Below are 288,358 nucleotides of genomic sequence, written 5' to 3' on the forward strand. Positions count from 1 at the left end.
TTCAGGAGGGCTTAAAGGCACGTGCACGTTCTCTGGATGATTTGCAATGGGAACTTCATGTACTTGGTGCTGAGAAGCATGTACTGCTCTTGCGTTTTCTGTAATAGCTGAAGGATTGAATTCATCAACATAGGTTGTTTCCTTTCTCCTGTTGCTGGCTCATCCAGTAAGAAATGCAAATTATTCCACTCATCCAAGCCTTTCTCTGCTAATAAGATAAAAAGACCAGTTGTGCAATAGTCTTGCAGTTTTAATGAAATGTGCAGTCAAGCGTGATCAGTGAACTACTTGTCCTTTGCTGCACAGAGGTTGCAGTTGGCTTCTCGGGATGGCGCCTTCCAGCAGTTGGAGTCTGACAGAGACTGGGGCAGCCTGGTGCTTCCTTACACTGACTTAAGGGCTGGCACGGGTTAGGTTCTTCACCGCGAGAGCCCTAAAATGGGGTGGTGGGCAATCTTGGAAGCCCCGTGTTACGTACCGAAGCAAGAAATTGGTATCTAGCAAACTGCTGCTTGCCTGGAATTGATGAATTTATACAGCCTTGTCTGGCAGCTGCCCTGATCCTTCGGAGGATTCCGGGGGATTGCGATAAATGTTGCACGGATTAAAAGGTAAGTCACGAAGGAAGTAAGTTCTCTGCCCCAAGCTAGAAAAAATCTGATATACACTGAATAGGGCCCAGCCTTATTCTTAAGGGGTGATCATTGGCAAAGGTGAAAGTGCAAAGATCCTTTTCCTGTTGAGGGCATGAGCAAAATTTAACTACCATAAATCAAGTTAAATTCACGTTGACTTGCGTGGGTTTAAAACGTGCTGTTCTGGAAATGACTCCTGCCTTGCTTGCGCTCCTGTCCAACTCCTTGTCTTGCTGCGTGAATACTGAGAAACCTCTCAGTATCCTGAGCCCAAGAGACCGAGCTGCCCATCTCCCAGCCCCCCGTGCATGGAAGTGCCGCGGACGAGGAGAGCGGTGGGGCAGGTGCAGCTCAGCACGTGGAGGATGGATTCCAGGCAGAAAGTGGATACGGGATCCTTCTGTTTCTATGCGTAGCAAAGTTTATCCCTGCCTGATGAACTCCACAACGGGGAAGGCTTGGAAAGCAGTCTGCTTTGGGTCTGTGGAGTCTTCTGCCTAACGCTTCTTCCCGTCAAGCATTGGTGAATGCACGCTGGAGAAGAAAAAAGCTGGGAAAGTGTTTTTACTGCTCCCTTGTGTCTGCAGTAGCTGTACTGTAGCATCTGGACCGGGTGGCCTTATGTCGTTCCTCAACCAAGGGCAGAGGAGCGTGGGCTGAAACTGGACTTTGCTGAGGAAGTTCTTGCAGCAGTGGAGGCAATGGTGAAGACTTCAGGCTTTCCATTTTCTAGTTTCTTTGAACGGAGAAGTTTCTATGTCCAAACTTGCACCCTGCAAGCAGTCAAGGACAACTTTTGCAGTTACCCTTGTTTCTGGTACGGGTGAGCGTAAAACATCCAGCTGGGTCTATCCCAGCTTGCAGCAGTTTCCTTTGAAGTGCAAGATGGGCAGCAGCCCGAAATGAGAAGGGTAGCCTACGTCACGGTGCAGATTTTTGTGTTTTCACCTTCTTTAAAAGAAACGTGCAGTCTTACAGCTTTGGTGCTGAAGAATTGGTGCTGTTGCTCCGTGCAGATGTGGCAGGCGGCTGTGCAGCGCGGTACGAGTGCGGTGCAGGCGGTGACAACGCACCCGGGCTTGCTGGGCTTACCTGCTAATTAGCTCTGCTGTGCTGTAGCCTCTTGAGAAGGAGAATCAACAGGTTCTAATTAGTCCTTATGTAATCAGTACTGCTCATTTTCAGAGCATTTCGCTAATACTGACTAATCTTCACCACCTCATCTAATAAGGTCAAAATTACTCCCCTTTGACAGCTGGGGAGGGGGAGTGAGAACCTTTGCACGGGTTCAACTCGTTACGGGCACGGCAGAAACGTGGCTAAACTAGGTCTGGGTGATGGGTGTCCTCAGCATCCAGCTTTTTCTTAGGTGTCTGCTTTCCCTACTGGAACCTTTCCTTTTTGAAATAAGAGGAAAACTGAAAGGATTTCACCCCAAACCCTGGGGCTTTCTGATGTTTTCCAAACTGAAATCCAAGTCCCATCGCAGTCAGATGCTTACGGAGATGTGCGATGAGCTACACTAATACTGACCCCTAGACAGAATATTACTGAAAACAAGCTTTTGCAGATTTTTTTCAATATCCATCTCTGTGATGCTGCTAATAAGTATTTGGCTAAACCCGACCAGCAGGTCCCAACTCCAGGGTGAGGAGCTATTTTTCCTAGCGGGAACCTGGCCAGATCTGAACCGTCATTCTGTGACAGGGTTTGCTCAGGCATGAGGAGGTTTTTTGGAGTCTCTACTCCACATGGGGCGATGTGAAGTGTTGCGTGGCACAGGATGGGTGGTGGGTCAGGACTTGGGATGGCCACCCTTGGTAGAGATATTGCAGAAGCTCTATGTCTTGGTGCGTCCATGATGAAGACGATGCATTGAACCCAAAGCCATCGCCTGGCAGCTGATTCCCATTTCCAGCAACAGGTGACGTATTCTGCCAGTGAGGGTGGGGGTTGGAAGATCCTTTCTTTGCTTGAATGGTTTGCAGAGATGTTCTGCAGTGTAACCAGCCTCCCCAGCAGCTCTGGGAGGCAGCACCCAGGCACTGGGAATGGGTTAATCACCAGCAGAAATCAGAGCTTTGGCAACTGGTGTGAAGTGGGCTAGGTCTTAATCAAGAAACATGGATTTAATATAGAAACTCTCCCTTGAGTCATAAGGATGGTTTCTCACTCTGAGGTCTGTTGCTGCTCTGAGGTGGCCCACAAGATGTGCTCATCCTTTTCAGCAGCGAGCCAAAAAATTTTCCATGGGAAGGAGCTATCCCATATCTAATGAGCTAAAAGTATCTCATACTGAAGTATGTGAAGAAATCTGTGAGCTTCTTAAAGCGAGATGGAGCTTTGAAAGCCCCGAGATACAGATGTTTCCTGTGCTGAGTCTTACGCTGCTTTGCAAATACTAAAAGCTCCTCCAGAAGCTGAAGCGTGGCCCTTTCAGAGGATGCGGTGCAACTCCTCGGCTGTTGCTCACTTAATTATTATTTGTGTGGGGTTGTGCTGGCCGTGGTAGGTACCTCTGAGCAGAATGCTAATCCTGCTCAGCCTCTGCTAAGAAATATTCCTGTTAGCGTTAGCGAGGTCACTCCCAAAGATTCACCCCCAGGAGTCACACCCTGCTCTCTTGAAACCTCTGTGTCAGAGAAGGAGCGAGTTTGGTGTCTTCCTACCTTAACGCGGGTCGTTCGGCAGCATCTTCCGCCAGCACCACCTAACGCTGCGGATTACTGCGAGGCCCGGACACGTCCAGTGGGCAGTGTCTGCTGAGCTGCACGGAAAAATCACCCCCATAAATCCTACGTAACACCACATGGAAGGAGGTGGTGGCATCTCACGGCTGCGTTTTGAAGACCACCCAGCCTGGGCTTATTTATGCTGACATAACCTTGCCCACAACCCCTTGGCATGTAATGGAAATGACTTTGGAAGAGGACAAGAGCTGTGCCCGGATCCTGCGTGTAGGTGGGATGCGGGGAGGAGAGCAGGGTGGTGGCCAGGAGCCACCACGTTTATCCAGGCAGGGTGGTTTTGTCCCGGATGGCTGAGTTCTGGTTTCTAGCATGGCTGGGTCTATCTCTGTGGCTGGTGTTGCCACCGACAGCGTCCCGTGGCATCGAGTCCTTCCCGCCCCGGTTTTGTTGGGAATGTAACTGCAGGGTTACAATGGACCTGAAATCAACCTTAGCCACCTTGCGTGGTTGAGGGGTTTGGTTTTCTCACCCCCCCTGGCTCCGGCCTGGACTCAGAGCAAATCGTCTCCAACCACCTCGCTCCTCGGCCTCGTGCCAGCAAAGGCAGGCAGGGATAGCACAGCCCGGAGCCGCCCCCGCGCCCCCCGTTTCTCACTCCCTTTAAACCAAGACGCGCAAAAAAATCTCAGACTTTTGGGTTTTCTCTGGTAAAGCCTAACGCTCAAACTCGTAAGTTTGTGTCTTGAGGCTTCATCCTTTAAAGAGCCGCAGCAGAGGAGGGCTGCCCACGACCCGTTAGTTTGGGGCACCGCGGTCGGATGCAATCCTGCACCCGGGCACGAGCGGGAGGCGAGGTCTGCCCCAGCATCGCGTGCTTGAAAGGTTGCTGGTGGCCACAGGCTGCTCTTCTATCTCCTCCGTGGGCAGCCATTCCATCCTTTGCACGGAATGAAGGGGTTTTCTTCCAGGAATTAGGGTTTGCAGTTCTTCAGTATTTTTTTTTTCCCCATCATTTTCCTTTTTTTCTAGAGATGGGCCCTTTGTTATTTCATATCTTTAACATGGTTTCTGAAAGAAATGAGAATAAAGTTGTCACACCCTCTTTCCATCTCTCCTAAAATAGCTTTCGAACCTGCTGGACAACTTCTAACAAATCTAAAAACCGGGTACAAGTCTCAGATACTTCAGGTTCCTGCAGATTTAATTAAAGCTCACACCTTAAGAGAAACGGGAAAATCCCATCATGAGACAGAGCCGGAGGAAACCAGGCTTTTGTGGTTCCATAAAAACCTCCTCCTGCGGTAATATTTGCTTTACTGCGGACTTTAGGGCCAGTTCGTCACAGATGTTGTGGGTCATCCTCTCCGGCTCCAAACAGCTCATGGCCAACGCAAAGAGCGTTGGGTCCCAGCACCAACAACGATGCCACCTCGTCACCCTGGTGCTCCCAGCCGTGACTCAGAAGAGGGACACGTCTCCTCCTTCCCTCCCGGGGCACCAGTGCGAGCCTGCGGGGAAGGGCTGGTTTTGGGGGTGCCGCTAATGCCCCGTTCTCTGGCTGTTGCTCTTCCAAGTGGGACTTCCCATGCGTTGTTACTTTTCTCACACCATCTGGTGACTAATTTAGCACCTAGAAAATACCACCAGCATTTCAATGAAGGTTCGGGTAGGGTTTTTTTTAATTAGATGAGGCTTTTCTTCGTTATTTCCTGCCTCCCATCAGGAGGTGTAAACGTAAACAGCATTTCTGCGATGCTGGGGCAGGTTTACCTGCATCAGCTGAAGGATGCGTTTCTTCTCCAAGTGCAATGTGCCACCTCCCTCCAGCGCATCCCAGTCAACACGACGTCTTCCAGCTCAGCCTACGTGTGCGCACGCACGCGCTTATTAACTTTTACATCTTAATTGAAAGGGTGGCGTACGTTTAAGCCTTAATAATGACATCCTTTCTTCCCAAACGGTCTTTAATCTTGAAACGAAGCGGTGAACAAAGGCAGCAGAGCGGGGTTGCCACGCGAGGCTGCTGGCACGCGGGCGGGTGGGAGCGACCTGCCGAGAAATGAGTTTTTAGGGTTCGGATTCAAAGCGTGTGCCTGACGGTCCGGGGAGCGGAGTGCCGGCGGCGGGGGGAGGCGACGGGGGCCCTGTGGGTGATGAAGAGGAGGATTTGATGAGTCGGAGGCTGGGTGTGATTTCTCTTCCAGAGCTATTAAATAGCACAAAAGAAAAATTTCCTTTTAACCTGGTGCTCTGGTGCGTCTCTGTGCGCTGGTCCATGCCCCCCCCCCCCGCCCCGCATTTGCCTTTACCTCTTAGCCTGACTCATTAATATAAACTGACGGGGTTTATGGGCTGGGGCTCTGCCTTGCTGTTTGTCCTGAGAATAAGACAGTCAAAGTCTCTGGATGCTCTTGCAACACAAAAGAGGGGAATATGAAGCGGCTTTTCCTCGTGCTGGCGTTTGAGATGCCAGACTCTGAAGCTGTAATTGCAGCTATATGGGCAATATCACTTTATGGTCGATGGTACGGCTTAAAAATCCCTCTAATCCTGACTTATATCTGTGTCTTGGTGCGTCAGTGCTGGAAGATCGGAACATTCATAAAAACGACGCTTGTGAATAATGTCGGTGGGTTTGCGAGCCCAACCTTTGCGCTTCGGAGGGGATTAGGTCCCTGGCTTTCAGAGATGCTATTTAAAGAGGTTCAAAGGTTGAACGAGAAACCATTGCTCCGAGGGATGGAGTGCAGTGCGTTATTGGTGAGGAGTCTTCCAAGGACGCTTGTTTTCGGCTGCCACACTGCAATAGGCGAGGAGAAGCTGGGAAAAACCAGTAAAAAGAAGCCAACCTAACATAGAGAAAGTATGCACCGTGGTTAGAGCTGCCGCTGGTTCCTTATTTACTTCTTGTATGTTCTAAAAAAATAAAAGGAGAAAAAAAGAAAAAAGACAAAAAGCGGGGGAAGGAAAAAAGGGAGGAAAAAGAGGGGGGGGGGAGGGAAAAAGTCCTTCAAAAAGGAGCAGTAAATGTGCACTGCTAATCGACCAAAGCCCTGCCAAGCAAATCTTTTGTCAGATCGTCTGCCTGAAATCAAAACCCCGGACTCAGCAGGCCCCGTTACCAGCGGTTCTGCCTACGAAGCAGGAAAGCGTAAAGCCCCTGGTTCCCACCGCTTTGTTAAAAAGCCCTCCTGACACCAGCCCCGTCTCCCCCCAGGCTCCGGCCGCTATATAGCGGGGTGTCCAACGTTTCTGTCCATCATCGTGGTTTTGGTTTGGCTCCCACTTTTGGTCTTGAATAGCAGCCAGCAGAAAATGTCTCAATACTCAGGAAAAGTAAGTAACGACCCAACGGCTTCCCTTTCAGCCTGGGGCCGGAGAGCCCGAGCATCCTCCGGGTTGAAGGAGTAGGTTAGGATAATATCCCGGAGGATGCAGCGTGAGCGATGATACCGGGAGCAAATTCGGTAGCAGGGCCAGGGAGGGGGCGGCAGAAGGAGCTGCGTTTCGGGAGCGGAGTTTCCTGTTTAAACATTCCTGCTGGAAATACGTGTGAGCGAGCACGAGGCGGCGGGAAGCGTCGTAAACGCGGGATGCGCTGCGTTCCCAGAAAAACAAATACGGTTCTTAGGAAAAAATGCCAATGATGCCGTGCTCCTCTTGCTGGGAAGCAGCTAAAAAAAAAAAAAAAAAAACAACAAACCATCCTAAAATGATGCATCTGCAAGCGGTTCCCATCTGTTTGAAGTGGGGGTCCGGCCGTGTCCCCGCTCCTCACCCTGGGCCCGTTCTCCTCCCTCCCCCCAGATCACTTTTTACGAAGGCAAAAGCTTCACGGGCAGAAAGCTGGAGGTCTGCGGCAGCTGCAGCAGCTTCCAGGACCGAGGTTTCCTCAACCGGGTCAACTCCATCTGCGTCCAGAGCGGGGCTTGGGTCTGCTTCGATCACCCCCACTTCCGAGGGCAGCAGTACGTCCTGGAGCACGGCGAGTACCCCGATTTCTATCGCTGGAACGGCCGCAGCGACCACCTGGGCTCCTGCCGGCCCGTCGGGATGGTGAGTGGATGGCGCTGGCGTTTCGCTCTCCCGGCCAGAGCATCGGTGGGACGGAGCTGCCGTGGGGTTTTATTTTCATGAGCCCCGTGAATAAGTGTAATAAAAATCTGCGCTTTTTAGAAATACTACATCCCGTTGAGAAGGAAATAGTCTCCCAGGGAAGGTTTGTCACCCCTTGGAGCGGTTTGCACAAGCCACAAAGGCGAGTCGTGGTTTCCCAAGCCTCCCGGTCGGGAGAAGACGTAGCGTGAAGCGCAGCGGCTTTAACGGGATGGGATTTTCTCACGTTTTTTCAGATGCGGTGGCAAGGTCCTGCCAGCATCACCTGCTTTTTTTTTTTTAACGTGAGTCAATACTCACGGGGGAATTCAGAAGAAGGGTCATTGCCCAAGGCAAGTTTGAACCACAGCAGCCGGCTCTCCCCGTGTGCCCGGAACGGGATCGGGCAGCTCCAGGACTTTCCAAACTGGACCCAAACTGGGCTGCTCCTAGCAAATTTTAGCTGAATTCTCTGCTGTTGCAAAAAAACCCCCAGTAATCCTGAACTAAAACCATTTTTTTTCCCCCATACTAGATAGCCTTCCCCTTATGAAGCTTTTAAAACCACTGCCCAGAGGAAGGTTTAATCAGGAAAATTAAAAAGTAGCAAAGAAAAATGAATCTGGGGTAGGTCTTTCCATTCAACTCTCCTATCACTCATGACCCCCGGGGCAATGATGAACCCACCTGGAGCTGGTGGGGTTTCTCGCTGGCCCTGAAGCTGCTTTTCAGGACAGCAACGGGTTTGTTTCAGGTCCGTAACATCCTTCCCAAAGCTCCTCCGTGATCCGTACATGGAAGGATGCTCTCCCTCGGAGAGCTCTCCCTGGAGCCCGGCCGGCACAAGGACGTGCTCCTCCCTCCCTGGCCCACGATTTTCCCTGTGAGATGCCAGCGAGGGCTTCAAGGCATTTCTGCAGCGCAGATTCCCGAAGGAATGTTTGCTTAGGCACGGTATCCGCTCGGCTGCTGCCGGCAGCCGCCTGCTGTGGGGTTTGGCATCGCAGCCCGGCCTTCTTCTGCATCGACGTTGTTTATTTGAAAAATGCATTTAGGTATTCTTTGAATTTAGCTTAAAAATATCCTTTCAGCTCGCTCTGTCCCACATACCTATGCTGCAGGCTGCAGAAATCTCCCTGGAGGAATTTATGTTCTGTCACCCTCAAGGGCTCACACAGCGACGACGACGCTGGGAAAGTTTCCTTTTCTTTTCCCTTTTTTTTATTTTCCTTAAAGAAAGGCACAACATCTCCCATCAAGAACAGCAGCTACGCGTGGAACTGGAGGCGATATAAATTAGCTTAGGGGAATAGTCCGACATCTTTGTACACTCTGGATACAGATCTTTTTTTTGCTGCGTGAGTGCATGGAGAGCCGGGGCGGGAGCTGACGCTGTATTTGGGACGGAGGGTTTGTGGGCCAGTGGGGGGGGATCTGCAGACGGGCGAGGGGCTCCGTGTGCCTGAGCACAAGCGCATCCCACCAGCGATGTGTTTGCAGCTGTAGGAAGGTGCAGCCGGGGGCAGAGACGAGGGTTTTCTGGCTGCTTTTCTGCTTGGCGTGGTGTGCTGGGAGGTGGCACGAGTTTGTGCGTGCTCTGTGCGTGCTGACACTGGTGGGGTTGGACGGCTTTTCACATTCCCCTTCCGAAGCACCCTTCCATCTTCCTCTTTGTCTTATAAAAGCCAGGGAAATAATTTGCTGCTTTTTTTTTTTTTTTTTGGTTGACTCAAATCCCTTTGTCCCCAGCACGGCGAGCATTACAGGATCGAAATATTTGAGGGGAGCCACTTTAACGGTCCCAGCCTGGAGCTGACAGAAGATTGCTCCTTCCTGCAGGGACAAGGCTGGGACAAGTCCTGCATCAACGCCCTCAAAGTGTACGGCGACGGCGCGTAAGTAACCGCGCGTGTCCCGGCACGCAGCCGCTGCGCTGCTCCCTGCCCCCCGCCCCTCGTACCCAGCACCGCAGGGGAGCGAGGCGGCTGCAGAGACTCCCCCCATCATGGAAAAACCTGTTGGTGCTGGGGGGACTTGGAGAAAGCCTAAAAACGTGAGTTAAAGCTATGGTTTAATGGTGAATTTTGGTGCCTGCCCATTGAGAGCTGCTTCAAAGGGGCACGTCTCAGGCTACAAGAGCTCCGAGACACCTTTTTAAGGTGTATGAAACAAAAAGCCTAAAACCAGCTTTTTTTTTTTTTCCTTCTTTCTTTTTTTATGCATTTCTGTGCATGTTTCCAAACACCTCTTTAAAATCCACGCAGAGGTTTTTGGGGGAGGCGGATGGTCAGCTCCGGGTGATGCAGGTCACGGCTTTTGCTTTGCAAGCGGCGTCACCGATGCTTGCTGCAACGCCAGAAACCTCCTCCTTGGACAGCAAAAATGAGGCAGCGGCGTCTCACCTGAAAATTAAATCCTGCTTCTGAAAGACAGGGGCAACTGTGGTAGCGATGCAGTTTTGGTGATGGGGGTTTTTGATCACCCTCGGTGCCTCGTGAACCCGCTTTGCAGACGCGTTACTGATGCTCAGCCCCATCCTCCTGCCCCTGCAGATGCTCCTGAACGCCTCGGCAGGACGGCAGCTTTGCCTTTTTCTTGCTGTTGGGTGGCAATTTGCATTTTCTCGACGTGTCGGTCCTTTTCATGTTTTTTTTTTTCTCTTGTTGTGAGACGGGTTGTTATCTGGCCACCTCCCCTTTCCTCTGCCCGACAATTGCATTGTCACTGCCAGCGTGCTGGGAGCGGGGGAATGCCATAAAATCCTCCCAGAGCCAGGCAGAGGGTGGCTGGAGCGAGGCACGGGGCAGAGGGGAGCCCCTGCAGAGGAGGGAGCACAGAAACGCTCTTCTCCGCCTGCCCTGGCCTGGATATTGCGCATCTCACCTGCACCCGGCGTGGGAGGTTGGACCCTTTCTGTCCAACAGCAATTTTTTTTTCCCAGAATAGAAAAAAGGTTGTTGCCATCCACGCTCGTGACATCCTGACAGCGAGTGTCCTGCAGGACCCTTTCTGATTCAACCGAGACTTCTCCTCTTCCAAAAAAACCAGGCTTATGATCAGGCAGTGGCGGTTCATTAAAACTAAGGAGCAGAGCTACCAGCTCCCGATGGGAAGAAGTGGCTGGAGCCCACCGAGGGCTCCGTTAGTGCTGAGCATTTGAAGCCAAAGGCATTTGAGTACCAACACTATAAAGCCAAGAGAGAGACCATGAGTACCCTGGCAAGAGCTTTAGGGCCAATTATTTACCACACGTGTCCCTATAGCAGAGCCTGGAGCTTGAGAAATTGGGAAGCTGCCCAGAAACTTTCAAGCACTGACATTTTTCAGATTGATTTTCCCCCTTCCCTATAAAATATCTAAGGGGCACAAAGCTTGCTTTCCCTCGCATGGAAGCCTAGACTGTTTATGTTAACATTACATGACTTCTCAAAGGCTTCGAGTAGCAATAAAAAAATAGAAAAAAATAAAATACTGAGAGGAGCGTGGTGAGGAAACTCGCTGAGTTTCGTAGCATCACATTCAGACCCCGGGAAGATGGTTATCGCAAGCGCGTGGAAGGGTCTGTAAAGGCCATTAAAAGGCAGGAGGGTGCAGAGGGACTTGCTGGCCCCGGGCTGCAGGAGGAGAGAGGGAAGGAGGAGATACCGTGGCAGAGAGGTGAGACCAGGGAGGAGAAAGGGACCCTACGGCACCGCTTTTCTCCTTTGGATGGACCATATAAGCCCAGGTGACCCCAGAGGTGCTGCAGGTGTAGCTGATGCTGGGCTCAGCCTGGCAAAGCCCTCCCAGAACCCGTTCCTCAACCATTTGGGGAGCGGAGGAGATGGGGTCAATGGAGACGAGGGGATTTTCAGCCACAGGCTGTTTCCAGCCCATCCCCAGCCCGAAAGCAGGTCTGTTTTACCCTGGGCATGCTGAAAGCGGGCGTAATGCAGGCTCCTGCTGAGCTCCCTGCCCGCTGAAGTCTCGCTCTGCGATTTTCCCCCTTAATTCCCATGCGACAATCCAATGCGACATCCGTTGGATACAGAAATATTTGCTTCCCCTTCAAAATTCGTGGATGGTGTCACGTGCCGTTAAAAAGCTGCTGCCTGCACATGTGGGGGTGGCCGTGCCTGCGGGAAGTGATGATGGATCAGCTGGAAACACGGGAATGGAGAGAAACGTCTGCCTTTGGCATGGTGCGTGGTGGGGCTGAGGGTCTCCAGCACCTTCCCCGCTGCCCTTTTGGGGCTGGTAACTGCTACCCCACACAGCCAGAAAGGCTGGTGATAAAGCTGTTAAAACCATGCTGGAGATGAGATTGCTATTTTGGAGCAGTTTTGAGATGTTAACGCCTCCTTGGAAGCTGTTGCGGTTTGCGTGGCAAGCGGCTTTGCCCGTCCCACGGGCAGAGCCAGCTCCGGTATCACATATGGGATCATCTGGTTTTAGAGGAAGACATGCGCTTCTCGTCCTCCTTTGTGCCTCAGCCGCTCCACAGAGGATTGCTTAGAAATAACAACTTTAAAAAGCTGAATTTGTTTTACAGTCTGGGAGAGAATACCCCAAAAATGGCTTTTCTAAGCTACAGTGACGTAACTTGAAGGAACCAGACCAACCATTTATTCTGCTGAAGTGTTTATGAGCGTTTGGTAGATGTTCTGCAGTCAGGCTGTGAAATATCAACCAGAACAGGTACCCAAACGTTGCTGCTCGATAAATGTTACCCATTTCTCGGCAGAGGCGATAGCTGCTTGTGGCACTGCTCGAGTCCTACGTGGAGAACGAGTGACCTCGAGCCCTACTGATAGCATCCCGCTTGGTTCAGGCTGAAGCTGCAGTGCTCCCCTGCTCATTTTTTCAGCGCGAGCAGCCAGTTTTGGCTTACAGGGCTTGCGCTGGTTCCATGCCAGTTTTATTCCCGTGTCCTCTGGGTTTATGTGCTAATGAAACACAGCTCCGAGATGTTTGAGGGCTGCGTGCTATGTGCCTGGATCAGCTCTCCCATGCTGGGCTTGAGGACAGGATCGTCTTTTTTTTTTTTTTTTTTTTGTTCTGGGCTCCTGACTGACTTGATTTCCTCTCTCGCTGACGGACTCGGAGAACGTAAATTTTAGGCAATAAAGGAACAGCTAAGTAAGTCATACAAGTCTTCACTCATCACCTTGCACTGCCAATACATTTCACTCCCATCTTTCTGCTATTCCTTTTATTCCTCTTTTTTGCAGCCTTCCCCTAAGCAGAGGGACAAGCCGGTGGGTTCTTACCACCCCACCAGGTCACGCAGTCTGCTTCCATCTACCCCAAGGTCTGTCCCGTTCCCTCCATGCGACTGTGCAGACTCATCAGCCGTGTGTCTGGCGAGAAACACGAGGAAAAAGTGACTATGAGAGGCTGCTCTACCCCCTGCACTATTCCCCAGGGTCCACCAGTTGTTGAAAGATATCCTAGAGCAGAGCAGAGCTGGAAGAACCACCGAGTCCCCGTGGGCCAGCAACGCCCTGTGAACATTCCTGTCCTACCATCAAGCAGTATTTTCAATGACGTTAGGTATTCTCAGCAGAAGGGAGTGATTGGAAGGTGCAGAAAATAATAGGATCTGGAGCTCTTTTCAGGAGTGCTTGAGGGAGGGATGGTGAACTGATGGAGAAAGAGGCCCAAAAATATGGAAAGGTGCATATAGGCTGAAGGGATAGGGCAGAAAAGGAAGAAAGCCATGCGTGCCTTATGAACAAGGCTGGGGTGTATCTAGAGGAGAATAATTTTATAAATGGTTCTTAATTAAACTGAAGAGCTGAGCATGCTCTCCGACAGTGCACATCAGGATATGTGATGGGGGGGACATGGCTTTGGGGCAACCTGCCATTACACTCACATGAGCAGCGGGCAGCCTTCTCCACGCCCTGCAAAGTGAGCTTCAAAGGAAAAGTCTGAGGACGACTTTATAATTCCCGTTTGGATATAAACTGGCTGCAAAAAGTGCCAAAGAATGAACTTGTTTGTTTGCAGGAAATGCTCGGGATCCAAATGTCTTGGCTGAGCACATTGCAGCGATGCTGCAGGAAAGGGTTGTGCAAGTGCAGGCGGGAGGGTGGAGAGGGGCACCAGGCAGGCGTGTGGTCGTATCGGTGCCCAGGCAGATGGGAGAAGGAACCCACCACAGTCCCACCTGGTGTCCTCTCAGAAACACAAAATAAATCCAAATATGTCAGGAATCTGTAAGGTGACTCGACTAAATACTCTAACCTTTTGTTTTTTTTTTTTTAAATAATGCCCGTGGCTGGCTGGTTTTATAAACAATTTTTTTCCTAGACTCCAGCTTTTTGCTCTGGGTCAGACTGATCTGAGTTCACCAGCTGTTGTCTGACCCTGGAGGCCCAGCAGTCTTTCACCCATCCAGTATTTAAAGGAGTTTCTCCCTGGAAATCCCACATACAGTAGGTCCCAACCCAGATGTCACAGCTGAATTCCTGGCAAGAGACAGACCACAGAAACCAAATGATTTGGAAGATTGCATTTGTGCTCTGTTGTCATTGCTGAGTCAATAGACGGGACAAGCAGCAAAGATCCTTATAAAATCCTTTAAAAAGTTGGGAAGAGAAGAATGAGGCAGATATGAGCAGTTCAGCAACGATGGGGTGGAAACCTGATTGATTGTAAAACTATCAGAGCAGTGGGAAAACTCGGTTAAAAAGCATGGGAGATTTAAATAGAGGAAAGAGGTGACACTTGTGGCCACATTAAGGTCATGGCACAGTGTGTACTGAAGGGATGAAGGGAGAGAAGAGCAGGAAAATTTCTCCCTCTTGACCATCAGAATTGTTCCTGACTTGAAGACCTTCAAATGGAGAAAGACACGCCAAGAGACATGCCAATGGAGAAAGACGTAGCCGGGCTAGGTGAAGAATGGGTAGGCATGCCAAAGGCACCAAGGTTGTTGAGTGTTGTATTTATTTGACTGTATTCCAAGGGAAAGTTGTAGTTAACTCTGGACATAGAGATAAAGTGAAGGTAACCGAGCCAAGTCCTGCTCTCTGTTGGAAAGCATCAAAGAGAGGCCATTGAGAATTACAAGGAAAGAGAGAAATTATTAAATATGGTTCCCATCATAGCTAATGAGTCAGTTCAAAGAGGTAAAACATACTTCAAGAATTGCACATTTCTCCTTACAGTCCAAAATGGGTTTATCCAGGGGCTGAGGGGACTCACGTCCTTCTTTAGCACTATCAAATGTTATTAAATTGTTTCTGTTGCACATGGTGAAGCTCAGAGAGATCCACTCCTACAGCAATGTGAAGCGGGGAGCCCCTGGTCCTAGCCTTCATCGCTAGGACCAAACAACTTCTTCTAAAGGCAAGGTCCAATCTTGTGGTGGATAATTGCCAGGCTATGCTGGAAATGGGGGGAAGCACCAGCAGTTAACTCCACCGGGGGCATTTCTGTGCGCAGGATGGGACCGGGACTGGAGAGGGACCATCGGGCCCCAGTAGTTTGCAGTACTGCAGTGTCTAAATGCAGCCACTGAATGTGGGCACAAGGCCACCTCGCATGACCACATTGTTGGGACCCAAGTAACCCTCCCTTTCTGCTCAGGTGGGTGCTGTACGAGGAGCCCAACTACCAAGGCCGTATGTACGTGGTGGAGCGGGGCGAGTTCAGCAGCTTCAATGAGTGGCAGGCGCGCAACGCAAGCGTCCAGTCCATCAGAAGAGTTGTCAACTACTTCTAGCTGAGCTTTCATCCTACCAGCGATGGCCTGCTGAGACCGGGCATCACCCTCCTTCCCACTCGCTGACTTGTGGAATAAATTGTTAAACACCAGCTTTTGGCTCTAAGTACTTTTTTTCCATCACTTGCATGAGTTCAAGACTTGCAACCTTTCCAAGCTTGATTTATGTGCTATGAAATTGCTTTTTTATTCTGCAGTGATTTATAAGGAGGACATGGGGGTGATGGGCCAGAACCGGTGGTGACAAGCGGATCTGGGAATATGGTCCCCGGTGCAGTTGTGGTCTGACACGTGTTCACTCTGCCCCATCCAGAGCCACCACGTGATGGACCCAGCTGACTCCTGATGCCTGGAGGGGGTCATGTTGCTGCACATGTGCATTGTGAGCGCAGGCACACAGCTCGTGCCATGTGAGGACACACGTGAGGATCTTGTCAGGATCTGACCGACTTGCAGGGTCTGTCTGAGCACGACATGCTGGTCCTGATGCAATGGTGATAGAAATCATTCATCCTGAGTTACTTTGACCTTAGAGTAGCACACATTAAAAAATATATTAAAAAATATTCCCTGAAAGCACAAAACCTGAGCAATCTTCTCTTTGCTCCCTGATTCATAAGCCCTTCCACTGACAATGACATTTTGAGGGGGCGGCAGCAAAGAAAACCAGCCACGGCACTGTCACTTTCTGCACAACCCTCTCCCATCCTTCTGCCCCTTTCAGTCCCAGTCCATCCCAGTTGTTTCGGTGCCCCCAAATCCCATTTGATGCTTGGCAGTCGGTATGGGAACAGCTCTGCCCGTCAGCTGTGGACCATCCACTACAGCCTGGGCACTTCCCATTGCATTCAGTGCCCAAAAGCCAGGTAGCCTCCTTTTGTAAAATCATGAGCTGTGTTCAGTATTAGCTAAGAGTGTTTCTGGCTATTTCAGAAAGGGGTAATTTTCTTCTTTTCACTCCGTTATTCTATTAGCTGTTCAGGCTTGGCTGTCTGATGGATCCTGACAGGCACGGGCACGGTGCCGGCAGAGCTGCAAAGCTCTGTGTTAATCCGGTGGGAAGGCTGCTGACCTAACCACTGTCCCCAGCCCTTTGAAGGGACGTGAGCAAGGCTGACAGGTCCCCAGCACGCTGGAGCGTGGGGCGTGTGTGCCTTCAGGGCTGCTCTGCGTTGCGGGTCTGCAGTGGGATCCTGCCCTTCACAGAGCGATCGGGAGGAGCAAGGGGTCCATGCTCCGTGCTGGGGCAGGGGGCTGGTTGGTCCCGTACCGCATCCCGGTCTGACACCGGATCCGGCTGCCGTTTGATCAATTCACACTCATCCGCCTTGTCGTTCATCTTTCCAGTTAGAGCTTCTTGGCTGCCTGTGGCTCTCTACCAGTGACAGGACTGGGGCAACTGGTAACAACGGGGCCTGGGCCTGTGTGAGAAGGACACATGCTGTTCCATCCACATGTGAGATGGAGTGGTACCGTTGGTAGAGTTGCGTCGATTGAGATTTGCCCCAGATGCACATATGCCATGCATGTGTTACAGGGGGTATGGAAATACAAAAAAATTCCACTTTGTGAATTTAACAATAGTTTGGGTGATGTTTGCCTTAGCAGTGATACAAGCAATTATGTCCTCTTGTGGACAACCTACGGTCTGGATGTCATCCTCTACTCAAATCATTGCCTAGAAGCACAGTAGTTACACCAGATCAGCTCTGGACTTCAGTGGCCATGTCCTGGGTGGCTTGTGGTGACATGCGGTCCATTGGAGCCGTAAAAATGTTTAAGCATCTTTAATGGATTGCAAGGTATTTCTGTGTCAGAGAAGAAGGCAGGGAAATGATTCATTCATTGAGTGGGATGCACAAATGTACAACTCCTGCATCAACTCTTGCGTATTTCATTTTCTTTTAATTAAATGCAGCTTACAAAAGATTTTAGGAGTCCTTCCAGGATTAGCGTTGCTCTTGCTTCATGAAGGCTCTAATCAGCTCCTGAGCTCAATGCACTCTATTAAAAGTTAATATTCACTCATATGCACTGCTCTCTCTTGTGACCTTCTGGCCATTAATCTGTTAAAAAACCCAGTTGTGGTCCCAAAGAAAGACAGGCATTGAATTGTGACCGGCTTTAAAGGAGGCTTTTCATTCATTTGAAGCACATTCAATGTCACGGTGCAGCCTGAAGGATAAAGAAACAAAGGCTTTAAAATATACACTAACTGGAATCTCAGATGCTCTAAGTAGTTGGAGGACAAAAGAAAAGAAAATCAAGAACAACCATCCTCCCACATTCCCCTGGGAACAACAGCGTAAGCCCAGAAATCCGCACACCTGGGTTTCTCCACACTTGGTGCACACAGCCAGGGGAGGTGACTGTCCCACTGACGTTGGGGTCCCACCTGCGATATCGCAGATATTCTGCCCTACGGCTTCCAGCGTTCAGTGGTTCAACCTCCCTCCGTGCAGACCAGCCCTTAGCGGGCACTGACACCCCTCCCTGTCCTTAATGGGATACGTGGGACTGTGCACGTACACACAGATGTACAGGCTGACTCCAACGTACAGCTACTGTGTGCAAGCCCACTTCATCTATACGCCTCAAACTCATCATTTGTTTATATGTTCTAGTAGATTAATATTTGTTATTTAAATTGTGGAAGTACTTAGGAGCTCCAGTCCTGGACTGAACCCTGCTGCGTGCTAGGAGTTAAAAGCACAAAACAGGCAGTCTGGTTAATCCGTGCTGTTGTGTGGGACCCTGTTTGTAACTAGCTAGCGTTTAGCCACCTATAGCACATTTTCCGCATGTCCCTAATATGCCTACAGACTAAATACTCATCATTTATTAACATCTGATATCCCATTTACGAACACATTCTCAATGCAAAGAGCTAGTCTCATGTGATCTCTATTTTAAAAAATCCTCTGTATGCAGAAGTCTAATATCGCTAAAAACTGGCAGCGGGGAATTGAATTCCATCTATTTTTTCTTGATTTGAAACCTAAGTAGGGTGGCCATGGGCCTAATCCAAACACTGATGCTGCAGGAACATGCATTGCGTTGGCAGCGGGGGGATGTGGCTCTCCTTCTCTTCCTTTTCCCTCCCCCTCCTTGCTAAATCTGCACTTGTTTAAAGGACAGAATGTACAGATCCCATATGTTTGCTAGTGGTTAGGGTTGTTTTTTTTTTTTAAAGATTATTGACATTGCTTTAGTATGAAATGGTATGATTTGTGAGTTTATAGCATATAAAATATAAATGACAAAAATGCCAGCTTGATGTGAAGTGGATGTGAGATTGTGCAGCAGAGATTTGAGCTGTACGTCATTAAAGTGTATGGCTGAATGAGTTCTGCTGCATGCACCGAGGAGGCAAGCAATGGATTAAGTAAATTGGAAACTATTCTACAAAATGCTAGAGATAAAACAGAGATTCAAAAATGAGCAAAAGGAACAAGTTATTAATTACAAGAGAGAGAACTAAATGAAATCAGCTCCATCTGGAAAACCAGGAAAGCCCTAATAATCAGCATTACTGGGCTTGGCCAGGCTGCTGCAGTGTAATATTCAGAATAACTTTGAATTACATCTGGCCCCAAAGCAAATAGCTCCTGCCAGAATGCCTGCATACACAAATGTCCTTTCTCTGTAGCTGGATAATGTGGGAATTTGCTGGAATATCTCTTTCAAATGAATCCTTGGAAGATATCTGAGCAACTGCAGTACTTTTGCATTGCTATACTTCCCAGTACATGTATATATAGTGAAGGTGAGGGGGAAATTGCCTACTGATCCACTGTTGGCATGTCTGAATCTCTACTAACTGCTGACTCAGGCGAATGGGCTGCAGAGCCACCTCCCTTCCCTGGGGATTTCAAGAGACTTTATCCTGCTATTAAGGCTGCCCTGTGCTTTCTTCTCTCCTCCTCCAGAGACACCTCTCTGGACCTGGTGAAAACGAATTCGCTCCTTGGTGTCTGCTAGAGCTGTTTTATTAGTTCTTTAAGTAGAAAATCTTGCTCAACAGTGACCTCTTTGACTGATTGCGGAAAGGAAACGAACAGCTTCAAAGGACATCCCTGACCCCCGGCACCAGGAGAAGAGCCATGGTCACTGTTAAAGCCTAAGCAATGACAGGGTGAAAACGTAGAGGGGACACGTCTTAGTACTCTGGAAGCGTTGACAGATATCCTGGCTCCCATGCTTCGCCTGGTTCGTTTTTTGCTTTCTTTTCCCTGTTGTACTGAAGTCAAGGGAAAATTAACTTGAGTGAAAACAGGTTTGGCTTTGAAATTTTTACTATTCATGGGCTCAAACTCTTGTCCAGGAGTAAATCTGATATAGCTAACAAGTCCTTGAATCAGATCGTATCTGCCTGATGTGGTCAGCGTCTTCAGCATTGTAAATGGTAGTTTGTTTTGGTGTTTAATTTTAAATCATCTGGTTTATTGGAGAGGTTAAAGTCAGTTAAATCAACCTCCAGTAGTTGAGACTCATGTAGGTTGGTGTCCTCTTGTTCCAAGAGTAACCATTCAATCAGCAGAGGAGGTGCAATAACATCTCACACAATTTGAGCTGTTCCAATATTTACTCTTGGCTATGAAGGAAACCAAACACGCATGGAAGAAAGTGGAAAAGGACAGAAGTAAAATGTGTATTAGTTTTCCACGGAGCAACAGAAACACTGAAGAAAAAGCAAGTGGGTGCACCACGTTTTCCATGGATAGGTGACCATCTTTATGTGGTTCAGTATAAGTCATTTTGTAATCAAGTCAAGCTGTCCCTGTTTAAGCATTTTAACATATGGAGGAATGTACCAGTGTATTCAGTCAAATTGTGCGTGAAGCAAACATGAAATCATATTGAAATTGTTAATGTAAATTCCTTCTTTAAATATGACGGTCTCTAGTGGATTGCGGTAAATCCGCACTTTGTGTAGGCATTCACACCTGCACTCACACAGTCCAAAATGCACTGAATGCTTCCTCTCAAGCAGAATGGTTTCACGTGCTCCTGCTAGGATACTCCGACATCTGGGACGGTGAAGGATCAGTCCCCACTATTCCATGGGAAAAAAGCATTTTTAAAAATTTTGTTTAGCTCATTGCAGCAGTTTTGGTATGCCGCCACTCGGTCTGTTTAGCCTGATATAAAGTAAGATAGCTATATTCTCATGTGAGTAGTTCTTGGTAGTCACCAGCGTTGCTCACCATCTGTGATGGGGTAAGAGAGCAGTGCAACTCCTTCCCCGCAAGACACCACACCAGGCAAGACAACTTGCTCACGGTCAGCACAGGTTTATTCATGTTTTGGGAGAGGTGCTTTTAAGCTTTGATGTTGCTGCCCCATGATCACAGTGGTGGGAAGGTGGGTGAATGATCCTGACTCATAGATGGGCAAGACGCTGTGGTTTCAGCTGACTTTCCCCTTGCATTTTCTGTGCTTTTGGAAACCAACAGCTTAGAGAAAGCAATAGCAAAAGAGTGTTCATGGAACGGACCTCTTCCTTGCATACTTTGCTGAAGGTGTCCACCACCAAAACAAGTCTCTTACCTGTACATGAACCAGTGTTATGATGTGCTATATAAGCCATAAGGTACTAGCACATGACTGAGCCCCTTCTGACACGGTAACATGCCTAATACTATAAGCTTAGTTTAGTTCTGCAGGGTAGGCTGTACATGAATCCTGCTCTTAAATCAAGCTAAAGTTTTCAAGAAGACAAAGCACAGTGTGGGCCAGTCCACACGCAGAGCTGACCTGCTGAACTATGCGAGTGCAACAGCTGCTCCAGTAATGTAAGTGGGAATCAAAACTGCTGAGATTTGCAGAGCTTTATGTGGTTATCTTTGGTTTTCTTGGCTGGTAATGCAAGAAGAAAATAATAACATTTGAGTCATCTGAACCTACAATAATAATAATAATAATAACAGGATTCCAAAGGTTTTATTTTGTGTGTATCCTGCTATTATTGACTTGCCCTTTGAAATTATTTTTCTGAAAATAATAGAGCTTCTTTTTTCACTGGGGATTGGGGCCAGATTCATTTGTCAACTACCTTTTAAAAAGAGAGAGAGGAAAAAAAGCAGGCAAACACCATTTTGACTTCTGGAATTTATCGTTTCACTTCAGGTCTAACTACCGACCTGACAATCTGCATTTCAAAGGTTTCAGACTTCTCTTCTTACAATTTATTAATAAATGATATTTAACAGTCAGTTCCCTTGACAATTAAGGATCACACATCCCATCAGAAATAGGGACTTTCATGATACTGGGAAAACTTCTGATTACACTGAATGATTCTTCTTTTCAGCTGCATTCAGACTACACAGGTTTGGAGATACAAAAAAAAAAATTCTGGTAGGAATCCAAAACCTCTGTAACAAGCCCCCAGGCCTGGGATTTGTCTAATAGTTTGCTGTTAAAGAGTTCTTTGGCTGGAAAGAAGTACCAGACAGCATTTCCCTTTTTCCAGTTTTCGGGTTTGTTTTTTTTTTTTTTCCTTTTTCTTTTAAATTGGCATTTAACTCTTTAGCACAAACTTGCTGTCAAGAGGATGGAAGCTCCAGGGGAGGGCATAGGTTACCAAGTCCTCAAAGCTTCCACTGATTTCTTGCAGAAGGTGTTCCTTTCCCAGCACCTCCCTAGCAGGACAGAATGATAATAGTAAGAATAATAGTAATAACAACTATAATAAAAACATTCAAATCAGTAATTTTTTCATTTGGGTCCAAATCGCCCCTTGAAAGAAGCAGCAGAGCACTTTACTTGTATGGAAAAGACCCAAAACTGTGTCAGGAGATGTCAGTCTCAGTCCTTTGCTGTTCTTGACTTCTGCTGCGTGCAGCAATGACAGGCAAGCTCTGATTTCCCAGTTGCAAAGTGTGATTACCCAGCATCGAAGGCAGTCAGTACCAATTAGCGTGAATTAGGGCAGGCCCAGAGCTGTGCGTTGGCTACTGCAGCCTGTCCCAGAGGGACACTGGCTGGCTTAGGAGCCTGGTGCAGAACTGGCTCATCAAGCAAGCCAGGTAGTTCAATTAAGTTTGTTTAGCCCGACTGCACCAATTTACTGCAGCCAAATAGCTGGCCCACAGCGTGTATATGTTCCTATATGGTTAAAAGTCATTCTTCACATTTCCGTTCCTGTTCAAAAGCTCGAAGACTGCATATTTCAGTAGCACCTCTGCAAAGAAGCTATTGTTTTTATCATTTCAGTGGTTTAGTTGTGAAATTCATGCTTGAGGAGGAGGGGAGAAAAGTCCCAAAGCAGACGACCGAGGTAAATAGCATCTCCTCTGTCCTGATTCTTTCCTCCTGCCACTTCTGTGCCATTGTAACTCCCCGGGAATCCATCTCCATCCCTTAAACATCAGACGTTCACTAACACGCTTGCAGAGCACTGATTAGATGAAAATGGTATATCAAGTTTAAGGCTGGAAGTGAATCGAGGCCATTGGTTTAATCAGCTTCTCCTTTCCTTCACCAAAACAGAAATCAGGAGAACAAGCACCTTTCTCATTAGCAAATGGTAATAGGGACCGCAGCCAAATTTAGAGAAGAGAGAGGAAAAGTGTATTTCCTAAGGTTAATACCCTTAGCTGATGTAACTGATTTGGCTTTATCAAAGTCAGTTGTAGGTAAAACCGGGCTCTGAATCTTTTGCTTCCTCATTGCACGGCTAGGCCTAACGGGGATCTGAAGGGTTAACAGCACAACTGCTAGTCCCCTTTGTATTTATCTGTATGACCATAAGTAATGCATATTTTGAGCAATTGCATCCAAAATGAACAGATCTGTGAGAGGAGATGGATCACTTACAGAGCAGAACAGGAAGAGCCTGCAGCTGTCTTCCAAAAGCATGGGGTGGTTATTTTCTAGGTCCTAGTGCCGTTCCCAGCACATCCTGAAGCTCGAACGCTTAATCTGCATGATTATCATCACACAAATGCTGCCAGAGAGTGTGATTTGCACATTTACTTTTTTACTAAATGAATAACCTTTCCAAAACCCCGTGATGTTCGAGCCTCTGTCATAATTCTTCTGAATTTTGGACGGCTTTCCTGCCTGCTTGGGGTTTGGCGCTTGTGTAAAGAGGTGTAGTAAGAAAAGTTATTCACAGGAGAGTGTAAGATAAAGCAGGCAGCTCAGCCTGATTTAGCTAAGGCCTCATCCTCCTGGGGCTGCAGCCTGGCCATGGTGTGAGCAGATGCAGCAGCTCCTATTGCTATTTCAGGGGGAACTGTATCTGCTTAGAAGAGGGGAGGGATTTTATTCCGGGCGAGCAGATGTTTTGTCAAAGCGGTGTAAGCTGCAGGGAACTGTGCTGGGTCTGTATATTTTCATTGTCCCTGGATCTCAGTGGGGGCATCGCTGCTGCCTTGCGACAGCTTTCCTTGTTGGCATGCTCAAGGCCAAATGCTTTGGGAGCCTGCCCTGCCTTGGCCCCAGAAGGTCCCTGCTGTCGTGACAACAGCCCAGGCTGAGATTTATGGGGGTATCTCAGAAGCACCCTCCCTTTCATCAGTCTCAAAGCACCTCTTTGGGTGCAGTGAACAACTAACAATCAGTGAGTGACTCGGCTAAGCCTCCTGGTCTTGGTTGCGTAGCACGGGCTCTCTTTGCCCCTCTTTGGAAGTGGGATGGGGAAGACCGGCTGCCCTCCACCTCCAGAAGCAGTGCTGAGTCCCAGGTCACGCCAGTGCTTTAGGCTTACGCCTTCCTAGAGCTCCACCTCTGCCGTGAGGGCTCCACAAGGCATGTATAAGTGCCTGGGCCTTTTTTCTTTGCCTCAGCTTTCAATTTATGCTTGAATGCCACCAGAATATAGCACCGAGCCTTCTAAGGAGCCCAGGGTCCTCTCCCTCCCTTTACAGCCTTGGTTCTTGGCTTCTCCTCTGAATCACAAACTGTCCCTTTCCCTGCAGCCAACTCACTGCTCTTTCTACTGTTTCTTCTCCATTTCTCTCCCTCTTTCTCTTAAATAGTTGGCAGGAGGCCCTTTCTTTCATAACTTCCAGGCATTTTTGCCAGGTGACCCTGTGAGTAATCTCCCCCAACAAATAAGCAAAGGCCTGGTTAAAAGACCACTTCTGGCAGAAAGAATATTCTTCTTTTAAACCCCCCCTCATTATTCTCTCCAGTGGGTCTCTCAGGCAAACACCACGAAAGCCGGATCACCCGTGTACCCAGACCAGACGCAGCTCTGTGGCACGCGCACGCGGTTCTTATTTCCCACCCCAGTGAACGGGAAGAAGTTAACCTCTTGAGGCCGGGAAAAAGGCAGCAGAAGACTTAATAGCTTCAGTGATTCACACACGATATTCCATAAAGTGGCACGGCAATTGCCTTTATTCCCCAGAGGTGCGCACACCAATTTTTTTTTTTTTTTGGTCAAGTTTCACCCAACAGGCATTTTAAATGTCACAGTTTATATCCTAGATGAATTTCACTTGCAAGTGTTGTTGCTAAGACAGACCATATTGTGGCATCAATTTTTAATCAGGCTGTTCCCTTAAACTCAACAGGGAGTTCTGCCTGAGATCTGCTGGCGGTATAAATCAAGAAGTTGTGCTGTTAGCATTTTTTACTACTCACTTTATGCCTCTCCATGAAAAAGAAGGAAGATAAAAGAAGAGAGAGAGTTTAACAGAAAAATTAACTAAATATTGCACCCTTTCTGATGCAATCTGTCTACTTTACATCCATGAAAGTGCAGCATCAGCCCCCCTTGGAATTCAGTTTGTTTTTCCTCCCGGCACTTAGATGCTCGACTTTGGTACTCCTGACATTTGCCCAGCGAGGAGCTGGATGCTTGACCCCGAAGTCTGGCGTGTGGACCATGTGTGGGCTGGGGAAACAGTAGACTGCTCCTCCGCCATTGTCTTTCTGACTGTGTCGTGCCGGTATCCGCTCCGTTTTCCAGGACAAAGAACACTCCCCGAATCTCCCGGCCCCACCTAACCCTTTGCTCTGGACGTGGTTCAAGTCCGCACAGAGTGTATCAATGCATTGTTTTCCTGGGCAGCTGGAAAACCTCAGGAATGAATGGAAACAGACGGTTACAGACCAGCTAAATTGCACTCTCTCCTCTTGACAGAAAAGGACTCCAGTCCTTCCTAAAACAAGAATGGGACGAACACTACGGCAAACTCTGTGGGGGAGGGAAAAAGGAGAACAGAGATGAGGAAAGATTTATTCACCAAACAAGCCGTGGGGTATGCTCGGGAAGTGAAAGCAGACTGACATCTCGTTACCTTATCTGTCATGCTGGTATCAGCGCACGGCATCAGGCTTCCTCGTGCCACTCTACAGCTGCAATTTTGTGCCTCCCCAACAGAACATCAGTCACCATCAAGACTTTTGCACTTTCATTGCGACACCAGTTTCACTAGGATTTTGCTTGGCAACGGCGCTGTGGCCCTGATGAGGCTGCTGCAGCACGTTCCAGCTCTATTCAGCCCAACAGCAACAAGTAAGAGACACAGACCGTGCCCACTGGTGAGCCCAAACTCATGCAAATCATGGATCACATTATTTCTGGTGGCTAGAGGTGGAGGTTGTTGCAGCATACAGTTTGCCTGAGCAAACCTACGTTAGATCAGGTAGAAGTAAAATCCAGTTCTAAGGGTGAGAGTATTTGAGAAGACAGAGCCACATTTCTTGTGAGGTCCAAGAAAAATGCACCTTACAAATAGCATAAAGAAGTGCCGAAAAAAGAAAAGAATAGGTGCATCATGTGAATATTTTCTCTATGAATCCAAGCTGGGATGCTGCACTGGAGCAGCTCAAACTTCAGAGGTGCTAGTAATCCCAGTAGTAGGCTGAAAGCTTACCCTGGTGTCCTCTTTACCAAGTATCACTGGGGTATTTGGTAGAGAGAAACGATGAACGGCAACGGCTTTAAACAAGCTCTGGCAGAGACACAAGAGAGCAGAAGCTTTGACATCCCCTGGGATGGTGCTATTTGCTCCCACCAACAGCAACACTTGTCTAAGCTCTTCCCTGTCCTTCTCAGACCTCCTGGAACAGCTTTGCAATTCCTGCAGTACCTGTGTCAGGAGCAGGGGCAGTCTGTCCCCAAAAGCCTGGTACAAAGCTCAGTCAAGGCTGTAGAAGATTCTTCTGTTCCGGTCAGTGGGTTTTTTATCAGTTGTTCATATAACTCTTAGCAGCAATGAGCTGTAAGAGATCATGAACGTTCCCCCCTTACCTAAGGTAGCATAGCGGTTTGGCTCTGCTAACAACGAGGCAGACAAACAACTAAGAAATCTTCCAGAGGCCAGATGTGAATGCAATTGTTAAAATACTGCCTAGGTCACTGGTTGCAACTTCAGCGTTTTTAGAAATTTGTTTTTCTACCAATGTCAAAGGCACTGGGGCTCTCTGCTTGCATCAGTACAAATCTGGATTAATGCAGTTAAAGCCAGCAGAGTTGTATCCGTGCAAAATCAGTTAAAATGGGCTCAGAAGCAGACTCAGAAAGTTACCCTTGTGTCACTTAGTAAGACATATTTCTTTTGGCTTCCATTTAGATTTGGTCCTTAAGGAGCCTGTCATAAGAGATATATGGTCTGGGCAAGAGGCCAACTTACCGTCTGGAAGAAACAGCAGGGCTCCCATCGAAGTAGGGAACAGGGTAAAATGAACTTTTGACTATTATTTTGCAATTTTGTAAATATTTGTAATTTTGAATTATGCAGTAAAGTTCCCACTATACAGTGACATGATGGAAGGACCTTGCCATCTATAGACCATGTGAGGGGGAAGCTGTTTACAGTAATCTTTGAAACAGCTGCTGTGAGATCTTACACTTCCTGGCACGTAGCATCTTAAAAATTTCTAGGAAATTGCATCTGCTTTCTTAGCCAGAGAGATAAGATGCCTTCACAGCAGTGTTTTTTAAGCGATCGGTTCATCACAGCGAAAAGTTAATGCAATCCCCGCCCTCCCCACCCCGAGTTCACGGCTAACCTCCCGATGTCACCAGGGAGTGGTATTTGGGTGAGGTACTAAGACCCTATTTGTATCAACCAGCGATATTACCATCACCTAACCATTCATTAGGTCATTGAATACCACTTGGTTTTTTCAGATCCCAGGCTTTCAGATTCCTGACATTGATCAGGAGTAGTCCATCCACCTAGGCAAAGCAGCAGTGGACGGGAGATGTACGTGGGTTTTGCAGACAGGTATGCTTGTTACAGCACCGTAGGAAACCTAGAAAACCAAATGTTTTCCAAAAGAACTGGTTTGGAAATACTGTTTCAGATCTGATTAAAAACTGAAAGAACTTTGTTGGTGTTTACAGGAAATCCTAGGGTATGTGACAGTTTCCAACCATCTTTTGTCCTGCAGGGGAAATTTGCTAAATGTTTATACCCAAGCTAGACTTCTGAGCACTCCATGACATTTTAAATTGCAAAGGATCCGTACTTATATGAGGAAAGGAAGAACAGTGTTACCTGTAAAAGAGGCCAGATGCAGAGGGGTCAGAAGGAACTGCAATGCTGACTTAAGTCGTGAAGCTTGGGTCTGAAGTCTGAAAGGATAACTTCAGATGGTGCGCAGAACTGCCCATACAGGCACTCCGCACAGAGCCTCTGAAGGCTTTTGGACGACCCTGGGAGAATGCACGAAATTCCAGAGTAGGCAGATACGGAGGGTCTATACACCTTCCAAAACAGTTTTTGGTGTTTCCTAATACAATTGTCAATACTACAGTTGTCTGTATACCTCTACATGTTCTTCTCCAGCACCACACTGGTGCTCTGTGGGTCAGGGTTTTGTGAAGCCTGGTTCTGCACTCCAGCTACAAATGACACTGTGTTAGGCATCACAGTGGCCGGTGCAGGCACACACCATCCCTCCTGCGCTGCCTACGTGGGAAGAGAGCCTCAGCTCGCAGGCTGGAAGGGACCCATGGTGTACTCCAATAGGTCCTCTAATCTGGGTGGCAAGAGGACTGTTCTAAAGAGCATGTGGTCCCATGTGTAGACACTAGTATGCCAAGAAGACTGCAGCTGGTCTGTGGATCAAACCAACCCTTGCTTTCAAAGAGGCCCCAAGCAATATTACACACAGCCTAGATGTAATGCATAGTCATAGCCTTCCCCTGCACTGTGACCGGGGTGCAAAGCCCCACATGGATCTAGAGCTATACGGTGGTCTACGATAAATTTTGAGGGCTGGCAAGGTCTCACTGGTATGAATTGTTAGGGAATTTCTTTGTTAAACGCTTGGCTGCAACAGCATCCTGTGGCAATGAGTTCCACAGGCTGATTACACGTTGCCTAAAAGGTATTTCCTTTCAAAATTGTGAATTATCTGGCTTCCATTGACTTGCCCTCATACTTGTGGCATCGGGCTGGGAAATCAAGACATTTTATCCTACAAAGCTATGCTGTGGCATTTTAACACAAAGCTCTGTGCCCGTCTTTTAGCTGAAGCATGGCTCTGCCAGGAAAAGTTGAAAGTTGCCGTACTGGACTTACCAAAGGATGGAGGGAAGAGAAGGAGAGGGCAGTTTCTCCCCTCCCTTCGAGCACTAGCACTTGCTGGGTCTGTGGAGCAGGGCCTGGTCACGTACCACTCAAGAAACTGTGCTGACTTCTGCTCCCCCACCCTCACTTCAGAGTAAGGCTACATCTGTTCGAGTTTTGATAATTAAATCCATGTAAAATCCATCTGCCTTCACCAATGTCTATTCTTAATGCAAGTGAAGCTACTTAGTTGTTGATAATGTTTTGAATTAAATCAAACCAGTAGAAGCTACATTTAAATCTATTTAAGGTTAAATTTTATTTACATTATATCGGTGTAACCGGATCGATTTTTAAATCAAATTTAACCCTACTAAGGCAATTTTCTTAGCATAGACTAGGTTTGCTCCGTGAGGAACCTTGCCTCTCGAGACACTGTGTAACATGCTTTTGAGGCTAACAGTTCTCATTGACTATAACGATGTGGTTGATTAAAAAAAACCCAAGGCTGGATGTCAGTGCAGGATATACCACTATCGATCTTCCGGGCCCCTGACAGTAGTTTTAAGAGAGTTAGTTGGCTTTTGCAATTTTCTGAGGTGAAGAAAGAGGAGGCAATACTTAACTATCAGCAATTCTGACAGTGATTGGGGTTGACAGCCTGAAGCAGAGCAATGGGATGAAAGTGAAAAGACGCTGGCAATCAGAAAGGTCCTTCTGTAGGAATGCGGAGGGGTTGGGATGATGGAAGGGGTTAATCCTCTAAGAAAGATAATTTGCATTGCTGCACACTCTATTCTTTTGTTTTTGGTCGGGTGAGTGGAGCTCTCTGTGCTGACTTCTTTGGGGCGTTATTGGCTCTGCTTCTTTGACAAAACAAAGAGCCTTTGTTGTCCATCAAAGACCATTGCAATCCATCCAGATACCCAAGGCCCCAGAAGGGGGAGGTGAACGTGGAGGAGCTGTCTGTGTTCCTTCCCCCACAAACAGCATCAATAAAATCATTGAAATAATTTGCATCATTATTGAAATCTTTTCAAGGGAAACGTCCTTCAGCATTTACATCAGTGCAGCTACTGATGTAAATGCTGGCTTAAATAAGACTTCCAACAGGGCTGGGAGCCTATACTGTATGTCTGAAGGTCTGTCAAGTGAATCCAAACACAAATAACTGGGGATGAAGTTGCTCATAGAGGCTTTTGTACCCGACCATTACTGTCTTGGGGGGGGATTTAAGGAGTCTCCCTGCACTGTCTTGTCTCTGGATCAGAGATGTGAGAACAGGTTGAACCTCTGGTGGAAGGTATGTTTTAAAGACAAAGGTCCCAATTCGTTCTACTTAATGGAAGAGAACTAGGAACCTGCTGACGTTGGACCCCTGGCATAGTCCATGGTGAGGGATAGAGGCACCCCTCTCCCCTTCCAAAAGACAATGTAGCTGATCTAAACTCCACATCCTTAGTTTACTCCTGGTGACTGCCAAGAATTTAAACTTGGCTCCAAACTTAGTAACAGCCACTGGATCCTGCAAATCATGCACTATGAATCTAGCCATAAACACCTAGATGCCTTCTCAAGGTTTTATATTTATCTGGATGTTATAGGAGCAGCTCATGCATCTGGTATGTACATATCTGTATTTATGTACATAGCTAACAGAAAATTCTTGGAGAATGACAAGTGAAACGTATACCAGCAACCCTGAGTTTTGTGCTTGCGCATCCTCGGGTGTTTGGATGAAGGAAGATTCATTGCAGGATTTGGGCCCTGAGGAGCAAAATCAAATAGCAGATAACTCTCTTTTGCTTTCCTCATGGCACTGCAATTAAAAAAAAAGGAGAATACAAATGTAATAAAGAAAAATTATCTAAAATTCAGGCAGGTAAAACCAATTGATAAAGAATATAAAAAACCCCTCAAGAAAGAGAATAAATATTAATGACAATAATTGAAAGCTCAGATGCTTTCATTAGTCATCATAGGAGGGAAATACTAATTTGAAATAATCATAAAAAATCTTGAAAAGGCTTTTAAAATGGGAGGGAAGGAACAGCACACCTTCTGCTTCCACAGGCTCCTACAGCCAATGCACAGTCGAGCTCTGGCCAAGGATTTCCCCTCTAGCTCAGCCTCCCCTGGAGATTTAAATTGCGTGCATTTAAAACACACATACCTGTCTCAAACCTAACAAAATACCCTTTCTGTCTGAATTTTCTGTTGCGTTCGCAGCACAGGAAAATAAAAAGGAGTGCTAATCTATCCTACAGTTTCCCAAACAAGGACTCCGGGCAGGGGTTTGTGAGTGGATTTGACAGATGTACGAGCAGATGGTGAGGGACACTCCCTGAGAGCAGCCGATTCCCAGGCCTCCATGTCCAAAAAAATATCTTTCCATGGATAATGTGATTTTCAGAGGGAAGAAATCCAGTGCTCACATCTCACACCAAAAGTTCTCAGTCATTTCTTGAACGTGCAGGGGTTGTGCGGAAACGCTTGTCTTCAGAAAGGAGCTGGCTGGCGACGATATGCCACGGGGCTCGACCTGACCCTCGCAAAACCCGAATTTGCAACCCGACAGCTCCGTCTTGCAAGCTTCTCCATGGTTGCATGGCTACAACTGGCAGCCAAATTGGGACCACCTCGTGTTTGCATTGGGTGTGACATATTAGGCCTGTTTCGCCTCTGCCAGAATGCGCTGTGCAAAATAACATATCCCGTGAAGTATCCATTTAACGCATGCATTTCTGTACAGCCCACGCACTGAAATACATCACGCCGGAGCAGGGCTGATGCCTTGTTAAACGTCTGCGAGCGCCTGGTGAACCCCTATACTGAACACGATGGTGTGAAATGGAGCCCATGGGCTTGTTTCGAGGCTGGTGATTTGACACAAAAAGGTGGGAGCCGGGAGAAGTGGGTTTCGTGATTTATCCTACCACTGCCGGCATGTTTTTAGCAGGAAATTAGCCGCAGCTCCCCATTTCTTAAGGGGGGGCTCCATGTCGGACCCTGCTGCTGCCTTGCTGGGGGCTCTCGGCCTCCCCATGTCACTGTTCTCTGCCCGGTGGATTTATCCTTTGTACGTTTAATCACGCCACGGTGGGACAGGACCCTTTCAGCCCACGTTTTGCACAGCTCCCGAGGCAGCAGAGCCTTGGAGCAGCTCCATCCCACCACCCCGCCATGTTGGAGCCCTTAGGCTGGTTAGGGGCAGAGGGGGTGGATGGGGCGAGGGGCCGCATTAACATGAAACAGCCCAAAAAGCTTCGGGTAGGTGCAGAGCGAGAGAGGGGGTTTGGGGCTCCTGTGGGGGGGGGCTCCTGAGGAGAAGTTTGGCGGGAGCTCGCCCAGGGAGGGGGGCGAGAGGAGGAACAAAAGGCGATGGCTTCCCTCAAAGCCAGCCCCCAGCTCGGCAGCACGGTCTGTGTCCCCCGAGGAGGCGCCGGCCTGAGAAGCCGGGGAGGAAATGCGGCTGCCTGCCGGGGAGCCCGCCGCGGGGCCGGTGCCCCCCGGGGGTGCCCTGAGGCGGCGGGGCTGGCGCAGCCGCGCCGCGGGGCCGGCAGGCAGCCTGAGGGGGCGAAACGTGCCGCAGGAAGCGTTGCCTCCCCCCGAGGACAAGCCTGGGGACTCCGCTGGGGGTGTGGGCTTGTTGTCGGGTTGTTTTGGTTGTAGTGCGGTTATTAAAGCGTCCCCAGCCGGGAAAGACCCTCCCGCCCCTCAACTCTTCCCCCCTCACCGCCGGGTGACTGAAAGGAGGTAAGGGGCGGCTTCAGCCCTGGGGAGGCGGGCGGCGAGAGGGGTGGGGGATGCCCCTTTCCCCCGAAAAGGGGGGTTGTTGTGGGGGGAGGCCGTCCCGGAGGAGCAGAGCTGCCGGGCACCTCCCGGGAGGACAAGGCGGGGAGCGGTAGCACCGAGGAAGCGGCGCGGGCGGGGGGAGGCCGCGGCTTCCCGCCCCGGGGAGGGGGGCTGCCGCGGTTGGAAGCGGCTCTAACATGGAGGGGGAAGTAATGAGGGAGGGCCGGCGCTGGGGGTAGGGAACCGCCCCGAGGTGGCCTGAGGAGGGCACGGCGGCGGCGGGGCGCCCGCCTCGGCCCGGCGGCGGAGGCGGAGGGGAGCCCTTCCCGCCTCCCCGCAGGGCGGAGGCGGTGGCGGCGGCGGGGGGGATCCCGCGCTCGGCCCGGCGCTGGCTCCGGCCCCCCCGGCGGGAGGAGGTTCCCCCTCCCCGGAGGGTGGGTGCGGGATCGTCCCGCCGGAGACGAACCCCGCGCCTCCACCCGGGGCCGTGTCCGAGGCGATGAGTAAGTGCCGAGGGCGGAGATGCCGGGGGGCCGTGTGGGAGGGACGGCGGCAGCCCGGGGCGGGGAGGGCTGGGGGCCGCTGAGGTGATCCCGCGGCGGCCGGGGGAGGGGGCAGGCGGCCCCTCGGGGCGTTGGGGGCCGCCTGAGGCTGGGCTTCCCTCGCTCGGAGGCGTCGCCTCTTCAGCGTGCCCCAAGTTAGCCGGGAAATTGCTTAGAAAGAAGCAGCGTGCCGGCAGCCTCAGAGCAGGGCACCAGGTAGCGGTACCGCTGCCGTCCAGGCTGGGTCCTCTCCAAGGGGCAGGACGTACCTCTGTGCCCATGGAGAAGGCGCACCAGTGAGCCTGTGTTGAAGGGCCGTCTTCCACGGTAGGGCTTCGGTTCCTGCGGAGAAAGGGGCACTCGATGGCTTCAGCACACCCCGACTGAGAAAGTGATGTATCCACGGGGGAGATGAAATGATTTAACGTGCCCTCCTCTTCCTCCTTTGCGTCCCTGTGCAGGAGTCTCGACTACCCTGATGATGTTTTGGAGTTGAGGTAATGGCTGAAGTTGGTCAGTGGGAGACGGCTGGAGGTCCAGAGCACGGTCTGGGGGTTGTGCAGCGCCTATGATCTGACCCGCAGCCTCTGCCTTCGCTGGGACCGGCAGGATGGGGAACAGTGGCTCAGCAGTGAAGGTCTGCACAGATCACCAAGGAGGCATCAACTGGCTCAGCCTGAGCCCGGATGGGCAGCGCCTGCTCACGGGTAGTGAGGATGGCACTGCGCGGCTCTGGAGCACTGCTGACAGTCAGTGCCATGGCCACTTCCAAGGTACAATAGCTTCTTTTTGTCTAGTTTTTGAGTCTAAAGCCTGGCACAGGCCACACAGCATGTTCTGGTCTCTTTCAGTCACTGCAGCCTGCTGGGCAGCCAAAATCATGCTTGTTTTGTTTTGTGTTTTTTTGACTATTGGTTACAGTAATGTTAAGCAGAAGCTGTTTCAACCCAAAACAGGTTACCAGTGCTACTGAATGCATGGATCCTTTTATCTCAGGGTATGGAACATAGCAGTTGTTTAACTTACATCTCTTTCTGGAAGCCCTCTGTTTTACACCCTGATGAAATCTGGACTTTTTGTTATTGTCTTCTTTTCTGTCCTTTTCTTTTCTGTCCTTTTCTTTTCTGTCCTTTTCTTTTCTGTCCTTTTAATCATCTCATTTTCCAGACAATCTTTATTTAGAACCTCTTGACCCAGAAGTCTGGAAAGAAACCTTAATAAATAGGCTATTTTTTTCCCCACATTTGACGCACAGAAATGTTAATTGCTGAGCTTTCTCATTTTAAATTGATTTTACATTTTAAACAAAATTTATTATCCTTAGACTAGCATCTCAATAATTAAAAAGAAAAGAAAAACTTTGTAGAAAGTTCATGCAGGAGTCAGATGTGAACTAAAGATGTGTGTATTCTCACTCACTCATGTTCTTTTCTCTTAATACAGGGAAAAAAAAGCTCTTAAATTTGGAATTTCTGATACTTTTTTCTTCCAAAGAAGAAATCACGTTGCTGTGATTTTTTTTGTTGTTGTTTGTTTGTTTTCTTGCTTGTTTTTAACTATGGAGTATTGTCTTTTTTTCCCCACATCCTGCCATGGTTCTAGCTCCTGGAAAACTCACTGCATTTGCTTTAGGTTTAGAAATTCCTTTAAACCACTAATTAACTTTTAACTGGAAAGAGAAATATATTGGATAATATTCAGAATCTGGCCTATGTACTGCTAATGTTTCGGGTAAACTCTAAAGAAGGTTGGCTAGATGGTTTGTGAATTGTCAGTCGAATCAGATGATTGTATGTATTTTATATTTATGCACGCACACAGTTGTTGTGTAAATTTGTATCATACAAGCTACAATTACTGATAAACCTGTATCTATAGCACAGTTTCAAGCTTCCACCACAGCATAACCAACAGACTTCTGTGATGGCTGCTTTTGACCAGACCAGCACCAGACCTTGTCTGCCACAGGGGGTTTTGGCATCCTTTGTGTGGCTCGAGTATTATTGATAGTTAAAGTCTGACTGACAGACTTTGGTGCAGTAACCAAGATGCTTTTTTGATCTTCTCAGAGCATGATTACATGATGCTGTGAGAAAAATCCTGGTGGTTGAAACCTGTCCCATTTAAGCTGCTTTGCAAAAAGTTTTCACAAAAAAGTGAGAACGGGTATAGTTTTGCTTATATCCCTGGTGATCTGTTTAATTTTTGGCATCTGGTGAATTTGCTTAAGAGGAAACAAGACGTGTGTTTGTAGCGTGGATTCTGTTTCGCTTTTGAACTACAACAAGGCTTTTGAACTACAGGAGTTGTAGTAAAATCTGTTTTTTTGCAGTCAGTGAAACAAAGCGTTCTACTGGGCAGTCTGCTTTCCCTCCCTTTTTTTACCATCTCTTTATTCTACAACATGATTTTGTTTTTCTAATATCTTTGTCTGCCCATCTGTCTCTCTTTAATCACATTTGTCCTTCTTATATTTTTACTTTTCTCCTCAAAGAATAGTGTTATTTAAATCACAGTACGGCTCCCCACGTTCAATCAAAGTCTGGGACTGTCTTGTGATAGTTACTTAAGAGGGAACAGTTCTGATCTTGAAAGCTTACAGTCTAAATAATTAAAACAGAAGAATGCAATATAATGCTATTCCAACAATTAGATAGGTGACAACAATTTCACACAAGAGATCTTGGACAAAGCTGGGACTTGAATCCTAAGGTGATTTCTAAATGTGGTGCATTTAATTATACAATAGAAAAATGACACATCTTGCTAAGCAACAACAAAAGCTTGAAGTTGTAATACTGATTCCTCTTTGCTAGCATTACCCTGTTTTTCAGCATGAAATTTTTAGAGTTGTGTCTATTTTTATTGTAACTGTAGAATCCCAACATACTCTGAATACTGTATAAATAATTGTGTTCTTATTCTTTCTTTCTGTGTCATTTCCTTAAAGGTATACTGATAGTTTGAAAATTATGGGTTTTATTCATGTTATTAGTCATCGTGGGGAAAGCATTGGCTGACTTTTTACCAGATATGTTTTTTTGTTTGTGTTTCATTCTGCTTGCACAATGAAACTGAACTTGCTGGTAAGTCTCATGTCGCTTCCTTTTTTCATGGTTTCATGCTTTAATTTAGGGCTGTTTGTGTCCTGACAATCAATGGGCTGGGTCGAAATGTAGCCTTTTTTTCCTGACTTCAGAAGAAGGAAGCAAAAGCATTTCTTTATTAAAAAAATAAGCCAATTTTTTACTGGTTTTAAACTTCAGTAGTCTGAGTTTTATTATACTGATATTAATTCAGCTCAGTACATTTTTATAATACTGTTTGTTCTACCTGATTGGTAGAACTGTACTGTTTTACTCTTTCATTTAATCCTTATATCAATGAAGCAAAGTTTTCTGCTGTTAATTAAAAATGTTGTGTTTTATACAAATCCTTAAATGTGAAGAACATGGTGGTGCATTTAAAACTAGAGTTTCAGTCTGTTTGTTTGTTCTATTTTTCTTTTAGTTAAGGTGAAGAGCTCATCTAGTCTGTCCTGCTTGCATGCACAGTGATTGAATTTATTTCCTTTGTTATTCCTAGGACATGAAAGTTACATCACCTTTTGTCACTTAGAAAATGAGGCTGCTTTCACATGTAGCGCAGATCATACCATTCGAAAGTGGGATGTGATGACAGGTCAGTGCCTGGCCATTTACCGAGGACACACATCAATTGTTAACAGGTTGGTTCCGTGGAATTCTTCCCTTGTGTTCCTGTAATCTATCATCACATATATTGTCATTTTACTGCAATTCCCCATTACTACACTAATAAAACGGGTTGTGTAAACCTTTGAGTTCATGCTACACGTGCTCTGTGCTGTAATGATTAGTTTTCCTAGCAACAGCGCTGACACATCCATAGGCAGCAGATAGGAGAGAAATGAAAGGCACACAGCAGGGGAATTGAATCCAGGGCTAGGAATGAAATTCCAGCAGAAATTATTCAATTGATAACAGATGCTTCTGATAAATAGATTTAAAAACATCACGTCAAGCCTTTGTGTCAGTAAGAGGGATAAAGTCAGGGCTTTTTCTGGAATTACTATTTCTGATTGTGCAAATGAAGTTTAATATTAAACTGATTGTGTGTGACTGATTGGCCCGTCAATTTAAAGTGCCTCTTAATAGTTGGACTGGATTTAATTAATGACAAATAGAGCAGTCAAAGATTGGTATTCTTTTCTTACTTTTTTTTTTTTTGGGTGGGTGGGTTTTTTTGTTCCTTGCTAAACTCAAAACACATACGATGTGTAGCTAGATTCTGTAAATAGTTAGGAAGGCTGGCTCTGTCCATATTTTGGCACTGGCCTGATTTTTGCTTGAATCAGCAAATGGGAAATGTGTTCCCTATTCATATGGCTTTGTTGCCAGAGGACCAAACTCAGCTGACAAAGAAGACAGGTTCTGATGTTCCCTCTTTCTGGTTTGGAAGTATGAACTGTAGAGATTTTTCTGTTGTTATATGTTTGTGCAGCTACTACTCATTATTTTAGAGGCCTAGTAAGTTTAATTCTTGAGCTGTAATCTCTGATTTGTTCTTCAGTTATGTAATAAGTGGGGTACTCTTGCTCTACCTTTTTTGGGATCCTGGGCTAAGTGAAATTAGGTGTATGTTTTTTTCCCGCACTCTCTCTATTTGATGGTGGATAGATTATTATCTTTGCACACTGTCAGTTACAGTCCACGTTCCTGGAATGTTTTGGGTTTTTTTTTTTTGTTATTTTAATTCCAACCTATTTTCATAGGTCAGTTTATAAATAATTATTTGTAAAGAAATACTAATAAATAATTATCAAGAATGAGTTTTTTTTTTTAAAAAAAAAAAAAACCAACAAACTCTTTGCTAGTATATGTACCTTATGAGAAGTACATAATAGTGCTGCTGGAAAAGATTTTAGGAAAACACAGATGCCCAAAGTTACAATGCTATAGTGTAAAAATGTCTACATCAATGTACCTGAATAAGTGGTCTCAATTTTAAAAGTAGAAACAGGAAAGTGTTGGCTTTTTTAAAAAAAAAAAAAAACAAACAAAACACCCAACAAAAAAGTTCATAAATAATGTGTATCAAACAGTGACACTGAACTGGGGTTATATATGTTGTGTTCATGCTACTGTTTTTAACTTCAGGGTGCTTGGCATTGAAATTGTGACAAAAAATGATTATGTAAGAAGAATGATACTGTTCATACACGCAAATTTTATTTTTTGCAGGATCCTCGTTGCCAAAGACTATCTCTTTAGTGGCTCCTATGACAGGACGGCCCGCTGCTGGAGTGTGGACAAGGAGAAACAAATCCAGGAATTCCGGGGCCATCGGAACTGTGTCTTGACTCTAGCTCACTATTCCTCCAGGGATGTTCTTGAAGAAGAGGAGGAAGAAGAGGAGGAGGAGGAGAAAGTGAGCAGAGACCTCCTGGTGACAGGTAGCACAGACTGCACTGTTAAGGTCTGGTGGGTGTCCAGTGGGCGCTGTTACCAGACTCTGCTGGGACACACTGGGGCTGTCTTATGCCTTATACTTGACGCACCAAACAGGGAGCTGTTTTCTGGCAGCACGGATTATACCATTCGAACGTGGAATATTGTCACTGGTGAGCAGTTGAAAGTGTTCAAAGAGCATCAAGGATCAGTAATTTGCCTAGAGGTAAGAAAAGAGGCTTCTTCAAGAGCCGTTCGAAGGGGGTATCCATATTCTAACCCATGTGGGTCTCAGTTGTCTTTTCATTCATAAAGAAGCTCTTCCGAGGCAGGTTATAAATGGTAAGCTTAAACATGACCAGGTGACCTGCCTAGTGGATGAGGGAAAGGCTGTGGATGCGGTCTACCTGGACTTCAGCAAAGCTTAGACAGGTGCACTCTTTGCTGGGTAAAAAGCTGGCAGGACGGCCGAGCCCAGAGAGTTGTGGTGAGCAGAGTTCAATCCAGTTGGCGGCCGGTCACGAGCGGTGTTCCCCAGGGCTCAGTTTTGGGGCCGGTCCTGTTCAATATCTTCATCAATGATCTGGATGAGGGGATCGAGTGCTCCCTCAGTAAGTTTGCAGACGACACCAAGCTGGGCAGGAGTGTTGATCTGCTGGAGGGTAGGAAGGCTCTGCAGAGGGACCTGGACAGGCTGGATCGATGGGCTGAGGCCAACTGTATGAGGTTCAACAAGGCCAAGTGCCGGGTCCTGCACTTCGGCCACAACAACCCCAGGCAACGCTACAGGCCTGGGGAAGAGTGGCTGGAAAGCTGCCCGGAGGAGAAGGACCTGGGGGTGCTGATTGACAGCCGGCTGACCATGAGCCGGCGGTGTGCCCAGGTAGCCAAGAAGGCCAACGGCATCCTGGCCTGTATCAGAAACAGTGTGGCCAGCAGGAGCAGGGAGGTGATCGTGCCCCTGTACTCGGCACTGGTGAGGCCGCACCTCGAATCCTGTGTTCAGTTTTGGGCCCCTCACTGCAAGAAGGACCTTGAGGTGCTGGAGCGTGTCCAGAGAAGGGCAACAAAGCTGATGAAGGGTCTGGAGCACAAGTCTGGTGAGGAGCGGCTGAGTGAACTGGGGGTGTTTAGCCTGGAGAAGAGGAGGCTGAGGGGAGACCTTATCGCTCTCTACAGCTACCTGAAAGGAGGTTGTAGTGAGGTGCGTGTTGGTCTCTTCTCCCAAGTAACAAGCGATAGGACGAGAAGAGATGGCCTCAAGTTGCGCCAAGGGAGGTTTAGATTGGACATTAGGAAAAATTTCTTTATTGAAAGAGTGGTCAGGCCTTGGAACAGGCTGCCCACGGAAGTGGTTGAGTCACCATCCCTGGAAGTATTTAAAAAGACGTGTAGATGAGGTGCTTAGGGACATGGTTTAGTGGGCATGGTCGTGCTGGGTTGACGGTTGGACTCGATGATCTTAGAGGTCTTTTCCAACCTTGATGATTCTATGATTCTATAATAACAAAATAATAGTGCTCTGTGGTCTTGAGACAAATCCTCTTTCCCTTAAACACTTTTTGATATCACCTTGGCTTCTAGTGGCTATCCTGGTCTAACTTCTAGCTCAGTATCTATTTAAATCTTCCTAGGTCTTGAAACTCATAAGTAGGTTTGCTGGGAGGACTGTTCATTTGAGTAGGATTGTGTACACAGGATCATCAGACTTTGATGAAAAATAACCTGAGCAGGTAAACAGACACTGGGTCAGCTAACTTAAAAAGGGCAGGGAAAAAAATTCAGAGTAAACCAGATAACTTAAAAAAAAAACAATCCTAACACACAACCCAAAATTGTGGGCAAAAGATAATAGGAAAGCATAAAGCTGAAAGAAATCCTGCTTTAAAAACCACACAGGCATAATTTGAGAAAAGAAAGGGAGAAAGTTATGGCCAAGACAAGAAAACGGGCAAGGAAAATGGAAAAGAGAAGTAGAGCATGGGGGAGAGAAATCAGGAAATGATGAAGGAGAGAGGGGAAAAAATTTAATATGACCTGAAAAACTATACCCTGTTTTTCTGTTTGCAGTATTTTTCTGGTGAATGCTGCCAGATTTGTTAATGTTGCAGAGGAGACAAGGAGGTTAGGCAGATGAAGGAAAGGGGGAACTATTGCACAAGTGCTTGTCCTGTACACTCCATTATCTACCAGAAAATGATAATGGTATATTTAAAGAAGGTATATGATGGTCTGTAACTTAGTTTTGGGTCAGCAAACCTTAAATATTTATAACTGTCTGTGTCTGACTGAAGTTAATGACAATAGTTTTTCTCACTACTCTCCTTGTTTGTGTTTGTTGTCCATCAGTGCTTTTCCTTTACAGAGGCTGCAGTATGTATTTTTAATAGCTGTTTAATAAATGTTGCCTTTGTTTCTACAGAAGGTAGTCACAGCTGACACTAGCAAACTAAAAACCTGATAGTACTGAAGGAATTCTATTTTCTTTCAGTTTTAGAAAGGAAAAAAATCCACACAAAATCATGTTGCCCTGGAGTAATGTTTGTCTTGCTTGGGTAAATTTTCAGTGTTAAAGCTTGTTTTTATGATACTGTGGTAATGTATTTTGAGGATGCTCAAGTAAATGTGTTGCTGTGCTTAGTGTCACGCTATGTTTTGCTGTTTAATTGTAACCCTTCTCCAAGGCACAGATTGGCAACAACAGAGCTTGCTTTAATTTAATTGGGTTCTTGCTAAAATGCTTACACAAAACTGGCTTGACCCTCTCCCAGAAGCCTGGGAAATTCAATTACACTCTTTGAATACTCAAGAATGAGCAATGCTTCTCCGCTTGTGAGCACGGAGTTAAACAATAGTTTTAAACAAACAGAACTTCTTGTAGGGGAGAAGAAAAGCAAAACCAATACATCTATTTGGAAAACCTGAACAATTCAAAGTACACAAGACTACTGCTGCCAAGACTGTGTTGGCCACAGTCCTGGCCAAATCTTCTTCTAGCTGTGAGTAACTGGTAGCCCCTCACTTCTCTCATCACCGGTTGATGTTTGAGGCTAGGAGCGTCCAGCTGAGGTACAACTGCCCCCACAGAGAGCATTTCGTTTCTAGGCTTCTAAAACTTATCCCAGCTTAAGCAGTCACTGTACTGCTGTTGAATAGCTTTAGGCTGTCGATCTTTCCTAATTCCTCCCTCTTCCTTACTGGGTTCAACACTAGCCCTTCTGTTCCACTTGGCTGCCTCTCAGCACAGCCCACATGGTATTTTCATTCTTTTAGAAAGGGGTCAATCACCAGAATCCATACAAAGATGTTACAACAGAAGGGAAACTTCTTGAATAGAGGTGTTTATATTTTTTTTAATTTTTGTTTTCTTCTCAAAAAGCTCTTGGAGCCTTTTTTGCCTAGGGCTTCTTAGTGACAGTGTTGCAATCTGTGGCAGTGAGTGGGGATAGTATTTTTCAAACTGTGGGTCAGGAAGGACTTGGGTCAGTTGTGAGTTGCTCACAGTAGCCAGCAGACAGTTTTAATTGTTGACAATAGTTCATTTTCTTCAGGGCAGAAGTGAGCTGCTAATTATACCAGATTTTCACTCCCCTGTCCTGGAGGAACTGACTTGGTACCAGCAATTAAAAGTAGTCACCTGTTCCCTGGGTGGTATAGTGCTTTTGTGGAGAGAATAAAGGGAAGAAAATAAAGACTTATTTTCATTTTATTTATTCAAATAAGGATCCCTAAGGGAGGGTGACCTTTCAAGAAGTTTGAGAAATGCTCAGTGTGATCTCTCATCCTGGACACAGATCAGGAAAAATTTGGATATTGAGACCATATTTTCCCCAACTTTAAAAAGTACTGTTATTAACGGGAATGCCCCAGGATGTTCTAAACTGCTGCAAATTAGGACTGGACTGTTCCAGTCGTCTCCCATTACTTTCCAGTAAATACCAACAGTGTCACTGTAGCAGTGAATGGAAATTCCTGGAGCTTCTCGAAGGAGCCTTTCTGGGTAGATATCCGTAAAGCACACCCGTGTTTTCCACCTTACTTCCTGCAGTGCTGGTATATGAAAAGCAGACGGGTGATGCCACAGGCATGTTCACATTTTGAATGTTCCTCCATTGCTCTAAGATCCTTTAGGTGGTGTTGCCAGCTAGCATAAGTTAGAGGAGCCTGAAACTCCTCTAACTGAATTAAACTTTGCTTTAATTTAATTGGGTTCTTGCTAAAACCCAATGTTAATCTAGCATGGCAGAACGGAAAGCGTTGGTGAGCTTTTAGCTTTCCCTTTTCCCCTGTCCTTGGTGGTCCTGAACGGTGGAGTGAAGAGAGTGAGCTGCTCAGATACTCCCCAGGGCTTGTCCTGCTGTCCCGGGTCGGTCTGTTGAAGGTGATTTACTAGTTGAACTGACTGCATGTGGTCTACTGTCAAAGTAGTTCTGCTGCAGGTACCAGCTTATTCTAACGCCACTATTCTCTTCCTTCCACTATCTAAATTAGACTGACAAAAGTTTTGCCAGGAGACTTTCTATCTGCAGTGGGAATCGTGTGCATGCTAGGTGCTTTGGCGGCCTTGACTACTTCACTCTCATAGTCAGGCAAGGTAACTAGCAGTGGAGCAGCCAGAATTCTTCACTGTTTCTCCTGCAGTGCATTGATAGCTTGGCAGGCAAGGGACAGCAGCTGTTTCGAGTGCTCTCTCTTCATATAAGAGCAATGATGAGATTTTATAGGAAGCCATGGGAGAAAGCAAGGGTGGGCTGAGTGTAATCATGCAGCTCATGCTAGTTCTTCCACTTAAAAATTTCAGGCCTGGCTAAAGACCAGTATTTGCAATTAATAATCAAACATGCATTTTCATTAACAGGACTGCCTGCAATAGGCTGAATAACCCTGACTTAAATATTTACTTGTGTATGTTTTTCTAAATGTCTCCAAAGTAGCTTTGCAAACTGTTCACAAGGATTGCTTTGTCCTTTGCTGATTGTTCTGCATCTGAGTATTTATCAAAATTGTGCTGCCAACAGCTGGCAGAGAGAAATGATCCAACTTGGAATTTAGCTTGGATCCTATAGCAAACATTCTTGCAAGAAAACTCCTTTCTTGCAAAAAGAGTTTTAAATGAAAATGAGTGGGCAAGGACTTTCTTCTGATTTTCCTGCAAAAGGTCTTTGTTTGGACCGTTCCCTTTAGTTGCCTTTTAAAGCTCACTAGAAGAAAAGAATGCTTTGAACAAAGCCATTGCCTGAACTCCGTTTATACGCTTAACTGTTGTGATCACGGGGACAGAATTTTTTTCCTGTCACACCAATTACATTAAGTGCACATATTTTTTGTAATTTGTGTTTGTATTTGTTGCATAATTCATCAGAGGATGAAGACGTGAATTAGAGGAATATGAATGTATACAACACCTGTAGAAAAGAAACATGTTTCTAGGACCGTTACTTTACACTGCAGTAAAAAAGTTGAAAAACGTTCTCTAACATCCAGACCAGAGAGCTCATTCTAGATGGATTCTCAGGAAAAAAACCAATTTCTTGCCCACAGGGAGTTCGTTAGCTCGTTAAAATGAATGTGGTTTGAATGGGATCCTGAAAGTCTAACTCGGCCGAAGGCTCACATAGTTGTAACTTGAGATTGGTCCAAGTTGGTGATTTTTAGCTTAGAAGTGGCTGTGAACAGAAGACCCAGCTGGCAGATGGTAGGAATGCTGACCCCCATGTGAAGAATAAGCTGGTAATGGGAGCATGTGGTTGCTGATGTGAACTCATCACGAAGTTCCTGGGAGCCAGTCTGAGTGCAGTGACCTTCAGAAAGAGGATGTGGAGAGCTGATTGCCTCCCCTTGGATGAGGGTTAAATTGTTTCTTATAGCAAAGGTTAATTGGGAGAGCAAAGTCCATTCCTATAAGGTTGAAATACCTGCTAAACAGCTCTTTTGCAGATATTTTTGGCATTCATACAGGTAGAAATTGTCTTAAGCTGCTGAATATATTCAGTTCAGCCAAGCTTGTGGAGCAATAGGGTTGTGATTGTCTTGAGAGACCAACCCTAAACGTGATTGTTTGTTTTTTTTAATTCAAACTGTGGTGTGTCTGGGTGCTACAACCAAGATCAGAGTTGCATAAACCTGGCATTTTTTAATAGTGAAACCTGTAACTACTCCAGCATTTACAACCTGTATTTTGCTACTGCTGTTACTTTGCTACTCACAAGCAAGTCTGACTGAACTTTTTCATGGAATAGTACATCTCCGGTACTTTGGCCTGAGGATTAAGACAAATTTGCTCCATTCATGTGTCTCAGTGTTTCATCTGGTTCAAAGCAAAGTCCCTCAGAGTAAAGAGAAAAATTAACAGTCCAGAATTACAGATATCAATGCAGTGATTTTTTGCTGTCTGGCTGAGGCTTTAGAACTGGGCATCTGACTGTCATCAGGTTTTTAATTCTTTTGAAGCTATTTGGGTTTGAAATGTCCACTCAGCTCGTTAGTATCTGAGCTACAAATTTGTTCTGTGTTGTCTGCTCTGCTACAGGTGTCCTTGCCTTGCCATGCTTTTCCTTGTCAGGAGCGTTGTTGGGCAGTTAGCCAAAGTGAACGAAGTGCTCAAAAGCCAGCCAAGGAAAATACAGCTTTGAAAATATCACCGCTTCTCCAGGCAGTTGCAGATTAGAATATGTAACTCTTTCTACTGATTATTTTTAAACCAAGAGTTGACAGACTTGGGTATAACTGGAAAAATCCGTTAAGTGAAATTTTACATTTTTTCCTTCTAAATCGTAAGAAAATTAAATTTTTTTCATAAGAATAGGACCGGAACCTAGGGAATTGGGTAAAAGTTTGGAGAGACTTTGGGCTAGAAATGCCCAGTAGTTATGGACCTAGCCCACAAGTATTTGCTGAAAATGACTGCACCTGGATGCCCATACACAAAAATGGGTGCCAGTCTTGGCAGCGGGGAGGCTTAGCTCCCACCAAAGCTGAAGCATGATCTCACATTTTGGTGAAGAAGTCAGTATACTTTGTCTAGCTCCCGAGAGGGGATGGATCTGCTGAGCCTAATGTGTCAGCGGGGATATTTAACCCAAAGAACAGCAACTGTGTTTAACCCAAGGAACAGCAACATATTGTTTTGCCCAGTAGTCTAACAGAACTGGCGGATCTGGATTAAGTGGCCTCTGCAGGCTGAGGAGATTTGAACCCATTTGGAGAGTCCCATAACCGCTGGACAGGTGAAGCCAAGCTGGTGTAAGGAGGTTAGGAAGAGTCCTAGAGGGAGAGCCAGCAGAAGGTGACCTAACTAGAAATCAGTGCTTTGGGGACCTGTCTGGAAGTGGGCAGGGGAACCGTGGTCCAGTCCGTCTTTCTTTGGCTTTTTAGGTAGTTTTCAGTACAGTCATGACTTAAGAAAAATGATTACAAGAGCCAAGGGCCTGTGCTGCTGCCTGACCCTGAGACCTCCACTGCTTCCACAGCAAAGGCAGCTTGTGCCCAGCCATCATGAGGGCATTTGCACAGCGTGTCCAACCTTGGCGAGTTAGAGCCAAGGCTGCCGTGTCTGTGTTGTTGGGGCATAGCCACACCCTTTGGATGCAAACTCTGAAAGAAGGCTCTGGAGTAAAAATACCGATTTGACATGGGTCGGATTAGATTGATGCCTCTGTCTTGCTGTTCTCGGACAGAATCCCACTGGGTTTCGTATACTCTCTTGACCAGTTTCAGGAATACTGTGCACTGTTGCTTGTCACAACTGCCCTGAAGCATGTAATGCTTCCTGTGCGTTGTGGAAAGGAATGGTTGCAGCCTGGATCAGCCTCCCAAATCAGGGCTGCACTCTGGGATTTGGGCAGTCAAAAGTTAGGATGCTCTAAATTTCAAGTTGTTTTTTGGATGGACTTCAGTTGCATTATATCATGGTTCCCCATCTATAGAGTAGGGAAGGTATTTATTTTATATTACACAGAGCATGGGGCCTGCTTGTAAGGTGTTTTGGCTAGGGGGAACAGTATGTGATGATTATTCTTATTTTCATTAGATATAGATATCTGCAGTGTTGTAGCTTAGGCTGGAGTTGTAAACTAGACCTATTTTTAGTCGAGTGAAGGAGGAGTCACCTCACCTAAATTGCTATAGGTGGCTACAACTGAGAAGGCTGTCCTTGTCAGAGGGGGAAAAAGAGCGAGTTTTAAGGCGTGATCTGTTTCAGGCATCTGCTTCAGGATGAGACGAATCGTGCCCTAGACTGCAGTGACTATAAGGAGACTTATCTTAGCTGTAGATATCTGCATCAATTTAGATGAGATGATGCCTACGTCATATCACTAAAGGTAGATCTGATTTGCAACTTCAACCCGAGCTGATAGCTCTTGGTGGCTTTTTCCACTAATAGCTATTTCGTGCTCTGTGTTTTAAAAATACCATGGAAATGAGAGACTGTGTGGCAGAGCCTGTACTGAGTTTTGCTGTTGGCTGTGCTGGAGGCTTAGTCTGTGGCATCCGGTAGATTGTTTAACCTGTTAGTATTTCTGTTTCCATGCAAGGCTGAGTATCCTTTGCTACTTTGCTCAGTTGCTTAAACTGGTGAGGGCGAGGAAGGTGCATTAAAGTGTATCATGCAGCAGCCTGGGCAGCACAGAGGCTTTGAATTTAATGAAGTGATTGGTGTGTCAGCCAGCTCTCCAGATCTCTGACTGGGCATCGGAAGCTTTTATGGCTCTTATGATCCTGGTGTAAGCCCATGTCATTTAATACATTTTTATATCTGGTAAATTAGCAAATCTAGGCAAACTGCAGCTTTTCGGTTTCACTTCAGCATTTATACACCCACCTAAATGTAGAAATGAAGGAGTGTAATGTAATGTACCATTAAGGCAGAGTGGCATTTACCTGCAGGATGTTATAACTTAGTGTTTTCCCTTGTTCAGTGGGTGGATTGGTGCTGCTAGCAAGATGTCTGAAAAAGAAATGCAATGACTTGGCCAAGAACAATGCAGCAGGATCTCAACTCAAAGCAACCTCTTCCATTTAGCAGGTGCAATGTGACAATGCTCTTCATGCCCATTCAGGTTGAGCCTGGAAATTAAAAGTCAGGTTACCTTCCTCAGGCTAACTGTATAGCTCTCAGTTTTTGTTAGTGCTGCTGGTCATTCCTTCTCTTTCCTCATTGAGATGTAGTTTTAATGCCATTGCTAAAACAGCTTAAAAGGACATGACATTTCAAAGTACCGCTGGCTTTTAACAGTGGTATGTGTTTTACAAGCTCCTGACTTTTAGCTATGAAAACTGTCTCATGGGCCAAGTTCTGCAGGTTGGAAGTATGGCATGCACTGCTCCAACTGGGCTGGTGGGAGCTGCGGCCAGCGATCATCTTGGTCTGCCTGCGTACGTTCCTCACATGGGTTAGCATAGTCCTGTCCCTGTAGTGCTTTGTATCTTAAAATACCTTTTGTTTCCTGTTCTTGTAACACAGTGCAAATGTTCTTTTGCGCAAAGCTCACTTATGATGCCTTTTGGGAATGGGGTGATTCCTTTTGGGAATGGGGGTGGAGATGGGAGAGCGTGAAAAACATTTCAACCTTACAGATACAGAGTGTGCAAAGAGTGGAGGCCGAGGGTTTATAATAATCTATGATGGCAGAAGAACCAGACCCTTAAAAGTGACCTAAGAGCAAGACCCATGTCAGGTTGATTTGTCATTTGTTCTGCAGTCGGTTTCCTGGAGAAGTATGAGGAGCGTGAGGGGTTAGTGCTCTGCTGGTCACTTGAGCCTTCTGATCTGTGTGTCTAGAGGGGAAACATGGTATTATTAGTCCTTATGCAAATTCTGTTTCTTTGTGGGGGGTCAGGGTTCTCCGTCCTGTCTCTCCGTCCTTTTGATACAGAGATTGCTGCAAGTCCATGAAACTTACCTCAAACAACAGCCTGTGGATTGCTGTGAGCCTGCCTTCATTACACTGCCTTCAGATGGCAGGTGTCGGGCCAGTTCTCTGCTTGGAGGAGTATGCCATCAGAGCTGTAGGTAATGATGGCCGTTAAAACCTTTAGTTGTTAGGTGGACATAGAATGCAAGATTTTTCTTGTGGAGGGTTTCCTCTGATCTGCCAGGCTTTGGATAGTTTGTTACTGTGTACTGGCTAGTTTTATAGTCCTGCCTGAGTCAGTTACTTTCTCTCTGTCTGAGTTCCCCATCTGCAGTTCTTCCCTCTGCCATTCTCTGTCGTGTCTGTGTGGAATAAAACCCAGCCTCCACCACTTCTGAGTTCACGCAGTGTGCAGGATGACCAGTATAATGAGGCACCGTTCTTCTTTGGGATTTATAGGCAGAGTTGCTCTAAACACACAGCAGAAGACAATCTGATTGAAGATGTTTAGAAACCTGTGTAAGGATTGTCAATTATTTAATCATTCGATAGCACAGTCGGAAAAGACTTGTGGAAACACAGATACAAAACAGTTTCAAGGAAGAGTTAATGTTTCCAAATATTGACCTTGTGCAGAGTAATCATGTTAAACCCTGGTTTATGTTGCATAGGATTTTATTTTTAATTTACTTTTTTTCGTTACTCAAAATTGTTCTGAAATTTTTGTTGTAATTAAAACTTACAATCTGATAAGAGTTCTTGTCAAATATGCTTTGCAGAAACTACACTGCAGGGGTTTTTTTTGAGGCTGTATTAATGTAACTAATTATGGAAGTCGAGTTAGCATTGTTAAGCTCACTGAAATCCTGCCTGCTTGCACCAGCAGATGGGCTAAGTTTTTATCTTCTGAAATGCGGGAGCTGTTTTTAAGGTCCAGAAGTCAATGGGAGATGTGATCGTGAAGAACACAAGGTTGGTTTTGCTCACCATCCCTCTGTTTCAAGGTGTAGTTGTTGAGTTGGAAACCGTGACTTCGGATGAGTCACTTCAGTGCAGTTCTCTCACGAACGTGCCTGAGAGACCATTGCTGATGTTTTTTTCTCTTCCCTTCAGCTAGTGAATCGGCACTTGTATTCAGGAAGCGCGGACAGGACAGTGAAGTGCTGGTTAGTAGACACTGGGGAGCGAATCCAAACGTACAAGGCTCACAAACACAGCGTTAGCACTTTGAAATACCACGCTGGGATCTGTAAGTTGCCTTTCCTTTGTTCAGCAATCCCTTGTCTCCTTTTCGATGTTTGTCTTTGATCAAAGATTGTTAATAGAGAGTACTATAATTTTGAAGGCTTGCAAAATTGTCACTTTTTTCAACTCTAGCACATTTATGCTCAGTATCAAACTTCACTGCACTACTCCATGTGGGAAGCTTAGATCTTCCCTCCATTTTCCACTTCCCTCTTCTGGCAAATGAAGAGGCAGTTGCTTTATTTCTGTTACCAAGGGAAGTGGCTTAAATCCTGAACTGTCTGTGGGATTGTTTGTATAGCCATAGTTTAACCTCGCTAGTCTGATGTTTGTCAGTCTGCTTCTGCTGCATACTCAGGGACAGCAAGTGCTGCTGCTGGATGTGCAGCTCCGTGCCTGCCTCTGCTACCTTGTAGGTGCTGTGTAATGGACTGTCCTAAACCAGAATCACATCTCAAACGCTCACTGCTTCTTTCTAACAGTTAGGCTTCCTGTTCAGACTCTGACCATCTCCTAGACTCTTTTTCCACAAGTTCTTTCCCTGTATCTGTCCTCTTTCATGTATTTGTTCCCCAAACCACCTTTCTGCAGTATCCAACTATTGCTTGCCTTACTAATGCTTAGGACTCAGTTCCCCTACTTCCAATACTGTTAACAGTGGTATCTTCATGTAACTGTTTGTTGTTAACATAACAGTATATTCTGACCATGAAACCCTCACTTTTTAAATCCCTGTCTTGGCTGGCTTTCCTTCTGCACGTCATCTATGCATTTCTGGGTTTGGGTTGCAAGACTGCGCCTCTGTTTTTATCAGCCTGAACCTCTCTATGTGTCATCCTGATCTTATTCTGCCACTGACGTTAGACCTGATGTGCCTTCATTTGCTTCCCAGACAAATACTTCTCTCCTTCAGGGTAACCGGGATGGCAATGCCTGTCTTAAGCTAATCTAGAAATTCGCAGCGCTTTTCTGATTTCGATTTCTGTGCTTCAGCTATGAAACCAATGTGTAACACCAAATGAATGGTTGCTATTTGGGCCTTGATATCTCTTTTGGCAGATCATCAGTATGATGTGATAAATGGCTGACAAAAGCAAGATGGTACACATCAGAAGAGAGTCGTACCTGCGCAGACAGATTACAGTTTAATGGCGGTTCTCTAGCACCATACTTGACATGGCTCACTGACCACATTTATAACCCAGTAACTGAATTGATTTTTTGATTATGTTTGGAAAATTAACATGTAACCAAGCCCATAGGTAGATTTTGATTTTAATCAGGAAGCCTTTATTTGGTCTTTCTTTCAGCATTAGACCCACAGCTCTACTTTTCTCCATTAAAATAGTTAATCGTAATTTACAGTTAATTTCAGCTCTCCTCACCTATATTGCAGAACTACCCCACTCTCCCCTACCTGCAGGTTATAATTTCTGCTGATTTCAGCTCTTGCAGTTGGCTGGAAGGCTGAAATGGAAGGGGAAAGGGTATGAGCTTACGCTGTACCCTGAAGTTGTTATTGCTCAAAGATGCAGGCAGGTAGGGCAGGGGAAGTGCATTAGAAATTTTAATCCAGGATGAACGCTGGCAAGCAAAATGCTGAGAGTGTGTGTGTGTGTGTGTTTTCCCCCTTCTAATTATAAAGATACAAACCAAAACATTGAATTCATCAAGACTACCCAAAGGCGAGATACCTGTGCTAAGCTGATGTTGGCCCGATCCAGTGAGGAATCTCCATGTCTGGGTGGGAGATGGAGAGATTGTCCCCTTCATTAATGAGACCTCCAGAGCTGCATTTTTTCATTGTTGATCCTGCTTTTCATGCAACCAGTATAGACTTGACCAGACTCTCTAAAACCATCATAAAGAAAGTTTAGGCTCAAACAAAAGTTTCATTATCTGATGCCACCCCCATCAGCTGTGCAGCTTTCTCTCTCTTCTCCCTCCTCCTACCACCCTGTCCCTGCCATACAGATATATTATTTTTTGATAACACTCTTTTTTTTCTTAAAATGCAGGCAATATTGCTGCATTTAGTCAGACCTGTGAAGAACATCCCGATAGTGTGATAGAAATGTTCACAGAGTTATTTAAGATCACATTTTAAATCAAATGCAAAAGTACTGAAAGTGTCAAACAGGGAGAATTGAATTGTTCCACTTGAAGGGTAGAAAAAATGTCATGGAAAAATATTAGGGACTTGTTTGAATTTAATTTAGACACATTTTAGTTCTTGAAAGAGGAAATTTTCCCTTAAAAATGAATTTATACACTGTGATTGCTTGCATTATTGTAATACATTGTAATTCTAATTGAAACAAAACTATTACATACTGTGTAAATGAGTGATCAAAGACATGTGCGCTGGATACCAAATGTTGGGGCTAGTGTAGCTTAAAATTCTCGCTGTTCACCTGGGACGGATCGGCACTGTGTGTTCACTCAGTCTTTCAAAAATGTGGAGAAAATACTTCAATATAAATGATGTTTGTTATGGTTTATGTCACATTTGCACCAGCCCAAGAACATGGAAAGAATCTCAGCTGAGAAGTGGTAACTTTCTGTTAGCAAGCGACAGAATTAAGATCTATCCGGTCAGAACCCAAAGGCTTGTTGCCCCAAAGAGTTTACAGTCTAAATAAGAAAATACAGTAAAAGAATGAGAGGAAAAATATATGTGTGTTTCCAAAATGGCTTTATATTATACGGGGAGTCCTGACAAATCTGAGAACTATGCTTTAAATCATCAGAATGTGTTTCTAGTGGCTTTCCTCAGTCTGCTTGTGTAATTAATAGCATGGGGAATATTAAAGCTGGTTCTCAATCTAATTTACTTAATGATATTATGTTGGTTATTTCTCTCCTACAGTATGTGCACAGTCATTTAAAATTTAATGCGGTTTATATTTTTTCATGTTGCAAAAACTCCAGGGGAACATCTAAAACCTGTTCTCCCACCCAAGAGTCTATGAAATTTAAGTAAAAAATAAAAATGAATTGTTGATTTTATTTTTTTGTTGTTTGTTTGTTTCACAGGTGGTATATATAAGCATATATTTAAATGGTAAATCTGGGTTAGATCAACAGCTCTCCTTTGAAACTCAGAGGTGCAAAGAGACTTCCTAAATCTAGAGTGACAGTTCAAAAGACACAAAGGATGTCTGTCAAAAGCAAAATCTTGATAGCGATAGCTAAAGTAAACTGACAGCTGCATAGGGAAAACAGCTCTTAAGTGGTTCCTACTCTCTGCATGTGTGTAATAGTATTAAGTGATTTCCATTCACTGGAAAAAAAATCTCTATTTTGTTCCCTGCTTTACATCGTTGTTACTCATTTGCAGAAAGGGACGCAATGCTTTTTCAGGATTGTGTTGGCAATTGAATTTATAGTGGCCCATATAAAATGACATTGATTTTCCACATCCAGATGTTTCTTTAAGGTGTACCCAGGAAGTACCCAGCCTCCTGCTGTTTAATTTGAAGTTGAAAAGCTGATGGCAGTAGGTAGCCTGTTCTCTCGTCTCTTGTTGTTACTGCCGTGGTAATTTCTTCACCTCTCTTTAGGAATCCGGTGCCTGACTTCTCCCAAAAGATAAGGAACCTGTTATCTTCAGGCAGTTCAGTTTTGTAAAAATCTTTCTATGCTAGTGGCTTTTGCAAAGACATGAAATGCAGGGAGCAGTGAATATATTTCTTTTTGCAGTTCTGAAATATTTATCTCTAGATAAACTTGGAGGAGTTTGGGTTAAGTGAAGGAACGCGAGTGTTTGTGAAGACAGTTTGTAACCCTTAAAGCACACAAATGTGCTCCTTTTTGGGCACATTGCTAAGTAGAAAATCTAAACATTCAGTACTGCCTTACAGTTTATGGATGCAGCAATTCTGGGGATCTGATGTGAAGATCCTGAAGTGTAGAGAAATTGTTCTTCGAACATGTTAAGATACCCTAAGGAAACCTGATGAACAGCCAAAATCCCTGGCCACGCTTAATTTACTTAAACCCCGCCTCTCCTTGTAGCACATGTACAATATAGCACATAGAATACAAGAGTTATAGCCAAAACCCTCAAATAATTCTGTGCTGTACTGAAATAGAGATTATAGTCTGGGCCTTGAATCACTTAAAGGCTCTACTGCTTGCAAAGATCCTAAGCCACAGGATTTAGCTGAAGAAATCTACCACACTGAAAGAATTTATAAAGCTTCTTTGTAAAGCTGCCTACACATGCCCCGCACCTCTGGGGACAGAAGATTTAACTGTGGTATTTCAACAGAGAGGGCCATACCTATTGATAGTAAGCTTATGGATGGAAATGGGGGGAAAAAAGGATATGTTTTAATGAAGCTAAGGCCAAATTCGTATTATTAGTATGAGAGGTGGTAACGCTGTTACTGTGGTTTGCAGCTCCACGGTACAGATGCTTCTGCTGCTTGATGCAGCAGCAGAAGTGATGAAGATGCTGTAGTACTGAATGGAAACCTGGACATAACTATGGTAAAACAAATGGAAGGCTTAATGGAAATCCTTAAAACCAGACATGAGATAAGTTCCCTGCTTAGAATTATTGAGGCATGTTTAGGCAGGGAAATATATGTGGAAGAGAAGAGCAGAAATACATATTTGAAGTGTGTGTGGAGTGAAACGCTGATGTATGTAGGAACTTCAGGCTTAAGGCAGTTTAGTGTTTTGAAAAATGTGAATGAAAAGAAGCATGCTGGGGTCACATGTGACATGAAAGTGACCTGAACTTGCTATAACTGAGAAAAAAATCAAGCCTAAAAATGAAGGTCACGCTCCTTTGTGAACTAGTTTTAGGTACATTTTTGGACTCACATGAACTGACCTTACGCGGCTGCTGACCTCCGGCCATGTGCTATGTTGTGTGGTTGCGTTGCAGTGTTCACAGGAAGTGGTGATGCCTGTGCAAGAGCTTTCAATTCCAAGAGTGGTGTCCTGCAGAAGATCTTTCGAGGGCACAAGTTCATCATCAACTGCATCCAGGTCAGGAAGGGGTTTCTTTGCTGGGATTTCTCACTTCTGATTGCTCCCTCATTTGTTTTGTGGGAATCGGTGTGGCTAGCTGTTCTGTGTGTCTTGGGTTGGATGTTCTAGGGCTAAGATGAAAAGTAACAGACTTGAATATTCCTTTTCTAATTTTAGGCAAACTCGATAATAATAAGGATATGTGAAACCACAGAACGAGTCCCCAGACACAGTCCTATGTCTGTGATTGGAGGTTTTTCAGGTCAGGTTAGACAAGCAACAGTAAGAAATGAGACAGATGTAACTGATCCTGTGTAGGGGCAGGGAATGGACTCCGACCTCATGAGACCCCTTCCATTACACGACACCGATGATAAGTGTTTGCAATGCTCTGGGTGGAAAAGAAGTTTCTGCCTTATCCAAGCAGAATAATATATAGCGTTATACCCCTAACCCCCCTGGACGTGGCATCCCTCAACACTCTAGCAACTGCTTACCGTCCTTTCTGATCTTAGTGGAGAGCTAGTGGTGATTTCCATATGCTACCCTGTATATAAACATTTATATAAAGTACTGCCATCAGGATCTATTTTTCTGAAGGTATAAAGATGACAAAGAAGCTCTGTATTGATGTCTGACCCACATCCTACCAGACAAATGGAAAAGTCTCTGCCACTGGCTTAAAAATTTTTTAAAAGTTAATTAAGATCCTGAAAAGTTGCTAGCGTATTGTCTACCCTCAAGTGATACTGGCATTTAAAAGTTAAAAGGGGAGGAATTAGTAAACCTTGATGGCAATGCAAAGACCAGTATCATGCAAGGAATCCTGGGGGGAAAGTTTGAATCCTTGGATGCTTTGTGCATTTAAGAATCCACATCTCTCTGCATCAGGATCTCAGTAAAAGCTGCGTGCAGGATGAGGATTTTGATTAAGAATGTGAGACACTGTAAGTATTTCTGGCAGGCTGACAGTCAAAAGTAAAAAGAGAGGAGATAAAATTCCTTTTGGAGTTGATCCCAAGCGCACAGAGTTGTAAATATGGTTGTCTTTTGTATATTTTTCTGAATTAGCAAGTGGCTAGTTGGTTTTAAACTGCAAACTCTTGGCTATTTACCAATTGGTTGTGTAGCAGACGGTCGCCTGGATGTATTTGGGTGATAACTGATATAATCAGTCTGTGCAGCTCTTAAGTATTGACAAGATCAAAGCTTGGCTTTGTATTTTTTTTGTAATTTCATTTCCAAGTATACAGGGGAAAAAAATCCTGGGAAGAGAGAGGACTGAGAAGTGGCGACCTTAATATGATCTTAAGCATATTAATGAGGGGTGGATGAGGGAGGAGGGGGCTGTGGCTGTGCAGTGCTTGTGTGGTGCTTCATGCTGATGTAAGCCAGACTGCCGGTGGGATGCTCGCTGTCACGGCCACCTCTGGAGACTGCGAGCGCCCGTGGCGGACAGACTGACGCAGGAAGGGGCAGATGATCAAGACCGACAGCATATTTCTAGGGCGGAGTGAGGACAATTGGAAACATTACTGACAGCAGCAAATGTTTCATTAAGGAAATGAAACTACAGGGGGGAATCAAAGTTAAATTACTGCAGGTTTGGAAGAACAACAAATTTTGAAGGAGGAATTTTACCTATAACTTACTGCAAAGGAAGAAGGGAAGTGAGAAGGCCCCCCCACTGCCCACTGATGCTGATTTTGGTGCCTCCTTAAGCTTCATCTTCAAAACCAGGAGTCTGAAACCAGCAGAGAAATTCCCAGCTACAGCCTACTCTGACATTGAGTTTAGTTTCCCATTGCTTTTCTAGTGGGTTTAGGTTATAAATAACTCTTGCTGTTTATATTTTATGGCTCTGTGAAGTGGCTGAGAAATGAGTCCTGACTCGGTAATGTCTCATCCCACTTCAGCAGCTTTTGTGATAATTTATACTGGCTCTTGCAATGAGCTATCAGGCCTTAAGTGTTAGGATCAAGCTGGGTTTGCTCTGATTTTTGACAGTTTGATTGTGCCGATTCCGAGCTGTACGGTTTGGTATTAAATGTGACCCTGTTGTTCCAGATCCACAATGAGTTGCTCTACACAGCTTCCCACGATGGCACACTAAGGATTTGGGACATCCGAGGAATATGCAAGAGAAATAAGCGGCGTTTGAAGAAGGAGAGGTCTGCCCAGGGCAGGAGCTCTCAGAAGGGCAGTCTGTCTCGTCTCTTCAACAATAAAGTCGGCTGTATGGTACAGCAAGAAAATGGGGAACACGAGGCCGTTGAACTCATGTGACTGTCCAGAACAGACTTTCCATCAGTGACCAAAGCTGAACCTTATGTTTTCTGCACCACTGTGTCCATGTAAACCAGAACTTGGAAAGAGATGGGAAACGGCTTTGCTTGAACCTCTTTTTCAGGAGCCAGGATTCTCTGTGACTGTCAGGTGGACTCCAGTCAGATACTGTCGCTGCAGACAACTTTCAGCTGAGCAGTACTGGGGTCAGGAGGGACTGCAGTGTGGTTCAGGTGATGTGCATCTGGGTGTGTGTGTGCAATTAAGATACTTACGACTGCTTGTTTTCAATTCCCTCTGGCACAGAGGTGTTGCACACTTCTGCCTGTCTAATATCTAATGAGAAATGTTTTCTCCTGTTCCTGTTGCCCGCTCACATGCCCTCTGTTCGGCCGAATGTAGAAATGAAGGGTGCCCTGCAGTATGACTATGAATTCAATTTTCACAGCTGAATTCAGGTCAGTTTTTTGCTGATTAGACCAACTAACGCAGGATGGTATGGCTCAGCAGGAGGAGTTTAAAGCAGACTGGACGTCTGGGAAGTTGGGAGTAGTAGGACAGAGACTAATTTTTTTTTAACAAAACATAAGCTAGAGAACAAGCCAAACCTCAGAGCTTTTGTACCAAGGTCAGCTGTTTGCCAAGGCACAGCAGTTCTCCTCCTCCCAACAACCTAGCGGGTTCTTTTTTTACCTTTTACAATCTCACACTTCGCAAAGGAAGCATCAATGGCCTCACTTGTGTCTTCTGCATGCTGCGAGGGGCGTATGCTCCCAGCCGCCCGCTTACCCCTGGGCACGGTTCCCCAGATGGGAAGCTCCTGGTGGGCTCCTTGGAACAGTCCCATCTCGGCAAGGCAGGAGTTGGAAGCTGTTCATTAGGCACCAGGTCTACGGTGGTGACTGCACCGCTTCCGGGCAGCCTGGCTCACTGCTTGATCGTCCTCATGGGGGAAAGGTTCTCCTTATATCCACTGAGAATGTCGAATTGTGTTTTTTTCAGGGGAGAGGAAAGCGAAATGGGAAGATTTATTGGGTGCTCTAGATTTGTTATCTTTCCTCCTTAACAAGGCTATGTCTGGCCTTCGTTTGCTAGGTTGTTAGTAGCCTCAGATAAGCAGTCAAACTCAAGAGAAGTTCTCCCAGTCTTTTTCCAGGTTCACCCCTCTCTGATAACCACTGAGCCATGAATAAACAAGGGTTCTTTTATTTTTCTATTTGCAGATATAACTCTTTGTAGAACCAGTACAAAAATATCTAACCACATGTTTTTATTTTTATGGCTTTATTTATTCTGTACTACAGCAAGATAAAAATGCTGTAATCCTTTTTTAGAATGGACTAATAAACATGTGGTATCTACAGACAACTAACTGTCTAGTTTTTATTTCCCTCTCATTTAGAGGGGATTTGGCTGGCTGCAGATGCACAGCAGTTAAGAATGGATGGAATATGGAAAAAAAAAACCACCCGTACACTTTTGGAAACACTTCCTGCCTTTCCCTCACTGCTGGGGCCGGAGTCAGGCATGCCGTGGAGCTGTCCTGCCTCCCGCCAGCCACCAGACTGCCAGAGCTCGGTTTCCCTACTCGGGGGAAGGAGTGACCAGCCAGAAACCAAAGCCTTCAGGGAAGGCACGGACGACAGAAGAGCCACACGTGCTGGCTCAGCGCTCGCTGTGGTGGCACCAAAGACCCCTGCTCTGAAACCGTAACACTGCATCACTGGGTTGGATCTGCCGTTGCTGCTGCGTACCCTGCTTGCTTCTCCTGATGAGCAGCTCTGTTAGCTCTTACCTGGCAGGTTTCTGTGTCTAGTAGGAAACAGCATTTTAATTATGTTAAATGCCTACCAAGAGAGACTAATTTGGGAGGTCATCTGCATAGCGTAGACTTAATTCCACTGTAAGCCTCTCGGTCCTGTCGTTGCAGCTCAGTACTGGCCCTGTGGGAAATGTTTATGAGATGGTGGCTCTTGGTTGCTGGGGTGATGGCTTGCTATGCAGCTAATTTTATTTCTATTTTGCTTATGAGGTCAATGCTAAGTCGGAGGCCGTTAGCAGAGAGGGACAGAGTTGCACAGATGGCCTGCGCTATACTTTTTGTTTAAAACTTTGCACACAGTAGGTTAGACATGAGAGCTTATCTGGCCATACAGCAGCTGCACATGGAATTAGCCAATGCATTTAATAGACATAGATCTCATAAAACGTGGAATTAGTGAGTCATTACCACTTCTGTCTGTGGCGAAACATATCACAGTGTCTTCAAATACATGGTCAAAATTAACTTAAAAGTTTTAGCCAGTGCCTCCTGCCCTGCTGATCACGTAAAACTGCACGCAGTTACTCGGGGGCAGTGCTGGCAGAATTACATCATTGAGGAGTGGCTTCTCTGACAAGCACTGCATGTTGTGATGCTAATTTTAAATTCCCCAAGGACAAATGTTCACTTCTGAAGTTGTCACTGCCAGTTTGCTAGGCAAGCCACTTCAAAGAGGAGAAATACTGCCTGTACAGCCCAACACTGCCTTCGGTGCATCCTGCGGGCTAGCGTAAGGTATGCTAGAATGGCAGTAGGTTTGGGAACCCCTCTGGCTGAAGGAATGAATTTGTGCTTTCCCACCTACTTCTTGTTCAAACTACGTCCATCACTGTGTTTGTCTTTCTCACTTTCAATTCTTTTGTATGTTCTAGTTTTGCGCTGCTTTTTATCCAGTGGTTCCTCAGTGCTTTCCTATAGAGAAACAGGATATAATGGTTGCTGGGGCTGTTTTTTCTCCTCAGAAGTTCGTATTACTGGCTTTAGAAATGCTTCAACCTTCTGGGAAGAGATACAAAACTACTCAATTTTTATAGCATTTCTCTTGATGCAGAAGTATGAAATACAAATAATTCCGTAACAGTGTAATCACTGCCTGCTTTTTGCTGTCCTTGGCTAAGGTAGCCAGGAAAAAAAACCCCACTACTGAAGCCTATGAAGTCCATCCACTGGAACTGAGCAGTCATTTTGCAGGCCAAAGCTCTGCTTCCTCCAGAATGCTGTTTGCCCTAACAAAAGTTCAAGCCCTCATTTCCCCACTGATAAACGCTGGGTAAGAATAAACTGTCACCTCACGGAAGGTTCATTTTCCAGCAGCTGCTGTTGGGCCTCGCTCTAAGCGGAGATCACTGCCAGTTCCCCGGTCCCCACCAACTCCAGCACCGCGCCTGGCGCAGACGGGGCGTGAGCTCCCTCTGCCGTGAGACTGAAGTATGGGAATCAAATAAACCCCTCTTAAGAAAAGCTGACAAGCAGGGGAACTTCTGTTCCCAGTGGGGACGAGTGCTTACATAGCAGAAAACGGGATGTTATAAAACACACTAAAAAACCCGCCCAAATATTTCTCCAGAAGCTGGGGACAACTACTGAGACAGTGCCTGAGCCAAGTCTTGTTCAACAGCTGATTAAAGAAAATCCTGTAGTCCCCATGAAATCCATCACCTGCAAGAGGTTAAGAGGAGCTGCTTAGGGAAACCGGTTATTTAGTTATAAAAGGAAATACTGCTACACAGGTCACTGGGGTCTGACAGACACAGCCCTGCCAGGTAGTTCCTACTGGTTTTTAAAACCAAGGCATAGAAGACTTACTAAAAGCAGCAGCACGGTTACCCTTTATTGCCTGTGTAACACCCGCATGAAGCGACAAGCAGAACACAGTATAAATCCATGCACAACAGACAGATAAATGACTCTTAGAAATCTTGCAGAAGAGGAGAAGTGTTTGTAAGTTGATACCTCTACAACCTCATGAGCTATGTTTCTGATTTACAAACTCATTTTTTTTTAAAGCTGGTATTTTAAAATGGTATAGAAATGCTTCTTTACTTGAATACTAAGTGAATTAACTTATTTCACAATAAAAATATAGTTTAGTTCTATTAAATTTTCTTCTGAAAATAAATGTTTCTATTTTTTTGCTATGACAATAAATTACAATGTATCACAAATGTAGGCTTTAAGCAGATTTATAAATAAGCAGGAATTAAGTGTTCCACCTATAGTTTAACTGAATTCAAGGCATTTAGTAAGAGATAAGCTGAAGGTGCATTTATAATCCAAACTCAATTCGTCAAGGTAAATACATATAACTGAAGTAGATGTAATGGGATTTAATGCTGTGGTACTTGTATATAGGATAAGTATTCATGAATGATCTGTTCCTCTTCCTCCAGTGTTAAATCCAGATAATCCTCTTCATGTTCAGGAATATCCTCTAGGATTTCATTGACTGCGTCAGTCTCCATGTCTTCATCTGTTGGTGAACTAGAAGAACCTTCCAACAAAGAAAGCAGCAGTGAATTCAAAGAAGTTGGTACTTTCCCTCTTTCACCAGCATGACTGCTCTGCAAGTCCGTTCCTGTAAAACCACCTCAGTTAAAATAGCTCTGCAAAGGATATTGCAGGAAGGCAATTCTTTCCTATTACTTAAAGCTGTAGGAAAGCCCTTAGCTGTACAACAGGAATCACTACAGCTCTGACAAATAACGGAAGAGAGCGCATGTCCAAGTTTCCTCTTTGCTAAATGGCAAGTATCAATTACAGTTCTACCACATAAGGGGCTTTAGGAAGGAGTATGTGGTCAAATCAGCTGACTGTATAGCACAGATTTGGAATAAACTTCCTAGCAGTCAGAACCCACATATTAGCAAGCCAAAAATTCATCATTATCAGTGGTAGGTCCAGGGAACATGCTCCAGCAACTTAGTCCTTGCTCTCTGAAAGAATACAGGCAGGGAGAGGTTGGTTTGTTTTTAAAGAAAACTGGTGTGCGTACAATTAGCTGGAAGAAGCTAGAATTGCTTGTGGGCTAGCGAGGGCCGTATGTTCCTCACTGACGAAGTGAGGACACAGACACCAGAGGCCTCCAGCCTTGTGTGCCAAAGCCATCGCCCACTAAGCAGCCACTTCCTCTTAGCCCTTCCCAGGACGCCCCTGAAGGCCACCCCTTTCTTCTGTCTTACGCACTGCCTACAGCTGATATGTATCCCTTATGGTTCCCTATATGGCGGTGACTGACTGCTGGGGCTATAGCTTATCTGGGGTGATGGACGCCTTGCCTGTAACCATGTTACTGATAAAAGCAGTCAAGGCCCTCTACCAGTATTTAGGCAGAAATCGCTTAATTGTTTTGTACAAGAGCCAGAAGAACAGCCACCCCGCTTCCCTCTCCTCTGCCTGCTGTACGCAGCATTTCTTACCTGCAGACTCTGTAGGCGAGTCTTTTGATGAAGTTGATTCTTCTGATGGACTGGACCCTTCTGGAGACAGCTGCAGTGAAGCAGGAAGAACTCCCCCATAATGAGCAAGGGTTTGGGAAGCTAAGTGGATGTTGCCTTTAAAGACCTTTAAAGCTTTCTCTGCCGACTCACGGCTGAAACCCATATACATCAGCTACAGGAAACAGAAAAAAATAAAAATAAAAAAATCTGGAGAAATCCAAGCTCATCCAGCACTAGGGTCTGGCAGGAATCTGACTCTGCATCTGACAGTCATTCCTCTTGCACTGAGGAAAGCGCTGCATGCCAGGAATTCCAGGACACTGACTCTGGTTTACTGGAACAGTTAACAACAGGGCAGTGACCTATTAAAGGAATGGGGATGTTGAGCAGAATCAAGAGCCTCTTGTTTAATATCAGACCAATTCTTCTTCTGCCTTTCAAAAGGAAGCTTCAGAGCACTCCAGCATATCAGGAGGGTGCATGTGCTATTTACTTTTGCTAGGCAATATAGTTTTCTTGCCTATCTGTCATTGATTACGTAGCCACTGAAGAGCTGAAGAGCTTTTCAGGCGGCCTATGATGAGAAAGATGCATTCCAACTCTTCCCCTTGTGCACTGCAGTGTTTAGAGACTTGAATGAATTTCTCATTTGCTGTCTTTCTGGGCATAGACCATTAGAGTGCACAGACTTTGCTCCGCATCCGCGCATGACAGGTTGGTGTGTTGGGCAGGAAGTACACAGAGATTACGTTTTAGCTTGAGTGTGACTTCACCGTGAAAAGCAGGTGCCAGACAGTGGAAGTGTGACAGCTTGAGTGACGTGGGTCAAAGAAAATTTGTACAGCTTTGCTTAAGAAAGATCTGGTGTGTTTGAAGGCATAATTCAGAAACAAGACAACCAACTCCTAAGTAAGCAAAAGGTCTAACTTACTTGATCAATACTTTCCTGGGAAACCTGATACTGGTCCATGGCCACAGGATCATCATCATCATCTTCCAACAATAACTCTGGATTGTCAAGAATAAACTACAATAAAACAGCGAGGGATCAGAATAGAGCAACAGAAATATAATAGTCCTCGATAGGGATATGCATTTAGCCCAATAGTTGATATAAGAAAACGTCAGCCAACTTAAATGATACCTGATTCATTGGGTCAGGACGTGGAAGTTCAGTCATTACAGTTCAGAAAAGGTAGCTATGAACTAACAAATACAGACTACAGAAAATAAGAATCTGCTACACAAAAAAAACCCCGAAGTTTTTTTGTACAAAAGTACTACTCCTGAAAATCACTTACCTTAAAGGCTTGGTCCAGGTTTCCTTGTGTATTATGAAGAGCTACTTGAGCAGCTCTCTCTGAATAGCCCATACTTTTCAAGGTGTTTATGTCTTCTCGTCGCTGCCTTCTTTTAGCTCTCTCCTCCCTCCTTATCTGTGCCTTTTCCTGCAAGAACACAGCCATTACAAAGCTCAGTGGATGGGAGTGCTTCAGCCTTCCCCTATGCAAATAGGGTTTCTTGGATTTACTTTGAATCTCTTGAGGAAAAGGGATTTTTTTTTAAAATACAGACTGTGCTGCCAGACACTCATTACTTAAGTAAAGTTGCACTTCCATGAGCTAGCACTGTTGCCATACTTCCGCTCTGCAGCCTCTGCGGATCGGATCTTGTGCTATCACAGCTATTATAGGCCCTGTGTGGAAAGTGATAAACCCGTTTGGCAGATGGGCCTGTAGACCAGACTTGCCAAGGACATACAGTCAGAACTGGGCACGTTGCCAAGTTCTGCTCAGCCCTTCTCTCAGCCGTTTGACTTTTCCATCCACATTTCAGTGTGTGAAGTCTAGAAGTGCCACCTCAGCTTACTAAACGTAACTTCAGGCACTTCAGATCTGGACAGCACTGTCTTCACTTCAGCTTCCTTCACTTTAGCACAAAAAAAAAAAAAAAAATCCCTCTTCCCTCCTGGATCTTCCAAGTCCAAAGCCATAATATGGTGTAGCTTGATGGTTACCCTCAGCACTTCATTGTGCAGCCTCTTGCCTTTCAGACCAGCCAAGCCCAGGAGTGACAGCTTGATCACGGTGATTTTGTTCCCATACGGAGCATGGCTGACTAGCAAACACTGGTGCAAAGTCTTCCTATGCACTTCTGTGGTACAACCACAGGTCTTTGGTGCTCTCATCCCATCTGTTTTGGGACAGAGCTTCCCTTGTTGTATCAAGTTTTGGCTTCAAACTTGTGGTAACAGATGTCAAACCGTTAGTTACACTAACAGTGCCAAAGCAGGATAATCAAAGTCCTTAATTTAGCACCAAGGTGCACTAGTCACACAAAACATGATCTTATGGGCACTCCAACAGATACGATCCTTGATTTAATACTTTCACTGCACCATACCTCTCTCCTGTTGGTGATAAGATTGGCAGCATGCTCCACATTCCCATGGCATGCTCGCAGGGCAAGGCGAGCTTCCTGTTCGGAGAATCCCAGGAGTGACAGGCGATAAACTTTATCAGGATCTATGGACAGCTCTTCATATAAACGAGATGCCTGTATATAGAAAGAACAAAATTATACTTCTTACACTGTTGCTAACATACAAACAAAAAAAAGTCTCCCCATTTTTCTGAGTAGGCAAAGAACAGGGAGAAGGTGCAAGAGCCCAAACACAGGAGCTAGTGTGAACGACTCAAAAGTTTTACCTAATGGTGTCTTACCTTCTGAATATACTCAGCGGCCTCCTTTTCTCTGCCACTGTGATAGTGTCCTATCCCTTGAAGGAGGTAAAGCCGTAGAAATAAAACCTTCTCACGACCATAGCTTCCCTAAAGAATTGTTTAAACAAGGGAGGGGGAGGGGCACAGGGGTAGAAGCATATGGTAGAACATAATTAATTATCAATAGAACACTTTACAAATTTAAAGAAGACATAGTCACTAACGTGACACTTAATATTCAGATAAAATATCACATCTAAACCACTGATAATGTCTGTGCACATAAATGCACATTTGCCAAGACCTTTGTGTCAGGTCCAATGCTTTCGTTACGCTGACAATTACACAACTAGATTACAGGCTGAGGAAGCACGAGAAAACTTTAAACTTCTAAAAGTCAGTCTTGTAATACTTGAACAGTAACTGAATACATGTAGGAAAAAAAAGCCACCCTAACTAAATCAAAACCAGCATACTTTGATATCAATAAGTCTTTCATGGTTCTCCCCATAGCACCTCTGGAAGCATCTATGTGCTGTGGACAGCTTTTTCTCTGCATCATCCAGGCAGTCCAGCTGCTCCAGGCGGAAGTAGCACCACACTATGTCCAGCTGCAGTACTGCATAGTTATCAACGGTATTCAGCAGTTCCGTGCTACACTCACTGGAAAATAAAACAATTACTTTGGTTTTTTGGTTGTTTATTTTTTCCACATACTTTTTAACACTAGTGAAACAACATGCTAGAAATACGCATACTCACATATTTGAGAAAGCTACCTCGTATTTGAGGTAGCAAACTGATGTCAGTGGAACTTTAATAAAGCACTGATCTCCCACCACATTCACTGATACACAGGGCACTAATGATAACACTACATCTCAAAGAATTACAGTAGTCACAACTCATTTTGTTACCACTTAAGACAGCATCTTTTTAAAAGCAGAATGGAATTAAACCCTGTGTAATCTTTGAGAGGACAGAGAAACCGTCTTCCTCAGTGCACGTGAACATGCTGAGTCCTGTGCCAGTCTCCTTGCATGTGCATACAGATGAGAAACAGACAGGGACAATATTACTTCTGGGGATCTCAGAAGAGCAATTTAGGGCTCTGACTGCTGACAGGAAAGTAGTTTACCTGCAGAAATCCTGGTATTGTTACTGACCTATCAGTCAGTATGCAGCTATCTGCTCCACCTTTTACAAGAAATTATTATTTCACAGGAGCAATTGCAAGAGTATCTGTAACTGTCTCTCAAGCTAATGCAATTTATAGCCTAGTACATTAATATTGACAGTTTCTGTTTATGTTGATATGAAAGATTAAATTGCCCAGTGGCAGTATGTGTTTCAGCTGTTCTACATGAAGCCACCTGTCACCGCAAGTCAGAGCCTTTGTCTGCTGCTTCCCATCTGCAGAGGGGGTGCGAAGTAATCCCGGGCAAAACAGGCCCTGATTTACATGCACACGTAGAGCTAATACTGTTCCTGTGTATGGCTGACAGTAAAGAGAGACACAAGGGCTCAAAAAGGTTCTTACCAGAAGTGTTTATCAGCATCCAACAAATATGGCAGTGCTATTTCATATTCTTTCTTCTTCATTAATGCTCTGCCCTTCTCATGATAACCCATTGCCAGCACAAGTGCCTAGAAAAACAGATTGAGACTTTTTTTCTTGCACCTCCCCAACATACTTACATAACTAAAAAGAAATACCTGGGTAATCCATTAGAGCCCTTGTTCTTCCTAGAAAAATACCACTGTATCAGTTCTGTAAGAGCATACTCACATTTCACATCGTGTCATACTTTTCTCCCATCTGCTAATGTCAGATATTGTCTAATTGAAAGCAATGAATGTTACTGACACACGAAACGTTGCACCAAGCTTATTCTAAGAATGCAACCCTAGATAGATTTTCAATGATGAGTGATAAAAAGTTAAGCATTTTTCTGGCTGCTACACTTCCTAATAGCGCCAAATTTGTTTTGCTTTGCTATTACAACTAACTTGTAAAACCTAATGATTCACCTCCTGCAAAACCTCAGAATTGAAAATTAAATTTGGATGTGGCAGGAAAACACTCTAGTTCCTGCAGTATGACAAATGGAAATGTAAATAATATTTCTGGATAGAAACAACCTGCAATATTTCTTCTCACCCATGTTCAATACTGATGAAATCTTGTGCACTTGAACATTTGGTGCTTTTAACTGTTCCGGTGAATTACTACTTTCAGCACTTCATCAGAACAGCGTGCATTGTGAGAATGGACAGTTGTTATTCCAACCATCCAGAACTCCAGATGATGCAGAAAACACAGTATGCCTCAGAAGAGGCTAGGCCAGCACTTAGCACATGTTGGGGCCTGCTCATTTCTCCCCAAGGTATTTTTTTTGTTACTGGGTGTAATTCCAAGTATTTGTAAAGATTTTTATTTATCTCCAGAAAATCCAGCAATCTTAAAAGGCAGCATCTATCACTATTCTTCTGCTTCAGCAGCCAACATCAGGTATGTCGCTCCTACTGTAATTCAATCCATGCACCCAACCAAAGATATTTTGAGTTGGGAATGTGGAACTTTCTTGAATCTTGAACAAATTTAAATTTGAGAGGGGTCACAGTGCAAAAGATCTCAAAACTAATTTAAAAGAGTATGATTTTGAAATACTTATCCGGTTTCCAACTGAAATTGAGGCCAATGAACAAGTTATTTTCATGTTGTTCTAGGGCACCCAAAATTTAAAATAGGTGCTAAGATATAACAAAGTTAAAGCTCATCTTAAAACACAAAAATAAGATATGGACCACACAGGGGTCGGTGCAAGATTAGACCTGCAATTCGATCAGCAATCAAAAGTCTGTCTCCAGATGACTGAAGTATTCCAATTGTAGAGTTCTACTTTAATTTTATTTCAAAATTATTTCTATTAAGCAAACATCTACTGGACCCAGGGTTACATCCCAAAAAAGTCTGACTGTATTTCAAGCCCATATTTGAAATTCTTCACTAATCAAGCTTTAAAAAGGCATCTTAGTAGCTTTGTAAGATACTTTTACCTACTTTTTTAGCTTGAGGAGGAATCTCAATTGACCTTCCAGTCTGATTAGCTATATCTAGGTATGGAACAGAATCTGGATCCAAGTACTCCTCTGAAAGGTAAGAAAAAGCAGTTTAAGTTTTAAGTACCACCTTCAATGGAGTAACTCTGCTGTTGTAAGATTATGTCAGCAAGTACATGGTTAAACAAAAAAGCAAACAAGCAAACCACAAAAAATCAGAATTACGTATAAAGGCTACATCTGTGTCTTGGACAGACCTACCAAAAATGGCCCTGATCAGACAAATGTGAGGAACTTTTAGAAAGGTCACTAAGGAAAAGGCCCTGTTCATCCAGAAATTTAGACACAACATTAGAAGTTACTTGAATTGTAAAGAATTTTTTGCAGAAGACAAAACACTTACATTTTACATGATATAACATTTGAAATGCTTTATCAAGTGAAGCATTTAATATAAAGAAAAACACAACTGAGCATAGTTGATAAAACTGAAAGAAAAAAAAATACAGCTCAGTATTTTCCTTTCCCCACATCTTTAATGCTTATAACCAAACTATCAATTTTGTTTTCACTTCCACCTGATTTAAAATGAAAAGATGCTTTTCTTGTAAACAGAAGACAGTTGAGCAGGAGTTTGCTGAGATTAAAAACTTCTGCCCTGCAATTTTTCTCAGATGAAACAAAAGGGTTGTTAAATCCTTTCTACACTTCACACAGCTTCACACAGAACCTTCAGCCTGTGAGTCCATTTGGACTCCACTCTGTAACTCTGGCGTTGTGCTGTAACTGACAGTTAGTGGCAAATACCTTAAAGAGGCCCTGTACAGGATTCAAGGGCTGGGGTCTAAATTACCCCCTAAATCCATAAAAGGAATCACTTCTTTCATTTGTTCAAAATCTGATATTTTAGTAAGAAACAGGCTGTCACTGTCTGTTAAAAGCAGCTTTGTTGAGGTATTTTTGCATTTGGCAGGAATTCATTACATACTCAGTTTCACAGTTTCTTGTTTGTGGATTTTTGAAACAATAAAATAGAGAAGTGATTTAAACTCATCATCTAGCAATGCAATTCACAAACACAACCTCATTTTGAAAAATTATTACTGTTAAATTGACTATATCCCTTTAACTTAATCCACAGTTGCCAGCAATCAACATCAAATGCAATGAGAACAGAACAGCCACGTTACAGATGAGAACGACAAGCGAGCTGTTCTGCACAACGAAACCATGGTTACGCACAGCCATATCTGAGGTAAACTACAAAAAAGTGTGTAGTGACTTATAATACATTATTCCACTGTGCTTATGTCTACAATAAATTTAAAGCCTGTTCTCAAGAGTAATCAGTCCCTTAACTGTCAAATGCCAATTAAATAATAATTGATTCATATTATATCCTTCTGAAAGTACCAAATGTTTTCTAGCATTCTAGTTGTGTGATAAGAGTTAGAGTAGAAGAGGAAGTTTTAGTCAACTTAAAATGCAGTTTTCAAGTAGGTAGAAACCTAGAAAAGTATAAACTGAAATCCAGCCATGGTACAGGCGCTCTTCTATGTTGAAAGTTCACTGAGAAGATAATTTTTGATGCGCAAGAATTAATGAACACCCATCTTCCCCCCACCCCACAAAAAAACCCCAACAACCCCCCTTACCTCTCTCTGCTAGAATTTCCAAACCCTTCTTAGTTCTTTGCATCTTGTCATTTATTTCTTTTTCTTTCTTGCATTGAAGTTCTTCTTCCTGAACTTTTCTTTTAGTTTCCTCATCACTCTGTTCCAGCTGAAGTACCATCACTTTTGCATTGTGTGTTACACCCTGGTCTTCAAGGGTTTTGCCTGCAAAACAGAGTGTGATGAATACAATCCAAATACTCTATTTGTGAAGTGAGACCATTTTACATTGTACTGCCATGGGGCGGGGGGGGAAATAACACCACCCACAAACCAAACCTGAACAGCCCCCTGCTTTACTTGTACTGTACTGAAGAACTACAGTAATTCCTAGATTCAAGAACTCAATCAAATACCCTGCCAATTACTGACATATTCATCAGAAACTCTGAAATTAGAATCAGACTTGCATCTTAAAAGTGCTTTTTAGATGATTGGTATGTTTCTTTGCTTGCCTTTTTCAAAACATTCAAAAGATATGACTGTTTCTATCTCAGTTAATCGATCTTCAGGCAAAAACTGGAATAACAACGTGTTCAGGATCATACACCGCAGTAGTAACAGGACAGAGGAACTGAGAATTGAATCTGAGTTCCTATTGTCAATTCCATGGCTCTAATTCTGACATGTTCTAAGGGAAATAAATATGTCAGATGCTTAGGCCATCAATAAAGAAAAAGCTGTTGTCATCACTTCCCACAACATGTCTGACAAGTTGAACATGTGTAAAGCATTACAAAAAGTTTTTGAATGTGCTGCTATTGAGGAAATTTAGGGTTTCTCTTAAATGTGCATTTTCAGTGTTTCAACACTTGCAAAATGGATTTTCAACATTTATTACAGGATTCCTATAATTGCTCTAATTCTATCTAAGAATTTTGATCACTATAATTTATCACATTTCCTGTAGAGCAGAACCAGACAAATATAACTGCTATTCCTTGGGAATTTCTGAAATTAACAAAGTTGCAAGAAATTTTCCTTCTGAGAATCCGTAAACTAGAAAATTATCATAGAAGTATACTCAACTAGAGATACATACCCAGGTCAAGCTGCTTCTTATTTATGATTATTTTGATAGCATTTTCTTTTAATGCATGTTCCTGTGCTATCCTGTGAAATAAATCATTTCATCCATGAATATAAATTTTTAAGGCTATACAGTATTTCTGTTAGAATAGCAATAAAACTTCAAAATTAGTATGCTTGTAACTGGCTTAAAACTTTTGCTATAAAAGGCTGCTAGGAGTAAAATAACATGATCAGAAAGCTTTGTATCCCATATAGGGAAAATTTGGGATACAGAAAAGGAAAAAGCAAAACAGACAGAAAAGAATCTGATTTTATGAGGCTTAAAAACACAAAAGGAAGAGAAGCTCATGTTCACTGTTCAGAAGACCTGCCTAGTTACAGATTCGGAATACTGATCACTAGTGCCTTCTCAGGTACTTGCTGGGGATTTACAGAGAGCTATCTGCTTCCACAGTTGCAACTTTCCTGTTTTCTACCTGTTAAACCACAGCTTCTAACATGGAGAACTGCTCTCCAGGGACGCTGGACATCCTATTCAGATGTACTGAGCAAACATACGTGCTAAGAAACAGCTTAAATCAAACAAATAGTGCTCTGTTTGTCTTTTTTTTTAGTACTGTATGACAGTATGCTATCTCATTAGACAAGAACCAAGGGTGATTATACTTACTGTGATCTGAGCTCCTTGCCTGTGATGAACAGGTTAGTTTCCAGTGGGATTTTTCTGCTCTGTAGTAATTATATTGGGTGGAGGGAAAGGAGGAGGGAAGGAAAAAAGCATGATATCAAGATACTTTGGACATTTTCTTAGTTAATTATTCTACAACTACTACAATTTCTTTTTCAAATAATAATCATGTTAACAGGGTTATGATTGGGGACACCTATTAGTAATTTCTGGGTAGGGAGTCTTGTACTTGCTATACAGTGCTAAAAATTAGTATTATAACAACAGAAGATTCAGAATTAGATAAATCTAAATTCAGAACCAAACAATTTAAACTGATTAATTTAATTATGCACTTCCAATCTTAACTCTGCCTTGTAATTATGCCACTCACCTATGACTGGCTAAGTTATGATTAATTCCTATTAGTGTCTCTGGTCCCAGATTAGATAAACTGGAATTTTAAATTAATTAATTTCTCTATGCCCAGTAGCATTGTAAAAAGGAATTATGAAATTATTTGTTTGATTTAATTGCATGGCAATCACTTAACACCCTCTACCCTTTAGCCCATTACATTCCCTGGTAATTATTTTTCACTACAGGAGAGAGAACAATTATGATTGTGTGTTGTGTTTTTGCAAGTATTCAGTAAAAAAAAAAAAAATTTAAAAAAATCCTTCTGAAGCATAGGTTACCATCTAAGATCTTCAGAAGAAAAAAAAACATTGCCTTTTTCCCAAGTGAACATTCACTTCTGTTGCTGATAAGAAGACTACAACCTTTAGTGCACCTAAATAAAGAACCCCTCTTTCAGTGTTATCAGAGTGGATGAAGACATACAGCATTGGGGAAGATGCTGCTGCTGCACATGATCAAAACTAGGAAGTGATTGGAGATAGTTGTTGTGCTTGCTAGAGACTGTTTTTAAGGAGGAAATTTTCCCAGTTAAGAGGCTTTGTATTTGTAAGAACCTAATCAAGGGTCTGCTCTCTGTCTTGTGACCAACCTGCACAGCACACTTCACATCCATACGGTTGAATCCTCACAACCTTCAAAGCAGAGCAGCTGTATCCAAAGTGCCACTTGAGACCGGTCCCTGGCCACGTCAGCCCTCACACTGTGCCTGGGCATTGCTCGGCAGGATACCAGGGGCCTGGGCTAAACTGCATCAGAGCCGATGCTAACAGCTTGACAGTATGGACGTCCATCAAAGAGTGGACAGCCTGTCCCCCACCTGTGTTTAGCTGACTAGGGTAGATGTAGCCACAGAATCTGGTATGGTGACCAGTCTGACACTGATTTAAATAGATTCACATCATTATTCTGGTATATTTTATGCGTGAAACTAGAGGTTGAAGCCTGGCTTTAAAAGGGCAAGACTTAATTCAGTTCTATCCTTGTGAAGCTTTTAGGAGCCTGACTTAGGAGGGAACAGATGAGTACCATAACAACAGAAAATCCTGCTTCTCATTTCCAAGTTCAAACACTGGACACACCTATTTTAAAGTAAGTTTAGTTAGCTGCCTGGGCTGGAAGAGTTACAAGAGGATAATGTCATCACTGTAAGAATATTGTCACATGCCACGATTAAAAGCTAAAGGAGTTCTTTTCAATGTCATAAGCAATACATGGCTTAAGATGACACCAAGTTCAAGCTGCTTATTGCACCTAAAGAGAATTTGTTTTAAATTAAAGCTGTCATTTAAACAAAAGCTGTGGTAATACAGTGACATTCATATGCTAACTCAACTTTAGGTATTTACAGCTGAAAAAAATACATCTGCTCTTTACTGCTAATATGAACAGTTATGTCAGAAGGAATCAAACTGAACTAGATACTTAAATCTAATTTACTTTTCTTAACTGAAAGATAATTTCTCATTAAATCCTAAAGGGAAGATAATTACTGATCTCCCAATATTATATTCCTTTGCCTGGTATTCCAACATACCTGGGAAACTGAAATATATCTACATAACTCCCCCTCCCCCGACATTTTATATACCTAACACAGATCTCTCACATGAAACACCTGAAAAAGTTGAAGAAGTGCAAAGATTTGCATTAGATACATATCTAGAACTCAAAAGACCATCAAAGAAAAGCTACTATCCTGACTTCTCTGCAATGTCACTTACTTTTCTACGAGGCAGATATATATCAAGTCTCGCAATCCCAGTCACTTTAAAATTTTCATTTCCTGTTCCACGCTCAATTGCTTTACACCGTATTTCTTCAAGCATATTCTCTGTATCATTCTCATTGATATTCAGCTTGGATGAATATTTTTGTACAAGCTCCTAAGAAAACAGCAAGAAAAACTGGGAAAATGCACCAGCAGTATGACATGGAAGACGTATGACATCAACTCAGAGAGAATATTTACCTTTATCTCTTTACCAGCTTCTTTTTTTTCATTTGTATATGGTGGTTTCCATAGCTGAATTTTGTCCTCTCTTAAGCAACTTGTCAGTTTTGCTATTAAATACTTCCTTTGTGCCATTCTTCTAAAACAAAAGCAGAATTGGAATGGAAAAGAAAGAAAAATAATCAATCTTTTAATATAGCTTTCCTGTACTAAGATATTGTACTTTTTCAAGAAGTCTAAGTGACATTTCACAATTCTGGGGGAAAAAAAAAAAAAAAAAAAAGAGTATAAAATGTATTCCATGCATTTTGGTGGGGAGGGGACCCCGAGTCCAAATTGGAAAGGGGGTGAAACCTGGATTGAAGAACGGATAATTCAGAAGCTCCCTGCATTGGACCTTGCCAATTCAAGCCAAATTAAACCTCTTCCTGACCCCTCACGTGAGCTGGAATTGCAGAAGATGCCGATTCATCAAAATCCATGATTCAATTCTTCTGCCCCGCCCTGGACAGGGCTGCTCAATCCACCTCCCCTCTAAAACATGTCCTTGCTGTACCTCTGCCTTCCTCCTTCTCCCACTTCCCTACTTTAACAGCCTTTCTACATCAGTGGATGGTTGAACACGAATTATTGCTCTTTGGGAGGATAGAAAAGAAATGTCAGTAGGGAACACCTCAGAACCACAAGCTCCACCATGAGAAGACCATGAGGTAAAGCTCACAGCCCTCCAGGAAAGTGAGATCAGCTAGAGCGCAGAGAGCTAAGAGTGGACAATGATCTACGCCTCCCCTCCCTGATCTCAATCATTTGTCAAGCAAACAAGTTTAATAGTAAAGTAAAGTAAAATTCTCGTTTCACAAAGTTGAAATAGCAGGGTGCCACTTTTCATAGTTCAAGAGACGCCCTTCCCACAGCAAAGCTAGAAGGGGCACACGGGGGCACAAGCAACATAAAGCGCAGAGGCTGAGATCAGAGATGACATGTACTGTAAATCTGTACCAGGCATTAAAGTACCCATCACTGGGGAGAACTGAGCAGTTCCCTGGCTCACAGGTAAGAGTTTAGGCAGAATTCATCACCACAGGTTATTCTTATTCAGCTCAGAGAAAGCAGTAATCTCTGTGAGTGAATATCCACGTCCCTGAAAAAAAAAACCCCAAGAAATTGGAAAGGCAGAGAGGGCAAGGAAAGGAGGGTGCAGTGACCTCAACAGAAAAAAAACCCCAAAGAAAATCTATGCGCATGTTAAAGCATGGCAGACTTTTGGCTCTTGGACACTGGGAGTCATATGGAAGATGTTCTTTAATTTATATGGAAAAGCATTAAAATGTTGGCATATACGCACTAAGGTTGGCATTGAAATTTGATTAATCAGTTTCACTTTTCTTTCAGAGTGGTTTCCCTTTCTCATTCTTGTTTATTAGCATATAGCTCTCAGGACAAGAGGACAGAAAAGAAGAATCAAAACATTTCTATCCATTTTTCCAGTTTCAAATACCATTCCTTACTCAGAAAAACACTATTCAAAGAATCTTTGAACGCTGCAAAGACAACAGTGGAATCAGAAGGATTAACTGAGCAAATGGATGGTTTAACAATCCTTCCTGTTTGATTGCTATAATTTGCATAGTGTCTGTCCAAACTAGGAGAGACAACCATTCTTTTTCTTGCTGGGATGACATTGTTCTTATTATTATTTTAGGGCCAAGGCAAAACATGGCATTTACAAAGCAGAAACAACAAACGCACTCAATTTTCAAAAGGTTGTGCTGAAGCTATTAGTGTGGCTTTCCCCCATTTCCAAAACATGCCAGGCAGTTCTCATGAACAACCTGTAACCATCATTTTCCCACTTTTAGGTTACGCTGAAGAACCATTTTGTAGCTGTAATTCTACTTAGCATTAACTTAAGAAACAAAAAAGGCATCCATGGTTTTGGGGCACCCAGATGAAGTCTAAAATTGCAACCTACGCTTAAGACTATGAATTGTAAATATGAGTTGCATTTATAAACTGGTTATTCATCTTTTTATCAATACTATTTTGTAGTTTTCTAAGTTTGTGATTTCTTACTAAGCTATTAAAACAAAACACACCACTGAAGTCTCCAATTAAACTTATTCTTTCCAACCCTTTTAAAAAAAAAAAGAAATTTTGCTTTCACAAACACAAAAACTATCATTTTATATGTAACACTTCTAACATTTATCATAAATTCCTATTTCACCCTAACTAAATTGCAAGAGAATCCTTAGCAAAAACATTTATGACTTACTTTTCCATCAGCCAACACAAGTGCTCCTGACACAATTTCAGTTTCGGTAAGAGTTTAAAGGGACTTTCTCAAAACGAATTTGAGTAAACAATCAGGGGTATTTCCCAAAGGCCATTTTGAACGCAAGATTGAGTTTTTGTAAATAGAATGTCATCCTCCAAAGCCAGTTAGTCTTATATATAACATAAAAGAAAATAATTACAGAAATAAGGTTCAAAAGCCAAATTTTTGAGGGAAGGAACAGAGGATTCTGAGAGTGGTTTACCAATAAAGCAGTCCACATTATTTTTTCCTAAAAACAAGCAGGAGAGCTACCTGGCACCAGTATGATACATCCCTCCACGGCTAAAGGAGGGGTAAGAGGCTGAAGCAGCATCATGTGCAAAAAACCCACGAGCCAGAAGCTCAACGAAAGGATGGAAACCCTTAGGCCTCCCCAAGGGCACATCCAGTCTCTTCCCTACCACAACAGCACCGAGACCACCAAGACCACAATCACCGGTGATACCAGGGGATTTTAAGCACGGCCACGACGTCGCCGGCCTTCTTAGGCACCTCCAAAACACCGCGGCCGGGGAGCACTCGGGCAACCACAGCAGGAGCCTCCCATGGCGGCAGCGGAGCTGATGCAACCAGCCCCCGCTTCTGAGCGGGCAAGCCCAAGGCGGGAGGCGGCCAGGCCGAGAAGGCACCGCGGGGAGGGGGCGGGCGGAGGGGCGCTCCCCGGCACACCGCCGGGACCGGGCTCCCGCCGCCTCGGCCCTCGGGCACCCACCTGCGCCCCGCGGCGGAGGCCGGGCTTCGGGGCCCAGGCAGTCTCTGAGGGGAGCTCGGGGCTCTCACGCAGCTGCTCCCCCCTGCCCCGAGCCCCTTCACGGGCGCGGCGCCGGGGCTAGCGGGGGCCGCCCTCCCTGAGGCGAAGGAGCCGGGCGCGGCCGGGCCGGCACCTCGGTCCCGAGCAACGGCCGGCGGCGACGGGGGGCGGGGCGAAAGGCAAGCCCCGCCCCCACGGCGATGTCGCGCGCTTACCTGCGCACCCGCCGGTCGCCGCTCGCCTTCCGGGGGGTGGGCGGGGCGCGAGGGGCGGGGCCTACGCGCACGTCACTCCAGCCGTTTATTGTCTGGGAGAAGCAGGTTGCTACGGAAGCCCGGAAGGCCCAGGGAAACGGGAGCGAGGCGGGTGCTCGTCACGTGGTTGAAGCCACGCACCAACCGCCATCTTAGCGTCCTGCCCTCACTTGGAGTCGAGGTGCTTCTTGTTTCTCTGTCGCGTAGTGGCACGTGCTGCTGTCCCCGTACTGTCTTATAGCCCAGCCCGGTTTGCTTGTCCCCTGGGACGTGGTGGTGGGAGTCCCCACGGCGTCTGGCTACCTGAGCGAGTCTCCCGTACAGGAGGGGTTGGGGCCTGGAGGAGGCTGAGTGCAATGCAGGCGCCCCTCGGCTGCTGCCTCTCCATTTGTGAGGCAAAAGAGGCTGAAATTCCTGTCAGTGCTGAGAGGGAGCATTTCCCAAAAGGTCGAGGTGCTGTGAAAGGTGCCAGGGGGGATCAATGTGTCATTTTTTTGCTGTGCTCTTTGAGGGCAGTGTTGAGGGTGAGCTTTCGTATGTGGGCTTGTATTTCCCCTTCAGGGGTGGTGGGCAGGTTCTTGCCTGGTTGTGAGGTGGTTAAAACTTAACCTGGGTTCAGAGACCGGGCTGGAAGAATACATGGCGTGTGTGGGGAAGATCTGGTACTAAACATCACCTCAAGCTGAGGTGGTGCTGGAGTGTCACTTCTAGTCCCCATAATGTCTTAGAGTGGGAGTAGGTATGCGGTGGCTAAACAGACATTTGGCTGTACAACTAGGCTGCTTAACGTCGTACTTGTATGCAAGGCCCTCAAGGGGTTGGAGCTTGTTCCGGAATCTTTTTGGTGTTTGTAAAAGACTTAAGTGTTCTTTTAATGGGTTACACCAGAAAGAATTAAACTTGTGGGTTAATTCTTTCATGTGACCAGCTGTCCCAGCAGCAAAGGGCTTTTATTCTAACTGCTCTGATGTGTGACTGAAATCATTGTACTGGAGTATTATTTATTCCAGAATGGATGGGCCTGCAGGACTGTCCTTGGGTAAAATATTTTCCTTCGTCAGTCATGGAGACTTAAGTGGGGGTGCTGCATACTACAGCTTTGGAAAATGGAACCTTACAGTATCATGAGCTTGTGAACAAGACACTGAACTAGAATTTCAGGATTCTAGGCTCCCCTATGTGCATAAATCAGTCAAGTTTGCCTACTGATAAGAGTAAACTTGCTTTTATGGCAGTCTTGAGTTCAATGCTTGAAACTTAGCTAAAGCTGTGGTAAGAGAGTGGTGAAAGTTACTGTCCCATGATCTCCAAACATGAAGAAGCTAACAGTAAAGGATTTTGAAAATCAGGTGCACTTGAGAACTGGGACTTTCTAATATTTGAAGTTTTCCATTTTTTCTCATGTTTTCCTGTTTCATTTTTACTACAGCTGCTTTATGAAAAAAAAAAATTCTTATTAGACAATGTGCCTGTGTACTATTTCAGTCTCTTGAAATGTAAGTATAGAACTTTTCTCATAGCTAAAACTACTTCACTAACAAATCAAAATTTACTGAAATTGTTCTTCCATAATGTCCTTGGGAATTAAATTGAAAGACTTCTCCAGAGGCAAAATGCCTTTTCTAAATAAGTTCCAGTCAGTACAAAGCACAGTAATATGCTAGAGAAGCCTCAGGAAAGGACAAAGTGTTTGTGTGAAAGTGCTTACAAAGGAGTTAGTTACTTAGTCTATGCATAAACCTGCACTGACTTTTAAATCAAGATATTCAAGGTCCATGTTTAATTAAGATAGCTAATTCAAAGCACTTTAAAATCAATTTAAAAGTGTTTGCAGAAAATAATATCGCTAATTTAGTTCAAATGGGTTTATAGAGTAGGTAAGTGGCTAGATAAGGTTATAAACTATCTGTGATACTGATTTAAAAGATTTAAAAGTTGAAGTTGCATTCGCTGAAATGTTCTCAAGTGTGTCATTGCAAGTATCTAGGCAAAATGATTGTGAATTAATTTTTTAATGGTTTTAATTGTAGCCTCCTGCTAACATGGGATTTTTCTTTCAGTTATTCCTTTAGCTTTATTTGGTTCTCTTGTGGACTTGGATCTATAACAAAAATAACACTCCAGTATAATGATAGGCAGCAGTACAAATCAGCAAGACAAGTAAATACCACATATCAAAGGACAATGAATGTTTTTAAATATTTCCCTCCAGGTAGTTTCTTTTTCATATGGGCTAGTTGTTATCTAGTATTTTATCCCTGTTATACCTATACCTATTATGCATATCTGTGTTTTATCTTTTTTTTTTTTATTTCTAATCTTTCTTTAAAAACCGTAACCACTGTGAAGAAAAAAAAAATATGTAGCTATGATTCTTTATTAATGTCTCATGCCTACCCAGAAACAGAAATCAGCATCTGAGCTGGAAACTAATCTGAGCAGGCCAGTTAATTGAAAACACCAGAAAAGCCGAAAAACATCTCTTCCCAGATCTATGTCAGCATTCTCCTGGAGAAATTGGCTACTCATGGCTTGGACGGGCGTATTCTTTGCTGGGTAAAAAACTGGCTGGACGGCCGAGCCCGGAGAGTTGTGGTGAGCGGAGTTAAATCCAGTTGGCGGCCGGTCACGAGCGGTGTTCCCCAGGGCTCAGTACTGGGGCCGGTCCTGTTCAATATCTTTATCAACGATCTGGATGAGGGGATTGAGTGCTCCCTCAGTAAGTTTGCAGATGACACCAAGCTGGGCAGGAGTGTTGATCTGCTGGAGGGTAGGAAGGCTCTGCAGAGGGACCTGGACAGGCTGGATCGATGGGCCGAGGCCAACTGTATGAGGTTCAACAAGGCCAAGTGCCGGGTCCTGCACTTCGGCCACAACAACCCCAGGCAACGCTACAGGCTTGGGGAAGAGTGGCTGGAAAGCTGCCCAGAGGAAAGGGACCTGGGGGTGCTGATTGACAGCTGGCTGACCATGAGCCGGCAGTGTGCCCAGGTGGCCAAGAAGGCCAACGGCATCCTGGCCTGTATCAGAACTAGTGTGGCCAGCAGGAGCAGGGAGGTGATCGTGCCCCTGTACTCAGCACTGGTGAGGCTGCACCTCGAATCCTGTGTTCAGTTTTGGGCCCCTCACTACAAGAAGGACATGGAGGTGCTGGAGCGTGTCCAGAGGAGGGCAACGAAGCTGGTGAAGGGCCTGGAGCACAAGTCTGATGAGGAGCAGCTGAGGGAACTGGGGGTGTTTAGCCTGGAGAAGAGGAGGCTGAGGGGAGACCCCATCGTGCTCTACAGCTACCTGAAAGGAGGTTGTAGCGAGGTGGGGGTTGGTCTCTTCTCCCAAGTAACTAGCGATAGGATGAGAGGAAATGGCCTCAAGTTGTGCCAAGGGAGGTTTAGATTGGACATTAGGAAAAATTTGTTTACTGAAAGGGTTGTCAAGCCTTGGAACAGGCTGCCCAGGGAAGTGGTGGAGTCACCATCCCTGGAAATATTTAAAAGACGTGCTTAGGGACATGGTTTAATGGTGGACTTGACAGTGCTAGGTTAACAGTTGGACTTGATGATCTTACAGTTTCTTTCCAACCTAAATGATTCTATGATTCTGCTGCTTTTACTGAGGGCGACTGGAAAATTCTTCAGGAGTTGCTGTGGTGTCCTCATCGCTATTGGTAATAGCTAGTGCTAGTGCTTTTCAGCACTATCTTAAGGACTCTTTACTTCCAGGAGATGAGGTGCCTGCCTACCTGCTGGTGGTGGCTGGATTGGTGTGGGACACTACGGAGTTTGGGTCTGAAACTGTTGAGTGGCATAGAGGAAATGACGTTTGGCCAGAGGGAGTAAAATAGCATTCTATTCCATGATATTTTTTCTGTTTTTGTGGATGTAACAAAGTACTGTGATACACTTACAGCTGTGAATCTCCAGCGATGGAAGCGTAGGCTCTGACAGATCTCTGCAAACATCTCCAGATGTAGTATCCTCCATCAAGCACAACAAATGTCAGTGGAATTGTATGAAGGATTAATGGTTTGAAGTTGTGTTGGATGCAAAGAAAATGGTAGTTTCTCTTAGAAATGGATAATACTGCTATCTCTTTGACAATAGGATTTTATTTGCACATTGGTATTAATTCTGTTTTCAAGATATATGAGGGAATGGTTTATCTTTCTTGCTGAAAAGAGTTTGTGTATAGAAAGACATAAACCACAGCTGAGCATCTTTGGCATCTTTTTTTTTCCTCACGTGTTTTTGTGTGTGGATGGTGTGATTTTGAGACAGTGGTGGTAACTGGGAATGTGTGCTTGCAGACTGTTTGCAGGGATCGTGAAAAGCTTTGTGGGCTGTCCACCTGATCCTCATTTTGCTGTCCTTTCAGGGCTCAGGTAGATATGGAACGGTTCAGAAGAGCCAGTGGCTGCCAGGTGTGTAGCTCAAAATTAATGTCATCATGAAATGGGGAGACATTTCAAGTCTTCAATTTTTCTGAAGCCTACATTTGAGAAAGAGACCTGTCTGAATACTTGCGGCCAGAAGTGGGTGATACATAGCTCATGTTTTTCTCATTGAAAACCATCCACAAAAGAGGGTCTCCTGCGTCTAAAGATCTTGCAGGAAGGGAGACCAGCAATAACTACTCACTTTTAAAAACTTGCACAGGTTCGTGGTGCAGTTGTGCCACATGAGAAAATGTTAAACTCTATCTATAAAAAATAGTTGTACTACTACAGTTATATTTGTGTATTTGAAATGGTTATATCCCCTTTGTGCGCGTACAATTGTAACAGCAGAAAGACGCATTATACTTCTGGTAAGGAAGGTATGTTGATATACGGTATCAGGGAGCTAAGTAATTATTTCAGACTTTTGTTTTCTAATGAAATACTGGGCAACCAACAATATGTTATTATAGAATTTATATATAAGAAAAAGGTGACATTTACTAAGTCCCGTTAAAACAACAATAGAAATGAGTAGAGATTTTATTCATTGATTTTAAAAATACACACATCAGAAAGTATCTTGGATATCTTTTTTCAAGGAAAGCGAATGATGAAATCATACATTAAGTATAGCAATCACCTTCAGTACTTTTTCATTTGTTACTTGTTTATTATCTAATTAAATAGTATCATACTGAAATTTGGCCTAGTTGCTTCATCAGTAGTTCTAGTAGTCTTTGCTATAGCTCTTTTGGATATTTCAAATATTGCTGCGATAAAATCTTAGTTTCTAAAATCAGTAACCTGAAAATAGGAGAAAAAAACCAAAAAAGATAAAATTACTCCTATATCTGAAATAACAGAAGTGAGTATCTGTCATTGCAGCCCAGCATCTTCATGAGAACATCTCATTTTACACTGTACTGTAAAACAACGGATTATATAGTAAGGATCTTCCTTGGCTAATAACAGTAGTAGGCACTCAGCAGGTCGATCAGTGTAACTAGAAGACTATTTTGCTATTTTAAGTTTTAGTCAAGTTTTTGACTAAGTTTCATGTATTACTGAATGTCTTCATTGTGAGACATACAATCCAAGCCTCCTTGCTGCTTCAGAAATTCTGGGCCCTTTTTTATTAGGGAAAGGATAAAAGTTCAGTTTATTGCAGGCTGGCATGTGTTTTGTAGAAGAAATATGTTGATGTGTCCAAACTGCTGAAGTGGCTGATTTCAGAGGAGGCTTTTGGCAGGTGCTTGAAATGTTACTGCCATTCTCTTTGCTGAAACCGTTCAACATGCTTGAACTTCCCAGTTGACTGGGCGCAGATAGTTCACTTGGTCCTTCTAATTCCTTGGGTTGCAGTGTGCCGTTTCCCTTTGAAATCAGTCTCTGATTGTCAAAACTGCGTGGTCGGTTCTTGCAGTGGGAAAGATCCCAGGTAACTCCTTGACAAGGGGCTTGCACCAGGCGGTGAATTCCCAGGTGGGTACGCCATGGTGAGTTGTCTTGTACGTTGCCACTGCTGGTCATCTCCAGTCTGACCTTTCTGACAGGAACACGTTCTGTAAATGACTTTGATCTTCTAACTTTTTTATTAATTAAAACAGCATTGACCATTGATTCTGGGAGAACAGATTCATGTTCACCTACAAGAGAAATGCATATATGCACATTACTATGGTGGCAAAAATTAAGGGTGTAATTTCTGTGGCATAAACTCAACTGAAGAGCTTTAACAGATGAGTTTATCTGTACTCTTTCCATCTGTGGTAGAGAGTAGTGCAAGTTCTTTTGATGCCAGGTTATGGAGTAGACATATTTCATGCTCAGTTTTGCAGTTCTGAGGACATAAGTGGTACCCTAGGGTTAGTCAAATGAAAATGGAGATTTATCAAGTCAATATTGATCTACCCGGTAGTCTAAGACTCATTAACAACCCAGATTGAGAATTGACTTTCAGTAATTATTTGCTTGTGAGCAAAAATTTTTGAGGTGAGCAGGGACTTGCTCCGTGTGTTGGTAGGTGTGTGATTTGAAAGAAAAAAATGTTCTGTTTGATACTGTTTGAAGTTTGTATTCACAACTTAAAAATACTGTGACCGCTTCTGGATGAAACAAGTTGTGAATGTCGTCTTTTTCTTAATGAGGGGTCATTAACATATAGGCGTCTATTTTAGTATTTTGCTGCAATTTTACTATTGCAGTCAGTATAAATGGTGTAAAGTAAATAGCTTATCATACTAGCATTGCCTGAATGATTGCTTAGAGGAAAAATCTGCTTGCTCCATGAATGGTACAGAGTAGCTGTAACAGTGGGAGTGAATCTGGTCCTCATGAAAGTTATTCTTAGAAATGTATAAGATATTAGGGATAGAAATGCTAATGCTACATGTAGCAGCCATCAAATTACTGAACATGACTGGCTTTCTGTGCCTTGAAAATGAATAGAAACCGAACCATTACACTAAAGATAAGCAGTGCTGTTGACATTGCACGTATTAGTGAAATATACTTCAGTTAGTATAAATATAGTTTAACGTAGGAGTTGTGCAGAATGCTGACCTTATTTACAGGGTTGAGTTAATAGTAACTGTCTGTTGCAGTATGAGTTATGAAGCATATTACAGTGAAAAAAGTAGACATAGAAGAGTGCTGATTATATTCTGAAACAGAGTATCTGAATAGCCATTTTAAAAGAATTGTAACCCTGCATTTGAAATGAAGGTAGTTCGAATAGGATGCTGCCTTTAAAAAAACCAACAGCACAACCCACCCTTTATAACTGTCTTTCATACCATCTTTACAGAGAAATACTTGGAAGATGTGAGACCCGGCTGATTTACTGGCAGTAAATGAACCTGTACAACATGGCTTCAGCTAAGGAGGGGCTTTCACTACTGTCTTTGGCTCCCACTGCTGAAGCAACAACACCAGCACAGATTTTTTTCTGCTCCCTGGGTTGGCCACGTAGGGCTGATCTGATCAGAGCTGCTTTGCAGCATGGCTCTGGGAGTGAGAACTGTGTCAGCTCACATCATAGGCTCTCCTGCAGTGTTACCAGGAGAAAGAAGACTAAAGCACATGCAGAGCTTAGAGATATAGATGTGTTTGTGCATATGTCTATACAATGAAGTATGCTAACAGAGTTTCCTAGGGTGAAACCATTCAGAGAGATAAGAACACACAGTTCTCTATCATGGAACAGTGAGAATCAAAGTTATGACTGGACTTTATCCAGGAAATAAAGCTGAGCTTGGGTGACTGCAAAAAGCCCACTTGCAAAATAGATCCCGCTGTGTTCTGCAGAACAGCACTGTATAGCACTAGGCTACAAAAATTAGGGCTTGTTCTGCATATGTGAGAGAAGAAGCAAGAGAGAAGGAACTGAGAGACTCTGAGGTGATGCAGCTTTACGTGTTCTTGTGGATGTAATTGCACTCTTGGCTGAACTGACATTGATAGGTGACATCAGGTTTTATCTTGAACCTTATGAACTGGTCATCAGAAGAATTACGATCTGGCTTGAATTGATCAGAGAGTTCAAAGTAATGCATCTAGTCCAATTTTAGTAGTCTGGACTGGTTTTGAATTCAGGTTTGATTTGATTTCTTGGCTACAGGTGTGGCACACAAAATTGAGCAATGACCTCTGATAGAAATGTAAGTGTCCTGAACCACTGTGTGTTGAATTAACACACATTCAGCACTCTCTACACTTTTAAACAAAGCTTTAATTAGACAGGTCTTTGGTCTGTTGTTTTTTTTTTTTTTTTTTAATTGTGCATAATAGCCTTGTTGCAGGGTTGTTTACCATTTGGCCTTTTTCATATGCTGTCATCATGGATAGATACTTTTAAGGTTCTGGAGGGACAAAAGTTAATCTTATTTCGAGTTAGGTTGGGAAGTTCTTGGAAGAGATTTGTGCAGTCAGAGCACCAGTGTTTATTCTGTTGTGACTGCACGCGCTGAATGCTTCCATTTAATTCTTAAAGTAAATACTGTTTTCTTAGCCAATAAATAATGAATACACTGCTGTATTATCCCCTAGCTGGTGACTTTCCAATCTTGTCATGCTCTTTGTTCTCAAATAATCAGAAACAGGCAGAAGCGTGAACGTGGCTGTGTGTATTGGGGAAGGAACAGAAAAAAGTTGTTTTAAGGTGACTTCTCAGTTACTAACCCACCAGTCAAACACCTAGAGAAGTTAGAGGATCTTAAGTTCTGTTTAAAGGTCCACAGTTTCATTATTCTGAAGTAGTGACATACAAAGCTAAAAGTCCTCAAGGAAAGTTGGAGTTACCATTCCAGCTGTGGTGCAATAAATGCTCAAAACCCCTGTGGTATCATGGAAGGCCAGCTGGTCTGTCCAGCAGAAACAATTTAGGGTTTTACTAGTTAGAATAAAGACCTTTGGCAGGGATTTTTAAGACCATGAGGGACTGAAGGTGCCCTTCTTCCTCATGAGGTTTTTGTGTCTGGCCTCTGAGGTTTGTGTGTATGTGTGGGGTTGTGGTGGTGCTGTCGTTGTCGTCCTCTTCCCGGCCCAGCCATAATCTTACCCTGTAGGTAGGGAAACCATTTGCTGCCAGTCAAAATACTGATACATATGTGGACTGCCTTTTGATACTAGCTGGAATTTCTGGATAGTTTAAGCTTGTAATGTAAGGAGTGTAGGGCAGTAGGCTATCCTGATGTGGCAGTGTTCATTTCTGCTTGACGTTGTCGTGGAAACTGATGCATATAACAGGTTCAAAATGCTGAGCTGTGTAACAGGTTTTCCCAGCTTCCAAACCATAGGAATGTATAAGATCAACTTTCAGGACATTGAGAACTCAGCATAACAAAAAACCCTCAAACTTTAACTGCTTCTAACAGTAACATTAATCCTTTCCACACAGGTTGTTTAAAGATAAAAGTTCAGTGCAGTAGGTTGTGTGGTTTTGTGAATGTTTTGGGTTGTGTGTATGTATATGAAAACACTTGTATGTGAACTTCCAGCCCTACTAAATTTTAAACTTCCCAGAAACTATGCAGTCCTACTTTCTTATGTCTTTTCTTTAATCTGCAAATGGTGTCCTTGCAAAAAATCTGCTCTGATTACATTCATTATATCTGAAGCTTCATTTGAATTAAATCTGAATACAGACTTCTGCTTCCTTTCTTTAACTGGCTTACGTTTTTGCTATAGCTGATTAGATAGGCTGTTTTGTCTTCAAGTTAGTTGCCTTTTCATACCTGATAAAATAAGCTTGTATATATATATATATGTATATATCTATCTCTTCCTCACAGAGATTTAATTTAACATAAGAATTTCTAGACATTTGGATGAAAGAATATTGAAGAAGTGAATCTGTTGTATAGTTCATAATTATGTGTTTTTTCAATTGTTTTGGTGATATAGTCTGACACAGCCAAAATCTAGAACTGCTGACAAATGTAGAGGAAAATATAACGAATGAAATAACTTAAGTTCTGCATTTGTTGAGCTAAATACTAATATGAGAGGTGAAGGAAGCATATTTTTCATATTGCAATGAAATTCAGAAGACAACTTCATTAATTGACTTAGTATTCTCAATATCACTTTAACTTGGAAAGTAAATGAAAATGTATCAGTGTAGTATTGTAAGCAGTAATCTGACTGAAAACTTTATAATATTTGGAAGTTTCTTATATAAAATCTGTCTGAAGTAGCAAGTAGATGAGTGATACATATTGTTACTTGTTTTTCTATTTATGTACTTCCCAAGCAATATGCAGTGAAAACACTTTCAAAACGGGACCTCTTGTTTGAAGCTTGTATCTTAGTTACCCACTATGACTCTTAGTATAAGTTATTTTTTAACAAAAACCCAAGTTTTACTAGTCACTTGATGCTTGCTATTGCTTCCTGTAGGACACAGTTCTTTACACAGATAAAGAAGAAGGGAAAAAGAGACAGAAAACCCAGAATTGCTTGTTCTGATGGAAGCATTCAAAGAACATAAATGTTACAGAAGACCTTGCACAAATACACTGATGATAGACGTGAAGTACGTGACTCCTGTAAGAGTTACCATTTATATTTAGAATTTTACTTCACTGACATAAAACCTGTAAAACCTTATCTCAGATACGTTCATCTGTTTCAAATTCACATCAGTGTTTCACTGCCACGAAGCTAATTGATATAAACATAAGACCACCTTTCAGTGAAACGAATAAAAAACCAAAATGACAGAAAAGGAATTAACTTTGTACCTCTCTTGAAGCTGAGCATAAAAAGAACAAAGCTAGGAGTTATTCAAGATTTAAAGCAATAGTCTTTACATCTACATTTGCATTGTTTCCTATAAATATAAGCATACCTGTTTTAAATATAATAATGTGTGATTGCAGTTTTTGCTTCTGTTTTATATGGTCATACTGCTCCTCAAGTAAGCTTACATCCATCTTGCTTGGCTGCTTATCATGATCTGAAGCCTGTTGCTCTGAGGTATGAGTCACTGAAAAAATACCAGTCATGTATTTGTAAGCCTTCAGCATCTGTTCCAACAAGGAAGAAAAAGTCATGCAGAAGCAGGACATTTCCTTCATTGTGTTGGCAGAAAAGTAAATTAAATATGAAGCATCTGAAATCTTCCTAAGTGAAGAAGTAACTTTCTTCTAAGTACAGTGACTTCTTTCAGAAGTTGTGTGGTCCACTCTGAAGTGGATTTCAGTCAGCTTGTTTTCATGCGGTCTGGAGCTACTGCATACAGAGTTCATTATTATAACTGGATAGTTGGATTTAATGTTGACTTAAGGTTGTGAGCATATGAAGCTTTGCCAAAAAAAACAGTGAAATACAAAACCTCATTGAACACAGTCAGGTGCACAAAGGGCTGGATAATACTGGTTTATGTAGTAATGTTAATTCTTAAAGGGATGCTGTCATGGTGACCTCCCCAAGACAGTAGTTCCACCAGGGAAATCTTTCTTCAGGTTTCTTTCCAAGTATTTTGTGTCTTTTCCCCTCCTCTCTCCCTTCCTTAACTTTCATCCAATTTCATTCTTGCTGCCACTTCTTGGGGCAGTGGAGTTGTGCTTATTGCTCCCTTTTTAGAATGTGTTAAAAGTATTCAGGCCTGGTGCAGAGTCAAAACCGATTGTGCCAATGGCACTTGGAATTGGGAGGCTGGAGATAGGAATGCCTTACTCTGACTCATTCAGTTTTTCTGCCTTTCTTTAAAATGAAATAAACTATAGAAGTAATCATTTCCTTACTGAGAGCTGAACAAATTCTTCAAATGCATGGTAAGCCACAGTTTAAAACTTACCATACATGTTCTAGTATTCTCTAATAATGAGGCAAAAATTTTAAAAATACATGGCTTTTGATCATATCAAATAAAGTATGAGACTGTGTCTGGACTATGAACTGCAAGTTTCTCTCCCTGAAATAGGTCTATCTGATACTGTTGCCAAGGCCCAAGAGAGTAGTATGTGAAAAAATAATGCAGTTAAACAGTATTTTTAATAGAATTGTGCATCTGCTAGGTTCCTTGCAGTGAAAAACATTGCATAAAAAAACATTGTGAAAGGGCAATGTGTGGAAAGAATGCTGGTGTGCTGTATTTTTCCAGTTACTGGCAGAAATTATGCTATGATTTGCATCATAAATGATTTACTGAATCAGGCTCAAATCCTGCAGATCTTGGGAATCCCTTGGAAGTTGTGCGTACGCAGGTGACAGGACTCTAGTTATGCAGTGCATAGAGTTCTGGTAAGGCTCAGCAGGCTCACATGTGTAAGTCTGCTGTAATTCACTTATTAATAATTGCTTTTGCCTTCCCAATATGCTTGTGTCTTGTAAATCATGTTGCCTACCTCAACTGTAGTCTTTTTCTGCCTTAGCCAGGGAAAGAACAGTAAACAAAATATTTTGTCAGATACTGTAGATACTCTTCAAGTTAGCTTCTCTCTTGACCCTGGAAAAAGCACGTGTCATGTTAGAGTTGTTCTGATGTATCGTGGCTTTGGTAGATCTACTTTGAAATTCAGCCTTCAGTAGTGACAAACACCTAGTGCTCTGTAGAAATTGCCTTGTTTGTTCAGTGTTCTGAGTTGTTGGCACAACAAGTCCTCTTTTGGACCTTCAGGCAGTTGGTTTATACATTGGAGCAGGAGATTTAACTAACCTCATTACAGTTTGAGCTGGCATTCAATACAAACATTATTAATGGGCATAAAAGTTACCCAACCTTTTTAAAATTCCAGTCACACTATTTGACTCATTGACCTCCTGTGAAAGTGACTTCTGCAACGTGACTACGTGTTGCAGAAAGAATTACCAGGATAGCATCCTTGAACATGAAATGTAAGCTCTGTCTTCAAAGATGTACACTTGACTTCTCATTAGGAGAGCATTTAAAGTATAATGTGTTTTTATCTGATCAGAGTTGTTTATTGTTATTAATTATTTGTACTATACCTTTCCTTCAGGATCATGGAAAAGCCATCACACATCCATTAGTTACACAAATGGATTATACAAGGCAGTCTCTTCCCAAACAGTTGCATGGGTACGCAGCAAAACCAGAAACCGGGAGAAGAAACCAGATGCCCAGTGAAGTGAAGTGAATGAGTCCAGGTGGTATGGCAGATCGCTGGAACCAGGAACAGGGTTAGCTTTTGTTTTGCTGAGCCAATCCCGTATACATTGCAGTTTGTTTCCTTTTCAGGGAAAACTTGTGAACAGGGCATCTTGATTCAGTGTCAAGAGGTGTGTATATATGTGTTTGTGTGTATACGCTTTGCTATTGAGGCGCACGCGCGTGTGTGTAATACATACACACACCACCCCCCCACCTGTGTGTGTGTGTTGTGGATAATTTGCAACCTGGATCTGATTCCTAAAATGAGTTGCAGGTCTAATCTACATGTTATCACAAAGTACATAGGGTTAATTGTGGTTTTGATGTGTAGTGAGCTGATGCGACTAATCCTTGTTATGTCACTGATGTAAACTTGGAAATGGATTACCTGTGGGTTCTGTTGTTACACCATAGTGGAACAACTTCCTTTGTACCCCTAGCCTGTTTAGGTATTACTAATTAAAAAAAAAAAATTAAATTTTTGTATTGTCATACATACACACAAAATTATGACTTCTGTTTAAATCAGTCAATCGTTCAGTCTTCTTTAAATTGAGTTACTTGGATCTGCAGACCACTGTATACTTTGAAAATACGCAGCAGGTGGCACTATTGGAGTGGTATGACTATCTTTGCCTTAGTCCTAAAATGTTGGAGGCCCCCATTTGGATTGTAGGTTGCTGAGGAATATAAGCAGTCAAGCCATTTCCTAGCTCTGGTACACATATTTCCTAGCAGTACTATAGGTTCTGAAAACTTATTGCCATGATTAGGTTTGTGTAAAAACTTGTCTTTCTTTAATTGAAGAAACTCCTGTCAAAAACGTCATCTATGAGTGATTTTCATTTGATTACCCACTGAAGTCTGAAGTGCCATATTTCGCTTAAGTCTGTTCTTCCATCACACAATGGAAGCAATTCTTCATTTTCTTGAGGCAAAAAAATTTGAGAATACTTCATAATCCAAAAGCAATGGCTTTTAGAACTTGAAGTAGATGTTTACTGCCCTTGACCTTGGTTGCAAAAAATCTCATTAAAAACGATGCAACTAATTTTATCTCATACTAATTAATTTGTGAGTAGTAAATTACTTTTTTATTAAAAAATTGTTTGGAGGACCTTTATAAGAATAATTGTTGATTTAAAGATAATTAAAAATGCTTGTAACTGTTAACTGTTTGAATGCACTTCCTGTAACACTGGATTTTACTGCACAGCTGGGACCAGAGGTATATATGATTATTCATGTTGTTCATGTGCAGAATTATAGACATGTCCAACACTGTTCATGCAGGTTACAAAGATAGAATACAAATATCTGTAGATTTTAACGGGCACTGAGAAGGAAAATCAAAGTTACTGTGATAATCCCCTTTCTCTAGCTTTCTATAGTGTTTTTTTTTTAAATTTAAATGCAGTCCTGAAGTGTTAGAAAGTGACTATTTTATTGTTAGAAAATGTAATAACAAAAAGAAGGTTAGAAACAGAGTGGCTGCTATTTTTTGCGATCCAGATAGTATTAGTAGAATAGTAATTGTTTACTATTTGATGAGATTTTTGATGAGAGCACGTATATTTCTATTATTTGAAAGCACAACCTTAAAGCATGCTACAGTTCGGGATTGGTGTAAGTGGTTAGAGTGTAAGACTTTCTGATGATGCAAGATTATTTTTTGGTGCTCTCTGCATGTCCATGCTAATGGATGAAGGAGCCTACAATGCAAGTTGTCATTATGATCTCGAGATGTTTTTTCTGATCTGACCTTTCACGTGCTTTCAGACATGAAGGGTCCAAAGTGTGTCAAAGGGAGGGTGGCCCAGCTGACCTTCAAGTCCCTCTGAAGGTTTGGTGAGCTTGGGTCGTATATAGTCCACATTTCCTTCATAGTATTCTATTTTCCCCTTTTATCCCTTGTGATCTTTATGTAAATGTAATTAGGTAGTGTGTTTGTATGTAGGTATATATCAATATATCTGTATATCAAAAATAAATCAGGAATGTTATTTTGTTAGCTGATCTGAGAAGGTTGCCTGGTTAGTACAGGCTGTAAAATGGCTTGCCAAATTTCTATTCTTTAGATCCCTGAGGTTCCCAAGTGACTGATCAGTACCACTGATCCAGCCTTAGTGATTGGGAGGGGTTTTGCAAAACACTGGTGTGCCCAGAATGAGGTAGAAGCTGTAGGAAGCTCCAAATTGCTCCAGTCCAGTAGTGAGCTCTGGCATCTCTGATCCTGTGCTCTGCCTGGGTGGCTGTAAAGGCTTAAATCAAGGACACCAAGTTAGCACTGAGGGTTTCATACCAATCATCCTGTGCTTCACCTTTAATACTCGCATATCTGGCTTTGCATGTGTTGAGAACTTGGTGCTATCCAGTTCCCTTTGCAGAACCACGTTCTGTTTTTTATTTTGAGGACAGTAAATGCAGTCACACTGAAACCACTGGATTCATCTAAGTCAAATTGAATTGTGCTGGTTGTGAGGAGTTAAATGCAGCAGATGTTCTGTATGTGTTTTTGTGCCTGGCATAAGCAGCATTTAAAAACCTCTATTCTGTCTTTGTTGGTGCAGAGGATTAAGTAACCTTCCTTTGGAGTGTTACTTGCTTACACTTGCTGTGTTACTTGGAAAATAAACTAAAATGCTGAAATTTGCTCTGTTAGAGGGCCACTCACTCTGTTGGTTGTCTGCATTATTACTCCATGTAAACAATTGGCATCCAAAACTTAGGGTCAGGAGTTGTGTACATTTTGTAGTTCTGCTGTCCTTGCCCACTGAGAACTTCTGAGATTCCCTTTTAGAAGTGACAGTGTGCAGAGGCAAGTCTAAGAAGAAACTGAAGTTATTTACCAGTTAGAGATTTTAAACAAATGAACCCTGACGTCTTTCCTTACCATTTCCCTTGCTTCCTTCTTAGTTCTTGGGTTTCTTAAATTAGTGTGACAAGCAAGATGATTAAGTTTATTCCATTTTGACCTCATAAAACTGTCCACGAGAAGAGCGTGGGAGGGAACTGAATGGCCTTCAATAGTCCTCTTCAGGGGATTTTGGAAATTCATTGAAGCTTCCTTGGTCCTATAGATGCCTTAAATTCCAGTTACTGGTAAGCAGAGTTCACATTTCTGGTACTGCTACCTAAGAATCTTTTCTATACCAGTTACTTCTCTGACTGTTTCCTCTCCGTAGAGTTATGATGGCTACAGCTCTGGGAGGTGACAGCAGCCTGTGTTTATTCATTCTCCCAATAGACATAATACGCATATAGGAACTCTGGGAGAATTTCAAGCATGGTCTAAAACAAATTGGATAAGCTATATAAATTTTCTGCCTTGATTTTTCCACCTGTAAACTACATGATTCATTCTTGATTGCAAAATGATTTTTGATCCTTGCAGGATGGTGCTGAAAAGTGCAACGCTTGGCCCTTATTAGTTTCCACTTCAGGCATTGTTCGAGTAGGAATGACTTTATCTTTGATTGTTTTTAATCAATAAAATGTACTTATCTGTAAGTGGAGTTTGATAAGAAGAAAGTACGACCTGAAAGAACTGGTTAATCTGTTGTTAATGAAAAGTTTTATCTGGGTGACAACATCTTGCTTCTGAGATATTTGCTTTTGAGCATTAGGACACAAACGACTTCAGTATTCATCTTCAAGGAAATCTGCTGGGTGTATAAGTTAACTTTAATAAGCCTTGCAAATGACTCTAGTTAAGATAGTCCTCCAAAGAGGATGGTTAAGTACTATTACTATTGTGAGAATGAATATAGACTTGAAATCTGTGCAGGGGAGGAAAGTATCCTAAAAATAATTTGCTATTCAGAAACATCCTTCACTTCACTTCCATGCAGAGATCTCATGAGGAATTTGTACTGCACTTCATAATCACTAGTAGCCTAACTGAGTCAATGAAATTACATCTGTAAAACTAGAGTATGTAAAACCAGATACAACTCCACAGTGCTGATTCAGTACCCACTGAAGTCAACACACGTTCTGTTGAATTCGATAGAAGTGAAATTGGAGAATATACATGATTAAATAAAAGCTGCGAATTGACCAATACTTATGAAAGTGACAGTATAATTGAGATTGTGTAGTTGAGCCATCATTTAAAATTTTTTCTTGTACCCATTGTTCATGTGCATGTATATGCTTTTATATGGAATGCTGCGCCAGTTCTTCATGAGGTCTCTGTAGAGGGCCTTAATTGGTTAATGCAGTACCACACCTGGGATTTTGAATATGCACTTGTCAAAAATTAAATCAACCAATAAGTATGTGGAATAATTACTATATCTAAATAAGCTATGTCTCCATGTAACAACTGTGGTCTGGGCTTCCTCTTGTGGAACTCATGCATAGGGCTTTTGCTGGATCTTTATATATACTTTCATCCGTTCACAGTACAGTCAGTAAAATTACAGTGGATAACAGCCACCTCGATCCATTGCTTTTAAACATCAAGTACTTATTCTTACAGGGTGTATAATGAGACTCTGCACAGCATTTGAAGGTATGGACAAACATGATGGTTACCACAAAATCATGTGCAGAAGTAACTTCAACAGATGAAAAGTGCATATTTAGGGAAAGGAAAATATTTTTGGTGTTATAATGCCATCTCAATAAAAAGAACAGCAGCTTCATCTTTTAATTTATAGTACTGTGGTATTTTATATTATCAGTACTTGGTTAAACATTGCTGGAGATTTTGTGATAACAGAGTACCTGTTAAGTACCTGTACTTAGCAATGCTAAGTAGAAAGGGAATGACCTTTAGAGCATTGTCATTGTTCAGATATCTTTCCAGTAGGTAGGTCTAGTGCTCAAGCTGAGATTTTTTTTTAAGGTGATGTGTTAATGTGTTATTGTTGTGTTACTTGGGGCTTAACATTGTAAACATCTCATACCTATTTAGCAGCATTGCATGTGACTGTCAGGTTACTTGGCAAATAGGTTGGCATTTATCTGACCCAGCTTAGTTTAATGTTTCTGAGGCTAATTAAAGGCCCACAAGATTTCGTATTGGGAAAAGGATAATTGTGCGACCAGGCCTAACAGTGCTAGGTCTAATACGGGCTGCTGCGGTTGTACTGCATGTGCCTAACTGATGTCTGTATGTGCAATGACTCTTACCTGTGACATTGTTTCTTCTATGCCAACCTATCCTCATGTATGAATGTGAAATACCTGTTTGGGGCTTAGAAATATTTGGCCGCCCTGCTACTTAAAATAACTAGTTAGATGCCCAAAATCTACTGCTGGAAGCAAAAGAATTGGTAGCTTTGTAGTTGCCCATGGACTTCTGTTACTTCCTGTGAAGGTGTGAGTATTTTCACATCCCATTAAATTATGTAGCCTGTATAAAATCAGGATAGCTGGACTGCTGTCGATATAGTAATCCTAATTTATATCAAAGGTCTGGTCTATCTGTTCGCTAGCTTGTTAGCACATCTAAGATGATGTGATGGTAATGAAGCATGGTAGTTAGGCTGTCACTGGTTTCGAAGGAGTTCACCTGTGTAAAGCTAAAGAATGCAGTTAAATCTAAGTTTATATCAGGGTGCAGCTGAGATCAGAGGCAGATTTTGATACTCAAAGTGAGAATAAAAAGTGAAAAATCTCAGTATGTAGGAATATGGAATACAGTTAAAATAATTTATGTTTTGCAATGAATTGAAATGAATGTGCAGTTGAAGTTAACTTGACAGTGGGGGAAGAAAAAAAAGCATTAATTGACATACTAGTTATAACTTATCAAAACAGCCCAGGGCCTAGGAGAGCATGGAAGTATTGCTTCTCCATCAGGTCAGAAACTAGTTAATAGGAAAAGGGGAATAAACTCACTTTTCCCGTTACCCTGCTCTATGTGTCTTGAGTGATTAATCTGTGCTCTGCCTCAAGCTGTTAATCTGCAGTGGTGACATTTCAATTATAAACGGCATTTTGTCCATCCCCTCTGGAAATTCTGGATTTGTCAGTGCTAAAGCATCACTAGTATGTGACTGCAACTTCACTGATAACTGCACAGCTAAACCTTGCTTGCTTTCAAGAAACAATTTTGGAGGTTATGGTAATATCTGCCAGCATAAACTTTAATGCAGAAAGAACAGCAGCAATGCACATTTTCCATACACAAACAACTAAATTTGAGAGAACACTGCCTTGATGGAAGCATGGGCAACAAAGTGACTGGGTACGGCAATGATTCTCCAAAATTCCCTGTTTTCTCTAGAAAAACACAGAGAGTGAAAGTAGCAACATTAACATTCCCATTCTGTCCTTGAGTGGATTCTCCTACCCTATTGTCTTAGAACCTTGTTCCTAATTTAAGGAGATCTGATCACACAAGGGTGGTTATTCCAGCCCCTAACTTTTCTGTGCTATTTAAAGCTATTCAGGACTATTCTTCTGATCTGATTGCTGAAGAATATAATTGATTCTTACATCCTTGTAAGATTGTTTTATTTATTTATAAACTGTTGTTTCCTTTTACTAACCAATACCTCCTTTAAAAAAAATTTAAAAATCCACTAATGTCTCTTTTTCTGAAGTCATTTATCATTCTTATGGCTTTCTTCAGAACTGACTTCAGTTTCTCTTCATTTTTGTGAGTGGTTACATTTTGAAAATTGCAGCATTTCAAGCCTCAGCCTCTGTATGTGTTACTTATTTATAGGGTATATGCAGCAAGTGAAAGGGCAGAGCAAGCCTTTCTGGCTCACCAGCCATATTCTGCATTAATGGAAAAGCAGCCTCTAGGTGTTATTTGATCTCTTGTTGTCTGGTAAGAGTTACACTAAGGAAACAGTTCTTGGTAACATTTTAAAAACTTTATTTCCTTTCACAGCCTCTTCTTGGTTGTGAGACCTTTGTTCAGGACAGGGCCATCCAGCATGAGCTCCTTAGGGGCAGGGAAATTCCACCACTATCTGGTGGCCATCTGATTTAAAGAAGACAAACCACAAACTGTGTGACAATTCTACATACCTTTATTTTTAAATGGACTGGTACTTCCACTTACTTCATTGGGATATTTCCTGATTACAAAATATTCAGATAAATTTGCAGGATTAGACTCTAAAAGGCAGGCCAACAACACTATGCATTTGAAGAGATTCCCACAGTGTAAATATTTTTCAGACAACTTTAAACTAAACTGCCGTATTTAAAGATTTTGTGATCACATTTCTAATACAGGTACTCTCAATATAGAATATTCAAAGGTGATATGATAGAGTAAGATTGGTTTAAAAGTCAGTCTATTGGAATGCTTATTTGCGTTGTAGGCTGAAAGTCTTCAGGATTAATGTTTTAAAGGTTTTTCTTTGCAATAATAACTAGAAATCTTAAACGTATAAACCTATGGGAGTTAGGGCTTTGAGAAATCACTGGGAATATTTAAAATGTATTTAAAATGTTCAGTATATGACAAAATTTGGTAATATTTTATAGTTTAAAGGGCATTTCAAATTAAGTATTTGTACTGTTAAAACAGTTTAAGATCCTGGGCATGCAAAACCCATTTGACTTCATTAAGGCTCTGCTGAGATACCGCCTTGATTGCAGAATGAAAGCATATTTTAGATGAGCCTTCTTTTGATTATGCGATTCCACTTTGCTTGTCACATGCTATGGCAGGTAATGCAAAACCCGAAAAACCTCCCCAAACCCTCCCAACTGAAAAAAAAAAAGCAAACCACAAAAAAAAACTTCAGCCAAAGTAACAATTCTGCATTTTTTTATGGAATACTGTGGAAGGGCGTTTGTGCAAACCAGAATGCGCTACCACAACAGGACTGACGCATATTAATGCAATATTAAAATTCTGTGAATTCCTTTGCGCTGTGGTTTGAAGTTGCCCCGTTTTTGTTTTCTTTCCGTTTATCGGGCGGTGACTGTACAGCTGCTTTAGTGCTTTCTCACCGACTCGGGCACCGGCCGGCCGGGGGGATCCCACGCGTTAGCACGTAACGACGGCCGTGCACAGCCCTGGCACTCGGCAGGCCGCCGTCAGACCTCCTCCCCAGAGCCCTTCCCTGCTCCACCGCTCTCGCACAAGCCCCTCCGCGTGAGGGAGGGATGAGGGGTTAGTCCCGCTCCGTGTGCGCTGAGCGCTCGTTAACTCCAGCGCTCCCGCTCCGCAGGGCCGGGCTGGCGGCTGCTTCCCGGGGAGGCCGGGCCTGCCAAGCCACCCCCTCCCCGGCCCCGGCCGCGGGGCAAGGGTGAGGGCCGGCCGGGCCCCGCCGCGCCATGGCCGCTCCCTGCTACTTGGGCTGGGATTTCAGCACGCAGCAGGTACCGGGGCCTCCTCCCCGCGCCCCTCCTCTCCCCTCCCTCGGCCGGCGGCGGCTGCGCGGCGGCGCCGGGACCCGGCGGGGCAGCCCGGCCGCCTGCCCGGCCCTGCGCCGCGCGGGGCTCCTCTGGCGCCGCCGCAGCAGCCAGCCCCGGGGTCTGAAGCGCGGGGGCGGGCGGCTACACCCGGCCGGGCCTCGGGGAGCCGCAAGGGGCAAGGCCCGCGCTGGCCCGCCCGCCATCGTGACGCGCTGACCTGGCGCTGTGCTGCCCCGCAGCACAGAAGGGGAACGGGCCTTCCTCCTCTCTAGCAGCTTTCATCGCCTCTTTCCCCCTCCTAGCGACGGTTTTGTTTTGCAGGGTTTCCTCGTTTGCAGCAGGGCCGGGCTGCAACTTGGCGCTGCAGGATGCTGTGCTGCGCTCAGTGCCGAGGGTTCACGCATGCCAGCAGCCTGACACAGCTAATGCAAAATAATTCCCAGCGCTTCATGTGTTTTAAGGCTTCTGTGGGCTACGGGCACTGTGTGTGCCTGACTTCCCTTCTCCTGCATAAGCGCATCCTTCGGCCCTTTCTGTTTGTCTCGTCTCGTCTGAAGCTGTAGGCTGTGTGTCCTAACATGTCATGCTTCCCCGTCCTGCTAGGGGTGCATTTAATCCTGGGAAGGAGTGCTTATGGCCCCTCTGTACATGCAGACTGCATGGAGACCCCTCTGCCAGCGGCATCAGGCAGGCTGAGAGCTGGGATTTGCACCTGAATCCAGCTTTTCCAGTGTCCTTGTGTGAATCACGATTAGTAGGATTGCGAATCTGGATGCTCAGGTTGCTTCTCGAAATCTTGATTTGTCGTCACAATCAGGTATTACTACACTGTGAATAGAAACGCTGCCCAAGTTGTGCGTAGGCCTGAATATGTTTAGCCAACAGGCATATGAGCATAAATAACTTCATTACGGCTGTGCTGAAGTTTGGGAGCTTGGAAAGACACATCCAGGTTACCCGTATGAGGTTGATCAAGTGTTTTTCTAAGGGGGCATGCTGCAAGCAGAAAGCCAATTAAGCTGCAGTGGGTCAGAGCCAATTTTAAGCTAGTGCAGGGCACCAGCTTGGAAATGAGTTGTGCAATGCATAAACGATGGCCCTATGTTAGTATGGCTAAAATTGAAGTAAGCCACTCCTAAATGGGGATGGCCTTGTTATTTGAATACAACTCTTTGAGATGCATTGGTTTTTGTAGGTTTTTTTGTCTGTTCCTTTAACAGCAGTTTGCACTCTCCTCCTTGTTGAAATATGTGCAGAATGTGAGCTACCTTCTCACTTTTCTTCTAGGCTGTTAATGTTTTTCTTCTGTACTAAGTGAACTTGAGCAAAGATAGAGGGGGAAAGTTTGTGGTACTCTTCTAGTTTGTGCTTACAAGAAAGCTCAGCTTTATGGAATTACCTGTTTGGGATGTTGCTTTCTGTATATTGCAGAAGCTCAGAATATACTTGTGCAATGCCCTCTGAGCTTTGCCAGACTGGTAGAGTTTGATTTACTCACCATTTGGGGAGCAGGGAAGGCCTTCAAGGTATCCTAAGGGTCTGTTAGGTTCCTCGGTAAGATGGGGCAAAAAAAAAGGAGAGGGGGGAAAAGAAAAAGGCATATGGCATCTTTAATCTAAGATACTGTATGCTTTGGAGAAATTGGAAAAATTGGTTATCATGATGCAAGCTACGAACCTGGTAATTTGTTTGTTGTTCTTTAGCATATGCCTGCATCTTGATCTTGTGCGATTAAGGAGAGAGAAAATGGGGGGGCGAAATGCAAGCAAACAAATATACATGTTGCTGAATGGGTGGAATGCTGGAAATCCACATAATAACTTGTTTCATGTAAAATTGTGCCCATACTTTCAGCGAGTTGTATGGATTGGGGTGATCTTTTTTCTCATTTCGTCTGTGAAAATTGAATTACTATAAATGAGTTATCTGTCCTATTTAATTATTGTTAGTTTTTGTTAACATTCTGTTTTATATCTTCTAGCTGAAAGTCATTGTTATTGATGAACAGCTGAGAGTCATTTATGAGGATAATGTTCATTTTGATAAAGACCTTCCGGAATTTAAGTAAGGCTTTTTATATTTTACTTGGATAATATAATTTAGAGCTTTGGGGATTGGGGCAGGGGGGCTGTTGCCTTATTTGGTCTCACTGATATGAGGAGGCATGGAAAAAGTTCATGCCATGTTCATGTTTCATACTTGGCGAGGGTAGTATATGCTCTTGCCTTCCTTGGTGTGTAAATGTGGCAAGAACTCCCAACAGGAAATAAGTGAAAAAAATCTAGCCCAAAGTATTATGTATAAATAAACTAAATCTTTTTTCTTTTGGGACTTCAGACTTGTGGACATGACTGTTTCTTTTTGGGTCACAGAAGTAAGCACCGCCTTTGTGTCAGGGTGGGATGCTATGATGACAGCAAGTAAATTGCATGAGGGGAACTTCTAAAGGGCGTTCAGAGACAAATTCAGTGGTTCCAAATCTCACAATAGGATGTAGGATGACAGTATTTGTTTACTTCAGTTAATAGACTAGAATTTACAAATGTCATCCTCCGTGGTCACAAATTCCAATGAAGTACATTTATTTACTTGATGGTTTAACAGCAAAAATTGAATTTCATCTTCTAGATTCAAGCCACTAATGGTGACGGTTAAGAAACTTAGAAATAATGGAGCCAATGAGCAGTATCAGCATTGGAGTCTATCACAGATCTTACTTCAGATCAGAGCCTTTCCTTGCAAATTATTTACTTTGCAATTGGGTCAAACATCTCTTATGTCACCTCCTAGGAGCTGGCTTTTACATTTTCAGGTTTCAAACACTGATCGTATCCTTGCTCTTAACATAAAAGCATTACAAACTCTCTTCGGTTATTAATAAATTTGAAGAACTTTGCTTGGTGGGGAAAAAATTGCTTAATTTACTAAGAGAAAATACTGTTTTTCTGTAGGACTCAAAGTGGAGTCTATATTCACAATGACAGACTGACAGTCACTTCTCCTGTGCTAATGTGGGTCAAGGTACGAACAAGCTTTGTATAGCTCGACTTCTTCCTTGCTGTTATTGAAATGGAAATGTATTCCAAGCAATAGTGAAACTCATCATTCAAATCAACACAGTCCTTTTGCTTGTATTCCGTTTCTTTTAAGTGTTATTCTGTGTCTTTGGTATGCAAATACTAATGTTATCAACAAAAGTAGTGGAAGTTGCTAACATTTTGAGTTTTTTTTTGTTTCTTTGTTCACTCTCTACTATTATAGCGTTGTATGTGTGATTAATCCTTTCCTGACTTTCCCTCATTTGAAAAAAGGCTATTCTTTTTTTCCTCATCTTGTTTCATATGCAAAAGGGTCGCTTTGCCGCACTTAAATCTGTGATTTTGTAGCATCCAGGTTACTTGCAGTATTTTTTTAGAATAAGCTTTGCTAACCAATTGATGTTCAAATGGTAAGTGGTTAAAGAACAATTTATTCAGGGATTCCCAGTCACTTTGACTGGTGTTTATTTTGAAACACAACATTCTTTCCTATTTTAAAAGAAGGCCTTCCTTGCTTCTTTGCAGCACTTGCTCTCACATGGTACTATGTAAATTTGTCTTACTAATGTGATTTGAATAGTTAAGATATTTGAAAGATCACAGAACCCCCAGCTGGTGATCCACAGTAGTTGACAGAGGTTTGGTAAATTTTCTTGCAGTTGGTCTTTTGAACCATAATGAACAGGAACAGTTGTAATTATTAAATTAATAATACGATGACATAGGTATATGATGTTTCTTGGGAAATTTTGGAGTCTTGCAGTGGTCCATTTGTCAAGATAGTCTGGGAAATGCTGATCTGTATGAGACTATGTAAAGATAGATTTTTGGTTTTAAACTTCAGGAAAATGTGGCAAGAACAAAATTAATCTAGGTGCTTAAAGTGCTAAAATTCACTTGAATTAGCCTTATATTAAAGAGATCCTGAGTTTTCAGCTGACACTGGGGGCAGTGGTATTGAGGATGCCTAACATCTTGTAGGATGGGGTGCAGGTGCATTAAGATTTAATAGATTTCCAAAAGTAAGAACAGAAAAAGATAATCCTGCTTTCTGTCTGGCACTCTTAAAAGTGGCTTTTTAATGAATTGGAATTCTTTAACTCTTGCCTCTTATTTAGGTTTCGAAGAATGGGTCTTTGTGATTCAGCTTGTTTAAAGATCTTTTTTTTCCCTGTGTGATTCAACTTTTCTTTTATGGACTCTTACTTAGTAAATTAATTTATGCAGCTTCTTGAGAAGTCCATAGTCATTAGCTGATTTTTCATTATCTGCCAATGAACTCTTATCAGTGATGACATGAATTTACTGTTTAATTCCAGAGATTGTGAGTATGCATAATTTGATAGCTCGTTACAGTCACTCTTGATTCTGTTTGTTCTTATAGGCTCTTGATATGATTTTGGAAAAGATGAAGTCTTCGGGCTTTAACTTCTCTCAAGTCAGAGCTTTGTCTGGTGCTGGCCAGGTTAGTTTATAAAGCAAAAAGTCAGTCTTACTATATTTCTTCAATAGAGTATAAGGTATAGTGATAAATTTCATTTAAATAATTGAATTGCAGAAGACCATAATGACATCGAGTAAGACCAAAGCTTCTATATAAGTGTCCATTAAAAGATACGTGCCTGAAGGGGAACTTAAAACCTGAAGCACACAAAGCAATCACTAGAAGGTAGTGGGAGTGGAGGATGAGGTTTACAGTGCAGTTGTTTAGATCAGTATAGTGCATAACTAGTTAGTTTCCTGTTATTTAAATTCTTTGTACATGCAGATTCTGAAATGACTGGGGTCATTTTGAATTTCAGCATATCCAGGTGCTTGTGGAAATGGGGTAGAAAAAATAGTGAGGAGCGCAGTTTGCTAAAGGCAAATAGTAGCATCCTGCTGAGCACAGTTTTTGTTGGCTGGGATAGAGATCTGCCTAGGAACAACAAAAACCAAATGATGTTAGTCTTTGATGCAGAAATGACAAAGATGCTGCCATGATTTAGCCTGTAGTGCATAATGCCTTTTTTCTGAGATTTATAAAACCCATCCTGACATTTAGTCAGTTAGCCAGTCTCCTAGTACTCTGGTGAAAAAAGGAAGTCTTTTATAACTTTCACAGATGATATTCAGGGTGAGGACAGCACCAAAGCGATAACTAATTCTGACACGAGGTTTAGGTTATTCATCTTGATATATCTGGGACTAATTAATCAAAACTCTTGCTTTGATCTCCATGTTTCATTGATTTCAGTTGAAAGTCTGAGCAAAGCGTCTGAAAATCATAGCCAGTATCAAGGCTCTGTTACGAATTCTTCAGTGGAACAGAAGTTAGGGGCTGCCAAGTAACCCTAGCTTACCCAAGCGAAAAAGAAAGTGCCTTTCCAGATTGCCCATATTCCCTTTATTTTACCTATCTTCCAACAAGTTGGGGGTATCAGCTTGGTGCTATATTCAGATTCTTCCAGGTAGTACAGATTTCATTTAGTTGCCCCCTTCCAGCCCACATTGTCTCTCTCCCATTTCTCTTTGAAGAACCTTGTCTTTATGCTACAGATCACTGCGGAGGTGCGCTGATGTGCCCCTGTTTGTCCCAAAGAAGCGACAAACTTGGCCTCGATTGTCTGCAGAAAAGGCAGAGAGATGTGAAATACAATCTGGCTGACACGGGGGTCACGTACCCTGTGCCCAGGGAGTTCTGCGTGCACTTAGCATCATCAGAACTATAGTGGGTCACTGGATGGTGCTTTGCAGTTTGCCTAGGGTGTCCTGCAGGTGCGTGACTAGAGATGCCTGGCTTGAGGAAGCCGCCTGAGAGATGGAGCTTAAATAACCTTCTCAGTGTTATGCAGTTTATTAGTGGTGACTGGGGAAGGCGTGTAACTGAAGAATCTGGGGGCTGTGCTGAAATAGCATAGAACTAATAGTCTTGACTATGGAGTCCTGGCTACAGCTCGAACAGCCCTCAAAGAGGTGTTTAATGCCATTAGCAGTATAATAATATTTCCCACTAGAAGTTGCTATAGTTCAGAATCATCGTCTCTTGACTCCTACATTTTCTGGTTTAGTATATGCTTTGCTCAGTCTTAAGGAGTCTTTTAATGAGGCACTTGATTTGAAAAGGTGCATTTTTTGGTCCCAGTTTGGAGAGAGTTCTCTGTCTTTTAGAGTTTGAAATTCAGATTAGGATATGAACTTCGTAGCTTCGGAGGACATCTCCAACTTCTGTTTCTGTACTTTCTACAGCAACATGGGAGTGTGTACTGGAAAAAAGGAAGCATCCAAGTTTTAAAGAATATATCATCCGAACTGCCTTTACATCAGTCACTACAGGTAATATGCATAAAAGAGCTCTGAAAGGAGAGCTGCACTGTCCTTTTTCTGATCCTTACACATTGCTTTTCTCCTTGCAGACCTTTCTTCTTGTTTGGCTGAGTTGCATGCCCCTGCAGCATAAAGTGAAATGTACTGGTTATTCCTTCAACTCCAGGGCTTTTGACATTTCCTTTTCTCCTGAGTGACAGTATATACTGCTTTAAAAGCTTACAGGTGCCAGTGGGCGTCTCAGAATCTTTCTGTGTCGGAGTAATAGCCTGTTTGTTCTTTTATGAAACGTAATATTTTTGTAAACAACCTGTAAATATTTTACATTTTTTTACATATTTGTGTTAACAAAAAGTTGTGGTGAAAAATACTATCATACCTGAGTTTCCTTGCAGTGCTTGCAATTTCATTAGAAAATATACAAAAAAAAGAGGCTAGTTTACACTTGCCTCTGGAAGGGTGAAAGTGTAATGCTGTGTGGACACAAACTCCTAACAAGTGCATTGTTGAACCTCAACATTGTGTGTGTGTGTGTGTGTGTGGTTGGTAAGTTTTGAAAAGAGACTTGACAAACTTATTTAAAAAGAAAAGTAGGGAGGAATCAGCTTTCCTCCTGAAGACCCTTACTTTCCTTACTTCAAGATCAGAAAGGACAGTTGTATGTTGAAAGAGAGACATTTGTGTAACTGATCTGTTAAATGATTAATTTTGGAAATAACTCATTTGTGCAAAGCTCATGGAAATGGAATGAAAATGCTCTCTGGTGAGGTATTAAGCCTCAGATGCATTTCCAAATGGTGTGCCAGTCATTAAAGAGAAATCTGTTAGTAGAGCTGTGGAAAGATAATCTGATTGTTTAGAGAGAAGTTCCAAAAAGTGGGGCTAAACTTGCATAAAGGGGCCCGGGCCTTTGGCTACCAAAGGAGTGTACTGAGACATCGCGCTGCAGGGTATGTGAAGTACACATTGTGCTGCAGTTTATGTCAAGTAGCAGCAGAAAAAGCGTGTTCCTTCCATCTGGTGTGAAGTTTGGGTAAAACTTTTCACCACTGACCAACGTACTGCTCAATATCCGCTTTCCTGTAATTATTGAGAGGAGACCAGAAGGCACGTCAGAGAACTGAACTGTGAGCTGATAACGTAGGTTTGCTGTATTGCTACTACTCTAGCAGGGACTTCTTAGAGATCAGACTTGCTAATAAAGGATATTGTTCGTTGCAGGCTTGTTTTTCTGTCAGTAACAGCCCCATCTGGATGGATTCTAGCACAGCTTCCCAGTGCAGTGCTCTGGAGAAAGCCGTGGGGGGAGCACAGCACCTAGCGAGTATCACTGGTTCTCGAGCCTATGAGGTAAGGAATGGATGGGAAGAAAGTCCTCAGCAGAGTCTTGTGATAGAAACAATTCTGCCGTTACAGTGGTACCCCAGCAGATAACGATCAGCCATTAACTATGAAAGAGAGAGTTTTTGAAGAAACTCCAACGATACTGTGCTTTGCAGTAGTCTCACAAAGGAAGATGTGGAAATTTTAAAGTGGAATTAGGCAAACACTGGAAATTTTGCTGGAGGAAGCAGCTGGGGTGAGGTGTTACATTTGGCCAGTGGTTCCGAAATACATGATTGGTGGCTACGCTTACAGTCTCAGGGCCTGGTTCTCCCCTGGGAGCTCCTGTCAGCCACATTTCCATTGGCGTGGCAATCCAGTTTGTGTTACAAGTTTACTTGGGGTTATGACTCCCCTGTTTGTGAATCACTGCTCTAGGTTACTTCTGCAATTAAGAGAGTGGCCTTTTAATGTTCCCTGAAGGCTAACAAGCAGCTGTTGACCTAAGAGAAGTGAGTTTTAAAAGTTTGGGACGCTGTCAGAGAGTAGTCTGTCGCTTGTCTTCTCTTCCCGGCACTTCCCACTCTCGTAACTGTGATGATGAGTTACGGAGTGGGAGCGGGGCTGCCCTCCAGGCATCTCAGCACCTTGGTTCAACAGAATAAGGCTCTGACCTCCCAAACTGCTGATTCTGTTTTTGAATCATCATGCAAGGTTTATGGCCAGCGTTGAAATCAGACTTTGCATACCACTAACAGTTTATTTTTAACTTGCTAAAGATTAAGGTTTCAGTGTTAGAAGTTTTTTCTTATTTGATATAATACATGGATGAAAAATAGTTATTCTTACAGTTATTATTAGTCTGTGCTGGAGTTCTTCTTTGAGTATGAAACTTCCTGCTTTGCTCCCAATTCACCTGTCTCAGAGAGTACATAGGTTGGGTAGCCTAAACCTTCTCAAGGATTTGAAGGCAGCATTTGAATTGTCCTGGTTCCTGTGCACAGAATAAGTGTGATTCATTCCATTGAACTGTCATTTCTGAAATGTAAATTATGGATAGTAATGCTTTTTCACATGCTTTTTTTTTCAAAAGGTGAGCAAAATTCTCATAATGAGACTATGTGTTATAGCCTGTTTAGTGCAGATTGCCTGCTGTGCACTGACTTTCATCATGCATCAGGCAAATTAAATATCCAAAGTGCAATGTACTGAACTCATTACACAGAGTTAATGATTATTGACTCCATTTAGGGTTTGTGTTTCTAAGCATTTGCATTTTTTTCTCAGCGTTTTACAGGAAACCAGATAGCAAAGATTTACAGCCAGAATCCTGAGGTCTACATGCAAACTGAGGTTGGCTCAACTTCAATACACTTATTGGAAAACATAGTTGAAAATCTTTTAAAATTAATTTTGTGGGGATGTCAGACTTTTTTGCTAAAGAGTATTTTGTTTCTTGTGTTTGGTTTTAAGATTAAAATTGTAAATGTGATTATTTTATTTTATTTTTGGTTTTGTTAAATTATTAGTCATTGGGCAGATAAAAATTGGGCATCAGTTCTGTCTTGAATGTTACATTTAACACAGCGGGCTCCATTGGATCTCACCTTTGTGGAAGAAGTTTTAAAAAACAGACTTTCATTTGGGTGATAATAAATTGTATGTACAGCACTTCGAACACAAGTGGGTAATTAAGCACACAGTTGAAACGTTCACACTTAGAACTGGCCATTTGCATGCAGAAATGTGATTGCTCTGCCATACAAAGCTGGCATCCACGCATGTGGATGTGTGTAGGAAAAAGCCTGCAATCGATTCTAGACTTTTTTCATAGTTTTTCCCTTGAGGAGCTACTTTGATTGTATTATTACAAATGAATTGCATTGTGTAGTTGGTTTCCTTCTGATTTTTAATTTTCAGAAATCTTGCTTGCAATTCCATTATTGTTTCAGTTTGTTGAGTCTGCATCTAGCTGTGACTGAAATGCCATGGTTTGAAGCAAAGTGAAAGCTCCATGCAAATATGATGTAAATGAGGGAAGGGCTCCTGTCCTGTGATTAGAATATGCCAAACATCCAGACCAGTGAAGTCAGGCTGCTTGTGTTTTTGTATTACTGCAGTTCTTGATAGTCTTGATCATAATTTTTTTGTGGCTTTTGAAGACGGACCCCCTGGGGACTTCATGGGGAAGTGAGTTGCAAAGTTGACTCTCTATTTTGTGGGACAATACTTTTTTCTTTTCCGTTTTTCTTTCTAAATACATGTTCTATAACCATTATGCTAGTAAGCAATGGGGTGAAACAGAACACTAATACAGTCTGATCATAAGCTTAAGAGTAAATATGGAGAAAAATGCATTAGTGGAGGGGAAGTGGGTCTGTGGAACTGAGAACTAGTCAGACCAAGCTCAGACTTTGAGGGCTGGTTGCATTGACGATACCTTGTAGCAATAAAGGATATGAAAGATATGTTCAAGCACAAAATATCTCTATGTCAGAGTTGCTCTTGGGAACCCCCAGGAAGTGCTTAGCAGCTCGGCGGTCTCAATGATGTGGAAGATGGATGTTTTTCCTTCTCTAGGTCAGCTTGCTAAACTGGCTGATTCACAGTTTTAACTTCATCCTTTTCCTTCCATTTCAGGCAGCTAGTGCCCGTTGGGGCACCACAGAAGGTACGCCTTTGTTATCTAAGCACAATGTGATCTATTCTTGGGGAGAGATGCATGAAGAGCAAGTGCATCATTAAATTTCCTGGCCATTATAGCCGCCTCTTAGAGCTCTGGCTATAGTCCGTCTTTGAATGCTGTGTGAAGCAGTGGTTTTGTGATCATTAGTAAAAAACCTGTCACTGCTGGCTCACTCCACCAGTAGAGATTTGATTCTGATTAGTTATTGGGTGACAATCATATTTCTTCTGAATTAGTCAGAGCACACAATAAAGAATTTGCCAGCTTCTTGGGAACAGATAATGCTTGATCCTGAAGAAAGCTTGGCGGTAGCTGGTTAACTTGGTAGTTTGTGTAGCAGATTTGAAGTGGAAGCAAGTTAGTGTTGGATCCGTGTGTTTTATCACATGGCCGGGGCATTTTTGGGCCAGTATTAGAAGCCCTACAGCTGGATTTAATGCATTGTTGGAACATACCCTGAGGCAGAGCTGCAGGTAGTGGTTCAGTTCAAAGCTGATTATTACCAGCTCCTGGGAGTAACTCCTGGGAGGTCTAGAGTCTCAGCTGGTAGGAAGGTAAGAGTTCATGTAAAGGTGCTAGCAGAGCTTTGCCAGAGCTGCTAAAAAGCTTACAGACCTGTGCTCTGGGTTGCCCAGTGCATGGTTTCTGGCCATTTCCCCTGTTGTCAACATACAGGTGGTTTTGTTTTTATTTTTCTTAGTAAGTTTTTTTCCTTGAAATGAGGTTCTGTGATACACCGAAGTTGTGAATTAATTAATGATAACATAGAGTATGCTAATATGCTAGGTGTATTCTGCATGTTTCAGAATGCAAAGCTATTAACAGCTTTTATCATGGGGTTACTTTTAGATTGATATCTGCAGTATTACTTAGGCAGTAAGATAGAACTGAATAATCCTTCTAGGTGTATTTTTGTGTGCTTTCGGTGCCTAACATTAAGCATCTATTAACATTTCCTGCTTCCAATTCCTTAATTATTTACTTTCTTTGAAGTGAATACTGACGGGACTCACTATCTCTCACTTTTTCTTTCAGAGAATCTCTTTGGTTAGTAGTTTTGCAGCTTCCCTTTTCCTAGGAGCTTATGCACCCATTGATTACAGTGATGGTAAGTGTGTGGGCTTTTCTCGTAGTAACAATTCAACAAGGAAATTTTCCTTTCCATCTCCACCTTATATAAAAGGGGGACAAGGTCTCTGCTATTTATTTTCAGTCTTTAAACTTTAATGACAAGTATATTAGATTTTAAGCTAAGTTACTCCTTTCAATTTGTTGCTACTCTTGATGGTGCTGTGCTTATATTCCCCGTCATACTATGATTCCCATTTCTACAAAATGGATCCACAGAAAATATTCTTAAATGAAATTGTACCTTTTTTCATTACTTTATGATGTATAAAGGAATGTTGAAGTATCTATTTAAAAGTGTGAAAAAGTTGTGGATTTTTAAGCTAGACTTCATAGTTCTGATATTTGTTCTTTGGTTTTGCTGGTTTAGCTCTGAGTTGCACAGGATGTGAACAAGATGTATATTGTGATTGTTTTTCCCCCCACCTACCTGGAGTATGAATCTGCAACAGAAATATCTTTTCAAAATGAACCAGAGAAAAAAGCATAAACCAAGCAAAAAAAATCCTAAACTCAGTTAAAAAAAATTCCAGCCTTCCATAGCTCTCTATTCATCATAACAAAGACAAAAAAGTGACAAGGCTAGTGTCTCTATTTCTGTTGTGTGTTATCTCAGTTATCCAGCTTTTGAATGGCAATTTTAAGCGGCAATTACAAAGAAAACCATTTTCCTGGGAGCTGTACTGTTATTTCTAAATAGCATTTTTGATTCCTGCTCTGAAACTAAGATATATTTCAGAGCTGAAAGGTTAGATAACAAGGCTCTCTAAGGAAATTTTGCATTATACAGCCATAGTTGACACCCATGTGTTAAAACCAACTCATTTTTTCTCCTTCGTTGTTCCATCCAAGCTCACAGGAAAAGGCACGACACCTCAATTTTAGCTAATGGACAACTTATTCAATATCAGATCTCTGAATTATACTTGAGACCTTAAAAATAAGTCCATGCTTATTTTGCAGCAGTTGTGAGATTATTACATCTATCTTCCGGTCCTGTTCTGTTAGCCATGTATTTTCAGAGCTAAATTTTATTTTTTTGTGTTTTATTGGCAACAATAACTCTTTGGAGATTTGCACTTTGCTCCTCAGTAGGCCCAAATACTGAGCACTTCAGCCATTCAGCAACCCACAGAACTAGCTCACGTCCTGCATTTCAAATGGAGATGGTGAGATTTTCAAGATACTTTTTCTGATAAAGGAGTATGTTGATTTTTTATTTTTTCAATGAAGGTGAAGTGTTAATTTTATTCAAATGTTTAAAAATATAAGCATTAAAAAAAAATACTGGTTTTGGGGTTGTTTTTTTTTTTTGGTAATGTTACCTCTGCCTTTTCTGCTTGGAAGCAAGCGGGGGAAATCCGTGCTGCTTCAGTTTCGGAACATGAAAATTTCTGTGTTTGGTTGAAACCAAAACATTTTAAACTAAAGAAAATGAAAATTTGCTTCATTGGAAAATTTTCTTAGAAAATGTATTGCATTTTTCAGACAGCTGTAGGAGAGCCTGTTCTGTTACACCGCTGTATATTTATGGAACTTGAATAAATGTTATCTACTGTTCAGAGCATGTAAGATTATTAAATCTTTGTGTGAAAAAGGATAAGAGAGCTAAGCAGGATGTTACAGTTCTTTTTACAAGACAAAAGACTTTTTGGCATTGTAAGCTATATTTTGTCTTGTTCGTTCTTTTCTTCTGTTAACATAATGAGAGAGAATTCTAATTCCAGTAATAAAATATAATTATGATATATGCAGTAGTTATTTGGATCCAGCTAAAAAACTTGTTTTCTTGTCATTTACGATTTCTTGCAATTCACTTGATCTTTTACATTGCACCTGTATATTGTAGTTTAAAATGCATCTCTCAAAATAATGTCCAGATAATAGACCTATTCTTCATTTCTGTAGGTTTAACTTCAGGTCATATCGTCTTTAAAAGACCCTGTCAAATTGTTTAGCTCTGCACAATAACTTATCTCTTTAAATTTGCAGGTTATTGTAGGAAATGTACTATTCAGTTTCAGGATTTTTTATTTTCTTTTTAAAGGTCCAATCTCGTAAGGTTCAAATCACTCCTTGTGAATGGCTGAGGACCCTGGGTGATTGATTTAAAAAAAATCAAATTACATTCTGGTGGAATGAAGAATGATTTTCATTTATATTGTGCAGATGTTAAAAGTAAGATACATTAGGGACCTAAACAACTTGAACACTTGAGGCGTTGTTTCTTTTAGAAGACATCTTAAAGAACAGCTATTCAGCTCTTGACCTAGAGAAGCTTTATCTTTTGAAATGCTTTTCTAAGAGCCTTAGGCAAATCATAGCTTAGCATACTTGTTTTTGTTGTTCTGTGAAACAAGGATGCTTTGAACTGAAGCCTTTTCAAAAGGAAGCCTGGTGGGCTGAATTTACTCCTAATGTAGTTTGCGTGGTGTCAGCAGAGTTACGCTGCTTATGGCTTTAGCTCACTGAAAAAGCAATCCAGACTGCTGTAATACAGATGCACTTAACTGTTTATAAATGTATGCAAATATTGATCTTTAGTTTGTTGATTAATAAAACCAGTTAATCTGCATCGTTTGGTCTTTGTAATGCAATTGTTTTTTGTTTTTTATTTTTTTTTCCCCAGCATTGAAGCACTTAGACTTTTGTATATGTAGTAAATATTAGCAAGTCCTGATTGTGCTCCTGGTCATTTTATGTTAAAAGTCAGTGATGCTTGCAGTGAAATACTGAATCCTATTCATCCACGTATTGACCCTTTCCTCAGTCCTTACTAGACCATGGCCTTGGCTATTGACCTTCATTGCTGATGGGGTATCCATTTGGAGTGACGAGTCAAAGGGCTGCCTTTGATTTTTGTGGTTTTTTTCCTCCTTAGTTCTCCAGATTGTTACTTATTTGATATGTTAAACTTAGCAGCGTAGATCATGACCAGAGGTGCTTGAGTTAGGAACTCACTGCATCACTCCCTGTATAATCAAAGGAGAAAGAGAAGTGGTTCCAGGGAGCGTTCAGCTCCGGTTTTTATTTTCCACTGACTAGAGATTCTCATGCAAGTGCCCACAGTTGGATAGGATGAATCCAGGCCAACAGATTAATAGTTCTTGTAAAATAGTTGTTTCACATCTTTTAAATGAGTTTCTGAGGATGGGGTAAATCAGCTCATCTTTCTTTTTTTAGGGCATATTAGCTCATCCTTCTTTTCTCAGGGCATATTAAAGTCTTTGTGCAACTATATCTACCAGTCAGTAAACTGAAGTGTTGTTTCTATATAATAAAAACTTAGACCTTTTCAGTTATAAAGGTTAGCGTTTTTCCTGTTCTAGGCAGAAAAGACTGGAGTCCTTATGTCTTGCAAAATTGTGTTGGAGGATACTGGTTAAATGTTTCTCTAGGCTTGCGGGGGAAAAATGTTTTTTTTCAAAAAAACCCACAGAAAACAACAACTAACCTTTCTCTAGTAAAACTATTTATTTAACATTTCTGCTGCTCACTGCTTATTTTAGCAAAGGGATTCTTGGCCTTTTAAATTAGGGACTTTTCCAGGAAAATTTATAGATTTATGTATTTCCTCATAGAAAGCCTCGTTATGCCCGAGAGCTTGGGACACGAGGCTGCTCACACTCTCTGCCTCCGGGAAGTGCGGACAGTGATGCTGGGCTCAGTGTACCCTGGAAGGACTCAGTTTACCTCTGGAAGGAGGGGATTTAACAGTGATCTCAACGTGATCTCACATAGAGAACTGAGACAAGCTGGAGTAAATCTTACCATCTTTCCTTTTCTGTGGGCGGTACCGATTTTGACAGCAGAAAAGGGAAATGCACCTTTTGCCCATGGGAGGCATGTTGCACTTTGTGCTCTGTCAAATTCCTGCTGTTAGATCATAGGCCAAATAAACCAGTGCATAATTTGTTGTGTGTTTAATTTGCCTGAAATGGGATTGATTAATATATTTAATACTACTTTAGATGTTATTAAGTTTAATCCAAATATCCTACTGTTTGGCTTGGGTTATTCCAGTGTCTCAGCTGGAGTGTGAACACTTTCTGTTTATACACTGTGTGAAGCACTAGGTCCAAGACCTTGCTGATGGTCCTTAGGATTGGACGGCACAAATAGATACTTTATTCATAAACATTATTAAATTCATTATTAAGCCTATGTGAAAAAGGCTGCTGGGAATTGATAGGGTGGGCTCATTTGTGTGTACGTAACCAGCAGTAGTGAATGTGTGTGGAGTGTGTGGCAGGCGTGTGCCCTTCTTCGGAATAAGAGCGCTGCTAAAGCCTTGTGGTGTGCTGGCTGAGATGTGTTTGCATCTCTTTTCTTCCTCTGTGTCCCAGCATCGCAAGCATAGTCTTATTCCACAGATACTGCAAATCGGGTCAACTTCACTGTCTTTGTGTTTTAAAAAGTTTAAAGATGTATTGAATTTAAGTAAATTTCAGATTTTCCACTGTGGTCAGCTGAGAATGTGTTTCTGAGATTTAAATAAGTCGTGGGCTAAACAGCCTTTGCAATGAAAATGTTAATCTAGAGTAAGACTGATATGCCCCTGAACAGTACTAACCCAAAACACATACAGATTTTCAAGTTTAATGAAATGTGCAATTAAAGGCATCTTAGAAACAGAAGCAAGGGATGTGGAGTGCTCGGTATGTTATGTAGGTTTCAGCTGGGCTGTTCAGCATTTCTAAAAATCATGACTTTGGTATTCAAAGCTGGACTCTCCAAACTAGCCTCAAAATTAAAGGCTACATTTGAAAATTTGATCTCTTGCTTTTTTTTTTTTTGATTTCTAAGCCTTTATTTTGTCATCTCTGAAGAAGGAAACATTGATATGGAGGAAGATTAGTCAGCATGGATTTAGATGCTTATATGATACTCTACTCAAAGGTAGGAGTAGTGTAAAGCCATACGACCCAGGGGAGAGTTTCTTCATTGTTAGGTCTCAGGTGAGCACAACACACCTTCAAGTGACATTGCTGCATCACCTTTAGGTAGTTGTAGTGAAGTCTTTTCTAAGGTGGAAGATTTGGGGAGGAGTTGATGGGGAGACATCCATGTTCTTCCTTTTGCTCTTAATTTGGGAATAACTGAATTGTCTAGTGCATTGTGCATCAGCGAAGCCTTTTCTGCTACCTGTACAGGTGAAAACTATCCAGAGGCTGAATCATCAGTATCCTTTATACTTAGAAGAGCTGTAACCATTCTCTTTGAATGTAAAATATGCATCCGTAAATTTTCTGTTGCCTATAATGAGGTGGAATTTTCTGATACAGTACTGTCTTGTGTTTAATGATATATGCCTCTTGTTTTGATCTGTCTTGTAGGTTCTGGTATGAACTTGCTGCAGATTTGGGAAAAGGTATGGTCAGTGTCCTGCCTTGATGCTTGTGCACCTGGATTAGAGGAGAAACTAGGATGCCCTGTACCATCCCATTCAGTCTTGGTATGTGCCTGTAAGAAGAGTTGTAAGCAACAAATGGAGCTTTGTGCTGAGAGTTCTGCTAATAGTACTTTCTTGGAGTGTATTTGTGTGCGTGCGCAAGCGTGCATGCACAGTTATCCTCAGAGCTACGCTGCTTGATTTAATATTTCCAGGTATGTTGTGAATATGTGTATGCCAGAGCAGAAACAGGTACCGTTGAGAACTGACTGGTAGCTGGTGTCTGTCATAGCTTTCATCATTGATCACCTTGGATTCTTGCATGCCCTGGGCTATGATGAGAAGAGTTGTGGTAGGTGCTCCAGTGATAAGAATCTTTGGGGTCCCCCCTCATGCCCACAAACACCTGGTCACTGCAGAACTGTGCACAATATTTATTACTGCAGAAACGGAGCCCAACATTTGCATTTCTTGACAGAGACAGTTTTAAACTGTTTGTAGAGTTAATGGGGTAATCTTTGTGAATAAGTTGGGATATTTAAAGCTCCTCAGTTCATGTAGCATAATGGTGAAATCAAATCAAGCCGCACATCTCTTAGAGTAAATGAACTCAGTTTTACTACCCAGCACAAAAAGAGCTATTGCTTTAGCTGGTGCACATGTAAGACAGTGTAGATACCCATCACCTGATCCATCTGAATTCAGTGCTGATCTTCTGTAATGGAGAGGAACATATAAAAAGTCCTTATAGATGTCCTTGTATTTTTTACGGATTGTTTTCTTCTCCTATTTTTTCTCTATGGCTATCAAGTGTGGCTTAAAAGAATACAGTTCTTGACCGCTAAAATAATAGGGGTCATATTCCAGCATTTGATGTTGTGATGTGTATTAATGTTGTGTTTCCTCTTATGTTTGCATTGAATTTCTAATTTCTGTGTATTAATATTCATGTATGTGTGCAAAATAGATGGATGTGTTTACATTACTTGATGTGAATAACTGGAGAGAGACCCAAAGCTAAAATGCTACTATTTACTTAACCTATTTCAAAATCTAATCTGAGGATATTTCTGTGAGGTTCTCAACAACAAAAAAACTGGGTTCAAAATCTTTAAAATATTCATTCATATCTTAAATACACAGAAATGATTATAACAGCTGCTTTGGGGTTTTTCAGTTCTATGTTACAACACATTGTGTCATACATTGCAAGATTACTTCCCGTTTTTTGAGCTTTTTTTCCTCTCTCTTTCTTTCTTTCCTTAGGGGCCCATTTCTCCATATTATAGTCAGCGTTATGGGTTTAGCCCAGACTGTAAAATAGTAGCATTTACAGGAGACAATCCAGGTGAGATGATTAAATGTATAAGATTCTGTGAATGTGATTATGTATGTACTAAAATTCTAAATCAGTCATCTCATTGATTCTCAGATGATCTCTATACAGTGAAAGAATATTGTGTTTGTCAGCATTAATACCTTTTTCCAACAGCCTTCCATCACTGGTTCTTCTGAGGTATAGACATCTTGGATAAGCTGGGTATGACAAATGAATTCTCTTTTGCCTAGTAATAGAGATGACTTCATTTGCTGCTTCTTCTGATAACTTCAGCTTTGGTTTGCCTGCCCCTAAGAAACTATTTTTACTATGAACTGCTAATATTTTAACTTAGAAAATATGAATTAAAAAATTGGAGTTACAGCTTTTCAAGCAAAAAGGTGGAGATGGACCTCATAGGCTTTCTCTAAGAATTAGAGCTGTCCTTTTGTCAGACTGATAGATCTCAGTGTAAGGGAAGGTGTTAATTTAGGGTCAGTTTTTGGAATCCTGGAGGCTGTTTCAATGTGGAGCAAAGTCATCTGTTTCTCAAGACTGTGAAAATAAAATACTTATCCGTATTACAGTAGCATATGCAAGTTTGAATCAAGATGGAGGCTTCATCATGGTATATTTTACATTCATATTCTGGGAGATGGTTAAACTCTGCATTTCCCAAAAGTCCATTTCTAGAGATTCAAATCCAGTTTAGTCCAATAAATATGTGAGTAGTCTGATGTAAGCGGGAGTGTTTCTCCTTTAAAGTGTGTTGTTAAGTAATGGTCCACTATATTTAAAACTTGAATACATAAAACATTAGAGAATCATGCAGTTCCTTAGTTTTTTGTCTTGAGCATTTTGATTCTGTTAAAAATCACTCCCTCACCCAAATGCTTTGCCCATATTTTACAGTGTATAGGCCAAGGCCATCATGAGCGTATTTGCTGTTCATATTGTACTTTGAGATGGTGAATGTGATGTATTATGATGTCTCATGCAATATGCTATAATTGAGTCAAACGAGTAACTTTTATCTGGTATTCTGACTCTTTGCTTTCAGCATCATTGGCAGGGATGAGACTTCAAGAAGGAGATATTGCAGTAAGTCAAAACATACTCCCAAAAACTGTCCATATCCCCAAATAAATGAAATACATGAAATGTAAAATAGCTGTAGGCTATCAGTTAAATTTATAGGCTAGTGTTGATTTTCTGTTTGTTGGATTCACGCTTGTTTTATTTCTATCAATCTGTAAGCTGCCTGAAAGATTTTAAGTAAATTCTTGTGACTATTTTTAACTAATGCTCCAGACATTAAAACCTAAGTCTCCATCTAGTATGTATTTCAATGGCGTGACAACCTAAGTCAGAGCTAGCTTCAACACGAATCCAATTGACTTAATGTGTAATTTAAAAACAATTAGTGGTAATAACAAATGGTTTTAATTTAATTTCTGTATTGCTTTCCATGCACATTGTGATAACGCTTCAATTATTTTTTTTCCCCTCTAGATTAGCCTTGGCACAAGCGACACATTGTTTCTGTGGATCCAAGAACCAACTCCTGCCTTAGAAGGTCATATCCTCTGCAATCCTGTTGATTCTCAAACATATATGGCACTTTTATGGTAATATCATTTATTTTTTGTACATCTGGGATCAATAACATATATTTCTTTCTCTGTGTTAGTGTTTTTTATTTCTTTTGCAAAATGATAATGAATAGAACATTCAGCATTCTCTACGGTATATGGCAATCTACTGCTGAAACATTTGCATCAATGTTATAGCATTCCTATTGTTTAATTTGAGTAACTGAAACTGCAGAGTTGTGGAGGATAAATTCTCATGGCAATAAAGAGCTGAAATTATTTTTATGTATACATAGAGCCAGTTCACTATGAATCTAAGGTAATACATTTAATGTACAGGAATAACAATCTTCTGAAATATAATAATGTGAAATGTCAGAAGCTTGACCAGGCTGTATAACTTCTGTGCTCTTCTAGTGGTCCAGAGGGGACATAACGGGGCAGATGAAGATTCCCTTTTCAGAGAGGAGTATAATCAGTGCTGTACAGGGACATATTAGGCTGTGCATGTGGAAAATACTGAGATCTCAAGAAAGCCAGCTGAGAGAATGATCCTCATGGTAGCTTTTGGCTGCTGTGATTTGGGAATTGTTTGGCCCCTCGCCAGCCAGGTAGGTGGAAAGGTGGCCTGAAGTGATGTTTTCCCTCACTGAGTCACTGTATTCAGGGTAAAAACTTCCAAAACACGTCTCAGTGTTTAGGCAAATATTTACAAGTAATATGCAGATAAATTTTGTGTATAAATCCCCTGGTTTGTAGGTGCTTGAAACTCAAAACTTCAGCAAAGCTCAAATCTGCCCTTTAACTGTAATGTTGAGTCTTACCTGTACAGTAATAGGATGCTGTAGATGACAGTGGGAACAGTGTTCATGAAGCTAAGTTCAAAAGCATGATGTCAATTGCAAGTTACTGAGTTTCATAGTATGGTTTCCCAGCAGTTGTTTTTTTTTTTTAGGTTTTGCACTCAAGTTTCTCTTTTACCCAATATTGTTTCCACTTTTGCTGTGTAAAAGAATTATATAAACAACCTGTTCGTAATAGGAAAGGAGATGCTAAAGCATTTTTCTGAATAACTGTTATAGTGCCATTCTTTTATTGCAGGTTAACATGTGCAGAAGGCCAAACTTGCCTTTCAGAACACAGGATATTTCTGTAGCCATGCAGACATAAAGAGTTCCTGTTCCTCCTGCCTAGCCATTTCTGCCCTGACACTACCCCTTTTGCACCAATGCCCCTTTATTTCTAGAATATTAGAGTTAGAATCATAGAATCATAAATAGTTTGGCTTGGAAGGGACCTGTAAAGGTCATCTAGTCCTGCCGTGGGCAGGGACATCTTCAACTAGATCAGGTTGTTCAGAGCCCCGTCCAACCTGACCTTGAATGTTTCCAGGGATGGGGCATCTACTACCTCTCTGGGCAACCTGTGCCAGTGTTTCACCACCTTCATTGTAAAAAATTTCTTCCTTAGATCTAGTCTAAATCTCCCCTCTTTTAGTTTAAAACCATTCCCTGTTGTCCTGTTGCAACAGGCCCTGCTAAAATGTTTGTTGCCATCTTTCTTACAAGCCCCCTTTAAGTACTGAAAGGCTGCAATAAGGTCTCCCCGAAGCCTTCTCTTCTCTAGGCTGAACAACCCCAACTCTCTCAGCCTTTCTTCATAGGAGAGGCGTTCCATCCCCGTGATCATTTTCATGACTCTCCTCTGAACCCGCTCCAACAGGTCCGTGTCTTTTTTGTGCTGAGGGCTCCAGAGCTGGACGCAGCACTGCAGGTGGGGTCTCACCAGAACAGAGTAGAGGGGCAGCTAATAGGGGGAGTTAATAGGGGACCCTCAGTGAGTAGAAAAAGAGTGCCTGAGCTACCAGGCAGAGTGTTTGTACAGAAAACTTGAGTAACTTCAGCTGCTGCTGCCGAGCAAGTTCAATAATTTCCTTGCCTTTTTCTGGATATTTGTTCCTTTCCTGCTGAGTTGCTCTGATAACTCTGTGCTGGAGAGTATTCAAACTGCTTTCCTCTGGGTCTGAGTCCAATGCTGCGGTATTTTGCAGGAGTGTTATATTCACAGAGGAGGCAAAGGAGGTGACTGCATAAAGGGTGCAAAGACTACAAACACTGAACAGATGCATGGTTTACTGGCTCTGGACCAGAACTGTGCAGATGCAGCTGTGGTGCTTTCCTTTGCCAGATCCTGGCATGGAGCTGGACCTCGTAAGTCTTGTTGGACCCAAGCTGGCTCCATGCTGGTACCATGCTCCTGAAACCATAAATGCAGTGTAGAGACACTCTTGCTCCTCCTTGCAGGGTCATCTCAGAGTGAGCTTTTTAGTGCTGTGTCGGAGTATTTCTGTAAGGAGATGTCTTAGCTGTTCAGAGCCTGGGTTTAGCGTGGCCTGCCAGATTGGATCTAAGCTGACTCATTGGAGAGATGTATACCAACATCTCTGCACTGTGTTCCTCAACCCGTCCTGTAATATTTGTTTTCTATCTTATCTAGTTTTCTCCCTCTCTATCTCTTTCCATAATGAAGAAGTGATTGTATCTTTTAGCTTGCCCAGCTTTATTCAGCTGATACAATAAACACCAATATCGAGTAAAACAAAAAATTGCTTTAAAAATCCAGAGCCAAATGTTTTGGAAAATGCATATGGTATGTTTGTGTGTTTCAGTTTTAAGAACGGCTCTCTGATGAGAGAGAGGATCAGAGATGACTGTGCTTCAGGCTCCTGGGATGAATTCTCCGAAGCCTTATCATCTACTGGTGCTGGAAACAATGGAAACTTGGGTATGAGCCTTAGCAGGGCTGGGAATTCCACGGTTTGTTTAGGTGTTGTACCTACTTTTTACTTGGTTCATGATAAAGGCCAAGAATTAAGTTAACTAGATCAAGGGAAATTCTTAATGTGTACTTAGAAATGCTCTGTTGGCAGGCTAAGTGTCATAATATTTTCCTTTAGTATTCACTAAATAAGAAAATTATATTTATGTAGCTCTTGTGGTCATTGAAAGGGTGTTAGTAGCATCTTAGCTGTAGAATGTTTAAAACTAGTAATTTCTGAAGGAGGCTTTCGTTAAAGTTTGTTTCTTTTTCTGAAGACTCAAACCTTAAGTGAATTAAGTAGCTCCATATTATTTCTTTCCCAATCATTACTCTAGAATCTTGTTCATGCATGTGAACAAAGCAGTAATGTCAAGTGATACCCAGATTTCCTGCATTTTCCCCAATGTATGTCACAGTAATTTCATCCCTGTTTTTTCCCCACATTATGGTAAGTGAATGAAATGAAACAAAATGATGATGATGGAAATATTTTTAAAATATAAACAAACCCAGGTATTTGAAGTTTTACATTATTTTCTTTCTTATAGTTTAACATTTTACAAGTGTAGTATATAGCTCTGAAATAAATTATTGAAAGGTAAGCATATATGTAATCAAGATGAAAATTGAAGCATTGCAGAGCTGGATTTGAAATCATCACCGTCATCCTAGATCTGAATTGATATGAGTAAAATTAATTTAAAAACTGTAGGTAGCAAAGTTTTTAAATGTAGATATTTAAGACTGTAGATGTAGATGACTAAATGTAGATATAGATGACTTCACTCCTTACGAAAGTGAATTTAAGATACAGTTTCTTGAGACTGTGAGGTTAGCACTGATTTTACATTTTTACAAGCTCTGTTATGTTGTCTGTCAAATCCTGTGGGGTATTAAAATGACCAGGAATCTCTTCTCACTAGAAGACAAATCAATTCAGGTGTTTCAGAAAATGTGAAGAAGTTACTCCAAAACCCAGAAGTCAGCTACTTTAGACAGTATTAAAAAAAATGGAAGTTGATGAAAATACTGTTACTGATTTCCAGGATACCAGGACACTGCCTTAAAGTTTTAAAATTTGTGTTATAGTATATTCACTTGGATATCTCAATCCGCTATCAAATGGGTGCTTTGTGAAAGCATAACCTGTATGCTTGGATAACCTCTGGGTATACATGTAAAAATACAGTAATCTCCATAATCTGAGTTCCTGAGGGAAGCGGAGCAAAGAAGTAACTGGTTAGGCACCCTCCCTTTTATCACTTGTTCCCTGCAGTCCCTGTTGTTGAGAAGATGCCCTGCAGAGGTTTGGAGATGGGCAGAGGCAGCAGCTAGGGTGAGGTCGGGATAATGAGAGTAACAGGGATAGCAAAACAGGGAAGGAGGAGGAGTGACTGGATGAGGGTCCTGTTGCGTCTGGGAAGTACCTGAGAAGGCCAATAAAACCAGCAAGTTTACCTGAAGACCTCATCTGCCAGATTCAAGGTGGCAGCAGGGTCAGAAAGGAAATTTTGGGATATACATCCCCTGGCAGGGCCTGCAGATCTGTAACCCACAGTGTTGCTTACTGGCAGGTATTCAGAATGTTTAACCAAAAAGGTTATGTATGCCAAAGCACAGTACTGTTTTTGGAGTTTTTCTGGCTAAAAGTCATAGGGCTCTGAGGGCAGCATACTCTTGTTCCAAGGTCTGAACCTTAGAAACTCTCCTTAGTTTCTTAGCTATTCTGTTCAGTTTTTCTGTCCTCATTTTCTTTTTTTGTCTCCTTTCTTGAATGTCTTTTCTGACCAACCCTTCTTGCCATCAACACAAAAGAAATCTTTTTCACACTTTTTGTCTAGCTGTCTACAAAGCATTACTGCATTTCTTCAGATCTCATCAAAACTATTCAGAGACCAGCTCTGCTTCCCGACGTAAAATATTTGATGTTCTCTAATAAGCTCATGAAATCTAATGCAGTGTATGAAGTGTTCCAGTATACCTGTACTCTTCTTACTAACTTACCATTTTTTCTGTTTTTTCTTTCACCCTTGCATATGACCTACTGAAACTATCTCTAAGATGTGTTAGGTATTATCTATATTACTTGCACGTGTATGTGTTCTGGTGGATGTGTGCTCTTTCGTAGGCTTGTTGTTTTTTATATTGTTTGGGTGCCTAGAGCCAGACATGCTTAAGATCCACGTTTTTGTAAACTGAAAGTAGTTAAATTCAATAAATGTATGGACTGAAATTAGTTAAGAAACAGGCTGTGTGGTAACTCAAATGTCTTTCCAAATATGTGATAAACATTTATTATCATTTTAGCTGTGTGCTGAAATAAGATTCCAACTTTGGGCTAGGAGCAAACATGACACTCTTTAATGTTCCTTGATGCAGGTTTCTACTTTGATGTGATGGAAATTACTCCTGAAGCAGTTGGGATTCACAGATTCAACAGAGACAACCAAAAGGTAGTAATAATCTAGTTAACGTCTCAAACCTTGAAGGAGCACTGTCAAGGCTTGAAATCTTTGCCATTATCATGGTGGTTTTTTTTTTTTTTTTTTTTTGTCTGAGATACTTGCTTTCAAATTTCATTTATTGATGCAAGTCCCTGGGATGATTTTCATACAGAAGTATTTGGTCTGTAGCTTGAGAGTATCTACAGTGCAAAGTCTGAACTAGAACTTATATGGTATTTTTTTGAGGAAATATTTCCTTTACTGGAAAATGTGGATTTACTGAAACCAACAAAACAGGATTAACTTTAAGCTTATTGAGAGCTTAGTATCTTACATGACTTAGTCCCCATCTTCTAAGTTTCAGACACACAGATAAGGATGTGTTGAAACTTCGGACTATAATGTTTTGTCTTTTATCTTGCTCTAAATGTGTATGTAAAGTAAAGACCTCATTTTGCTGTCCTGCATGTCTTGGAGTAACCTACAAGCTACATAGTAGCTACATGTAAGTAAACACAGGCTAAAGTCCAATTGGAATTAAAATAGAAATTATGTTACGGAAAGAAAAGTTCTTTGTATCTTTTTTCTTTTTTTCTTTTTCTTTTGAGGAATGGATGTTGTTTAAATGTCTGGCTTTCTGGGTGGTACTGAAACTCAGCAGATGTCTTTGATCAATCATGACTCCCAGTCGATTAGACCTCACCTAGGTGAACAGAGATTGATACTATCTTGTGTTTGCAGTGTAGCACCAGTCTCTTAAATGCTTGCTGTTTAAATGAATGCTTAATCACTTCTTGTTATACAAGTTGTAGGCGCTTATCGTAGTGCATGAAAAAACTCAACTTTTTCTGAAAGATTCTTTGTATTTGTTTGTAGTTCAATATTTTCCTACTTCTGTTGCCTTTCTCATATTCTGGTTGGTGAAAGGACAGAAAAATGTTATGTATAGCGACTAAATAAATTAATGAAAAGATTACATGGTTTCACTTTTGTGCATACAGAAATAGATTTAAACTTTTGTGACATTGCTTAATGCATCTGAATTTTATCTACTTGCTTTAATTTTATGTTTTTGAGATATTGATTCTTAATCAGCCTTTGGTGCTGAGAAATGCATAGAGAAGAGTTTACAACTTGCACTAGAACCTCTTCCCATCATGCATTGATTTCAAGTTTGATGGATTTGCCAACAGCACCGAGGTTATGGGTTGCGTTCTCTGTCATGAGTCTTTAGGTCCATCTTGTGTGTATGAGTGAAGAACTGGGCCTAGTTGAAAGCAGACCTCAGGGTGTAGACAAGGATAATCAACTATAAATGTGTCTTGTGTTTTTAACCAGTCTCTGACTTGGCATTGTATGCTGTGTAATGGTGCTTCTTAACTTAATGCATTCCCTCTTTGATACAGGTTTCAGACTTTCCAAAGGAGGTGGAAATACGAGCATTGATTGAAGGGCAGTTCATGGCCAAGAGGATTCATGCTGAAAAGCTGGGATATAAAGTCAGTAAGTACGACGAAAAGGCTGCGGAACTAATGGCACTAGAGATCAAACACAAAGATAGGAGTCCCAACAGTAATGTCAGTATTGTGATTCTTGTCCTGCATGATGGATGCAGAAACTGGTATGAATTCTAAATTAGCCTCCTGGAAAAATTTTTGGTGGTGTGTTGGGGGCAAGTTTTTGCATATATTAACTTTAGAAGGACCAATAGTTTAACTTTAAGATGACTTCTTTTTCAAGTATTCTTGCTGTTTCATTGTTATTGAGCTGCATTGTCAATTTTTAAATAAGAGTTTGGACTTTGATAGCTTGTTCAGTGAAAAGACGACCAGCCTTCTGCCTAAAGCACAGAAAATCTGAAATCTATGTTCAGTTCCTGGATCTGCCGTAAGCTGGTCACTTACCTCTTCACCTCAGTTTTCTGTTAATAAAGCTGAAGCTCTTTCCCTGCCTTGTGGTTTAGAAAGCAAGAGATCCCGCTCCCTAGAACTTATAATATGAATAGTTTTTAGCACATTGGAACAACAAAATCAGCCAGTATTTTACCTATAGAAGTGGGAGCAGATCATTACTAGCTGTGCAATTCTACAAAAAGAATATAGGCAAGTTGGTAAGATGTTTTATTGGCGTTTTCTGTCAGTGTATCAGCCAGTGGCATCTTAAAAAATACTGAATTAACTCATTTTGAGGGTTTTTAATCAATGTTTTATTTTTTAAAATCATATTATTTTTATCTACATCCTGACTACCTCCTTTACAAGCCATTGCTTCACTCCTACCTCCAGGCTTTTATCCATAATCATGAAGGATAGAAATTTTTTTTTTTTTTTAAGAGAGAATTCCAGGAGCTGAAAGTTGAGAAAATATAGAGATACTGGAACAAATCATAAGGCTTGGCAACACCACCTCATAAATTTACGCTGTAAAGGTTTTCCTGTTATATATTTTCTTATATACTTGAAACTGTATTTATTTGGGGAGGTTATTTATGAAGACAGGCAGAGGTCCACGTAGATCGTGTTTAAAATACCTGTTTATCCTTCATTCTTAGATTCTGCTGCACCAAAAGCTTGGCTTAAATAGCCTAGAAAGCTCATGACTGAAGAGGATACTTTTGCACTCTGTAAATGTCAGGGATGAGACAAACACGAGAGTGCGAGAATAACTATTTAAGATATCAGACAACTCTGACACAGAAACAAGCAGGTAGAAATTATCTGTAAATACATTTAGGCTAAGTAGGACAGCCAAAAACCTAACTAGTTTTAGGATGTGGCTTAATAAGCTTTACAAACTCTTTTTTTTTTTTTTTTTAATGCTGTAGATATCTACAGTAAAAAGGAGATGGGTGTGATTGCATTGTGTTCCTGTAGATTCCTTGGAACCTTGTATGCTTTTGTTTTGTTGCATCCCAAGGGTCTTCTTGCTATTTGGTAACTAACAGTTGAGTTGTTTTAAAAAAGAACTGCTGTATGTAGTGTAGGCTGTGTGCATCTCCCACTTTTCCTTAGTGGTATTATTTAAATGTCATATTCTGTTATTTGTGTAGTGATGGCAGGCTTACATCTGCATTTGTTGTGTGACAGCTCTGAAAACAGGGTGTGTTCTGAACGTTTCAGGATATGGATGAGCATTATGGGAATTACTCTGGTATTGCCAGACTTTCTTTTATTTAATAGCTACTGTTTTCAGGCTGCTTTTTTGTTTTTAATGTGACTTAAAAGCTTATTTATCTTTTGGATGGAATATACATTCGGGACTCTTGTGTTTATTCAATTCCTTTTAGGCCTTCTCTACATGGGGAACTTACTTTGATTTTTCCAGGAATCAAGCTGACTTACATTCAGAAATATAATCACAGCAGTGTAAATCTTGGCTTTTTTTGTTGTTGCTGCTTACACCAATGGGAGAATACAGTAATAACTGCTCACAAGATCCGGAAAGTTATATGATGACACCTATTAAATTGATCTGTAACAGAAATGGAAGTGACGTGGTCAGTCACAACAAATGGTTTGCTATGGTGTCCTGAGGTTTGTGTGGTGCCATCTCAGTGGTGCAAATGAGTCAGAAACCTGGCTAAGAATTTCCCTAGCTCTGGCACCAAGGTGCTGGAAAATCATTTTGGCAGAGTCATGAACCTGCCTCTCTGTTCCTGGGCCAAATGCAGTTTGGATGACTGTAATCTGAAAAGCAGCAGCATATGTGGAAGACAATTTTGTAAAAATAAGTAAATAAAAATCTGTCATGTAGAGTTCTTGGTTTTGCACTGTGAACATGACAAACATTAGATAATCCCTTAGAATTTACTTTCAGTTAATGAATATATTATCTTGCTAGGAGCAGTATTTTGAATCCTCAGTCTAGCTAGCACTGCAGGAAGAAGTGCAATGATGCTGAAAGTGTGTTTTATATGTGAGGTTTTGTTCCCAGTTTGATGTGTCTGGTACATTATAGATCTTATATAAATTACAAATGATAGTTTTAAAAAACCCTTAAAACAGCTCTTCAGGTGCTGTTTACAGGCGTGTGCACAGGTTTCAGTGCAGCTCGTGTGCCAGTAGAGGGCAGGGGATTCTGTCTCATGATTTTTTTCATTGAGGCTGGGATGCGTGTGTCAGCCTTCTTTTGAAAATGGCACAGAGTCACCAGATGATCCTTAGGAGAAAAGTTAAACCTTACATTAATCGTGATTTAAGGGTTTTAAAAGTGTGTGTCACTCTGTTCTAATTGCTCTAATCTTTCTCAATCAGATTTCAGGGGAAATCATTCAGTAACACCCTGTATCCTGTTTTGCTTATGTGCTTGAGAGGTGGATAGAGTGTTATGATCTAGAAGCAAACAAGTGAAGTTTGGTCTGTCCCTGTTGTTTACATCCTCCGATTCAGAGATTCATGTAGATAAGGTGAAGGTTTGCTATTCTGCCTTTATTTTCCTGGATTTTGATTGTATCATAAACACCTTCTGTTTTGTCACTTCCTTCTTCTGCTTGCAGCCATCCCCTTTTGAAAGCTAAACTCACAACTGGAGTTCAGAGGCTAGTCATACAGACATGCTTGCTGCCTGGTTTGAGGACGCTCTGAAGTCAAACCCATGGCAACTGTATAGAGAAATGACAGTGTCTGCAGCTCAGTGACACAGGTGATCACAGCAGCTATAAAGCTGTCAGTGGTTCAGACTGATCTGCCAGTATATACTTTAATAATCTTGATGATCACTTCAGAGTTGCTTCTATTCCTGATGAAGCAATCCTAAAATTCATATTGATGCTGACTGGAGAATGTTGCAGTGGTCCTTGCTTGGATCTAATGAAGCTGTCCTGGTGAAGATCCACAAAACTGATTATTCTTGGGAGCAAAATCTACCCCCCTGCCCACTGGTGGGTGAAGTAAATATTGCCATGATGTATGTTATTATGTATGCTGAAGGAAAACAGCACACAGGTAGGGGTTCTGGTGCTGATCACACATGTAGTCAATAGGTATTTAAATGATGTGCTGGTCTACAGTGTAGAAACCTTCACGTCAGTGGTAATCAGAGCACTAAGTCTATACATACTGGGTCAGGTGTGTGCTAGAGTTGTGTTAAATAAGCTTTTGTGGGGCTGCAGCAGCAATTAATAAATCCCGCCTTGTAGGTAGGCTGATTATCTGTGGTGGGGTCTGTGTTGAAGCTGTTAGCTTTGGGCAGGGTTTTCTGCCTTCACGTTGTTGTGCCTGTTAATGGGTTCATAGTACTCCAGTTGCCCGATGTGCTGTTCGTGTCACATTTATACCTTTAGGAATCTGATTCTGCCACCTAACTGTCATCAGCAGGGGGAGATGGATAGAAAGTGCCAAATTTTACAAGCGCAAGCTTTGCCCATGAAATCCTGCGTCTGTGTTTATTATGTAATTTACAGTTTCTTACATACATAAATCCATCACTTGCAAATAATGCTGGTGCCCTGAATTCTACTGACTGTACTTGGTGCTTAAGTACTGTCTGGGGTGACACAGACATGCCTGTGGCTTTGCACTGGTGTAAGAACGAGCCAGGTTTTTTCCTTAAGTGCTACGTGTTACTGGTGTTTCAAGTGTGTGTGAAAGTACATCTTTCTGATTGGATATACAACGGGATGCATCCTTAAACAAAACAGCATTCCTGCAGTGCTAGGGGAAAAAAGGGAAATGTCAGACCATGCTGGGCCTGACTTCTCAGTGGTTAGAGTGGGCACTTACATCTGCTGAAGAACTCAGTCTAAGATTACATGAGGGCAAACTCCAAGGTGCCAAATTTCTTTTTTCCTTCAGGTGGTGTTTTCTTCTGATGCTCTTTTCAGCGAGTTGAAGGCAGTAATAATGTGTGGCTCTTTGTCCACGGGGAAGGCAGTCTGATGGAGTGAGAGGAGCTCAGAAAATACCAATTAGTATAACAAGGAGCGATTGTGTTTCATCGTTCATGTTGTCATGTGGAGGCACAGAAACCCGAAGGCGAGGCGTGAGGCTGTCACTCCACAGCAAAGTGTTGGTCCATTGGAGGATGAAATGGCTCTCCGGTTTGGCGAAGCTAGATGTCACTGGTCCTCGGGACGCTCCAAGGATGGCTTTGTGTCAGGCTACGAGACAGGTTTTTCTGCTGGTGGTTGTCTTTGACCGACTGGCTTCTGTGATTGTAGTCTTCAAAACTCTTACAAATTATCAGGAACGTTGGAGTGCTTGTTCCATCAGTCACCTTTGCCTTCACTGCCAAGTGTGTTTCTACTCTAGTTGTAGCAGTGTTTTGGCTGAAATTAGGAACACTGTGAGTGAGGCCATTTTGTAGTTGCATATAGATTAAACTGATGTTTATGCCCTGCGGGATTTAAATTTCTTAGAGAAACCAATACTAAAATGTTGTGTTGGCTTCGTGCTTGTCTCTTGCTGCTAAGAGCGCTGATGGTGTTTCAGCAGCACAAGGGTGACGGCTTTGTTAGAGGCCTTGTGCTTCAGCAAGTGAGTGAAAACAGTTTAAAAATAATTAGAAGACAGTGCCCATGACAGGAGGTTGAAGTCCTCTGTTTAAAATAATAGTGAATAGTGGTAACGGTCAGATTGGAACATATATGAATAGGGATGGGGCAGAGCATACCACTCGGTATGCAGTACAAACAGACCATAATTACCACCCATGCCTTAGATCTTAAGCCTCTGGTTTTGAGGGAGGAGTGTTGGCTCAAGAAGTACTTTCAAATTCATCAAAGGCAGGGTCTTCTTCCCAGATAAGCCAGTGCTGCAGAGGATATTTGTATTTTCTGATGAAACTTCTAGCTGATAAGAGTGCCAGTGTGAGACGGGCAGTACCTTGCCAAGAACTTGGCTGTATCCCTTCTTATCTCCCACAGAGCATCAGACTTTTATCACGTAACAGAGCCTTCTAGGCACGATCAAGCAAGCCTTGGTTTTAAGCCAGTGGTCTGGAGCGAAAGGTTGGTTAGCTCATTACCAATTCCCTGACCAAGTATTTACAAAAAGGGCTTTTTATTATTACTTGGCTCAGGAGAGTACAATATTAGTTTAACTAATTTTTAAAAGGGTTAGATAAAACGTCTCTGAAGGAAATGACCTAATGTGCTATAAGGAAGCTGCTTACGTGCTCCAGAATTTTTCATGCAGTGGCTATTGTCTTGCTTTTATTTTGTTTTATTATTGTTATACATATACAGGAAACACAACGAAGACAGAAAATCTGAAGAGTTAATAAAAAGATTGGAAGGGGTACTATCTGTCTTTCTTTCTTGACACAATGATGAAATGTTGTCATTGTTTGAACAATCGCTTTTAGTGTTTGGTCAGCAAAAGACCAAGTATGTAAATGGTTCAGTTCCTGTGCCCTGATGTTAGAGATTGTTTATGACTGTTTCGGTGGATGTACTGTGCAAGCAGTACTCAGGAAAATAGTCAAGCTGTCAGCTGGCTGGTTTTGTTAGAGCTTCATGGATCTCTAGAAGCTGGGCACTTGGAGATCTGTTGGGTTATCTAATAAATCTCCTTTTATCACTTACTTTTTGAGACTGATCTATAGTTTAAATCCATTTAGATTAGCAAGGGAATTACATGATTGCAGTCTGTAAGTACCTTCTTGGGGAAAGGAAACTTGATAGTGTAGGACTTTTGAGCCTTACAGGCAGAAACATTATGGTTCAATAACTGGAAGTTGAAAGTGGGCAAACCTCAAATGTCAAGCAAGATGCAAATTATTAACAGAAACTGAAATCAAACAGTGCAGCAATTGACAGTGGTGTAGTGAATCTTTTAGCACTGGCAGTTTTGAGAACAAGACTTTTTTTTTTTCTAAAAACAGGTGATCTGGTCCAAAAAGTTGATTTATGTCATAGAAGGGTGAGTTCAAAGGATCAGCGTGGTCCATTCTGTCTCAGACACATGGGAGTCTGTAAGAGATGCCATTGCTTGGAAGCTCATCTGATTCACAGCTATTTATACATTGCTTTCTATTAATCATTTATAACAATAGCAGCTGCTGGTATCACTGTAAATGATGCCCTGTTTTGATGATCATTCTACTTGTAAAATACTACATTTACCTTAGTTGACACTTAGTGAAATGTTACATATTTATTATTTTAAATTGTTCTTCCTGTGTCTTTCTGTATTTTCATTTTTGTTGCTCAAATGTGACAGGCCTGTTAGTGAACTCTAATCAGCTCTCCCAAGATTCCCTAGCCCCTCCAGCTGTCTTTCCTGTTTTCTCGTTTAAGGTGATTCAGCTTCTCTTACACATCTCACGTTGTGCATCAGTTCTGAGCACTAAGTGTCTCAATGCTTTCAGCTGCATCAGCACACATTTGAGGTTTTTCAGTGTTAACAGGGGTTCTACTAGATAAGTCATTCTTTCCCTACCTACTCTATTTGCCTGCACGTACAGTGATTTTTAGCTGTGATTGTGTTTGTTGCATGAGATTAAGCAAGACAGTTTTGCCTTACTTTAGAAGAGATTATTGCCTAAGCTTTTAAAACAATTTTAAATATCTGAAGTTTTGGTTCCATCCAGACTTTGATTTCCAGAGGACAGCTACTCAGTGCTTACACAGATTATCTCAAGGAAAAAAAAAAACCAACCACCCCCCACATTTCTTGTTTAAGTAAAAACCAAGTAAAAGTTCACACGTCTGTGGACAAGGGGAATTTTGCAGTCTACTTGTATAACTTTAATTCTCTTCAGACATGAAAGAATTAATTTGGGCAGCTTTTTTTTTCTTATTTCTGGCCCATGGTTTTCAAGAATGCACATGAAGGGTATTCTTTTTTCTGCCTTTAAACTATAATGTTATTTAGCCTGTGTGTGGTGTGTCTAACTTATGCACTAGCAAAGGTGTGCATGGTGCATGTAAAATGACAGGTCTCAGCCCCAAGGCTTTCACAATGTCAGTTTAGTCCAAGTGTAAAGGGTGGCAAAGGGTGGGAAGTTCATGAAAAATAAGCTTCAAGTGCAGTATGTACTTCTAAAGTTCTCTCTTTGATGTGAATAAGAACAGAAATTTTTTTAGTTTCGCACTTGGAGGCTGGAATTTGGGATCAGTGGCAGGACTGACCCAAAGAAGAAAAATCAGATGTGTGGAAGGGTGAGATTAGAGCATCCACAAAATTAAGTCCCTTAATGATATGGTAGGTGACATGAAATTCCTGACCCCAGCTTCTGGACAGTGATACCATTTTTCTCTTTGGTGTTCAAAAGGCTGGACTTGACAGTCTCTTACAGCGGCCTTCAGCTCATCAGTGGTCTACTTTTCCTAGTTGGAAAATCTAAAGAATGGATGAAAGAACACAAAGAAAAAGTTTGCTTGAATCTGAAATTGTCTTTTTCCGACTGCACTTACAGTGATTGTACAGCATCAGACAGACTTAAAGTAAAACTAAACTCAGGAGTACCTGCTGAGCATTGCACATCAATTACTACTCAAGTAGAGAGTGAGTTTAAAAACGGCCACTTCTCTACCACTTCTGTTGGTTTTAAAGTGTCTTCCATTTGACAATATTTGAAGCTCAATAAGAAATTTCTGAAAGCTGGAAATTTGAAATTAAAAACAGAAGTATGTATATACATAGAAGCAAAGGGTGGGTTTGTGATGGTTTTATTTTTGATAGTGTCTCAAAGTGAAATAGTTTTTTTGAGAATACCTCTACTGCAGATAACTGCACTTGTCAATCTTTATCTGAAATGTTACTAAAGTGTGGCTTAACTTAATGTTTCACCTCTGGGTGTGCATATCTCGGTTGATTCTTCTGAAATGCGTAGTTATTAGACGTTTTCAGAAGTTCTAGTGGATGAAAGTTCAATTAGCCCCTGTTTGTAGAAATCAGCTAGCATCTTTCTAAAATATAAATCTGTGTGCTTTTGTATTTCCACTTTTGCAGTAACACTAAGTGAAAGGAACGGCTGCATAGGAATTCGAATGAGCTGAATGCTCTGTCTGAAAAACTCCACTAGAAAGTGTTTGGTGTGCGCAAACACGTAATATTGAATTCTTTCTTTTTACAAAGCAACAATATTACCAAAGGTAACAATACTAAACAATGTATATTCATTATAGAAGTAGTATCGAATGCCAGTATTGTTTTGGACAACAACTGAACTGACTTGGAAATACATTCGATTTCCTTAGCCTAGAGTTGGTAGCCAAAGTTTCAGTGTACTTAACTATCTAGAAAATGTACTCCATCATTGATAGCAGCTTTCTTCGGGGTGTTTTCATGTCTTGTTTTCAACAAGTTAAGATCACTTTTGTTACATTTCAAATAGACTTTGTTGTTAGAGGGCTTTGGATCCTAGAGGGATCCATGTGCTGAAGGAAGGCTTCTTGGGGCACTGTTCCAGCACTTCCTTGGCTGCCTCCTCTGTGTTTCCAGGAACGAGCCACTCAGTTCCTTCCCTCTCCATTGGTGGTATCTATTACCGAACAGGTAAATGTCAATATTTATCTGTACATAGCAATTGCCATGTATGCATCTCAAGAAATAATTATGGAAAGCTGGAGGGCACTCAGCATTGTTACAAATCAGCAAAGTATTTCAGTCCTCTCCGTGGCCATCTTAAAACATACAGAACAGCAGAAAATAATGTCATATATTAGCCTGTGTAGCAGCAGCCCTGTGAGTAGCATTGGAATGAAGGTGGTCACTGGTCACAGAGCTGGAGGGATTTTAAAGGATATTTTCGAAAGCATTCACCCTCTTCACACAAGGTGCTCTTGATCTTTTTCCTCTGTGTTTATTCTGGTCAAAAATGAACTTTTTGTTGTTTTGAAGTAGTTCTAATTATAATGGTAATACAAATGTACAAGTGGAGAGCTGCTTGAGTAATCTCTTCAAATTAAGTGCACTTCTAGTTAAATGACTTAAGTTTACCTGCAAGTGAACACTTGTGCTGCAGAGAAAGCAATACAAAGCTTCGTATTTCATACCTAATTTTGCCTGTGAACATAAAAGCCTGGTACCCAAAGAAATGCAGGTGAACGTCTGAAGCCATTGTTTTAAAGTATGACACATTAGAATAAAAAATCGCTGGAATATCTATTTGAAAAGGTGGAGTTGTGTTTTTAAGTAAATTACAAGTACTCAGGACCTAGGGGCTTCTTATGTATTTTTGTGTTTTAAGTTCCCTTTTTTTATTCATTACTTAAAGGTATTAATAAATTCTTTCAACTACAGTAGCTGCTATGAGCTGTGATACAGGTCAGCGCAAATTTTAAATGTTATCTAGGCTGTTACTTACAAGTGTAATCACTGCAAGGGCATTCCTGTTGATTTCAGTGTTGCCATTTGCATGAATAAGGGTTAATCATGAGAACCAGGAGAGTGCAGGACTATAAACCTAATTTCCAACCCTTGTTATATGCTTGAAAATGAGCTAGATAGCTCCTCAGAGGCCTGACCATTTAACTGTTTTTCACTTTAACCAAGGGACTAAACCGATAGAATGAGCAGTTCCAGTTTAGAGAGGACTCATTTTGACTTCTTGCATCTACCTCCTCCGTACATCCTTTCTGGCTGGCCTCATGGCATGTCCAACACCCCAAAATCAGCTGCAAATGCCAGGAGACTGCAAAACCAAAAATATTTTGAGGACTGAGGTAGGATGTGTTGTAATCTACTGGTTAAAACAAGAAAGTTTTATATATAAAAGTTTCTATTTATACACATGTACACTCACACTATATATATATAAAAAAATGCCTATAACATACGAAAAACTTTTCTGTATCATTTAGAGGATGGGAGGCAAGACTGGAGATTTACAGAAACCTTTTGGTTATTATAACTGACCTATTTCTGAAATGAATTATTTTCTCTGAGTAGTCACTCATGTGCAAGTGACTGCTACATGTGGAGATGCAGAAAATGTCTTGTAAAACTGTTGTGGCTTGGGTAACTCATGTGCGTCTGATGCTTAGGAACAATACCACAAATGCATGGGAAATGTGATCTAATGGATAGTGTATACCTAAGAGCTCCACATAAAAGGCTTAAAGAACAATTATCTAAGTTGAATGCAGTGTTTTAAAAACAGCTTCATCCATTTTCCTGCCATTTTTTGTGCTTTTCCTCTAAATAACTCTAATGTATATTAATTGCTTGAAATAATACCAATAAATCTAACAAGGTTTGTCTAAAGCTTGACTGCACAGAGGAAACTTCATGTTTGTTTCAGTGGTGAGAGAAAAAAATCATTTACTGAAAATATTAAGAAAGCTAATATTAATTTAGATGGAACTTAATGAAATCTTTAATGGCTTTTTAAAATTGTTTTATTTTCCTTAGATTTTAATTTGAATTAAATCATTACTATTGTTAAATTAGTTAAACACTAAATTAAGAAATGCAAATGAAGTGAGCCCAAAATCCAATGTGGTTATTGTTTTTATTGATATATGTAGGCTAGTGGTGTGGAACAAATTCCAATTATATCTGATCTGTTATTTGCAGTACAAGTTCCTGACTCTTCATTAAGTGTAATACATTAGATTAAATGCTTTGCTCAATAAGAGCTCGGAAAATACCAGTATTACAATAAACCTCTTGCTGCTCTTGCCTCTTTGTTCGGGCTGTTAGCACTGCGTATAATGCAGGCTCCAAGGTTTTCTAGTTTAAAGTTTTAAAATCCTGCCCAGATGTGATCATCAGAGAAAGATAAATGTAAACTTTAGGTAACGTAGTCAGAGGAGGCCCAGGAGCGAGGGAGAGTTGCTAAAGGCAGCTCCGTTACATACATGAATTCACCTGAATAAATGTTCAGTGGCTTCTGCTATGCTAACTTAAAATACTAGTAGCTAGCGAGGAAAATGCTAGTTTCACATGATATATCTTCCTATATGATTAACACATCCAAAATAAATGAAGTGTGTCTTCAAGTATCGGAACTAGATTATTCCAAGTTGTTCTTTATCCTTTGGTTTATATTTTTATAAAATGCTGTATCCTAAACCGACCGAAATCAGTAGAAATCTAGGTAGGAAAGAGGAAAACATATGTGCCATTTTTGTGCTTGTCTGCTTTGTGCACAGTCAAGGTACTTGTCTGTGTAAAAGCTCCTTTTTCATTTTTAATCTATTGTTTTCCTCAGAAGCTATTCAGGAAGGCGAAATTGAGCAAACTAGCTGCCAAAGTTGCCTGTGGCTACCCTGTGGCAGCGCCAAGTGGAGAGAGGATGCTGTAACCGAGTCTTGCTGCAGGACTGGCCCAGCGCAGCTCTGGGCAAGCCAGGCACATGTGGTGGTACCACGTTCCCGAGCTGTGGCTGGTTTGTGCCTGTGCTGCTGCATCCGTCCTGGCGCTGCATGGCTCTAAGTAAGATGGTAGGGTTTCTCTGGTGTCCTCCAGAGCTGCTGTTTGAGATGCTAGAGGAATTGCATTATCATGTAGTGTGGAAGAACTTGCCTGTCCTGTTGAGCCCCCATGCAGAAGTGTTCTTAGCTTGCCAGTACAGTAGTATAAAATACTTTCAGCTCAGCATGCTCCTCACTTCAATTTATTCTAGCAGTGTCAAGGCACGTGTCCAGCACAAGTGGATGAGCTGCCTCTGCTTTTGGCTGCACTACATTTACAGCAGGGCGTAGAGAGAAAACATGAGACCTCGTCACTGTTTTACAACCTTCTGGAAGGCACAGTTGGACTTTGATGCGGAATCGGTGCAAGTGGGAGGCTGACAGAGCAGTGGCGACAGCTGATGTTTACAGCAGTTGCTCTGGTTTCACTGTATGTACATACTTTTTTCTTCTCCCAGTGTATGAGCTAAGCAGCACTAGTAGCTTCATAATCATCCATATGAGTAAAACTGATTCGGCTTCAGTCAATGATTAACCTTTTCCTGGCAGGATAACTGTTGGAGTTGATGTGATGGAGGTTTGTGAGGTAGTTACTGTTCTGTTTTACCCTAATGTGGTGGGCATAGCTAGTGTATCCAAAGTGCTGGTTGGCTTTGGAAGATGGGTCTCCAGTGCTGGGGTTAAGTTGTTTGTGATGTCTATGTCTACAGGGGAGCATGTGGCAGAGGTAGGGCAAGACATTGAGCACTGAGCATGGATGTCAGCCTTCTCACCCTGTGTCCAGAGAAACTTCTGCCCATTCTACTTCAAATATTGGAAACCAGGCCTTTTCCCCTACTCTCTCTCTGTCCTCCTCCTCCTCCTCTTTCAGTTTCTCTGTGTTCTGGATCAACCTTTTTCTAGAGTCACTGAAAATGGTTCTGTGAAGGGACTGAAAGAGACCATAATGTTTTGTTACTGGAATGAATGAAAAAAACTCTCTTTTCTGCATCACGATGAGGACCTCATGGTATTTGCCACACTGCTTTGTTTCACGCATTTGACTGCTCAGTAACTGCTACCATACAGTTAGCAAAGTGCTTCTTCCCTTTCTTGATGCTTTTCTCCCATGCCCATCATTGCACAAATCCTTGGAGTGTGACTCTAGAATGTCCCCCTGAAACACTTTTGTCTATCAGTGTAGTCTGTTTGTGCTACTCCATTCTCATGGTCATCAGAATCCCTATTCTGTGCCTGGACTAAAAATGAGACCATCTGAGCTCAAAAACCTCCTCTGTGTTGTGCTGGGTTTGTTGGTAAGGGTGATGCCAGCTATCGAGTGCCTCCTTGCAGTGGTGGTGTGTGGATGAGGAGTTTCTGGGTTGCAAACAGAGATCTTTACCTTGCAGGAGACATCTGATGGTTTTGAGGCTGACACTGCTTGGGCTTCTCTTCTGGAAGATTTTTGAAAATGCTTTTACGTAGATGTTTTCAGGTGCTTCTTCTTGCAAACTTACAGGTCTTTTTGCCACACTGTGATCAGAGGATAACTAGACTTCCAGAATGATCCTCTGGCCATCTAGCACCATGTTGCAGTGGCATCATCTTGTGCTTACTTAACTGAATTGAATGGCGTGGCACTGCAGCGATCTGCAAAGAATGAGGATCTGCGCGTCCAGGAAGAGCAAACAGTGTGTTGTTTCCAATGCATAGTAGTTAAATGGGAATGAATTACGGAGAAGTCCTGGAAGCACTGGCATGAAGGAAAGGTGGGTTGGTATTGAACTTTAAGGTTTGACCATGCTGCACAATAGGAGCTTGTATTGCTTCCTCCTGCAAAACAGACTGGTTTCAGGTGGCTAAAGTGGTTTGCAGGCTATGACCCAGCCCAGGCAATCAAGCCCAGTATCAATGAATAGTGAGGATTAGAATATAAATCTTAATAAGGATTAAGCCACAACAAATATGTACCTGTGGAGCAGAACATGCTGTATGAATAGGAAACAAGCTAAACAGATTCCATAATTCCAGAGACAGCTCTGCTTCAGTCTGTAAGTGGTCGTGCCCTTTTACACTCCAAGGACAATTCTTATGGCACTGAGGATGAAGCTTTTCTTTGAAGTCAAATTTGTTCATTGGCCCACGACTGAGAAAAACTTGCTGCAGGATTTGTGCAGGATTCATTCACCCCATCTGAAATTCTGTCAGGACTGAAATGAAATGTGAGCAAGAGGAAGAACCATGTAATGGTACAGGCTCATTTGTTTTCACGTGAATACGTTAGAGCAAAATCTCACTTTCATGAATCAGCATTTCCTTTGTCAATAACTTTCAATATTAAACAGTAAGGTGACACCAGGATTACATAGGAGGAAAAGTAAATAAAACTGCAACAAAAGATTCTTGAGGGTAAATTGACACCTCAGGTCTTGATTCATGGTTCAGCTACGGAACAGGATGGGAATAACTGTTTCCTTCCCACCACGTTTAAAATTGTTTTGTAACTGAGAGATAAAAAGGACATTTCCAGATCCTTAGAGGATACCAGTTCATCCAAATCCCACGCTGTATTGAGAAATTATTCCCTTATTTCCTTCCATATTTTCTGAAAATTGTAATGCTCAATCAGTTTACCAAGATACAGAGCATATAGTAGTGCACTTCCCTTGTTGCCTAGGAAGAAAATAGCTGATGTTTTAGTATCCTCATGTGCTAAAATGTCATATTCTTCAGCTGAACTGCTGTGTTTCCTCCTCTTCCTTCTTGCCAAATCCATTTTGTGTTTCCACACACCTGACCTAGTGCCACTCATGCATGAAAAGCCCAAGTGCTTCTAAGTTGCAAGCACAGCAGTTGTCTAATATGTTAGTCTTGATAAGGATTCAAAGGGAAATACACAAGTTCATGAATGTTATTAATAATTTTAATAAATAATCCTGGGGAAGTTGTTTTGGAATGCTTATTTTAGTGAAAAGGCTGTCTAAAGCTTCTGAAACTGGTGTTTAAATTACATAGGTGTCCTGCTGTTCTGATCTTAGTGGCAGAAATTATTTTACCTTAAGACACACTTGGTTCGTATCCATAAGTATCCATGGGTTTACATAAATACGAATACACTTGACTTGTCAGTTAGTGGTACCTTCTCCCTCAAACTTAATTGTGTAAGACTTCCAGACTCTTTAAAAAAAAAAAAAAGGAAAAGTTTCCTGTATTCTTTCACTTGACATTACCATTTCAGACAGCCAGTCCTGAAATGCTTCTGTCTGCTTTAAAAGTTTACAGAATATTTAGAAGGCAAGCAAAAACCAAGAGAAAACAGGATCAACAGTGGTGGAAATTGCAATTCCTTCTTTAGTTGCAGAACAGGTTCTGCACAAACAGCAGCATGAAAGCGTCCCCACCCATCAATCCCAGCTCTGACTAAAGAAAGCACCTTTAGAAGAAAATGTATGTATTTTTATATAAATATGGGCTTTACCTCGTCTGGCCAAATTTTTGTGTCTAGATTTAAATACAGACATTGTCATCTCATTGACTTGATGCTAGTGATGCTACTTGTGTTTAAGCATGCTCTGAAGTGGTTTCCTAAGTTCCTAGCTTTAATTTTTCATCTCCTGCTGAGAGCCAGCAAGAAAAACTGAGTCATGTCATTTGTGACCTAGTGTATGCTTAGCAATTCCTGGCAGAAATCCCTTAAACAGGGACATGTGGCTTGGGCCAAGTTTCTCAGAACAGAGAATTATTAGCGGAGAGACTTCCAGTGTGTTAGTCACTGTGAATATAAACATTAAGAAAGGTCTTATGATATAATGAGAAAAGGCCAAAGAGGTGAGCCGAGCATCATACTACTTCATCCAATGTACACCTAATCCTGTGTTACACATTCATCTCTATCTCCAGGCTTAGCCTCTGATATGATGATGAGAAGCTCATGATTGTGACTTGAATAAATCATGTAAGTTGCATGTTAAACAGAGGAATGGTCTGTCAGGAGCCTCGGCAAATTCAACAAGGAAAGATGTCAAGTCTTGCACCTGGGGCACATAAAGTGCCTGCATTGATAAGAATCTAGGGGGAAGCTTGGCTGAGAAGGACGTGGGAGGTCTAGCTACAAATGAGCCAGCAATGTGTCCTTGTAGCAAGGAAGGCTGACGGCATACAGGCTGTATCAACAGAGCACAGCCAGGCAATTGAAGGAAGTGAATTACGGTCCTTTATTCAGCAGTCATTAGATCACATCTGGAGTACTGCGCCTGGTTTGGGGCCCCTTAATGCTAGAAATGCATCGATAAACTGGACCAAGTGCAGGAGGGCCACCAAGATGCTTGGAGGCTGGAGGACCTGCCCTGAGCAGAGAGGCTTGGGGAGCTGGGCTTGTTCAGCCTGGGGAAGAGGAGGCTTGAGGGGGACCTAATGGTAGCCTGCTGAGGTGCTCTTTGCTGAAGTGCACGGCAGAAGAATGTGAGACAATGTCCATAAATCAATAGATGAGATTTTCTAATGGGATATACAAAAGAAATTTTGACAGGAAGGAGTATAAATATAGCACATTTTATTAGTGGGCTCTTGGTAACCGAAGGTCTTGAAACCTTGTCTCCGAAATGTTCCAAGACAAGGCTAATTTTACGTTGTTCTCCTTCTGAATAAAGTTGGTGTATTGACCTAGTTCTGTCACTCTACAGCCATGAACCAATTGGATCCCTCAGCTGCCACCCATCTCATTTTGCCTTGTTTGGACAGATAGAGCTAATTACAGTAGGTACTGTATCCAAATTTTTACAGATTAATTTACAGCATGATGAACAGAGTCAGTGATGGAGATGCAACCAAGGAAGTGAGGGATGCTCTGACCTTGTCACTCAGATGGATGTGGAGACATACTGCTCTTTTCCCAGATGGCTCTTGAGTTTTACAGAAAGTCAGTGACATGTTTAATTACTTCTGACAAATAGAGAATGCTTTTTCTTTTAGCTGTATTGTGTTATGCCCTTCATGACAGTGGAAAAAGGCAAAACAGCATCTTGACCAGCCACCCTTTGAGTAGGATGTTATGGACTGAAAATCTCAGGGTTGAAGCACAGGCTTTCAGCTCCCATTGACTCTTGATGCTGTCAGGGTTAGAAATGCCTGATGCAAGAAAGTGCTTAGGTACCTGTGAGGTCAATGAAACTTAAATGCATACCTAAATAATGTTCTGCAAAGAGATGTTTTCTCAGCAATCAAGATGTAGTTTACATGCTATGTGGCATTTGATAACTCTTGTTAAACAGAGAAGATTAATCTGAAATTGCATTAGGATGTGGAAAAAAAGGTCAAGATTGTTGCAATCTCCAGAATTATGATAAATATAATTAAGGTTGTATTCTCATAACTTTTAAAACAAACACATTCAGGGGGAAGGTGGCTATACTTGGAAATTTAGAGCTGGTACAATCAAATGTCTGTTTGCAAGATTTGAGGCTGCCTTATATGTTGGCTTGATGGCAGATTTTTTTAAACACTCCATGTAAAATACTTTCATGTATTTTGTGATGGGGAAAGGAAAAATGTGCAGGGTGTGTCTTCCCCACTGAGAATTCTTTTAGACCACCTCTGTTTTGACCTGATTTGCAGGCTTTCATTCAAAAGTGGCAGAGAATTAAGGGGAGGTTCTTGCAAGGGTGCTCAAGGCTGAAATAGTTTGCTGCTGTTTGTGAAGGTAAGAGTGGCTGTCCTGAGTCAGGCTGAAGGGCCAGCTAGGCTAGAGTCTTCCTCTGACAGTGGCCAGTCTCTAATACACAAGCAAGACTTGAACAGCTTTTACATCCTCCCAGCTTCCACCAGTCTGCAGTTTAGCAACTTCCTGAGCCTGAGGTTTTTTTATTTAACAGTTGTTGACGGACTTTTTCCCATGAACTTCTCTAATCACTTTTTAAAAGCATGTAGGTTTTTGGCACCCATGGTATCCTGTAGCACTGAGGAGTTCAGCTGAGCTGTGCATTGTGTGAAAAGTCCCTATTTTTTGTTTGTGTTGAGCATGTCACCTGATAATTTCATTTGCTCCTCGGTAAGTTTTGTACTATGAGAAACAGTGAGTAGTTATTCTGTATTTATCATCTCCTTGACTGCCTGTGCTCTGCTGGCCTCGCTCTGGTAGCTTAGCCATTTCTTTTCTTGGCTGAAGAATTGTAATCAAGACTTACTCATGTCTCGTTGGAAGCGGTCCCACACCTTTGATCAGCCTTGTTGTGCCTCTCTATATTGTTTCCATTTTTATTATGTTCTTCTTGAGATGTAGGACCAGCACTGCACTGAGTATTCAAACAGAGACTAATCTTCTATTTAAAAGGTGGCATAATACTGTTTCTGGTTTTATTGCTTTTATAAAAAATTTAATGTACTTGCTTTTTACATTTTTGAGTATTGATCTGATATTTTAATGAAATTATTAAAATTTACCATGCTTTACTCAAAGATAATACTTCAGAGACTGCTGGGTGTGCAAATTTAGGTCTGTTCTTTCCATGTACATTGCGTTGTACTAATCAACACTGAATTTCATCTGCCATTTTATTTCTTATCCTGTCTCTATCATGAGAAAATTGTGTAACTCCTCAGGGTTGGCTTTGTTGTCTCATTCTCTTTCCCACGTTACTTCTGATCACCTTTCACTAGCAACTGTGAAAACCGATCACTTGCTCGTACTGTTGGTTTCATGTCTTTTTTAAAAATGATCATTAATTCCTAAGACCACTTTCATTCTTGTTCTGTGGCAGCCGCCTTTCTACAAGAAACTTCGGCAAAGGTCCTTGTCAAAAAACCTGTTGGAAATCCATGTTTTTGCTTGGATAAAGCAATAGAATCAGAGACTCCTTTTGAGATCTGTTTTCCCTTACAAAAGGCACTGAGTCTTCCCCATTAAATCCCATTTGTCAAAGTATCTAATGAATCTGTTTCTGCAGTGCTTCCTGCCAATTAGCTGAGTATGGATCTCAGTTATTGAAAGCTCCCCATGTCCAACTGGGAGCCCATTTTGGTAACTGGCATCACGTTTGTCACCAACATGCCTCTAGGCAGTTTTAAGCAAGAGGTTATATTTTCCACAGGTAACATTTTAACAAATTGGCACTTGATTCATACACAACTTTTGCATGGATAACATATGATCTTATCTATTTCTTCTCATTTATTGAACTGATGTGCTCTTAAACATCTCTTGTTGACACCTCAGTCTGGGACAAGTCCTCCAAGACATCCCAAATTAAGACCTTCTTCATACATTGTCCTTGAACGGTCTCAGTGTTAGTTAAGAGCATTTTAGGCTTTTGGCTGCTGCTTTTAATTTCTTTTTCATAGAATCATAGAATCATTAAGGTTGGAAAAGACCTCTAAGATCATCGTGTCCAACCGTCAACCCAACACACCATGCCCACTACACCATGTCCCTAAGCGCCTCATCTACACGTCTTTGAAGCACTTCCAGGGATGGTGACTCCACCACTTCCCTGGGCAGCCTGTTCCAAGGCCTGACCACTCTTTCAGTAAAGAAATTTCTCCTAATGTCCAATCTAAACCTCCCTTGGTGCAACTTGAGGCCTTCTCCTCTCGTCCTATCGCTTGTTACTTGGGAGAAGAGACCAACCCCCACCTCGCTACAACCTCCTTTCAGGTAGTTGTAGAGCACGATAAGGCCTCCCCTCAGCCCCCTTTTCTCCAGACTAAACAACCCCAGTTCACTCAGCCGCTCCCCATCAGACTTGTGCTCCAGGCCCTTCACCAGCTTCATTGCCCTTCTCTGGACACGCTCCAGCACCTCCATGTCCTTCTTGTAGTGAGGGGCCCAAAACTGAACACAGGATTCGAGGTGCGGCCTCACCAGTGCCGAGTACAGGGGCACGATCACCTCCCTGCTCCTGCTGGCCACACTAGTTCTGATACAGGCCAGGATGCCGTTGGCCTTCTTGGCCACCTGGGCACACTGCTGGCTCATGTTCAGCCGGCTGTCAACCAGCACCCCCAGGTCCTTTTCCTCTGGGCAGCTTTCCAGCCACTCTTCCCCAAGCCTGTAGCGTTGCCTGGGGTTGTTGTGGCCAAAGTGCAGGACCTGGCACTTGGCCTTGTTGAACCTCATACAGTTGGCCTCGGCCCATCGATCCAGCCTGTCCAGGTCCCTCTGCAGAGCCTTCCTACCCTCCAGCAGATCAACACTCCTGCCCAGCTTGGTGTTGTCTGCAAACTTACTGAGGGAGCACTCGATCCCCTCGTCCAGATCATTGATAAAGATATTGAACAGGACCGGCCCCAGTACTGAGCCCTGGGGAACGCCGCTCGTGACTGGCCGCCAACTGGATTTAACTCCGTTGACCACAACTCTCTGGGCTCGGCCGTCCAGCCAGGTTTTTACCCAGCGAAGAGTGCACCTGTCTAGGCCGTGAGCCGCCAGCTTCTCTAGGAGAATGCTGTGGGAGACAGTGTCAAAGGCTTTACTGAAGTCCAGGTAGACCACATCCACTGCTTCATCCACGAGGCAGGTCACCTGTCATAGAAGGAGATCAGGTTGATCAAGCAGGACCTGCCTTCCATGAACCCGTGCTGGCTGGGCCTGATCCCCTGGTTGTCCCAGACATGGCTCGTGAGCGCCCTCAAAACGAACCGCTCCATGATCTTCCCCGGCACCAAGGTCAGGCTGACCGGCCTGTAGTTCCCTGGATCCTCCTTCCGGCCCTTCTTATAGATGGGCATCACATTGGTGAGCCTCCAGTCATCCGGGACCTCCCCCGTTAACCAGGACTGCTGGTAAATGATGGAGAGCGGCTCGGCAAGCTCCTCCGCCAGCTCCCTCAGTACCCTCGAGTGGATCCCATCTGGCCCCATAGGCTTGTGAACGTCCAGGTGGGGTAGCAGGTCGTTAACTTCTTCCTCTTGGATTATGGGGGGTTTATCCTGCTCGCCGTCCCTGTATTCCAGCTCGGGGGGCTGGGTACCCTGAGGATAACTGCTCTGACTACTAAAGACTGAGGCAAAGAAGGCGTTAGGTACCTCAGCCTTATCCTCATCCTCGGTGGCAACATTCCCCGCCACATCCAATAGAGGATGGAGATTCTCCTTGGCTCTCCTTTTGTCATTAATATACTTGTAAAAGCATTTTTTGTTGTCTCTCACGACAGTGGCCAGGTTGAGTTCTAGGCGGGCTTTTGCCTTTCTAATTTCCTCGTTGCACGACCTAACGAGATCCCTGTACTCTTCTTGAGTTGCCTGCCCCTTCTTCCAAAGGTGGTAAACTCTCCTTTTTTTCCTGACTCCCAGCCAGAGCTCCCCATTCAGCCAGGCCGGTCGCCTTCCCCGCCCGTTCTTCTTACGGCACATGGGGACAGCCCGCTCCTGCGCCTTTAAGACTTCCTTTTTGAAGAACATCCAGCCTCCCTGGACCCCTTTGCCCTTCAGGACTGTCTCCCAAGGGACCCTCTCGACCAGTGTCCTGAGCAGGCCAAAGTTCGCCCTCCGGAAGTCCATGGTAGCGGTTTTGCTGGCCCCCCTCCTTACTTCACCAAGTATCGAGAATTCTACCATTTCATGGTCGCTAAGCCCAAGCCGGCCTCTGACCACCACATGTCCCACCAGTCCTTCTCTGTTCGTGAACAGCAGGTCAAGCGAGGCACTTCCCCTAGTGGGCTCGCTTACCAGCGGTGCCAGGAAGTTATCTTCCACACACTCCAGGAACCTCCTCGACTGTTTCCTCTCTGCCGTGTGGTATTTCCAGCAGACGTCCGGAAAGTTGAAGGGCTAGCGACTGGGAGACTTCTGCCAGCCTCTTGTAGAATATTTCGTCTGCCTCCTCGTTCTGGCTAGGTGGTCTATAACAGACCCCCAGCAGGATATCTGCCTTGTTGGCCTTCCCCCTCATCCTTACCCACAAGCACTCGACCTCGTCATCACTACCATCGAGCTCTAGACAGTCGAAGCACTCCCTAACATACAGGGCTACCCCACCGCCTCTCCTTCCTCGCCTGTCCCTTCTGAAGAGCTTATAGCCATCCATTGCAGCACTCCAATCGTGCGACTCATCCCACCATGTTTCCATGATGGCGACTAAGTCATAGCTACCCCGCTGCACAATGGCTTCCAGCTCCTCCTGTTTGCTGCCCATGCTGCGTGCATTGGTATAGAGGCACTTGAGCTGGGCTGCCAATTTCTACCCCGACATTGGCGTGCGGTCCCTAGGCTCTTCTCTAGTGAGCCTGGTTTTATCCCCGTCCCCCTTCGAATCTAGTTTAAAGCCCTCTCAATGAGCCTCGCCAACTCATACGCGAGAATCCTTTTCCCCCTGTGGGAAAATGTGCTTTCTCCTCTTTATGTTATTTTACCTCATTGAAATTATATATTTCTGCTGTGGATTGATTATTTATTTTGATAGATTGGCTCTTCATGGACCACTGTATCTAAGTACTTCATGGTAACTATTACAAAATGGTTCTTCAGTAGTAACTTTCTGAACCCATGTGTTTTCTGCTTAAGGTAAGACTGGTCAGGACTTGCTTCCTTTCTTCTAGGTTTCTTGTGTAGTTGTAGCGTAAAGCATATGCGAGTTTGATGTTTACCCTGACTCATATAGGGATAACTGTAGTATCTCATTGTTACTGTGTTGTCTGTCCAGACAGTCTCTCCGATCTCTTTGTGTGTGTTTTAGTCATTGTCGTCATTCTGAGCAAGTGGTCTGTTGTATGGTCCCAACATTGATGTGGTATTCAAACCATATGGATTATGTTACAAGTTGGTACAATTAACTTGCTTGTCGGCTCTGACTTCAGGTTTTCATTAATGTATAGCAACACGCACTGCTGTGGTTTTCCTATATCTTTGTAATATAATTTGTTCTTTTATTTTACAGCATGTAATATTGTCTGCCTTTCACCAGTATGCTGCTTCTGTCAATAGCCTCGTTGAAAACTAGGCATTTTAAGGTTTTCTATCTTATTTTTCTTATTTTTTAGATTTCTAGTATCAGTATAGCAGCACTCCCATGCTTGGCTCAGTAGCTTATTTTTTGTGCTATGATTAAAATGGAATTATTTCTTCTTTGTGGTTTCTTGTTCAGATTTATTAATGTCTGCCCTATCTTTTATTTATAGATACAAAGTTTTAATGATTTCAGCCCTAGAAAATGTGTCAAGTCCATTTGTGCCAGCTTTAGCGCACCTCTTAGTTTAAAGATTCTCCTGTAACATTATTAATTGTAGATGCCAGTAGTCTGGTTATCAGCTTGATTTAAATGAAAACCATCTTTCCTGTATAAGAGACCTTTCTTCCAAAAGCTTCTGTGGTTCCTACTCAATCAAAATTTAATAGTAAAAGCTCACTTTTGTGAGAACAGTTACGCCAGTGTAGAATTTTTTTGAAAATCATAACCAAAATATTTAATAGAGTTTATTGGTGGAAAGAGATTTGTTAGAATACATAAAATGTTTCATTTACAGTAAATCTGTGGATACTGAAAATGCAGAGTGGTATTGCCAAAGCAATAGGCATTCAGGTATTGGCTGTGACTTTGGAAGCACTAAGCTGTAAAAGATCATTTTGTTCTGCTGTTGACTTGGCACAAGACATTCGGAATCCTCAGCAGAGGGGAGAATCAGGCTAATAAAGGTGGATGCATGGTGTATGGAATTTGAAAGTTGAAGATGGTAAGCTAAGCAGCTTAACATCTTCAGAATAAGAGGGAGTGAAGCTTGTAAGTGCATCAAGCTGTTTGCTTAGATCTAGACTAAGGAGCTTAAGTAGCTTATAACACCACAAGCTCACTAGCTCCGGAGGAAGGGACTTACAAGCTGTGCAACAGCTACACTTCAAAGGCCTTACAAGAACCCCTGATGAAGCCTGCAGGGCTTCTAGAGAGCATGTCAAGTAAATCTGTCCGTCTGTCTGTTTTTCTGCAGTATCCGAGTGCCTCCTTTAGTTTCTTCCTTACAAAGTTACGGGCAACTCTCCTCCCTGGAGTTATCACAATGTTAAATACCAGGCACTTTAAAATCAGAAAGTTCTCAAAATAATTTAGTAATTTCTTTTATACATATTCTGTCCTCCTTTTCGTCGCTGAAAAAACATACTATTGTGCACGCTAGGATGTACCATTTTTTTCTGGTGAAATATTGTATGAGGAAAAGGATGAAGAGTCCCCTGCCTTTGTAGTGGGGGATAGAAAATTATCTCAACTGTATAGTTGTGAATTAGCTATCTTTGGGGTCTTCAGTTTTAAATGTGTTTGTTTCTTGTTGAAGTCTTTAGGACTAGATCATCACAAGTTGCAAAGTTGCACTGCAGTGCTACGGTCCCATCCAATTCCCACTGAAATAATTTGGCTTATTTGAGGTCAAAGGCTCCTGCAAAGCAGAGATGGCTACCTTTACAAACTTTTGCTCTGCAAAATAACTGTCATGTCCTCAAGAGTTTCATTACTTACCAGTCAAAAAATTACCTTCATAATGGTGCTTTCTTGAGTAATTTTGTCATCTTGAGCTTGTTCTGTCCTGACTTCATTAAGTCTACTGAAGATGCACTTTAAATTACAGGCATATGACTAGTTTTCTGTTTTGTTCTGACTACTTGCTCCCTAGGTATTGAGTTTCTATATTTCACAGTAGATTCTTACATGCGGTTTAGTATTTTTGTCTGTACAGACTGGAACACATGATGATGAAAAATGGATCTGTGTAAATTAATATCTCACACAGTTTAGGCTGATTTTGCAAAGTAGTCTTTCAGAGTATTTTACACTGTTTACAGTTACATGTAGTAAGTTATACTAAGAGTAGTTAAAATCACAGTATGGATGAGGATGGAAAGGACCTCTGAAGATCGTCCAGTCAGAGCAGGGCCAGCTGGAGGAGGTGGCCCAGGACTGCGTGCAGTTCAGTTTTGAGTATCTCCAAAGGTGGAGGTTCCACAACCTCCCTGGGAAACCTGCTGCAGTGTTTGATCACCTGTACAGTTAAAAAAAAAAAAGTTTATGTTTAAAAGGAATTTTTTGTATTTCAATTTGTGCCTTTTGCCTCTTGTTCTGTCACTGGACGGCACTGAGAAGAATCTGGCTTTGTTGTCTTACCCCTCCCTCATCAAGTATTTGGGCACATTGATAAGATCCCCAGTGAGCCTTCTCTTCTCTAGGCTGAATAGTCCCAGTTCTCTCTGCCTTTCCTCGTATGTCAGGTGTTCCAGTCCCTTGATCATCTTCATGGTCCTTCACTGGACTTACTCCAGTATGTCCATGTCTCTCTTGTACTCTTGCCCAGAGCTGGACCCAGAACTCCAGATATGTCTCATCTATGCAGTGCTCCCTCGACCTGCTGGTAACACCCATTTTAATGCAACCCAGGATGCTGTTGGCCTTCTTTGCTGCAAGGACTCATATCTGGATCATGTTTACCTTGCTGTACACCAGAATCCTCAGGTCTTTTTCTGCTAAGCGGCTTTCCAGCTGAGGGCCTCCAGCCAGCCAGACCTCAGCCTGTACTAGTGCATGGGGTGATTTCCTCCACACGTGCAGGACTTTGCATTTCCATTTGTTGAACTCGATGAGGTTCCTGTCGGTCCATTCCTCCAGCCTGTTGAGGTCCTGCTGATGGCAGCACAACCCTCTTGTGTATCAGCACTCCCCTCAGTTTTATATCATCTGCAAACTTGCTGAGGATACACTCTGTCCCATCATCTAGGTCATTAATGTTGAACAGTATTGACCCTTGGGGTACACCACTAGTGAGTTGCCTCCAGTTGGACTTCGGGCTGCTGATCACAACCTTTGAGTCCAGCAGTTCAGCCAATTTTCAGTCCACCTCACTGTCCACATATCTAATCTGTACTTCATCAGTTTGTCAGTGAGGATATTGTGGGAGACAGTGTCAAAAGCCTTGCTAAAGTTGAGATAAACTACTGCTTTCCCCTCATCCACCAAAACAGTCATCTCATCTTAGAAGGCCGAGCTGACTAATGCCAATCACCTTTCTATCCTTCATATGTTTGGAAGTGGTTTCCAGGACATTTTGCTCCATCTTCCCAAGGATCAAGATGAGCCTGGCTGGCCTGTAGTTCCTGGTATGCTCCTCCTTGCCCTTGTTGAAGACCAGAGTGACGTTTGCTTTCTTCCAGTCCTCAGGAGCCTCCTCCAATTGCCATGACCTTTCAAAGATAATCAAGAGAGGTCTCACAGTGATATCAGCCAACTCCCTCAGCACTCATGGGTGCATTCCATGAGGTCCCATGAACTGCTATACATCCAGTTTACATAGATGTTCCTTAACCTGATCTGTTCCATTGTCTTCCCTGCTCAGGGACCTGGCATTCCTGAAAGTGAATCTTAGCAGAAAAGACTGAGGCAAAGATGGCATCGAGAACTTTGGTCCTTTATCACCGGGTCCTGGTAGTTTGCAGTCATATGCTATAGACCTTGGTCTGTATGTGTGTGTATGTGTTTACGTGTGGGCTCATTTCCAAACAAACAAGCCTGAGGTTTGTGCTGATTTCCCAGACAAACTCTTCCTGTTCATGGCTCAGGATGTCGGCCAGCTGCCCCAGTGAGCCAGTGATTCAATTGCAGGGGAAGTTCAGCTTGGGTGAAAACAAAGACAGCAGTACACATTTTTCTTTTGGTTTTTAATTGCTTCCGTCTCTGTATCTGAAGCATTTTTCTTAAAAATACTTCACTTTGCAGGTGTAGCCTCATGGACTTTCTCTCATCGTAGCTTTTCTTATCATTTGTAGCCATTAGAGAGTTCAAAATACTTTTGGCAGGGGGGTTAGCACAGGTGCCCCGGAGCAACTCCCATTGGGATAAAAAATTCTTATTACTTAAAATCCCCTTTTTGTCAGCCATTATCTTAGGGTTCATTTCATGTCATGAATTGTTGTGTTGTTCTGTGTTGTCTGCCAGAGAGGGTTGTATTTCACTGTGGACTTTTGTAGGGCTGAAACTTTTGTATGCAAAGTAATTTTTTTTTTTGATAGTGGAAGGACAATCCAATAAACCATTTTCTTTCCTATTGGAAATTGAAATAATGTTGCTTTTTTTGGATGGAAAGAAGTGTACAGGCTGGATTTTGATGTCTCATTGATTTTAAAGCAACGCCTTGGCTGTAGTTCACAATGAAAAGGTGGTGCGATTTAGGTGCTGCTTTGACACTCAGGAGACGTGGCCTGCAGTCCTGGTTCATCTAGATGGGTATCTTCACTGTATCTTTTTCTTACATCTGAAATCAGGATGATGATAATTCCTATCTGTTAAGGGTGTTCTGAGGATGAATTGACTATTATTAGACTGGGATTATAAACTCACTCAGTCGTTATATGGGAAATGAGATTCAGGCCCAGAGATTTCTTTTTCTGTGGTTAATTCTCAAATGAAAGGTCTGCTAAGGACACTGCACACCAACATGTACACCAACACGTCTAGGCCAGGGTCATGGAAGTTTTCAGGTTCGCAGTGGTTTATTTGCACCTTGGATGAGATGCTTGTACACAAGTAGAGGACACTCAATTCTGGAGAGCAGCAATTGTTGCTTCTGCTGAAAACTTTTGAAGCGTATGGTTTGGATTTCTGTGCGGTAGGAAAATGGAAGATGTGGGTAGGGCTCCCATTGTTTCTTCTGGGAATTCGTGGAGGGAAATAGTAGCTGATAGGCCATGTAGCCTTTTCATGGAGAGCATGATGTCTCTGATATATCAGATCTCTGACACATGTAGTGCACAGGAGGCCAGGGCCCATATGGTAAATCTTGATGCATTTTGTATTCCTCTCTTTTCAGCCAGTCAAAATTTGAGCTCAAAAAAGAAGACATGAAAGCAGAAATCTGAACATATGGCAACCCTAATTAAGGGGGTGATGTTATTTTTTTCACCTTCAAACTCATTGCAGTCACACTGACCTCAGTGCTCTTTCCTTTCCTATGGTGCATTCAGCTATTCCCAGGAAAAGTTTGCTTTCCTGAGCAGGGAGACTGAGTAAGCATGTGCAATCAAACACCTGTATTTTTGTTTCATAGGAAATGATGTGCTTTCAAAATTTCTTTTCAAACTGTCTCATAATTAAAGTCACATTTCAGGGAGCTTTTGGGAAGAAACATGGAGGATGCATCTCCTTTTGAAGACTGAGACTGAGATCCTTTTTCTGACTGATAACAGAAATGAATCTTGAACCTAGATCAAGCCAGTGTCTTTGCTATTGGGTTTAGAGTCAGTCTGTCTTCTGCTTGGGGCTATTCTGCTTCTTATGAAATATTTACTGGTCCAGAGAGACAGTGTGACTTTGTATAACTTGATGGTGAAGGAAAATCTGTGGGATAAAGCAGACCCCAGTTCAGGTTCTGTTGCTGCTCTAAATCAGGTGATTTACATCTTAAGTGAGTCCATAGGCAGTGAGGATAGTGTTTAGCTGCTCTCTTTCTGATCTTTCTTCTGTTGCACATTTTCTGTCGTGGCCCTGAAAAACTCTTTGATTAGCTCTTGTAGTCCAACAAAAAATATCTTGCAGAAAAATTCCTGACCAGCTCTCTCAGAATTACTTAGTAAGTTATGAATTATAGAACAAGGGTGCCAATATGTACTAGGTAATAGTACATAGGGTTTTCCTTTTTATTTAATAAGTCTTTGCTAAAGTCAGCATCTCTGTTTAGATCCTTGGCTTTTTTGCAGCCGCTGTATTCCTACTTTGCATATGACAATATAAGAAGAGGTCTAAGACTGTCTTTCTTATGACCAGAGCTTTGTTTTTCCCTTTTCGTGTGATTCTCCATAATTTAGGTAGCTTGACAGTGTGTCTTAGTGGATTTTTAATTTTGCAGAACTTGAGTCGATTTGCTTTTGAAAAATTAACCAGTCCGTGCCCTTGAAAAGTCATTGCATCTGTTATTACCTCCACATGTGATAAGTTTAAGAAAATGATTAGCAAAGGTGTCACTCATTTCTGCATGCTGTATATCAGATCGGACTTGCTGTGAAGTAGTGAACCATATTAAAGCTGTGAAATCAGCCCTGCTCTACAGGGACTACAACCAGCTGCACCAGTTTTACTACTTTTTTTCCCTTGCAGATTCAGGAATGATTGGAATGGAGTTTGACAGTTTATTTACAGATTTGCTGTGACTGACAGGATGCCAGAGGGGAAATGTTTGTACTCCCTGAAGATAGTTTTTGGTAACTAAGGCTAAATATCTGACAGGACTTCTGTTACAAAATGGAGTGTGATCAACAGTTGTGTTACTGCAGAATTCAGTGCATCTTTTCATTTAAAATACAGCTAAAAATACAGAACTAAAGCCAGCATTTGCCTTGATGTAAAGTGTCCATACAGAAGAGAAGTGCGGCACTGGTGAATTCAAGCCTTCCAGTCCAATCCTGATCTCTCATCCCTATAAGAAATTAGGGAAAGGAGGAAGAAAACCACTCACATGTTGCCTTCTTTCCTCTTAGTCACTGATTTTCAAACTTAAAATTTGTAGGTTCCATAAATTTTTCAGTGTGGAACTGGACCCCTTACATGGTAAATTCAAGTCTCCTTGACAACCAACCTGCTTCTCTTATGGGCTGTCAAGAGTTCACAGACCACGCATTGAAAACTTACATCCATGTGTGTGATGTTAAGGTTCCTTGCAGTTTAAACTTGAAATGAATAAAATAAAATTAATCTTGTTTTCCTCTTACATTCATCCTTTGGCTTTGAAACTAGGGCAAATGGGCTTTTTCTTTTTCATGATCATGTCATTCTGTTTCTGATTGTCAGTAACCTGATTAAAGTATCCTCATGGTGTATAAAAATCAGTCTTATACAATGATACTTCGAAAACAGAAACCTTTTGGAAGAAAATGCATGAGCTATATACTGTATTATATACAATATATGGGTAGTAATATTATACTCTGTATTCCCAGAAATAGTATTAAACATTTGATCAGGAAAGTATTTTTTGTTCATTAGTAGCTCTTTGTTCATTTAAGAGGCACAGAAGCTTTTGTACATTGAAAAGGTTAATTATACTCAGAGTAAAAGTACTTGAATAAATTGTGTGTTTTATGGGTAGCAGAGGTTGAAGGTGGGCAGATTTGTCTAGCACAGAGAAAAAATATATTTTTATTAGATTGCTAGGTGTTAAGAAGTGCTGCCAACTAGCCAAATGTAATCTGAGTATTCATGAGCAAGAGATACTGATATATTGCAGGGGACAGAAAATATGCACCTGAGTGCCTGTGTCCTTACTTGCATTTAAGCCAGTCCTACTGGTTATGTCTAGTATCACAGATTTTAGTAGAGTTAATTTTTTTCTTAATTTTTTTGTTGTTGTTCTGGCTGGATTGGTAATCTACTGTAGAACTGGATTCTTTGCTGTATACTTTTGTTATATTAAGGCTATTCATCAAGAAACAGATATAGAGCACAATCAGCAAAGAATAAATGAGAGAACGCAAAATGAGCCTTTCTCAGTCATGATCTCCTAGTGCAGTATGTCCCTTTTTAATACTTATATGCCAGGTGTCACTTACAGAAAGACCCGAATAGAGTGTGTTGTACCACAACTCTAAGGAGGATATCTCTGCTTCTCTGGGTATTAGATCATCAGGCTGAGCCCACCTCCCCAGCGATGGGGTTCTTCCGACGCAGTCTTTACTGTGGATACAACAAGCTTGACAGGTGAATCCTTATTTGTATTTTTTAATTGTCAGGAATAAAAGACATACTTCTGAGAACAGAGACTGGCATCCACCTCAGCCCTTTCCGAGGTGAATTCTCTTCTCATTCGACTATATGGCCATGGTTATTCTGGACCTGTGGCTGTGGCAGTCCTGGCCGCACAGTAACTTGTGTAAGGGAAGAGTGATGGTTCTCTGTGTTTGCACTGTTGTTATCCATGCAGTCAGGCAGTTCCTCAGGGAATGGGAGTGGTGGTTAACCTATTCCTATGTCTTGCTATTTTGACTATTAAAAAGCTTTTCTTGCAACAAATCTAACTTTGGCATTTCGCAGCTTAATACCGTCAGGCTTTGTTCTGTCCGTCCTGGAGAAGAGAGTTTATTCCCTTTCTCCTTGCGGATGCTTTTTTATCATGTTTCCACTAGGTGTAATGTTAACGCTGCCTGTTTATAAAAGTAGAAGCTCTACCCTTAAGGGTGAAGGAAGGTTGCCCAACGTAATGCAAGAAATCATTGATGGTGTAAAGCAGAAATACAGCCCAACAGCCCTGAATCCTGCTTTCCAGCTGTAGTTCTAGTCTAATGCCTTTTAACAGATAGAAGACAAAAATAGGTATAATGTACTTTTGTTAGAGTTCAGACAATCATTTATGTGGATCATAAAATCCTTAGCTTCCAGGTTCTCCCTGTTGCTGTAAGAAGTTGTTAGGTGTCCACCGAGCTGCCGTATTCCTGGCTGATGGCATCATTTCTGCCTTGATTAGTACATCACACTAGCGATTAGTACAGTTACTACGGCTCATGCCCATGTGCAGGTTGTGACTCTGTGAGCTCTATTAAAAGATACTCTCACGCTTTTTAAGACCCAAGAAAAGTGACCAAAATAGTTAAAGAAGAGTCAGTGACCAGGGTGCCTAATATTATAGTTGAAGTTCTTCAGTAGTTGGATTATCTTATTAAAAAAAGATTAGATGATATAGCAGGAATGGAGTGCTTTGAGATCAGCAACAGAGCTGTGAACTGGGGTCACGAGTGTTACTGAGACTGTCGTCCAGTGCCTAAAGACAAAAGCATAATTACCACAAGAAGGTCATTTTTCGAAGCAAAGAACAGTTGTAAACTGCCTTTACCAGGAAAAAATCAGTATTGCATTGCATCATTGAATTATTCATCAAGATCAGACACTTTCTTGTTCAATTTACTTTGTCATTTTCTTCTAGCTTATTCTCAGCAGTTTGGATGAAAATATAATACAGTAGCACCTGCTCACAAGAGACATTCAATTCACTAGATGTCTTGATTGGAAAGACATTTGCTTTGGTCCAAGCTAAAATCAAATGCTCTTTGTATTAATGGGATATTCATGTTTTATGGACAAATAACTCAAACTGGTGTTATGATATCCTTCTGTTAACCTGTTCTTATTATTTTAGTGAGTTATTTCAGGCCCTTAATTTAGAATAAACAAGATTTACTCATGGATCAGATCCTGCATCTTTTCTTCTGTTCTATACAGCCTCTGTTGAAACAAGTAAGTGTTTTCCCAGCAGTAAGATTTGATTGTCTAGAAAGGTGTAAACATTTCTTTTTCTGAAATTGCTTCATGTATATAGGTGAAAATAACACTCTCTTAGGAGATTCTAGGCATGGTTAGATTGTTTCAAGACCCTAGTCAGAGGACTGAAATGAGTGAGTAATAATTTCTCTGTCACTTCACAACCTTTTTTTCTTACACACAAGTATATAGAGAAACTCAGGTACACAAGAAGATCAGAATCAACCCCCATATGTTCCTCTCACCATGATCCCTTTTTTTCGCTTTTGTTGCTTTCCCCCATAATTTACTTCATTTGCATATTTTAGTGTTTCATACCATGGTGCCTGAGTCAATTTTCTTTTGAATAATTAAACAGGTACATGCCCTTGGAAAGTCATTGCACCCTTTATTGCCACTTAATGTGTTAACTGTGAGGAATTGGGAAAAGATGTTGTGCATTTTTGTTGACTGCTGTTTTATGCAAGGACTGGATATAATGTAGTGAATGGGACTCAGAGAATATGCTGTATTTTGGTGCATGTCGTGAACCACATCTTGGGTACCCCGAGGATGTACCCAGACTGGAAAACCTCATCCTTTTGCCATTTCAAAGGAAGATGTGAGCAGCCTCTTACTTTAAAAAAAAAAAAAAAATCATTTATAGAGTCAGTGGCTATTCAGTGATGCCCCATACTTAGATGAGGCTGGATTTTAGGTGGTGGAAGGTTTTGGCCTCTGCAGAAGAAAATTTAAAGAAAAAGAATTGGTGATGAGTCCTCTGTGCTGTGGGTTTGGGAGAAGGGGAAGAGAGAGAGGACGGACAGGAGAAGTTTTGCAGCTGTTTAGTAAAGGTAGCTGAGACTTCTCTGGAGGGGTGGCAGAGTCAGACAGGGGATTGGGGTGGGTAACGCGTGGGTAACGAGCTGCTCTGGGGATCGTTGGGTTAACAGGGAAGTTTCTGTAAGCAGTGGAGAGCTCCAGGTTCTCATGAAAATCCCAAGCCAGGTGAGCTTGAGCATAGCTGTACTATAGATGCAGCTCTAGCGGTGATATTATAGGGATTTGTTAAAATTGTGCTGGCTTGGATAACCGAATCACTGTTTCCATTGTAGGAACAATGAGCATGCACCAGGGTAGGCCAATGACAAAACGTGCTTTGCTAAATTGCATTTTATTTTACTATTGTCTGGTAGTCGTGCTTTACTTTCCCCCCTCCTTTTGCTAGTGAATACTCTTAATTGTAAACATACTTCAGTGTCTTTGGTCACTCTAAATGACATTAAAATGTCGGTTTGCCTTCATTGCTCAATCAAGCCCTACTCTTTGCAATTAGGATGCTACTAGAAATTTATATTGATTTCTAGGTGGGTGTTTTCCTTAGGATAGGATATACCTCTGCTTAAATGTTACAAAATAAACCAAGGCAGTTTGTGTTCTTTAATGCCAACAAATAGGTTGTTGGGATTATTTGACTCGTTACTCAGCATGCAGCGAGTGCTGGGGAGAGATCCCGGCTGATCCCTGCAGCCAAGGCAGCTGCCTGACTGCAGCTCTGTGGCAGGGAGGTGAAATCTCTGCTCCAACTGTCCAAGGCAGAGAATTCCTTTAAAAAGCAAAACTTCTGCTCGGTCAAGCTCGAGGAGAAAGTGCAGACTGCAGCTTATGCTTTTGATGTTTGATTTGATTAATAAATGTAGAAATAGAAGGAAAAGGTTATGACAAGGGTGGTTTGGGATTCAGTGCAATCGATAGTGATTTATTCAGAGAAAAGGGACTCCACCCATCGATATGGTTCTCTTCTCTTGGCCTTTGGAAGAGCTTACCGTAGAATTGCCCAGCTGTGATTAAAATTTCCCTGTGCCAGCGTGGCTGATGTGTTCAGCCAAATGCTAAATGAAATGCGTCCAGTTTTGGGGTTCGGCAGTGGGAGAAAACATGGGGAGTGTGACAGCAGTTTATAAAAGAGCAGCCTCTAGAATTGAAGAGATTAACATCTCAGGGAAGGCTACAGACGCAAAGCATACCTAAATAATGATCATTGGTTAAAAGGCATCAGTGGTTTGGAGATAAAGAACTGTTATAGATTGTAAAAGAGATTGTCAAAATCCCTCAAACCAGACAGTGTTAATGATGCAGACCATGAAATGTGTGGTGACTGAGATTTAAATGTGTGTTTTGATATGGATTGTATGATCGTTCATCAAAAGCTTCAGACCTGTTGTTTTTTAAAGAGTGTTTTCTTTACTATCTGAATCAAATATGTCAGCTCTGCAATCTGTGGCAGGTTAATTGAAATGCAGCGAGAGTGCAAAATCTGAATCAAGCATGAGGTTGGCAAACTTTGTTCATCCTTTTATTTATGCAGATCTCTAAAACTAACTGCTTAGCTTGAGAACTGTTGATGAAATTGGTGTGATTTTCCATCCTTCCTTAGATAGGAACTATTTGGGCCAAATGGAGTCTAAAGGAACATTTCAAAGATGTCATATTTGACTGGATTGAGTGAATGTATAGCAGGAGCTTGAGGAACGTCTTATTATAGTAGTATTGTTACTTTTCAGTGTCCAGTGATGGACTTCATCTCACTTGAGTGAAATTCTGCAAGTGGCATGCCGAAAATACCCCAAGGTAGTTTTTGCTGTCTCCCTTTTCCTCATAAACTGTTATTTAATTTTATGTGATTGAATTTGGTGACATTTAGTGCACATTAAAGGGAGGAATTTATAATGCTAGCTAAAGCAAAGGGTATTTTAGGTTCATTCTTTGTGAACTGTTCTTGCTGTTCTGCCAAATCCATGTGTACCTCTGCTTTTTAGAAACCTGTGCCACACCATGCCAGAGCTTCTGTTTGGGCTCCTGCCTTAAAATCAAACTATATCTTCAGAAACTGTCAGCAGGAGGAAAAAAACCCACCAAACATGAATTTGTAAAAGCCTTTGAACTACAGTGTGAGGGGTTCTTTCCTTCTCCTTAGCTAGACCTTTGGTTCCCATTGCAGTGGTCTCTTGGCGACTTTAACTTCTATTGATTGTACGGGAACATGATGGCAACTAAGGATGGTTCAGGTACTAGGATGATCCACCAGGTCCATGTACCCGTACCCCAGCTGGGGGGGATTGTGATAAGGGCAGGCACTAAAAAAACCCCCTTTGCCATCAGAAAATCTCCCCACTTTCCAGTGGCATGAAGTTATTAGGGTGTTTGGAAGTGGATGTTTGTACTAAGGGGTTGTATTGTTCAGTACCCAACAGTGTACCCTTTCTAAGTCTAATATTTCATTTAAAAGCAATTTGCCTGAATAAAATAAAATATGCATGATGGGTGAACACAGATGAGCTCTGTTAATGTATTCTAATTAACTTGCTAAAAATATTTTAAAATCTTAATAAGCTTAAAGAGAATTTCTGATGATCAGATGCAATGTTAATGAGCATGGTATAAAAACATAAGAAGGTAAAGTAGATAGCTGATTGGCAGTTGCAGTGCTGTCTGTATAGCTAACATTTTTCTTGTACAAAAGAAAGATCTTTGGGTTAAATTTTAGCTTTTGTCTTGGTAGCTATCTCAAGATCTATTTCTAGAAAGCTTAATGAACAAAACATTTAAAAAAATAAAAGAATTTACCTGTTTGATTTGGGGTGGAGTGGGGATTTTATTGCTTAATTATGCCTTAGAAAAACACGCTAAGGACATTTATAATAAAGTATCTGTGTTCTTTGTGTGTGTGTGAGACTGACTCCTTTGCTTTTATATATGCCATAAATCTCAGATTGTAGTTCTTTTTCTCTCCAGGCTATTAGGTTTCTGCAGACTGTATTTCATTCCTTAGCACCTATAGTTGCTTGGCAACAGCATCCGATTTACATGAACCCAGCCCCGTGAATGAGTAGTTACCTGGAACCTTTCTGTGCAGAAAGCCCGAGAAACGTAACGGTTCTTCCATTCACTATGACAATTATTAGGAATTATTAATTGCTTTTCTCTCTTCATCTTTCTGTAGCCTTTATTTTTCAGTTAAAGGGGAAAAAACTGTATTCTCTGTTTAGTTCTAGCCTGCCAATTCATTTATAAATAATCCACTTGGAAAACAGGAGGTTTATTAATAACAGAACACTTTAGTAGTGCTTAGAGCCTCAACTGGTACAAGCGGTCCCCAGTGCTGTATTCTGTAGGTACAGAAAGAAAGAGGTTCAGAGGTAACCCACAACAGTCCCATATAGAAGGTCAGTGTAGTTTTTCCTGCTACTGAGTTTGGTATAGTTTTTAGGGAGAAAAAGGAGCAAATGTTTCCTACTCAATATATTTGCTTCCCTTCTTGGCATATGGAACTTCGTTGAACAAACAAAATAAACAGATTTTCTGCTACCTCAGCCTAGTGTTTTGTGAGCAGGTACACCCTCCTATCGATTCATTTTATTCTTGTGAAGTACTTCACAACCTGTAGGTTATTTCTATTGGGAGGAGTAGGAGGTATTAACAAGAAATATCAAGAAGAAAAATTCTTCAGCAGTACCAAACACAAAAAAGTCTTCCAGGACTAGGAGAAGAAGAGCTACAGTCAATATCTCTGGATGTCAAAGTAGTTGTAATAATTATTTTGAAAAATCTTGTAAAGAAAGCACCCAAATTGCCTTGTTTTGTAAATCTTTTATGTTTTTCATCTGGCTTATCCTTTGCAAAAATAAAATGATACTTGGGCCTTGACTCTTTTCTGTGCGTTTCTAGAGGCCTTCGTTAATGTTGTTGCTAAGATGCAAAGACTGGTGCTGAGGGAAGCAGAGTAGTCCTGAGATCTGGTAGAGATCTGGTTTGCAAATCTAGATCCCAAACTGATTTTTCCCCAAGTTTGTGGTGGTTTGCTTTTCTCTAAAATCAAAATACTTGGTAGGATGTTCTTTCCTTCTTCACTCCAGTGGCATTCAAGGTCAGGTCATCACATCCTGTACCTTTTAATTATATCCTGTGGCTTTAGGTAATGCTGAACTTGCAGCTGATTATTATTATATTTTTCTCCTGTGGACATGTCTTGCTACTGATGCACAGACTCTGCAGATTAACTAATGCAGAATCGAATGCATTTGTGATCTAAGTAATGAAGAGGCCTTTGTTCTATTCTTGGTTGTTCTACTGATTTTGTGTGACCTTGGGCGGCTCATTTATCTCCTTTCTTGCTTTTCTCATTTTAACCTTCAATGGATGGTGTCATATGTTGATTTGCCAATGTAATCTTCTATTTCCCTTAGAAGATTTGCAGGGCTGAATATTGCTGCATATGAGGACAAATAGTTTTTAAAATTGAAGCAATGATGTTTTTTGTGTTTCTAAATAACTCAGTAGCAAGCATTATTTACTGATGTGTGATCTGTAAAGCCACATGTGGTAATTATACACATCAGAATTGTGATAGGCATGGGAGGGTGTACATTTTGCTGAGTTTCAAGCACAAATTTCTCATGTGTCAGAATATTTTGAGGAAATACTGAGCTATGCTGCAATGCTAGCAACAGAGCACATTAAAAAAAATTGTTATTTTTAGTCAGTGGAAAATGCCTAAGGTACCAGTGACTTTTTTTTTTTTAAAAAACCCAATTTCTGGGAACATCTTGTGGGCTCCTGACTTTGGGTGAATGTCTCACCTCCAGTCCTGGGAACTGAGGAGCAGGAATTGTAAGTTTGGATTTCCAGGGTTCCCAGAGGCACTGATGCATAAGGTCACTGCAGATCCCTCGTGAACTCTGGGGCTTTCTGTGATGGGGAGCATAGGACACCCGACCTCCTTCCACAGGACTCTGCAGAGCATGTGTCTGTTGGAGCTACAGACCTTCAAAGCCGGAACATTCTCCCAAGAAGTCAGGCAGTTTTCTAGCGCAAGGTTCTCTGTGATTTATCAGAAGTTTTTATAAACTGGCACTTTCCTACTAAATATTTGGATAGGTAAGCTGACAATATGCAGTGTCAGATACTTCTAGGGTAGACATTTTTAATGCTGTTACCAACTCTGCTCTTTTTTGATAGTGGTATCGGTGGTGAAGACATTTCTGCTAGGCACTACCAGCAGCACTAAGCATCAGTGGTTTGTGGTCTTGAAATTATGCCGTTTAATGAGTACGAGAACTTAATACCTTTAGCTTATCAAAAAGAAAGACAAGATGCAATTTAATTGTGGTCTGTAGGTGCCAAGATGTGAAGGGGAAACCCAATTCTATAGTAATGTTTTAACTGGAAGGCTGAAGCCACAAAGATCAAGTGACTAGAAGTTTAAAGAATAAAAATCTAAAGTATGGGAAAAGTGCAAATATTTAACTTTAAAGGTATTAAACATGAAAACAGCCAGTAGACATAGTAAATTCTCTGTCACTTTGAGTCCTTCAGCTGAGGTTCTGTGTCGTCTTTAGATTAGTGTAGTTCAATGAATACAGGGCTGGGCTGGATGGTGCGATCATTGTGTGAAAGTTGTTTGATCTCGTTTAAGCAGATGGTCCACTCTGACCTTTTAAATTTTTGGAGCTCTCTGTAGGTAGGTTATTAAATAGCTGGACGTGATGGCTAGATTTCAAATGCCCAGTTTGGATCTCCTCTAGGTTTTGCTTTCAGACTGGTACCACCTGCTTCAGAATATTTTTTGAGAATCAGTTAATTTGTCACATTGGTTCCAGATTTCACGTTTATTTGCTGAACAACAGGAATTCTGAAGTGGAAGGTGAAGGTAGAGGTGTTGCCAAGAGTCTATGAATAATTGTGGAAGCATGGGGTAAATCAAAGAAGGTTGCGCTTTGTTGTGTTAAACCTTTAATTGGAGCCTTGGCTACTTTATGGATGTTTGGACAACTGCTGAATAGTTTTTGTGGTGATTAGTATTTTTCCCCAACACACACTATTTTTAAGTTTCACAGTTCTTGCCATATCCAAACTTTGGTAACAAAAGAGGAAAACTTTGAGTAGCCAAAAAATAAAAAATTAAACCTGATGTAAGCCAGTTCCATTGGTACATGAACCCATTTTACCTTACTAATTCATGAAATATATTACTTAATTTTTCTTTAAGGAATTAACTCAGAACCAAGAATTTACACAAGTTTTTTACACAAGAGACAGCAAGGGTTTATTAAATTACTTCTAGTAATAGTGTCTTCAGGAGAGGACTTCTCCCCAAATACATTTTCAGTCCTGACCAAACAAATTTTAAGTGGTCCTTCTAATTTGTCTTCCATCTCTTTCCTTACAAGCTTTCACAGAAATATTTTTCCAAAATATTCAGCCTATATCTACAAAAACTTTTGGTCTGAATCCGCTGCTTTTTTTCCCCTTGCTGTAAACTCTAGTGCTGACTTGTGGATTTTTTTTTTTTATATATTACCATTGGAATTTATCCCAGGCATCATCAAAATACTCTGTCAAATAGAGATCTGCATCTCAAAAAAAAAAAAATCATAGTGAATTGATAAGCAATTGCAGCTCTGCAGTATTTCTACAAGAAGTGCAAATATTTCAGAGGTCTTGTTGCGAGCATGTCAATGTATATGTTATAACAGTGTTATGACTATTGATCTGCTTGTTCTCAAATAAGTCTTTACCATTCATGCACCATAGTTTTCCTTGCTGTATAACTCTGCTGAAGTCAATGAAGTTGAATTGTCAGTGGGGTTGTATCTTGAGTAGATTTTGTTTCCTATAGTACGTCTTAGGCTGTGTGTATTTTTTGGGTGATCTGCAATAATTTAAGGTGCTGTTAAGAGAGAATTTATGTCATGTTTTTCTATGTTTATTTTTTTCTGAAATCCATCAGAAAGGGGAAGGCTTTGAGTCAACGTTAAATTTTAAATTCATATCTGAAGTGAGCTAGACTAAGAGGATTTTCAGTTAGGTGATTTGGTGTCTTTAAGCTTCAGGTTGTGAAATACAAAGTTTTGTCTTTATTCAATCAAGGTCTTAGGAAAACCAAATTTGGCATCCTCATGAAGAACAATTTCTGCTATTAGAAGTTGCTTGAGAACATAAGGTGACCTAGACTATCAGTAGCATAGAAGTCTTGACTACAGATACCATTCCTACTCTGTTTTACTTAGGTGTGTGCGCATCTAGTCATTTTAGTGGTATTATTCTTGCCTTACAGCAGTGTGAGCAAGAAGAATCATACCTGTTCTCCCCTACATCATTGTAGAGACTTTATCTATGTAAGTAGCATAAATGTCGAGAATATTAGCCGTATTTGTCATTGCTGCTGAGAAAATCGAGGCTTTTTTCCCCTGTTGAATTACAGCTAGTATGATAGTAGCTGTAGCCTTAGAGGCTGATGATCAATTCTATCCTTAAAAGTTGTTTTTCTTCCCCAGGCACTGCATTCAAAAAATAAGAATAAATTCTATGTCTGGAAAATTTCTGACATATATTTGAACAATTGAAACCCTCACTGAAATTAAAGCACATTACGAAGTATGAAAACTTCTTTGCTTATAAGTAAGAAAACAGCCAACCTATATGGCAAATATGGCTTGCTTTTCTCTGTAATAAATTAGCTGATGCTTCAAAGTGAAAGTCAGAAACACTTCTAAAAATAGTTTTTGAATAGCTTTTATGATTACTGTATTGTTTTTAGAATTGTAAAGGTGGCTGAATTTGTTTGAATATTTGGCTTGAAGCTTGTAATTTATTCAGTCGGGCAGTTGTGTTGGTCTAAATGAAAAAAAAAAAGGAAAAGAAAAAAAAAGTGTGTTCCAGTTTACATTACTTTTGCCTCAATCAGGTAGATATTGTCTAATATGCTGATGGCTGGCTAGTGGCAGTCTTTTTTTCTCTGTTATGAAATACTCGGGGATGTCCGAAGTGATGCAGCACAACGAGGTAGAGAAGCAAGTGCCTTTGGACCCAGTCCTAGAACTCACAGGGACATGAGGGGCGCTTAGTACCTTGTACATTTTCATATTTAAGAGGGTATAGACAAGAGAAACCTTTTACCATAGCGGGAGTTTAATTTCAGTCTTCACATGAATAAGAAAGATGAGCATGAATTTTGGAAGAGTTAATATGCAAGGAGGACGATTTTGGAACATTTGTTTTATAAATGGGACAAAATAGTCATATAGTTTTGTTTTGTTTTTCTCGAATGAAAAGCTAGAAAATACTTTTTTTGAAATTATAGTGTTTGGAGTTAATCAGAGAAATAAAGGAGGGGCTGATACTTTTCTCGTTGCTTGCAAATTGTAAATTGCAGTTATTCGCAATCATGCTTGTAGCTGGCGTGGGTTCATGTGCATAATCAGCTGCTTTTTGAATGCATCTTCTATTGTTCTGTTTTATTTATGGATTCAGTTGTGATGAGAAAGACGTTATGAAGTTGTTTGATGAAGCCTTGGAAATGTCTTTTAGGAGTTTTGAAAGTCAGCGAGTGCCTGGAGTTTGGGGTGCACCGGGGCTGTGTGTAGCACTGGAAATTTACGTGAAAAAGTTGAAGAGTTTTCAGCCTCAAAATGGAAGGTCAAATTCTGCTTTCGGACTTTGCGGTGCATGAGCCAGCAAAATTCTGGACTGGCATCTTGTTACGGTCCAGTTGAAATATAGCCAGATCCAAAAGCCCTGAGGTCAGGAGTCATCCCATCGATTTCAGCACCCGCACCCGTTAGCAGTCTGGTCTGACCCCACTCCTGGTGGAGCAGGAGGCTGAATTTCTACCTCCAGGCTCCTTGCACAAATGATGTGGCAGCAGACTTTTGGTGCTAATTATCAGCACTAACCTTCTGATTGATGCGAGTTTGCTTATGTGATTATTTTTCTTAATAGCTATGGTTATGTGCCAAGACCATTAGAGGGGATGTCAGACTGCTCAGGAGAGACTCGTCCTGTGTTACTGGTTCCACTGTCTCACTGGCTGAATCCACTTGGGCAATGCTTTTTGAGTCTGCACTTTCTAAAATCTTTATTCTTCCCTCCTCTTTTTGTCTTAATCTGCTTAAACTGCTTGCTTTTCTGGGAAGGCATCAGTTCTGTGTTTGTAAATATACAGTGATGCAGGACTTCAGTCTTTTTGGGACCACTGACAACGGCTGAACACAAATAACAGTAATTTCTCTCTCTTCACAGTGACAGATTCTTTTTTTCCCTATGTGCCTTTCAATGAAAGCAATATTTTGGCTGAAAACAAGAGCCAAGAGATGAACTTTAACATCACTCAATTCTTGCTGGATTTCTGTGAAAGGCAGAATGGGAGTTGTTGTGTGAGTAGTAGAGTGGGCTGACTTCTCAGCCTTGTGTGGGAAAGTGCCTTATGCTCAGTCTTCCCGCATAAGTGAACTCTTTACTTGGGTCTTCCCCCTCCTCCTGTCCAGTGGGAATTATTATTTTAACTGAATTTCGTTAGATCAGTCGTCACGTTCCACAGCAGATAATAGATCTGTAGAAGATGTGTGTTTTGCAGGATGACACCATGCCATGTGCAGCTGCAAACGCTTTCTAGATAGGGTTAAAATTGTCTATCAGCGCTCTAAAAAATCATTAATTTTTAAATAGGAAGGAAATAAACTGGTTGGTTAGATACTATGCAGGGAGCTTTTAATTAAAAGATGTTTAAATCTGATTCTCTCAACTGTCAAAGAATTGAATTAATGAATTATGTTTGCTACAGTAGTTGTTTTTTTTTTTTAGTAACACTGTATTTAAGTTCTTTCTGTGCACTGCCGTAGGGGGTAGATGGTAGCTCCTGATAGATTCAAACACAGCTGGCTGAGAACAATGTCTTTGTTAATGCCCCTGTATACATAAATGATGGGCTTGCTTTCTTTATTTATAAGATGTATCCAATTACACATCTCAGAGCAAATGTCCACCGTTCAGTAAAGCACACAATATTGGCATTAAAAAGACAATCCCTGAAATCGGTGATCAATGCATTTTCCTCACTCTCCGAAGAGAGATTGAAATAAGAGGTGAACATAAAATTCAGCAAATTCAAGTAAGTTCTTTTGGGACCTACTCCTCACCTGTAAGAAGTGACTGAAACTCAACCAGGGAAGCTGTTGTCTCTGCTCTGGCCATACGCAGAGCTGCCTCTGGAAACGCAGTGCACCGAGTTCATCTAAAATCACTCTTCCACATGGCCTGGATGGATCAGTCCCACCAGTACAGCGGGTCAGATTCTGTTGTCAGGCAGTGATGGCTAAGGTTCACTAGGCTGTTACCTACTGGGATATGTTTTGGTGAAGCAAGCCATCCTAATTATTTGAAGTGGAGGAGAAAGAATGGTTTTGCCCTTCATGTAGCTTCAGCCTAGGGTTTTGGGGTTTTTTTACTGTCTATCTGTGTGTGTTTGTACTCACGAGCTGATCCAATTTAGAACTTGAGATGTCCAACCAACATTAGAAACTTCACAGTGAGAATTAAGTTGGTTTCTTTTATCAAGTAGGTTAGCTATATACTGAAATAATTCTTAGTATTTTGCTATGAAAGAATTAGTCTGAATTAAGATGGGTGTGCAGATAATCAGGGTGTTAAACAATTTTAGGCTTGAGATCTGTTTGGCCTCTTGGTAGATACCTTACTCAACTAATAGTAGGGTAAATGCATACTCACGAATGGTTTGTATCGAATAGCTAAGGCACTATAAATTCACCCCTACTTTTCTTATGGTAACTTATTTATATAGAAGTATCCTGAATTACAGTTATGGCATAAATTGATAATGTAGCCAAAACCTGAATCTTCTGACCTAGGAAGGAGTAAGTCTCCTGTCCAGTCCTCAATTCCTAATGCAAAAATGTTACAGGGGCATTGGAGTCAGCTAGAAGGCACAATTCAGCCCTACCTGGCCTATCGGTTACAGCGCCGGTGAAAGCAGGCAGCAACATATACTGACGGAGCTCCGAAACATTTGGAAAGTTGTGGAGCAGAAGCCCGAAGACAGAGAGCTGGCATGCAGATGCCAGTGCAAGAAGCAGTTGAGCTAAGATATGTTTGCAGTTTTCACAGGAGTGGTTGGCTTTACCACTTTTATATTGTCCACCATTCTTTCCTGATGGTGAGAGCCCTGCAGTTTATTAAGCCCCTTTCCAGAGGCAGTGGAGAGCAAGCGTGCCTTATTCTTTGGTTTTAGCTGCTGTGAAGTGTAGCAAACATGTTTGTTTCTCGTTTTGTCTTGCTGGCTGTCTCTGAAATGTGGTGTTTTCATGTTGGATATGGTAGTTCTGCAAGAATTTATATTCGCAACAAGGTTTAGCAAGACAGAATTGCGACTGGTAGGCAAATCATTTAAAGTTCAGCTTGGTTTCTAGGAACAGAGGCTTACTAGTTATTTTTCACTGGTTTCTGTGCTATTATGTTGTTGTGATAATCTTGGCAGGGATCTGTCACTCTGTGTTGGTATAATTGAAACTTGTTTTCCCTGAGGAATCACTCTGCTGTTTGTTTTATTTGTTTACTGACATTGACAGAGATCTTAATGGCTTTTAAAACCCAATTTGTGCATCACTGAATATCCTCCAAAGAGGAAAATAAAATTAAATTTATCAGTAAAATAGGGTCCTCCATGCAATGCTTTCTCTGGGTCTTAGTCTCCACCTGAGCACCTAGCTGTGGATCTAGAAATGGCATGGTGAGCTGCATTCTCTTTATTTCTAATTCTGTGTTCAGGGCTTTTGTCATTAAGGTACTTGAAAGGATAAATGACAATAAGTTATTTAGGGCATCAGTATAAGTTGACCAACTTTGCCTTGTGAGATATAAATTATCTTTAGCTTTTATTAAAAAGGAGGTTAAGATAACAAAATAACAATCACAGTAAAATTCCCCTTTTGGGAGGGTATACATGATGGTATAACTTATTATTGTCATAAATCAGGGTAATTAAGTGTTTAGATTTTTTAAAATATACAATATCAAAGTATTTATGCATTTATTTTGTTTTAAGCCTTTGAAGAATTTCAGTGAGATCTTTTGGACTACTCACGTTCATAATGTCTTGCTGAATTGTGGTTATGGATAGACGTATGGCTTGTTGCATGCCGTGCTCCAGAGGAGCATGCACACAAATAAATGATGAGGCACAGGACAGACATTCAGGAATGTGAGAAGGAAGGATGGGTTTCTTTAAGGACTAAAAAATGCAGGACAATTTTTTTAACACCCCGAAAGCTGAGGGTTTGCATTGCATGAAGATTCAGATATTTTTTTATTTTATTGAAGTGACTTAGACCATCTCTAATTACCTTTTGACACACTTCCTTGTCATTCAAGCATATAGGGATTGCCCAGGTTTCAGTGAACTCTGACTGTGAACGTCATGAGGAGATAGGTTTTGAAAATACTGCTGATTTTAAAGGTTATCTGACAGTTTGTATATATACAGCTATGAGCCAAACCAATCTGACCTCAAACCGGAGCTGTCGTGTAATAACGCTCTGCCTTTCTGATTGTATATCTCTTTTGCAAATCTCCCTGACTTTGATAGCAATATAATAATAATAGATCTGCAATATTTATGTTGCTTCTTCTAAGGAAGTGTTCTAATGTGCCTTGGAAAGGTGGGTAATTAGTCTTACCTCCTTTTTACAGAAGGTAAATTAGAGGTACAGAGAGAGAGCCCAGACCATCTGACTCCCACTTTCTTGTTCTCATTGCTTGGTTCAGTAGTGCAAATCTTGACAATATGTACTTTCAGTCTGATCTATATGTTGTATTGCATTGCAGTGCCCAGAACAAGGATTTTGGCTACTGGTGGTGCATCCCACAATAAAAAGATCTTACAGGTAAGTAGAAAATTAAATCCTTTGAACTGAACTTGCAGTTACATCTGCATTTTTATTTTGATATACTGAATCCAAATCACTGCAGATACACAGGAAGGTATGGATATGGAGTTGTGAATCTACTGCAGGTCATTGGGGCTTTTCTTCAAGTTTAGCATGGAAACCGTTAGCCCAATGCTAATTTTATATTGAACTTTAAAGGTTTTTTTACATTCGACTAGTTTTATGAATGTGTATCTGAAGCACTGGTGATTTCCAGGGCTCATCACTTACATCAAATCAATCAGCAAAGAAATCAAGAAGAGACTTGATACGCTACCTGAGATTTTGTAGTTTTTGTCATTCAGATGAAAGTTGGACCATAGATTTAAACTAGAGGGGGATTTTGCTGGTGCTGAACACTCAAAAAAACCCACCTCAAACACACAAAAGACCCCAAACAACCCCCAAACCCTGCCCTTGTTGTTCTGAGTATCTGTTACTTATTAGCATTGTGTCACATATTGGGGGGAGGCTATGGTTCCGTATAGTCTGTCCTCCCTTTTGCCATCTTCCTCTTCTGCTGCTATTGCTGCACATCCAGCCCTGGTTAAGATCCTTCGTCTGGCTTCTTGAGGACAGAGTACGGCATGCTCTCTCTGTTTCTGCCCATTGAGATACGGCAAAGCCTTGCTCACGAACGGTGAGAGGCCTCTCACCTGGCTTTTGCTATCACAGAACTAGACATTTGGGTTGGGATTTATCTTGCCTGAATCCAGTCACCTGCGATGTGATGTCTGTATACGATCTGTCAATCCTGTAATAGTCAGGGGAGATCCAGTCAGTTACGGTGCAAAGGAAACCGGATGGTGTTCTGACTTATCAAACGTAGATGCCTCCCTTTGGGTGAGCCAAAGAGCTTTCTGTACTCCACTGACTGCCTTGACAAGCTCCCCTTTGACTAGAGGTGCAGACACTGAGCCTGGAGGGAGATGTTTACACCAAAAAGCACCTGTCTTGATCTTGGGCTAAGTCCTGGCACTGAAGTTAGTCAACACAGGGTTGTTTTCTGGAGATGCCAATCCCTTTCCATCAGCTAAGAGAGTCTAAAGGACAGCCTCAGCTACGCACTGTACTCTTTGACAATTGCAATCGTATGAAAGGAAGCTCGTCTGCCCTGTGAAACCTGAGCTGGAATAAATGGAGGTTGAAGAGCAAAGAGCTCTCTCTCTCCTAAGGCATCTAAACCACATGTTTGTATAACCATTGGTTGTACAGCTGATTGGGACACAACAAAGTTGGCATGTTTGGCCTGTAGATGTCACTTCTCTTCATCTGCTTTGGTTATTTTGCTTAGGAGCATGATGTTGGAAAATTAACTGATAGATTAATTGCTTAAAACATTGGTCCCTACCGGAGTAATTCTACTAAGAATACGTGAGGAAAGAGATTGGATTAATAGATGAGTTTGTTTTTAAAGCTATATTTCCAGTTTCGGTGCCAGGAGGAATTCCTTGCTGTGGAATGGAGGCAGAGAACTGAATGTTCTTATAAGATGTAATTCTGCAACATACACAGCTGAAAAATTGTGGGGATGGGAGAGTGGTGGCTGTGGTGCTTGCTCTTCATGTGTAACAATACAGCTGCTTTTAAAACTCATTAGAAGTGTCTTAAAATAATATGATCAATACAGTGTCATCCACTTAATTCAATCCCTGGTTAATTGGATCCTCCTTTTTAATTTAATCAAAACCGCAGAAACCATATCAGTTGCATGAAGAGTAACAGCTTCCACCCTTATCATGGTCAATTTTGGATAATTTGTTCCAGGGCTACAAAAGACTATCATTTAATTAATCAACATTCAGTAACTCCTATATTTTACACCTCAAAGGAGGCAACTTTTAAAAAAATATAGTAAGGCAGCTTTCTCCATGGTTCTGGGAAGCTTTTTATAACATACATGGTGCTTGATTAATGACCACATGAAACACAGTGAAATATTTTTAACAGTAAAACCTCTAACAATTTCTTTTAAAATTATTCATGAGAGAGACCACAGTTTCAAATGACTTACTAAGTATATGAACTTTGAATAATTTTAATTTTATAATCATGTGGCACAAAAGGTAGTTATTATTTGTAGTATTACAGCACTTATTATCATCAGTATAGAGTAGAGCTGCATTGTATAAGGCTCTGCAGAGATGCAAAAAAAAAAAAAAAAAAGACCCTCTGTTGTCCAAAGGAATGTAGAATTCAAGCTTAAGACAATAAATACCTATTAGAGATGAGATGAAGAAGGAGATGGGGAATGTGCTGAAACAATACGGTATTATTGGCTGGCAGGATGGGCAGTGGCACCAGCACTCTGTGACCTTATCATTTCCAGAGGGCTTTTTAATAGATACCATGATTAATTTTCCATTTGTCCTCTAGCATTGAAGCTCATGTGTTGCTCAGTGCTTGCTTGCAAGCAAAGTTAGGCAATACTGACTTGGCTATCTTACCGGAAGAGAGTGTTTTAAGTGTATAAGCTCAGGCTTTCATTGGATTCTAGTTAGCAACCAGCCACTTTTGTTTAAAGTTATGAAAAATGGTGATTTTCAAAGGTTTTGATTTGCAGATTCCCCACAAACTTTCAGAGAAAGAGACAAAACCCTTTAGAAATGTCACATACTATTTTTTTTTATAGCATATATGGATTGAATTTCTTAGTCATCTTTTATGAAACCCTGGGGCCCATGATCAGTAGGGCTATAAATTCCTGAGTCGGGGTTGCAGATCACTAATCCAAATGCTTTGGATTCCTGGACACTCTGGCCCTATTTTAGACTCGATTGTGTGGATGTAAATCGGGTGATACACTGTTCCCTTTGGCAAAAGTAATAAAACCAGCACAAGTTAAATCTGATTGTTACCTGCTTCTTGTGTTGCTCGGCCTGAGGGATACCTACAATCCTAGAGGTGATGAAATCAAAATGGAAAGAGTTTGTTGACAATGTTTTTGGAAAAGAGTTATTGAACGTCCCGTGTCCCTATCCAAATATGTCTTCATTTTTCCCCTTCTGTATCTGTTTTCCTAAACTTACGCTGTGGGGAAGAGCACATGTGCTCTATGAATGCGAGATGCCTGGTGTCGATTTCAATGCAGAACGACGTGTGGTCAAATAGCTTTAGTATCTGTTGGATAGGGTAACAAATTATTTGCCTGTAAAATTTCCTTTGTATTGCCCAAGTCAAGTTGAGAAGTGTCTTGGTATATCTTCATAGCTAAGGATCCCTCGAATACAGGAAAATTCCCGGTAGATGTAGAGACTGTATAAGCAGCTCCTGTGTCATTCTTCCTGCTAACCCTAATATGATGGGAATGGTGGAGGTGAAGAAGACAGGCTTAGCAGGCCTTCATACTGCTGGAGCTTTTATTTTATCAAAGTTGAGAACTGAGGAGCCATGACTGGTTCCTCTTTCCTTCCTTTCCACTTGGCTCAGCCATAAACGCGATGGAAGACAACAGGCACCAGTTGTGGGTTCCTGAGCAGATCTCCTTGGCCTGATGTAAGCCTTTGGCATGGGCTGATTGTGTGGGCTTATGAGGGGGACAATGCCTGAACCCAGACTCCTCTGAACTTGTAATAGAGAGATCTGGAGAGAAATGGGACTTTGTTTCCTGGCTGCAGTTACATCTCTAGCTCAGATTTACCAATACCCTGTTGTGTGACAAGTTCAGGACTCGTTGCCTGCAGTGCTTCTTTCCGTGGGTACCCAATGCTTGGCTGGGGTGTACGGTGGTTATTTGTTTTCCTAAGCAGTGGTAGGGGATTGCTTATCCCTTGTCTTTCATGGACATGCTTAACCGATGCTTTGATACTTCTCAGGTCCTGTCTGATGTGTTCAACGCACCGGTGTACACTATCGATACCACCAACTCTGCTTGTTTAGGAAGTGCTTACAGAGCAATTCATGGTAAGACTGTAAGGAGATACTTCTGAGAGGTCTGGGCATTTAATTTCAGTCGGTTAATACTTGGGATTAACATTACTGAAAATGAGGGGAGAATAAAGCTGTGTGGATGTGACTGGAAGGTCACTCAGGTCAAAAAGGGTTTTTTGCTCTTAGTACACTTCAAATCTGGGGGCTGCTTCTCAACCAAGGGATAGGGCCTGGAAACTGTTGATACTGACAGGGGAAGGCGTAGGACCTTAATGCGTTCGGTTGCTACCTCTGTGTGCCGCTGTTGGAAGAATACAGCCAACTGAAGGTGTTGGTGTAGCCTGCTGCCCCGGTTTGTGGAGCAGGCTATAAACTGCATTGCTGAAATGGTCAAACCAAACAAAAGATCAATCCTAGCAAAGAAGATCAGAGAGGGCAGGGACAACAGAACCAGTAATACTGCTGGCCAAATAAATGTTATTAAACCTATATGTATCTTCCAGCTTTTAAACGTCAAGATGAAGGATGTGTAAGGTGTCCTGGGCTCCATGCTCAAGTATGCACTTTCTCTTGTAAAAGCATAAATCTTGGGATACTCTTAGGTTGACCAGTCATTTTGCTTGCTGTACTACATCACTCACTGTAATGCAACAATCCAAGTCCCAAATTTAAAGTGTTAATTAACTTATATCTATTAATGCATGCAGGTGTATCTTAAGGGTGGGCCATCGGCCATTTAGGAGTTGAATCCCAGGCAGGAAATTTTATTCATGTATTTTAAAACAGTTTCTAATATCTTACAGCTAAACAAATAAAGGAATGTGTATCAAATTCTGAAGTCCTTATTTAGGCCAACTTTTGTTAGCCTCAGTTTTTCTGATTAGAAGCTTTAGGATTTGGACCTTAAGACATGGATAGCTTCTATACAAGTTCATGTAAGACCATGGGATTGCAACAAGCATGGAAAAGATAACAGCCATCAGAAGAAATCAGCCAAGTTTTAATTTTAGAAGCAAATTCTGCTGTCACATTATAGCATCTGAAGACTACATGCTCTCTTGCATTTGAAAACAGCACAGAAAATTGCACAGCCAAAACCTGAGTCAATGTGTTTAATGCACACAGCATGCTCTCCTCTTTATTTCCAGAAAAGACACAAAGGTTCTGTCAGGCAAAGTACGCTTTTGCAGGACAGTGGAAGCGGTACTGCTAGATTATCAGTATGTTTGAGGCCACAGCGGGACCATTTTTCCACCTTGGGGGCCAAGTTTCCGAACTGGTTTTCTCTGTACTCAAACTTTGCCCTACTGCTTCAGAAGCCACCAGAAGCTTCCCAGCACCTAATGCTGCAGGCAGATTCCTTGTCCATGAATGCATGTGAAATGTGGAGCCGTCATTAAAGTTTGTGCAGTTATTTCATATGTATGGAAGATATGAATTCCCTCTGCCAGTTTGGCCTATGAAATCTTGAGGCTTGGTTGACAGAGCGTTTGAGTGAAGATTTCAGATGCCATGCTGATGGAGGGACTCCTTAGCTCAGGTACTCTGCCAGCCAAGCCCCAGGGGCTTGCTGTGTGTGTTTCTAAATGGCATTTTTGATTAATGCCTTCAGCTGACTCACTCTTGGCCACGAGAAGGAATTGACTAAAAGGAAAGACTTGCTAATATAAATGAAATATTGATAGCAAGGGCTCTTTAATAATATTACAGTGTACATCTACAAGTAGGGTGTTCTGCAGTTAGCCTGGGGTTCTTAGCAGGTGTAACAAGGAACTCCTGAAATGCTGCAATTCACTTGCAAAGCAAAATGCTGTAGTAGCAGAACTCCTCTATTATTCTGCTTCCTTATATATAAATATATTTAATAATTTGTAGCATATTTTCTTGACAGTGTTTTCATTTCTCTTCCTTTTTTAGTCACATTTTGTCCTTGAATCCCTTACTTCCATATATTTTCACTGCTGTTTACTGTATTGTTGTAACCATAAATAATTGCTGATATTGTTGAGTAGCATTTCTGCTGCTTACCTATTCTCCAGGGTACGAATTGAGTGATTGGCAAACACTCAATCACAGATTCCCCACTTCCCGAGCTAGCACGTTGGAATGTAAGATCTCCTGCCATTTTTCCTTCAATCCGGAATGCTGACCTGACCAGGGAAGATCAATATAATGTATTAATTTGCCAGAGAGTCAAGGCACATCCCTCATCGTGCTTTTTGCATTGATCAGGATTGTGATTCTCATTGCAGGACTTGTAGCGGAGACGACTGTGTCCTTGGCTGATGTAGTGAAATTAGCACCGGAGCCTAGATTGGCTGTTACACCAACTGCTGGGGCTGCGGAGGTGAGCAAGCTTGGGAATACAGTTTTTCTTTTCATTTCCTGTCCGCTTCAAAATGTAGTTGTTTACTAATTCTTTTAGTAAAATAGATCCATTTAAGAAACATTTGGTTACACAATTCTTACTCCTTGTTGTAGAGATAGATTTGATTTTGGGAATCTTTAGTGTTGTAATGATGCAATAATCTGATCACTCTATCCAGGTCCGTGAGAGTGATTTTTCCTAACTGGATGTGATCAGAGAGCAAAATCTGTTCCTTAAGAGACAGAAAAACTTATAAAAGAGGTTGAATTTGGATACAAGTCAGTCAGGTTGTAACTGATAATATTGACAAAATAGTCTTGACTTGTTTGCAGCAAGCAGCATGGAAAAAAGCACGGTGACGGCGCTTTCTAGACTCTTGGAAAACATCCGCAAAAATCCTTCCTGTCTGATCTTAAACAATGGTCAGAAATTGTATATCTTCCACTGGAGTCAGTAGGCACAGATCTTCGGTACCGTGCCCACCCTGGGAATTTCTGTGCGTCTGAAGGTGAAGCTTGTGCTTTATGGGGCCACATAGGCAAAGCAAAAGAAATAGTCATTGTTGCTGACTATGTGGTTCCAGCCCCTGTAAAACCAAGGAAGGAATCATTGTCTCAGGCTCTCTAGTGCAGCCCTGCACCTTTTGCTATCAGGTGCCAAAGGCCTTCATTTACAACAGCTTCTGAAATATAACGTCCAGTAATAAATAAACAATACAATATAGCAAGATTCCTAGAGAACACAAGTTTAAGTAACCAAAGGTGAATGTAAATCTGTCTTCAGCTGTGCAGAAACTTCTTTTACATCAACACAGCCTTACACTCTCCATTTATGAGATTTGGATGTGCCCTAACTACAGGCAACAAGATTTTAAAGCTTTTATTTAAACTGGGAAATTAATGATCTGCCAAAACTACTAACTCCCAGCTACATGTGTAGTGGAGCACCAGATATCATCATGAGTAATAATAGAAATGATCATGCTGCATTGTGCCTGCCAGCGTATTATTTAATTATTAACTGAGATGGAGGAGCTCAGTAATCGAATAGAAGTCCCCTTCAGAAATATTAAGACATTGAATAATTTAAACTTGATTGATCTGATCTCATTTACTCAACCTTCCCCCCTCATTTTAAAAGATAAAATAATTAACAGCAATGGCCTATGTCATGTGTGTTGCAGCTGAAGCCTTCTGCAGGGAATACACTTCAGGAGCAGATCCCCAGTGTCTGATTCAACCTCATGTTGCTGCCCTGTTCCCCCAAAAATGCTGTCTGCTGAAAAGCTGCCAGGCTGGCTTGTGTGGAGGTGGAGAGTGCTCAGAGACCTGCTTTTGACCCCCCTGGTGCTGCTTCAGCTTTAAAACTCAAGGACAGGGAATACAGCTGTCACTCACAGGGGCTTTGCAAGAGCAGCAAGCACCTTGTACCCCTGCAGGGGCCAAGCTAACCTAACTGGAAAGATCAGTGGGGAAATCATTTACCTCTTTCTATTTTACTGTCTGCATAAGTGGCCTGGAAGCTAAAAGAGTTAATTATCTCGCTCTCTATACTTTTCTTCTCCTTTTCCACTTGGTTAGACCTAGCTCTCATAGTACATCTTTTTATTGGTTTTAAATGATGTACAGCAGTGAATTATTGCCCCAATAGATAGGAGTGAATGATAGAGAAGGTAGTGGCCAAACAGCATGTGAAGGAATAACTGTTCCTGCGCTTTAGCTCAGCTTGACAGCTTCATTCCATTAAAAGCAACTTCTTGCAATTATGTATTCCACACGTTGTTTTTTTTTTCCTGTCTTATAATTTTACAGTTGATGGTGGATTCCCTGGCTAGTTTCATGGCTGTGAAACTGCAGAAAGCCAGAGGGCCTGTCAGTAATACAGTATGTTAGCATGAACAGTGCAGTAAAAATTCATAATGTGATGAGTCAGTTTGATTCTGTTTTTCACAAAGCTGCATCTCCCTGTCCATCCAATTTCATTCTGTTGAGGTTAGAGGCTTTCACTTAAATGACGGTTCTTTTTATAAACTTCAAAGTCATCCTGAGGTTAAGTTCTGTCTCACTGAGGAGCTCTTCTGAAGGAATCTGGCTACCCAACGTGAAATTCCCCAAACCACTTCCCTACATTTTTTGGACAGCTACAGCTAAATCTTGGCAGGATGGAGAAAAAACAGGTTGTAACACAGCAATCTTCTCTAGTTTCATCCTTTCTTCCTGGTGTAGGTCAGAGGCAACATGTGTTAGATCATTGGAGGGAGGAAAACCTCTTGCAGACAGAGGTCAAACAACAGTTTGATGTAGCTTCATTGCCAAGGCTTATGCATGCGGTAGGGCTTTCCAGGAACCAAAAATGCAAAAAGTGTTTCTTTGGTTGCTGAAGGATCATTTGTGATAATGAGTGTGATTTCAAAAAAACAAAGGCGGGGCACACAAAACAGCTCTTCTGGTTCAATTAAGCTGATGGGCAGGTAAAATAGAGCAAAGTCACAAGATGGGAGACACAGAGCTTGTGATGGGTGATGAGTTAGTAGTGGAAACTGAAGTCCCATGAGTTCCAACATGTCTGGCAAAAATGTGACTTTATCCTGTAGCAGACCATCGTGCCTGGAAGAGACCATTTCAAAGAGGGTAAGTCCCACTCTGTGACTATGACCCCAGGTCTCTTAGTTGAACCTGATTTCACAGTATATTTGCAGGGTGTGGGGGCTCACCCAGCTTGAGCTTGTTTCTAATTCTGTCAAGACGCAAACAGGTCATAAGATATTCTGGTGGTAACCATCATGGTGATAGTCTTTGGTCACTTACTCAACCAGGCTAGCTGAAGTCAGTCATCTGTGGGTTAACCTGATGAATCCTTCTCCTCTGTTTTCAGAATAGCAAAAATTAAAAAGTCATCTCACCTCTTTGGAGCCTCCTCTCTCCCTCAAGGAAAAAGATTAATCAGAACCACTAAGCATGACAGAAATAACCAGGAGATTCTAGAGCAATAAATATATGTTAACAGACAGAAAGAATCTATTATTCCGGCATTAGAATTCAGCTCTATTTTAGTAATCTATTAAAACAGAGATGGTTGGCTAGTTGGTTAATTAAGCAAAAAAGCATGAGAGAGAACATGATTATCTGGAGTTGATCACTTGTGTTTATATAAGCTATGTGCCTATGATGTACTGTCAGATTTATTGTAATATTGTCGTGTAGGGTTTTGTAGGGAGAAGGTGTAGCGCGGTTCACTACCTCTGGATGTGTAAGTTTTGATTGCATTATTGACTCTACTGCGATGTATTAATCCTGCAAAAATTCAAGAAGGGAAAATGTAGACCTAACAGGTTTTCTTGACTTTGGTGAATTGCCTTGTAAGTAGGTGGATTTATAGAAGTGACTTTTATTACCCAGGAAGGTTATAATGACCTACTTATTGATTTAAAATAATGATAGTTTTGTTGAGTTGGATTTTGGAGGGGGGGAGATTGTTTTCTAGAATTGGTTTAGGTTGGTAATTTAGTGCAAAGTAGGTAATAATAATACAACCACAAAAATATAATAGGTATTGATGGGAGTTTGATTAAGGTGATTTGTGTAGCCAATAATTTTTTTAACCTATTAAACTGATTAAGATAGGCCTGCAGAATGAATATCTGAGTAAATAAAGTAACAGTTTGTGGTGTGGTTCCTTGGACGAGTCTTCAGAGTGTTTCAGGACACTGTCATGTTCTTTCTGCTTTAAGAGTATTCTTTCTGTGTTAAGAAAGGTGAACAACTGCTATGATGTAAAAGTAAAACATCTGTATCTCTTGATTTCTTAAGCAAATCTCTTTGAGTAATTTGAGTTTGGTTTAAAAAAAAAAGGAACCTATCAAAAGTAGCAAGTGTTTGTGAGAGACTGATTAATTTTAATCTATTCAGGGTAGATTAAATGTACTCGGGTAGATTAAAATTAGATAATCATCAGCATCATCTTTGTAATTTGTAAATTTTGAATTGCTCCAATCATTGGCTAACATAGCATTGCAGGAGATAGAAGGATCCATGTGGATCGTCACTTGTAGTAATAATTTGTAGCTGGTTTTGCTTTTAGAGGGCGGCAGGGACAATGTAAACAGTAAAAGCCCTGTTGAGTTCATAGGCTGGTACTATGGTGAGATATAGTATGAAGATAACATACTTGATTTGGATTAGAGAGCAAGGTAATATTTATTTGAATGCGTTTTCCAGGGAGAGCAGGTTAAATTATTCTCTGTTATAATGCAATATTTATCATTAGCATTTTCTTAGTTATTTGTGGGACTGTCGGAGTGTGGTCAAATTGTCCCAGGAGAAAAGTTTAGGATTTGTAAATGAAGCTATCAGAGTACTGCTGATGTTGTGGAGTAAGCTATAGAGATAAGCAGGAGAAAAGGCCGTAATATAGCAAGGACAATTAAATTATGGACAATAATAAGGTTTATGTTGTGATACATGTAATTACTTTTGTTAAATATCATGGTTTGATATATTAGGTTTGAGGCTATGACAGAGAGGGAATTTATGTTCTTGAGTTTTTATGCATCATTGAGAGTTCTTTATTCCCTTTGGACCTCAATTATAAAAATAAATCTATATAATTGCCTTAGGAAAAGGACTCCTGGAATCACTTAGGGGGAGTTGCCTGAGGTTTTGTGGAGGCAGTTCAGTCGCGGCAGACACGGAGAAGCATCTTTCACAGACACAACTGTGTGCTCACTCAGGCCGGGTTCTCGGTCAGTGCAGTTTGGCTTTTCTTCTCCGTACTTCGTGGGAGCTGCACTGCTTTGGCCCCAAACTTCAGCTGGTGTGAAGCTGGCATGTAAAATACTGCTTGTGAAAAGCTTGTAGTACTGCTGCGCTGATGGTATTACAGCCAAATTCCCTGAGGATGACGAATTTAAGACTTCGGCTTAGCCCTCTGAACTGTGCTGCTTTTTACCCCAAATGAACAGGAATAGAGTACAAGGAATAGTCTTAATTTTTGTTTGCATTTTTTTCAGATGGTCCATAATGCAGTATTTCTTTACACTAATGGCTGAGAAGCTTATTGCAAATGCCTGAATTTTCTCAATTAGCAAGCTAAGTACTTAAGTCCAATAAACAGGAAAAGAAACTGTATCAGTAAATGTGGTTGTTCATTTATTTTGACACATTTTAATTTAGAGTGATGTATTAACAATAATACTTCCCAGCCTTCTAGTAAATGCGCTGTTGTGTATTTTGTAAAAATACTGCTGGGTAAGTAGTATGGAGCCTGCTTTCTCAGTGCCTCACTTACCAATGCAGCTCTGTTGTGCTGAATCTTTGCTGAGAAGCGCTTGGGGTTTATGAAATTTACAGAATAGCAAAGGAAGAAATAGCGAGGCTTGATTATAGATGCTTCAGTGAATAAAGGAGCTGTTTTTGTTTGACATACTGATACTCCCAGTATAGCCATATTTGCCTGCTCAATATTTTGTGTACTCTGATGTGCATATTTAGCAGAAATGGGAGCAATAATATTCTTTGGGAAAATGCAAAGAGTATATATATATACTTCACTGAGCCCTCAAGGCCCTCCTGTAGATAGTTAAAAATACCATGCTGAGTCATGTGGCATTTCATAATAGTGGTGCATTTTATTTTCTAACCCCATAAATCTCTATGGATCTCAGTATTGCTGTCCTGTGGAGAAGAGGAGTTGGGGCACATACCTGTTAAATGACTTGCTTGGGGTCACTGAATGAGTCTGTTGCAGAGGTACGAGTGAGTAGGTTTCTCTGTTTTAATCATTGTAAGTTTAAGACACTGTAAGCCTCAGTTAATAACCGTGAGATAGGTTTAAAAACTGTCCTGATGAGGCTTTGGCTACCGAACAGTGTCTCTTTCCATTTGCTGTAGGTGCTCCTTCTCTTCTTCCCCTTGATATACTTAATCTGTGGAAGAAATGTACTTTAACTTCTGTAACACCTGGTTGGTAAAAGGGAGGAGTTGATCATAACAGGCTGCTTCTGCAGAGTTTGTCCGTTAAGTCGCTCTCACCTGCCATCGTGGATGGTGGAAGTGGGAATGAAGAGAGAAATCCAGGTTTCACTGTTCAGACTGAAACTATTGTTCAGGAAGAAAGACACACAGAAACTGGATATTTTGCTAACAACTGAAACACAAGAACAAAACACGCTAATTCTTTATTTCCTAGATGAGAAAACTGCAAACTTTTGATATTTTTTTTTCTTTCGTCTGAGAAAGTGTGACTGTTAGTGACACTGAGGCTACTGCAGGACTGTACATAAAACTGCACAAGAACAACCCTGTCTCTTTCTATGGCCTCATAGTTTACACTTGAAACATCTTCCTCCTGATTTTTTCATGCATATACAGTTGTTGGCTGTGGCTCTTATCTGGAAAAGGATAAAATGCATTTAAATGCTGGATCTCACTTATTGATGAGAGCAGTAATTCAGTTTACTGGGTATGATTCATTACGGCTCTATAACCTCTCTGAACCTGGAGCCAGGAGCGAGACTGCCCTGATTATGAATAACATCAGTGCGGAGGGCTTGTAGACTAGACTGGCGGCCCCTAGGATTCATTGCGGCACGATATGACCTTATGGCATCCTCCTAAGGACTGCTCGAGCCCCTACCAGACCCCATACTGGCTCCTGGCAGTCCCTTCTTTGTGCTTGAGCCAGCAAATGAGTGAAACTGTCCTGGTATGGCTGTCAAACTACTGATTTTATTAGACGGACAGTTAAAATCAGAGAGAGGAGATAAGGAAGAAGGTGTATCTCCAAGATCTAGATGAAGTACAGTTTTGGGCTGGAGCCAGCAGTAGGGCTAGGCTCTATTCAGAGTTTCTGCTACGTAACCTGGTCACATACAAGCAGCTCATCTTCTGCGATATGTCCTGTGATGAATTTGAAGCAAAGGGGAAAAAAAAAAGGTAACGAATGAAACAAATCCCAACATGGATCTCGCCCATATCCGGAAGCATAGGGTGTGTTTGAATCTGGGGTTTTGAATGCATGTGAGTCTTGATTCTTCTTTTTATGGTTGTAACAATTCTGGATCTAAAAATGCCTGGAGAATTCTAGCTAGAGAAATACAAAAAAGCTACTCAGATATTTGGTGTAGTTGTGGAAAGAAGTTGGGTCTCCGTTTGTCCCCCTGAGCCTGGGATCAGGGAGCGAGGAGCCCAGCCATGGAGCAGATTGTAGATGGGAAAAGTCGTGGCTGTGAAAGATGTGAAGGAGAGAAGAAGCTCAAATAGATACGGGAGTATCTAGAGGGGCGGGAGAGGGACTGTGAAGTGTATTTTAGAAGGCCCTGGTCAGCATATTGGCCAAGCAGGACCTTTCTGACGGTGATGTTTGACTGCGGTAGGGGGTGGCAATGTGCTTATTAGCAAGGCAGAGGAGGAGGGGACAGAGGCAGTGATCCATCCTGAGGTAGCGGAGGGAGGCAAGGACAGGAGTTCTGCCTGGGTGATTAGGACAGCTATTAGCAAAGGGGCATGTCAGACTGGGAGAGGTGACTTTAGCAGAGCTGCTTCCTCTGGAAGTAATGACTTCTGCTTATAGCAAGAACGCAGCCACAATAAGAACAACCTGTGCGTGTCATAAAATTAAGCTGTAAAGGGGATGGTAAAAAGGACTGTGATATTTGAAGAAGGAAGACTCTGCAGCATTTTCTTGTACAAATTGGGGAAAAAACCCTAAACCTTCAGGTACCTACAAAGATGCTGCATTTTTCAGGTCTGAAGATGCTTTTTAACTGCAGTGTGATTTAAAAATCTAATTTTTCAACCTAGACATATTTATTTCTTTTTCCTTTTTAGCTCTATTGTCCACTTCTGAAAAGATATGCTGAGCTTGAACAGAAGGTTATCTACAACCCAACCTCTTCTTGTCTTGTGAAATAGAAGCAAAGAAAATTTATAAGTTGGCTGAAGAGTGGACTCCCAAGGAGAAGATCAGAAAAGATTTGCTCAGAATTTACTGGAGTTGTTTAAATCATTTTGCTCCTCTTTGTAGACAAATAATTTCTAAATGTCTGTGTTTGAGTGCATTGGTGGAAAAAATTACATTGTGATTGAAAACCTGATTAAAAAAGCATCGTGTTGCTCTGTGTGTTTGTGACTTCAGTTTTTCTTGGGTACTTTTTAGACCATGCTTGCTCTTTTGGAATAGCTGGATGACAAAGTCCAGTCCATTGTATATATGAATCACTCTATCCATCTCTATGAGCTTTGATTCCATATGTTTAGCATGCTGGCCTCTCTGCATACCTATCTAGCAAGGTATCTTAATTCCACAACTTCTCCTGCTTAAATCTTTTGAAATTATCTTTCTGTACATATATAACTTGTCGATGTTTATATCTTTGCCTACATGAAACCAACAGAAAGCATAAGCACGCTGACTTAATCCCATCTTTCTTTAATATGTGGAGATTTGTGGTGTGAAGGCTGATTAAAGTCTTTAAAGACTCCCTGGGATCCTCAGAGAAGGGGAATTCTTGTTACATGACACTATGGAAAGTCTGTTGTGTGATAAAATATGATGTTGTTGGATTTTATAAATTGTGGAAAGCACAGAGGCCTTATGTGATACAGACGCCATTGCACAATGTTTTACTTGACATCAGTTTTGTAAAAAAGAAAATAAGGGAACAAACGTGGGAAGTTTTACATGTTTCCTTTCTGTTTCAAAAAGCAGAGTCAATTTATCTGCACACCGTTTTGGGGCTATACTGTTTTCCTCTCCTCCTTCAGGTGTCATGGCTATGAAATTCTTTGTGTCGTGCTGAGTGCGACTGCAGAAGTAGGGCTCTGCTCCCAACAAGGCATGAAGGTCACTGTTTCTTTATACCACCAATATCACATTTCTTTCTTGGAGATCCTGAGCAGAACTGGTCTTGCTCTGTTGCTACTCTTCCACTTCAAATGTTTTAGTCCAGATTAAGTAGACTCTGGCTGAGAAAATCTTAGAGAAAATACAAGCCAGGAGATCTTTCTACAGAGACGTATGGAAGTCACAGAATTTGAATGAACATCCTAAATCACCCTGTGCAAGTGGGAACACTTTACTGCACCATTCTGCGATGCCGGTATGTTTCCCTTAGGATAAAATTTCTTTTGGGAGTAAAGCAGACTTGTTTAATGAAAGTGACTGAAGCCTTTCTTCCCTTCTTCTAGGAGTTGTAATGTGCCTAGGGAGTAAGTCAGGGAATTGTAGGGAGTAGCAGATCTCTTTACTGAGTATTTGTGAGCTGGATTATATCCCTGCTGGAGGTGGGTGACTCAAATTCGTATTCTTCACATTACAGTGGCCTAGGAGCGCTCCCCTGTCCCTGCTGCACCTCCGCGGTGAGGGTGGGACCCCCTTGCTGTGACTCACTCCAGAGCGGCAGGGGAATGAGCACATTCCTCCTTTGCTCTCCCTTTTACATTTAAGTGCTTCATTTACGAGTACGAACAGTGCCCTTTTTTTTGTTCACAACTGAATAATTATAACTTCTCTTGATATTAGCGTGATTACTCAGGAAGGTCAAGAATTACATTTCCGAGTTTCTAAAGCAGGCTTCTTTTAAGCAATTGCTTTAAAAGGTGGCATTACAAATACACATCTATCTCTTTTATGTGCTTATTATTCTGGGTCCCAAGGTACAGTACTAAAACGTGTAATACTTCTCGCAGGCCTCTGCTGTCAGCAGTTGCTTTGTCATTGAGCAAGGCTGTAGAGAGGTACAGAAAGATTAATTAATGCAAGTTAAACAATGCCTACTAGTTTAAGCAGCATCACCATCATCATTAGTCTTTAGTTCTGCCTGGTTACTGGTTTGACATCAAGGTTAACCACACAAGGAGGGGATTCAGAGAGGTGTTTTAGCTTTGTGCAGTTTTGGTGACAATTTCTTGAGTAGCTCATTTGGCTTATCAGAGTGAGAAGACTGACGTCTCTTGTAGCTTTGTGGCTTTATTTGCCTGTGAAATGGGAGACTCGGGATCGATTTCTTGCTCAGCTGAAGAAGGTTAAAGCTTACGCTTCCCAGATCGTAGAACATGTTAGAACATTTCTAGATAATATATTGGCTCCTAACAAAGTGTTATGTGGTGCTAGTAGGATGTCGTTTAGACGGTTTAACCATTTTCTGGGCCTGAGCTCTTCTCTGGGTAGAGAGAAGGAAACACTTCCTTCTCTGTTGGGCTGGGTTGGGGCTCTCTGATGTGTTCCATGTTAGATTAAACCACTCTTTCCTCAGGGTAGCTGATGCACCGTGCGCTTGCTGCAGGAGTCCCTCAGAACAGACTCGGATGCAAGGCTCTGAAGGGCCAGGAGTTGAGCACGACTGAATTATAGTATTGCTGTGGTGATGGGTTTATTAGGTCTGGCCTCTGAGGAATGGTGTCTGGAGTGTAAGAATTTATAGACAAGCTCTTTTTTTTCCAGCTCACCAAAGTTGCACATGTTCACTGACTAGTGTCAGATAGAATAAGACTCAATAAATCTCCCCCTAGAAAGATCCTTTGAAGAAATGCTGCTGTAAGACTTCCGCCACTCTTTTCTTTCTGTCTTTCCAGGAATGCACATAAGCCTGCCAAGGAACCACAGGCTTCTTGCTCTCACAGGCACAGTGATGGAAGGATCTGGTGCCCTTTGGTTTCCAAAATCACATGTTTTTTTGCCAGCTTGTCTACCTTACGTTATTCTGGTTGTCTGGAGTAGAGAGATTACTGACTTAATTAACATCTTAGCTAACAGAAATCTAAAGGCAAGCCAATGTCTTCCACCTCAATATGTTTGATGGAGGTTGATTCCCTCCCTCCCCCATAAGTGACCTTGCTGTTCTTCAAGGTGAGCAACATGGCATCCCCATCTTGTCTAGACAAAAGGTTAGCTTCTGTGTTTAAAGACCTGCTGAGCTATTCCCAGTCTAGACTAATCTGCTGGAAAACTGATTTCATCTCCTGGAAAAAAAACCCTTGGTTGCCTCAAGGAGGTTGCTCATCGCTGTCTGATCTGTAGCTCCTGTCCTGCACAGGTCATGGAGGTGGGTCATGGAGTCACATGGAAAAATCCAAGCAGCTTCCTTAGCTCGATGGCCCTGTGCCCTCACCAGTCAATCAGAGCTGCCCTGGATTCACCCACAAGCTCTTGGTGTACCATGACCCAAAGACAAACAGTTTTCTTTGCAGCCTGAAGTCTTTAAAGTCTTTTGTGATGCAGGTGGAAACAAACAGGAAAAGATGTTTGCTTTTTCTTAAGGGATCAGTCTGAAAGAGCTGGAGCTCTGATTGAATAAGTAATGTACTGAAAAAAGTCTATGCTCTGTCGGTGCTTTAATAAGTAATTGAGCTGAATACCGCCGTGTGCGATCCCAGTGGGACCTTTTTGTTTTTCAGCTTTCTTTTCCTTTGGAGTTGCGGCTACCACCACAGATCACAGAGCAGGGCAGTGAAGGATGTGTATCTAAAGCCACGAAAAGCCAAAGCAGAATTTTCAACAAATCATTTGTTTTATCTGTATTTCTATTACCTTGGTCCCCTGACTGCTGCGTGCAAGTTAGGGGGTGGGGGAAGAAAAGAGGAACATTTTAGAGAACTAAACTGTCTGCTGTTGGTGCTTGTCATGAATACTGGGCTAAGTTATAACCTCTTCCCTAGCAGAAAGGTGCTAATTTGGATTTTTCTTCTCCCCAACCACTGACTTTTCATGTAATCTTCAGGATTTTGATTTTGGTGAGATCTCTACCCTTAGTTAAAATTGGGTTGAAATTGGCAAACAAGTTAAAAATATGGCTAAGGATGATTAGAAGGTGGGTGGACATTCGCTCAAATATCAGGGGATCGCTATCCCATGAGGAGCATTTCCTTAAGAACCTTCTCTGAAGGTGACTGTGTTGTCCTGATTCCATGTGGCTTAAAATTTTAGTACGGTGTTTTACACTTGTGCAAATTGGGTACAAAATCATATCTGCACCAAAGGATCTTCTCCTGTTATTACTTTACACTAATTTTGTGCAGGTCAAAATCACAATGTGATGTGCAAGGCAAAAGAACTCGGGATGAGTTTTTTTTGTAACCAGCTTTTTTCTGAGCATGTCTCTGGAGTGAGTAGGACATCTTTGACGGGGATATTCAGAGCAGTTACAGCCCCTGCTCACCTTCTCTGCTTTGGTTACAGCCTAGGTCAAGCCTCTTTGGTTAGCCACTTCAAGTGGTTTAGCTTTCAGTCATCAAAGTTTACATTACCAGAATGGAAAATTTTTAGATTTTTTTTTCTTTAGAACCTTTTTTCCCCTCTCCTGCAGCAGATATGACCTTTTCTTGTACATGGTTTGCCTTTTAGCTGTTTCCACTTCTGTGGGATGCTAAGAACTTCTCTTACGTGACACCTTCCTAAGTGAACTTGTCTCCTGCTGAGATCCAGCCCCAAGACTCATTTTGCTTTACTTGTTCTGCTCCTCTGTTGCTTCTTAAAGTTGGCCTTGACAAACAGAATGATGCTTCTGCGGTGATCCCAGGCTTCTGGGAATGTCTCAACCGTTGTAGGAACTCAGTGATTTTGTTCAGTGTTCTTGAAGCGCATACCCTGAGGGGTAAGGGTGAAGGAGCAGCTATCACTGCTTATGGATAACTGCTATGATCTCCGATTTCAGTCTTTCACTAAGTTGCCTCATCCATTGATGCGTCAGCCTGCCCATTAGAACAACTGGGGATATTAATTGCATACAATGTTTCTTGCTGTAAGCTCTTTAGATGACAGGTATTTGTGATATGTTCTTTGCTAAGATGCTGTGATTAGCTCTGCTTTTATTAGGTATATTGTGCCTTAGTATTCTGTAACGTATCCATCTGGTTGTCATTTCTCTTTTAGCATCTCATCAGCCAAACAGAAGTCTTTGGTCACTCAGGTGTGGGATTCATCTGACCAGTGTAGACATCTATGTCTGCTCTCATATGTGCTCCTTTCATAATCAAAGGAGGGGACCACAAGGGAGAGGAGTGTCTGGCTGTTGTTCATCTTAGCTTGTGGCAGATGTCTACAACACATCAGGTGATTTGTCTCTTGAGTGAGCCATTTCTCCCTGCTGAGTAGAAAGGTAGTTGCGTGGAGGACAGAAAAAGCCAATTTTTCTTCTTCTGCCAAAACTCCTGAAGACTTGTTTGAAAGCTTTGGAGACAAGGTCTGTCCCCAGTTACCATTGTACGACTAGAAAGCTTTCTTGTTCCAGGACTGTTCTGTTTTTACTGTCATATCCATGAATTTGACCTCCCCAACTGCCTTCAGACAGTCCTCTCCGTACACCTGCATTGGAGATATCCAGCAGACATAGGTTGGGAGCTTTGTTACTTACATTATTGCTTTTTGTCCTTTTGTTGCATGCTTTTGCTTATGTTTATCAAGGGATAGCTGTTGAAAGCTGGACTCTCTCAGGCATTTGTGTTATGCCTGCAAGCTCAGTACCCCGGTTCAGTAAAAGAAAGCTCCCTTAAGACTTAGACAAGCATTGCACAGGAAAACAAAGGTCTGTTCAACTTGCTGTTCAGAGACAATATTTATTCTCTGACTGACATGTATGCTCTACCCTCCTGAAACCTCAACTCTGTTCCAGATCTGATAAATACTGGTATATTGGAAGATGGAATTCTCCTTGAAAAATAGCCTAAGCCATGTTGTACAAGAGAAGGGCTTAGACAGAGAAACAGAGCAGAAACAGAGCTGCTTCTTAGCTGAGGACTTTTATCTTAAAATAAAACATGTTCCAGAAAACAAATAAGAAGCAAAGGTTTCTCACACAACTTTGATATCACAGTTTATGCCTCCTGGGAGCATCTCTTCACACTGCTGCCATAGCTTGTTAGGTTAGGATGGGACATTCCCCTGTCACTCCTGGTATCATTTTTTGCTGGATTCCTGCCCTACTTGAGGACAGTTGCATACAGCAGAAACACCCTTTTGATCAAGAAAGATGTTGTTGAAAGGCGACAATATATTTTCCTAATTCTCAGCCTAATTATTCTGGTCCCTGCCATTGTTGTCCCTTAGAAAAAATGCCTACTCAAGCAGAGGGAGGAGAAGACATTGAATGAAGCTAATCCAATATGGGATTTAGTCAGACAGTTCAACTGAATGAATAAGCAAATAAGCTGCATTTCAAGACCTCCCTTGCTGTGAAAGCGTTTTTTTTTTCTCAGAGTGACGCTTGGCTCAGAAGATACAGCCACGGTGTTTCGTTTGATTCCATCTCCCCATGTTTGCAGCACGGCAGACTCTCCCAAAAGCCTTTCAGCACAGACTCGTTTTGCTGTTTGCCCAGTGAATACAGATTTTTCATTTTGATCTGTGTTGTGTGTGGTTTTGGCATGCTTTATAAATGGAGCGGTTAAACAAGTGTTGCTAACAGCTTCTGCTGCCTGTTGGTAGTCGACTCCCATCGTTCATGGCTTCCATAGCAAAAGAGATGAACCACCATGGGACAAGTGCTTCCTGTAAAGGCCAGAGTAAATGTCAAGAAACTCCTTCCCTTCTCTCTTGGCCCAGAAATGTTGCTGTAAGTCAGAGTCACTGGACAGGCAGTGTTGGATTGTCCATACCATGAGTATTTTGGGGTAAGGGTTGCTGATGTTCAGCCAGATTATCTAGATGAGAAATCGCTGAGGTGAGACTGGACAGGTAATTTATATCAAGTTCTGCATTTTGTAATTTATACTCTGAATCTTTGAATGACAAAGTAAATTAACTTTGTCAGATAAGCGAGAATCGTGTTTAGAGGGGGAGGGAGAATGCATCTGGACTCGGGAATTGCTTGGTGAGGGGACCCAGGTACTCAGGCAGGCTCCCCTTCTTCTGGCCTGACGCATCTTGCTTTTTTCCTCTGCAGCAGCCCAAGATCACGGCAGGCACGGAAGCTGCTCCCTCCCTGAGCTTCCACCAGCCTACCAATGTTGGCCTGCAAACTGGGACCTGGGGTCAAACCCAGCAGGCAGAGGGAGCTCCATGCTCCCAATGATGTGCTGTTGTCCTGAGGCCATTGGCCAAAAAGCTGACTGCTTCACACCCATCGCTTTTCATTGAGCACAAGGCTGACTTTGGGAGCTGAGTTGTGGTGCCTTTTGGACCTGTATGGAACTGGGAGCTCAACCTTTAGCAGGGGTAGAAGAAGTGAAAGATTTCAACATGCTTGGTTTTTTTACACAGTGACTAGAAACTGTGAGTATGACCTGGCCATGAAGAAAGTGAATGTTACCCTTGAGCTTACCTGTGTGCCTTTCCAGTTGAGATGGGAGCATTGCCTCGTGCAAGGCTCTGGTGAGATCTGGTCTGGGAGGGCGTTTGCAAATACGCTCTTTTGTGTTCAGGAAGGAAGAATTAAAACTGGAACAGTTGACGAAGACGGCTCATACCTTGATCAGGGGAAGGGAATGGCTGTCCTAGGAGAGGAGATTAAAAGCTTAGCTTGCTTCGCCTAGCAAGTGGAAGCTGGGAGGCGACACCATCGTTCAGTGTAAATCCTTCAGGTTAGGGGTAAAGAGCAGGGGAAAAGCTATTGAAGCCAAAGAACCATGTTGGCACACAAACAAGTGGCATATACTGATTGGGAATAAATTTGAAGTGGAAATTAGGAATGAGGTGGGGGCGAGGTGCTGAAGGACCTCTTGTACTCTGTGTGTGGTGCCAGGAATATAGAGCCCCATACCTGCACCATGACTTTTTGCAGGGCTACAACATGGTGTCGGAAATCCTGAAATGATGAATGAAATGCTGAAAACTGCATTTGGTTTGGACTAGTAGTGGCCTTTAGAGAAACTGTTGTTTGCCACATGGACAGAGCGGGGTTTCACAGTTGGCGTCTTTTGAATTTCCTTCTTGACTGTGTTTGGTTTGTGGGAAGGAACTAGTATGGAAGGGACAAATAAGTGGAAAGCTTCCAACTCGACTTCTTAAGCTTGGGACATGTAATAGCCCAGTTTGCTATCGGTTTGCTGGGCTAGTCCTCTACAAACAAGAGGAATTTACCCCACGGCAATCTTTCTTCACTAGAACCCTGCAAAAGGAAGCGAGGTTTAATTAGCATTTTAAAGTGGACAGCCTTGAAGTTAATGATATTCAATAAAGAAAAATTGTTTTAACCTTATTTGCACTTTTCAATTTACTTATTAGAGGCCATCTGTTATATTTTAAGCAAGAGCACTGGGAGCTAAACTCTCAGATTGTCAAATGAGGTTTTAACTGGCTAAGCAGAAGGGAAAGAACAGGCTGCCTTAAATGAGCAATTAGACTGTTTTTCTTCAATTTCTCACTTTTGTGTCAAAAAGCAAATGGTCACCATTTCAAGCAACAGTTGAGTTGCGACAATGACATCTGTTTTTACAGGTGCTGATGAGTCCTGAGGAATGTCGCTTGTCCTCGAATCTCAGATATGGTCCAACTTGGATGAAATTTAAAAAGCCAAAAGTGAGATGAAACTGGTGAGGGGTGTGAAGGGTGAGAATAAGGATTTCTATAGGTAAATCTCCAGAAAAAGGAAAACAGGGGAACGTATTGATTTGCTGCTGAATGGGTTGGCCAACCTAGTGACAAAGGGCATGGAAAAAGCTGAGGTGCTCTTTGCCTGTGTTGTCTGCTGTCAAGCCTCTTTATCTCTGTGCCTGGTGGCAGAATTTAGGGGAGATAGGTGCTACCTATAGTAGCGGAGGATCAATTTAGGGACTACTGAAGCGAAATGGGCATACGTGGGTGTGTGGGACTAAGTGGAATGTGTTCAAGGGTGCTGAGGAAGCTGGTTGATATCATTGTGAGACTGCTGTCTATCATCTCTGAAAGGTGGTGATGATTGTGGAAGGTCCCCAATAACTGGGAAGAGGCTAATGTTAGGTTCATCCTCAAAGAGAGTAAGGAGGATCCAAGAAAACTGCAAACTGGTCAGCTTCACCTCTGTCTCCAGGAAGGTTACAGAACAAATTTTCCTGGGGCCATTGCCAAGCATGTGAGGACAAGAAGTCACCGCTGAATGCAGGGACCAGATCTCCATTGACTGTCGTGGGAATTTGACTCCTAAACTTAGCTGTCTAAAGCTTGAGCAGATTCCCATCATACCTCTGAGAAGCTGGGTGTTTCTCCTGTGTCCCTGGGCAAAGCAAGAGCCTTTGGCAGGACAAGAGCCAAACCTTGGTCTCCCAGGTCTCATGAGAATAATTTAAAAACTGGGCCACCCATAATTCCTCCTGGAGGGTTGGGAAAGGAAAGCAAAATGTCTTCTCCAAATCTACTTAAAAATCTATGGGAGCCAGTACAGCTGGTGCTGTGCATCTGGATTTGGGACTGTACATTCATGTATGGATGTTAGCAATCCCTCTGGATTTAATAATAGATGTACTGCTGTTCAGCTGAGCAGAGGCTCTGAATCCTGGTCTCTGGGGGATTTGGCTGCGGTGGCTGTAAGGTCACCGTGTCCAGAACGAGGGTGGAATAATCCCTTTTGCAAACAAACACAAAATGTGATCAATGCCATGGGCTGGTACCCTGATCCACAGGAACAGCAGCTTAAATTGCCACAGCCTGAATCCCTTCAACCTGCAAATTTGAAGACTGATCCCGCAATTGTTTGAAAATGTAGATCTTGGCTTTACTGCCGTGGGTCGTCCCACTGAAGTTAGGCTGAAGTTGACTTCTGTGGAGGTCCTGTGGGTATGCCAGATTTGCTAGGGGCTGAACCCACCAGCTCCTGTTGACGCCAGGCTTGCCCTGCCTCCAGCCGCGTTTCTGTCCTGCGTGGTGAGTTACAGTGACAGAAGGAAGGAGAAATGATCCAAACAAAAGAAACAGGGCAGAAACGTAAACTAGATCACGTTGATTCACAACAGCACTTCATCATTAGTAAGAAAACCTCTACTAAACCAAACGAACTATGAAGTACCTGTAGGAGTGAAATCCAGCTGCCAACAATGTTATTGTAAAAAATAGCCATGGGTACTGTTAGTTTGCTCTAAGCTCTAAAGCTGAATGTGTATGCGATAAAATAGCTTTTATAAAACCTTGCTTTTGTGTCATTCCAAGCTTAAAATGCTATTTTGTGTTCAGAACTGTAGAGAAAAAAAAAACCCACAACTTGAGGTGACTTTTGTTTTAAGACTCTCTTAAATTTATAACTGAGCTGGCTAAAATGCTTTTCATCAAAGTACAAAAGTTTCATGCTGTAATTAATGGCAAGTGATATCTAATGCAATAAAACACCATCATTTGAGTGTTCTTACAAGACTATTTATGACTGGATATTGAAACTGATAATGATTCTGCCATTTGTCCTCATAATTTATTATTCCAAGGAGAGGCAAGTGGTGTTAAGGGTTCACGATCCGTTTTATGGAAAGAGTGCTGAATTCAGCTTTTTATGGGTGTAAATGACAATGTTTGGCGCTCTGTGGAAAATGTGCATGTGACAGCGAGTGCAGACCCTACTGAGGGCTTGAGATGGGGGGTCCTAATGCTCTTTGTTAGAGAGTGGAAGCCCCCGGCTGTGTGATCCAGTTGCAGGTAGCCATACTGGGACCAGTGCAATGACTTAGTCATTGTCTCAGCAGGATCCCTTGGAAGACCGGGGCAGGATTTTTCTGGAAACCTTCTATGTGGTTTCTGAGCTAGATGATTTCATGAAGTATCGCTTTGGGCACCCAAAGCTGAATTCCCTATAAGCAACCTAATTCAAAGCCCACGGAAGATAATGGAAGGAATTACTGGCTCTGGCAAGTCTTGTGTCAGGCCAAAACAAAAGCTTGACTCTGGAGGAGACTTCCCTTGGTCTTGCAAAGCGCCAGCCAGACTGTATCCCCCTGAGCCCAGCCCTTTCGTATTGCACCGGGCCGAGACTGATTTACTGAACGCTCAGGCTCTGGTCTCTCCTTATTCAGGCTCATGGAAATCTGGAGAAATTTCTTTAAAGCCAGTGTTGATGCAACTAATGGAAAATCTGAGTGAAGTCAAACCTTGGGGTTTTTTTGGCCTGAGATCTAAAAAACAGAGATGATACTTCAGTCTGCCGGACTCCCGGACCCGAGACTACAGCTTTCTGGTTTTCCCCAGCCTGCTGTTCATTTGCTGTGGAATAAGGTACTGTAGGTCAAGATTTGCATTTCCATCAATAGCCCTAGCAGCAGTCTATTGAGTTTCTTGCTGCTGTGCAAATAGCTTGGAGTGAATCTGATGCCACAGAAGCAGAGAGCAGGATGTGACCCGTTTTCTTTGCTTAGCTACGGTCCCCTTCCTCTTCCCTTCCGCCTCCCCTCGTTTATTCTAATCAGCATGTCAAAAGGGAAGTCGCTCCTTTATTGGAGGTTATCCATGTCAAGGGAAGTTATGTTTCCATCACTACCTGGGGGCCCATCAGCAGATGAAGATGGAGAGCAGTGACTCAGAATGACTTTGAAGCAACACCCAGCAGCAACTGAAGACGAGAACATAACCTTAGCTGACGTTTAAAATAACCCGATACACAAATAAAACCGTTCTGCTAAATTATACATCTTTTTACTCTTGGCTGTTCTTAAAGGAAGGGGACTGGGTGAGTGTTTTCTATGCGCGCCTCTTCTTTTTCCCGTGCTGGGAGCTCAGTGACAGATGCACACTGATGGAGCATAGTGCATTGATTTTTCCGGCTGCAATACTTTATGCTGAAAAGAAATACAGCTTTTCAAATGATGGAGGGCCCCTATTCAGGGAAAAAAAAAAGTGAGGCGTATGAGTGAGTTTTGCTGAATGCACCTTAGTTATCTGCTTTGAGTTAAGCACGTGCCTAAATGCTTTGTTGACCAGCATTGATGGGAGTACATTTAACAGTAAGTTTGAGTTGGACTAAGTAATGGCTAAAGAACAAGCAAGAAAAATAAGGTAATAGGGACATTGAGAAAAATCTATCTCTGTTTCACTAATCGTTGGAAACCGAGAAATAATGTATTAACTTTAAAGCTTTTTCCCTAATGGCACAAACACAGATACGTGCCATTGCTTGCGCACTCCTCTCTTTTCCCAGCGGAGAAGCAGGGACGGAGAGGCTCAGCGTGAGCCAGCAGTGTGCCCTGGCAGCCCAGAGGGCAAACCACATCAAACTCAGCACAACCAGCCGGTCAAAAGAGGTGATTGTCCTGCTGTATTCGGCATTGGTGTGGCCTCACCTGGAGTGATGTGTGCAGTTCTGGGCCCCACAATTTAAGAAGGATGTGAAGGTCCTTGAATGTGTCCAAAGGAGGGCACCAAAGCTGGTGAAAGGGCTGGAAGGAATGTCCTGTGAGGAGCAGCTGAGGACTTCGGGCTTGTCTAGTTAGGAGAAAAGGAGGCTGAGGGGCAACCTCATTGCTCTCTACAGCTTCCTGAGGAGGGGACGTGGAGAGGGAGGTGCTGATCTCTTCTCCCTGGGATCCAGTGATAGGACGCGTGGGAATGGTTCACGTCTACACCATGGGAAGTTCAGGCTGGACATTAGGAAGCATTTCTTTACCGAGAGGGTGGTCGAACACTGGAACAGGCTTCCTAGAGAGGTGGTCGATGCCCCAAGCCTGTCAGTGTTTAAGAGGCATTTGGACAATGCCCTTAGTAATTTGACACTGTCCTGAACGACATCCTTGAACGCTAAATTGGAGACACATGGATTTGACTGATGGACCACTCGGGGGATAAGGAATTGGCTGGATGGTTGCACTCAAAGAGTTGCGGTCAATGGCTTGATATCCAAGTGGAGAGCAGCAATGAGTGGCGTTCCTCAGGGGTTGGTATTGGGACCAGCGCTGTTTAACATCTTTCTCGGCAACATGGACAGTGGGACTGAGTGCACCCTCAGCAAGTTTGCCGATGACACCAAGCTGTGTGGTGCGGTCGACACGCTGGAGGGAAGGGATGCTGTTCAGAGGGACCTTGAGAGGTGGTCCCACGCAAAGCTCATGAAGTTCAGCAAGGCCAAGTACAAGGTCCTGCACATGGGTCAGGGCAATCCCAAGCACAAATACAGGCTGGGAGGAGAATGGATTGAGAGCCCTGAGGAGAAGGACTTCGGGATGTTGGTGGATGAGAAGCTCAACATGACCCGGCAATGTGTGCTTGCAGCCCAGAAAGCCAACCCTTGTATCCTGGGTTGCATTAAAAGAAGTGTGACCAGCAGGTCGAGGGAGGTGATTCTCCCCCTCTACTCCACTCTCGTGAGACCCCACCTGCAGTACTGCGTCCAGCTCTGGGGCCCCCAACATAAGAAGGGCATGGACCTGTTGGAGTGAGTCCAGAGGAGGGCCACGAAGATGATCAGAGGGCTGGAGCACCTCTCCTGTGAAGACAGGCTGAGAGAGTTGGGTTGTTCAGCCTGGAGAAGAGAAGGCTCCGGGGAGCCCTTATAGCAGCCTTCCAGTATCTGAAGGGTCCTAGAAGAAAGCTGGAGAGGGACTTTTTACAAGGGCCTGTGGCGATAGGCCAAGGGGTAATGGCTTTAACCTGAAAGAGCGTGGATTTAGATTAGATATAAGGGAGAAATTCTTCCCTATGAGGGTGGTGAGGCACTGGAACAGGTTGCCCAGAGAAGTTGTGGGTGCCCATCCCTGGAATTGTTCAAGGCCAGGTTGGACACTGGTCTAGTGGAATGTGTCCCTGCCCATGGCCAGGGGCTTGGAACTAGGTGATCTTTAAGGTCCCTTCCAACCCAAACCATTCTATGATTCTATGATTAGTAACATGATTTAACTTGGTCAGCCCTGAATTGGTCAGGCAGTTGGACGAGATGACTGTTGTAGGTCCCTTCTAACTGAAATAGTCTGGTTTCTTCTATTCTATTTCTAGTTGATAGTTGGTTTCAGCTCCTCAGTTTCACAACAGCTCAGGCTGTTTCTGTCGTCACTGATTTCACTCTACTCTCACCAACACAGCCCCTGTCCAAACCTTCCTGAGATCCTGCGGCCGAACCCTCACCAGATGCAACTTCACTAATCATGAAGGAGATGCATCGATTGACCTTGAGCAATGACCTGCCCTCCAGCTTTCATTTGATGGTTTTTATTCAAAACTTTTAGGGAGAGTGGGGGGAAGATGAAAGATGTCTTACTTGATTTGGGTATTATTGTATTAGTTTTCCTACTGCAGTAGCACTTAACAGCTGTAGGCATGGACAAGCGTGACGCTGCACTGTTGTACAAACGTAGATCAAGTATTGTGCTTGGGCCCCTGTTTCTCTGCCTTTTGTGTCTTCTCTAAGTGCGTAACTAGAAAATGCAACCCAATTTCCAATTTTAGACACTGGAGCTGTCTGTTTGCTGCCCTGCGCTAGGCGCCTGCTGTGGCAGGCAGGATACAGGGCAGCACCAGCCCGGTTTGCAGCGCGGAGGGCAGTACTCAGCCTCGTTGCGTTTTGCCAAGACCTGTTTTGAAAGCCATGTCCTGTGAAGCACTGCTTCTCTAATGTTTTTATGGCAAGGCTGTATCTTTCTGCGGTTTTCCAAAAAGATTCGAGCATCGCACGTATCAAGGAAGCCGCGGTTTGCAAGTGGAAAGGCCGGTGTAAGGGAGTTGCTTTAATGTTTATCCTCCTGCCCTGCCTCCAAAAAAATTGCTGCTTCTACGGGGGCTGGTGATCTGATCATAACTCCAATGGCTTGATCGTGGCTTGAGTCACCTCTCTGATAACTTTAGCTCGCTGGATTCAGTGTATTCATTTTTGGTGAGTCTATGGTTTAAAAAGATAAGTTGATTTTAAGAAGGAATCTTACATCTTTAAGGGAGAAAAATCACACTTTTTAGGATATGTATATCAATTGAGAGCAAGCTGTCTCATGGATGGTCTCAGCTTTGTCTTCTGTGTGCAAGTGTCCACATCACAAAATGACCATGCAATTTAGCATGACAGGCAAGAGGTATTTTAAAGGTCATTAAGGGGATAGACTGGCTAATCTGCCTGCAAAAGCTTGCATAGATCCTGGCTCAGCCTGTGTTTTTGTGTTTCCCCCTCTCTTACACTAACTAGCAATAAAAATTTAATCTGTGTAGCAAAAATACTTTTTTTTTTTTTCAGGGGCCAGGCAAATGTCCCCGGTTTTGTGTTTATTTAGAGGAGATGAACTTGCTTGCGAGATGGGTTTTGTAAAATTGGATCCAGCTTTAACCAGAGCTGAGCCAGATCCATGGCTTGCGTTACCGGCAGCTGGTTTTCACGGGAAATACCTGGCTGGTGCAGAGGAGCAAGGACCTGGAGGGGGGCAGTGGGGGATGTAAGAGGTGATGCAGGAGACACGTGGCCCTGGGTTGCTCCCTACCCAAGCAGGGTCCTTTAGTATTGGACTAACAGGACAAGGAAGAGCATGGTAGAAGGGGTGAGGACAGAGGACTGTTTTGGGGTGACAAGCTTGCCCTAAACCAAACACAAACCGCCCATTTCTATGCAGATCATAGAAACCTCCGACACGTAAAAATGCCAACGATGATGTGACAAGAAAGGGTGACCTTCAGTGGCACAAAGGTTGGTTAGATGCCAGCTCTCCAGGGTCAACAGGGACACTCACATTAATGTGTTTGCAGTACCAGCAGCAATATCTATCACGGCCTTTTGGGGCTTGGCCCTGTCCTGTCTCTGGCAGCTGGTAAAGGCGGCCGTCACTGCTGGGGCAGCCGTCCCACCTACGCCATCCCGGGCGCTGAAGGTCAGGCCACCAACTGCTGTCCCACGGCTGCGTGGTCTGACCCCAAACCTCTTTTGTTTGCAAAGCCCTGGGAAAGGAGGAGGTTTGGTTCAGTAGCGTTTGTGGAAGTGGTCCCAGTCCCTGGGAGGGGACGGTTCCCTCTGGCTTGGGGGTATTTTACTTCCTCCTGCCCGTGCTCTGCGTTGGCTCCTCGGGTTCCATGATAATGTGAACTGTCATCCTGGGAAATATACAGGCGCCTGTTTACCATTCGCAGAGCGGCGCTGCTCTGATGACACAGCATACATTACCCAAAAGTTCACTGGAGGATGGTGAAGGTGATTAGAAAGGGAAGAAAGTTGTTTTTCTTCCAGTGGCTTGAGAGCCAAGTCGTAAAAGGCAAAATGTTCTCGGGTGGCTGTAGCTGTGCCTGTGCCACGCGGGATGGGCTGGGCTGGGAGACCCTGGCCGGTCCTCGAGGTTTTTGTGTAATTCAGACTTTCTTAATATGAATGTCCCACTCCAGATGTCACCTGAATCTGCTCTCTCCCGGCCTAATGCTGTCAAACAGCGATGTATCTCATTTCCCAGCACGTGCCCTGGGATACGTCTGCCTTCATGCTCAACCCCGCACACGCGGTGCTGCGTGTGACGGTGGCCCCGGTGTCCTGGCGTTGGCATTTCATCGGTCTCAGCCACGCCAGGTCCCCAAAACTTTCAAAATCTCTTTCAAATCCTCGCCAGGCTGCCCATCCCCTGCAGATCAGGCTGGTGCCTGCTGAAAGTCTTGGGAGGCACATGGCCCCCGTGACAGGCTCACCGTGACGTGTTGCTGCTCACGCTAATGAGTTTCGTGTCTTGCTACAGTGGATTGCAATTAAAGAGGGCTGACGAGACTGAGCCTGCGGGTACGGACGGCCTGTGTGGTTGCGAGGAAAGATGCGGCTGAGGTACGAGGAAGGGTGCCGGAGGGACGAGCTTTTCTCAGAGCATCACACTAGAGGGTGCCAGATTGCTTTCCTCCGCGCCGCTGCCTTCCCTCGCACGGGTTTGGACACATTTGGCTTTGTACATCTTGATGGCTCCTTCCACTCCTTAAATGCTCGTTGTACGTGCACAGCCTTGTGCTAACCGGGTAGCAGAGCACTGACCACCCCAAAATCCGTGCCATGGACATGTGGTGTCCTCCTCTGCACAGGCTGGCTTGGTCCCAAAGCCTGAGCTGCTTCTTGAAATTCAGCAGTGACCAAAGAGCAAATTGAGTTGATCGTGGGACGTACCTTGACCTGGCAGCAGGAAAGGTGCCTGGTCTTGGATAGGGAGCCCAGAGGCTGGGATGAGGGCAGCTGCCCTCAGCCCACCCCAGTGGGAAGGTTATCCCCCCTGTGCCGTGGCAGGTTCGTGTGCTTCCCGTGTACCCCCTCCAGTCAGCACATCCCACAACTTTGACGGGATGTTGCTCTCATTGCTGGCTCTTTGTGGCCCTTTTGCCTGCCCCCCGGACCATAAACCAGCACCTCTTGTTGTGCCTGTGCTCTGGAGATGTCCTTCCTGAGGGCGGGAGGTTGAACTCGCCTCTCTGGGTTTCGTTCTTGCTTCTTTCAGGTAGTTGCATTTCAGGTCGTGGTCCATCTGAATTCTGCTCCTCTCCCCCTGAGCACTCGCGCCCCTTTTGGGCTTGGTCCCACCACACATTTCACAAGCACGTTCTCTATCCTTCATCAAAGGCATCAATCAAGACGTTGGCCAGACCCAGATCTGAGGCCACCTTCTGCAGGTTTGGGAGTAAGCCATTGCTAACCACTTTGCGTGCTGTCTTTCAACCACTTGTGCCCTTTCCTCCTTAGCTTTTCCCACAGCCTGGGGCTATCAGCTGCGCTTTCTGGGCCCAAAGCATCCATAGAACGAATTGACCAAGATCCATGGATCTGCCCATGGACACTGTTGTGCAGTCCCAGCCCTGCAAGGATGCTCCCGCCCTGGTGGGGATCTAGGCTGACCTTTCTGAAGTAACTATAATTCATTAGGACAAGAACTTTTCCTTCCAAACTGGTTGATGGGTGTATCCAGTGTACCAGCCTCTCATCCGCATTCGCTGAAAGCCCTTGGAAGTACCTCTCCTCCCCAGAAAGGTGGAGCTGGCACTGCTGATCGCTGTAGGTTTGAAATTGTCTTCTAGTGTGAGACACGAAGAGTCTGTAAGAGAAGGGGAACTATACCAGACAGGTGAGAGAAAATAATTATAAACTCCAGATCCTCTAAACTGTAATCCCACCCATGCACAAACACACTCTCCCAGCAGAGTTTTTACCCCCAAAATGCCTATAGGGTCTCCCACTCTATAAAATCTGTAGTAATAGTAGAGATTGGATATTGCAGGGGTGGGTAGCAAAATATCGGGTAGGTAAACTGCGTAATGGTAAATTAGAAACAACCTGATTCCTGAATACCAGCCGGGTAAATATTTCTTCAGTGGGGGAACGCCTCCAGCTCCACCCCTGGCCATCGTGCACAGGTCCAGGGATGGTTTTCCTTCTTCCTCCTGTTGCTGTCACCCTTGGAGCCAGACCTCAGTCTGTGTGTTACTTCGTTCTCACCCCATGTGGGTAAATTAGAATAGAAGTGATGTGAGGCATAATCAAACCTGTCACTTAGAATTATGTTCAGTTATACATAATGAGCCAAATTAGCACCCAGTGTAGATCTGCTGGAACTCAATGAATTTGCACCGTGGATGGATTTGGCCCAGTGTTTCCATGCCGTTTGCACGTGTATGTAAATGGCTAATGTGTGACAACCCGGTGGCATCATAGGACAACCCAGGAAGAGGAGGTGTGTCCTCTGCTTGCTGCTTCGTCCTGGCTGCTTGCTCCTTCATCCAGCCTTTTGCATTCGTAGTTGCTCACTTTTATGTTAGAGTCTGGATATTATCAGCTGGCTCATCTAAACACCATCCCATTTGATTTTCCTCGAGGTGTTGGTAGTGCTCTGTGTTATCACCCTCTGAGCTTTAGAGGGGTGAGAAAGAAGTGGGACTTTCCCCCAGTTGCACAAAAGGCCCTACCACGTATTGATTCCTTCTTACGAGCAGCCGAGCTCAGAGAGGTTCGGGTACCAGCTGTGGGTCCTACTCCTCGTGGCTGTAAAGCACCGTATTGTGGCAACTCGTCCTTTCTGGAGCTGAATCTTTCAGACCAGTGCTCAGCAGGAGCAGCACCTTTCTTCCCCGGTTGTCTGGTGGTGTTAGTTGAGGCGTTTGATGAGTAACTTGTGGTTTGATTAGCAGCGAGGGGATGTAGTCTTTCATGACTTGTCCTGTGCCCAGTTCTCTCCATCAGGCTCAGCTTGGGTGCTGACCCATCTCCTTTGTCCCTGCACAGGTCAGGGTGGCAGCGTCCCGTCCGAGTGAGGGCAAAGCGCCTGGGAAGAGGCTTGGGCCAGTGGCTGATGAAGGGCCTGTGGAAATTTTCTTTTCTTTTCCACGGAGTTGCCCGGGTTTGGTTGCTGGGTATTACAGCCATGCTTTGCTTTCTGATTTAGCGTAATTTCCTTGATTTTTCTCATGATTGTACTAGGAGATTAAAATTCAAGGTGTTCTCCTCCTCCTTCCTGAACGGAGATCTCGCTGTTGGAAAACAACAGTGCCACTTCTCTTTTGCATCCTTGTCCTTCCCTCTAATCCTACCAAAGTTTGCAAGCTTTAAATGTTCACGCTTAAAATGCAAAGGAGGGCAAAAGGGGAGTGCGCCCTTATTTCGGGCACCGTTGCATGCCAACCTTTCTGTTGTTAATGAGCAGGGATGTTTTCTTAGGTTACAGTGCTAGAGCAAGTAGATGTCCAATGCTGCCTGCCTGACGCTGCAAACTGTTGTGCGGCCGAGGCTTTGAAATAAGTTATTCTTATTGTGATTCTTGTTTATAACACCAGATTCATTGTTTGCAATTTTGTTCAGTGGCATCCAATCAATAGCAGACAATAAAATATTATTTCGAGTGGTGTAGACGTTCCACGAGAATGTGATTGATTGCTTTAATTTCTGCCTTCCTCAGTGTTTTTACTAAGCCCTGTCTTGATTTCTTTCATTCTGCCTAGTTCTCTTCAGCATCAGTTGTTAAATAAAGTGACATATTTATTATATCAGCTTTATTTGACAGATTGCAGGGCGACATATTTTAGATTAATTTTTTCATTTATAGATGTATGTATATGTGCGTGTGAAGTTATACATATATATATACACACACACTGTATAAAATCAGGGGGTGTATGAACATACCTAAGGCCAAAATTTCCAAACACAACTAGAGATTTTAGGTGCTGTTTTTATGTGCCTAACTTGACACCCCTTTAACTAGCCCAAACTCAATCGCCAGCAAGTATATGATCACGCAATTTAAGTGACCAGGGTAGTGTGTGTTATATGAAGTTCCCCCCGGTCAGATGAAGTTTATCATCTCTTCAGATGGCTGCAGTAACAGACCACACGAGCACTCCTGGTTTCCCACATCTGACAGGTTAGCTTAACAGACCACCTCTGAGAACAGTTGTATTAAAACAAGCCCTAGAAGGTGGCTTTAATGTGTGCTTTATAGAAATATTTCAGAAATGTCTGGAAAAGTTTTTTTTTTGTTGAAAAAATAAGGGAATTTGTTGGAACTATTTCTGGTAACCTTCAATCCCTTATGGAGCACCTTTGTTCCCGTAAGTCTGGTGTGCGCAGGGCGTGGAGGTTAAAATCAAGCTCTTTGGGTGGTGTGTATTGACTTAATCCATTTATTCCATGTAAGGATATGGGCCATGAGATTTAGTGCGCCTCCTAAATTACGGCCTAAACGAGCTCTTTCTCCTCATAAATATTGCATGACTTTAAGTAAGGTGCCCCAGGACCTTAACAGTCAATCCCAGAAATCCAATGTCATGGGGAACATGGCAACTGCTTCCAGCTTTAGTTGGTCAAGATATTGGGCTGTAAATCCTAGTCTTGGTGGAGGACTGAGCATTGCTTCATAACGTGCCCAGTGTGCTTTGGGTAAGGAGTTTCATAGCTGGAGAACAGCTGGGTGCTGTTAAACATCCATTCTTAATCCCCAGACAACTCCTTCTTTTTTGTCCTAATCTGAGTTTTTCATTTAAAATGGCAATCGTCTGAACTTACTTAGCGATTTAGGATGTTCTCGTAGCGGGGAAGCATTAAAGACTACACACGGCATATTGAAAATGGAGCCCATTCGTCTTTATTTTCTAATCCTTTCAAAATGTTGTTGGAGTAGGGTTTAAGCCCAGCCATCTCCCTTTTCACGAACATAGCTTCTTGTCTCTGAGCTGAAAAAAACCCACGACCACCAAACAACCAACAAATAAATCCTATTACTCCAGAATATGATTAGTGTTCTGGTTTGAGTTATAAATCACCTTCATTTAAAATGCACTGTTGCTACAAGTTAGGATTTGAAAGTACAATCATGCAAATGCCATTTGCAATGTTTTCACTCTAGTAACCTTGGCAATACTGCAAACACCTCTCCTGTTTGATACACACAGTTTGGGAATCTCAATTGTAAAGCAGAGAGGGGGGAGCTGCCAATTTGTGCCAGTCCTGGGGGGGAAAGAGGTCATTTCTGGGGTAAAATTGGGCTGCTGCAGGAGCCATGCCTTTTTTCGTCCACCCCATTCTGGATACTAGTGCTTTGTTTTATGTTGTTTTACGCTGGTTATATCCAGCTTTACAATATTTAAGCCCCTTGTATAAATCAAAATCACAGAGCATAAATATTTATCAGCAAAAGAAATACACTGCACAGGAGACAAGCTCGGGAACAGTGTAAACCAAGTATTGCTTATAAAGGCAAAAACAGTGGGTTACGTTTTTATCCCGTCCAGAGTTAACATGTAAAGCAGTCACAGACCCAAGCACCTTAATTCCCTCTCCGTTCGATATTAAAGATCCCAGACCAGCGTGGATATTCACGCTGTGGCCACCTGTTCCTTGGGGCTGGTGGAGGAGAGCAGTGGGGCTTCCCTTGGGCACGTCTCCCTCTTGAGCAATAGAACCCCCCCTCCTGCAGGCACACAGCCCTGAAAACAGGCCCCCGTCTGATGCTGCTTGACCCGCCCACGATGGCCAGCTGTGGCTTTTGGGTAGACCTGGAGTGGTAGGTTGGACCTGACCAGGGTTGGGTTGCTCCCTACCTGGTGGAGCATGGAGGATGCTTTGCAAGAGGCATCTCATCATGAATGTGGGAGAGCCAGAATTTCTGCTTGCGGTTGAAAAAAAAAGCCCTGTAAAACGTAGCAAGAAACCTGCCTTTGTCAGCCGTCGCCCTCTGATTGACAAGCTGGTCTGACATGTTCCCACCCAGGAGGGTCATTACTGACATTGATTTTTCTGACAGCAGCCACTCTTGGAAATTCCTGCACCCACCTTCCTCAGGCCACGGCTTAGCGGTCCTGGATGCCAGCCCTGCTCGTCTTTGAGCCTGGGACACCGAAACCTGTTGTACTTTGGAGAGTGGGCAAGATGGCAGCGCATCAGCTCCTGTCACCTTCTCGTTGGGTCCCCAAATGTTGGAGGCCACCTGCAGCTCTGGCTCTGCTGCCGGAGGTGCCTGCAAGACCTGTGCAAGGATTGGCCCCGTGAGATATTGCTCTTGAGGTCTCCCAAAACCTTTCCGCAAGGAGATATTCTGGCAGTTATGATCATAAAAAGCAAGCAGAAAAGAATTAAAGAAAAAAGGTATGAATAGAGTTTTAAGGAAGAAAGTGTGTTGTGTGCATGTGGGTCTGTAGGAGAAAGTATTGCTTATGGCTGACTACAAGTATCAAATCTAACCTTAGAGATGCTCATGGCTGCTTGAACGTCAGCTGATTTCCAGCATTGAATTTATTAGCAAAAACGTATGAGTTAGTCTTCTCTAATCCAGTTCACATGATAATCTCATTAGGTCTAGAAAACTCATCCGGTACTGTAGAAGAATGTGAGTTGCGTAAGTTGAATGTACCTGCAGAAATGGAGAACTACAGTTAGCAGCAGCCTGGCTGAGGACCAGACCAGTTGCTCTGGTCCCCATGTACTCCCGACCTCCACGGGAGCAGGATGGGAGGAATCCCCCAGGCTGAGCCTGTTGGGGTTCGTGCGTGGGTGGAGAGCGCCTTGAGGGCGCACAGCAGGACCTGGGGAGCATTTCTGATTTGCGAGAGCAAACGGCTCTTGTCATTCCTGTAAAAGGGCAACACCATCACGTGCTCTGCCTTTCTGCGGCCCACGCTTGGTACGGAAAGATTTTACTTTGAAACAAAACACCTTTCCTGCGCCTTTTCAGCACGGGTAGCAAGTGCGAACATGAAAGCGCCCGGCAGCTGGGCAGGGGGCTGCATGGGGGCCCTCTCCGCCTCGGTGAGGGCTCTTTGTGTGACCGTATTGTTTTGCATGGCCTTTTCAGGCAGGCGTTTTGCAGTCTTTAGCATTGTTTGGGTTCTATAGCAGAGTCAAATGTTAATCGGTTTGTTGTAGTAAAATGTTTTATGGGACAGTTTAGCTTTAGCTGTAACCTCCCCCTTTTCCCCCCTTGTTTTTCTTCAAAAAGGGAAAGGACCTGCCTGGTGCTGTTTGTCAGGGTGTGAGAGGTCTCCTGATCACGCTCGCTGTCCTTTCTCACTCAAGCAGGGAGGGCACTTGGCTAATGTGGGATAGGTGTTTTTTCCATCCATGGTTTGCAGATGATCCTGCCTTTGTTGGCTTTGAGAGGGATTCATCCCACCTCCCCCAGATACCCAAGTCTGATGCCCATCCCCAGGGACAAGGGCTGTGCTCAGGAAGCTTGATGTCCACAGGAGGGTCATGTTTTCAGACAACCCGTCCCATGTCAGCAGTCTGGGGTTCAGTCTTCCCATCAGCACCTGTGGCACAGCTAGGCTCAAAGTGTTGGACACATTCCCCTGTGTTAGCAGCAGTCTTTCCAAGGGGGCAAATCAGGAAATAATGTGTGTTTCTGATGCAAAACCATTATTTGCAAAACAATCATTCATCATTTCGGAAAATCGTGTTTGGAGCAAGGGAAGGATAAGGCGCTGAACCAAGCTTATCATATGTCAAGCTGCTTAATGTCTGTTCTCCACCAGTTTCCCCAGGATTAGAGTCCTCCTGGTAAGGTCTCAGCTGTGCTTGGAGGCTGGTTCTGGGATGCTGAGACGCGCCAGGATCTGTGGCCATGTTGTCTGTGGTAGCTGGCTCCTGGTTAAGAAGCCACTTGGAAGCCAAGTGTTTTATGGACACTCTGAAATCCTCCCTTAAAACTTGTCAGATCAGTATTATTCAAGACGAAAGGCTTTGGAGTAGCCAAAGCAGACATCTTCTAAGTGCTATAGCCACAGGGGTGAAGCATGCAGCCAAGCGGGGAGCCAGGAGGGAGAAGAGGCAGAGAAAAGAGAATGAACCGTTTCACTCTTCAGAAGCTTTCATGCTCTGCCTGTAAGCAGACCTGCTCTTATCCAAGTAAGCACACAGCTGAGGAAAGCAAACGTCCGCATCACAAGGAAGAAACTATCATGTCCATGGCTACCATGGACAAGTGTGTTCAAACAAGACTGACTTAAGCCAGAGGTAAAGATGGTGCTGGCACCTCAGCTGACCTCACATCCATCTGAAAACCTCACCACCAGGTGCAAAAAGACACCTGGAAACAAAGATACTATTTGGATGCTCTCCTGTTTAGGGAAATTCCATAAAATTCAATGACAATAGGAGCAAGAGTATTCTCTAAGCATAAGATACAATTCTATCAATTTTTTTTCTGCATCCTGTAGAATTTAATACAGATCAGGATCGCTTCTATGAGTGTCTTTAACAATTTATTTTCTATTCAGTTCTGTTGGCAGGACCTGACACAGAAAACATGCAGTTGCTATTACAAGGTGTAGGGCATCCTCCTAAGGGTTTTTGCCTCCGAGATCCATAAAAGCAGTGTGTTCCCCATCAGTTAAGGCTATCCTTTTGTCAGCATTTCCATTCTCCCCTAATCCCTCCCATTGTCAGAAGTCTTCAGCCAGCTGCAAAGAAAATCCCTCCAGTTGGAGGCCTAGGATCCAAAATTCATCCTCTAAACAAACTTACCCAGACATGATTTAATGTTTTGGAGGGCCATTGCAGTGTTGAAACAAGAATGTGCAAATGCATCTTGTCTTGTGCTTGTATTGTGGAGGAATCCCAAATCATGAACTTCTGCAAGAAAAGGGGCTGGAGGCAAAATTTCCATGCATGCTGGCAAGGCAACAGGCATACTAATTAGCTGGGCTGTTTGCTACTCTGGGTCTCAAAGGACCTGGGTCTGCTCAGGGATTTCTTAATTCTTTCCCTCATTTCCCACTTGTTTAGTTGTTTTGCTTTCTTCTTTCGGCCTTCACCTGTTTGATCTTGTGGGAACAGCTATTAAAGGCTCTGAGGAGGCCTGTCAGTGAGTAATTGCTAGCACCCAGTAATTAGTTGAACTAATCAGAGGTGGTTAATTGTGATGGGATAATAAATATAGTAGCCCACCACTGAGGTTTGCAGAATGGAGGTGAAGCTGCTGAGGTGGCTGCTGGCACTTATGAGCAGGCAATGAATGAGGGATACAGGGGCCTGGTAAGGATCATTTAAACTTGGTTGTGGGTCCTCATTTGAGAAATTAGGTGATTCTTGGTCTTGGTGGCCTGATGTCTAGGCACCTCCAACCCCTGGGCTGCAGTTAAGCTGCATGACTTCTGGGTTTCGTTACCCCAACATGACTTGTCATTCCTTGTACCAACTTGGAGTTTCAATCCAGAGGGTTGGAGAAACCCTGTTACTGTCTCTTGGATGGAGAAATTGGATGGAGAAACATTGGATGGAGAAACTCTGTTACTGTCTCTTCCTGCCCCTTGTTGATAGAGGTGGCTCTGATCTAGAATGAGGGCTTTAAAATCACTACCCTGGATTCTGATGAGGTTTTCTACAATCTGAGTCCTTCTCTGCTTGGAGAACTCTAAACCCTGAGCACTTGCATTGCTATTTTTCTGCCCTCTGGCTTGCTTTGGTAAAGGGCATGTTTTGTGATCCTTATCTTGTGAGACAGTAGGCTTTGGCACGTTGCGCCACCTGAGGCACCAGTCTATTGGATCAAAGCTCCTACAACAGGCAGTGATTGAGGTTTCACACTGAAGAAGCAAGTGCGGACACTACACAGAGCCTGGCTGGGGTGGGCAGAACCCTTCAACAGAAAATGTAAAAATGTTGTATTGTTTCCTTTCTCATCCCTTAAATTTTAGACAGTACTCCTGTCATCCTGCTATTCCATGCCTTTATCTCTGAAGAAGCATGTTCCGGTCATCTCTTGCAGTGTTGCCCTAATTGTGTTCTCCTTGGTCTCTTCTACAACTAGAAGTGATCATTGTATTTTGCTCTCCTCACAATCCTGACCAAAACTCTAGACCATGGCTTGGATGGGCCACTTGTGCCAGCTCTTATTGTCTGTTGCCAAGAGGTTTGGTTTGCTTTTCCTTTTTGTAAACAATGACTGTGAATGAAGTGCTGGATCTAAAGCAATGTCAGGGGAATTAAACCACCTTCCCCCCCACCCCCCTTCTCCTGAGGATGGACCTCACTTGAATGGGGGCTCCTGTTGCTGTCCTGTGTAGAGCTTGTGTAGAAATTTCTGACAGGATGGTAGAAAGAAGTTAATGGAAGCTGAAACTTTATGTTGGAAGGATAAAATTTCTGACCAGAGAGAAATATGCTCATCTAAAGTACCTGAAGATGGGATGAGTTTGGTGGTCACCCCAGAAGGGAGAAACTGAAGCTCATGTCGCTACCATGGCTTGAAACTCACTCAGCTGCGTCCTGTGTGTATTGCCCTGCTCACAGTTTGTTGGCTATTGCAGGTGGGTTGTTTTTCTCCTCTTGGACCTTTTCCACTTCATACGGGCCGTTCAATAACCATTGGGGTGGGAGAAGGTAGGAAAGAGATTTCCTTCCTTTTGTCCCTCCTTCCCTCTCCCCTCTGAATGTCTGCAAGACTGTACGGTTGCTGCTTTGCAGAACCAGATTTAAAAATGCCCTGTAATGATCACCGTTTCCTCCCAGACCTACCCCTCCTGGGAGGTCTCGATCCTGCCGCCGGGGAGGTCACCTCCCCCCGGGGTGTGGGTACGTCTGTGTGTCCAAATGTCTGTTTCCCACAAAGGAACACTTCAGTTATTTTGACATTCTGGGTTTTTTTCTGTCACAGTATTCATTTTTCATTTTTAAAGACCACTGATACCTCCAAATATTAAGTTGCCACTCCTCTCCTGTGATGTGTCGGAGACCCTTTGGGGGCAGCTATGAGCACCATAAATTATCTTCAGAGAAACTGAGTTTTTCCTGTTTTACCTGCTTTCATCACTCATTCTTCAACCTGGAAAAAAAAAACCCCAAAACAACCCCATATGCAGGAACCCAGACAGACTGGATTAGACACAATCTTATCTAACAGGGTAAGACACAAACTGTACCTTGCACTACCAAGCCCACAAAGCCCAAATCCATTCCAATTTTAATTGTTTTTAAACACCTAGATGGCCTGTTCGGCTTACAGAAAATCTTGTTTGCCTTGTCCATCCATCTCTTGTTTGTTGTTTCCTTTTCTCTTGGCTGTGTCCTCTTGTCTATCTGTCCTTGGCAGACAGTTGCCACTTCTTGACCATTAGAGAAAAGCTTCTCACGCTGTAGGTTCATAAATAACAATAGAAACCTATAGCTGTTCATACAGTAAACGCAAGTTAAGCACTGTCTGCAAGAAGTATTCATAGAAACTGCACAGCCAGCTAGGCACACACGGTACTGAGGTGTCCTGAGCAGGTGAACAAATAGCAATCTAGGCTATAAATTGTGTTTCCTCACCAGGAGTAGGGACCTGTTTGGTTTTCTAGAATCGCCCCTGCTTTCTCACACCGAGCATGGCAGGGGGTTCAGAGGGGTGCGTGCACAAGTGCGGGGTCATCTTATGTTCTTCTCCCTGAATCTTAACACAGATATTTTCGCCACAAACGTAACAGTAGAAACAATCAACAGATGTTAAAAATGTGTTGTCTTAATGACCTATTTCATATTCAAGTTCAGTTCCAGAATTCCCTTCTCAGCCACTAATTTGCATGACGTTTTATTCACGCTCGTTAAACATCAGGAGACTCTCTAACTCAGCAAAAGCGGATATTCATCAATTTCCCTTTGATAATGAATTGATACGACACCGAAAACCATTGTAAGCCTTCCTGTACCTGCTGCAGTACCTGGAAAGAGTGTGTCATGTAGCCCAGTCACTTCATATCTGACAAGGATGCCTTGGGGGAATTCTTGTGTTTGATTTCAGTGGAATAAATGAGCCCTGAAGAGAGGCAGTAAAAAATATGAGACCATGAGTGCATGCTAATGAACCCAGACCTGCCTAAGTGTGAAGATTTCCAAAAACCCTCCCAAATGCTGCCTGAAGTCCAGGAATCTCTTCCAGTTAGCAGCTGAAGCCTTCAAAGCTGCAGGAGTGTTACCACGAGGGAAAGAGAGGCAGGGGAGGAACCAGCATGACCAACAGTCAAAAATCGATCCTAAATCTGATTGACCGACCAGCTTGCATCCCTCCTGCCACTGACCTAGACCATGTCAAACTGCATCAGGTCTTCACATAAGAGCAATGGAAAGCAGACGACAGCGCAATGTGCAAGTGTGGAGAAGACCAGAAAATTTTTGATCTCTGAAGGCTGTTGAGTAGCCTGGACTTCTTTTTTTTTTTTTTTTTTTTTAAATGCGGCTGGAAAACATGATCCTTGGGACACACTGAGTTTGTTTTCAGAGCTCAAGGGGGTTGCCTTGATGTCAATGAAATTCGTAATGGTAATGGCACAGAGGAACCCAAGAAAAGTAAGTTTAGTGTGGCACATGGTTAAGGGAGGGATACTCAAACATGAAGACTAATTTGGAATGACTTGTTTCTACATAGTCCTACTAGACACGGAGAAGCTTCAAATTCTGGTGTTTATTTTTGGAATATGAAATATGTGTGTATGGATGTGCATGCCTATGTGTTTATGTACTCTGGGGACTGAATTAGAAAGCTTCCTAATATTTGGTCCAAATGTATCAGCAGTAGACAGCAATATAGACCTTTTTGGGGGTGATTCATCTGATTCAACTTAGCCCTTTCTTTTAGAATAGGATGCATTGTGCCCTCAGTTTCATGGTGGTTGCAATGCTGACTAGAAGGAGGACTGTGGTGAATGGCTGAGCTTTAGAGGTCTTCATTGCTGTCTGCGTTTAACCAGATGACAGCCTGGGCCATGCCAAGCACAAGAAGCCTTGTTTGCCTTCAATGGTCCAGTGAGAGAAATACCTCCTGAGTAAGGAAGTCAAAAGCCACCAGTTACCTGGGTGAACCTGTAGCAGGTTTCATCCCTGATCAGTGAGGGAGGACCATACCCAACCCAGCAGCTCTTTTTAGCAACTTTGCTAATGGGGGGTAAAAAAATAAAAGGGGCCTAGAAAAAAAGGTAAATGCCAGTCAGAATTAGGACAGGGTGGATTTGTCTCTGCACGGGGGAAGAAGGTATTGGGGATGGCCTTTCTCACCCCCCCTCTGCCCTGGATCTGGAGGGACTCGGTGTCTTACAGCCCCAAGTTGTGATTTGAAGTAATTCTAGGACAAAGCCAAGGCTCAGTTAATAATGTAAGACAATTCTGGGAGTGGGGGTGGGGGATAGCCTGCTGTTCCTTGTATTGATCAGGAATTAATGTGTAACCTTTAAAAATGCAGTGGAGAAGCTCAGTGTGATTTGAAACCCTACTTTGTGCTGTGATCAGTTACCCCTGGGGACCTGTGCAGCTCAGGCTGCTGATTACAGATGCATTTGGAAAAACCTGAATTTTCAATTTTTCACACGAATCTCATAAAGCGAAACGGAGTCCTGCTGGGATTTATGAAAACTGGTTTACTCTCCACTGCACTCAATACATCTACTCCTTAGCTAAGTTGGGAGAGTGCTCCGACCAGAGAGACACTGCAAGAATTATTCCACCCTCAGCAAGTTAATTGCTGCATCGTCAAGTAGCATGGTTATCCATCCTGTCCCTTCTGCTTTCTCTCTCTTTTTTCCCCCCTCTTCCTCTCCAAGAGCTGATGTGTGATGTCTCTTATTTTTGTCTCCTCCTTGCCATCTGTTTCATGTTTGTAACTTGGGGAGGGTGGGTGTGTGGTAGTGGAGCTTGCGATGAAGTTTGCTGGTGGAGGCATTTCTTTCACTCCGTTAATTAGATTTGTGTTTTCGTTACTCCCAGTTCTAAGGGCCATGCAAATAAGACTAAATTATGCATTAGCGATATGCCCCAGTGTTTAAAACATTCTTATTGTTGGGGGACACTGGCTCCATCCCGTATTCCTCCCTTTCATGGAATTCAATTATATTTAAACTATTAACAGGGAAAGTCTAAAAATTCTATTAAAATGTCAGTTTAATAAATCTTCCTAGGTTTAATCTTTCATTTCTGGACTGGGGGAAGGGGAGGATGAATTATGACAGTTTTAAGTTTTCCCAGAGCAGCTCCTGCGTGTTAAATTGTCTGTAACTCTCAAAGTGTTTCTGAACTTATCTCTATTTGTAAAACAATTTGAGGCAATAGGAGGGTGCCCAGGGTATTTACTGGAATCAGGCACTCCAGGTCTGGATCTGAAACACGTCACTTTTGGGGAATTTGGACCCAGTCCTTTGGTTCAAACCATTACAGAGAAACAAGGGAAATGGTGTGCTTCATGCCTGGTCTCCACTCCCCTCTCCAGGCTCTCAAAGATGGGGTTATCTGGCTTTAGAACTGAGGTTTGGACCCAGCACTATTTAAAATTGATTAGATTGCTGTTGCTTTTCATTTCTCTCTTCCTCCAAGTGCAACTTCAGGAATATCAAGGGACCTGCCGTTGTTCTGGTTGGTACCCCATTGTGCTGAGCACCAGGTGAACATCTCCTTTAAGTAATGCTCTCTTCTGCCCCTCTCTCTGTGCACTGTACTTCAACCCTTGGTGAATGCCAAAATCATGTCCCCTCTGTTTGCTTCAGCTAACTCCTGATTTGAAGCCGTTCCAGTGTCTAACGCACAGGGAGTTTTCTACTATCTCCTCTCAGCATTCCTGTGCTTGAAATCAGGACTCGCATATGACCATATAAAGAGATTGCAACGTTTTAGCCCAAATAAAGAAAATCCAGCTCTTGAGCCTGCATCCTTATCACTGTAACACAGAAGATGCAGGTGAGGTGGTTGTTTTGAGACCTGACAGGTGAACGGAGCATCCAGAAGTTCCTTGTGACAGGGCTGTTTCTACCAGGTGAAGATTCAAGAGCTAAACATCCCTTTGTGTGGGGTTTTGTGGCACCATCTGGGAGGGCAAAGAAGATCCAGGTGATGATTTGACCCAAGTGAGTCTGCTTGCACCCGAAGTCCTCCTGGGCCTGGTGTTGTGGGTGCAATTGCAATTACAGAGCAATTGGTAGTCCTGCTCTGCCTGTCCCATAAAAACGTGGAGCTTTGCTAGTCTTTGGTGGTTGCAGAGAGCTACAAGTGGCAGGCCTGACCTTGCTTGAAGGGGCTCAGTTGGGGTTCCTCTGGAGCTGCCTATGAACAGCGAAAGATCATGATTTGTGCTGGCTCTGCAGGCATTGCTTGTGTCAGGGGCAGATCCAGGACTGGGAGCAAATCCAACAAGTGTGGGCTCTTCAGATGCTGAGAAGAAAAATCCAGCTGCCCCGCCATGGTGTGGACTGATGCCGGAGTCGATGCACATGAGGATCTATATTGAGATGGAAGAGATTTTCATTAGTTTCTTGGCTTTGCTGGGGAATCCCTGCGTGCTCTCAGTGAACTGCCTGCACAGCAGGGAGATGTGGTTGGCATGGGCTCTGCCATAAGCAATGAAGTCTCTCTGATAGGAGATACTTCCATGGGGGAAATGCTGCTGTGGGGGTTGGTGACATGGCACTGAATGACAAATGAGTCCCCCCAACAGCCCTGCTGACCTGTGACCCATGGGATGACTTAGGGAGACCAGCATTTTGCAGGATGCCAGGCATTGCTTCTCCAAAATGGAAATGGGTGCAGCCTGGCACCAAAAAAAAAAAAAAAAAAAAAATCAAACTCCTCTTCTTGCCTCCCTCTTGCAACCACATGTTCAACTTCTCCCAAATGTTTAAGCTCAGTAGCGTTGAATTGCCCTATTCCAGCCCTGGAAATGGAGAAAGCCAGTGACCAGCAAGAAGGGTCAAAATGTTCTCAGTAGCTTCTGGGGAGAAGAGGTGATAAATAATACTGATCTAAAGCCTTGGTCAGCCAGGCTGTGGTGAGTAGCTAATGCCAGGCTGCAGGGAGAGCGTGCGGGGTGCGGTGCTTTGTTTGGGTGAATAAACCATGCATGTTCATGGAATATTAATTAATAATAAATGAACATGCATGAATTATTCATGCTCATAAAAGCAAATTTGCCCTGAAGGCATAACACAAGATAGGTTTTAAGAAGTTTTTTTTTAATTTTTTTTTTTAACTAAGGGACGGATTTGTATAGGGCATAACTGATTGGTGGTAATTTGAATCCAAACGTAGTGTGACTGCCACAGCCGCGGTCGAACCAGCGTATCTCAGCATACTGAACAGGCACTCCTGCTTCCACTAATGCTATTTTAGTCATTCATTTGTCTTCCAAGAGGCATATAGGGACCTACTTGCTCTGAATCCCATTTGACTGTAGCGGGCCAAAAACGCTCCCCTGGGTTAACGCCATTGCTGTTGCAACAGGGATGGATTTGTCCCTGCACGTTCGTTCTGCTGACAGATTTGTTCCACCAGCGTGTAGCGCAGATGTCTCATACATGATGCAGGATGTCAGGTAAGATTTGAAGCAGTGAGCCAACGTAGGAAATACTGCCTCTGTGTTTTAACTCTAGATTATGCTAAACAGGCCAGCAGAACCTTTTGCTGTACGAGTGTCCTTTTGGTCAAGAAAATAAATCCCGATAAGAAGAATTTAAATAAAATAATGCCTTTGTGTCTTGGTGGTGTGCCACCATGCCACCAGAGGCTGCAAATTGTCCATAACTTAGGATGTATCTTGACTTAGCTTTGGGTTTGACTTTACCAAGGCAAAAATGGGTTGCTGCAAGAGCTACATCTAGGACAGCTGTTACTGCAGGACTAACGTGTTGTTCGCTGTGCTCTGTAAACGCTGACCTCGCGGGGACCAGGGGCCTAATGTGTTGTAGCCATGCAAAGAAATATGGGCAAGTATCTTGCCAAGTGCACTGCTCTATTGCTGGTCTACGGAGTGAAATGCAAAGGTTTTCTCACCATTTGAGGCCATTAAAGATTCTCAGGCTGCCGTCATCCACAGTTAGGTGCTGAAACATGGCCCTACCCATCCACATCCCTGCACAAGTTTCATGTCAAGATACTCCTGTCCTCTCCTGAACAGATGTGGGCAAACTGTGTAAGCTGGATGTTGCTGCACTTGGCCAGAAGCTGCCTATTGTTGGTGGGTAATTTGTAGGTCTCCCTGGGTGCTAAAACCTCTCCAAAATATCACCCAATTCCTCCCAGGAAAGCTGTCTGGGCAGTGTATGTGTGTGACTGTGGCTGAAGCCCCTATTCTCCCTCCCCAGCCTCCTTGCACACTTCCAGCCTTCTCTGGTTTTGCAAATCTGGTCAAAAATTGCAGCTGTCTTCCAAGGTGGGCTGAGGAAACATGTCCCTGCTCCACAAAGACACCACAGGTTGGCCAAAGTGTTGTCTCTGGGCAGGGAAATGTGGCTCGTAAGAATAGCCACGGTGTGTCATCTACTGCTGCGGTGACCAGCTGGGGAAAGGGCTGCCCAGATCTGTGGGAAGTGGGTCAGGACCCATGGAAGTGCAGGATGGTTTGGACATTTGCCGAGTGCTCCTGGAGGGATCTTGTGGGCTAGCAGGGTGGCAGAGGATGTGAAACATGGTGCTCGTCAGCCTCCCAGCCATCATTTAATGGGAAAACATCAGGGAACGTTAGAAATAGAGGTGAGATCCCCAGACACAACTCAGGTCCGCTACGAATCTGGCCTCAAACCATTAAAATGATCTTAAACTCCTTTTTATTTCCTTTCCTATTTTTTTTCCCCCAGAAGCCTGCGTTGACTTCCTCAGCTAATAAATAGTGGGGCCATAAACTCTGCTGCCTTTCCCCAGCAAGGCCATTCCCTTTGGTAAGCTGCTTCCTCCTGTCTTCATCTTCCCATTATTACATTTTTAGTTTCTGCTTTTCCAGCAATCCTTCGCTGCTGAGCTGCTGCAGTTTGATCCCTTCTTTTTCTGATTCCATAACAAACATGTTTTAAAGCCTTTGCTGCTGGTCTGCAGACAGTTTTTCCAGAAAAGTGCTTCATGTATTACAACTTAAAACATGGGTGGATTTATTAGGATTTAATGTATTGGGAGCTAAGCCTTTGGTCTCCTCTTTCATATGGCCGTGGAGGCAGACAGATGGGAGCGATTTGAGTAATTTATATGTTAAGAAGTAATAATCTTTGCAACCATTTTATCCATCCAAATGCTTTTAACTTTGATCTTTCTGTTTTCTAGGAACACCTTGTGTTTTTTTCAGACTTCTTCACCTTTCAGAGATAACCAACCATGATGACTCCTTTGAGCACTTCCCTCAGCTAAAGAGAAGCAATGTCTGATTGCCACCGCACCATCCAAATATCTCCACAGTTAGCTGCAATGGTTTTTGGTGTTTGGGGGTAGGGCAGCAAAGGGAAAATGCTCTCTAGACCTTGAAAGCTGCTTTGTCCTTGCACAATGGTAATCCGAAGCCCTAGGTCTTGCTGTGTTTAAAAGTCAGTAGATTTACTAATTAACGTTGTTCACTCAATTAAAAAGCCCTTGATCTGAGCCCGTCAATAGATTTTCGGTATCTATAGAAATCTTCACCTTGTGTTGAAAGATTTAGCGATTTGCTTCTTCCCTTCTGACTGAGGCTCAGTAGGGATGAGACGCCGGTTGGCAAAATGGGCTTCGTTGCTCTGCTGGGCTGTGTCGAGGCGGTAGGAGCCCCGTCGGGAGGCTGTCCTGCAGCTGGGAAGTGGGCTTAATTGCAATAATTTACTGGGCCGGGTAATTATCGGATTAAGGGTCAGTGTTGCAGCACTGAGGGGTGGCATTGACAAAAGATAGGGTCTTGTCAGAAGAAACTGGCAGGGCTGGTGCAAAAGTGGCAAAGGCATCTGTGATACCTTTTTGAAAGGTCCCATAGCTTAGGGAACAACACAGCTACAGGCTGTGATTTATTTTACTCTATTTAGGCTATATCCAAGGAGGGTAAGAAGAGGAATATTTTTATTTTGCCTTGTAACAGGGTAGAGACAGTCAGTGCTACGTTGTCTCTCTTTCACCTCTTGCTATAAATACCGGCTCGTGAGAAGGATCTTCTCAGCCCACTTGGTTTGCATTTTAATTATTTTCTCTGTCTGGCACTTTTTGTCTGTTGAGTCGTCTATTGTTGTTGTTTTGCAATGGTAAATTCAAGTTGAGCATCACCGTGAACTGGACGTCACAGTTTATGTGGGAAAATGCATATTAAAGTTTTCTCCATAAGAGAAAACACTGAAGTGAAAAACTGGATGAAGATAGTTTTTCCTAAGACCATTAGCACAGCATGATGCACTGATGTCTTGAATTGACCCACGCCCAGTGCTTTACAGTATTAGGGCCTATTTCACTGACTGTCTTAAGAGGTTTAGGCATGCGTACCCTCCAGTTAAAATCTTTGTTCTCTTGCAAGATTCACTACCTTGCTGAAGTCATGGAGCCTTAATAAAATCTCTGATCATGCTCCTTTTTGTAGAAACACTTTCATCATTGGTTATCTCATTAGACCGCCTTCCTTCCTTCTTTGCAGCATGGAAACCCCGTATTAGTCTTGTGTGTGCAGCGTGTCTAAGTTTTGGATGTGTTGGGTGGTGGCAATAGGAAGGTATGGGTGGTTGGTAGGTGTCGTGAAGAAGCCAATTCCTACAGCCTGTCCTTACTTGACAGGGCCGTGACAGAGCTCACTGGATAACCTGCCGTGCACTTGCAACGGCCCCAGTTTGAGGTGGGCAGGAGCTTGAGGTGAAGGTCAGACAGGGGCAGGGAATGAGCCCCTATGGCTTGAAGGGAAGGCAAAGCTCATGATCTGTCATCTCTCAGCTCTCACGTTGAAAGTGAAGGGGTAGGTGAGGTGTGAGCGGCACAAGTCTCTGCAACACGCTCCCCCTTCTGCTCCCTTCTTCAACAGCCGAGCTCTAAAGCCAGAGAAGTCATCAGCCCTGGGAGGCTACATGGGTTTCACATCCAAAAATGCAGTTCGGATACAATTCCCTTTCCCTTGCCATGTGGTTGTCTGCTTTTCCTAAACCCTCAAGTCTCTCGGTCGGAGCGGATGGGACTCATCTCATCAAATTGGCATCCGCAGCGTAGATGCTGACTTCAGCAGTACTCACCCAGGGCTCCCGAAGGGCCCGCGGAGATCGAGCCAAGGCAGTCGAAGGAGTCCAGGGCATGATTCATCTCTTCTTAAAACTAGACGTCTGAAATAGGTCTGGAAAGTTGTGCTCAGAAAGTGCCGATTTCTCTGGGCTGGCTGTGAAAGGAGCTGACGGTGATTAGCTCAACGTCCCTGTTGTGGATGTCTGCGTCTAGTCGGATGAATCCTACCCAGATGGCTTTTGGCTGTGTTTGTATACAGAGCTCAGCACAGGGGAACCATATCCTCAGTCGCTGTAGATGTTACTGTAATATAAATAATACCACTAGCATGACTGAGAACGTGTACTGTACGTCCCTCATTATTCCAGCTCCCCCAACATACGTCTTACCATCTATCGCGGTTCGATATGTATTTGTTAATATAATAAGAACGGGGGGCGGGCGTGGATGGGTGAGCGAGTGTGCGGTGTCCAGTATAAATAGGTTGAGATAGGCTGATATCATCAGACAACATTTCTGCATCCTGATTGATTGAGGTGCTCTGTTTCCACATTAACTTGCAATAAAGTGCTCTCTGATGCCGATACGCATTCATCATGTGCAATTGTGGAGACTGTTTATAACTTAATTTACTCCAAGGTAATGATGATTATATCTAAATATTTATGGAGAGGTCAGTGCAAGTAAATTTCTCAGTAATTTTGTTTTGCTTTTCTTTTCTTTCTCTTTTCTTCAGCCAGCCAAATTATCTCAATGCTCCCTACAGACCTTCTGCTAATTCCTTTGTTTGCAGTGACAGTTAGTGGAGAAAGAAGGCTGATTAACTGCAGGCTGCCTCTGCGCCGAGCCAGCCAACGGTCTAACCAGAGGTGCACGCCACGTCTCTGCCTTTTATTTTAATTCTGACCTGCAGGAATGTCATGGGCCAGAGCTGTCTATTAGAATATATCTAAACCGTGCGTGTGTTTGTGTGAGTTAGCAACACAAGCTTCCCACTAATGCTGTTAAAATTGATACTCCCTGCAGATGTGAAAGCGGGTGGCATCAGTGTAGCACTGGTCGTTTCTTCATCTGACAATGACTTGTTCAGCGCAGACTGTGGCTGATCATTTTTAGGGTGGGCTGAGTCAGGAGATCAAGTTATTTTTGGCACTTTGGGATGCTTGTTAATTTTGGGGTGCGGGCGTATTTCCCCATTTCTTCTGTTTGGTCTTTCTGGGTGCTCTTTATCTCATGCGACACACTCCGCTGGGGGGATCCCAGCTCTTCTAACAGGATTTAGCCCAGTGGACCTGTGATCTGTAGACACTTCACAGCCTGTCTGCCAATATTTAGGACTGGCTGGAGCTGGAATTTTTCACCCAGGAATTTTCCGAGGCAGCGTGGAAAATGGACCATTTTGTTATCTCTGAGGGAATAGGAATTTCACAATATTGATATGAAACAGCTGAGAGGATATTTCATTTTGATGTCTTATGAAAAACGTCTGTGGATCCCTGCGCTGCTTGGCTCTCCCTGCTCCATATGCAGAGCTCCAATACATCACCTTTTTCTCTTCCTTCTTCTCCTCCATGTTTTTGTACTCGTGTGACCCCGAGTGCTGTGCTTTGTGCAGGACTTGTTGCCTTTTGCATGCTTTAGGCAAGTGCTAAACATGGAGTGTGTTCCTCGGGGCACTCGGGCAATGGGATGCCTGGTTCCTGGATGAGTGATGAACTTCAGAGGGAGACGGATGCTTATATCCTTAATTCCATGAAGGTGGCAGTGGGTAAGATGGGTCTGTAAGATTTGATTGTAGCTGGATGTCTCTTGGACATCAGCATCAACAGAGGACAATCCATTTCTGCTCAAGAGGTGTGACTCCAAGACATGAACCAACCATCTGCCAATGGCAGGTGTTTTTCACCTTTGGGGGTTGGAAGTGGTTGTGAGATGTGACAGCTTTGGACCTAAATGGTGTGCAGAAAGATGCCTGGTGCCTGCAGTCTTCCCTTGAGTTTGGCCCCCACCACTACTCTTATTACTGCATTCTAGCACGGTGGTCCATGTTATCTTTAGAACTTACCCTCATCCTTCCTTAAATGCTGCTTTACTTCCATCCCTGACACTAACTCTTCAAATATTTTCTGCTTTTCCCTTTCTCAGTTATATTTTCCCTGAAGGAGCAGTAGAAGCCCGGTAGCCACGTCTTCCTGTGCGAGGGCCAGTGCTGTCCTGTGGTTCAGTCTTTAAGGCTTGCAGAAAGGCAATTGTATAAATCCACTGTCAGCCTGAATCAAATGCTGCAGGAGAGAAAAGATATTGAAGTATATTGAACCACAGAGGAAAAAAATTATAAGTGCAATCTGCTCCATTAAAAATTTCATAGGCCGTTACTTTTACAGTGCAATTAGCTTTGCGATTTCGATGCTATTGGAAGCCCAGCGCAGTGGATAATCAGAGGCAGAAATGCCTGTGCAGGTACATTTGCAGAAAACCTTTAGATTTTAGCTGCTTTTCACGTGTTCCCGAGCGTGCTCGTAAGTCAACGGCTGTTGCTCCCTTCCCTTCAGCTCCACTTTTCTCCTTTGCTTGTGTTTCCTTCCACAACTTCAACAAGCCCCAGCCCCTGCGCCTTGATGTCTTTGTTCATTGTGCAGCTGCTTTGGGAGGGAGGCACAATGGGACATGTCAGCGGTGGGAAAGGGACGGCGGCGGGCGAGGGGCTGCCGGAGGGAGGCGGGGCGGGGGGGGGAGGCTTTTGTCAGGAGGGAGTGTTTGCAACCTTTGATGCCAATCATTTTGGAAGAGTTAATGCTGACACGGGAAGCAGCGAGAGGGCTTTTCATGTGAATTCTGTTGAAAAGAAAGGGATCCCCAGAGCCACATAAGCATGTTTCCATGGCTGAATGCTTCATACGAAGTTTACATTTTCTTTTTAATGCAAACTGATGGCTGTTTTTTTTACTGCAAGACTTGGGGAAAACTGCCTATTTCTTTGATAAAGGGCCTGACTCTGGTCTTACTTGCACCAGACGTGCAGTAGCTGGCATCAGGGGACAGGCTGCGACTAACACCGGAACTGCAGTGGGGTTTATCTCGGGCAGAGAAATGTTTTGGGTTTATTTTTTGCACGACCCAATGCATTTCATTGTGAGGACTCTCAGCCATGAGATCTGCATCAAAGCAATACGAAGGTTTTTACCACATAGTGTTTGAAACTGTTGAGCACCCTGGTTGGTTGCTTGTGTCCAAAGGCTCAGGTTTGCCGAACTTTAGCAGAAATTTGCAGTGGGCAGGGGGATAACGTCACTTATTGTAAGCTGCAGATAAATAGGAAGGCAGACCATGATTTTCACGCGTGCTGTGTGTGTGCTTGCGGCTGGGTGGGTGCTCTTGGCTCATGTAGCCACGCAGCATGGGAGGTGAACTCTGCGAGTGGACACGCACACGTGGTGGGAGCACGAGTCAGGCGTGCATTTATATGCATCCCAATGACCAGCCATTTCGCTGATTAATTTGACAGTGAGCCCCATGAAAGTCGCTGGGAGTTTTCTTCCCCCACCCCAAAGCCCAGAGTTTAGTGTCATGCAACCGCAGAAGAATCACTAACGAGAAAAAAAAGAAGTTCTTATTCCTTCTGGCTGAAAAAGATAAATTTCCTTAAAAGCCCAGACCCTGACATTTCAGAGAACTGGAACTGAACACAAAGAATGTGTATTGTTTCTAAACAGATGCAAAAATATAAAAAAATCTTCTGCTTTTCAAGCCAATCGCACGATTTCCAAACCTGGCTCATGGTTTTTCTCATGCTTCATGGTGACAATGCCAAACCTCTGTTGTCAGACTGCTAAAAAAGCTCATTCACTTTCATCCAAATACCAAAAAAATGAGCAAAATCAGATTGCTCTCCAAAGTTTGGACAGAGGTTAAGTCTCTTTTTACGATGCTGTGCCTTAGAAGAAGAAATAAGGGCAGGAGGCTGAGCTGCAACACCAAGAGGTCCTCCCGCTGTCTCACTTCTGTGGCCATGTACAGAGCTCCGTTATCTTCCCTCTCTCCTGAAGTGTCTCCTGACAACCTACTGCTTACAAAAAATAATTCATAATTCAAGATAATTCATTTCTCAGTGTGAAGCCGCATTGCAAAATACAGACGACGACGATGCTATGGGTTCTGCGCAACTGCCCTACCCTGTAGTTTTCCAGTATGTCCCATCACTGCTGGGGTTTCTGTTCCCTGGACACTTTCCCACCATTTCAAAACTGAAGTTTCTCGTGGACTTCCAGCATCCACGTCCGCTTTCAGTTCTCTTGTGTGAAAGATCCCGTAGGTAAGTTTCGGACTTGCTTTTGGAAATGTGCTGGACTCCCCAGAATACAAAAGGTGCGTTTTCTTTCTAGGCTATTTCATCATCTCAGCTCACAAATCCTTGGTTGCTTGGGTGCCCTTTGCTGTGTGGGATCAGACAACCAGCCAGGGTTGTCCCAGAAACAGCCTGGACAGAGCCTGGGGTGAAAGTAGGACCCCAAATCCCATACTGGAAGGGAACCAGTAACCCTGCTAAGTTGTCAGCCCTCAAAGGCCTGCAGAGGGAAGAAGGAAAATTCAGAGTACCTCCTCCCCAGGTCAGTGGTTTATTGCGTTGCAGTCAGGGTATGAGTGGCTGTTACTATATCAGCTATGGGGGAATACTGGAAAATCTGGGCACCTGCATCTGGTAGGGGGGACCAGGCTAAACTGCTAAACTCCTGTGGTTCCCTGCAGCTTGAGGTCCCGATTTGCACAAAATACTATTTGCGGTGGTATATTCCCCTATATAAAGGCGCTGTTGTGCTCCCTCCACAGTTTGCAGAGGATTTTGGTAACCAGAGGTTTAGGATAAATCATTTTTTGTTGTTGTTGTTGCTATCGCCACGGGCAGCCTGGTACTTCTGAACTGTGGCCAGGGTCTCCAGTCCAGCGCACGCATATTCTGCTGTCTTCTCCAGCTCTGCTGGAAATCATCTCGCTAGCCTGTCAGGCCAGATGTTTAGCAACCAGCTTTTCCTAGTAGGAAATTAGTCCCGATCAGGTAGCAGGTGGCATTTTCTCTCCTTGCCGTACAGTCAAAGGCTTTGGGAAGCAAATATCCTCAGCCTCTCCTGCCTGCATTTGTTTCCAATGGGCAGCAGTACGGAACCGGCACCAGCAAAGCCTATTACTTGGAAGAAGAGAGAAGAAATGAGGGTAAGAAAAATAAGTGTCTCTAATGGACCCAGACCAACGGCAGAACATCCACGTAATTGTAATTTACAGAGCCTTTGACTATTATAAATACAGTCTCAAACAATGAGGGGTATCTATTTTCTGTTGAAGGCACTGGAGCATCTCCGTTTAACGTTAGTAAGAGCTACGCACACCTGGAGAGAGGGATATAAGGGCAAATGTGTCAGACAAGCAATGCAGCTTTGCTTGCCCAGCTGCCGATGCGGAGATGGCATAGGCGGGGAGGGGGAGGGGGCACGTTTTGCAAAGGGGTTTGTTTGCGGCTCCAGCGAGCAGCGGTGTGCACATGTGAGATCTCGAGGCGCGATTCCCCACTGATGTGCACCTGGCATCTGCTCTACCTGTGCCAAGTGCCGCGCTGCCGGAGCGAGCGCTGCCCGCTCCCCCTGCCAGGGCTGGCTCGCCGCGCAGGAGAGGTGTCACTGAGCAATGACTACAGCCGCCGCATTCTGCGGATTTAGTGGGTGGCGTGAAGGAGAAGAAAAGATGCTTTGAAGACTCCCCAGGGAGCAGGCGTAGTAGCTGAGGTCTCTGGGGGATGCTAGATCCTATATACCTATTTATCCATAGGAGTCTCTGTGCACGAGGGCTTGCAGTTTTCCCTGGAGATTAGCGACTCTTGCCGGTTTCCCCAGCATATAATATTGGCTTGACAACTGTAGCTAACTTCTGGTTCCACTTACTTTTCCTATTAGCCGGCAGTGTTTTGTGTGAAGAAGAGGAGCAGATTGCGTTTACGCCTGCAGATCTGAGGGAGGACAAAGGCAAAGGAGGAACGGCCCTGGTTTCCACTCAGAGCTGAGGGGGTTTTGGGGGAAACTCCATGTGAATAACCCCCAGCTGGTGAGCGCTGCGGGGGTGTACGTATGCACGTGAAACACAGGCATACATACATTTATGCACACGGTTTCTGTGTTTGCATGGTGGGAGTGTGTTTGCATCAGCCTGCATGCACCCAGCATGTTAACCTGTTAGCTCACTTATAATTTGTACCGTTTGGTGGCTAAATATTTCCCAAATAGGGTCAGCCTGTGCAGAAGTGAGCACTGACTTGGAGGGTTTTGGGATAGACCAAAAAAAGGTTTGGATGATCTGGTAGCAGAGGCTGTGGCATCTGGAGGGTTGAGCCCGGAGCCCGGCCCCTCGCCAGATCCAAAGGTCAGGCCCCTCACGGGAGGTTGGGCTTTCCAGGCACCACTCCAGCTTTACACCAGATGTCTCCTTCCTTCCCCGCAGGGTCAGGATGTAGCTGGTGACTCCATGTGATCCTTGGCTCTGCCATGGAGAGTCCCCGCAGGTCGGCAGGTGACCTCTGTGGCTGCTGGCAGCACATGGTCTTGGGAGGACTGGGAGCACTGGTGTGTCCGGCGATGCTGCAAACCCTGGAGACACCTTGGCCCTCACCTGAGCTGCAAAGGGTCTGGTTTACGGGAGGATGCAGAGCCATATTTTCAAAAGGCATTGATCAGGATATCTCTGTTCTCATGGGCTGTGACCCCACGGCTCGTGGTCATAGCTCTCCTTAAACCTCTTTTGGTGCCCTGAGACCAAATGTGGGTTCCCAGGGACCACTGGTTGCAATCAACGTGCAGCATTTTGGCAGGACGATGACAGAGGCACAGGCAGGGTTACAGCGTGGGGGAGCAGACCCAGCCCCGTGGCTGCGATCGTGGTGCCTGATAGTCACGTTCTTGCTTTGGGCTCTATGGTGGGGAAGGATGGGGACTGTGCTTGCTGGTGGCTTGGGCCAGGTGTGGCCGAGGGGTGTCGGGAGCCAGGGAACGAGCAAAGACCCACGGCACAACACCAAGACCATGAGAAATAGGGTCTGAAGCCCTCTTGGCTGTGAGGACCCGAGAAGAGCTAAAACCTTCTGCTGTTCACTCCAGGTAAAAAATACAAAACAAGACAAAAAACCCGCATCCAAATCCTCACCTGGTGCCAGCAGCGTCCTGACGTCAGCCGGGACCTGGCCCCGCGCCGGCGCCCGTCCTTGCAGGCTTTGCCTGCGCGGGGGGAAAGGCGGCGGTCGTGGAGGGGGAGCTGCGTCGGGAGGCAGAGCCGCTCCGCTCTCTCCTTCCTCCCCATCCTTCCCAGCCCCTTTCTTTACGGGGTTAATTTTATTTTTTCCTCCAGGGGTTTACGAACAGCTAGCTGAAATGCGCAGGCCAGCTGCCTGCCGGTGGCAGCAGGAAAACAGGCAGACAAAGCAGATGGACCCAGCGGGGGTGAAGGAGCACTGTCTTCAGCGGGCCATAGGCACCACTAAAGAGTAAACAGCTCTCCAAAGGGAGCCGGGAGCTAACCCCAAACCCCGTCCTCTCCAAAGTACTCAATCACAGCACATTAACAAGAGCGCCTGGACTGCTGGGGAGAGTAAACAATAAGAGGCCTTGCTGGCGGGAGAGTGGGAAAAGCAGAGCCCCCTCCAGCTAATATTTATTGTAAAAGGGTGTAAAAAGTGGCTTGTGGCTCAGTGTGTTGTCAGTGAGCTGCAGTCCGTGGCACTGCTCATCTCCTTTCGGGACAACCTCCCCTTTCCCTTCCAGGGAGAGCAGCTGCCCGCGTGTGCCCACGCGTTCGAGAGACCTGCCGCGAGGAAGGAACAAAGGAAATCCAGAAGCTGGAGGTGAAACCACCGCCCTCTCCTCCTGGACCAGCTGCGGCTCGGTGGATGCACCCTCTCTTCCCAAACCCGAGCAGGGATTGGCATCTGGGGGCTCGACACTCCTCCTCCAACACCGGAGGCACTCAGCCGTGCTACCACCCAAGCGAGCTGCTCCTATGTGGGAGGGGGAATTGTGTTTGGGGGCCCAGGGCTATTGTTTGGGAGCAGGAGGGGGTGATTCTTCTCCCGCTTGTGCCGGCGTGACTTCCTTGATTTTGCTGGAGCGGCTCCTGATTTATGCCTAAGAACTGGAGCCCGCTCACCGGGCGTAGCTCTTTCATCTGCAACATTGCAGTGAAGTTTGTTTACAAAGGTTTTGGCACGGCCATAGATTCCTTCTCCCCTTCCCCCCTTCCTCCTAATCAGCTGCAGTTTTCCCTCTCCTTTGACTCCTGCTGCAAAACTGATTGACCTTTCTGGGCTGTGTCTGACACATGAACCGTGCAAAATCCTTTCTACTCCCCCAGCCCCGTGCTTGTTTGCTTGGGAACCCGGCCGCCTGGAGCAGCCCAAATGGGTGGCCTCCGGCAACTGAGTTTGCTGCCTTTTGGGAGCTGCTTTGCTTTTAACATTGGGCATCCTCGATGTTGGGTGAATGCGTGTTTTGTGGCTGGGTGTCCCCAGTGCTCGTTGCGAACAATGATGCCATCACTAAAAATGTCCCTGTGACATGCGCTCGGTCTCAGGTTGCCTTTAAAATGGACCCATTTAAGCAAAACTGAATTTGAAGCCAGAATATGAAAACTTCTGGCCCAGTGGCTTCCTCCATCCCAGCAGGGTGTATCCACAAGGAAAGGGCACAAAGGCAATTTATTCCTTCTTGGGACCACTCAGCATGAAAAGCTCGTCTTGCGGCATGCGAGGAGCTAGTCTCACCTGCGGTGGCTTTATGTTTTAGCCGGGGGTAAGAGTTGCCTGTGCTTGGCCTGTTGGGCTGCTAAAGATCTCACGAGAGCCATGAATTTGCCATAAATACAGTTAAACTGTGTTTGACTTTCTATATCTCTTGAGAGTAAAGAAGCATGGGGGAAGAGATGTGTGGTCTGGTGGGCTGGCTTAAATTATGTTTGCAGCCGTTTCCATGGACTCATATCAGTCTAGTGACGTTGGAGCCAAAACACTCTTTTACTCCTTCTTGAGCACACGTTGGACCTCGTCCCTTATACCACATCTCGGTGCTGATTCAGCTTTCTGTTGTGTTACTTGTTCGTATTGCAAAAGCAAGGTTCAGAAGCAGCTTTCCGCTGGCATCAGGTGGAACTGGAGTTGTTTTCCAGGCAGGTCAGCAACTGCTAGATGTTATCTTTTGCGGTCTGCCTTGTGTTTTAAAAGCTGGAGTTTGAGGCAGGTGAAAATATACAGGTGTTTTCTTGCTCTTGTCTAAAGCAATGTGTTTCTTGCGCTAACTGGAGTAACTGTGTTATACACCTTGGTGAAACCTGAGCGTTATTCCCCTCGACCATCACATATCAGAGGAAATATAAACAGTAAATTGTAGCACTCGCAAGGATGGAGCGCTGAGAAAAAAGTGCCAAGGCGACCGGGGATGTGTCAAAGAGCGAAGGCTGCTCTGGCTCTGGGAGCAAGACAAGAAGGTTCCATTTCCACAAAAAGACAACAAAGTGTCCAAAATAACTGCACGGTAACCATGCAGGCTGAGCCTCCTCAGATTCAAAATGTAAAGCACAAGGGTCCCATGGGGCACCCAAGCCTGTCTGGCACGTATCCGGCAAGGGGAGCTCTCCTTGGCTGTGACATACCCCAAATGACCCGTACCCAAGGTCGCAGATGTCAGCAGAAGGCTTTCACAGGACTTGAGGAAAGCATTGATGTAACTTAACAGCGGGATCTCCCTCCCTTTTTCAGGAAAAGACATGTCTTCAAAACAAGCGAAAAATAAAAGCATTTTCTTCGCTTAGCCCTCCTACGATTAAATTCCTCTGATGCTGGTGGTGGGCTCCTATTTTCCCTGGGTAATACATCAATTTGATTTTCTCCCTCAAAGGATTAGTCACCGAAAGACACCACCACCCTCTTCCCCCCAACTTTTTGACTGCCTCTGGCTGCTAGGGGAATACCAGTGAAAGGAGCTCTGCTTTGCTTCAATCCTTCTGTGCACGCTCATTTTATTTCTCATGCTTGCTTCCTCTCTGATCGTTCTTTCTTTTCTCCCCAAAACATCCTCCTCCCCACCAAGAGCTGGTGCTGCCGAGGCCGTGCCTGCAGCGGCTGAGCGTGCCCCAGCGTCCATCCTGGGCAGCCGCCCATCCCTGCCCCTCCCCTGCCACACCGATTCCTGCATCTTTGCATCATTTACTGAATAAAATTGCCGACAGCAGCAACAGAGTCCAAGCGTGTAGACCCTGCTGCAGGGCAGTTGTGGAGCTATACATTAGGTGTAACTGTAGAATAATTTGACATCTGCAACCGGCAGTGGCAGAGCCCTGACTCGGTATATAGGACCAGTCAGCCATGGGCAGCTTTTCTCAAAGGGTGATAAATATTCAGCAGCCTTCCATGTCCCCTGGACACGGCAACAATTCACCCCGGTGGCTGACAACGAACGAGGTGGGCTCCAAAAGTGCCCTGATGCTTTCAGTACACTGTGCGGGTTTTCACATGGTGCCACTCCATCTCAGCCTGGGGTTTAACTGCTATGACACTGGCTTCTCTTTTTCCCCACGACCAAATAAAAGCTCCCGAATTTTGGGAGGTTGCATGGGTTTATCAGGCAGAGTCATGTAAAACGTGTTGCTCCTTCCCTGCAGGTGGGCAGAAGAGGAGGAGATTCATTTTGAAGCCACCTCAAGCTTGCTTTTCTTTTCCTCATGCCAATGTCGCACGGCTTGGTGGATAACTTGGCTGGAAAGTTCAAGTGGAGCAAAGGCCTCAGCCTCTTGCAGCGCTGGTGGAGGTCCGCAGTCCCCTCCTAAAGCCATGCTCTTGGGGAACAGATTCACCCCAACCCAAGGGCTGAAGGGTGACTTCTGCATTGCTGACCCTGGGGCCTGGGGATGCCGATGCAGATCCCAGCAGAGGTGAAGAGCCATCAGGGCTTGTAGAAGTGAATAGCGAGTTGGACTGCTCTGCCCTCCTGGATGCTGCACCGTGCTGCTGCGGGGGCTTTGGCTGGGGTTGCCCCAGGCTGACACAGTAAGATCCACCTGGGGCAATGGGGTCCCTTGGAGGGGCATCAGGGGGGCTTTATATTTGGCCTTAGTGATTTAAGAATCCCTTAATTTAATGAGATTATGTGTTTTAGGGATCTTGAATATTTTGAGTGCTTGGTTTCCTAAAGCAACTGAAAATGCTGCCTTCCCCCTGCCCTTCAGAGGGTCTGCCAGGAGGCACCCAAGACAGCCCCTGCTTTGGGGAATGAGGCTGCTCACTTCCCGGGGACATAGCCAGTGCTGGCTGCCACGGTGGCCTCCAACTCTGGAAGGCAACTTTGGGCTGGAAAACAGGGGCTGAGGAGCACGCTGTGCCCACAGCAGCCCAGGAGTGATCTGTCAGCCGATACAGGTATGACATCATTTTAAGGACAAGAGCTTTCTAGCCAGCAGCTAGAGATGTTGCAAAGTTTCCTTAATTAAAGACTGCGGAGTGCTTTGGGGTCCTTGGAAGAGGTACTCTGCAGCGTGTCCCGCATCCCAATGTTGTTCTCAAAAGCTGTTTGCCAGCAAATTGCCTGGATTTGAAATTCAGGTGAGTTGTCGGATGAAAAAATATTCTTCCCCACATTGCTCTGACCTCTGAGGTGGCTGGTTTATTTTTTAAAGGCATTACTGCTCCCCTCGGGAATGGTGTCTTCCTCTGGTTTATGCTCTGAGGTAGCTCTTTTCATGTTTATCTTTGATTCAAGCATTGTAAGGAGCAATCCCTCGCACTTATGCGCTTCATTGTATTCTGGCCATGAGAGTTTCTCCCCTACTGTTTGTAGCTCTCTTTTCAGTGCAGGTAGTAAAATATTTGACCAGAAAAAAAAAAGGAAAAAAAAGACGCTAAACAGCCTCCAGCATTTAGAGGATAAAACGAGATGTAAGCAGAAGGACGGCTGTGATTAATGCATAGGGCTGGGCAGCCTTAGATGGACCATGGCTTCTCTTAGCTGCTCCTCTCGTGGCTTCTTCTGTGACTTTGTCCAAGTTATTTGACTTCCTCCTGATACAGCTCTGGGGTCATTAACACACACCATGTTTTCTGCCTGGAAAACCCATCCAAAAACAAAGCCACAGTCAGAGCTGCGAAGTCTCAGGGGGAGAAATGACGCTGTTTATTAGTGCAGCTCATGGCAGATGAAGTCTTGGTGGAAGAGCTCAGACAGTATCGTGCCAAGGTGCTGGAGTGTGTGAGGGGCTGTGCACAAGCAGATGCAGCCTCCAAGGCCAAAAGAGTCAGCAGTTTGTCCCACTCCAGCATTTTTCTCCCTTGCTGGCCACGTGAAGACTTGGGAAGCAGTTAGGCTACAGATAGCAAGACATTTTGGAGCATGAGCTGCTGTCCGGTGTCAGGATTCACACTTGCTGGACACATTTATTAGAGTTGTCTGCAATGTGGTTGCATGTCCACATATCTGCTGAAGCCCCAGGTAGGCTGAGATCTCTTCCCCCACTGACTGTTTGGGGCAAAGGCAGTTTTCAAGCCACCTCTGCCAGGTCTAATGCTGCAGGGAAGCTGTTTTGCACAAGGTGGTTGCAAGCCAATGGTTCATCCGCTAAAAAGTAAATTAAATCTCAATGGCAGGCAGGGCTATGGCAGGCAAACTTGAGTCAAAGGCTCTTAAGGCAGATTTCCTCCTTTGGAAACCTACTGTGAATTCAAAACTGAGCCAAACTGGCATGAAAGGGCATCATAGGGTTAAATGTTTGGAAAAGTAGAAACTCATTGTGATAGTGATCATGGGGTGGTTGAGGGGAGGCCTCCAGCAGGCAAGGATCTGGTACAGTCCAGGTAATTCCCAAATAAGCCCCCACATTTCAGAGGGTTTTCTTAAACTTCTGGGGCATAATGGCACATTTGGGGATGGAGCACAAAGTGAATATTTGACATAAGTAAGCCAATGTTCCTCTGTGGGAGAGGGGCAGAGGGAGCCTGTGAATTAATGATCAGCTTTTAATTTGTCCTTTCATTGGAATCAATGAAAATGTCAGAATGATTGAGGTTTATGTGCTAATGGGAAAGATCTGAGCCCAAGAGAAAGAGATCAGGCCTATTTTTTAATATATTTTTTCGCTGAAGAAGATGCTTCCCTTCATCTCTAATACCAGAAAAGGGATGAGAAAAAGTGAAAGGGAAGCCTGAGGTTTACCCCTTTATGGGAGCTGGTTTGAAGGTGGCAATCCCTGAGAGTGATTTCAATCACCTGGAGTCAAGTTATCCATCCTGCCCTGCCCAATTTGCTATGAGTGAATTTCTCAGGAAGCCTAGACAATGCTCAGGTCCCAGCAGAGTCCTCAAGCCCACCGTCCTCGGGCTGGTGGCTCTCCCTGGCACAGGATACAGCCTGGCTGGTGTTGGCAGATGCAATTTTGCTGGCTGCAGACGCCTGCTGTTTGCTCTCCCAAGTGCTGGGAGGCTCAGGGCTGGGTGCGTTTCAGGATGGCAGGAGGACAATGAGAGACTCATGTTTCTGAAGATCCTGGTTTGAAAAGGCTGGATGCTGCTGATGGATGTGAAAAGCTGGCATTAATGTGTCGGAGGCAAAACCAGCCACTGTGGCCAGATTTGAAATCTGATTACTGGGAATATTGACATTTGATCCCCTCAGCCACATCTAGTTCTGCAGGACAATGTTAACCTTGGCTCTGCACAGGGTGCTACCTTCCCCACCATGGGACTAGAAGGACTGATGAAGTTTTCAGTATAATGAAGATTCCTGAGGGCTTTCTTCAAGAGCAAGCAGTCTCCCGAACTTCACGTTTACAGACGTACATTCACAGAGGCCTTTCACACTGAAAATGGACACCTACATCCTTGTTTCAGCCAAAAAAAAAGGTATTTCTGAGTCTTGGCAATGCTCAGGCATAAGGAAGCTCCTGTTTTGGCTACTCACTTCGTGCTTGTAGCACTTCTGACCAGTAAGTCAAGTATTCAAGTGGGTAGTCAAGGGTTTAGCTGCCTACAGGAGAGACCTAGGGTGGAAATGGTGGCCTGAGGCTGTAGACTCCTTTGCGCAACTCCCCTGTCTTGATGGAGGCTCTCGAGCAGCGCCATGGCAGGGGGAACGTGTCTGCAAACCGCCAGACGTGCTTTGGCCTAATTAAATATTCATTGTGACAAAATGCCACAAACACAAGGGAGTTTTCAGCGATTGCTTCACCCCAGATAACAAACTGGTGCCCGCTCGCTCCGGCGGGGCTCCCACGATGCGTTTCCTTCCCCCCTCCACACTCCCCTGCTCACCTTGGTCAGCCTCTTGTTCCTCGTAATGAACAGGGAAAGGGTGAGCTGGGCTCTTTCATCTCATGACTGTTTTGTCTCAGTGCATCAATCCCCCCAAATGCTTCTTTTTTGTCATGTGGGTACCTGATTATCACACCCCACACTCTGCTCTGTGGACTCTGGCACTGAGTCGAGGTCTTCTCCAGGTGGGTCAGCTGCCAGACTGGACCTATAGCCCTTCTCTTGCTTCTGCACATTGGCTCAGGCTGGGTTTTTGTTGCAGAAAATTTGTCATTCCCAACACTCCCAGACATGAGCAATGCAACCGAACTGCTGCCAGCAAACACAGCCCTCAACGGGAGCTTTTATGACAATATCAGCTCTGCTATTGCCACTTCTTTTCCAGCCCCGTGGCCGCTGTCTCAGGAACTGACCTCACCGTTTCCTGATTTTGAGCTCAAAACGTGGGTCACGGGGAACATGAGTGCACAGCACTGGTTGTTGGAAAACCTTAGCAGCCTGGTGAGCACATCCTGCGTGAAACCCCCCGGCAGCCTGTCCCTGCATGCCCAAATCACCACTGTACGTCAGGGACCACCAGCTTCCTTGCTGGTCTTAGACACAGGTTTTAGCCAAAATAAGGGTCAGCCCTTGCGCGTACCTGGAAATAGAAGCGGAAGGACCGAGGGTCAGGCTCCTGGCTTCCAGCTACATTTCTTTTCTCTTTTGAGATGAATATGCATTTCTTGTGGAAGGCAGCAAACTGGATGTCCAATCTGCCCTCCAGTCCAGCTTAATACCCATCCCACAACCTGACTGGTCCTTTCTAATTCAGGGCAGATGCTAAAAACCCTGCTCTTATGGAATAGCTTACTCAGAGAGAAACTTTTTTACAAAATCCTTGTTTTGCCGCCTTCTCCTTCCCCCATCCCTCCAAGCAAGGGGTTTTATATCCCTGCTGAACTGCTAGGGCTTTTTTAACTCCTTGCTTTTGTTGCTCTTGCTGTTCTTATTATTGAAATGTCCAACCCTGCCTTGAACATGTGGCTTGTAAAGATGTACCGGTGCAGTGAACTGCATGGATAAATTGTGCATTATGTCAAATCCAGGGCCTCAGAAATCCTTCAGTGAGCTGATTTTTAGTGGCTTTAGTTTCCTAGCTGATTGTTTAGCCATCTTCACCAGAAAATTGTCTCCGTGAAATGAGAACTCGCCCACACTCAGGATAAACTCACGGTTTGTTTTTTTTTTTTAGGTTTGGAAAATGTCGGGTTGTCTCTGGTGGAGGATGTGTGTGTGTTTTATTTTGTGTGTGTGGCATCCCTGCATATGTCCTGGATTGGTTCAGAAGCTGAAATAGCAAAATAAGCTTTTCTTTATTCAGAAATGGAAATCAAATGATCAAATAGCTCAGACAGGAGCTATGTGTAATGCTGTATTTTTTAATGATTATTTAGTAGATATCAATAACAGTAATTATTATTATGACTCTTTATGCTGTTGCTTTCCCCATCACTCCTGAGTCTTTCTATATTTGTGAAACATTTTGATAGCCCGTTCCTGTTTGTTTTCCACCCATTGAGGATGTTTTAAATTCTGCTACAGTTTGCCTAGAGGTAAGCCAAAGACAGTGGTTTGTGCAGTGCATTGGCGGAGCAGGCATCCGGATCTGTGCACAGAGGCAGTAGTGGTAGCAAGGTACCAAGTTTACTCTTACCCTGCCTCAGTGGAGGTGTGCATTTGGCTCAGCTACCAGGGAGCATCCTTATGTCCTTTAGGTGACTATCTCTGGTCACGGGGATGCTCTGATTTTTGGGCTAGGGATGCTAGGAGTCACGAATACAACATAGCGTGATTGGCAGGCTCTAGCAGGGGGAACCTGAGACCTAAGGGATGGTTATTGACAACAGAGGGCAGCTTCAGGAAATCCTACAGGAAAGAAGGTTGTGGGTAAGTAAAGGAGGGGACCTGCATAAATCCATGTCCTTTTGCAAATTTCAGTCATTAGAAGTTGTGGAAATGCAGAGTGGAAATAATTTTAGGCAACTGGTTTTGTTGCAACTACACAGCTATGTGAGTTAAGAAAGAAAAAAAAAAAGCCAAATCAAAAGTTTTCAGGCTCTGTATTTTTGGATAGGGCTTTGATGAGCTTTTTAGTGGAATTTTTTTCCCCCTGAATTTGGCACAGTTAGCACGACAGAAGCTAAGATGATACATATGTTTTATAACAGTAGTGCACATTGTGAGTTTAAAATCTCTTCTCCTTTCTCTCTTTTCTCGTTCTCTGTATTTTCTGTTGTTTTTCATGAAAGTTCTGCAGCCTCAGCTGAGGAACTAGATGTCATTTTGTTGAGGGAACAGCAATGACATTTTGTTTGGATGGGACTGACGTTCTTGCATTTCTGGTGTCCAGGAGAAAATGACAGCCAGATAGTTTTTTTTTTCTGTACATCATTTCTCAAATCCGTGACCATAAGAGCATTCATTTAGAAGAAAATTCACTTTCAGAGAGGAATTAGCACAGCTAAGTCTAATTACGAGGAGCAGAACGCCTAGCACAGCGCACGGCACATTTGGATGTAATGGAGACTCTGTGAAGAACAATAGCTTCAGCTCCCCTAAAGGTGTTGGCCACTGCAGATGTGTTAACTGGACGTATCATGGGGCAGAATAGCTACATGCATTCAAATCTTCAAACATCCCAGAGCTAAAAAGTTCACAGTATCCTATATTTCTACACTCGACAAGGTCCGGGCAGCCCAAAACTGCATGTACCAGAGGAAGTTCCAACACTGCAGATGTGGGAAGGCTGTCCCACATGTAGGTCTTGCTTTAGCATCTTAAAAGTGAACATTGTCCCAGTAAATCCAATGTCTGTAAGTGAGGCATAAACCCAGGAGTGGACCGCCCCAACTCGGCATGTCAACAAGCTCTGGGATGGGATTAAAAAGGACGCAGCACTGGTTTAGGTTGTTGGCTGATGCTCACTTGGTGTTGTTCTACTGACTTCCATGAAGCTAAGCTGAATTACATCCACTGAAACCAAATCCATCTAATTTTTTCCTCTTGCTTCTTATGTTCAGGCTTGATGTATTATGTCTGGAAGCAAACAGTTAGAATAAGATGCATTTGTTAGATTGTGTCTTTTCATTATCCAGACAGAAGGAAGAGGCAGTTGACAAAGTTTCAGCAGACGGTGCATAGTTGCTGTTTATGTTAAACAAAACGAGAATGTGCAGCATTCGGGTGTATAAACAGCATGACAGCAATAAGCATAAAACATAAGATTGGAAGCAGATTTCACTTTCAGGCCTTGGGGAGCAGATGGATCTGAGATCATTGTGCATTTGCGTACAACTCCAAGACCTATAGAAACTCATTTATTCCCCATGTCGATGTGTTTTACAGGAGTCAAATGTAGCACGGCTGCAAATGGATGCAGCTCCATTGAACATAATAGGCTGGACCCAAGCACCTAGATCTGTCTCTTAAACTGCTCCAGCAACACTAAGAGGATGGAGAGCTGCCTTAGTCTTGCAATCAGAGATTGCCTTATCATCTTAATGTTCAGGTGGCATAAAGATGAGGCAGCTCCTATTTGCATCTCCTCTGTGTGCAGGCTGGAGGGAACTGAATGCGAGAGTAGCCACAGCTGGTGGAGGTTACTGTCGCTGAACTTGCACAGAAGCTGGTTTCCTCCCCATATCTTATCTATATGATATATAGATATAAGAAAGCTTAAACTTTTCTCTTGATTGCTCTTTTCTTACCTCCTTAACCCCCAAACTCCCATCCCAGATCTTGCACCAGGGTGAGCACAGCTGGAAGTGGAGATGTGGCTCAATCAATGGAGTTGTATCTGTTTGTACCTGTGTGGTTCAGGACTGGTGCTATAAGATAGAGAAGAAACCAAGCCCACCCTCTCTACAATGGTGGAGACAAAGCCATCACTTCTCAGTTTCAGTGGGCCAACTGGATTGGTTCAAAGGCTGCACTGATTCGGTACTTACAGAGGCAGGACCACACGGGTTGCCTATTATTTATGGCCCTGATTCCCCGGCAGATCCATGTCATTGAAGTGAAGGACATAATGAGGGATTTGAGTCCCAAGCAGAGACTATCCAAGCAGGTGGGAAAGTGACGGGCCAGCATCCAGCTTTCAGAGCACAGACCAAAGCGAAGCTGTTTTAAATAGCAACAATGGCCCTAATCCCCCGGCAGGATGGAGAGATGCAGATTGGTAAAGGGAAGAAAGAGTAGAAAATAGTAACCGCAGAAAGTGTGTGCATGTGAGAATCCCTTTCAGGATGCATTAATGGGATGCAGTGAATAGGAAGAAGAGACCCCGGAGTGTGTTTAAAACTGATTCCCGGTATAATATGAACCACTGTAAATGAAGAGCCGTACAAAAGAAATAATAAAAATATATCACTGTAGTCAGTATCACTAGCTGTGTCAGTGTTTAATCGCATCAGAGCTCATCATTAACTAAGAGGCAGAATAACGCGAGCAAACAAGACGGCAACTGGGAGGAAGAACATAAAGACCACGACGGGGCCTTGGCGAGGATTTCCTCCCGCCGCCGCTCCAAGAAATGGGGGCCCAGGAGGGAGAGAAAGCCCACCCGCCGTGCACAGCTCAGCAGAGACACCTCCGACGATGGCGTGGGTATGCGCTCACCTCCTCCGTCGCCAGCTCTCCTGCAACAATTCGTCTGGAACAGCCACTCGCCTCCGAGTGAGGAGTTTTAATAAATGATCATCATGCGCAAGCCGTGCATGTATGTGAGAGAGGACGGGGACGTGTATTTTTAAACGCGAAAACTCCCACCAGCCGCAGTTTGAACACGGACTGTATGATCTTCAAGGGAAGGAGAAAAATGTGCTGGTTTCCTCTAGAATTGGATCATTTGCTGCAAATTGGGCAGTCGATCCGAGAAGAGTTATGGAAAATGTGGTCCACGGTCGTTAGTAATTTCAGGGTGGTATTAATTTCAGGATGGTCTGTTAGAGGCCCTGTCCCAGGAGAGGTGTTTTGCGCTTTCTGAAGATCAAATCATCTCTAGATGCTTTAGGCTGAATTGCCCGGACTCCAGCAGTTGAAAACATAAATCTATATGAGGGGGTTTCCGATGGCTGATTGTGAATAGTTTGTGCAACCTTCAGGAGAAGAAGGGTGAAATCCTGCCTCCACTCACGTTTATGGTAGATGTGCCACTGACTTCAGCGGGGTGAGGACTTCCCTGGGCTGCCTGACTCTGTCCCCTTGGCTGACTGTGGTCTCCAGCTAGGATCTGAAGCCGTGCCAGGTCCGAAGCAGCGTACCCAGTCTCTCAATGACTGTAATGACTCAGGCCAGTCAGATTTATCTATCCTTTGTATCCTGGGCGTTTTACTTTTCAGTGTTTAATACCTTGCCTGATGTAAGCTTTACTCATGCTGAAGAAAGCAGCTTTATTGAATTTGGCTTTATGTTAGCATTGACTGGACAGACTGTATCAGGGCTATTACCATCCCCTTTGCTAGTTATCCGGAGCTCGAATATCCTAAATAACATGCTCTGATGATGTCAGTGTCTCAGTGTCAATAACTGGTCATCAATACATGTCCATGCTAAGATCTGCTGTCTCTTTCTTCTCTTCTTTTTTAGCATGGGAGAATATACACATGGTTGTGCGACCTTTATGTTGAAGGCCATGATCTGCTTGGACGGAAGTCAGTGAGGGTGCACTACAGCAACGACGAGCTGAAGCGCTGGTCCCCGGGGCTGAGCTTTGGTTACCCGACAGCCTCCACCATGAGGCTGCTGCCTTTGGCTCAGCAGTACCACTGCAAGAGCAGCTCGAGCTGCATTTGGGGTTCCTGGTCTCTGATTCTTTGAGGCAGTTGGGAAAGTAGGAGAGGAGATGAAGAAATACATCCTATAGCCCCTCAAGCCTCTCTGGTGAGCCCAGTGGGGTGGAGGATGGTGAGAGTGGGAGGAAGGTTACAGGAAGGAAAGGGAAGACCATAAAGGACAGAACTAAAGACTTTATGAAAACATGCCGTATAGGTTTAACCTAAATATCCATCTGCTGCCCTGGCCTCTCATGGCCCCTGGGGACTTATTACCACAGCTAGAGGGTGGTTGTGCATGACAGGGGATTTTAAAAATGAGTGACGGAGAAAGCCTTCCCGGTGCCCTCAGCCTGACCTGCCATCCCCCAGCCCCCACGGCTCGCGATACTCTACATTTCTGCACGTCCCACCAGAAAACCTGCATACCTCCCGCTGCGGTCAGAGCCCCGGGCTGGCGAGGCAGGTTTTAAGGCAGCTTCTCAAAGCTGCTTGGCTGTCGTCTGTGTGTGTGTTAGAGCGGCATTTCATCCCAGCGCTTGAGGGCTGTGCGGAGCTCCCGGGTGACCAGCATTTCAAGCTCTAAGCCTTTCCAAGTCCAGCCAAATAAAAAGGAAAGGACGAAATTGGTTCTGCCTCATTTCTGCCGAGGAGGCACTTCATGACAAGTGCAAATACAGAAGTTGCTTTGACTCCTGGATGGATAAACTCTGGAATCTAAAGGATGTTTGAGGACAAATTTTCAGAGGTTGGCACGTACATACTGACTGTAAAATTACTTCATGGAGCCTGGCTGTGAATGTTAAATCCATATTTGCCTGCGCAAACAAGGTGCTTATGCATGCAGTTAGACGTTTTGCAGACAAAAAGGCGAAGGCAAGTTCAACCCTGGCTTTCTCCATCTTTACGACTGTACTTAGCAGTACTCTCCCCTGGCCAGGAGCGCTTCCCTGGGACCTGTGTTTGCGAGGAAGAGCTCATGTCGCGGCCCCAGGTGGAAAGGCTTTAAGCTCATAGCTTAGTTTCAGATAGACCATTTTAATTGGGATGGTTCCCAAAGCAAAGAATAATCAGCCTGGAGTTTTAAATTACCTCGGTGGAAAGTCTCTTCGCCACACAGTGGGAAGGTGCCTGCAGCACGAATTCTTACTCCCCATTTGACGCTGCAGCTTCGGCTCCCGATGTCAGCAGGTAAAAGCTCAGGGTGGCTCTTAAAAAACGCTCTAAATTACCCTGGCTTCTGCCCCAGGGCAAAGCTCAGGGCCGGTGTCTGCGTTGTGAGACAATGCTTGGACCCAAGCTGCAAGCCGTGACAATACTCCCGACTCTTCCAACTTCAGTCCATACCACCAGCGGTAGGTGGCTTAAGTTCAACACCTCCATGGTGCTTAAGGAGAGCTGAGCTTGAGTTTCCTTTTCCAGGCTGCGTGGACGGGGTTTGGGGTCCATGCTCTTCCCCTGCCAGAGCTCTTCGGAGCAGAGCTTAGGTGCAGGACTGCATGCAAACCAGACCGGTGCTGGGTAGACCTGGACTGGAAGGTGGGCTCAGAGGTGGTGGAGATGGACCAGCTGTGCATGGGGGCAACAGGGTTATATATCAGTGCTGGGTGCTGCAGAATATCGTCCCCGTTTCAGCACATGAAAACTGCCTGTGCTTTCTGCGTACGGGGAATTACGCTGCAAAAGCAGCTGGTCGCACCTCGGTGTCTAGAGGCAGAGAGGAACCGTGCTGCTCTCAGGGAGATAATAAAGGCCTAAACGTCCACAGGCTTTGAAAATAATTCTCTGTGTAAAGCGTGCTCCTAATCCTGCCTCTCCCGTGACATTCCTGCCTCCCCAAAGATCTTTGTCTCCTGCTTGGCTATCCAATGCAGCTCAGCGAGAAAACTCGTGTTAGTTAATAATAGTGGCTTGGGGATAGAGATTACAACCAGGGCAACGTAAATAAGACATTTATTTTCAACAAATGGGATAGGGTGTCTGATCTGCCATGTTCGCATTTGGCATCCGCGGAAATTTAAGGCCTGGTATTTGGTGTCCGGCGCATCCATAACAATGTGGGTTCATCACACCCCTAATTATAGCTCTTGGGCAGCTCACATGGGGTAGCATGAGGCTTATTTATAGGTAATATTTATAAACAGACCCACAATCTTCCCAGGAAAAGGGGTCTTTAAGCGAGACGTGTTTTGGTGATTACTCTGAGAGGCATCACGGGGAACGTCACTGCACGAACCCTTTCCCCCTCCCAGGCAGGGACCGTGCAGCATCGCTCCCCTGCAGCAGGCGAGTGCCAGTGTCCCCATGCCACCCCTACCCCAGCATGCAATTCCTGCGTGGGTACCCAAACTTATTGCTGCACTTTATGATTTCTTGCAGGGGAAAGGGAATGTCTGAAAATAGCGATTTCCCAATGCCACCAAGGGCTTGTGAGAAGCATGCAGTTATATCTCAATAGGCCACTGCAGTGTTCAGCTGAAATCATGTGGCTTAATCACCTGACTGTATAAATGAGTTTCCCTTGACAAGATTCGATCCCTTTGGGCCCCTTGACTAATTACCTGCTATTGTGAGTGGCCCTGCAGCAGCTCTTGTCCCCCAGCAATGGCAAAATAAAGAAATAAACACAAAAGTCTGGAGATCAGAGGGTGCTCATTTACTCTCCATATTTAGTGCCACATAAAGGGCCGTTAATTATGTTCCTCTTTCATGACAAAAGTAGTTTTTACAAACAGTTTTTCTTGGTTTTTCTCTTTTTTTAAACAAAGATTCATGTATTTTTGTGTTCCTAATCAGTCTGTAGCACGTGGCAGCCTTGCAAGGAGGAACTGGCAAGAAACCACATTACCCAGCTCTGCACGACTTGGGTTTCTTGGTGCTCTGCAAAACAGAGGGCAGAGCTCCCTGTTCCTGGTAGATCCCCTGGATCAGAGCTGCGAATTGCTACGAACTTAGAGGAGCTGCCTGGCATGTTTCTTGTGCCTACCCTTGGTGAAGTAAAGAGGGGGGCCAGCAAAACCGCTACCATGGACTTCCGGCGGGCGGACTTTGGCCTGCTCAGGACACTGGTCGAGAGGATCCCTTGGGAGACGGTCCTGAAGGGCAAAGGGGTCCAGGAAGGCTGGACGTTCTTCAAGAAGGAAGTCTTAAAGGCACAGGAGCGGGCTGTCCCCATGTGCCGCAAGAAGTACGGGCGGGGAAGGCGACCGGCCTGGCTGAACGGGGAGCTCTGGCTGGGACTCAGGGAAAAAAGGAGAGTTTATCACTTGTGGAGGAAGGGTCAGGCAACTCAGGAAGAGTACAGGGATCGCGTTAGGTCGTGCAGAGAGGAAATTAGAAAGGCAAAAGCCCAGCTAGAACTCCACCTGGCCACTGTCGTGAGAGACAACAAAAAATGCTTTTATAAGTATGTTAATGACAAAAGGAGAGCCAAGGAGAATCTCCATCCTCTATTGGATGCGGGGGGGAACGTTACCACCAAGGATGAGGAAAAGGCTGAGGTACTCAACGCCTTCTTTGCCTCAGTCTTTAGTAGTCAGAATGGTTATCCTCAGGGTACTCAGCCCCCTGAGCTGGAAGACAGGGATGGAGAGCAGGATAAACCCCCCATAATTCAAGAGGATGAAGTTCATGACCTGCTATGCCACCTGGATGTTCACAAGTCTATGGGGCCGGATGGGATCCACCCGAGGGTTCTGAGGGAGCTGGCGGAGGAGCTTGCCGAGCCGCTCTCCATCATTTACCAGCAGTCCTGGTTAACTGGGGAAGTCCCGGATGACTGGAGGCTCGCCAATGTGACTCCCATCTACAAGAAGGGCCGGAAGGAGGATCCGGGGAACTACAGGCCGGTCAGCCTGACCTCGGTGCCGGGGAAGATCATGGAGCGGTTGGTTTTGAGTGTGCTCACGAGCCATGTCCGGGACAACCAGGGGATCAGGCCCAGCCAGCACGGGTTCATGGAAGGCAGGTCCTGCTTGACCAACCTGATCTCCTTCTATGACCAGGTGACCCGCCTAGTGGATGAGGGAAAGGCAGTGGATGTGGTCTACTTGGACTTCAGTAAGGCCTTTGACACTGTCTCCCACAGCATTCTCCTAGAGAAGCTGGCAGCTCACGGCCTAGACAGGTACACTCTTTGCTGGGTAAAAAACTGGCTGGACGGCCGAGCCCAGAGAGTTGTGGTGAACGGAGTTAAATCCAGTTGGCGGCCGGTCACGAGCGGTGTTCCCCAGGGCTCAGTTTTGGGGCCGGTCCTGTTCAATATCTTCATCAATGATCTGGACGAGGGGATCGAGTGCTCCCTCAGTAAGTTTGCAGACGACACCAAGTTGGGTGGGAGTGTTGATCTGCTGGAGGGTAGGAAGGCTCTGCAGAGGGACCTGGACAGGCTGGATCGATGGGCCGAGGCCAACTGTATGAGATTCAACAAGGCCAAGTGCCGGGTCCTGCACTTCGGCCACAACAACCCCAGGCAACGCTACAGGCTTGGGGAAGAGTGGCTGGAAAGCTGCCCAGAGGAAAAGGACCTGGGGGTACTGGTTGACAGCCGGCTGAACATGAGCCGGCAGTGTGCTCAGGTGGCCAAGAAGGCCAACGGCATCCTGGCCTGTATCAGAAATAGTGTGGCCAGCAGGAATAGGGAGGTGATCGTGCCCCTGTACTCGGCACTGGTGAGGCCGCACCTCGAATACTGTGTCCAGTTTTGGGCCCCTCACTACAAGAAGGACATGGAGGTGCTGGAGCGCGTCCAGAGGAGGGCAACGAAGCTGGTGAAGGGCCTGGAGCACAAGTCTTATGAGGAGCGGCTGAGGGAACTGGGGTTGTTTAGCCTGGAGAAGAGGAGGCTGAGGGGAGACTTCATCGCACTCTACAACTACCTGAAAGGAGGGTGTAGCGAGGTGGGTGTTGGTCTCTTCTCCCAAGTAACTAGCGATAGGACAAGAGGAAATGGCCTCAAGTTGTGCCAAGGGAGGTTTAGATTGAACATTAGGAAAAATTTCTTTACTGAAAGAGTGGTCAGGCCTTGGAACAGGCTGCCCAGGGAAGTGGTGGAGTCACCATCCCTGGAGGTATTTAAAAGACGTGTAGATGAGGCCCTTAGGGACATGGTGTAGTGGGCATGGTGGTGTTGGGTTGACGGTTGGACACGATGATCTTAGAGGTCTTTTCCAACCTGTATGATTCTATGATTCTATGATTCTACCCATCCATGGAGGTAAGGGCTGGCCGGAGAGCGTAAGGCAAGTAGGAGTCAGGCCAAAGAAATGATGCAATACCTGATACCTTTCCCTCTAGGGAAAGGCTTTTAGTGTCCGCTCCTAACTGTGCATGCTCATAAGCATCATTTTCCATGCATATGGGTGGCAATGATGTACAAAAAGCATCTGAGAAAGTAACTGAGTTGCCCAAGAAGAGAGTTGGCATCTGTTTAGAAGAAGCCATCAAGTCTGTAGTGCACGTGGAGACCTTTAGTTTATTCTGCCAGGCTTGCCCCGTTCATTTCTGGGTATGTGAATCTGGAAATGGAAGGTGACAGAGCATATGGCTCTTTGATCCTGCTGAGTGGTGGAGAGGGCGTTGAGATGCCAGTGCTTTCCCTGCACTGCACTTGGGTGCCGGGTGATTTACAGTCCTCTGCCCGAACAGAGCTACCTATAAACTTTAACAGGCCAGGATCAACCCCTCTTCTTTTTTATTTTTAATTTTTGTTTTTCTGAATATGCAGAAAACAGCCCCAAATTGTCCTAAATTAGCCTCTGTTCTCATGTGCTGTCTCGCACCTCTTTGGTGTCAAACTCTTTTTTAGGTAGTGCTAGAAATCACAAAGATGAAAAGAGGGGAGTCGTCTGACCTGTGCCTTTTCTTAGAGCATCACGCGGCCGTGGCTCACAAGCTGGTATAAGCCAGCTCCACTGGTGTCAGTCAGCTTGTACCAGCCTGGTCCTGCCCTGGGATAAGCAGAAGGTTTTCTCCTGCCCTTCTGGGGCAGAAGAAGCCTCTCTGGTATTTCCTAGTAGGGATGTTCTATTTATAACTGATAATCCCCTGAGAAAATGATCAGGAGCAACCTAAGGTCATTTTCTATTCTTACATTTTTCGCTGCTTTAAGTTCCACCTAGGATAATGAAGCTGCTATAGGCTTAGGCAGCAAAGCTGAATCCAGCTGAAACGGGGCCTTGGTAACACTCCGTGGTGCATTGGTTCAGGTTTCAGTCCTGGCTCACTTTGTGCAGCACAAACCCAGGAGAAAGATACATCTTCAGGGGTTCTCTTTGAAGGCACACAGTGGATCTACGCTTTAAAAATGCAGTTTCTTCTCCACTTCTGTTATGATTTGATCTTAATGGGAATCTTCCAAAGAAATTGCTACTCAGGAAACACCCATCTTTCAAAAGCAAGTTTTTCCCAGAAACAAATATACCTCAGCGAGACTTTTGAAGGATGAGTTTCTCAAGGAAAGGATGATAGAAAATAAGAAAAGGACATGTGGATACTGACTCCTGCCAACTAAGCAATGATATGTGTAAGACACTTGGCTTGGAACTGCAAGGATTACATTCAAGACCCTCCTCTGGGTTGTGAGGTGTCATGAGCCCAGCATCCTAACCTCTGGCTTTTTCAGTAGTTTGATGAAGAAAAGCCAGTCAACATTTCTTTGATCTGTCTGGCTTTTAAACAACCCCCTGCCCCATCATTCAATGCAGACAGTTCTTTCCCAAGTTAAACATTTATATTTTCACCAGCCTGCTTCCCCTGAGCGGGGGGCTTTCACTGTGTCTGTTCATCAGTGTGTTGCGCTTGATAAAACTCCTATCTTGACCAACCTGCTGCAGCTCTACTTCCAAGCAATCTTGTGTAGCCCCGCTCTGGGAGAGAGGTTTATCCTCCACAGATTCTGCTGCACGTCTTGGCAAGATCAGTCTGCAACCGGCCTTGGACCTGCGGTGTCTAATTAAGCAATGCACACCTGGTCCAAACTATGGAGCAGGGTTTCCTTCCCCTGGTTCCTGATCTGTGGGTTCATTTCCAAGCACCGCAGCAATCTGCGTGTCTGCAGGGCTAGAGGGTGTGCACCAGCAGCGAGGGTGCGCACCTCGTTATTCTATGTAACAGAGACCTTCCCTGTCCTTGACTTCTTGTATCCCTGCATCCGAGGTGAACGGTACCAGCATCTCTCTCTTGGAGCCTTTTTGACAGACTTTAAGGTCTCTTTCTGTGTATGTTTAATTTCTTGCTGCCCAAATTAATTTCCCCACTCGTAATTTTTTCTACTGAATTTAATGAAGCTTTCCCAAGACTCCTAATCTTGATGACCTTTCTAAGAAGAAATACAAGTCAGCTTGTTTCCCCAGGCAGTTTTTCCTAATTTCTTACAGCTCTGTTGACAACACATTCCCACCTCCCTCTAATTTCCTCTGGATATGATAACTCCTCTCCTAGCTCTAGAGACAGTAATCAATATCAGGAGGAAAAGCAGCCTTTTTGGCTGCTTGCTAGGATGTAGTTTGTCCTGTTTAAGGAAATTCCGGAGAGGGGCTGTTAGACACAAACCACAGTGAATTACCACCTCTCACGAGCTGACAACTCACATGTCTACGGTTTTCTTTACGCTGATGCTTTCAAAGTCTGCATCAGCCACTAGCATCCCCATTGGGGTTGCTTCTCACGTGGCTGCTGCGATTCCTGTTGAGGGCCATCACATGGCTTTTTTTTGCACTATGATGTAATTATACTTTTTGCATTCAGTAGAAGGCATTTGGTGATGACCAACTGAATCATCAGCTGAAGCTCAGGTCTTCAGACGTATTCTCCTTTTGAAATCAGCCTTAAAAAGCCAGCCTAAATGACTTGCCAAGCGTCACCCAGGACATCTGTGGCAGTGACAACTGAACTCCAGTCTCCCGAGTCCCACGCTAGTGCCCTCTAAACAGAGGATTATCGGTAGTCTCTTCTGTAGGAATTGGAGAGAGGAGAGGTAGGGATTTCCAAGAACAAAACCTCACTTCTCTAAACCTCTTTAAAGGCTGTGGAGATAAATCTTTCTTGTGCAATGGGACCAATATAAGCAGGGCAAAAATAACAGTAACCTTCAACTCAGGTTGGTCTGCAATCAGAACAGCCTTTCCCTGCTCCCCTCGTTCTTTTTCCACTTCCATATTGAGGGCATTTAAAGAACAACAAAAACTCAGAGACTAGTCACAGTGTCTGGATTTCTGGCACTGCTTGAGCTACTGTAGAGGAGCAACATCTCTGTATTCAGATGACTCGCTGACTCTGTCATAGCCCTGGTAAAATGCCGTTAAAAATAGTTATTTCTAATGACATATTCCAATGCAATGGAGATTCCTGTGTACACTAATTTGCTCTGAGGATTGCATCATCCCGAAGGAAGTGTAGCCAGAGAGATTTAAAACAAAAGTGGTCTGTCTCCAGACTGAGCTGTGATACTTGGCAGCAATACTACTCTCCACTGAGCCCAACATGCTGTTTTAACATACTGCTCCCCGCCCTGTAATGTCATGCTGGAAGGATGGCATTTCTTGTCTCACGATCCGTAAAAGATACTGGATGAGCTATTCAAGCTACCAGTGTCCTTGAATGAGGTTATTAGTCCACGTGGGACCTTGTACTGTGAGCATTACCAGGATTTCAGGAGGATTGTTCAGAAAGCAAAATGTTGAAATAGAACCTCTCATTATTGAAGCAAAAGCCATTGAAAACTACTGATAAATTGGTTATAGGACTGACATATTTATCCCTCTTGCTGTCCCAGTATTATATCAGCTAAGGTCATAAGTTAACAGGTGAATTGAGAGGGTTGGATGGCCAGCAGGGGGAAAGGATTTCTTTGCCCACCTCCAGGATTCACACAGTGGAAAAAATCCTAAGGCACGCATTTTCATCCCCAAAAGCTGATATACGTCCCTTGCTACCTGGAGTGGACACCTCTGGGTATTGGCTTTGTGATGGGTAGAGCTGGTGAAAGGGCAGAAGGTACGTTCTGGGTGTCTGTGGAAGAGCAGATAACTGGACAGTCAGCCCTAGTAATGTTCACAAAAAATTTTGGATAAACAACACTGATAAGTTCTTATCCATTGTTGAAGGTTCTGAGAGAGTTGTGTTGAAGGTTTGGAGTGCCAGTACTTCATCTTCTTCTTCTTCCTCTTGTAAGGCCCCAAAATGCCAAGGGAGGAGCATCTAGCTCTTTCCTCCATCCATTTATAACAGCACCTTGGCGGATGCTTGTCTCTTAGGTGGAGGGCGAACACATCAGCTCCACCGTAGGAAATGTGAACTGTGGCTGCACCCAGGTTACAGCCAGACGAAGAGTTGATTTTTCTTTTCTGCTGGTGTGAGTGAGTGACTGGAGTAAAGGAAAAGAGATATCTTGGACTGAATGACAATGAGATTTTTTGTCTTTTGAGATCATAACTAATGAAAATATTGCCTCTCAGAGTTCAAGGAGCATTTGGACTACACTCTTAGTCATATGGTTTAGTTTTAGGTAGTCCTGTGAGGAGCAGGGAGTTGGACTCGATGATCCTTATGGATCCCTTCCAGCTCGAGATATTCTATGATTCTATGATTGTCTTAAAAAAAAAGAAATCATTGAGGAAATCAAACATTGGTCCAAAATGAAAAAAAAAAAGAAAAAAAAATCCTAGCTTTTATAATTTCACTTATTGACAAATCCACCATCAAATCACAGAGATGGTTGATGAAACCTAATAGGACCTGGATAAAGAAAGAAGAAACTCTGCTTGATAAATGTTACCCTGTTTTAGGACTGATACATGGAAAGTACTCGTTATGGCACATTCCTGATGTTAGTGGTCATGTGATGGGGATATGGGAGTGGATATGGATGGGTAAAATGCTCCTAGGATTTGCATAGCACAACCTTCTTCCTCTGGTTCTCTCCCTCGGAAGAAAGGAAACTCCTAGAAACCTGGCCAGAAGACAGGGGACAAGGTGTCCCATAAAGGACTAACCCCCTCGGGTTCCCTGCTACATCCATGCTTGCTGTCTTAGCATGGGTGAGATTGTCAAAAAGTGATTCCTAAACAATCTCTGCTGAAATGTGAGGCTACCGCAATTATGTTGTGCCTTCCCTCCCACCCCACAAAGTGGTTATTAATTAAATTGCATAATAATTCTGCCTGGTATTTAAATGTTGTGCACGGATTATCTTCATAGTTCATTATCCATTCCTATGGAGATCAAAAAGCATGGCTCTGATGCTGAGGAATATCTCAGTTAAAAAATGTAATCTTTTTATTGTGCTGATCCGTTAACGACCTGTAATCAGAGGTACATCTGCCCTCCCCATCAGCTGGGGGCAGCTTCTGCCTCTGCAGCTCTGCCTTGCATGGGAGCTGCCCGATGAATTTATGCTCAGGTTCAAAGGACTTCAGTGGGATAACTGATCAATTAAAAGCAGGAGTCATTTAATCTGCTTTAGATACGCTTTCGATGGCGAAGTTTAGAGGTGCTTAAGTTTAAAGTTGGCAATTGCGGGTTTCTTTTATGTTCACTGGAACAATCACTCCAGGATCCTTTTACATTTTCTCAGTGGAGAAAAATGGCCCTTTCTAGAGGGCGGTTCTTCTGACCTCTCTTAGATGCTTATTTTAGGATGAGATCACTTCCCGTCTCGCCGTCGGCTGTAAATGAGGCCGAGGGTGAATATATCTCAGTTAGACTTTTGGATACTCAAATTAGGGTGGATGGGCTGCACCCTGCCGTGCCCCTCCATGCGAGTTGGGCCATGGGACTCCCCTGCTCCCAGCCGGGGAGCGAGGTTGCTCTCGGCTGGTGCCTGCTCCTCTGTGGGTTTGTTTCCTGAGCTCAAGCTCTGGACACTTTGTTGTTCCTCGATACGTGAGCCACTGGACACTCAAAACCGAGGATGAGTTGGCAAGGCGGGTGGCGGGCGGAGGGGAGACCCTCCCTTATCGATTTATTTGGAAATGGAGCACGTTGGGTATAACTTTGCTGGACGACAATAAAATGGAGTTTACAGAGTTAGCCTTCAGAGCAGCTCCCACACCCCACGAGAGTCTGGCTGAGCTGGGAATACAGTCTGGGAGGCTTCAGTCTCTCTTCTGCTCTGTAATACACACTTCAAGCAAAAGGGATCATGCTCTTCACCTGCAAGTGTGAGAGGAGCCGAGGGGAAGGCAGGAGCTCAGCATGCTAACAAGCCGCGTGCCTTTGTTACTGAGGGAATAAAATCTCTTTGCACCTATTATTCCTTTCTGTGCCCATTTATAAGTGTTTCCACAATGCAAGTAGTGTTGTTCAGAGTTCTCTGCGTCTGACTTGTTTTTTAAATCTCTGTTATACTATTATCTGGAGCATATTAACCCCTAGGTGCTTAGGTTTTTAAATGTATGAGAGATGCCAGAGGGAGGGAGAGGGGAAAAAAAAAATCTAATCCTGCTTAAAAAAGAGCCAGAAGGTGAAATAGCAGAATAATCACTCTTTAACACAATTTGCTGTCACCTTCACCACAAGGTCCCTTTGCTCTGATATCCAGAATTAAGAGACAAACTCAGTTAAGTTGCTGCAATTCAAAAAACATGCACACACACACAAATAAATCGGTGCTCAGCAGTTCCCTATGGTACAATTGTTGGAAGCACAAGCCATTTTTAACCTGATACCAGAAATGAACTTTTATTTTCAATCATATTTACTGTAAATTAGAAATTACTCAGTAAAATGCAATCTGTTAGGCAAAATGCATCCTGTCACTTTCAATTAACCAGCTAAAAGGTTGTTAATGAATAAATATTGACTTTTAGAGGAAATGCTTCTTAACCAGCTGCAGATCCATGTGCATGATATTTGACAAATGATCAATACGGAGCTGGTACACTCCTGCTAACCTGGAGGTAACTGCTCAAAATGCCTAGGCACAGCGTTAAATGACAAGTTATGCGGTGGTCCAGCTGTAGGGGTAGAATAAAGAGATGCCGAGCTATTGCAACGCTGCCTTACGTTGATGCATCCAACTCTACTGCCACTTCTAAAACTAAGCACCCAACGGTGTAAACTTGGAGACAGAAATCAGCCGTTCAATCACCCCACAACTTTCACTTGATTTTTCAAAGCCTTGAACACTAATGAGAGCTGAGACAGCTCAGCCCCTTTCCAAGTCAGACCTTTTATTAGATACCAAAAATATGCATGCAGGTGTTGTACAGATTGACTCTTTAGGCTTCTAAGGGTTTGTCTGATAACTGTGTCTGGAAAAATATCCCATGATGACACTCCAGGTCTGTACTGTCTGGTGTGTATGGTGACTCACACTGGGCTCTTTGCTAACCCAGAAAACTGCATCCTTGAGCCAAATGTTGTTGTGAGGCATCAAGTCTCAAAATCCAACAGAACTAGTTGGATTGTAGCATCTGTGAGTAAGGGAGAGCCAGGCAGACAGGAGGATCCCATGGTGAAGGAGCATGTCTGGGGTTCAGATCCTGGCTCCAGGCTGCACTTTCAGGGCTGGTCATATAGTTGCTCTAGTTCTCATTTGTATGTGAAAGAGAGATATTAGTGGGACTGTTTAGCTGAAGGCTGTGGGTGGAAGGGTCCCTAGTAAGTCAGGAGCCTCTGGATCCCAAATATGGAATTAATTAAGCTTCCAGTAGCTTCAGTCACTTCATTAATAATGGTTGATGTGACATGCCATGAGAAGTAGTCCACAGCATGGACTACAAAGCACTGCTTTGCTTCACATGACTTCTTCTGTAGGAACTAAAGCGGTACCTGCCCCAGGACACCGCTGGGCACCTGGCTCAGGGAGAGGTGGGGATGGAGGAAGGCTTCCATGCCATGGGAGGTTATTGGAGCTTCTTGGGGTGACCAGGGCTGTCAAGTGCACCCTGTTACAGTCTTTGTTTTTTCTTCCATGTCCTGGATGCATGAAATTAAAGGTTGCTTGGTTCAGTGCTTCAACACTTCCAGTTTTTCCTACACTAAAAAAAATACCTTTCAACCTATCGTTTCTAAAAACAGTGTGTGTGAAACATGACAGCTGCCATTGGACATTGACTGGGATTTTAAAGAGTTAAGTGTTTTTCCCCATGTTGTTGTTTCAAGTGTTTTTCTTGCTTGAATGGAAACAATTGTCTCTGGCTCCCTGGGCTGAAGATGATCAAGATTATGAAGTTCATAGATGCTTTGCTGCTTTGGCATCTAAATGGAAATGAGTCCATCAGCTGGGACTCCTCAGGAGACCATCAGCAAGATTACTGTTTGAACTAAGCCGGTTATTGTAGAGGTTAAAAGGGGCCTTGTGGAGAGGTATTAGCACTGTCTTAGATGGGCAAGATAGTCTTTATTCTAAATATCCTGCTGATCACTCTGATGTGGTGGGTTTGATTGGTTTTGTTTTGTGAGGTCTCAAAATATATTCCAGTTGCCCTTGTGGTACTTGTGACTCTGCAGTAGCAGAGGGCTGTGCCGTCTTGCCGTTTCAGATGTATTTGCTCCTTTCTTTCCACCTGCCCTATTTACCTGGTTTTCTTTTACCTTTGACCAGAACAGCAAGGCCTGATATGCGCAGGGCAATTCAACAATTGGACCACCTTTGGGGTCCAGCTGGCATCCAAGGGTATGTGAATGAGGTGCTGTGCCCAATCTAACAAGCCCCATTCATCAGCAGGACTATTTTGCACACTCGTGAAGGTCCAGCTATGGCTTCTGGCTCTGAGGTGACTCATTCAGTGCTCACCGAAGGATTTTTGATGTATGTCCTTGTGCATGTTGAAGGCAGGACCTTAGAGACTTCTTGCCTGAAAAGGGCGTTAGGATATAACTCTATGATTTTCTTGATAGGTCAGGAATTCAGACTATAGGTATTTGGAGGCTGTTCGTGAAAATTATAATAGAGTTTTGTTGTTCACTGAAGGGAGAGCACATGTATAGATTAGATTTATACCCGAAGCCAAGTGCAAAGGACCCTGCCTTCCATGTAAGCCTATCACTAGATTTTTCTCCAGCTCTAATACACAGCAAGAAGTTGTGTGCGGTGATGCTCTCTCTCTCCAATTGCTTTAATTTCTGTGCCTCAACTGCACCTAGATTCCTCTCACGTTCTCATTCAGGTGATAGGTAATACAGCACAAATTATGGGAATGGACATTGGGTGCATCAACAACAGTAAAAGCTAACAGCATTGCACGGGGACCAATAAAGCTGAGATAAGAACTGCTGGGCTTTTCTTTTCTTCATTGGCAGTTAAATGTGATTTCTATTATCTCACTGTTTGCTTTAATGTTATATGGAACCTGTCAAAGCCCCATAGTCTTGCTGCTCACTGTTCCAATAGAAAGAAAAGACTCCGTAAATTACAGTGCCTTTTGCTACTGAAAGGTGTGTAAAACTATTCCACCTAATTCACAAGTGATAGTGGAAATGCAGAAGATTAGCAAGGTCAGATGAGTTTGGGATATCAGGCCAAATGGGTAAATCTTCTGAGCTTATGTATTCTCACCATTACCCCTAGACCTGCCACAACCTATGTCCACCTCTCGTGTGCTCCACCTCCAGTTCATCTTCTCCCATAAAGTCCTCTGTTTTGGGAGCTGCTGGCCAAAGCTACCAAAACTGCAATAATCCAATGTATGCCAGAGAGGACGTGATTTATGGGATGGTAAATCTTGTGAACCTCTGCACTCAGACTATTTCCTCGTGTCCCTGTGTAGACAATGATGGGAGACAGGTATCCTGAAGAATGATTGAGAACGTCATTACCTGTACGAAGTATCTTAACTAATTAATTCAGGTATAGTCTCATGCAAACCTGACTACATAGTTCCTCTTCAGGAGCTCTTTCTTAAACATCTGCATAAAACTGCCTTGCATGGTGTATAGGACCTGACATACACCTCAAGGCACTTATAGGTGGAGGAAACTTTAGGTGTCTTTGTTCTACATGTGGGGAGAAGCTTTGTTATTAACCTTTGCACAGTAGCATCACTTACTAACCAGGCTGGACTATCATTCTCCTGTCTGTTGTTCTCAGCACAACTCAGCTTCTGCCTAGTCAGATTTTAGCAGCATTGACTTAGAGGATGGCTTTGATAACATGGTTGAGTCCTTGCTGGGGGCCTTAAGTTCCCTCTCTGGAGCTGTGCTAGTGGTGGCTGTAAAACAGCCAGAACGACAGATGAGTGTATAAGGTATGTGTGGTATTGGAAGGAGACTCAATCTCTTTGGTAAAGGTCCAAATCTCCAATATGATCAGATTTCTTCAGCTGGCCATTTGTAGAGTGATTGAAATATCAGGAGTATAATGAAAATCTCCCAGGACACATTGCTCATCCTGTGCCAAAATCCTCATCCAACACCCTGGTGTTGTTATCAACAAAAGGTCGTAACCTTAATATTTATGTTGCAGAATAAATGAGGAACAATTGGGCCACGTTGTGTTATATACTGCACAAATAAGTGAAGTTGCATCTCCTGCCCCAGGGAATTTGTAAGATGTGCAAGGCATGTAAGGCATGGCAAAAGTTGCTGGCTTGGAAGGGAGAGCCTCCATGGCAAACCATGACATTTTCCCATCTCTGGGCTCTCTCCTCAGCTCCTTATGCCAGCAGAACAACCTTCAGAAATTTCAGAGTAACTTTTATGGAAGTAAAAGTTACTTTATGGGAATTGCTGTGGGCAATGGGAAGGAGCCAGTAGGTCAGCTCTGGTTCTGGACCAAAACACAAGGATCCTAGCAGATAAGATATATTAAAGACCATTGAAAGAAAATACCAAAGGGATAAGGGATAAAGTACCCTGTGGTTACTCCAAAATGGTGCATACCTTTTTCTAGCCTACTCCTGCCCTGAGTATTACTCTCCTACCATTGCAATCTCACCTGAGCCAAGAGTCGATCCCGTAGGTCTTTGCATGAAGATCACCAATGTCCCACAAACTCTGGTGGTGCCTAAATCTACATGCAGCTGGGCTAACCTGGATCTGTGACTTCTCCCAGCTAGGAAGGAGGCAGCAACTTGCACCCTGGCCCCAGCTCTGGGAGGTGAAGGGGAAAAGTGGAAGATATGTGTTGAGTCGGCTCTTACTGGAACCAGGCTGAGGTCTGCACAGGCCTGCTTAGTTAACACCTTTTTGTGGGGGGAAAGGACATGCGGAGTGTCTGATTACGGAGCTGGAAAGAAGGTAAGTTTTGAGCTGGCAAACATGTGCAAGGAGGGAGCAGCAGAGCTTCACGTTCACAGTCGTCTGTGCGCCCGCTGGAGAACACGTTGCGGATGTAGCAGGACTGAGGATTAAAGGGAATCCATTCCCTGTGCTCACAGCAGGAAAGGATAGCAGTCTTGTCATCCTCTCAGGAGTTTCTTTTCAGACATGCTCTTAAATAAGAGAGGATAGTGATTAAATTCCTTCCCTGGGAGCTTGCCTTTCTGGGACAAATGAAAAAAAGGAAAGGAAACATGTAAACAAATATTAGACAGACCAGCCTCCCAGATTCAATCAGGCTCTGGGCTGTTGCTTGCCTTGCCTTTCGAAGGAGATAGTGTGCCTGTGTTTTTGTGCTTACTTCTGTTTGCGTTAGCCTTTCTGCAGCCTCCCTCCATCTTTATCTCTGTACCCATCGCTGTTTCTCCTTGTGCGGTGAACTGAAAATTTTGAAGTCGGAGTGGGACTTTTGCTGTTAAGAGTTCCTCTCCAAATGGATTTGGAGATGATCTTTGATTATTCAGAACAGCTTTTGAGTCCATGCAGAGGTTGGGTAGTGAGGTCAGAGTTTGCTCCTGCAAAGGACACAAGCAAGATACAGCTGCCAAGAGGCACTTCAGCACCCAAAGCCAGCCCACAGGTGCAGGCAGTGCTGCGTCTTTTAAACATTTCAGACGCGTCCTGCTACATTGAGCTGCACCTCACAAGTATGTTCTGTTGCATTATGTCAGGAGCTGACATGACATGAGGTAATTGGAGTTGATATGATGTAATCCTCCCATAACACAACATGTGATAGATGAAAGGACTTTCCCTGAGGCAAGCAGAAACCAGCTGGTATTGTACAACACCTGCAAAAAGGGAAGGTTTTTAATCATCTCCTCCTGCCTGGCTGGGGTGGCAAGTTGTTCAGTCTATGCACATTCCTAATTGAAAACTCAGAATGATTAATTGTTTTTTAAAATACCACAGTATGTTTTATTGGGTTTGAAACAAATGAAAGTTTCCGTAAATTCATATCAGCCACCCACAGAAAAAAGAAAAAAACCCCCGAAGCTTAGGTGAATGTCTACAATGAACACGATATGATCAGTTTGCTTCAAGCTCTTCTGATCTAAAGTACCTTCAGCTCATTCTTGATATGTGCGCATGTTTAAGCTCCGTTTTGCTGCTAAGGAGAACACAAATGGGCTGATACCCATTTAGATCTGGTCTCGAGCGAGCTTCTTGAGGTGATTCCTGCCATTCTGCCAACTCCGATGACCACTACGTGGTCAGAGTTAGCTGTACCAGAAGTGTAACTTGGAAATGTCACAACTGAACTCCACATTTGATTGTCTTTTCCTTGGGGACATCCCAGACTGTGATGGAGAGGGAAAGCCATGAACAGAAGATTGTTCACAGCTTAGGAAAGTGTTTTGGTACCTTCATTTCTGAATGAAGACATCCTGTGAAAAGAGCTGGAGGGGTTGGAGAAAGACTTGCTTTAGATAAATTAAAAGAGATCTGATCCTAAAGGGACCTGTCCCCCTTCTGCTTTGATTCAGGTTACTGTCATTCAGCTGTTTTACAGGCTTCCCCTTCGACATTACTTTCTGGAATGCTGTCACCTCTTCATTCACTACAAATGTTTCAGAAAGGTTTAAAAGAAGTAGTAGTAGGAAATCCTGACAGATATAGGGATGGGAAGGACAGGGCGTCATTTTCAATGTACGTGTCCTAATTCCTCTTGGCTTTGATGTATAGCTCATGTCTTAAGGAGTTTAGCATAGACTGTCTTGTGCATGTAGCACTCACACTTTTATGACCACACTCGTTATTTTTTGAGGTGCAGCATGTGAAGGTTCATGATACATCACTTGGCTGTCAAAGAGATGAAGTGCTCCTTTTTTTCTCGTTTCAACTCCAACCCTACCCCCAGTATGTTTGTCCTGGGGAAAATCAAACAAAAATTGCAGGTGATAAGACAACAGTGCTTACTGCTGTCCAAGGCTCTGGTTCACTTAGGGGGAGCCGGACTTTCCCTCTAGTACTTTGCCACTGCTAGTACCAGCACCCTTACACTCCCACAGACTTTCCTGTCCTCTTTGCTGGCCCTGCAGTAACCAGGCTGGGCTCTGCTGAACTTCTTGAGTTCTTTTTTTGTGAGCAGAAGCAGCTCGTCTACAAAAATGAGGCATGTGACTCATTATGATGATCTCCAAATAAGAGGAGATTTTGTATTCCTGTCAAAGGCCCTGCTGCAGTTTCCTCTTGCTGGTGTTTCCAAGCGTTCCTGCCAAGTGTTGCCATCCCAGTGGATGCCCTAGTGAGCAAAGGCAAACTGCGTTTCAGCGCTGGCCTTGAACGTCCTTCGATTGGGGTTGAAAGAGATGCTGAATGTTGTTCTAAGCTGTTTCTTTTGTGATGCCTTTAGTATAAATCTCTGCCCCCTTTCTTAAAAGCCAGCTCAGCCACATGAACTAGGCTTTATTTTATGAGGCTCATTATTTTTATATTGATGTTCATTTTCTGAAAATAGTGTGAAAGCTAAATGCATACAGCCCCCTAGACGTTTTAACAAAATCATATTTCAGTTGCAGTATTGATTGTCTATCTATAAAGCAATATATGGCCAGGAGTTAATGTTAACAGTGCACTATGTTAACTGAAGTAATGTAGTGAAAAACAAAAATGAGAGTTGGGCTTGCTTTACTTTTTGCTGCAGTGTGACACCTCCAGCTGAGCTTTATTGCTTCTCCTGAGTGTTAGGTAATCACAGAGATGACCTATAGCTGTTTCCCTTAATGGATGATAAGCAAAATCAGCCAGAGTTCATGGTTGCTAGTATGGGGGTGGCACATAAACAATCCTCCTTTCATTGTGTTTACGCACATTTTTTTTCTGTCCTTCGAGCAAGAAGCAGTTGGGTGCAGGTTCAATGTAAAAGTGATGGTTACACTTGGTTACTTCTACACACTCCTGCCGTCTTGAAACTGTTCTTGCTTTGCTGCAGATGGGTGGAATTTTTATAGGAACTATATTTGTTCAATTATTTTCTCCCAGGGAATGAGGCTTTAAGGCTAAAATCAGGCAATTGTTTAGGCTGCAAAGCCTTTCTTTTATGGTTACTGCAGATATGCAAAATGAGTTGGAGGACCCTGATCTACATTGTCTCCATCTATAGTAGGGTGGATCAGCCCCTGTTTTCAGAAGTCAGCACCATCCCAGCAGATCCATAATCAGACAGATTTTCTAGGTGCATTACTCTTTTTTTTCCTGGAAAGAGAAGAGAATTTTCTATCTGTATATTTACATTTGGGAACGTTGATAAGTAGAGGAATGTAGTGATCTGGCCAAAATCACATTGTTCCACCAAAGATGGGAGCAAACCTAAAAACTCTCTGGTGTAAAAAGACTGTGAGGGACCCCAGCCAATGATTTAGTCAATCACTATGTCCCTTCAATTCAATCAAAAACTTTTCTATCTTATTTTTAAAATCCTCCAGTGATGATAATTTCAAAGATTACCCCTGCACTTGTTGAATAAGAAAATTATCCTGTTGCCCAAACTAAAACCCCCTTAATTCAATCTGCTCTGTGATTCTCTCTCCTACCCACTGTGGTCATGGAAAAAAGTTTATTCCCTTTGTCTTTGCAGCTGCTTTGTATGTGTTTGAAACTACCATGGTGCCACTTTTCCATATTCTCTTTTCTGGTCTTCCCTGTTCTTGTTCTACACAAATCATGTTTTCTGGCTTTCTGGTAACGGTCTGGGGTTTGTTTTCTTTTCTCTTTCTTTTTTTTTTTTTTTTTTTTTTTTTTTTTTTTAATTTAAATCTCCTCTTCTCTTTTTCCCATTAATCTTACTTCTCCTGACTTGCTGTGGCCAGAACGTGAAAAAGTTCTCCAGTAAAGCCTTTACCAGCAGCAAACGGAGCAGAAGGCTTTCTTCACACATCTCAAATATGATGGTGCTCTTTGCATGCCTCAGCATGGTGTTTGCTGTTTTCAGCATAACCCTGTTGATTCACATCTATCTGCTGATCCATTCTAACCTTCAAGTCCTTCTCTGCAGAGCTGCCACCAGTCTGTTGTTCCTGGCTTGTAGTCGTGCAGTTGTTGTTCCTTTCTGATCTTGATATTTGTTAAGGACAAAAGCTCATTTGCATCCTATTTTTTCAGACCACTTCTGTCGTTTGCCAGGATGATTTCGAACTCTAGCCCTGTGTTTTCTGGCGTGCTGGTAGCCCCTCCCTCTGTGGTGGTGTGTGTGAATATGTAAACATGAAGGTTACGCTGTCATCCAAATTGTTAAGGAAAATATTGCATAGTGTGACATCCCAGTCAGAACCTTGAAGAATTTTTCTTGATATATACCTCCTTCTTGCAAGTGAGCTGCTGGTTACTACTATACTAATACATATTTTTTCCCGGATAATTTTGCATACTCCAATAGCAGTTTCACCTACACCGTATTTCTGTACCGTGTTATGAAAAGACATAAGTTGCTGAAGTTGAGGTATGATCTCTGCTGCTCTTCTTCCATTCACCCTGCCAAAGTGCATCAGATTAGTTTAGAAATTATTATTTGATCTAAAAAAATCTGAACTTGAGCGTTGCTCAGTGTTCCTGGCTTTCTCTTAGATATTTACAAACAGGTTCATCCTTTGTGCTCATATTTGTATAGAAATTAAAGTTAAATTGCTTTTCCACTCTTTCTCTCCTTCCCTCTACAATGGCTGTTTTCCGTTTCACTATAATCACCACCATCCTTCAGGACATCCAGAAGTGCCCTGTCAAAGACTCTGAGATTTTTTAGCCCACTTCCGAAATGCCGTGCTTTCTTAGCCATTTTGGCTCTTCTCGGTCCTCCAGTGCTGAGCTGCTGGATCCTCAGCTCCTGCTGTGCAAACCCTTGGGAGATGCATAGAGCAGATATTCAGCGTCAGTATCCTAAATAGAGAGGTGAATGGTCTCACCTAATGGCTGGAGCACTTCTCAGGAGCCAGGAGACTTGATCTATCCTGTCTCTGGAGAGTTATCTCACAGTCATGATGAGGGTCAGGGAGGAGGGATCGACCTTCTCTATTCCGGTTGCTGAAAGGCCTCCACTTTTCCTGTTTAATCCAGAGATCCACCAAGCCAAGGAGAAGGCATTTGACTGTCATTCAGTGCCCTTTTCTGGGAGGAGGAGCTTCGGCTTCCAGTCCCTCCTGCTCCAGGGACTGTTTTTGTCATTTAATGTGATATTTTATGCATTTTTTCATATGTAAAGTGGATAATTAAACCACATTAAATCTCTTCATAGACCCTCATTCAAGTTTAACATAGCATTAATTTGGCTGAGCTTAATTTACTTTGTAAACTGAATTAGCAACACTTTCATTCTGAATGAGAGTGTGCATAAAGGAGCCTAATGTGGATTAAATAATCCAAATTAACTTAAAGTGTGAACAGAAAATGAATTAATTTTCCTGCGTGTCCCAGTGTAAGCTCAATACATCAATCACGCTCTGCTGCAACTGCTCATCCCACGCAGGTGAGGACTCATCTCCAGCAGTTCTCTCCCTCTGTGCTACGTGGGCCTCTCGTTTCTCCGTGCAGGTGATGACCAGATGTGCCGGAGCGCTGGTGCTGAGCTGGATTGGCAGCGAGAGAGCAGGGAGGGTTTGTCAACAGAAACGGGTGCGAGTGTGCAGAGCATGCAGGCAACGCGAGCAGCTCTCAACCAACAGCTAAATGAATAAGGGAGAGAGAAACAACATCTCCTGACCGTAAAAAGGGAAAGGAAAAAAACACTTTCTCTGCTTTTAGCTTTGTTCCCCTTTGCTTTAACCACCACTCCTGATTTACACAGAAATAAGGGCTGGACTCATGACTCCTGAATGTGAAGTATTCCCACGGGCCACCATCCATTTCTTGTGCTGCATAAGCACTAATAATCCCATTGAGCACTCTTTCACTTGTGCCTTGATGCTAATGCCTTGTACACCAGCTTTCTCATGCATCCCCCTTCACTGGGAGCTCTGGGGAGAAAACTAAAATCAACCGCAGATTACTCAGACTTGCCGAATGTGCTCTGCAGACCGGAGAGTACATCCTCAGCTCAATGCATGTGCATAACTCCCGTTTACGTTAATGGGAGTTATGTGCTTACATCCACAGGAGGCTATTCCCCAATGCCTGACATCTTGTTTCATCATTTATGGTACTGAAATGACCTGCAAATTGTAGGGGTCAGGAGCGAATGCCGATACACCGGAGTGGTGCCACGATTACACGTAGACTGGAGATCCCCTCTTTCTTACACCATGACAGTGCCTGGCCCAGGGCATCTTTGTTCTCTTACTGCTAATAGGACACCTTCTAGATAGTTTTACAATGTTTTCCCCATGGAATTGGAATAAGTCAAAATTTAACCTCCCAAATGCTTTGACACCCCTGTAGAATAGATTTATGCCAACCCTACGTGAAAGGGAATTAGCCCTATGGCAACAATCAGCAATTATATATGCCGGGGAAGAACAGTTGCTGCAAAGGGGATTAATTAGGAGTAATGGGATAAAATTGAGGGGGTAGGGGAGTTTCGTTTGATTATTAGGTCACGCTTTATGCTGTTGCATTTCTCAGGCCGTGGAACAGTCTCTAAGAGGGGAAATCTTGTCGCTTTGGGAATTCACATGTCCCCTGTGTACAGAGCTGGAAGCCTGGCTTAGCAGTAGTGGGGTAGAATATGAAAAGGATGGGACCCTCTTCATGGTGCATCAGGGTGAGCTCTCCAGCATCTCTGTGTCCCCTTCTCCTTGGCGAAGGGGACATGGGCTGTGGATAACAGAGCTGTCCCACAGAGCAGGTATGAATGTCTGTATGCTATAAGCAAGAGAAACACAAATCAGTGACCATCACCTTCCTTTTCTTCAGGAATGCTGAGGTCTTGTAGTTTCACTGACACTGGAAGGGCAGTCAGTTGGAAACAGAACAATCCTCATGACCACAAGTGTGAAAAAAAAAGTGCAACTGGGGACAAGACTGCTCTCTGCAAGCCTTGAAAGACAGTGAATGAGGAGGACTTGGTGGATCTGCTCTTACATTACTCCTACAGCCATAACTGCATGGCTACAGAGTTGGGACTTATTTGCGTCTCAGAGTGCCTACACATGCTTTTGTCTTGAGTCTGGAGCATCCTACCTGTCCCGTTGACCAGGGAGACACACATACAGGGTAGAGACTTGCATGTCGTCCTAGAGAGAGTGTGTCCCACAAGGCACGTGACAGAGCAAGCCTGGGCCCAGCCTCAGGCAGGGTGATAGTGTAGGTATACCCAATATGTCTCCTTATAGGCATACACATATGTCCAATTATAACTGTGCAATGGTTCATTTTTTAAGGCAGATCCTACTTTGTGTCCCCTTCAACATCGTCACTACATCTCTAAAATATTTTAACAGTGGACAAAATTCTTGAAAATAGGGTGCTTCCTTGTAAGTCTTTAGTACTGTTCCTTAAACATTTTTGAATCTAATTCTCTGTATTCTCCTGAGTTTGTTTTTCTCCCTGACATACTCGATTGGGTCACTAGGCTCACGGGTGTGATCCTTTAAGCCTCAAAATGCCCATAAATTGACTGCATTGTCATGGTGCTTTGCACCAGTTTGTGCTTTCTTGGCATAGACCATCCAGGTTGCCTTTTGCTGGGAGCTGTCAGTGCTCTAGTGATAGTAGCTGGCAAGAACGTGCATCATCTACTCTATTTGAAACCTTAAAGACCACAGGGATCATGATGACAAACAAGCCTGGCCTCCTACTCAGAGATCCTGTCTCTGTTCATAGGAAGTCACTAGAGCAGGAAAACATCATCCTACACTACCAGTACCCTATAGATTGCTCCCTCTTCTCCCAGCCTCCCCTCCCACCCATGGTGACATGTCTCCAAGGAGTGACAGCCTGCTCAACTCTACCCCTTCAGCCAGGTGAAGGTTTGCCCGAACCACGATGATGCTTTGCCTTCAGAATGACAGAGCATTTATTTATAGTTAATGGCATTTTTGACCTTCCCCATCTCCTTACTGCTCTTTTAAGTCTGCTTTAATCCCATTACATAAGGAAGTAAGAGCCTTAGAGGGAGAATCTGTACCCAAGCAGGCCAGCTCAGATAAAGCTCTAAGCGCTGTTGGGTGAAAAAACCCCAGTATCTGGTTACCGGCTACATGGGAATCAACGGGAGTGAAGATGTGACCTGGCAGCCAAGTGACAAAAAGACTTAGAAGGGGGCTGATTCCTCCCTTGGCTTCCCTTTTGGTTTTTCCCGATTCATGGGTAAAGAAAAGTATTGATAATAATCAGCCACTGACTCCTGGGCTTTTTCCCGAATGAGGTTTGAGAAGCAGATTCATCCTTGTCCTGGTGAAACACTAGAGGGGAGGTGACCTCCGGGTTTCTGTTTCTATAGGGGACTGCTGAAGGCTGGTTTGGCCCATGGCAAAATTTACAACAGGTCTAACGCTTGCTTTGTGTTCACAGGAGGAATGGCAGCTCTGCTTTGGTCAGGCTCCTTCCCACTCCCAACCTGCCCCGAAACAGGAGACCATCCATCCCCATGTAACCAACAGAGGTGGCAGGGATGCACTGGGAATGCAGGGAAGCGATGTTTGTGCTGTGCATAGTGCACTGAAAAGAGTTTGGGGTTATGTGCTTGCAGCTAAACGGGAAATCCCCTGTCATTGGGGTTGTGGGAGTTTCTGTGGGCGTAAGCAGCTGGAGGCAGAACTCCCGGGACCACCATTGGAGCTCTTCTTTCGGAGGCAGAGAAGGATCCGTAGTCTCAGAGCATTGGGCATATCCCAGATGGGTGCAGTAAATAACCCTCTCCTACATAACTCCCCGAAGTCATGTTTCTGTTCTCCTCTATGCCTGCAGGTTTTCCTGGGGCAGTATCACCTCTGGCCTTAAATTTAGCCTCTCAGCGACACTCAGTAAGAGCAGAAGCATTTAATCTCCCATCCTGCGTCCAGGCTGATGCTCCACTTTTTATTGTCTACTTATATCTGTAATTATTAACTTACAGCAACATTTCATTGGCCAATAAATGTTAGTTATGGTATATTTGGTAGCTTTATGAAATGTAATTAGTGCTGGAATAGTATGAGATATTCAGGAGCTCCGGCACTGGTAGATGAACCTTTTATCAGCTGTGGGCATTTAATTCACTTTAACAGAAAAGACATAAACAAATAACAATATTGCATCCTTGGACGGGCCTGGTTTTATCTTGTTTGCTTGCCTGGCTGCTGTGTTTCTACGGTTTCCTTATATGATTTTTAGCTCCCGCAGGCTTGTAGTAAATTGATCATTGTTAGTTCTGAGATTCAAATTTCCCTTTATACTATCCACAGACCATTTATTACTGCTTATCATATTTCACTGGAACCTAGGAACCTCCGACAGTTTTAGAGGTCCTTGCTCAAGACTCTAAGAAGTACAGAACGGATAATATTGGAAAAATGCTATTACCAAAGCTTTCAAAGGATGCATTTTTTGGCAATCAAAATAAAATATATACCATTTGGATTAAACCAAATTATGTTTTCCTTCAGGTTATCTGGCCAAAATAAATAACCCCAAATGCCATTTTATATGAATCAAAACATTCCTTTCAACTGGAGGAATGCATTTTGTTTGGTCATTTGTCCAGAAAGTAAAAGGCTCAAAGACCAGCAACTTTCCTAAGCAGTGGGTATTTCAGAAGACTTGCAGAGGATGTTGGAAACCCAAATTCAACTATAGTTTCAGGCTGAGGAAACCTGCATCCAATCCTGCACCTCCCAGGAGAAGACTTTAGCCACTAGGAGAGAAGCTATTCTTGGGTGAGATGCACTCAGTATTTCTCTTGGTTCCATTCCACTTTCTGCCATCAAACACTCACAGGAGCAGCAGTAGGTTTGGGTCTACCACCTTCTAAAGTGGGTGTCCTGGATGCCTACAAGGAGAATCACCTCCTCAAAGCAGACCAACTCCAACAAGATAAGCTGAGAGATGCCTACCTGAACTGCAGAAGTTGTGGGTCTAATTTACTCTGCCTGAATCAGAGCCCCAAATCTGCAAATAACTCCAGGCTGATCAAAATGGATTTTTAGCATATTTACTGATTGTCAAAAGAGCTGTCCTGGAGCTCTGGTTATTATTTCTGCTTTATGGCAAGTTAATGTGAGGCAAGTGAGGTTTAAAGTCCAGGCACAACAGAGATTGGGCCGGCACAATCTCCTTTAAAACTTGCCTGCTTTTCTTGGGCTCTTATATAGCACTCGTCATGTGGTATCTCAGCATTTTGCACAGCTGAAAGCTAACAACGCTTCAGGGATCTCTCCTTGCTTCTGTTATGGATGTCTCAGCACACTGACATGTGAGATGGCTCTTTGCAGCCATGGGGTGAGGGTGTGGGTCACCACACCAGACCCCGGCTGCAATGGGCACCGTGGGGTCCTTCATCCCACCGAGATACATCGATAAGGCCGTCCCTCACTATGAAGTCCCAGTGGTGAACATCATCCATGCATGGATACATCATGCATCTCCTGTGACTCCTGAATAAAAGGAATCCTATTCTTCAAGGATAAGTTTAATTTCCAAAAAGAAGTAAGCCAAGTCCTGAGTGTTGGCCTCTCCACTGCAGTCTTCTTGATAAAGCTTTGATTATCACACACAGCAACCTCCCCAGCAAGACCTTCTGGGGAAGAGTCTTTCCCCTGCTCCTCACCCTCAGGGGGCTTATAGCATCATTAGCTAAAATCCACAGGCATGCGCTAATCTAGTGGAAAAGGGAAAATAATATGCCTGTAATCTGACTTTCTTTAGCTGGAAACTAATGCAGAAAACGCATGGACATGGCGCCGTGGAGAAGCCGTCTGGAGCTGCCAGCACCCGGTGCAGGGTTACCCGCACTTTGCGGGACTGGTCTCGGTGCAGACTGACAAAGCTGGCGGGAGGGGGAATTCGCTTGTCATCCGTTGGATTATACCTGATTTATAGTTTCGCTCATTGACTTCAGAAGTCTCGCAGTGGCAAGCTGCATTGTCTTAACTTTGCATTTGTAGATTATCCACACTGCAGAGTTATAAATCCTTCTGAGCACAGCAGGCTTCCAAGGCCTAATTATATTGTCAGCGATAGGGTCTGGAGCGGGAGTGTATGTGCTACAATGCTCTGCTGGCCCCGAGTTCAGGAGGCATTCATAGAGGCATTTTATCAGTCAATTTCATGAGACATTAATTAATGAGATACTTCAATTAGATCATTTCTGTCACTAGGAAGGAATTATTCTTCATGGTCAAGATTACATCATCTTAATTAGTCCCTCTCCAAGTAATTTGCTTCTTTTCAAGCCCCGAAGAAGGGTACATTCATTATAGATAATTAATATTCAAGTTAATTGACTGTACCCTACAATTCATGGAGCCCCTTTGAAACAGATTTTCTAGTTAGGCATCGGGAAGGGCTGTTAAAGTTGCACTGCGCAGTCCTGTGTAAGGCTTCTCAATCATCCCAAATTATAATTATCAGCCCCAGGCCTACCTCAGCCACTCCAGTTAATATTCACTGTAGGGTGCCCATTCTGAGCAACTACTGTGTAGATACAAAAGTTGAGACCAGAGGTTAGGCTAAATCTCTCGTATTTATGTACACACTATGCAGGGAATCTATTTTTGTTAGCACACACATGCTTCACAGCAAAATTACTTTGATTTGACTATTTCAGTTTTAAAAGGGAATTTTTATAGCAAGCCAATCAGGAATAACAGAGACTTGAAGCTCAGATGCTCTGTTTATTCTCTCCAAAGAAAGGTCATGCAATATTAATGCTGTGTCTTTTAATGTTGCCAATAATCCACAGAAACCACCGTATCCCACTCAGAGTAGTAAATTTAATGAATATGTTCTGTATCATATACAAACATTGTTGCATAAATTTTCTTTCCCAGTATTCGTACTTAAGTTTTTACATTTGATTTATGTCAAAACTTGATTTTTCTCTGTTCTGTTTCAGACTATAACCATGTTCTTATATTTGAAAATGCTGCCTGTCTAAAGTCTCAGAAACTGGAAACTCAAATGCAAGTCAGTGTTTCCAAAAACAGCTATTTAAAAAAAAAAGGAATGTTGATAACACTTACAGGTTAGCAAACTTAGAAGCAGCTACAAGTCTGGAATAAAAAGCTACAGCTCCCATTGAAGCCAGGGAGTTGTGCTGGCTGTGCTTGCATCAGGGCTAAGCCTGCCTAATGGCAATGCAATATTGCTGCTCTTCATTTTTATGCAGATTGCTGAACCCGTCCGATCCAAGCAGATCTTCTGAGGAAAGGAGATGCAGTCCATACGTGTGCAAGTCTTTGTTTTTAAAAACAAAACTTCCCCTTTGACTTGAACTTTAAATAGTAGAGCCAGGCAAATAATGTGGATAACGTCACTGAATATGTGCTCAGATTTCGGCATTTTATAGCTCTTCCTGCCTTCATGCCATATATTAGTTTCCTCTGAATAGTCTTTCAAACAAATTAAATGGCAGGAATGTTAGTGGAAGCAGTGAGGTATAAACAAACACTGAATATTCAGTGTGACTATTTTTATTCCCAGCAGAAACCTAATTTTAAGATCAGACTTTCTCCAACTGCGGAGAAGAAATATCAGTATGAGTACAACAGCGTTTGTGTGCTGTACTATTACAGGAGGACTGCAGAAGCTTGCCAGGAGCAGGATGCTGCTGCGTGAGTACACACAAAGTGAGACTTGGGGCAAATCCGTACGGGAGAGGGTTTTTGACCGGTACGGTCAATCCGCTGCCTGCATGGCACGGACTGCACAGAGAAAGAAGTCTGCTGTCACGCTATTCCCACCAGGGACTACTTGAATAGGTTAGAAGCAGGATGGACATATTCTAGGGTCTAGATATTTGAATTTAGGGTCTGGATATTTGAATTTAGTAGTATTGACGTGGACCTCTGCTTGCAGTGCCCTTCCTGCAGACCTCCCAGCCTCCTCCAACCCCCCTGTGAAGCTCACTGCAGGAGGTGAGCACCAGACCCACAGCAGCCGAGCAAGGCAGGGAATACGGGTGCTTGGGGGGGGTCACCCTCTCTCCTGAAATAGCTACCACACCATTTGCTTTCCTTTTCCTCAACAGTGGTGGCTTTGCGGCTGTCTGGGGCTCTAAACAAAGCTCTTTGCTGAGGTGTTACCGATCCTGAATACGTGACAGAATGAATCCAATGCAGAATCCCAAGTAATGAATAATTTTGGAGACAACCGTATTCTGTGTTTGGCCATGTGGCAAGGAAAGGTTGAAAAAAAAAGAGAAGTACATAAACTTCAGCTAGGAAATACTTTGTTGAAAGTTGTTCACCCAGGGCTGTTAAAAATGTAGCTTGAATTAACATCCTGCCACTTGCTTAGTGCCTCTGCCTAATTCTGTTATCTGTGATTGATTATCCAAGAGCAATTCTCGGGAGCTTGCCCAATTTGTTTTTATCGCTAGTTAGGCCAATGAAAAGCAATCGTCTAAAACTTCTTGTTGTCTGTCCTCCCTCCCTTCTCCATCCGCATCCCTTTTCTCTAGTCGACTCATACAACTCTTAGCCCTGTCCCCTGCATCATTTCTGCATTGACTTGCTGATATTTTTTTTCACTTTTTGTGCCCCAGAAAAGAAACCAGAACCCTTTTGCTGTTGGTTTTAGAATACATTAGAGTTGACATTTTGTGGCTCAGATCAAATCTGTGTTCTCCTGTCACATCCTTAAGAGAGTACAGGCTCTGCCTCCGCTGGCACAGAGTGCGGTAAGGGCACAGAGACAGAGCAAAGGACTGTGCATCTTCAACTGTAATTTTGAAAGGGTTCCTTTACTGATTTTGGGATAAAACAATGCTAAAAAAGTATTTCTGATTGTGTTAGGATCGTGGTTGCCTGACGCCATGGCTGTGGACACATTTGCTCTTTCAGCTCTGGGGCTGGCAGCACTCTCTGCATCATAACTACCACAGGGTTAGTTTAGGAGGATCACTCCGATATTTTTGTACCTTTGGAGCAGCCAATTTGAGGATCTCAAATTGCTCTGCAAACAAAGGTGCAAAATCTACCAAGGAAGGTCAGTAGCATTATCCCTGTTTCGGCACTGGCTAATTTAATGTCCAGAGACAGAAGGTCCACACTGTGGAGATGCTGAACACCTGCGCTTTGAATTGAAGTCCAGAGGAGCTCTGGGTATTTGATGTCTGTGGAAAGCAGGGATCCCATTGGGGATTTGTTTAAAGGTAAATAGAAGAATAAATGGAAAGTCTTGACTCACAGTCCTCTCCTCTGATCACTGAACCACACTAAAGGGTAACTTGTTATCTGTATAATACCAGCCTGAAGCTTGTAAAAAGCTTCCTTAGTATTTCAACAGATTTTTTTCTTATCCTGTGAAAAATACTTATTCTTTAAAAACACTCCCAATATCTGTGCAGTTCTAATGTTTGAACTGGGCTCTTCTGAGCAGTGGCTGACTCAGGCACATTTAGATCGCTCACTGTTCCTTCGTGAACATCTGAAGATGCTGATGGAGATTTTTGCGACATTACACCATTTTTCTCAGTAGCCCAGAAGTTCTTCTTTGCACTCAATTTTCTAATACCTTGGTTTCTGTCCCCAGACCTTTATTGACGTCTTCTGGCCCTGACTGACTCGAAATTAGGAAGGGAATACCCAGAGACAGAAAGCACTCATCAGCACACCCTGCATACTGGGTAACTATGGTGAAAAACCACGTCCATTGGCAGAGGTGAGCAAAATCATTGAAAAAAGATAATGGAGTCCATCGGAGCAAAAAATCCTTTTCAGCACAGATCTCCAAGAGCTGGGGGAGCTGTCTTCAGTGAGAAAATAAGAAATTGCACATTTTAAACTGCATTTTTCCTTGCAGGGCTGAGAGGTCCATGGACTGTGGAGAACCAGGTAGATGCTGGCTTTGGACAGCCTGGATCCAGAGTCCCGCAGTCCTGCCAAGACAAACTGGAAATTTGAAAGCTGTTTGGGATGGGAACAGCTTCCTGACATGACGCTTTGCCAGACACAGGGCAAGAGGCAGAAATCAGAATTTTCTGAAGTGACCGACTGGCTCTGACAACACGAGGCAAGTTAATCACAGGTTATGCTATAACCTTGCCATCAGGCAACTTAACTGTACTTCGGCACGTCTTAATGTATAGTAGAGTACACTCAGCATAGCAGTGTGGTGGGTTTTTCCCAGCTAAGCATTTCTTTTTTAATAACCTCCAGCTTTTCATGAGAAAACGTCTTTTAATTAGAGTAGTCTTATCTATTTGGACATTTGCCCATCATTCTAGCATCTGGTGTTTGCTTTGTAGGTAGGGACCATTGCTGGCACTCACAGAAAGAAGGTTTTTCCTGGTCTCCGATGAGGCTTAGAGAAGAGTGGTTGTGGCCCAAATCTGCTGTCAGAGCAACGCGAGTCGTTTCCATACGGTGCTTTGAGTCTGATGGGCTGCAAACAAAGGGAAAAAGGGAAGTGGTCCCTAAGTGCGACCATGGGAGCTGAGGTGACAACCTGATGGGACCTTTCCAATGAGCACTGAAAATACCCATCATCTGCATTCTGGAGATTATTTTCAAGCTTTTTTTTTTTTCTCTTCTTTTCTCTTTTTGCCTCTTCTCTCTTTCATCCTCTCCTTTTAATTTTCAATTTCAGACACGTGATCTTCAGATATTTTTGAAATGGCTGGGAAAAAGGGAGACAAAAATGAAGCTGACATAAGGGAAATTGAAGTGTGGGGAGAAAAACCACAGCAGTTTATTCCAGACTTCGTTTAATGAAAAATAATTAGAAAATTTCAAAACACTCTGCAAACTGCAATCCCATTTTCTGTTTATTCATGATGGAAAAAAACCTTGAAGCTTTGGTTACCTATGATAAAAGCAAGCAATGTTTACTTTTTTTAATCACTTTTTTTCCCCATTTAGTAACTTGAAGGGCTTTTGCATCTGAAGCAGACACAATATTCAGAGCTCTGCATTCTTTCTAACTCTTCTTGTCCTGCTCCCCCAGCCTGGTTGACATTTACCTCCATGGCCTCCATCCTCCCCGGGTGGCCCAGAGTTAAAGCCACTGGTTGAAGATACTGGTGAAGTGGTGCTGACTCATGGAGGGAGACAACTTGCGTTCTTGCCCTGTTCTCCATCACAAGGAAGAGCTGGTGGGACTGGTCAGGCTGGGTCTTTTCAGTTTGGAAAGCAGATGACTGTGAGGGAACAAATTAGAAGGCACCAAAGTCAGGGATGGGAAGGAGGAAGCAAAGAGTGAACAATTATTCACATTTTCTCAAAATGCAAGATATACCTTGACCCAATGAAATGATCAGGTGACATACCTGAAACAAACAAAAGGCAGTATTTTCCACCTAATAAAACTACTGAACTTGTTGCCACTGAGTGCTGCAGAGACCAAATGTTTAAGTGTACTTAAAAAAGACTAAAGAGTTACGAAGGATAGCATTACTGGTGGCTGTTAGACATGCTGGATCACACCCAACTTCCAGCCCAGAAAGCCCTAAGCTTGTCAATTGACAGAAGGTGGAGGGGTAAACCAGGTTACAATGTGTTTTGTACAGTCTTTCTCCTCCTCCTTCCACCTCAGCGATAAGATGGACCTTTCACGTGTTAGAGTTTGGTAGGTTTTCTGTACCAACATGCCATTCCCCAGCCTAGTTGTACTTGGATTCTGTTAATTAAAAATTGAGGATGAATTAGCTGAATCAGTAGGTAAATCTAAATCATTGAGTAAAGACAAAAACTTCTCTCTCAGATATCCAGTCCAAGCTCTGTTGGTGCACCAAGTGCTGTGGCGGGAAAAGCAGTTTTATTCTTGACTTCTCTAAGCTCTTGGATAAAATCATTTCTTCTCTGATGATTTTCTCTTCTCACCTGTGTTGTGTCTGGACTGTTTGGAGCAGAACCTCGTCAAAAACCTAGATGTCTTCCACTGTTAATACAAAGCCTAGTACCATGGAGCTTTAAGCTTCTTGAGGTCTCTAGGTTCTTCTTTAATACAAGTAAATAATTATAATTTCTATAAACTACAGCATCTTCAATTAGGTCTTCATAAATATCTTCTGGTAAAACAGGGCTTGTAATAAAACCAGTCTTTGGTCTTACACTTACTGAGTGATGAGCAAAGTTCTCTCTTTGATGCTATTTCCCTCCTTTCTCCTTTGAATAAAGTGGGAAAAGTCTGAAGGATGTACCAGGGCTGCTTCCTGTGGGGCTTTGTTGTTTTGCAAGTGGTGGACTATTTTTAAAGAGATCTAACTTGAGAACCCCAAGAGTGCATTGATTAAACAGATCTAAATATATCAATATCCATGTCAAAGTAGAGGTGTTTTGCTACTGGAGACCACAGAAGGGGGAGTGTAAGCTTTCCACATGCAGAAGAGCAATAATGGCATTTGATCATTCAGGTAAAAGAAGTTAAAAATTGCCCCTTATGAAGTTATTTTCCTAAGTATAAATAATCTCAAAGTGCTATTGTGCTCGTCTGTCATTGCATATGGTTATTATTCAGCAGCACTAAGTTAGGTTTGGTTGTACATTGCCATGTGGAAGCCATTTGAATGATCAGGATGTGATATTTTTGGGGTTGGTGGGCAGCAATGGGGGGAAGATCTTCTGTAAATGTGAACAATGAAGGACTAACCCAGATTTTCCGTTCTGGCAAGCATGTAACTCGCACAATATGAAGTTTAAAAAAAATTTGCCTGGGAGACAATTTGGATTCAAATAATGTTTTCTGGAAGGAGCTGCCTGCTGGCAGTGTGTCTCAGTCCGCCGTGTGTTGACAAGCCCAAACGCAGAGTTAAGAGGCCCTCTGAAGTTGACTGAAGTCAGTGTCAACAAAGCTGGGATTTCTTCCAACCAAAAGCTGTGCAACCAGTGTGAAATATTTGTCAGGCTGTAGAGAGGAACAACTAGAGGAGCTACCAAAATATTTAACTGAGACTCTCAGAGAGACATAGGGTTTCTACTAAAAGATATTGCAGTGGCATTCGACACTGAGTAGTGTTTTATCCAGAAACTTCCTTGAGTTTCATCTTTAGAAAGACCTCACTGGGAGGTATCTGAACAGTTGCAAGGTATTTAATGTTCAGGGCACAGGGGAGTTGTGTTGTGCTATCCAGCTCCAGCTGGATTTGGGGCATTCAATTCCAGCCCTGCAATTTGCAGTCTGCCCCCCCCCGCCCCCCAGCAAGCTTCTGCCTGGCCCTGGTGTGCTAAACTCCATGCCCACCTCAGTTTCTGCCCTGACAGTATTCCCCGTGAGCAAATAAACCCCCTATGGAGGGAGAATAAGCCTACCTCCATGCTCTCCATTGACTGCCTAGGGAAGGACAAGTGACTGAAGACCTAAATTAGGCTCCAGTTCAGTGGTGGCTCTGACCTAACAACAGCCTGTGCAAGAAAGATCTTCAAAAGTACGTGAGAGGTGGAAGGAATGAGCAGCTGGGTATAGTTTAATGCCTGATGTGAGGGGTTAAATCTACTGCCACCAGTAGATAGGTTAAATCTACTGCAAAGCACCTCAACCTTGACATAGTTGGGTGCTGTCTCGCACTCATGCCTGAAGGAGTGCAATTCCTTCATCGAATGGCTATGTTTTGGAAGCATCTGGTGCATAGTTATCATTTAAGTCAGTAATTTAAACATGTTACATTCACTCTTTTTGTTTCTTTTTGCTCTTTGACTTTTCTAATCTACTTCAAAGCATTTCTATTCATATTTCTGTGAGTTGCCCCAGCTGCTCTCAGAGTATTGTCACCTCTAGATCCCCAATGATCTAGCATCAGCCCTAGACCGTGGCTGGCACTCTTTCCTGGGAGGTCGGAGATGTGGATCTGAATTTCTTGGGGCAAAGAAAGTCATTAAACCTGGGTCTCCCACTTCCTTCCCCAGGCTTCACATCACCAGTGATTGCCTAAAAGTAGGGCAACTCCAGCGCCACACTTTCTGTGGATGTCCAGCCCTCGCTCCAGGAATGAATCATGTAATTTCTTCGAGTATTTTTAATACCAAGTACAGCCAGCCCTGAAAGCAGAGACCCCCTGCACCTCTGCCGCAGGGGAGGGTGCTAACCAGCAGGTGAATCTCACTCCATTCTGTAAAGTAGAAGAGGGTGAGCAGATGAGATGGAAACTTCCCAAAGAACCTGTGGTTTAGTTCTTAGGAGAGTCACTGGGGAGACAAGGAAATGCATCCACATCTCCGTAGGCAGCAGCAGATCTCCCATAACAAGCAGCATTGGTCCTTACTGCGCTCTAGTAGCTGGCACCTTCTTCTCTCCTGCTGAGGGAGAGCTGGGAAAGAGGAGTGACCCAACCTAAGTTTCCATAGGAGAGGTTGTGGGCATGGCATCAGGGGAGGCATCTTTCTGCAGCACAGTGTAAGCCACTGAAAGATAAGAGGTCTGATGTCCGTTCCCACCAGTCCCTGGGTGCTCCACAGGGCGGTTGTTCGGGATCCTGCTCTGAATTGCTCCTCTTCCTCCAGCTGTTCTCCAGGTCTCAGGAGCCTTGGGCACCTCATTTGTGTCTGGAATGCTTTGGTGGAAGCTGGATTTGGAAGGACCAATACTTCAGGGACTGTATCCCTTTTTAGACGCAGCCCAAAGCCCACAGAAAATCAGAGCTGACCTGTGATCTTCTTGATTCCTGCCATTTTAGTGATGCTAAATTGCTCCCTCTGCCACTCACAGCCAGATGCTACCACACTCACACACCACAGACACCACATTTTTCCTAACTCCTCCAGAACTCATGTTAGAGCTCTTAGTGTCAACTACTTGCACAATTAACGGATTCTTCTCTAACCCCCCTACTACCCTAATGTTTAGGATGACTCCCAAAATGAGGCTATTGAACAAGAGTGACTAACTATGACTTTACTCCTCCGTGGTGGAACACAACAGCTCTGGTGAACACACAGACTGCAGCACCTCTGTGGCATGTCCTTGAGGCAGGGATTTGGCTAATGGCTTTGGAGCAGTAGAAATGAAGCTCCACCTGAAAATCCGAGAGGAACTCAACAGAAGCAAATCGGTGAGGACACTAAAGATAGCTCTCCTGCTCTTGAGAAAACGTCTGCGTTCTGCTGTGCTCACAATTGCTTACCGTCTCGGCTTTATTTCTCATCCAAAGGGCAGCTGCTCGATAAGGCATTGGGTGGGAACCAGCTTCTTGCTCTGCAAAACTGTATTAAATACCCACTGAGGCCATCACAAGGAATCTTTGCAATGGCCTCAGTGGGTGTTTAATTGAGAATAAGAGAAGACATGAATTTTAAAGAGGTAACATTCCCTAAAACGAGGGACTTCTATGAAGCAATTTCTACTTGCTTCGCCACCTAACTAAAAGATGCATGGATCATTAAAGTGCATGCTTCCTCAGCATCTGGGATAGTGATCCACTGTGGCTTTGATGATGATTATCTACAGAGCTTAACCATGAAAGCCAGGATAGTTGATGAACTCATGGTACCAAGATCAGTAGGATTCAAGGCTGGAAGAGACAATTAGATTATCTGTTCTGTTCTCATGAACACACAAGGTAGAAAATGTCATCCAGTGATGCCTGCACTGAGCCCAAGGTCTTATGTTTGACTAGACCATCTGCACCGACTCAAAATCCCTGTTTGCAGACTATTTTAACCAGAAGTCCCATCTTGCTTGAGAATTACAGGAGTGCAACAGCAACTGTTGAGTCTATAAATAGACCAATGTGCTATCAAATATTATTTTGTGATCATATTAACTGAGACCTTTGCCCCTCGGCATAGGAAGAAGAGGACAGGCAGTGTTTACATTGACTGGAGGTAGCAATAAGTGCTGGATTCTCACGGGTTAATTTATAGGACCCTGTGGAGTGCTGAGGAGTGGAGTGAACATTTTGACCTGGCAGGGTTGAAGCCAGTTTTGTTCAATACGCTACAATGAAAATATTTTTGAAGGATTGTCCTTGCTATTGTTTGGTGTTAAATGAAAGAAAAAAGGAAAAGAGACAGAGTAAAACCAAGAATAGGAAAAAAGATCAGAGAAAAACATTGGCATGGAGCTCACCATTTTTGGGGGGAGGAGGGCAGGGGAGAAATAATCCCTTTCCTCAAAGATTTTGGGGAGGAAAAAACCCCTGCTGTGCTTGCTAAAATTCCCTTCCAGCTCCCATTGTCAGTGTTAATTGGTGATAGCCCCCCATCACACAGAAGCACTGTGGAGGTAAAATGAAAGGAAATATGTAAGGGGGTGTGTGTGAGTAAGAAGCTGCTGTATCATGTGAATGAGGAGCACAACAATGGCCCAGAATAAGCTAATATATATAAATGAAAATATCAGCTTGATCCTTTGCTGGACTTTTTGATGCTTTGAAAGTTCACGTTAATTCCAGCTGCGTGGGTCCCTTTATTAATTAAATGGTCAAGGCAAGCTCCGTGTGTAGTACCAGCTCCGCTAGCAAACGATGAAAGCACCGTGTTGACATCCTCATTCTAAGCTCCACAGTCACCTTCAGGGCCTGCATTCAGGGTGAATTACTTTGGCTTCAGCGATCTTAAAGAATCCCAGGCTTCTCTCAATAGATTTTAAATCCTTCAGTGCTGTTCACCTAAGAAATGAGACGGTCTCTTGCTGACACCCTTCTTGATGTTCCTGATAGTAAAAAAACTTTAGAGCCAAGTAGGTAGATCTAATTATTTCAAAGGGTTCCCAGCTGCACCGCTTCTTAGCTTTCCCTTTCATCATCTATTTAATTAGAAAAGGGCTTTGTTTTATTTATTTTTACACAGTATGTGGTAGAATTTTATTTTAGACTCCTAATAGCTCATGGTTCGTCTGTGTGCTGGAGACTGCAGCACATGTTCCTCTTGTACTTGTGTAGAGTTTGAGACCAGGTGTTGGCACTTCTTCTGTGGACAGCTGCACAAGCATGGATGGCTTTGGTGACATAAGAGGATTTGCTTTGTGGCTGACCTGAGCATCCGCATGGGGCAGCTTTGTCCTCTCTGTGCACAGGTAGGACCTAAATATAAAAGCTGGGGGTACTTGGAATTAAAATGATGATTCAGTCCGAAAGCCACCTCTGATGAATATGCAACCTTTGCTCTTTATCATTTCAGTGTGCGGTGTCTCTGGGTGGCTCCACAGAAACACACTGAATGCAGACCCCAGAGGTTTGCTGAGAAGGAGGAAGGAACAGAGATATCCCAGGGCCCTGTGGCTCTGTTTCATGTAGACCACAGTGTAAGGATTGTCTTCCCTCACCCTTCCCTTCCTTTCTCTGCCTGGTTGGGTCTGGTGACTTTTCCTCATCACCTTTTCTGCAGTCCTGAAGTTCTGCAGAAGCCAATTCTCTCTGCAGGTACAGTGGTGCAATGCTGAGGTGTTGGTCTCCTTTGGAAATAACAAAGGATTTAGCTGCCCTCGCTGAGGAACATTAGATGTCAATGTCTAAGCTAATCTAAGCTTGTGACCCTCCTCTGAGCCAAAGGAGGGACTCCCTAACAGCTCCTCTTGACTCCGTCTAGATTTTGAACCCTCCTGGAAGCCTTTTGCAACAACACCTAATTGAACACTAAATTAAGGTTGTGAAAATAAGGGTGTTGGAAATGACATAAACCTTCACTCGTGAGGAGGAAACACACTTCCAACTCTGGGAGCTACAAGGAGAACTTCCCTGGGGACAAACTCTCACGTAGCTGAGTCCTTCTGCCCCAGCAGTGCTCGGGCTGGCAGACCCAGCCCTGACCTGCCATTGCAGCTCCTCAGAAGCTATGTCCAAGTTTGGGTGCTGTGTCCAAGTTTGGCTTCTCCTACACATTACAACAGGTTTTGATCCTTAAGTCTCAGAAAAGAAAGCATGGGCTGATTTAGGGATGGATATCATTATTCTATAGTCATTAAACATTGCACGAGCTTTCCCTGGTTTAATTCACTCTTATTTTACTCTATCCTATCACGGCTCATCATCTGAGGTTTGAATCAGTAATCTAATAACATGCTTCAACAGCCAAGTCAATTCCTCCTCCTGGATTTTTTTCCTTTCCCTTCTGACATTAATAGCAATAAGGGAGATGAAGGTACTGGATTAACAGTTGGGCCCGGTGGCCATCCAAAGTGGTAATGGCTTTTTCCCAAGCCAGCACATGCTGCTCTCTGCCCGGTTTAATGTGCCAGGTGTCCAGAGGGTAGAGCCAGCTCTTAAGCTGCTTGTCATCCCTGGGTGGCGTCATTAGTGCATCATATGTTTCAGAAAGAGAGAGCCCAGTGAGAGCCGTGCATTGCAGAGCAGAAGCTGAAATGCTGATGCTCTGCCCTTCTGTCGCCGGGAAAAACGTCGCAGTGAATGGTCGAGTAGGTTTGGATGCGTGGGAGCATCTCTCCCATGCTGTGCACACCCATTATCCGGAGCACCAGTCCCACTTTCCCCCCCCACAGCAGAGCATAGGAAAAGGACTTTGCTTTAATTTTCAGGGTGAGGTTTGTGTTGCTTCTCTGTTCTTTCTCCCTCTTTGTGCATATACACACACACACGCATGCACCCTGCTCTTTCTTGGGTGCATTTGTGCTTCACAGACTGGTTATTTACCTCTTCCTACAATACTGGGGAAAGCTTTACAGCACCTCAGACTGTTTTAGAGCACCAATGCAAGCTGCATTGCTCACGTCTTGACTCTTTGATACCTTCCTGTGACCCTCCTGCATGGCTGGAGGACATGGGGAGCTCTGCAAGAGTTCTCAGTGGGGTGCAAAATGTGGTCCTGGGGTGCCCACAGCCTCCCATGGCCCAGCGTTGTCCCAGGGTTGGTGACGTAGGGCTGGTCCACACCAATGTGGATGCCCCGATGGCATCTCCTGCCTCACTCTGCGGTGACGATGTGCCCCTTGGAGTCAAGGCAGCTCAACTGGAAAAGTAATTGGCACTAATTAGGGCTCCTGTGAGTTGTTGTGTTCCTCACTGGCAGCCACGTGGCCTTCACAAATGCATAAAACTCTTCCTGGGTTTTGTAAGTGTCAAAAGACATTTAATACAAACCTGCAATGAACCCCCACAGTGGAAGAGGTCATTGGGAAATTAATAGGGGATCTGTGTTGGCCAAATATTATCAGGGGTGAGGAAAAAGAAACCCCACAGGAGTGTTTTTTTTGCATTCAGAGTTTTGAGACGATCTGCAGTTATTTCCCTAGGAAGGCACCTGTTTCTCTCGTGACAGGGCCCACCTTCACAGGGACTTGCAACAACACCAGCGTGTTTGCAATGGGCAAATTTTTAATACAGTCACTTGCACCTACGCTGGAGGTTTGCCAGCATGTAGTTGTGTGAGTGGAAGGGCTCAATGCAGTCCCACCTGAGTGACCATCACTCCATCCTTTCCCACCTCTATGCCTCAATTTCCCCCTATGTAAAATGATGGGACTCCTCAAGAACTACAGCAGAAAAATGCCGGATGGGAATCAAGCATTAACACAGGCGAGGCCACTGCCCTGGCTCTGCAGGCTCTTTCTTTCGCATGCCTTTTCTTTTTTGTGAAGAAAGAGGGCTTTGTGCATGCTTGGAAACAACCAGTTGAGAAACAGAAGTGCTTGGAAGAGGCCATATGTGTGTGTATTTCCGTGGGTGCATGCACGGCGCTGCCTGTGAGCGGCACGGGGAGGGCTGAGCCTGGACGGTGCACGTGCAGAGGGTGCTTGTGCAGAGGAAGGATGAGCAGCTCAGGGGATGGAGGGGACCTTCATCGTGCAGAGCTGCAAGTGTGTGGCTGCATCCTGCTCCTTCACCCGGTGTGCTTGGCGGGGGGAAACATCACAGCGTGCCGAGTAACAGCATGTTTTGCTTATTCTCAGGGAAAACAGCTGAAATGAGATTTAGTTATAAATGTGCTCTGTGTTCTTTAGGAGGAAAAAGCATGTGGAAGGAAATATTTTTAATGAGGAACATATAAAATTAGATGATTCCAAAACGTGCGTATGTTACCTAATAGCTTTATGATGAAATGTACTATCATCGGGGCTGTTTGCAGTGTTTGCAGAATTAAAGTAAGCGTCACCATGTTTTGTGTTTTTAATATTCTTTCTGCTCCTGGAGCACGAGGTGGCCTCACCCTGGCTCAGGTCCCCTTGTGCTTGGCACCGCACAAACACCAACTTGAACAGTGAAGAACAGATGGAACCGGGAGGGTAAATGCTAACGAACCCCCTGGTTGATTCCCGCTTTGGCCAGCTCAGTTTTCCTGAGGGTCTGGGGTTTATGCGATCCGCTGACACAATGCATGTGAGTGCGTCGTCATCGCAGGTGACACATTTGCAGGGGTGACAACTGCTACTCCTGTTTGGAGTCACCTACCGCAGAAGACTCTTGGGGGTTTCAGCCCCTCTGGTGCCGCGGGGTGAGGAGAGGATGCAGTGTGTGTGCACTGCACTGACACAAAGCGCTCCTGCGTATGCAGCACGTGTTTGCTTTTCCCATTACAGCTTATTGCACCTCCCCAAAGGGAGAGAGTACAGTTTTCCACTTTGTCACAAATAATAATTATCTCAGCAATAGCCTGTGATGGGAGCTCACCCTGAGGAGGCTGCTCTGGCTACAGGAGGCAAGCAAGATGCTCCAAATGACGCTCTGTGCTATTTTAGCCATGCACTTCTTGCACCGATGGAATCCGCATATAGAAAAGGGGAAGAACCTGGTGCATTTACCCATCAGAAAATCTTTGACTATGTCTGCTTGGAGTGGTACAGGTGCTTGTAGCCTTCCCTTTGCCTTCTGGCCTTGCTCTCTGCACCTGCCCAGGTGGAGCAGCCTTCCAGTTTAAGCATTTTTCTTCTCTCGGGGAGCACAGTAGCTTCTCGATATGTATTAGCCTCACACTCTGGCACTGCTGGTTTGCGTTCTGTCCCAATGAGTCCCTTACCATTAAAACAACCATTCATCATTCACCGTGTACAATAAACCGGGAGACTGTATTTTATTCGGTTCCAGCCCCAGGCACCTCAAGCAGGTATGAATCTTTTAAGCGTAAGTTCATTTTTAACTTGTCCCAAACGTGCCATGAATTACTTACGTGGTTTGTTAATGTCTGTAAAACAATCCTGAAATTGAGAATGATGATGTGGCCCCAGCAGAAATATGCTCTCTAACGTTTGTAGAGGGAAGTTTGCTTGGACTGTAGGTTGGACTGAACAGTGCCTTACTCTCCTGTCCTAGCTTTCAGACAAGGTTTCCAGAGGGCTTGGCAAAATGCTAATTATTGCCATTTGTGCCATCCCAACAAGATGTGACTGATGGGAATCCAACATACCCAACCATTAGAGTGTGACCATTTATGGTAGAAAATGCTCAGACAGAAGATTAAGGAATTAGGAAAATTGCAATTTACTGGTTTTGTAGTGTTTAATGACCACAAGAGGTCAGGGCTTCTGTTTTTACACCTCATGTGAGAGAAAAGCCCTGTCAGAGTGCAACATCTTTAAAGGTACAGTTTCCTGAGCAGTTTCAGTTGAAGACTCTGCTACCAGCTGGAAGAGGCAAGTGCACCCTTTCACCATCCCAGGCCATGTTTTCTTGCCTCCTCCTTTGCCCTGGCCCTGGTAATTGCGCTGCCATGTGAAGGGTCAGCCCCACTTTCTGACCTGGCTGAAAATGTACAGGTGAACCTTATGGTTGCTGAGGAAGCGGATGGCTGGGCAAGGAGGCAAGGGGACCGTGGGTATGCTTTTGGTAGCCACGCAGCCCCTTAATGGGCTCATGCTGACTATGAAACCATCCCCTTAGACCTGCAACATTCTCTGGCCCTTCAGTAGCACTTATTATGTTCAAATAATGACCGAAACTAGCTGTGGGAAGCATGGGGCATCTGAATGGCAACGATCCACGCAGCCTGCGGTACTTGGGATGCCCAGTTTTGATGGGAACCGCAGGAAAGGATGGCAAACCCAAACAGGTATATTCTCATGGGCAACTAAGGACATGTTTGGCTCATCAAATATCCAGCAAGGAATGCAAATTCCTCCCAGAAATGGGATCATGCTTCATCTTGGAGATGTGCAGGTCATTTGCTCCTCTATTCTGTCATCTGCTCCTCTATCCTCGAATACTGTGTTCAGTTTTGGGCCCCTCACTACAAGAAGGACATGGAGGTGCTGGAGCGCGTCCAGAGGAGGGCAACGAAGCTGGTGAAGGGCCTGGAGCACAAGTCTTATGAGGAGCGGCTGAGGGAACTGGGGTTGTTTAGCCTGGAGAAGAGGAGGCTGAGGGGAGACCTCATCGTGCTCTACAACTACCTGAAAGGAGGTTGTAGCGAGGTGGGTGTTGGTCTCTTCTGCCAAGTAACTAGCGATAGGACAAGAGGAAATGGCCTCAAGTTGCACCAAGGGAGGTTTAGATTGAACATTAGGAGAAATTTCTTTACTGAAAGAGTGGTCAGGCCTTGGAACAGGCTGCCCAGGGAAGTGGTGGAGTCACCATCCCTGGAGGTATTTAAAAGACGTGTAGATGAGGCCCTTAGGGACATGGTGTAGTGGGCATGGTGGTGTTGGGTTGACGGTTGGACACGATGATCTTAGAGGTCTTTTCCAACCTGTATGATTCTATGATTCTATGATTCTATGATTCTATTCCTACTGGAAGATGGTTCTGTCACCTCTCTCCTGAGAGGTGTAGATACTGACTTCTGATTTCTTGACTAGGTAGTTTGTACTCATGAAAAAAGGAGGGAGATACAGCTTGTTTGTACTCATGAAAAAAGGAGGGAGATACAGCTGTTTACAGAAGTCTTCATCGTGGTCACTTGGGGGTTGACGGGGACTATCTGTTGTCCTGAGTTTCACCTGAAACTGCATTGGAAAAAATCCAAACTGAGCTGACCTCATGAAGTAGTGAGGCTAACCTCAGAAAGGAAAGGTTACTCAAGGGAAGTCTCTAGAGAGGAAAAGCACTTTTAGGGCACTTCATAATCTGGGACAGAAGTGCACCCAGTATCTCACGACAGTGAAGATCTGAAGCAAAGCGCAGTGCGCAGAGCAAGCAGCCCTTACTGCAGCCATTCCTCTCCTCCTGTGTTACCACACAGGTTTATCCCACCAGTTTCTATTCCAGAGTCTTTTGTATGTCACCAGTGATGACATTAATGGTTTTGCTTTTCAAACCTACACTAAAGCATCCCTGCCCTAGGAGGTAGCCTTAGTAGCAGCTTGCATCAGCACTGTCCTGACTTAGAGTATGGGGTCTTTAACTGCAAATGAACTCACCAAAGTGGAATTTCTGAACCCAAGACTGGAGGAATGTATATATTCTGTTGTATATCAGCAATAATATGCATGGACATGGCTGTGCTAGGAACTTTGTCATGAGCTTATTCATGTTATGCCAGAATAGTCATTTGCTACCAGCCTCCTGCTTCCAGAGCACTGCAACATCACTCCTCTTGAGTTTCTGTTTTTGCTTTAAAGTGTGTGTCAAGCCCCAGGAACGTGATTGTTTTGTAAAGATGAAACTCACTCCCTCCTCTCCTGAGACGAGTCAGAAGTGTGAATTCTAAAGGACCCGATGAAGTCTAAAGTGACTAAAACAGATAAAATACCAGCACTGGGTACTTTAGCATGATATACTAACAGCAAACAGGAGCTTCAGAGGCAGAAGGGCCTCCTAAATACTTATGATAATGTCTGACAAGAAATAGAAGATGTCAGACAAAATAGCAACTACACAGCTTAAGGAAAAGCCTTGATGTTTCCTTAGCTCGTTGGATATTTATCAAAGCATAACCTGTAGGTTAACCTACAAAGCACCAGAAAACAAAGACTCTGTGTTCCGATCTTTCGAGGGGGAAGGTTAAACAAAGGACGTTGAAATATGCTATGTCAGAAGATCTTTGTTTCTAGACGTCAGTGGAATAGAGGATTTGGAATAGCCTTCTTACTTCCTTCATTGTCCTTGCTCATGGGTGTTTAAAAAAAAAAAAAAGAAAAAAAATCAGATTGAGAAGTGGACACAATTGATATCTGTTGATGCAGTTGTTTGACTAGTGATATGTGCATCACCTGGAACACGAACTATTCATGTTCCAGAAAGTAAACTGTGACCACTCCACTCAGGTTTCAGAGTATTCTGCTGCCATAGATGTAGGATTTTCAAGATAAACTCGTTTGCTCGGGGAGTAATAAATAAAAAAATGAGTAAAATTAATCTATGACCAAATTCCACAAATGGGACATATGTTATGCATATTAGAGGGATTCACGCCGGTTTTTCTTAGGATAGGTAAATCAATTGTACCTCCAGTGGCACATCATGGCATTACTGAAATTAGGAGTTCTTTCTTTGGGTGCCATAAAACAAATCTGCTGCCAGGAACTGGCCTGACATAAAAGGATTATCGTATTTTTAAAAAGTCTTTGTTTCACAGGAGGACCATCATCCAGGGTTGACTCTTACGTGTTCCTCTTCTCTGAGTCCTTCCCTATGAAACTCAATAGCTAAGATCCTCCTTTTAACTCAGTACGCTGAGCAAATTCCTTCCAAGGCTCCCTTGTCCGCATTATCAAGGGGAAATGTCTTTCCTTTCTTTGCACTCCAGACTCTGGAGCACGTGCACCACATTTCACAGCAGCCTGAGATACGACTTTATCCCCTGGATAGTGGCTGCTTCATGTAAAGGTTAAAAGACATGTGTAGATGCCAGGTATTGGGTCTGCTCTGGCATCAGCCCATTGCTCTAGTTGATGCCAATGCCAGATGCTCTATGGGGTAATTTGTTGGCATGCAGTCACATCTTGCCAGGCTCTGAATACTTCACCAGAACAAGCAACTCAAAGAATAAGAAGAAATGCTTTGAAAACAGGAAAATCACAGCGAAACCACAGAGAACCAAGAGAGTCACTTTAAATATAAGTGAAATACTTCATCTTAAAGAATCCTAGTCAGGTTGCTTCTGGATAGGGAGATGTGTCCACGCAGAGGGATTTACGTGCTGGGACACCGGTAACGCGCAGCTGGTACACGCTGAATTAGTCTCGTACGCATGAGTCGGTTACCTCATACTGATTGCTTTTCTCCAAAGCACCTGGTCGCAGCTGCTGTGGGAGGCCATACGCTAGACTAGATATTTCACTGGGATGCTTCAGTACTTGCTTTGTATCTATTCAAAACCATACAGTTCATCTCCCGTTGCTTTTCAGGCCAAGAATGTACAATTCCCTGATGTCAGTACAGTCTGCCTATTGATGCTACAGGTTTAAAAACCAGAGAAGTTAAAAATTGGCCTTTTTCAAATATGTAAGGTGGCTGTCTGTGTTGCCTGCAGGCTTCACATTTTACGAAGCAACTTTCCCTCTCTAATGGCTAATTCTGATGAGGTGATCACACAATCTGGTGACGATAGCTACAGAAATGCCTGTAATGTAAAATTAAATGGGTCATTCTGTGTATTTCAGTGATAGACATAAAATACCATAAAAGTTGGGCGACTGCAGCTGGAAGTTACTTTTTTTAACTTTCGCCACTGAAGTGAATATAATCAATGTACAACAGAGAATAGAAGGGTTTAGCATGCACATTCGGATCGTGGGGACAACTCCGCTGTATGAAGTGAAGATGCTTAACATTTAATGTTGATTGCTTGAAAAAGCCTCACCAGAGGAGTTTTTCATTCCCTAGAAACATGGCCAGGATAAATGTCCCTTAGATAGAGGAGGGGACACTTAGTGGGACTTGAATTGATCAGAAGAGACGTGAAAGATGGCCCTGGGTTTCAGGTACTGCATTTCAACTCCAAAGAGCTGCCTTCACTTGCAAGCTCCCGCAGGCTTCCTGTGACCGCAGAGCAGTTACCTGGGCTGCTCTTCCCGTTTATAAACCAAAGGAACAAAGCAGTTTTAATGCTTTTACAAGCCCCTGTTTACTACAATCTCAGCAGCAAAAGACCATTTTTTTCTCTTGCTATCAGAGGAAACCTGCTTGAAGAACAACTTGGATACGGCAGCCTTATTTTATCT

At 43.5% G+C, this 288,358-nt stretch overlaps 5 protein-coding genes across 10 annotated transcripts; 3 read left to right on the forward strand and 2 right to left on the reverse strand.

Moving 5' to 3' along the window:
- Positions 1–7,036: 7,036 nt before the first annotated feature.
- CRYGN (crystallin gamma N) lies at positions 7,037–15,287 on the forward strand (the record flags this gene model as incomplete). The annotated part of the gene is made up of 3 exons (XM_075140874.1): positions 7,037–7,381; positions 9,170–9,315; positions 14,996–15,287. Coding segments are annotated over 3 exons (627 nt in total), but the record flags the coding sequence as incomplete, so codon positions are not given.
- A 16,943-nt stretch (positions 15,288–32,230) lies between these two features.
- Positions 32,231–59,615, forward strand: WDR86 (WD repeat domain 86). Of its 3 annotated transcripts, none has more exons than XM_075144241.1 (7): positions 32,231–32,368; positions 33,411–33,722; positions 36,535–36,676; positions 38,211–38,643; positions 49,385–49,520; positions 54,414–54,517; positions 56,567–59,615. In XM_075144241.1, the coding sequence occupies exons 2-7, from the start codon at positions 33,560–33,562 to the stop codon at positions 56,783–56,785; spliced, it is 1,197 nt and encodes a 398-aa protein (XP_075000342.1). In that variant the 5' UTR covers positions 32,231–32,368; positions 33,411–33,559; the 3' UTR covers positions 56,786–59,615. The 3 variants fall into 3 exon arrangements, with proteins under 3 accessions (XP_075000342.1, XP_075000340.1, XP_075000341.1); XM_075144239.1 differs by lacking the exon at positions 32,231–32,368 and adding an exon at positions 32,746–32,910; XM_075144240.1 differs by lacking the exon at positions 32,231–32,368 and adding an exon at positions 33,020–33,276.
- A 794-nt stretch (positions 59,616–60,409) lies between these two features.
- NUB1 (negative regulator of ubiquitin like proteins 1) lies at positions 60,410–76,962 on the reverse strand. 4 transcript variants are annotated; one of them, XM_075144236.1, is made up of 15 exons: positions 76,878–76,962; positions 73,592–73,712; positions 73,344–73,505; positions 71,206–71,264; positions 70,546–70,616; positions 69,486–69,668; positions 67,832–67,920; positions 66,308–66,414; positions 65,244–65,430; positions 64,768–64,875; positions 64,448–64,600; positions 63,346–63,492; positions 62,976–63,071; positions 62,024–62,216; positions 60,410–61,098 (listed from the first exon to the last, which is right to left on the reverse strand). In XM_075144236.1, exons 2-15 carry the CDS (start codon positions 73,706–73,708, stop codon positions 60,935–60,937), a joined length of 1,836 nt encoding a protein of 611 aa, XP_075000337.1. In that variant the 5' UTR covers positions 73,709–73,712; positions 76,878–76,962; the 3' UTR covers positions 60,410–60,934. The 4 variants fall into 4 exon arrangements, with proteins under 4 accessions (XP_075000337.1, XP_075000334.1, XP_075000335.1 ...); XM_075144233.1 differs by having other exon boundaries at positions 76,624–76,896; XM_075144234.1 differs by lacking the exon at positions 76,878–76,962 and adding an exon at positions 76,624–76,821 and having other exon boundaries at positions 73,592–73,709.
- A 3,741-nt stretch (positions 76,963–80,703) lies between these two features.
- C2H9orf152 (chromosome 2 C9orf152 homolog) lies at positions 80,704–88,121 on the reverse strand. The gene is made up of 2 exons (XM_075144242.1): positions 87,701–88,121; positions 80,704–82,997 (listed from the first exon to the last, which is right to left on the reverse strand). Exons 1-2 carry the CDS (start codon positions 87,927–87,929, stop codon positions 82,426–82,428), a joined length of 801 nt encoding a protein of 266 aa, XP_075000343.1. The 5' UTR covers positions 87,930–88,121; the 3' UTR covers positions 80,704–82,425.
- Positions 88,122–97,893: 9,772 nt separating this feature from the next.
- On the forward strand, positions 97,894–184,939 carry XYLB (xylulokinase). Its single transcript, XM_075144237.1, has 19 exons — positions 97,894–98,269; positions 100,287–100,369; positions 101,257–101,326; positions 102,728–102,808; positions 104,572–104,658; positions 105,871–105,999; positions 107,260–107,325; positions 109,694–109,766; positions 115,123–115,241; positions 116,445–116,526; positions 117,557–117,597; positions 118,009–118,124; positions 120,757–120,872; positions 123,288–123,361; positions 124,759–124,855; positions 170,491–170,549; positions 174,407–174,494; positions 176,714–176,808; positions 184,656–184,939. The coding sequence occupies exons 1-19, from the start codon at positions 98,225–98,227 to the stop codon at positions 184,737–184,739; spliced, it is 1,605 nt and encodes a 534-aa protein (XP_075000338.1). The 5' UTR covers positions 97,894–98,224; the 3' UTR covers positions 184,740–184,939.
- The last annotated feature ends 103,419 nt before the right edge of the window (positions 184,940–288,358 follow it).

The sequence above is a fragment of the Calonectris borealis genome, chromosome 2 (genome assembly GCF_964195595.1).
Source record: "Calonectris borealis chromosome 2, bCalBor7.hap1.2, whole genome shotgun sequence".
NCBI lineage: Eukaryota > Metazoa > Chordata > Aves > Procellariiformes > Procellariidae > Calonectris > Calonectris borealis.

Coding starts and splice junctions, on each gene's coding strand:
- NUB1 (XM_075144236.1), bottom strand. CDS start 73,708: ATGGCACAAAGGAAGTATTTAATAGCAAAACTGACAAGTTGCTTAAGA. Junction 67,921..69,485: donor GGAAATTCTAGCAGAGAGAG/GTAAGGGGGGTT, acceptor CTTACCTTTCAG/AGGAGTACTTGGATCCAGAT. Junction 64,601..64,767: donor CCGCTGAGTATATTCAGAAG/GTAAGACACCAT, acceptor TTCTATATACAG/GCATCTCGTTTATATGAAGA.
- C2H9orf152 (XM_075144242.1), bottom strand. CDS start 87,929: ATGAAGGAAATGTCCTGCTTCTGCATGACTTTTTCTTCCTTGTTGGAA. Junction 82,998..87,700: donor CATTATTATATTTAAAACAG/GTATGCTTATAT, acceptor TTTCTCTTGTAG/GTGAACATGAATCTGTTCTC.
- WDR86 (XM_075144241.1), top strand. CDS start 33,560: ATGGGGAACAGTGGCTCAGCAGTGAAGGTCTGCACAGATCACCAAGGA. Junction 36,677..38,210: donor CACACATCAATTGTTAACAG/GTTGGTTCCGTG, acceptor TATTTTTTGCAG/GATCCTCGTTGCCAAAGACT. Junction 49,521..54,413: donor GAAATACCACGCTGGGATCT/GTAAGTTGCCTT, acceptor GTTGCGTTGCAG/TGTTCACAGGAAGTGGTGAT.
- XYLB (XM_075144237.1), top strand. CDS start 98,225: ATGGCCGCTCCCTGCTACTTGGGCTGGGATTTCAGCACGCAGCAG. Junction 100,370..101,256: donor AAAGACCTTCCGGAATTTAA/GTAAGGCTTTTT, acceptor GTTTTTCTGTAG/GACTCAAAGTGGAGTCTATA. Junction 118,125..120,756: donor ACATATATGGCACTTTTATG/GTAATATCATTT, acceptor TGTGTGTTTCAG/TTTTAAGAACGGCTCTCTGA.